This window comes from Camelus dromedarius, chromosome 18, assembly GCF_036321535.1.
Source record: "Camelus dromedarius isolate mCamDro1 chromosome 18, mCamDro1.pat, whole genome shotgun sequence".
NCBI lineage: Eukaryota > Metazoa > Chordata > Mammalia > Artiodactyla > Camelidae > Camelus > Camelus dromedarius.
Genome location: NC_087453.1, coordinates 2,978,373 through 3,262,836, shown reverse-complemented (window position 1 = coordinate 3,262,836; position 284,464 = coordinate 2,978,373). Strand labels below are relative to the sequence as shown.

General features: G+C 51.6%; 1 protein-coding gene across 4 annotated transcripts; it reads left to right on the top strand.

Moving 5' to 3' along the window:
* Positions 1–100,248: 100,248 nt before the first annotated feature.
* On the top strand, positions 100,249–280,640 carry PHACTR3 (phosphatase and actin regulator 3). Of its 4 annotated transcripts, none has more exons than XM_064496950.1 (13): positions 100,249–100,317; positions 210,469–210,630; positions 213,253–213,330; positions 220,109–220,291; positions 229,228–229,440; positions 231,565–231,739; positions 232,545–232,792; positions 247,190–247,343; positions 268,147–268,202; positions 271,974–272,035; positions 273,048–273,188; positions 275,089–275,165; positions 277,108–280,639. In XM_064496950.1, exons 2-13 carry the CDS (start codon positions 210,474–210,476, stop codon positions 277,121–277,123), a joined length of 1,560 nt encoding a protein of 519 aa, XP_064353020.1. In that variant the 5' UTR covers positions 100,249–100,317; positions 210,469–210,473; the 3' UTR covers positions 277,124–280,639. The 4 variants fall into 4 exon arrangements, with proteins under 4 accessions (XP_064353020.1, XP_010986143.2, XP_064353021.1 ...); XM_010987841.3 differs by lacking the exon at positions 100,249–100,317 and adding an exon at positions 117,680–118,194 and having other exon boundaries at positions 277,108–280,640; XM_064496951.1 differs by lacking the exon at positions 100,249–100,317 and adding an exon at positions 163,267–163,287.
* The last annotated feature ends 3,824 nt before the right edge of the window (positions 280,641–284,464 follow it).

The following is a 284,464-nucleotide window of genomic DNA, read 5'->3' as shown; positions in this document are numbered from 1 at the left end:
CGGAGGGGTCACAGGGGAGGCACAGAGAAGCTGCCCTGTGGGGCCAGAGCTGGGCTCCTCCTCCCGCCATCGGCCCCCACACCCCTGCCCACCCTCCCCAGCGGGGCATCCTCCTTCTGGGGGGCTGGCTCTCCACTTGTCTGCCCAGATCTCCCCAACCCTGACTCCTGGCCACGCTGGCCAGAGGGGAGGGGTCGGCTCCTCAGAAACAGCAGCTGCCAGGAGGGAGCATCCAGGCTCCAGAGGCAGAGACGTGCATGGCTGCGGGCATGTGCATTCAATCCAGGTTTAAGACATCCGCAAATGTGGACAAGAAATACAAATTGCAGTTATTGAAGAAATCATTTTGGCTCCCAAAGAGCCCCTTGGGCTAATTTCTGAGCAAGAAGCAGCCGCCTGGAGCTGTAGAAAGCCCAGCCCATCTGGTCGGACCCGTGGGTGAACTTGGGAGGGGGCAGCTGGCATCGCCACCCCCTCACTCCACCGGGAGCACTGGTTAGTTGGGGACCAGAGTCTTATTAAATCCCCAATCAGCTGTTCTGCTTCCCAGCAGGTGTCTTCTCCTCCAACCAAGAGAGGCACAAACAGTGCTCCACTCCACCCAAGGGGCCCAAGAAGCTGAAATGTATTACAGTCGTGGTTTCTCATTCATTTATTTTCGCTCTTCATTTGGGTGTCAGAAATTTGCATGTGGGGGATTTTCTGGAGCCTGAAAGTTCCTCCAGGAAACGGGGGTGGGGGAGTGGGGGGGTCCCGCGTTTACGCCAGCCTCCCCTCCCCGTCCTCCCATGCGTTTTAATGTCAGTGTGTTTCTAGGGTGGGCATTCTGAAAGGATCGTTAGCATAATTTTTAATTTATAATATTAGGAATCCAGTTTACTCATCCGGTCAGTTAATGATGTTGGCTGCTTTGAGAGCACGTTCCTGTTGTCCCCTGTGGTCCCGGCCACTCCAGCCCAGGGTGGTGGTGAGAGAGAAGTCCACTCAGATGGACCAGCTGAGGCTGGGCGGGGCTGGGTCACACTGGCCTGGTCAGGACTGGGCTGGGCTGCGGCTCGTCTGGGCTTTGGTTTAGACTGAAGTTGGGGCCAGAGCTAAGGAAGGAGCCAGGCCTGGTGTCAACATACCAGGTTTATCTCCCATCTGAAGGGCGGCCCCCTCAGGGTCCCCAAAGTTTATGGATTTTTTAAGGGACTAAGGAAAAAGTACAAGTAAAACCCCTGCAGGGCTGAGGAAGTGGGGAGAGGATGCTGAGCAGAGGCAAAGAAGTGAACAGAACAGAATCTGGGGGCCAGAGCACAGAGACGGGGCAAGAAATGCTCCTCAGTGCCCCGGGGCGGGGTGGGGGGGGTCCAGCATGACTTCCTCCCTGCCCGTGCAGACGGGCACACCTTCCTGGGACACACCTTATCCAGGTTCAGCAACGAGCCATGTGTCCCTCCGGCAGCCTTCCTCAGGCAAAGCTGTCAGCCCCAGAACTTCACATCCCTAAGCTCCTGCTGGAAACTTGCTCCCCAGGGGTCAGGGCAAGCAGAGCCTCCGCCCGCCCCCTGCACTTTTCTAGCTGACGTCAGGGAAGCCACACTCGAATGATAAAGATATTTTACTGCTGCATTTTTTACTCAGTTAACACATCTTACTGTTTAATTCCAGGAATGAAGACTGTCGATAGATTGATGAGGGCAAAATGACCTCGCAGTTGAGCAAAAACCTCCCATAGCTGCCTTCACCCAAATGCTAACAACTATCCTACGCAGCGGTTTACGGAGGTCCTCCCCAGTGTGTTTGCTTGCAGGGCCGTGTCTGACATTTCACAGCCTCACCTCTCCAGCCCGGGATCTAGGCTCAGCCAGCCTGCTTTCGGAGCAGACACTAAATGCTGTTTAGAGTCTGATCTGTGGCTGACACCGCGGGCTCACACGCAGTATCCTTCATTGACGGGGGAATGATCGAATCAGGAAGAGCGCACGCCCCAGGAGGCTCATAAAACAGATTGCCAGTGGGGTGCGGGCCAATCAGTCCATCAATCCATAGTACTGAACATCCTCCGTCCCCTTCCCCCACATCAGTTCAGCCCTGAACTCCGTGCGGTGAAGACCTCCGAGGAGGGCCAGATGTCCAAAGAGTGGAGACTCTCCTAAGTGTTAAGAGACACGATGTGCCTGCTTTAAATGGTAGACAGTCCGGGACGTTCAGCCGTGCAGAGTGCAGGAGGCAGTGAGTCTGGGCAGACACCTGAGCGGAAGCTCCTTCAGGACCAAGGACGGAGGATTTGCATAGTCAGAGGGAGGGGCCGGGGACAAGGCGTGCAGAGGTGACAGGCTGGGGGTCACCTGGCTCTGCCGTTCTCCAGCGAGTGAACTTGGCGGGTTCCCACAGAAGCGCTCCGGAGCCTTGCCCTCTCCCCTGCATAAGGGAGCTTCTTGGGACAGAGGAGATGCCACTGAGAGTTGGGGGTAAAAGTTGGGGGGCAGGATGAGTAACAGTTCAGAAAGAGGAATATGTGGTCAGGTCAGGACCAAACGTAACTACTCCCCAGGGATGTTGGTGTCTAGAAGCCCAGCCCAGAAGGGTGCAGCCAGCACCTCAACTTCGGGAGCAATTAAGCCATTAACTTCATCCATCACCTGACAGCTGATCCTACCATCAGCCCGCAGGCACGTCCAGGGTACCTTTCTCCCCATAAACAAAATTCCACCACTGACAACACAGACCCTCCTCAGTCTCGGTAGATTGCCCCAACAGGAATTCTAAGGCCGAGAAATGACATGCATAACTTTCTCCTTACTAAGCAATAAAATACCCAGAAGTGTTAATGTACACAGAACGCTTCCGTGCGTTGTCAACCACAGCATCGAAATCACTCTAAATCTTTCTTTGCTTCCTTTGTGCCCCAAACTACTTGAACGGATTCACTTTTCAAGTGCCCACCTTTGGAGCACAGGAGAACCTTGCCAGTAGGGTCTTGGCATGCAGAGTTAGTACAAGTTCAAGTTAAGAAACACCGACAGAGGGGCAGCGCTAGAAATCTGGCCTTGGGAAACGTGGATGTTTTCCTCCCACTTTTTTTTTTTTTGACAAATATTTACATTCAGTCAAATGCTCACATTTTAAGTTTGCATCTCTGTAAATTCTGCGAGGTGTAAACCCATGTGACCAATATCCTAATCAAGACAGAGGGCATTTCCTTCAACCCGGAAAGTCCCCTCCGCTCCTTCCAGGTGATCGCCCAGCACCCCTCGACCCTGGCTACCCAGAGGCACCCAGAAAACCTTCTGATTGCTGGTGCCACAGATTAACTGCCTGTTCTTGAACTTCATATAATTGAGCTGAAACAGACGCACGCGTTGGCATCTGGCTTCTTTCACTCGGCGTGAAGCTTTTGAGAACCCTCCCCTTGGCTGTGTGCATCAGAAACTCATTACTGTTCTTCTACGAGTGTATTTCGTTGTGTGGATTTACCCCAGTCTGTTTACCATTCTCCTCCTGAGAGGTATTTGGGTTGTTTCCTATTTGGGGCTGTGATCAAGAGAGCTGCTCTGGAGCCCCTTGTACACAGGCTCTCACTCCTTCAGGGTGAATTCCTAGGAGTGGAGTTGCCGCGTCCTGTGCTGCCTGCCTGTTAAACTTGGTCCCCAAGTCCCAAAGCAGTCCTGCCGATTTGCGACCACCATCAGTGGTTTCTGAGAATTCCAGTTGCTCCATAACCTTGCCAACCCTCGCTCCTTTACATTTTAAATTTCGTTGTCCTCACGTGTGTGGAGTGGTATCTCATTGTGCTTTAATGTGCAGGAAGAAGGTGAGTTTGTTATTAGGCCTGGTGGCTTCCACTTGTGGACAAAGTGAAAACAAGAAACAAAAAGCACTTGATGGTCCCCATGATTTGAAACAATGGAGAGTTGTGAGCGAGATTTTCTCAGCAGACACAGCGGAAGTTCCTCGAGGAAGTGCCTTCAGAGAGCAGGACGGCCAGGCCAGATGCCCCTGGAGCAGCCCCCGGGAGCAGGTGTTCTTCCAAAGCCTTCAGGGTCCTTTTAGGATCACGTGGAGGTGGGGGGTGGTCCTCTGTTCTCCAGTGACACTTCGTTCTCGTCAGTGGCCCATGTGTCAGGTTGCCCAAGTCCTGCCCCACAGTGTCCAGAACCAGATGGCCAGGCCAGCTCCTGAGTATCTGGAGGCTGGAGTTCTCACTTATGTGCTCGTTGGACAGACACATTACTGGCAGTGGAACCACGATGGCTGGCACCAGGCCCTGAAGGGCACCGGTGATGCAGGAAAAGGTTATGGTGATGGACGCCTTCCTGGCCACGACGATTCACGCCTGATGGACAGCCTCAGTCCCCTGCGGCCTTTGATGTCTCACTCTTTGAAAAGCCTGGAGCACAGAGAAGGGTCAGCTTTCGGGTCTTGCCTTGCTCAGGGCAGCCCCGTGGGCAGCTGCAGAGGGCTTGCTCTTGTGGCCTCCCACAGAGGACCTGTGAAGCCAGGTCAACACTTTTTTTTTCTTTTCGAGAAATTTACTTTTTTTTCTTAAGTGGAGGTACTGAGAATTTAACCCAGGACCTCACGTGGGCCAAGCACACACACTACTACTGAGCCATTGCCCCATCCCCAGATCAGTACATTTAAAAATGATGAGGAGGAGGCAGATGGTGACGATGACAGCCACTTCTTGATTGCCTCCTACGATGCTCGACTCTGGTTACGGCCACCAGGTGGAGAAGGTCTTTGTTCTGGGAGGGGGAGCTGAGCTGCAGTTAGGGAACTGGCCCGAGAGCCCAAGAGGTTCAGGATTTGAGCCTCCCAGGGCCTCTTCCCGTCCTGCCTTGCAGAGAAGCTAGAGGGTCCAGCTTTACCCAAGACCCGTGTGCTCGTGGGGTCCGAGAAACGCAGTTTCAATGGAGCGTCGCTGTGTGTGGCGCGGTGGGGGAGGGGACGTGTTCGCCTGGGAAGGCCACCGGGGGAGGGCGGCATCAGCCCCGAAGATGGGTTGGAGTTGGCTAGGGAACCAGAGAGGTGTTTGGGGTGTGAGTAACAGCAGTGGGAGGACCAGAGGTGGGACGTGCTGCTTGTGAGGGTGTGTATCTGGCTGACGGGGCTGCAGGCTCTAAAGTGGGGAAGGAAGCTTTGGGGGAGCCAAAGTGAGGGGGAGCCTGGCCTGGTTGAGAGGTGTTGAGTGCCAGGCACTGGGACCTGGGCCAGAGCCGACCGCTGTGGGACAGCTCTCAGAGGTTCTGGAGCACAGACCTGCAGAATTGTTTGAGGGGAGAATGAAGACGTTTTTCATGTGCTGTCATTACTAATTCATTCAGCAGATGCTCAGTGAGCTCGAATGGGCACAAGATGCTGGGGGCCCCATCACGAGGGGCAATCCCAGCTCCCTGGCCTCTTGGAGCTTATCTTCTGGGGAGACCCGGGCGGTGCATAGTTACACAGATGTGAGCGAGGAGACGGGGTATGAGTGGCTGGAATGGGGGCGAGAGGCTGCTTGGTTGCCTCGCAGGAGGGAGACCCATGGAGGAAGCGACATCGGATGTGGAGGGGTGTTGAGGAAGAGGCTCGAGGAGAACTGAGAGATGAATCCCCTGGCCCTGGGGACACAGCCGGCTCGCTGAGAGCTCCGGGGCACCCTTTGTCCTCACGCCACGGTTCTTAGGATTCTTCCCAGACATAAAATTCCCAAATCCTATATGTTTGAGTCTTGGGGATGCCGAAAGAAAGATCTAGAAGGTTCTGAAACGTTTAGTGGGTCCGGGGGAAGTCGTGAGTCATGGTTGATGAGATGAGGACTTGACTGGTCTGAGCTGGAGCAGCAGTGAGGACGTGTGGGGGGATACCTGTCTCGGGCCAGAAACGAGCGTGATGTGCGGTCAGGAGGTCTGAGGAGAGCTCAGGGGCCTGCGGGGGAGAAGGGGAGGCTTCTGTGGAGCAGCTGAGATCCTGCCCGCAGTGGCCCAGAGCTGCCTGTTCTGCTCTGACCTTTAAAAACAAACTCACATCCGACATCCAGATGCAGCTGAGAAAACCCACCCCTTGAAGGTTCTGCAGGGCAGGTGGCAGAAGCAACTATCTCCCTGTGTTCCTCGTCAGGAGCCACGCACCTGTCTCGGCGGACTCGGGGTCCCCAGTCTATAGATGTCCTGGACACCAGTAAGTGTATCGGTGCTGCTGGCCCTCAGACCAGGTCTGTCTGAATCTTAAGGCCACCGTCAACTTTGTTATGTAACGTCTCTACGTGCACAAACATGCTCCCTGAGAAACACTCACACCTGAACAACTCCAACCGGTAACAACAGGTACGAAGGAAAGTCAGTCTCCATCCCTGCACAGTTCGGGTCCCCCTCCTCGAAACAGCAATAGACAACAACTTCTTGGACGTCCTTCTAGGGGCATGTCATGCATATGCATATCCCATGCAGATTTATGCATAATGACCCTCTTTATACTTTCGATGCAAATAGTTGCATCTGATGTGCATTCTTCTGTGCCTCGCTCTTCTCAATCAACGAGCTATCTGGGGGACAGTTCCACGTCAGTGCGGTTGGACCTGACTCACCTGCGGGGTGGCGTGTACGTTTTGTGGGTGAGCTGTACTTTACAGAGCCATCAGGTATGTATGTATAGAGTCATAGGGCATCGGCATCGCTGTGCATCTGTAGTTTCGGCGTGTAAGAATGTCTACGGGGCAAATTCCTAGAAAGGGGGTCAGTGAATCTAAGGGTGTGTCCATCTTGAATCTGAATGGTTGTTGCCGATGGCTCCCAAGAAGTTGCAATGTTCAAGGGTGTCAGTTGTCCCCAGGCCAAGTGACCTCACTTTGTGATCACGCCAATCTGATAGATGTCTTGTTTGAGTTGTTCTTATTATGAGTGAGGCTGGGCAGTCTTTCATCCTCCTTCAAAGCCAGCAGTCTCTGTGACTTCTCTACTCAGGTCCTTTAAGACACACCCTTGGCATTACTGGTCCTGCCCCTCAGACCTTTGGCTGGGGTGAGGGGGGTGGTCTTGGGGGCAGGGGCAGGCGAGGGCTCCCTTGGACTCTAAAACCAGCCCTGCATCCAGCTCTCCGTGTGGTCTTGTGAAAGACATTTGCCCACCTGCGATGCTGTTCCCTTCAGAAAGGAGGGTTTGGATCAGATAATCCTAAAAATCTATGAATCTCTGGTTATCACACAGATGGTTGTGGTTGGCAGTTTGCTATTTTCTCAGAAGGAAATGGATCAGAGCTTCTGAAGAGAGAATATAATTTAGATACTGTGGAAAACTTTCTGATGTCGCAGGATATTAAACTCTGGGATGAAGGATGGTCTGGGGCCGAATATCTCTGATATACAAAGAACTTCGAAAACAAGATGACTCATTTGTGCTCGTGGGAACAGTTTGGTCCTGGGTCTGAGATGGGAGTTTGGACCATCGTGAGGGACTTGGCAGGTCTCGGTGCACGGTGGGCTGAACGTCCTTAGAGCCGGGTGCCATGTCAGTGGGCGATGCTCGGCCTGTTACCTGCCTGGGCCCCATGTTGTGCGTTATCCCATTTCATGACTTGGCTCATTACCCATGTTAGAAGCCGACACGCTGTCAGGCCTCACCTAATGAATGACTGAAATTAGCATTATTGAAAAAATGAACTGCAAGGGATGCGGCTGATTTTAATCAGTAGTTCAAGTGAGCATCGTTAAAGAATGTCAGAACTCAGCCAAACCACCCAGAAGCTGTGCAGGCAGCCCCGGGCCTGGTGTTTTTAGGGTGCACGGTGTTCCGGGTAAGTGAGCTTTCAGGTTAGGGGAAGCGGAAACCCTTCTGAGCCCCCGAATGTCCTTCCTTCCGGCTCTTCCTGACAGATATCACTGCCGATAACTATCACGTGCTCCTGCCTTAGTTAGCAGAACGCACTCAGCATCTTTTCCTCTCTTCTTTAGGACGCAGGGTCCTGTATTAATAGCACCCATCCTAATGCAGACAGCTGACCTCGCGTTCTGCAGAATTCTAAAATGTTAGTATTTGCAGTGGGGAGTGGGGCTTGAATTGTCTAATCTGACCTTCTCAGTACAGGGGTGCACCTTTCAGCATCCCCAAAAGAGCCTCCACAACCTCCACCAGGAGCCTCCAGGGTCTGGGAGACACGTGCGTCCGTCCCCTCGGCCTCCTTCGTCCTCCCCTTTTCCCTTTAACATTTACCTTTAACAACTCACCCCAGGCGCTGAGCTTCAGGCTCAAGAACCAATGGTGAAGCAGCCAGGTAGGGTCCCTGCCCTCAGGAAGCTTGACATCTTGTGGTGACAGATATTCAGCAGGTTCCAGTGCAGCTAAACATACAAGGACAAGATTGTCGCAGGTGCCACCGAGGAAAGGCACAGGGTCCCAGGCGGGTGCCGCAGGTCAGGTGATGGCATTTGTCCGTCCGCACAGTCTGCTCTCCAGCTGCCCTCCGGGTGGAGTTTGGCAGGTGCCTGAGACAGCTTGGAGAATCTGACCCAGCCACTGGGGCTGTCGTCCTGTCCCCCGTGCCCCTGACGCGTGCGGGCAGATCGGGAGGTACAGGTGGGTACTCTGAGGCTGGGAAGCGGGCCGTTTTAATGCAAGCCTTGTCTCCAATCTGAAGTCCACCGTGTTCATCTTCCCGTCCCTGCCTACCCCTCCCCTCGAGGCCACACCCACTCTTCCCAGTCTCCGCCTCTTCCTCAGGCTCCTTCCACTATTCAGGAGGAGGACGTGCTCCCAAGTGCCTGTGCTCAGCCCTCACTCCAGGCGCACCTTCTCCTGGGGAGAAGGGAGGGGAGAGGAGGTGGGGGAGGGGGGAGGGGAGGAGGTGGGCAGGGTGCAGCCCCGCCCCCAGGGCACCGTCCCTCTGCGCTGCAGGGACCGAGCAGCCGTGAGGCTGGTGAGGGCTGTGCCCCCCGAGTCTGAGTGCGGGTGGAACGGCGAGTCTCTGATGGGGCAGGAGGGCCACGTCCCAGCACGTCAGGTGTTTGGCCTCACTTAACGCCTCAAATATCAGCTCAGGCCGGTCCCCGCCTCGGACAGAGAAGATGGGCAGACTGCCCTGTCAGATGCCCGAGGTGCGCGGGGCTGCACCCAACCCTAGCATGACCCCAGCCTCGCGGGGACAGAGCTTGTGGCTGGTGTGGGCAGGAGGAAGCCCAGAGTTCATGCCTGCTCTGCTGTCACCGCGTCTCCGGGTGGCCCCACACCCGAGCCTCTGCACCCCCGACTGTGGAGTGGAGGTGGAGCATCGGGCTCCTCCTCCACTGCAGGGAGGGGTCGGCGAGGCCACCGGGCCGCCAGCCTCACCGCATCCTTCCTGCCTCCTCCTGCTGTGAAGGCTGCCTGCCCGGAGCTCCTGGGCTTTTCTGTGTGTCTGTGGCTATGGACTGCTCCGGAACGCAGGGCTGGTTCCTTCTCTAGAAGGGCCTATGTTGACAGAGGAAGGGGGCCAGGGGCCAGTTCTTAAGGCAGCTACAGACAAAACCCAAAGAGACCCAGAGTTTTCTTCCAAGGACAGCAACCACTGCCCTTGTCCTGGGACCATCACTGACCTCACCTGCCCTGAGCCTGGGTCCGAGGTCCCTCTTGTTTCAACCACCCTGGGTCTCTTCTTCCTGAAGTCCTATCAGTTGACCCCACCCCTATGTTTGGACACATGGAGCATCTTCTTTAAAAATCTTTCCTGGTTAAACCCATCATCAGCTTCACATGCTTGTCCCCAGCCTTGAACCATTTTCCGAGCCGCACGGACCCTAAACTTGGGAGGAAGGCAGGCGGCCCAGGCCCCACAGCTGGGGACGTGCTCTCCACACCAGCCTCGCCAGCTGCAGGTGCTCCCACTTTCCTAAACTCCCTTGGACTCCCCCAGACGTCATTTTCTGATATTTGTCTTTAAATCAGTTCACCTTAAAAAAAATGAATAGATTTCTTTACCAGAGGCCAGACTGGAAGATCATTCTTCTTGCCGTGATAAATAGATGGGAACCCTGAAAAGAAAGGCAGCTTAAGTGAAACGTCATGAAATCACAAAATCCTCCTGGAGACCTTGCCCAACGATGCCCAGGGCCTGCTTTGTTCAAAAGGGAGGGGGTTTGCCTTATTTTTGGGGGGGTTCAGGGATGGCAGACACATTATATGGAGATTCTTCCTGATGCAATCAGAAGACATCAAGAATTGGACAGGAAATAAAATATTCCCTTGCGTGGCTTGTCCTCGCAGCGTGGGCCGCCCTTTAGCAGACTCAGACTGGGTCCAGCCCTTGAAGGCTCAGGGGGGACAGGCATCAGGCAGAGAAGAGAGACCTGGGTCAGAGGGGCGTCCTCACTGTCCGGCCTGTTCGCCCCCTCCCGGGGCCTCAGCTACTTCCCCGTTTCCTCTGCCTGGCTTGGGGGGTCAGGCAGTGGGATCAGGCATCAGAGAAGGGCGGGAGCCCACCCCCAGCTCCGCACTGGCCCCGGGCCCCCTCTGGCGTCTTCTTTGGCCTAAGGTGGCTCTCTCCCCGCGTCCGCCAGAGAAACCAAGGCAGTCCTGTCCCTGATGTTGATGGGAAAGGAACGTGCAGATTCCACCAATTCCTCCTCAAAAACCAAAGGGAATGTTTCAACTGGAGCTGAATCGGGGGATGGAGGGAGTGGCTGACGTCAGGACCATAGTGTCCTCCAGCCTGGTGGACCACCGTGACGGTTCTCTGCCTCCCCCGATCGTCCTCACATTGGATGAGTGTTCGAGTGCTGGTGGGAGAGGGAAAGACAGACCACCCCTGGTGATCCATCACTGCAGGAGGGCTAGCAGAGAGGCTGCCGGAGCTGTGGCCCAGGGGCTCCACGGTCTATGGGGAAACATGCTTGAAAAACACGCCAACATCAGCACCACTCAACCCCCCTCCCAGCCCCGGGACACTGCAGGGAAGGTCTTGGGGGCCTTTGTGTTTCCCCAGAGAGAGCTTAGCATCTTGGGAGCTGGAGGGGAACCCTCCCTAGGGAAGTCACCAGGCAGGAGTTCCCTATGTTGGGACGAGAGGAGCCATAAACGGGCCAGGTCAACCCAGCCGGGAGGACGTTTCCTTCTGTCCTCAGGAAGAAGTAACCGAAATGCCCCACTCCCTCACATCTCTCCAGTGATGCTTCTCGGTCCCCTCCGGCCACTTGGTTTCCGTCAGGGGTCTTGGTTATAGGGATTGAAAGGTGAGGAAGGGAAGGTCGGAGAGAAGAGATGAGTTGCCCCAAGTTAGTCATGCTTGGAAACTAGGTCATAGGTCTCCCTCCTTTCTTTCTCTTGCTGGAAGCAGGGAGGTTTATTTTCTTTGTCTGTGGGTCCGCCTCTGTTTCATAAGTATGTTCATTAGTGTTTTTTTTTTTTTAAGATTCCACATATAAGTGATGTCATACAGTCTTTTTCTTTCTCTTTCTGGCTTACTTCGCTTAGTATGACCATCTCCAGGTGCATCCTCGTTGCAAATGGCATGACTTCATTCTTTTTTATAGCTGAGTAGTATTCCATTGTATACATATACCACAGCTTCTGTAATTATCAGTGATGGAATCCCACCACGAGCCCAACATTGTTCTACATGTTTTTATTAAGCACCTTTCAGTTGCTGGGTCAAGCCCAACCCGGACATCCCTGGCTCACATACCTGCGAGGCCAAGAGGTACCCCAGCTTCAGGCGTGGCTGGATCCCACAGCACCAGGGTCCTCACAGGATTCTGAGAACTCCCCTGGGTCTGCTTGTCTGTGTGCTATTACCAAGACTCTGCTCCTGTAGCTCCTGGTGGGAAAGGACATCTTCCTCCTGGTCACTTCAGCAGAAATCTCAGAATTAGCTCTGACTGTACAGTCGGGGTCACTGTGGTTGGGATTTTGCCAGCTGATTTAAGGCTGAGTTGTATGACCTTCTTCCCAAAGATCTGGGGTGTGCACCCCACTCAAACCCTGTGGACTGAGAAAGGGAATTTGGTTCCTCCAGGAACATCAGGATGTAGTTACTAGAGAAAGGGAAACGGGAGCTGAGTCTCTTAAAGGAAACTTGGTCCTCTGTGGTCCTTTTCATGCAAATCCTAACAACACCTTCAGGAGGCAGGTCCAGTTATGACAGTTGTGCAGATGAGGAAGAGAGGTGCAGAGAGGATGCTTGTAAGTAGACAAATTGTAAGAAGCCTCCAGACCAGCTGCAGGGTTCTTTGTAACGACCTGAAGGAGAGTTTTGCTGGTGTTGGTTCTCCACTCTTCCCTCTGGCTCCTCGACACCAGCAGAGCCAGGCACGTAGTAGGCCTGGAAATACTGCTCAGTTGTATGCAATGATGTCTGCGTCTGATGTTTGAGTGATTGCTTATTCTTCAGAATTTCCAAAGACTACAGAATGTGCCCAATGGCAAAACACATCAATTTTTACTGCAAATTATTTTGTTAATAAATGATATATACATTTATGCATCCTCATTAAGGAAAAATTATTGATTGCAGCAATTAAAATGAAGTCATGTAAATGGCTGCAATTTTAAGTTCTTGACAAAGCAATAAAAGTCCATTAATGGGTCTCTGCCTTGCTGAGGCTCCTTGAAACCCCACCAGCAACCAGCTGTCCGGCCCCCTACGGAGCTTACAAGGGGAAAATTCAGAGATCTATGGATCTGAGTCTCCTGGAGAACTGACTCCAGGCTGGAGGTTGCTCCAGACCCTCAGAGAGCCGACAATCAACACCTTCTGATCTGGTTATGCCAGGGAGGGGGTTCTAGGTCGCTAGAGCAGTCCATCCAGATGCAGGGTTAGGGACAGGAAGTTACGTGCTTCCTCACTTGAGGACCGCCCAAAAGAGCCAGGTTCTTTTTGCCTCTAACACTCACTGCACTTGCCTTATCCATGACTTGCTGGGACCAACTTGAAATGTCCCTTCTTCCTCCTAAACCAATATTTATCCATCCATCCATCCACCCACCCATAAATCCACCCACCCATCCATCCATCCATCCATCCACCCATCCGTATAATCATCTATTTACCCATCCATTTACCCATCCATCCACCCATCCACCCGTCCAATCATCTATCCATTCATCCATCCCCTATCCCCACATCCCAGTCATTTATCCATCTAATCATCCATCTATTCATCCATCATCAATCATCCATCCATCCATCCACCCACCCATCCATCCATACATCTACCCATCCATCCATCTATACAATCATCCATTTACTTCCTAAAATATTTACTGACAACAGAACACCAATAACTGTTTTATGGGTAAAGGTCCACGTGGTCTTTTGGATCAAACCAACCCCTATTTATTGAGCACCTATTGTGTTCAAGCCAGGTCTTCTTTTTCTCTGAGACAGACCCTGCCCACTGTTCTGGGTCTCCTCGTTTCTTCCACATGGCTGCCTTTTCCCGCTTCAGCATATATCAATATCTCACTCCTTCAAATACCAAACCCCACCTGGTCCTGCAGGTGGGACCCCACCACATAGCACCTGCTAGTTCTCTCATTTTAGAGATACTGGTCTTGCTTCCTCTTCTAGACTGTAGGTGTCCCCCAGGGAAGGAATCTCTTGAATGTGCCTTCTCTTGCCCCACGGCACCTAGCACACCTTTGTTGCCTGTCCATGATGCTTTAAAAGCCTGAGGGGTTTGGATACCCCCAGGAACTAAGTAGATTGGGTCATTCATTCATTCCAACATTCAAGTAGAAACACTCATAGGGCACTACCTTGTGCCAAGTGCCCAGGGTAAAGAAAGACTAAGATGTGAGACTCACTTTTCTCATCTGTAAAATGGGAGATGCAACCAGGGACCTGGGCTCTGTGGACGGCAGGGCACAGGCCTTAGCCAGAAGCACTCCAAATCCAAGTTAGAAAGAGCTCTGTGAGTCACAGAAAGCACATCTGTGAGCCTCATGTGGCCCAGAGGCTGTGGATTTGCAAACTCTCATCCCCCTGGGGTGGTTGCAGAGGGTCACCTGGGACAACATGATTACAGCTGGTAGATGTGCACAGAGCAATTAGGGCCGCCGTCGGAACCAAGAAATGGCAGTGAGGGGGACTCTCGGGGCAGAGGTCATCCCCCGTGCTCCTGGTCGGTCCTCCTGCCCCCCAAGCTCCCTGTTCCTCTCTCCTCTCCTTGCTTTCTCTCTTCATGACCTCACCCCTCCCTTCCTCATCTACTACAGAGACTTTGGTGTTGACACGTGGCCCCAACCACCCCTAAATTTCACCCCCACTGGCAGTGGAATAAAAAGAAATGCAATTTTAAAAAAAGGCAACTCATAAGAGGCCATGTTGTGGCTCGGGTTTTGAAATGAGACATGTGAACATGAACTGGAAGATTAACTCTTTGAGTTGTATTAGCAGGGTGCCAGTGGGTGGCTTTGCGTCCATCTTCTGTGAAATGGGTTTGAAGTTTGGACCTCATGGAGCTGTAGTCAATGCTCCCTAAATGCCAACTATTGTCCGAGAACCAGCAGCCATGAGCAAGGCTGTTTATACCACTAAAGGATCTAGCCTAGGACCCTCAGATACAAGGGCCCATGGAGTTGACTTTCTCCAACACAGGGTTCATTTGAGGAAAGTCAGATTGATTTGTAGCTTTTTCTCGCCCTTGTCTTATGAGGAAAGATAGGTCAGAACAAGGTTGTTTATTTCCTAGAAAGTGCATGAGAAATTTTACAAGGATGGGATCTCCAGTGCCAGTTTGTTGCTTGTTTCAAACCATTCATCCATCTACAATTTTTTCAGGATGGCAACTTTAACCTACTATAAAAATGGGTTGGTCAAAATCCTTATGGTTGCAGGTGATGAATTAACTAACTCCAAGTGACTCAGACAGCAGGGTTGACTAATTGTGTACAACTAGCAGCCAAGAGATGGGCAGTAACTCAGCAATATAACTGAAAGCTCATACTCTTCCCATCTTCCTGCTTTGACATCCTCATGGTCGCAAGAAGGCTGCCATAGCTCCAAGCATCACATCCTTATACAATGACATCCCAAACAAGAAAGAAGGGGCTACAAGCCAAAGAGCCTTGTCTCTATGACTCTCTCTTTATTCTAGGGGGATAATCTCTTCCAGAGGCCCATTAGTAGACTTCCTTTTGCATTTCATTGTCTTAGAGTAGGTTATATGCTCATCCCTATACCAGTCAAGACAAAGGAGAATAAGATTGCAAAAGCTTAGGCAAATCAGCAGTCTTTCTGTAGAGTTGGGCATATTGCCATACAGAATCAGGGTTCTAGTCATAAAAACAAAAGGAAAATGACTGTTGGGTGGATGGTCAGGAATTTCTGTAACTAGTAATAGTAATTCAGATGGAAATAGCTTCCGCTTGTTGGGCCCAGTCACCGAGTTAAGTCCTCCCAGCAGCCCCCCTTCAGCCTCACCACACCCCACAAGCCGCAGTTCTTGTCTCCAGCTGACGGGGGAAGGGGGCGGGCGCTGGGAGCCCCTGGTTAGCCCTGGGGTCACAGATCGCTTCCCATCAGTCAGCAAGGCTGTAATGAGAACCGCAAACCCCACCAGCAGCCCCACACTCCCACACCATCCCTGAATTCCACGCATGCTCGCTCAGGTCTGATGGGAGAAGCCAGGCATTGACCCGCCCCCTCCCCACTCTCCTCTTCCTTTTGAGCTGGAGGAGGGAGGAGGGATCGCAGTCACATCTTTCAAGGATGTTGCAAGATTCTAGGCCAGAACAATGATCTCCAATCATTAGGATCATGCCCTTTGTCCCTACCCTCCTGGAGCACTTAAAGTGACGGGTGACAGCTGTTCCTTTGGGTCCCCTTCAGGCTCCGTGCATCTGAGACCTCTTGACTGGGGAAAGGTTTCAGATTCTGGGCCTTGGGAACTTCTGGGCCCGTGGTCAGGGGGAGTGAGTGCTGAAAGGGGACGGGGCAGACCAGCGGACAGTTCACACGGGAGTCAGATGGAGACACTGGGATGTATTTCTGACCCATGAAAGGGAAGCTTGGGTGTCAGGAGGGGGACACGGCAGTGGGCTGCCCAGACCTGTCCCTCCCCTGCTGGCAGATTTCCTCTGGATCTGAAGTCTGTCTATTTCTCTGTCTCTGTCTCTCTGTCACACACACACGCACGTACACTCTGCATTTCTCCTTTTATAGAAAAGTCTGTGTGTGTGTGTGCGCGCGCGCACGCGCACACACAGGCCTGTCTCTCTGGACCAAGACTATCTCTTTCTCCTCCACATTCTGTCTCTGGGTGGAACACACCAATTTTTTTGTTACTGATTTGTATGCTTACACATTTTTTTGGTTTTCATTTTCATTTTCTTATTGAAGTATAGTCGATGTACAATAGTATATAAATTGCTGGTAAACAATATGGCGATATGCAGTTTTTACAGGTTCTACAGTTACTATAAAATATTGGCTATATTCCTGGTGCTGTTAGGTATCCTTCTAGTTTATTTTATACATAATAGTTAGAAGACACCGATTAAAACAATTTTTTAAATTTTTTTTAATTGAAGTACAGTTGATTTACAATGTTGTGTTAGTTTCAGTTGTACAGCAAGTGATTCAGTTAGACATACACATAGACAGATAGATATATTCTTTTTCAGATTCTTTTCCACAATAGGCTATTACAAGCTATTGAATACAGTTCCCTGTGCTACACAGTAGGTCCTTGTTGTTTATCTGTTTTATACACAGTAGTGTGCATATGTTAATCCCAGTCTCCTAATTTATCTCTACCCCTCTTTCCCTTTGGTAACCATAGTGTGTCTTTATGAGAAGACACCAATTTTTAAAGCAGCTCAGGAAACACCGTCCGCCGATACCCCTGCCCCCAGGGAGGGTGTGGGTGGTGTGCACACGTGTCTGCACAGGTGAGGATCTGTGTGCGCCTATGGCCTCACTCCGAGGCAGAAATCGGTGTATGTTTTTCCAGGAATAACAAGTCCCATGCCTATGGTCCCTGCGCTCACACGTGGGCAGGAAGACGCCCCGTGTCCGGACCCTCTCATTGCAGAACCATCTCTGTTTCTTTTGCTGAGTATCCACCACCCGAAATGCAAAGGCATCCTTGTCTGTTTCTCAGCACACAGAAAACCGTGCATGTCCCAACTGAAATGCTCCCTCTCTCAGAAGTCGTTCTCTGAAGATTCCTATCTCTAGTTGTCCCCCTACACCCCCATCCATGGTTTCAGTTACCCATGGTCAATCTCGGTTCAAAAACATGAAATGGAAAATTCCAGAAATACACAATTTGTAAGCGTTAAGTTGCGTGCTGTTCTGAGGAGCGGGCGGAAATCTCGAGCTGTCCTGCTCGGACGTGAATCTGCCCTTAGCTCTCCGAGCTCCCTGCCTGCTGGTGGTGGGGGCAGCCCGGGGTGTAGAGGGCTGGGTACCATCCGCGGTTCCGGCGTCCACTGGGGGCCGTGGACTGTGTCCCCTGCAGGTGCGGGGGGACCAGTGCACAACCTCCTCCTTAAGAAATTCCACACGAGAGAGAGACACACGCAGGGAATGCTTCTGCCTGTGCTCTTTTTTCCCATGGAAGCTGAAAAATACAGCTGCGATTTTTCTAGGAAGAAAAAAAAAAATCTGTCTCTGACTTTCTGTCCCTTTCTATGTGTCTCTCTCTCTCTCTCTCTCTCACACACACACACACACACACACACACACGGGCAGAATCTCTACTGGATTTAAAACTAGACAGAAATTACTTCCCTTATTTTGGACAGTGTCATTTGAGAAAAAAAACACTATTTCTTAGCTTACAAAAGTGTGTGTGTGTGTGTGTGTGTGTGTGTGTGTATTAGGTAAAAATTATCCTAGAGCCTCTCTCTAAAGCTTGTCCCCACTGGCAGCAGTGCTGGCGGACTTGAGAAACTACATACCAGGGAGAAAAACATAACAACGTAAGTTCTCTGTCCCAGAAGAAAATCGTGTGTGCGTGCGTGTGTGCACATGTGCACGCAAGTGTGTAGCAGTTACACGTCTCTGTGTTGATCTGTCTCTCCCTGCAACGAGGAAAAAAATAGTCTTTCTCCCTGAAGGAAAACGTACCCCTCTGTCACACACGAGGGAGGGTCTCTTCCCTTCCCTGCTGACTCAGTCCTGCTGCCAGAACCAGCTCTCCTCCCTGCGTGGGGGCAACGTGTGCGTGCCTGCAGTGGGGACAGAAAGGGTCCCTCCTTGTCTCCCTGTCCGTTTGTCTCTTTCTATTTCAGAAAAGGTACACACACACACACACACACACAGAAAGACAGACACACACAAGTGAAGTGCTGAGTCTCACTCTGACAGCAGGAGGAAAACTATGTGTGTGTGTGTGCGTGCACGCGTGCAGGAAATGTCTCTCCATCTTGGTCCCTCTCTTTCTCTGAAAGCAGAAAACCAGAGAAAGTATCCACACACGCACACACACGCAGAGAGCCCATCGCCTTCACGGGCCGTATCACTGAGAAAAAAATGTCTTGCTTCCCTCACGAAGGAGACCCCACCGAGAAACCAGCCCTCGTTTTGTGTTCTGACTCCCAGAAAACCGCCCCGGGGAGGGTCTCCAGGCAGAAATACTCCTGACTCTCCGGAAGCATCTCCCTGGCTGAGCTCAGCACCTGGGAGGGTGGAGGCCCCTGCGACAGAGCTCCCACCGGCAAAAGCCCGTGTGTGTATGCATGTGTGTGCACGTGCATGAGAGAGAGAGAGAGAGAGAGAGAGAGAGTGTGTGTGTGTGTGTGTGTGTGTGTACGTGCGCCAGCCAAGAGCCTCTGTCCGCGGACTGCAGGTCCTTTCCTGCAGGCACGAAAATCTATACGTGTTTTTCCTCCAGGCAGAAAAATCTGTCTTGAAATCACACAGACACACACACGCAAAACAGTCTCCCCTTCTCTGTAAGTTTGTAGAACCTGAAAACTCATCTTTCTCTGTAATTCTTGGCTTTCAAGAAATTGTGAACACTCTTGCTCACTGAGAAGGGCTGAGAGCTCCCTGTCACTAGGCAGGACCCCTACACACACACACGTAGGGCCGGCACACGGAGCCTCATGGCAGGAGGAACGCTGTGTTTCCATGCATCCCCGCCACCCTCTCCACACACCCCCGTGCACACACCCCCTCCCACGGGCAGAAACACACCCGCACCCCCGCGCGGCGCGCACCGCTTGAGTCAGGCCTCCTTCCCTTTCGGTCTCAGCTCCCAAACACCTGTCTGCAGACAGGAATGGATTTCGTCCTCCAAGAAGGCTGTCTCCAAGGCTTCTTATCACTGGGAGACAAATAACCCCCCAAACCAAGGGCACTGGGGAGAAAACTCACTCCCACCTCCCTTTGCCTTTATGAAAACTGTGTGTGTGTGTGTGTGCATGTGTGCTTGCTGCGTGCACGCACAAAATCACTGTTTTTGGTCTTTCTTACAAGCCAAAAAATATGTATCTTTTTTCCAAACATAAAACCTTACTGTCTCTGGCTCCATGTCTCTGTCTGTCTCTCTCTCTCTCTCTCTCACACACACACACACACACACACACAGAGGAGTGTCTCTCCTTTTCTCACGAACAGGATGCACCACCCGAAAAATCAACAAATTATAATCGTCGGTTCTTGGAAATGTGTGTGTGTTTCTCAGCAGAACGTGTTCTTTTTGTCTCTCAAACAATCTGTCTAAAGCTCTGCCACTGGGCAGAAATTTCACTCACACACACACACACACACACACACACACATACAGAGCAAGAAGACATCCGTGTGTGCGTGTGTGGTTGCCAGCAGAAAAAGTTTCTCTGTGCCGAGCCGACTCCCTGCCAAGCAGGGAAAAAAATGTTATTTTTCACAAAGAAAAAAACTACTCCCAGCACACACACACACGAGCGTACACATGCACACACACACACATGCACACACAGAAATGTGTGTCTTTTATGTCTGTACCACCTGGAAAATGAACAGACAAACGAACATCCTATTTCTCAGCTGGCAGAAAATTGCACATGTGCTTGTCTCCACGCACTGTCTCTTCCTGAGGGCAAAGGAAAAAATGCATGTTTTTCCACGCAGCAAAACGTGGTATCAGGCACACGCACGTGCACACACTCGCACACACACGCACACACGTGGGCAGAGTGTCTTCGTTTTCTCCCTTAACCCTCATCACCTGAAATTCCAACACTAATTCTCAGTTCACAGAAACGTGCGAGTCTCCAGGCACAAAATGTTCTTTTTCCCTCTCAGAAAAGTCTCCCCTAGAGCTTCTCATCGGTGGGCAGGACCACGCCCCCCTCCCCCAAGAAAGCACAGATGAGAGGGAGAGTCCACAGGGGGAAAGAAGAAAGCTGTGAATGTGTATGTTCACACGTGTGTGGTTGTGAACCCCCAAACAGGTCTCTCTGGGTTGAGCTGTCTCCCAGCAAGCAGAAAACTGTATGTGCTGGTTTTCCAAATACATAAAAAAACCAATCCTGTTTCTCACTCTCTGTCTCTGTCTTTGTCTCTCTCTTCATCTCTTGCGCGCGCGTGCGCACACACACACACTCTGAAGCACAAAGGTCCTTGTTGGCCCCACTCCTGGGCAGATACGTCTCCCAGCCTCTTACTCCGGGTGCCCCACCTGAGAAGCAAGCACTGTTTCTCAGTTTGTAGAAAATTCTGTGTGTGCATGTGGGCAGAAGGTGCCCCCCCTCTCTTCACTCCTTCCTCCCTGCCCCGCTCAGCCCCTCTTGGAAACATCTCCTTGGCCGCAGCCAAGAAACACACAGGGTGGTAGGAACACACGTCCCCCCGACTCTGCACACAGAACATTCCCTGGTGTGAGCGGTGGGGCCCTGTCTGTCGCTGTCTCTCCTGCTCACGGAAACGTGTGTGTGTGTGTGTGTGTGTGTGTGTGTGTTTCTCTGGGAAGAAGAAAATCAATCTCTGTCTCTCTCCCTCTGGTGGAAAAATCACAGTTTACTGCTCACTAGCACCGTGGAAATGTCCCTCTGCTTACCCCACCACCCCAATCTCCTGGGACCGGGGACCCCAGAGCCTGGCCTCTCTCACCCAGTGTCCCTGCAGTTGGAAGAATGGGCTTGTCTCTGACACACACACACACACACACCCCGCTGAAACCTGCTTGTCTTGTTGCTGCCCAGGCCCAAAGCCTCTGTGCATTCAGCCAGCACCCTGACCCACCGAAAAGAGCACCTTGGACCCCAGAAGGAGCGCCCAGAAGGAGCAGGAGAGGTGGACACCTTCTCCTAGTGGCCCCTCCCTCAGCCCCGAGGCCCCTCCTGGGTCCCCTTCCCACTGGCAGCGCCTGGGCCAGGCTGCTCTGTCCCCCTCCGCCAGTCCCAGCTGGGCGCCCGTGTGCCCCATGACGCCTCCCTGCCCCCTGTTCCTGCCCGGAGGGACCTGGGAACGCCCCCCCCCCAACGCCCACCTCCCCTGCACCTCACTGCACCCAGCCGGTGCCAGGCGGCCTGAGGACACAGGCAGGAAGTAGGGTGCCCCAGGCCCAGAGGAGGATGGGTTCTCGGCCCCAGGCAAGCCAGTCCCAGCTGAGCCCCCGGCGGGGTCCGTCCTCCAGCCCCTCTCCCCGGCGCCTGCCTCTGAGACCCCATCTCATCTGGGCTCTATCACGGGGAGGCCTGGCCCTCAGGGGGGCGATGCCACAACCTGGATCTTGCTCCGGGACCCGAGTAGGGGGAGCGTGGGCCTGAGGAAGGGGAAGGGGCCGCGGGTCGCCCCCCGCCCACCCGCGGGGCTCAGCGGAAACCGAGCGGTCCCGGCGCCGCCGCCGCCGCCCACCACGCGCTGCGCTCACTCGCTGCACAACAGCGCGCCCACGCGGCCGCGGGCGGAACTGCAGGCGGCGGCCGTGCGCCAATCTGCGCAATGTTTTCTTTGTGGCTCAGTCCCTTCTAGAAGCTTCCACCAGCTTTCCTTGGTCCTAGAGGCCCTAACCCGGAACCCCAGGAAGAAGGGCTATTTCCAGTGTCCTCTCCTCGAATTTGCAGGCTTCAGGTGTTGCTCTCTACTCATGATTTAATGCATTTGTCCCTGCAACAACCCCCCCCAGCCCCCAAAATAAATAAATCAAAGATTCCAAGGGGCTGACCCATGCTATTTCACTAGAGGGAAGGTAGACAGGGAGAGCTCATGGACAAGTTCAACTCTGCCCTTTCACTTGCTGAGAGGGGAACTTGGGCAAGTCCTGTTGCCTTTCTGAGCCTCAGTTTCCCCATGTGTAAAGACACCGCCGGGGTAGAGCTGCTGGAAGGATCACAGGAAGTGTGAAGCCTGGAGACAGCCTGGCAGCAGGTGGGCTCCCAGTGCACGGTGCGGCCTCCCGTGGGGGTGCCCTGGTGGTTATTTAGCAAACACAGCTCCCAGACAGAGCAGGGCTGGGGTCCCAGGGCCATCAGCACCCCCCTAAGGATGGCTGTAGAGGGGAGGCCTCTGGGCCATTCAAGCGGGAAGCTCCTGGGGGCATCTGTGCTCCTGCTGGGGGTGGGAAGGCAAAGATGAGCGCTCCTGTGTCCCCGCGGAGAAGTTTTAGGTCAAGGGTCATCTCTCCTAATGATCCCCTAGTCTCTGATCAGCAGGAATGAGCACAGCCGGGTGGACAGACTATAAAATATGTCGTCCTGGCGAGATCCGCACTGGGTCACGCACTAATGGGCCCAGCCTGGAGTGTGGAGCTTCTCAGTCGCATTAGAGGGGTCAGGCAGAGCCACCACTTCCCCACCCCTCATCCCCACAGCTGGTTAGACTCAAACTTCATCTTCATCTCCACCGTAGCCACACGTGTTTGTGCAGCTCCAAAGCCCTTCCGCAGGCCTTATCCCACTTCTCCTTCAAAGCCCTCCAGCTTAAGTAGATTTAAGAGAACACCATTCCTTTGGTGGCTGTTCATTGAGGTCCTGCTGTCTTGCAGAAACTGTGCCAGCTTCTGGGGATGTGGTGTGAACTAGGCAAGTCCCGGTTTTCTCAAGCAGCCTACTTTCTAGTGGGGGAAAGGGCAATGAACAAGGAAATGAATAAGCAAGCAGGATAATTACAGACGGTAAAGTTTGCGAATGAGCCAAATGAATAGAGCATAATCAGGTGGCTTCTTTAAACAACGGCGGGTCAGGGAAGGCTTCTCTGAACAATCAGGCACCAACCACGTGCAGGATAGCAATAACAATAGTCTGGGTAGAGAGAATGGCGAGTGCAAAGGCCCTGGGGTGAGGATGAGGAGGTGAGATCAGGGAAGCAGGCAGAACCCACTTGTGCTAGGTGAAGGATGGGGGTTTTTGTCTAAGTTTGGGAGAAGCCAGTGGATTTCAAGCAGGAACAGAATCTGGTTAGTGGCATTGAGGCCCCTCAGGGACTGTGTGGGGAGGTGAGGGCTGGGAAGCAAGTGTGGCCACAGGAGATGGGTCAGAATCCATTTGCTGACGTCCAGGTAGGAAACAATAGTTGGAGAATTTGGAGGTGGGTGGAGAAATGTACTCAGATTTGGGAGGTAGAGATGATGGAATTTGTTATAGAGTAATGTTATTCCGTTTTTCAGATATTTAGGCTGACGTACAAAGTAAGGCTGTGCGGTTGGGCTGGAATCCCCCTCCTGTTGTGGGGAGGGTCCTTACCTCTTCAGCCCTAATTGTCTGCCATCTTATCTACTGATGCCTTGAATAACGTTTCTGGTTAATGCTGTTGAGCTTCTCCGGGGTTTGTGTCTTGCCGTCCACCTAAATAAGGAGCTTCCTTGAGGAGGGGGCTAGTAATTTCCTTTTCTTGTCCTCTCATTCCTTGTAAGGTCTTACCCACAGCAGCTTTCCTGAGTAGCTACTGAGATGTCTGCCCTTTTCACAGCCATATCCCCACTGCCTAGAATAGCACATGCCATGTAGCTGTCACATTGAATATATGTACTTGTTGAATGAATGAATGAGTACATGATTTGATCTGTCTGTGGATGGTTGACCAGATGGCCAGTGGTTTGCCAAGTCAGCTCCCTTTTCTGCTGTCTCCCCCTTGGTGGCACTGATCCTCAAAGACCTCTTGCTTTGGCGCTTCCTTCGGAACCTCTCTTGCTGCTCCTCAGAGGGCTGGGCTGAGCCCCGAGGAACCACCTCCTTGTGGGGGTTTCCTCTGTACTCTTGCACGCCGACCTGCAGATCTTCAGCTTCCTTACAGCCTGTCTGAGGGAGAAGGGCTAGGTCCACGGTATGGGCTGCTGGCTCCAGCTATGAAATAAAATATTTAAACAGCCTGTCTCACGATATTTAAAACAATAGTCTCAAATGTGTTCTGTAATAGTCATTGATACAAATGCATAATTCCCAAATTACCGTTATTCAGAGTTCACGAGAAAGAACGACAGTTATGAAACAGCTGCCAACTCCAACATTTCCTGGATGGCCCAGAACAATCCTTCCTCCTCTGTTCCACTTGAGAATCACTTTCAAGGAGGAGACTTTTCCAATTTGCCATAAATCCTACAATGTTTATTTTTAGAAGTTCCAGTTCCATAATAATTTGCAAATGAGACGTGCTTTGAACCCAGGTCGGACTTTGCTGGAACAGCCTGAGGAGACCAGAAATAGAATTTTAGAGAACCCCAAACTCCTTGTAAAGAATCCTCCCACAATGTATGTGTCCTAGTTGTGGACCCTCACCTGCAAAGTTCACCTTGCTGGAAGTGGAGTTCTGTTAACCCTTCACACTTTAGTTAGAATATGAGCACATATTTCAGCTCTCCACCATGAATCCATGTGAACCCCAAGAAATGAGATCCCCTTTTCATCCCAATTTCACTATGACAAGTGGAGGAGAAGTGGGCTCAGGGTTGCTGAAGCCTGAGGATGGCTTTGGAGGGAAGACATGCCTCTGGACCATGAGGGTCTTCCGAGGTTTCAGAGGATCTTTGAGAAATCCACAAGTAGGGTCTGGAAAGTCATCCAGTGCAATGCCAGGGTGAGTCCCCACAAGAAATAACTCCCCAGAATGGAGAGAGGAGAGCTGCTTAGGAAGTAAAGTCCTTGAATTTGAGCCTTGGCTTCTCTCACTAACATGGGACCTCATTCAAGTTCTGGGCCCACAGAGGGAAGCTCTGAAGGTCTATGCAGAATCTTTCGCTTCTCAGGTGAGGAGACTGGAGCTCAGCAAAGGGGGTTCTGCCAGGCTGCTAGTGCAGGGTATCCTTTCTGAGCTTCCCCGTAAACCCAGAGGGACCGTCTTCCTCACAGCTGTGTGAGTGAAGCAAACCTTCCTTCTGATCCAAAGTCACCTGTCCACTGGGAGACCTGGAGACAGGGTTTCCCAGAGCAAACCTCCCCATCTTGTTTCATCCGAAGTGAGGAAATTCAGTGGAAACCATACAGCCAAACACCAGTCTTGTTTTGCCTCTCAGAACCTCACACCTGGATGTAAGTTTCCCTGGAGGTATGGCGCCCCCTGGTGGCCACAATCCGAGAACGACTGAAAAAAAAAATGTAACGTCTTCTCTCCAAGATGAAAATGAAAGAAATAAGGAAAACAAAGAAAGGGAAGGAAAAGAAAGGAGAGGAGAATTGGGTTGACTTGACTTGAATCAAACTGAGTCCATTTAAGCCACACAATGAGGGAGGATTTTCCATGGAAGTCAGATCCTTTCTGCCTCTTGCCCAATGTTCAAGCAATTACGGAGTGCTCACCGTGTACCCGGTGCTGTGCTACGCCCCGAGGTTACACCGAGTAGGGAGACTTGGCCTGTGTCCTCAGGGAGGCCCCGGGTCCCTATGGGACACCCCCATACTCAGGATACGGAAACAGTGGGAAACAATTTCTCCTTTGTTCACCTGTTCTCACTTTTCCTTCTCTTTTCCTCTTTAGCCTCTCCCTCCTCCTTTTCCCCGGTCCTCTCTGGGCATCTGACTTTCTCCTTCCTAACTCTGCTCTCTCTGTCTCTTTGCCCGTGGTGCACAAGTATGTGGTTATCCACCAGATGCATTGCACTGCGTTGATCTCAGACGTCCTCTAATGAAGAAGGAAAGGCTTGTGCAGTGCGTTGAATCTCCCTCTCCATTCTCAGTGCTCATTTGCTTCCCAGCATATGGAAATCTCGATGGAAGAATTCTTGTCTTCAAATTTAGGGGTGTGTCTACTGTGCCTCCCAGAATAAGACCAAAATTTCCATCGGCTACTTTCTTGGAGGACCAATTTTAACGTTAAATATGCAGGCTCAGAAAACCACCTAGAAAAGTAGGAATTTTTTTTTTCAGGGATCTTGGGATAAAGCTCAGGTGAGAACACAGTTTAGATTCAGGGGCATCATGGTGTCCAGACTATTTTCCTTATGAATGAACGAGCCGTGTGTAGTAATAAGAGCTGGCCAAAGGCTTTACTGGTGGGAAGATGCCCCTCTGGCTTCACAGTTCCCGAGTGGCACAGGATGTTCTTGGTAAGTCTTGTTTTCTGTTTCAGCAGATCCATCCCTCTGCTGTCAATAAGAACAGAACCCAAAAGGTCACGATTTTTCACTGTCAACAAGAAACGAGTGAGTGCATTAGGGCTGCAGCTGGAAACAAAGGAACAGGAGCAGGACTCACATCTTCTCATTTTTTCCCGACCACAGTGGGCGGGTTGATACCCACGTGTCCAGGGATGAAGCCGTCTCAGTCTCAATGTCTTTGTGATCTTCAGGCACCGGTTCACTGCACCTCCTTTGCAGGGAGGGAGCAAGGAAGGAAAATACAAGGCAGAAGATGGACGTGGTTGGCCCCAACACCCCGCCATCCGTCTGTCTTGATGGGGTTTCCGATAGTTCATTCCCACACCAGCAACTGTGTATTTTGTGGGTGAATTTTTCTTCTACCTTTCATCACACATTGTGAGGGAGCTCATTCAGATGGTAAACGGGACTGGCCCAAAGTGTGTCGACGTCCAAGAACACAGTCTACATTCTCGTCAGCAGCGGGCAGATCCTTAGAAGATCACACATACCTCTGAGAGGGCCCAACGGGCCGGAAGGAAACAATAAATGGGTGTGTTACCTTTTCGCGTCGTGAGAAGCAAATCGACTGTGGGGTGAAGTAGGAAACAAAACATCTGACCGGCAGTAATGACAGAATGAGGGCAGAGGCGAGAGCTCGGCGCCAGGGCGCACGCTTAGCATGCACAAGGTCCTGGGCTCCAGTAAATGAACAAACCTAATCACACACACACCCCCCCCACCAAAATAAACTAAAATAATTTTTAAACTACAAAGTTAATCCAGGAAGGAAGCACTTTGGGGTTTATAAACTCCAAATGGCATCTTTATGAAATGTTGAGTCTCTGGTATTTCTTTTTTTTCATAAAACAGTCTCTTACTATTAAAATACAGTCGCTATTTTTTAAAAAACAACAAAAGCTTGGTATCTATTTTCAAGTCCTTTTAATGAGGTTATTGCAGAAAAATGAGACAGAGACAGAGAGAGACACTCGGGAGAGCAGTTTTAGCAGGAAGTTGTTCAGGAGACTGAGAGCTTCCATCAAGAGTGATCTAGAAAAAATTGCCAAGAGAATTCATGTTGGCTCAGCAAATAAACTACCCCTGAAGAAGCTGACTAATGTTTATTTGCATCCAGCCCCGTGTCCGGGCTCCGGTGACCGCGGCGGGCCAGCTGAGATAAGCATGGAGAACTCACGCGTGAAGGGCCACTGTCTCCCCCGGCTGGCCCGCTGTCACCCCTGCTCCATTTATCCACTTTGAAATCATGAGGGGGAACTGACGCCTCAAAGTGTGTGCCTTGCCACGACTGATTTCTCCTTGTTTGTGAAGAAATCAGGTGCACATCCACTGTTGCCCGGAGCGAGGGCCCCTGTGTGGGTCCCGGCCCCCGGGGGCTAGAGCCACACCAGCTGCTGTCGGCTCCCCCCACCCCCACCTTCCACCACCTGGGGACACGGCCAGGGTGGCCGGATCTTCTGACTTGTCCAGAGAAGAGATGTAGCTCAAGTGCTGGCTCCACCGGGGCCTCCGAGTTTGGAGCCTGCGTTGCATCACCAAAGGGCTGTCACATAACCGCCACCGTCTCCCAGAATGGCCCACGGTTGGTCTTTACCAAACCTGAGTGCCCTCCCTCCCTCACCCCCTCGAGGCCCAGGGCCCGGTGGGCCTCCCGAGGCCTGTCTCCAGCTCCCGTTTTGGCTCCTTCCAGCCAGGGTACTCTCGGGGTCTGTCCCCACCAACTCTGCCTCTTCCAAGGGCCTGGAGAAAATGGTTTGATGTTTCCAGTCTTGGTTCCTGAGCACGATTGTTGGAAAGGGAGGTTGTGTTGCACTTGGGATGACACAGGACCCTGCAGGAAGCCACTGAGTGCCCTTGGGTGGAGGCTGCCTGGCTAAGGGGGCTTGGTGTTTCCGCGACTCCGCTGTCCAGACCTGGGAGACGCCATCCACCCCCCCCCCAACCCCGGGGAAGCTGGCGGAGGCCCAGGGAACAGCATTGCTTGCTCTGGAAGTAAATGAGCAAAGGGAAAGAAAACGGCCCGAACCCAGAGCCCCCACCAGATACCCCAAAGCCGGGTGTCTGCCAAAGAGGGGCAACTTTGCACTGGGGACCCAGGGGAATGAGAAAGTGGCCCACGTTGTGGCACCATTGCCGGGGCATTGCGGACGTGGCAGTAGACATGGCGCAGAGGGCAGCTAGAGTCAGGGGGCTCCCAGCCACCCGGGAAGGTAAGACTCCCCTCATGGAGCCAGAGGAACACGCAGTCAGGGTCCAAGTGTCGCCAGCTCCCAAGTCCCCCAGTTCCAAGGGCTTTGCTTTTTTAAGCTAGCACGTCCCCTCCAAGGCGCTATTCCGAGAGCTTTGTACATATTAACTTGCTGAATCCTCACAACGGCGTTTAAGTTAGGGGAGAGGTGTCTGGCAACGTCTAGGGGCATTTTTGGTTGTCACAACTGGGAGAAAGGGTGCCTGGCCTCCATGGGCAGAGGCCAGGGATGCCGTGCGCCCCCTGCCGGGCTCGGGGTGGCCCCCACCACGCAACGTGGACCAGGTGACTGTGGTCGTCAGCCCGGTTTCCCAGGTGAGAAAACACATAGTGGGGAGGTGACTTCTTCAGGGGCGCATGGCTCACAGACAGGCTGTGTCCGGGCTGGAGCCCCCAGACTGGACTGCTTCTCAGTTACCGCAAGGAAAGGCCGCCGTTCGTTGTGCCTCAAGTGTGTAACATCTCTGCCCCCGTGACCCCCGTTTCTCCTCTCGGGCCAGAGCCCACCCCGTGAGCGAGCCCTGTGGGAAGAGGCGGGAGGTGCTGAGACCTCTTGGTTCCTTGAATCTGGAGATTTGGAAAACCATCAAAAGCAGCGATCAGAGAAAACCCCACCCTGCAGAATTAACATCACGGGAGCTTGTGCCAAACTCAAGGAAGGCTTTTTGCCTAAACCTCACATCCTTGGATCATAAAAAGAGCAACATCTGCATTTTCAAATATCTTTGCATTAATCGTCTGAGAAGTCTGAATAATAAACACTGGGCGAGGGCAGTGCTCCCCTCACCCCAGACGGGGCCTGGCTGGGGACTGTGGCTGCCAGAGCTGCAGGGATCTTGCCGGGACCCCCTGCCTAAGGGGCAGGCGGCCGGCGGCCGGGAGCCCCGCGCGGCGCAGAGCTGGGCCGCAGCGTGAAACCCTGCCTGCGGCTGGCACGCGGGGACCCAGGGGTGCTGTGGGGTTTGTAGGTGCCCGTCTATAAGTGCGGGGGTCCGTTTCATTTTCCCTTGATTCTGCTAAGCTGGACAGAGACCCTAGCCGGTTACATACCTTGCAGAAAGCAAGCCCTCCCGGCAGCTGGGCTGTTCTGTGCATTTAATCCCAGTCCGGAAGGAGGAGAGGGAACAGCCCTGCTGGTAAGCAGCAGGGGGCCGCCAGCTGCTGCCGACGTGGCCTCAGGAGTCTGGGCCCGCGCCCCCCCTGGGGTCCCCGTCCCAAAGCCCGGGATTTAGCCCTCTCAGAGCGCCATAGACACTTGGTCTCATCATTGGAGCTCGGGATTAAAGTGTCTGGGAACCAGGATGAGGGGATTACTGTTTCTTTGCCCCATTTTACTGACTTTCTGATGTGTGTGAGGCCAGCCTCGACTCAAGTGAGGGGGAAATGGAATCCCCCAAGTTTGGGAAAGATCCGGGGCCATGTCGCCTCTTCTCAGCTCTCTGCTCCCCCCTGAAACCCTGAAAAACAGCCCTCTTGCCCTCAAAACCCAGGCAAGGGTGACATCTGCCCTCCAGCTCCATCACGGGCAGCCGGTGAGAGCCTTCTAGTGCTGCCTCGAGCTGCGCAGCTGGAAAGCAGCCGAACTGTCCAGAAACTGCCAGTCCTTTTCACAAGAGCTGTCGCCCCAAGCGGCAAGCTGTTCTCTGCCTCCGATTTCCAGCCTCTTGGAATTCCCAGGCGACCCGCCGACCCCACAGCAAAGCAAATGGTCCGGGGTCTTGGGAGCTGGTGTTTGAGCCAAGGCAGCCCCGTCTCTAGCCTCCCCTGGCCTCGCGGAGGCCCCGGGGCTGACCCTCTCCAGCACAGAGGACCTGGACTTGCCTCTCTCCGGGTGCCTGGGCTGAAACCCCCCCGCCCCCGGGGCTGGGCCCTGATGAAGGGGCAGGACCTGACCTCTCTGAGCTTTCAAATGTCACTCAACAGCAATTAGGTAATTGGGAAGGTAGATTTCCTGACAATTAGTCCAAGGTTTGGGCACAGGGAAGTCGCCAGGCAGAGACGCCTCTTGTTTAGGAAAGCCGTCCCTCCTCACCCCTGTTTTCCTTCCAACTAATCAGCCACCCGGCGTGCTCCCACCAAAGTGCCGACTGGGAACGGTCAGATTCCCACACGTCCCTCCCGCTGAGCAGACCCAGCCTCCCCAGGGGGCTCGGGTTTCCAGCCCCCAGGCTGGTTTCTGTCTAACTCAGGCAGGTCCATTTAACCAGGAGAGGATAGAAAGGACCAGGGCTGTGGGGGCCTCAGCACCCAGCCCCGTGGCAGAGGGCGCCTCACCCGGGCACCCTGGTCCCTTTAGAGGCCGGCACGTTCTCACCCTCAGCCCTCGCAAGCACGGGACAACCCGGGAGTGTCGGAGGCGCCGCTAAGATTGGGTGCCAGGTGAGCTTTTTAAAGCTTCCCTCCAAAGGACTGGCCTCGTCTGTACCTCCAGTAAAGCGTGTGGTTCTGCAGCCGCTCTGATTCCAGTAGGACGGAGGGTTGGTTTTGTTTCAACTTCGTTTTACGTGAGATTTGTTCAGTTGTTCTGCTGTTGAGATATGATACTCGTACGGCAGTGCTTCTCGACCGAGTACAGGCTTGCCCTCTAGGGAAGATGTGGCAAGATCTGGAGTCATTTGGGTGTCACATCTGGGGCTGGGGGATGCTCTTGGCATCTAGGGGTCTGGGCCCAGGGTGCTGCCCAACGCCCTCCAGTGCACAGGGAAGCCCCCACCGCCGTGGGTCATCTGGCCTCAGACATCAGCAGGGCCAAGGCCGAGCTCCGACCTGACACACAGTCAGTTGTGCAAATCTTAAGTGTATTCATCCAGGAATTTTCAGATGGAGACACACCATTTCTTCATGCTGCTGTAATGAACGACAGCAAACTTAGTGGCTTAAAACAACTCAGGTTTATTATTTTACAGTTCCAGGTGTCGCCAGGCCTGCGTTCCTTCTGGGGACTTTAGGGGAAAATCTCTTGTTGTCTTTTCCAGCTTCCGGAAGCTGCCTATATCCCTTGGCCCACCTCTCCTTCCTCCAAAGTCAGCAGCATCTTCCAGTCTCTTTTTCTGTCTCTGACCATCATGCATCCTTTTTTTATTAAGCAATTTTTTATTTTATTGAAGTATAGTTGATTTACAACGTTATCTTCAGGCGTACAGCAAAGTGGTTCTGTTATTCATATACATATACGTATGCATTCTTTCTTTTCAGATTCTTTTCTATGAAAGGCTATTATAAGAAATTGATTATCATTCCCTGTGCTCTACAGTAGGTCCTTGTTGTGTATCTATTTCATATATAGTAATGCGTATCTGTTAATCCCCATCCCCTAATTTATCCCTCCCCCCTTTCCCCTCTGGTGACCATAGTTTCTTTTCTACGTCTGCTGTATCCCTCTTCAGAGGACCCTTGTGACGACATTGGGCCCATGTGGATAATCGAGGTTAATGTCCCCTGCGAAGTCCCCTTTGCCATGACGGGTAGTATTCAAAGGTTCGGGGGATTAGGAGATGCCCCTCTTTGGGTGCCACCATTCAGCCTCCCACATATGCTCAGATCAAAGTGGAAACCACCTCCATGACCCAGGAGGTTCCCGTGTGTCTTTCCTCCCCCAATACCCACCCCCAGCACTATTCTGACTTCCATCCCCCTGGAAGATTTTGTTTATTCCTGGAGTTACTGATTTCTAGGGAAAACCCCTCCCTATCAAAGGCTACGTGAGTACGATTATGAGGAAACCCCAGCACTGGATTCCGAGAATACTGCAGGGAGGTTCTCAGGCTGTACATTCGAACCCAGCTGAGGATGGACCAGAACTTAGTCAGAGTGAGAAGCAGTTATTTCGTAGCCAGAGATTCACATGAATCACGGGAGGGGGGCAGAGGAGGGGGCCGCTGGGGAGTGGGCGGCGAGCGCTGGGAAGGAGATACGTTGGCGGAGGAGCACGCCGTGGTGGGATTGCCGAGATGCTTACCGTAGCTTTTTAAGTCCCTGGCACTAATGTACACGTAACCCTCCCGGATGAGGGTGGTGGGGGCTTGGCTGGCCCAGTAGGTCTAGGGCTGTGGGCTTAAGGATGGCAAGTTACCTGCATTCACACTTTTTCTCATTTATCCAACAATCCTGGAATCAGATTTGGAGCCAAGCACCCAGGCTCAGAGGCCGGGGATGGAGGTCAGGACCGGAATGCAAAAGGGACCAATCCCAATTATTGGAGTGCACCGTCCACGGGGAGACACATGGTAGATAAATAGTGTGTGACACATTATATTTAGTGCTAGAGTTCAGGTTCAGGTGGGCAAGGGTACCCCCCCCACAACATGAGGCAACCACTGATCTTTTTTTTTACTGTCTCCATAGTTTTGCATTTTCTAGAATGTGATGCTGTTGGAATCATACAATCGGTAGCCTTTTCCAACTGGCTTCTTTTACTTAGCAATGTGCTTTAAGGTTCCTTCCATGTCTTTTTGTAGCTTGCTGGGTCTTTGAGTTTCGAAAGGATCATGTTAGCAAGATGGGTGTTAAGTCTAAGATGAAAAGAGGTTGGTGGAAGCCGGGAGGTGTGAGACAAATCATCGAATGAGCAAAGTGTTGGCCAGCCAAAGGCCCAGACCCCGGACTTTGTCCGAGTCTTGCATCTGGAAACCCATGTCCGGTTCCTGAGGGGGTAATGCTACGAGAGGTCATTATCCTTGCCTAGTGCTGTCCCCAAAGGCGGGTCGAGCTTCCCCAGGGACCGTGGCTACTTGGCCTGCCTTTGTAAGCTCACCCTGAGACATGCCTCTACTGTGTGCAGACTCCCAAATGGTTTTTTTCCATATTAAAACAATGATAGCTGCACTACAATGCTATTAATCTGGCAGTAAACTCTTACAGGAAATTTATTGCTAAGGTTGTATTTCAGAGAGTGGCCGTATTATCCCAGAAGGAGGTACAATTAAACATTTAAGAATAAGAGTCACACAGGATTTAGATGGCATCTCTTGGACAAAGGTTTCAAAGACCGTCTATCCTTTTCCCATCAAATGCTCTTCAGAGATGGTTTCAGGGGCTGAGAAATGGCAGAGCTGAGTCCAAGGTCAGCCATGAAGTCATCTGCGGGACCCACTGGTCTCACTGTGTCCTCGGCTGTGACCTTGTGGCTCTTGCTGCTGTCGGTTTTGTGTTTTGGAAGGTGCTCATCCCAGCCTGTGGCCCGTGAACCGCCAGAGCTCCTAAAGGCGGCTTGACCTTGACCTGCAGCTTCCATCATGGTCAAGGCATTGCCAGATAAGCAGGGAACTGGGGAACAAGCGGAGGAAGAAGGGGGAATCTTGTGCTAGACGTAGGGAAGAAAGTGAGAAAAGGGAGGGGAGGCAGTATAAAGGATCCCACTTACAGAAAACCCCAGTAAAGACACCCACCGAGGGCAAGTAAGAAGTGGGTCCTGGAGAGGAAGTCCAAGGCTGCGCGCCTGGTCTGCCCCTCTCTGCCCGGCCGTCGTAAATACAAGGCAGTTCCCCACCCTCGGGGAGCTTTCCACGTGTCTGGGACCCGGGGAATAGGTCACACACAGAGCAGCTGGATGGCGCTGCTCATGGACGTCAGGGGAGAGAGAAGGTCTTGGCACCAACTGGTCCAGTGCAGGAGAGTGGGTGAGAGTCCTCGGGAGGGGAGGTGGTCCCAGTGAGGCAGCGGAGGGTCTTCGGGGGCTGCAGGTTTGCGCAGATGATGGGGGGTGGGGGGTTCTTGAAAGCCAACTGGAGCATGCCGTTTATTCAACCTGCTTGTATCTCCTGAGCCCCCACTGCGCGCTGGGCTCCGTGCAGGGAAGAGAGCAGGTCCTGCCCTGGGCAGTCCGACTCTGTCTCGCAGGCAGCTGGGAGCCAATGGGAGGGACAGCGTGGAGGACTCTGGGGTTTAAGAGGGAGGCTTGGGGAACACTTTTCTCCCTTCACCATCTGTGTCTGTGTTTCCGACCTTCACGTGGGGCGTCTGGGGGACAGAGCTCCCAGTCTTCCAGTCTCTGGGTTGTGACAGTGATGACGACAGTCATGACCCAGCAGTCATGACCCCGGAGCCGTGTTCAGGCTCACTCCTCCTTTTATTCTTTCATCACTGGGCCCGCTGGCTGCTCCCAACCCCCCTCCAAGGTGGACATGGTTTGGATTCTTGTGTTCGAGCTGGGGAAACGGAAGGTTCAAGTGACTTGCCCGAGGCCAGCCAGCCAGCATCACAGACGGGAGCCAAGCCGGGGTCTCCCCAGCAGGGGCCAGAGCCAGTTTGCCCCGGGCGTTCTCACGTGCCAAGGGAAATCTCTCTTCTGAGCTGTGGACCGTCCTCTTGCTTTGAAAGAACACAGGGCGGCAGCGCAGATGGAATGAAAGAATCCGGCCTCACACGCCGCCAACTCTCCTGTCAAGCCCTTTCCGTCCTAGAGATGAAACAGCAGAAGTGCAAGCAGCAGAACCCAGGAAAAAAGAGAGGCCAGCTTATCTGCTCCACCCCTCCCTGCCCGGCCTCATTCCTGTCTCTCCTCCTTGGGACAAACCCAAGCCCATATCTGGGTACATTACATCCCCTGGGTTAGAAAACTAGACTCTGGGATGAAAAGCACGTTTACATCTGCGAGGCACTGGCTTTTCATCTTGGTCTGCCTGGTCTGTCTGCGTGGACCCTGGGAAGAGCAGCTTGCAGAGGGGGCCAGAGGTGGGGACGCAGGCCTGGGGTTCCAGAAGGTTGCAGTGATGCAAAGGAAGCCCGTCCACTGAGGCTGCCACACATTCCAGCTTCCTGTTTCTCTAACGTCAGGTTGTAACTATCCTTGTGGTGATTCCACCTGAGTCTTTCTGAAGATGGGCTGACCCTATGGTTTGGACCAAGTGTCCAACACCCTTGAAAGAAGCTGTTTTGGTCTGCTCTGAGGAAGGGGAGAGATTCGAGGCTTTCTCTGCCCGTGGTGACCTGCAGACAGCCCCACTTCTTCAAAAATGCCTTCAGAGCAGCTAGAAAGCCCATGGGAGACGCCGCCTCTGGTCTGTCGGGAAGCCTGGCGTTCTGTAAGAGGATTTTTTTAAATTTTGGTTTTTGGGATCTTAGGGGCAGATATGTAAAATGATGCTCACAGAAGGCTGGGGAGATGTGTGGGCTGCACAGCTGGCCAGGACCCTAATGAAATTAAAAAGAAAGAAGGAGAAATGATGGGAAATGTTTACAAAAATATTCTCTCCAAATTGAGAAGGAGAGGGGGATGAAGAGAGGAGGAAAAATAATTTATTGGAGATTGGGGAAAGGGCAGGACTAGCTCTAATAAACATCTTGCAGGAAAGCTAAGTGAGGAGTGTCTTTCTTGGACCCATAACAGATCGTCCACTCAACAAGCTCCAGGGAAAGGGCCCGGCGGGATTCGCGAAGGAATCCGGATTCCACCCGCATATGGTGCGGTGGTTGCTAACAGACACATGCCCTGGAACGGAGCAGACGGGGCTTTGTTGGAGGAAAGAGCGGCTGCTTACATTACGTTTCAGAGGTTTTGTTGGGTAATGATCATACCATCTTTCTTGCTGCTTTTCCCAAAGTGCCGCATCTTCATACGTAGGTCACAGCCCGTGGAGCTTCAGCCCCCACTTTGTAGGCGGGAAACTCCAGGCTCAGCCCACGAGGTTGAAAGACTTGCCCGGGTGGACGGGGGTGGAGGCAGGGGCCGAGCCAGGGGCTCCCGAGTCCCCTGGAGGAGACGCCTGGAAGGCCTGTCTATGACTTCCATGCAGCGGTTCCTAGTCCTTGGCCCTGTTCTCCTCCCGAGTTTGGAAACCGGGCTAGATCTGCTCCACAGCGTGTCAGAGCCCCCCCCCCCCTCGCTTCTGTTAATGAGTTGCATTTGAAAACTGGGAGGATTCCTCTTGCAACCCAGATACACAGCATCTAGAAGGGTTGGACGGTCTGGCAGCAGTGGCCACGCCCCCACGTGGTGCTGGCCCCCGGACGGGGCTGGCACCAGCCCACCTCCCTCACTTAGAATCTGGCCTCTGAATACATCTCTGGCCTGCCCTTCTGAGGTGTCTGGCGGTGACCCCTGCACTCTGCCTGGACCCACCTCTTTGGTACAAGCGCTCTCTGAAGACTTTGAGGCCGACAAAGAAAGGAGACTGAGAGAATCCTCTGCATCATTAAAGGGGGACATTCTAGCTCTTGCACGAACTGGTGGGCACTCTGAACGATGGCCATGTGGGAACACAAGCCAATCATATTGCCACCACCTCCCCCAAAGCTTGAATTTACGCCGAACAATCCCAGAGGTCACGGAATGGCCCAGCTCCAGCCAGACCGTGTCAGATCCAGCTAATCTGTCTGATCGTGTGGATGGGCTTTAAAAAAAAAAAAAAAAGTTGATGGAAATCTAAATGCCTTTCGATAGAGGAGAGAGTGCACGTGACAGAGTTCTAATTAGCAGTTTAAATGAATGAACTCCAGGTCCGTTGACATGTATTCAATATACGCACAACATAATCCTGTATAACAAGACTTGGCAAAGTACCACCCACCGCCTGTTTTTGTAAATAAAGTTTTATTGGCACACGTCCATGCCTATTTGTTTACATACTGCCTGGGGCTGCTTTCACACTAAGTAGCTCCAAGCCAGACCATGTGGTCCACCGAGCCAACACGTTTACCAGCAGACCATTTACAGGGAAAGCCTGCTCTCCCCGCTCGACATGACTTGGGGATGTACATAAATATAAATGTACATGTCCCAAGTATTTCCTGTGTAGATATTTGGTTGCAAAGATTTTTAAGCTCATGGTAGAGGTTGTCTCTAAGTGGGAGTCTGAGGATAGAGAATAGATACGTAAGATTTTCTTGATCCTAAAATTCCTTTCTTTCATTAAAAAAAATAATTGGAGTATTATGCTCAGTTTTTAGTCTAAATTATTTGGGAAGAAAGGCTTTCAGTTTCAGGTTTTCTTACATTTGTATATTTTATGAATTCCCCTCTATATCTTTATAAATAGTTTCTGGTACAACCGACAAATTCACTTAATCCAGGCACCAATTTTCCCCTCACGGTCCTGTTTTATTTTCTCTCAACACAGAAGCAATGTATAGACTCATCCAAGAGTAACAGCTCAATTATGCAGCCAGCGCCTTCCAACATGTAAATAACCCCGTCTAGGAATCCAGGAAAAATAACCAGCCCCAGGGCCGTGTCCCACTTACTCAAATCACACGGACAATTTACGCCCCGGAATTGGAATTTCGATTTGATCTCGGAGTTGACGTGTAGAGGCCAAGGCACATGATGAGGGGGGGGAAAGGGAGGGAGGCTGCGGAAGTTGAGAACTGGAATTAAAGTACTGGGAAACAGACACTGAGACCCTGACAGCTGCCAGACTAAAGCCAGGTGCTGGCTTTGGGCAGGTGGCCTGGGGTGCGGGGTTCCCCTCCTGGGGCGGCCCTCAGACAACTTGAGGGACCGTGGCCGGGCAGCATGGCTTGGGGTCTGTAGTTGCTCCATCTCTGCCCTTTGCACCCAAGGCGCTGATCCTGGGGTCTGGAAGTTTCCGCAGAACACATCCCCTTCCATACCTGAATGAGGGACCATTCGCAGAATGAGGGAAGCCAAGCGGGCGTCTTCGGAAAGCAGACTTCTGGAATTTCCCAGACTTCTTGCAAATAATCCACAGTACTTTGTCAGGGTGGAAGAACCTGAAATTCTTCCTCCTCTGTCTGGAATATATACAGTAAAGTCTTTGTGACTTGGCAGGGAGTGCCTGGCCGGGAAGACCTCTGTTCTTGGCGGGGCTGTGCAGTAGTGAACTTGGCGACCTTGGGAAGATCAGGCACCTCCAGGGGCCTCTGCCTGCCGGGCGTGGGGTGGGCTGGGAGCCCCAGCCTTTGTCCTTAGATTTCCCCAAAATCAGATGACCTTGGCCAGGGCACGTGATAACTGTGGGCGTGGCAGGTGGACTGGGTGGGCTGCCAGCTGCTGTGAAGCCTGGAGAGAAAGCAAAGAAGGATCTGGAGAGGCTGAGTAACAGGCTCGGAGTTGGGGCGGGAAGGGTCCGCTCCTGCTGGAGAGTGCAGCCTGCCGTCAGTGGGCCCAGGAGGGAGCCTCTCCCTAGGCTGCAGCCCCCAAGTCCGGGGGCCTCACGGCAAAGGGGGTGTATTGCCCCTTGGACCCGCTCCCCTTCCAGCCCAAAGTGTCCATCCCTAGTCCAGCCAAACTGCCTGCGGGCTCCCAGTCCCCAGCTGCCCACACCACCTCCCTGCCATGTCCCAGCCACTCGTTCCACCCCCGGGGAGCCTTTAGGAAGACGGACTCAGATCAGACATAACCCAGGGCTCAGTTCACACCTCTGCCTCTTGCTAGCTCCTTGAAAAGCTGCTTAACCTCTCCAAGGCACCGGTCCCTCCTGCAGAAGGCAGGGATGTTCACCGTGTCCGCCTCGCAGGGACCTGGCAAAGATTTGGGGTGCGGGGACCAGAGCGCTGAAGGGGAGGTGGGGTGTTTTTTCCTCGCCTCGCCCTGCTGACTGCAGCCCCCGGGCCTGCCTTTCTCCTCCTAAAGCCCCTGCCGCCCGGGCTCTCTCTCAGGCTCTGGTCACTCTGCCTCCCCTCACCCCACCCCCAACCCTCAAGACACAAAGTCGGGCCCCCATTCCCTGCAGGGGCTCTGTTCACTTGTATCATCGGGGAAATGGGGACTTGGCCAAGAACCTTGTAGAGGCTGCGTGTCAGTTGGGGGAGATAATGGAAGAAATACGAAGAAAATACAGGCAGCGATTAGGGCTTCAGCTGAAATGACTTGGGGTGGGGGGAGGGAGTGATGGGGGGTACTCTTGGCAGGCCACCCTGAGGAGGACGTGGCTTTTGGCTGACCAGAGGGTGGCGGGCGGGTGGCTATGAGAAGAGATGTGTTCCTGGCTGGTGGTGGGAACAGCTGGTGCAAAGGCCCAGTGGTAGGAAGGGACAGGGTAGCCTCAGCAATGGCCAGGGTCTGGAGGCAGAGAGAGGAGTAAGGAGGATGGAGGGCAGGCCTGCTCAGGGGGCTGGGGGGCCAGGGGCCTCCACGGTGGGCAGTGGGGTTCAAACCATCTCGGAAAGAGCATCGTCGCTGCTGCTGGGCAGAGAAGGAGCTGTCAGGGCCGAGTGAGAAGGAATCAAGTTTCTCCAGCTCTGCTGCCCTTTCCTGGGGAGAATGGGGCACATTTTCTCTTAGACTAATTTAGCTTCATGGAACCGAAGAACGGACGGTCCAGCGACCCCAGTGCAGCTGAAACGTGAAGGAAGGAGACAGCCCTCACGTGGAGGGGAGAATAAAAAATGCTTATGAGTTCTGACCTGCTCAGCCTCCACTGGGTTTTAATAAAATTAACACATCGAGGGACTCGGTTTTATTTCTCTTTCTTAAACAAACCAAAACAAACAAAGAAACAAACAAAAAACCCTGCCATGTGCCGCCTTGGTTCCTATGGAAAAGAGCATGGTCTCCTGGAGCTGTTCCAAGCGCCTGTTACGGCATCATCCAGGCTTCTCACAAATCGCTCCCAAAGCCGCAGCTCTTTAGGGGAACGTTAACCTTAATTTAATTACTGAGAATTACTTCAAGATTCGTGTTTTTCCTCATATTACTGAAAAGTAACCATCGTGATCATGAAGACCGCATGTGTCCTGGCTCGAATTATTAAATCATTATATTGTTTTATAATTTCTATTAGCTGCTTTGGCTAAAGGGTCAGATGAAAAAAAGCAGAAGTTTGTTTGTTTTTTCCCTTTTTTCGCTCTGACATTTTGATTTCTATCCGTACACTTTGCTCCAGCCTGAGGAATGGCCGAGTGAGGATGGAGCTGGCACACCGGCGTTGGCCTTCCTGGTGGTTGGTGGCCCGGAAGGACAGAGCTGGGATCCCTCACGGCTGGCAATGGGGCAAGGCGTTTGACCTGGCCCTGACCGTGGGCCAGAGGCACTCCCTAGGCCAAGTGTGGGCACCTTCTCTGACTGGCCTGTCTTGTCAGGTTCCTGTCCTTGGATCTGCCCGTTGACCCCCAGGCCCTATGGGCACTCTGTCGAGGCCTCCCTGCCTTCCTCCAAGTCCGCTCACAGGTCAAAGCTGAGCAGTGAAGGCGGGATGAGTGAATCTTTGACTCAGTACCTGGAGGTTAGTTACAGCGCTTCAGCCAGTTGTCCGCAAGGAGCTTCACTAGTCAGACAGTTTAAGTCACCGAACAGGATGAGTGAGACCAGTGTGTCTTCAAACACAAAATAAAAATTTGTTTTAATTTTGAATTTATTTTTATTGATTTTTACTTTATTATTATTTTATATATTTATTTATTTATTATTTATTTTACTATTTTAAAGACAACTGTAAAGACAAACTAAGGGAATTTGTGACCTTTGTTGGCAGGAGAGGAGAGGAGTAAAATTGCAAATTATTGAAAAAGCCACATTATCAAATTCTTTCCAAGATGTTGTGCAGCAAAACATCTCTCCTGGGCCGCGGGGTGTGCTGCGCCGGCGTTTAGGGGCGGCATCCGCCCCTGGCGTGGGCTCTGGGCCGGCAGCAGTCACTTGGTAAACCCTCCCTGGGGATCGCCCACGGGGCCTGAGCTTTCCCCTGGAACGACATCCAGACAGAGGGAGGTCACTCGGTGGTGGCCCCGAGTGCGCCCTGAGGAAGGCCAGCATGGAGCCAGTGAGCAGAGCCCGGCCCCATCCGGGAAGGGCAGGAGTTGCTCTGCTGTCCAGTGTGGTCCCGAGGGACACCGCTGCCCCGCCCACCACATCTGCAAGGACAGTGGAGGGACAGGCGCTCTGCACTAAATCCTGTAGGCGGAGGGGCTGTCTGAACCTCGGGTGGCTCAACACCCAGGATCATGGTCAGTGTCAGTCTTTCCCCAGACCCATGCACTGCCCTTCTCTGAGCGTTCAAACAGTAGGTGCTTAACAAGTGCTTCTGGACCAAATAGATCTGCCTGGGGCCACAGCTCCTGCTCTTCCCACACATTTCAGTTCTCTTGAGTCAGACTACGTTTAGTTTTCCTCCAAGGACCTCAGCCGTCATCTTTGGAGTTAAGAACTTCAGTTCTCTGTTTTTTAATGACAAAGTGACCCCAAGGTCCCTTTTTCAGGAATCCTTTGGAACCGAGAGGCATCAAACCATGAAGGAGTGCTGGAGAACCTTGAAGTGATTTTCTCTCTACATCCCACACCTCTCACAAGCCCCTCGTCATTAAACTCTGTAATCCTGGCGTCTGCCAGAGCCCCTTCTCGGTGAGTGAGCCACAATGTCTGACCAGAGACGCTTCACTTGGGCGACTCGTTCATTCGCTCACTCAGATACTTAGCAAAGACACGCGTCCCTTAGATCTGTAGGCACTGAATGAGATGGGTCCCTGCTGTCGTGGACCCGCCTGCCCTCGGGGGGCTGGACGGGAAGCAGGCCAGCATCTGGCGCTGAGTGTGGTGGCTGCAGGGGCGAGGCTGCCCCGGCCAAGGGCTAGCCCCCCAGCGGCAGCGCCCCCTGCAGAAGGAGATAATCAGGCAGGAGGAGTGAGGCTGGAGGGGATGGAGGGAAGCGGTCCAGGCAGAGGGAACAGCACGGGAGCAGCCAGGAGGCTGGAGGTGCATCTGAGAAACCTAAGGAAGAAGTCAGCTGATAGCACCAGCAGGAGGCTGTGGGATTTCAGGGCTGTGGCAGCTGGAACCATGGCCAGCCCCTCCCCTGTGTTCTACAGTGCTCCAAGACCTGGAGGAGCTGAGAGCCTGTCACTAGTTCTCTCTGGGGACTTCAGCTCATAGAAATGGGGCTGTGGAGACCAGAGAAGACGAGGAGGCACCACGGAGAAAGGAGGCTTAAGGGGCCCTGCGTGGCTCCCCTGTTGTGTCCTGGGAGAGGGGTCTGCAGACCTGCCCCGCTGAGAAAGCATCTCTTTGGCGAAGGAGAATGTCAGCAGCAGGTTCCCAGGAAGATTCTGGAGACACTTAAGGGAAAGCTGCAGGCGGGGAATGTGTCTCTCAAAGCCAGGGGCTCTGTGTGTCGCGGTCAAAGCACCCAGAAGCCAAGCCGGGAGCGGGTATGAGCCAGGCCGCAGCAAAAGCTAGAAACTCAGCACTGGACCCAAGTCTCTCTGGTCCCACCCCTCCCGACGCTGTGCCTCAGCGTAGACAGACCCCTGCAGGCCCTGGAAGACCTAGGGGTGGCTCCACTTGTAGGTTGATTTGCATTTAGTAAGGGCACACATTGCAGCCAGGACTAAGCATGGCAATAAGCAGTACTATTAGGATGAAATTTTAAACGCAAGGGAAAAAAAGGAGCACCTAAGAAATCCCGCAGTCCCTTCTTGGCCATGGGGGCAGGTTACGGACAGGGCCACCTTGCTCCAACGAACTCGCACCTGCTTTAATGCTGGGCTGTCGCTGGCTTACAGTTCTTCACAGGGGTTGAAGGAGGGGCCGCAGTCTCCTTGCACCGGGCCCCCTGGTTGTGTAGCTGGGCCTGATCATGGGATTTGGCTGCCATACCTGGCCCGTCCCTCCACGCCTCCTTCTAAACATTCTTTCTCCCCCGTACACAATATATCCCATCCTATTTCTCAGGCAGATGGCTTTGTGGTGGCATTTCCTTTTTTCTCTTAATTACTATTTATCTGGGCTTTTAAATTACTGTATATCATGCAAACAGCCAGGCTCAAAATTCTCAGTGGTTTTTTTTTTTTTTTTTTGCATATGGATGAATCTTTCTAAGGTATGAAACATTTCCATCCTCTAGAGTTGTCTCTGGTGTGGCTTCCCAGTCAGTTGCCACCCAGGTATTGCCGTTCTGATTCCTAGCATCATAGCTGAGTTCCTGGCAGTGTTTTGTCTCAGAAAGACTTTCTTATTTAATTTCCCTAATCCTCTTGGAGATTATTCAGATCCTTGGGAATCCAGAAAAACTTAAGGGAAGAAGTAAAAGATAGCAGTAAAAGAACTCTAGCAACAGGAAAAAGCACCCCATGTTGAAAGACTGTCTAAACCCTTTGAAGAATGTAAGACGTTACTCTGTTTTGATGGCCCATTTCTGCAGTGAGGTCCTTGGGTCTCTTTACCAGACGCTTTCAGGGATCCGGGGTCATATATTTTTGAAATGATATATTATCTTCAGTCATCTTAATTGCTTCATTAATGTGAGCTTGATCTAAAGTAGCCTCTTGAAGTGCATTGTTGAGCAGAGAAAGTAGATTAATCAGCTCATCAGGCATTTGGAAACAAGTGCCACGCCTCGTGGAAAGGGTGCTCTACCAATTTCGTTCAAAAATGTACTTAGATTGATTAGAAAGATGTCGTCCTTTGTTTCAGAGAGTGGATCTTATAGTTTGAGAGCATTTAGCTGCATTGACAGGATTATATTTAAAATGCCGTCTTCTTAATTGTAGAAAATGTAATTTCCAGGCTTTTGCTGCTGAAAGGGCTGGGTCTCCAGAGCCTTCTGCTGTCTTCGTGCTGGTCTGGAGGCGACCACCGGCGTTACTGGGAGTGGGAAGCGGAGGAACGAGCGGTTGCTAATTTGAGACGTTTTCATGTGAGAACCCACTGTGCTCTAGGGAAGGCGGCCTTGCAGGTGGGGTGCAGGTGTGCAGAGGGGGACATGTGTGGGCAAGAAGGGTCCCAGTGGGGCTCCCTGAAAAATGTACCCCCAGATCTAGGCCCCAGAGAGCCTGGCGTGTCTCTCTAGATGCCACCCACCCCACCTCTCCTTTTGGGAACCAAGAGTCTTGCCATAATTTCTAAAATCTTCTTTGTAGTGTCATATTTGCATTCTTTGAGGGAGGGCTGGATTTCTTGAAACACATCACTGGAGCCGAGACAAGTGAGTGATAAGCTGTAAAGATAATGCTCTGAGATAAACTTTTGGACCACGAAGCAAGCACCTAAGGTCCTGAAGCTGATTTCCTTGTGTGCCTTCAAAGTCTCATGTCCTTTGATCCTGGGGGTTCTCTATCTGCTGGTTTTTATCAGAAGGATGGAATACCACAGCGGGGGAGTAACGCTGCACGCATGAAGCTGTTCAGGCACATGAGATTGCTAGCTGAACACAGAAACAAGGAGGAAAACTGAGAAACAACCTAAGTGCCTCTGGCCGGTCGTGCCAGAGCTCTTGCGAACGGGACCCCCGACTCAGACATCGTCAAGGTGGTCCAGCCCTACAGAAACATTTATGAAATCCTGTGGGCAAAAAACCCTGAGAACCAAAAATTGTAGGTGCCCTCTGCAGCGGGAAAAAGGCAAATAGCTGTTGGGTCAGAGCTGTGCGGTACTGAGGGAAGGGCTTCTCCCCTTGTTTGGGCTTAAAACTGCCTCTTTAGGACAAAGACAAAGGCAGAGAACAGCGGAGAGAGGAAGTCAAAGCTTCAGCAGCCTCCTCTCAGCACAGTTCTGTGGAAGACGGCACGGTGTGCTAGGCAATGGTCAAAACCATCTCTAGGTTGTGCAATAATCTCTTTTTAGGAAACTGTGGTGGCAGGGAGTGATGGATGTTTGGAAGCATATATTTTTTACATTACTTACTAATGATGATAACCGACATTTGGAAAGTTTACAGGAAAGAAGTTCATGTAAAATCACTCACTTTGCTCAATCCAAGCCAGCGAGGGGATCGCTATATGACAAGGGAGACACTGGGTCGAAGAAAGCCACTGGTGGTGACCTTGTGCAGGGTCCAAGGCACACAGTGAGGCTTCAAATAAGGAGCCCTGTCTCCCAGTCTGAGGCCTCGTCCGAGAGAAACGGGCTTGAGGACACGCCAGGCAGCTCCCTCCTCTGAGATAAGGTCTCGTAGCCACACGGCCCACAGACTTCCGAGTTTCACCCCAGACTGGTGTGCTCAGTCCCCATGACAGCCCTCAGAACGCCTGCTGCCTGTGCGGCCTGGTTGTCCCGGGGGGTGGAAGCTGAATCACAGTTCCCGGCCTCAAGATCACAATCTCAGACTCCCTCGGAGGCCAGAGCTGGGCTGAAAGTCTTTGCTGTCTTTTGTGAAGTGCACACGAATTCTCTCCATTCCTTCAGTGAAACATGTTTTCTTCAATTTGTTGCTCAAAACACGCAGCGATCTTGCTTTATGCGTGCCCATTTCTGAGGGAGACTGATGAAGGCCAGGATTTAACTGGAGAGAAATACCCTGCGACTAAATGATAATGGGTAAGGAAAACAGCCCTGGGGACGCAACAGGGCATGGTGGGGAACGTGGCAACACTGGACCGTTCCATCCCGGGGGGGCTCAGTGCAGCCGCTTGCTGCCATGTTTAAAAGCGGGTCCCCCACTGTTACTTTTTCTTATTTTCAAAGGGAAGCTGGAGACCAGAATATTGATGTAAAAATCTCCCCAAAAATGTATTTTAATATTTAAAGAGAAAGTGTGACTTTCCTTTTAAAGAATTTCAAGAAATCACATCAGTGAAATGACTTGGCTTGGGTTCCCCAAAAGCGGACCCTGAGACAGGGCTTCAAGGACAAGTAGTTTATTTGGGAGAGGGTCCCGGGAAACCCCCGGAGAAGAGTGGGACGGGAGGCAGGGAAGGGAAGAAGCCACCAGCGGGTCAGCTGGTGGACAGGTACCCGCCTCGAACAGCCGAGGCCCAGCCCTGCTGGTTTGCTCGGAGGCAGTGCAGGATGGCACTGTGCAACCTCTGCAACACAGAATTCGTTTGTCTTGCAGAACTACGGGGACTGATGTTTTTGTAAGATACAGTAAGATCGAGAACAGACACGCACAAAGTCTGGTCCCCATTTTTCTTACTATTTGCTTCAACCATTGTGAAATTAAAGTGTCAAATTGCTAAAAGTTTCTAAACGCTAACGCTCAGTTTCAGTACCTGGCCACTACGGATGGGTAACAGCTCAGGACACCAGCCAGCACTAGTGCTGGGACCACACTTGGAGACATAGGACCAGTGTGACCACAGCTCAGAATGACCCCATCCAAGGGGTGGGGAACCCAGTGTATTTACCCACCACCATCCTGCCTGCCGTTGATCCAGGGCTGCTTCCAAGGGCGTGAGCTCTCCAGCCATCCACGCGTCGTCTGCAGGCAGTGGAGAGTGGCCAGGGCTGCTGTGACAGCCTTCAGGTGTAGAGCTGAGTGCTGAGGGGGTGTGAATGGGGCACCAGCGTCAACTGCTACCTGAAAGTCTTTTTGCTTCATCTTTGCCGTGGTTCTCAGAGTGTGGGCCCCAGAGCAGCAGCATCAGCCTCAAATGGGAACTTGCTCAGAAATGCAGATTCTCTGGCCCCGCCCCAGGCCTCCTGAATTAGAAAGTCTGGAGGTGAGACCCAGCCGTGTGGATTTTGACAACCCTTCCAGAGGCTTCTGATGCATAATGGAGATTGAGACTCTCGCCGCTGTTGCATTTTAGAGCAGTAAAGGAGGGGAGTACGTAGCTTGGCGGTAGTGTGCGTAATTAGCACGCATGAGGTCCTGGGTTCAACCCCCAGCACCTCCAGGAAATATATATATATATATGCCTAATTACCCCCCCCAAAAAAGAATGAAAAGTTTTTAATTTTTAAATAGAGCTATAAGACCAATGAAGATTTGAGGAGAATTATCCTTGCTCTCACATGCAACTAATTCAGACTTAACTAGGTTCGGTTCCTTTCTCCGAAAGGGCTCAGTGTGAATTCATTTTTCTAAGAATTGCGTTCTTTAAGTAAATGCAAAGCTTAAGCCCGCTGTCTCCTTTCTCTAAGCCATGCTGGTGAGCCCAGTGCGTGAGAATCTCTTTCAAATCCAGCTATGAAGGTCTGCTGGGCAGTGTTGCTCCAGTCCCTCCTCTGTTCCATGTCAACAGTGGCAGATGATAAACTCTCTTCTGCAAGGCGACACCTTCCTTACTAATAGGCCATTAAGCTGTCTGAAACCGAGTTCCCACTGATTAAACAGGAAATGCCATCTGCAGAGTCTGGTATCCTTCTAGGGTCTGCGAAGATGGGACCCAGGCAGAGAAGAAGAAAAAACCTTTCATTCGCTCCAAGTGTTCGATGTCTCAAGGTGCTTTCCTGTAAACAATCCGTGGAGAGCCTGAGCATAGCCACCCGAAACGGACACCTCAGAATAGTGACGTTTCCATCTGGGGGGCAAGGAGATCGAAGGCTGGTCGGCGAGGGGATCTGCTGGGTGGGTGGTGTTTGCTGAGTGCGAGGTCCCAGTTCACCTTCCTCCCTTGAACCAGAACCAGAATTTGAACGGATTTGCTCAGATACGGGAGGTCTCCAGTGAGTCATCTTCTCCCACACCCAGTCATCAAACGGCTGCTCCTGAGTGGGGCTGGGGCTCAGCTCCCCAGCCTGGCTGAGTGTCCCAGGGCTCGTGTCTCCTTCCCAGGTAGTCGGGGTTTCGTCAGAACGCGGGTGTCAGAAAGCTTTAACTAAATGGATACTTGGTCTGATGAAGCCAGAAAGCTTTAACTAAATGGATACTTGGTCCTGAGACTAGAAACACCAAGAGAGGTGCAACGAACGGGCTTTCCTGTTTGCAGACACACGTCAGCTCTGAGTGAGCAGCCCACATTAATCTGAAGGCCTAATTCCTTGGCATCTTTGCTGGTTCTCAACTGGGGTGACTTTGCCCTCGCCCTCAGCCTGGGGACAGCTGCCCAGGTCTGGAGGCACTTTGGGTTGTCACAACTGGGGATGGAGGTGGCGCAGGGATGCTCTTGGGGTCTGACAGACACAGGCCAGAGCAGTGGTGCACAGGACCCCCTCCACGGAGGGAAATCTGGGCCAGGGTTGGAAAATGTGGCTCTGTGGCTTTACATGGGCACCATTTTGCCACTCAGCCGTAACAAACAAATCATAACAAACAAAATAACACATTAAGACACAGGAGGAGGGGAGGGCAGGTCCCAGGTACTGAGTACAGATGTGCTGCTAAGTGAAGCTGGTGCCTTAGTTTCATTCTCTTGCTGCCTGAGTGGGGAGTATTCCTACGGAGGGTTCGTTAGTTCGTGGGCTCTGTTTTCGGCAACCAAATAACCAATTTTTTTTAAATGGAAGTTTAAACCCTAACCTTAGGCAAACGGTATTGAAATACGGATCGGGGGTGAGCAGGCGCCGGACGCGGGCTGGCCCCCAGGCTGGAAGCAGCCAGCCTTTCTTGCTTCAGCAGTTCAGCTCTGTTTGATGGATTTTTATTGAGCGTCTACGTGGTTAGCCTCCACGGGGCCCCTGCGGGGTGGGAGAAGAGGTGCGGGCAAAGCACAAAGTAGGCTTTCAGAGCAGACCAGGGAGGAGCTAAGAGGGAGTGAGGCTCGAAGAGATGGAGCTGATGAGAGTGGGACAGGGAGAAGTGGGGGGTCGGAAAACCCCAAGAATGCTAGTCCCCCCCCTTCACGTACAACTACTCCAGAGCCTGGAGAAAACCCCCTGAAGTCACGTGGGGTAGACTCATGCGTCTCCCTTCAGTTCCTTTGTTCGACTCCTTCTTTCTACCACCTGCTTCCCGAAACATGGGCACCAAAAAGAAGACAAAAACCTACAGTGCACGCGCTCCCTGGACCTCCGCGTCAGGCTCTCCAGTTTCTTAACTGGAGAAATGAAAGTGATCATGCCTGCCTCCTGCCTTCTGTGTAAGTGAATACATTTCGGCAAACTACCTGAAGATGCAATTATTCCCGGCTGAGATGGACCATCACAGACTCACCTCATGAGACACATCTCATTTGCTCCCCCCGTAATCGGATTTCCACTCCCGAACTTCATTAGTGTGAGAATGGAACCCAAGTGCCCGGCGAGGGAAGCGTAGGCATGTTGATAATATGTACTACGTCCGGTGCTTTCCTTGGACCCGGGGTATCAGGAAGAACGTTGGGGCGGTTATAAAATCACCCTCACAGCGGAAGCAGGGGTCGCCCAGGGAGCAGACTCCCTGAGGCAGAGAGAACCCCCCTCCCAGAGCCGCTGAAGGGGTTGGTCTTCTTTCAAAAACTGAGCAGTACCAGTGTCTTCTGATTCTGATCCCCAGGGGCTGGGACCACCCCATTTTCTAGGGGGCTGGGGTGATGGTTTTTGATCCTTAGAGCAGTGACTTGGTTCCACTTGTTTTCATAATGTTTTTAGCAGAAATAATAAATGCATTTCCAGGGCAGTGCTTTCTTGTAACCCACAGAACAGGAGGTGAGGCTCAGGCCCACGGCGGGGGGGTCCGTCAGTTGAGTTGAGCACAAGATACGTGGCAGTTTGGTTAGCATCCTTGTAAGGACTTCACCCAAAGGCAGTGAAACAGGAACTTGGAATTTCTCCCCTCTCAAATTATTCATTATCTGCAGCAACATCTTAATACAGCAGACAAGGGGTGGGCGACTTGAGCCTGGTAATTAAACTGAAAAGGAACAGCTTACCCCGACAGCTGAGCACGGTAATCTCTTCTGACACATAACAACACACAGATGCGGGGAAGGGGCGCGCGGGGGGTGGCAGGCCAGTCCGGACACGGGACAGCCGGTCCCGAGCTTGTCTCGTCAGTGGCTGGAGGACGGGCCTGTGTTCAGGTAGGATGGCTTTTTGTTCGCTGAAGCCACTGCTGGGGCCTTTGACAGGCGGCCCATTTAACCAGATCGTGAGACAACGAAGTGGAAATGAAATGTCTGTGTATTTCCATTCCTTTTAATACCAGCAAATGCAATTTGAAATGCGGAAATGAAATTTCCTGAGAAGCTTGCCTGGAAAAAGAAAGTAGCCTTACCTTTTGGAGAACAGGGAGTGGGGAAGTTCCAGTAAAATTCCTGGTATAAGTTTGGTGCTGATAGAGAAGAAAGATGAAATTCCACAGGGAAATGGAAACAAAACAAAACAAAACAAAGTAACCCGAAAAAACACGACCTTGGTCTGTCACTTTCAATGTGCTTATCTCCAGGCTAATTATAAGATCTTGAGGACTTTGCCCCAGGCAGGAAAGGGTTTGGTTTAAGAACCAGAACGGTGAGGATGCTTGATTTATCTAAATAATAGGCTTTGTCATATACATGGGGAATGCGTGAGCTGTCATTCTGAGTGGGTTTGCCAGCAATTGTAACTGTCTGGTACCTTCCAGTAGCGTTGCTCTGCAATCAAGCAGCCAAGCCAGGGACGAGGAACTCCCATGCAGACACATCACAGGTGTCAGAGCCCAGTTTGAAGGGCCTTCTGGCTGTCAAGTTTTGCTCTCACATTTCCCTTTCCTCTTCAGAGATGATCACAGAAACAATTTCATTTCTCTTTCATGCAGGGAGAGAAATATCGGGTTTAACAGCCCCTGAACAGGCACATGCAGCATCCTGATGACATTCCTTTTAAGTTTTTTAAATATCCCTTTTATTTTTATCTTGTCTATTTATTTATATTTTTATTGAAGTGTAATTGATTTACAGTGTTGGTTTCAGGTGTACAGCAAAGTGATTCAATTATTACATATACATACATGTGTAGTTTCCTTTTCAGATTCTTTGCCGTGATAGGTGTGAGCTGGCCTTGAGATGAGTTAAGGCCGTGGGACCCAAGGCCATGATCAGAGCATGTTTGTAGTATGCAGTAAATAATGGCTGTGTGCATGTGTCAATTATATAAGATTTATTAACAAAGAAAATAGAAGTACACATGCGCTAGAGATATTCTGTAAGCCTAATGAACAAAAAAATTCACATTGCGCATGTGCTGGCAGAGAACAGATAGAAAGCAACACAGGTGCATCATAGGCATGCACCTCCCTGTGGCAACAGAATAAAGTGTAGTTAACCCCATGGTGTCTCCTGCTGAAGTCTGTCCGGCGGCATGGCAACTTTCCGTGCATTGTTTCGTTTGGGCTGCTCACCTCCTAAAACCCCACGTCAGCCCCCCTCAGCTGACAGTAGGTTATTACGAGAAATTGCATCTAGTTCCCTGTGCCCTACAGTAGATCCTTGTTGTTTATCTGCTTTATATACGGTAATGAGTGTCCATTAAATATCCCTTTTATTTTTAAACAAGGCATCTCCAAATATCGGTTTTTTGCAGTTGATCCAGAAAAAAGCACACACATGAGTGGGAATGGCTTGCCGTGTTCACAGACGTGTACGTGTGACTTGCACATGTCTGCGTGTATGTGCATGTGGGTGTGTGTGGGTGTGCCGACACCGTTTGGTCCTGGAGAACGCTGTATCTTACTGGGAAGCTGGAGGAGTGATTTCCTCTGCCTTTCAAGAGATCTTGCGCCTCTCGAATGCAAACACGGCCGATCTAGGTCTCCTCCAACTTTAATGACAGTTTTGTGAAAGCCCCAGGTCCTCCTTCCCTTGCCTAGGCTGCAAACCAGAGTTACAAGACAAGGAATGTTAGCGATGAATTAATTACCTCACTAAACAGGCAGGATACAAGTGCACGTAAAAGGAAGAGAGAGGTTATCTCCCGGAGAGAAAAGGTTACCAGAGAGATGCTCCTGATCTTTCCTTCCATCTCCTGGTCCACTCCCTTCAAAGCCATGTGCACCGACTCATTTACATACTTCCTAAGGAGACTCCTTCCCCTGCCTCTTTCCTCCTGCAGATGCACACGTAGCCCTGCAACGAGCAACGTTCCTCTTCATCATGTTCAAGGGTGTACAGGGAGAGCCCAGGCTTTCTCTTCTCTGATGGGCTTTTAGTTGCCTTCTTGATTGATGCAGATGTGATTTTTTGCTATTAGTTCCAGCGTCTGAGAAGGTAAATGTTTATGTGCCTCGTGGATGCAGCAGTGTAGTTTGTCTCCAGGATCGCCTCTCATTTGGCTCATCTGTGATTTCACCAGCTCCATCAGGACCATCTCTGGAAACTTCTCAGGGAAATTTAAAAAAAAAACAACAATGGCCAGCTTTTCAGGGTCCATCTCCCTGTGACCTGGCCTGGCTTTTCAGTGTCCATCTCCCTGTAACCTGGCCTGGCTTGAGAGGCCTTGATTTGGGGGGAGGACTGAGGGGCTGAAAAAAAATAGGAAACCCTCACCCTTCTCTTTTCAGGCATTCAACTTAAAGTTACATGATAGAAGAAAAAAAAAAACAGTTTAAAGACACACACAAAGAAATGGGTACCAAATCTTTTCCACGTCAAACTGTGTTTTTAAAGTTCTGCTGGCAAATAAATGCTAGAAAAGTAAGTGCAGGACTGAGGGCAGTGTCATGGCCATCCTGTGGACTTCGCCACTTGAGGACAAAAGCTCCAAGCTGTAACAAAAAAAAGGCCCTGGAGCCACAGTTTATCCCATATATTGAATCCAGATTTCATAAACCACAGAAATGCCATCCCAGAGACCATATGCAGAAACATGTTTTCTTCAGAACTTTTAAAGTCAAAATCAAATATATGATGAGGACAATTAGATAAAATTTGAGAAAAGCCAAATCCAGGAGACCCAGGGCAGCTTTCAGCTGGGAAGTTTGAGAAGGGGATTCCGGCTTTCCGAAGTTCGGGGAGGGGGCAAGGGTGGGTCTGAAGCGAAGGACCACAGCTCCCAAGGCCAAAGAATCTCGAATATTTTAATCAGCTGGGTGGGAGACAGCAGGATTTTTCTTTTTAATCTGCAATGTTGCAATGCTGCTTTGTAGGTTTTCATTTTATCTAATCTTGGAAAGTCCGTGTTGGGATGATAGTGGTCTCTGCTGTGGGCTTTGCCACCACGCCAGGCTCAGACCTGCTGAATGTCTACAGTCACAGAGGAGGGGGGCCGTTACAAAGTTTAGTCTGTACACAGCTTAGCAGGGAGGCCTGCTGTGGGCTCACCCTGGGAAATGCAGGCTGGCGGGGACCTGGCGGAGCAGCCTTTACTAAGTGCGGGAAGATGCCCGCTTTTCCGGCCTTGGGGAGGACTATGGAGAAAGTGTGTGAAGTATGCTGTTAAGAAGCTGGTTTTCTTAGCAATTACTGGGATGATCTAAACAATCTCTCATCTTGAAGCTTCTCTCCTGTGTCCGGACCAGGCTGGTCGCAGAAGCCCACGGTGTATTGGGACATCCTCTCCTGTGCTAAGCACCTCCCAGGGGTGACCTTGCATCCTCACAACAAGGTGGGGGCCATGGCATCTCCAAGCTGTGGGCGGGGACACTAAGGCACAGAGGAGTTGAAAGGCCGCAGCCCTGGGATGGGAATTAGAACCCACCCAGCTTGGCTTCTAAGTCTCTGGACCACTGTGCCCTCCTGTCTAGCACCACATGGTCCCCTGCAGAAGCCACCTGCCATATGTGACTGCTTAACATTTAAATTAGCTACAGCTGAATTTAAAATTCCTCAGTCACACCAGCCACATTTCACGTGCTCGCTGGCCACCTGTGGCCAGTGCTGCCACATGCCCAGTGCTGACGGAGAACCTCTCCATCACTGCGGAAAGTTCCGCTGGTCAGCCCGAGGCCTTCCATTTATATCTCAACCCCAGGGACCGACAGCTTATAAAATGGTAAATTTGGTGGTGATTATTCACATGTGAGAAAAGAACTGTGGACTCTCAAAAGAAGCTGCCCAAATGATTTCCATTAACCAGAGGATAGAAAGGTCAATTTACAGATCATTATCCTCTTGACAGATGAGGCTGGGTGGGGAACGAGGAGGGGGCTGGCTGCTCAGAGCCAGAGAATGGTCTCCAGGCTTGAGGGGTGCTCTCGACTGAGGAGATGATGATGGGGCCGAGTCCTAATTTGCAGTGGGTGACTCTAAGTCAGCAGGCTCCTGGTCACCAGCTCTGTCTCTTCCTCTGGTTGGACTTCCATCTTACAGATGGATGGCCAGCCTTGCAGGGTGTTGAAGGAGTGAGCGACTCACTGACGGGCCCCCTGCCCCTCCTGTCCATCCTAGGATGCAGTTCTGGAAACAGAGCCAGCGTTGGGCTCTCGCAGCGAGGGTGTGCTCTCAAGAGACACCTGCCGGGGAGTCAGGGTGGGATGGAACTGATCCTAGGAGTGAGTTCAGGAGAATCAGTCTCACCCTGTTCCCACAGTGACCTCTAGAGTGTGTTCATCCTCAAAGTTTGCTCTTTGGCCCCCAGAGGCAGGAGACCCAGGCTCAGACCCACACATCAGATGACAGTCATTGACTGTGTTCATGCATTCATTCCATAGCTCCACACTGGAAGCCCCTGGTGAGAGGCAGCATGGCCTCACAGGCGCCTCTGGGGAAGGGGTCCCGCTGGCCGGTGACGATCTTTCCCAGGAGGGCATGGTGTGAGCTGTTAGCGGCTGGGGGGGGGGGTGGGGAGGCTGTCAGCCGGGGACCGGTTCCACCACCCGCGCTTCCCCTCCGTGGTTCTGACATCGTGCGTCCATGATTCTTCTGTCGCTGAAAGAGAACAGGTGTTCCATTTATCTTTGTTAACGTTTTTCCAATCAAGGTGCATTTTCATCCCGTCTAGAATGTAACGTGGTCCCTTAAGCAACCTCTGTTGCGTCCGTCCTCCGGGGAAGAAGTGAAGCCGCCGGCCCCGCCCTGGGTTCGCCCCGCCGCGGTAGGTGGCCGCTGCAGGCTCCAGGCAGCACGGACAGGGCGGGAAGGGGCCTGTTACCAAAGTGCGTCCTCACGTGTCCTGAGAGCGTCCATCCCAAAGGAGGCTGCGTTCGATAGAACTATTCTCATGCAGCACGAGGCTCGGCGGAACACTTGGCCGTTCTGGAAGCGGGAAAAGGACACTCTGCTGCCTGGCTCACCGACGTGCTTCGCAACACCTGCTGTGTAAGTGCCCCTGAAGGACAGAAGCCCACATGGAGGATGTGTCTGGCCCGATGCCGCCCCTGCGCTGAGTTTCCAGTGGACAACCCTTGCCCTGCGCAGGCAACACTCTTCAGATCAGTCAAAGTGTTCCTTTCCACCAAGACATGGCGGTCTGGGAGTCGAGGGGATAGGAAAGAATTCTTTTCCTGCCAGACTCGAAAGAAAGGAGGGTTGTTTGTTTTTTTTTTTAACATTTTTTATTGATTTATAATCATTTTACAATGTGTCAAATTCCAGTGTTCAGCACAATTTTTCAGTCATACATGGACATATACACACTCATTGTCACATTTTTTTCTCTGTGAGCTACTGTAAGATTTTGTGTATATTTCCCTGTGCTACACAGTATAATCTTGTTTATCTATTCTACAATTTTGAAATCCCAGTCTGTCCCTTCCCACCCTCCACCCCCCTGGCAACCACAAGACTGTATTCTATGTCTATGAGTCTATTTCTGTCCTATATTTACGCTTTAGGTTTTTTTGTGTGTGTTTGTTTATTTTTGTTTTTGTTTTTTAGATTCCATATATGAGTGATCTCATATGGTATTTTTCTTTCTCTTGCTGGCTTACTTCACTTAGAGTGACATTCTCCAGGAGCATCCATGTTGCTGCAAATGGCATTATGTTGTCGGTTTTTATGGCTGAGTAGTATTCCATTGTATAAATATACCAACTCTTCTTTATCCAGTCACCTGTTGATGGACATTTAGGCTGTTTCCATGTCTTGGCTATTGTAAATAGTGCTGCTATGAACATTGGGGTGCACGTGTCATCCTGAAGTAGGGTTCCTTCTGGATATAAGCCCAGGAGTAGGATTTCTGGGTCATATGGTAAATCTATTCCTAGTCTTTTGAGGAATCTCCACACTGTTTTCCACAGTGGCTGCACCAAACTGCATTCCCACTAGCAGTGTAGGAGGGTTCCCCTTTCTCCACAGCCTCTCCAGCGTTTGTCATTTGTGGATTTTTGAATGACGGCCATTCTGACTGGTGTGAGGTGATACCTCATTGTAGTTTTGATTTGCATTTCTCCGATAATTAGTGATACTGAGCATTTTTTTCGTGTGCCTTTTGATCATTTGTATGTCCTCCTTGGAGAATTGCTTGTTTAGGTCTTCTGCCCATTTTTGGATTGGGTAGTTTATTTTTTTCTTAGTGAGTCGTATGAGCTGCTTATATACTCTGGAGATCAAGCCTTTGTCGGTTTCATTTGCAAAAATTTTCTCCCATTTCGTAGGTTGTCATTTTGTTTTACTTCTGGTTTCCTTTGCTGTGCAGAAGCTTGTAAGTTTCATTAGGTCCCATTTGTTTATTCTTGCTTTTATTTCTTCCAGGAGAAAATTTTTGAGATGTATGTCAGGTAATGTTTTGCCTATGTTTTCCTCTAGGAGGTTGATTGTATCTTGTCTTACGTTTAAGTCTTTTGAGAGAGTTACTCTGGTCTTTCATGGTCCGAGAGGACTTGCGTCTCACTAGCAGAGAGAAGCCTCTGGCTTCAGCGTTTCTGGCTTCAGGGCCTCGGATGTCTCCTTGTAGCAGCCAAGCTCAATATAACAGTGATAAGGAGTAAGAATGTGGCGGCGTGGCCTCTTCCTCGTAGAAGGAGGCTGGAAGTAGGGCTGCCCTAATCCCGGCTTCTCAGGTCGGGGGCACGGGTTCGTTGGAGGTCGTGCTGGAAACAGTCCGGGATGTAGAACATGAATTGGGAGTTCAGAGGAAGCTGGATTCAAAATCCCAGCTCTGCCAGTTTCCAGCTGTGGGATTTGGGATAACTCGCTTAACCTCTAAGCCTCAATTTCCTCATTTGTAAGATGGGAGTATTGATTTCAACCTTAAACATTGTTGGGAGAATTGCTTTTGCTGAACTACAGTTGATTTACAATGTTGTGTCAGTTTCCAGTGCACAGCAAAGTGATCCAGTTACACACACACACACACACACACATATTTCAGATTCTTTTCCATTCTAGATTGTTACAAGATACTGAATACAGTTCCGTGTGCTGTACGATAGGACCTTGTTGTGTATCTCTTTTACGTGTAGTGCTGTGTACATGTTAATCCCGAGCTCCTCATGTCGGGAGAATTACTCAGCGTGCGGCACGAGTGCCCAGTCGGTGCTGGCTGTGACTGTGACCGGCAGTGACCTGATGCTCCTGGCCCCGGGCTCCCATGGAGCTCAAAGGCAGAGGCCTGACAAGATGGTGTTTCTCCCTGGAGAGCAGTTTATTTCACATGTACCTTCTGGAACTTTTTCCCCCGAGGGTTGACATTTCAGCTTCTGGTCTTAACCTCAAAGCAGAGCCCACCTGGGAACAGGCCTGCCGTGGCTCCTACTTGGGAGAGTTTGATGAGGAGTAGGGGCCGACCCCCCTGCCTCCCTGGAAACGCAGCCCCCTCCCTGGAGCTGGGCAGATTGCAGCCCAGGCTCGGGAGGGCATTCCTGGCCTTCCCCGGCAGGCGGAAGGGCTAAGAATGGAAGAGTAAAGGTCAGCTGGTGACCCCAGAGCTCAGAATGCTCGGACTCTGATCCTCCTGTTGATAACGTGTGAATGGATGTAAAAATATTCCTAGAGATAAGGGTTAAGCCAGATTCCCACGCTGAGCACTTTCTCTGCTAGATGCTGGCGTCTGCAGGACTTAGAAGGTACAACAGCCTTGACTTTCCCCTCCCTGGGTTAAGTTTCTCCCAGCTTTGGACCCATTCCTCCCTCGCCTCTCAGCTCACACGTGTGTGCAAGGGCTTAATGAGGATGAAACCTCCACAAGTCACCACGCTCTTCGGCCAGTGAGGAAGAGGACACAGAAACCAGGGGAGGGAGGAGACCACACTTGCACGCAAGCCTCCGGCACCTGGGGATCATGGCAGATCTGCTTCCCTCAGGCTCCGAGGCTGCGTGGGACGGGGCCCGAAGGAGCAGCGCAGGGTGAGGGCCTTCAGGGAGTGGGCGCCTCAGTCGTCAAAGGCACGTCCCTGCCCCAGGAAGGGCTGCAGCCTGGTGACTGTGGATAGTAATAGTCTGTGGTACACTTGGGATTTGCTGAGAGAGTAGGTCCTAAGTGTTCTCAACACACACATACACACACACACACAGCAGGGGGTGGGGTCTAGCTCACGTGCTTGGGTTTAATCCCCAGTACCTCCATTAAGGAAACAAACAAACAAAAAAGGCAAATACGCGAGGTGATGGCTGGGTTAGTTAGCTTGATTGGGGAAATCGTTCCGCCATGTACATGCGAGTCAGAGCACCACTAGGACACCTTGAACACAAGCCCTGCTTACCTGTCAGCCAGACCTCAGTAACGGGGGAGACGCAAAGAGCTTCCACTCACCGCAGGAGCCCCCCCACGCTCCGCGCTTCCGCCCTGCTGACCCATCGAACCCTTTTGCCAGAAGAAAAAGGCCATTAAAAACACGTCCAGAAACCCATCACCTAATGGGCCAAACGATTGAATTCAACCACGTGTCTCTTTCGCTCAGATAGTTTGTCGAAAGATGGCATCATGAGCATTTGTCTCTGACTGTAAATGAACTATTTTCGAGGCTGCTCTAATTTGGAGGATGTGATCGATTCTGAGCTCTCCCCTCCGCCCGGCGCGGGGGTCTGTGTGGCCGTCGGGTGGCTAGCCACACAGAGCTCCCGGTGGGCCGCAGAGCCGTGGAGGGCCGACCCAGAGCCCGGGGTGAATGAGACGCCACCTGAATTCCTCAACAGGGGACGACAACGCCGGAAGTTAGCCTTTTGAATTGACCATTTTCTCCAACCAGATCCTTTGCTTCCTTGGGAATTAGAATGTTCTTTACATGATTCTGAAATTAATAAAGGCATAATATTGGAATGAAACAGTTTATGGGAAATGGTCACCCACTCTTTGAGTTTGGGGGAAAGCTCACCTTGGTGCTTCTTATTATTTATTCCTGATTCTTCAGACTGGACCTCACAGTTTTCCCATCTACTCCTGTGCATGAAGGACTCCATGCCTCTGGGTGAAGCCGTGGTGGTGGAATCCAGGCGTGGACCCCAGGGCTGTGTCCCCGGGGCACCTCCATCCCAGGGAAGGTGGCTCACAGCAAAGCCGTTCTCGGCTGCAGCGCCAAAACTGTTCAGGCGTGTGGTGTCTCCAGCATGAAGACGTTCCCAGAGAAACAGACACAATCTGGGCATCATGTTCCCCCCGACCACCCTGATCTAGGGCCTGTGGTGTCTGGGGCGGGCAGAGCTGCAGAGACTGGGACACCATTTTGAATGTGTGCAATCCAGATGAGGAGAAGGTCGATGGAAGTGAGGTCACGTCTGTCCTCCTGACTAGACAGACTGACTGCGAGATCCACAGGGCGGGGCTTGCTTCTTTTCCCTCCCTCCCTCCCTCCCCTCCTTCCTTCCATCTCTCCCTCTTTCCCTCCCCCCTCCTTTCTCCATCCATCCTTCCCTCCTCTTCCTTTCACCACTTCTTTCCTCCTTCCTTCATTTCTTGCCTAGAACATTCCAGTTCAGGAGTTTATACAGCTGGAACCAACTGGCTAATTGTCAGTTTTTCTCTCTGCTGTGTAATAGGCAACGTCCCACCTGAGCTGAATGCTTAGTCACGCAAGATAATAAGAAATACAGAAATGCAGAAAGCCACAGAAGCATTTAGAAGACAAACAGGTTATGAAATTGCCTATCAGGAACTCTAATTTAAAATCATTTCTGAAATGTTCCGCGTTCTTTCTCTTCCGCCCAGCTGCCACCCCCTCCTTAAAACCGCCAGTGCCACATACAAAACGGAGATGCGTTCAAAGGTCAGGTCCAGGAGGCCCACTTGGGGCCTCAATTACTTTTCTCAGGAGAGGAAAAGAGGGTGGGGAAAAAAAAAAAAAAAGGCACCAAGACCTTCTGTGGGAATTTTACTTAGGTACCAAAAGGCAAATGCAAATCTTAGATTTTTTTTCCCCAGCCACTATGAAACTGCTTAGCCAGGATGCGTGTTGCCAGTGAAACGTACTGAGGTGAATGGCTGGGACGTGCATATGAATGTGAGCCACCTCTTGGGCATAAGTCTGTGTGCGTAAAAGTGGCCTTATCTGCAAGCCCAGAATACATTCAAAAGATTTTTGTAACCAAATGGAAAGCAAAATGTGTTATTTTCATGTCATGTTAATGTGGGGTTTTTTTTCCCTGCCACTAATTATGCTATTTCAAGAAAATAATTGGAATTGGCTAGAAGAAATTAAGAATAGAAACTCGCAGATTATGTAACCCAGTGAGTCTAACTTTCGGTAATGAACCTAGCTGTCACTTAACACGCATGGCTGGTGCCTGCGCTAAACAGAGGGGCCCTCCTAATTCTTTTAATTCAACTGAACCATTCTTAATAATTCATAATTAAGTCTGGCTCAGAAATGATCGTCTCCATGGCAATATTGATTTATTTGCTTTTTGTGTCTCTGCCAAATGTGGAAAATGACAGAATTCTGAGTGGTAGAAAGCAAACACCATCCACAGAGATCACAGAAGCAGAGAAATTAGCAAAGGGCTTTACCTAAAGCCCTTTCTCTCTTGACTTCTGAGAAAGACGAGATATAAAACGGAAGAAAATGGGAAGCAGGGCTTATGGGCTCACCGGTGAGGTTTTAGCATAAACTGGCAACAGCGTGTGTACTGGTTCTGGAAAAATAGAAGCCTGTTCAGATCTGTGTCTCTGTGTCTCTGATGTGGGAGCAAAGGTATTCTGGAGGCTGGAGGAGACTGGACCCTCTCACCCAGCTTACTTTCTGCTCGAAAGACCATCACAGTCTGCCCTTTCAGAGAAAATGAGTTGAATGAGGACAAATGCCAAAAAAAAAGAAAAAAAAAAAAAAGCCCTATTTGATCTTCCTCGTCTTCTCCTAGGGTCTTTTAATCGAATAAATTGAATATACTATAGCCCTGAGAATGTGAGCTGTTAACATAGATTTGAAAAACCCCAAATTGCCCTCCAACTCTGATCACTTGTTTCTCCTGCTCTTCATAAAAATGTCATTCAGCTTGTGCAGAAACACTCCCCGAAGAGCCATCATCTGAACCCTGACCCCTGACCCCGAAGGAAATGAAGTCAGCTCCAGTGCGCAGATCAGAACGCAGCGCTGTTATTTTTAGAACGCGTCGTAATGAAAACAGTCATACTTATCATAAATGTAATAGACTCAATTAAAGTCTATCTTCAGAGATATAAACAGGAGTCAAACAGTGCATAGCATCGTATTTTAAAAGTCTCATTAAGATCCTGCCTTTAAGGGAGGTGGGAAAGGAAACCCAGGGTTGCATCCGTGCCTGCTCTTGGGATGCTGGGTCTAAAAGCCAGACCTTCGTTAACTCTTGAGGGTCTTCTGTTTGTGATTTACTGTGCTTTGTTCTTCAAATCCAGCTGGGCAGTGACATTTTATTGAATGGGAGTCTGATGTGTGTAGAATCGTATACTAGAGGCTTTTTTAAATGGCTCAAAATAGCCCAAGGCCAGCGACATTTTCTAGATGGAATTGCTGAAGCCTCACCCGGAGAGACAGAGGGCCCTCCTTAGGTGAGGCTGTCACCTCTGAAAGGGTGGTGCAGGTCACACACGCACGCCCTGTGCACACTGTACCCCGAGGCACGACTCTGGCACCGAGCGAGCTTGGCGACATGTTAAGATAATATCAAAGAAGTAGACGGACCAGGTTTGAGTCCAACTCTGCCACCAATGCTGTGTGATCTTGGCCAAAGTCATGTACCTCTCTGAATCTCCATTTCTTTAGCAATAAAATGAGGATGACCACCCTGCTCCACCCACTTTCCAGGTCGTTGAGGAATTCAACAGACATGGGAGATGTGAAAGCAGAGGGTAGAGTATGAAGCAGATTGCAAACAAAGAGTCCCAGCTCTTCCCTGTGTCAGCTGTGTGATCTTTAACAAGTTAATTAACCTCTCTGTGCCTCCGATGCCTTCTTTATGAAATGAAGATAACTGGAATATCAGCCTCACAGGACTGTAGTGCGTGTTAAGTGAATTAATGTGAGGTGCTTATAATAGTGCCTCTCACTGTTGCTATTAGTAATTGATGCTCTGCTGAAAAGGAACATGAAAAAGAGATTGTCGTTTTCTGAGAGAGACCAAACTTATGGCCCCAAAGACATGGGATCCTGACAGAGCTTCCTGAGAGGCTCCTGGAACAAATCACAAAGGACAAGAAGGCCATTAAAAATTGTGTCAATGATGTCATTTTAAAAACAGCGTGTCATTCCCACAAAAAATTGGAACGAATGAGATTTTACTCTGAAATAAATGGATGGTGTTGTCTACATCTGTCTCTGCAGGGTCCCACAATGAAGAAAAAAGCAGAAAACTCTTGTTCATTCAGTCAGAAGTCAACACCTGTTGAGGTCCATCTGGGTGTGACATCCTTGCTAAACACTCAGGGACAGTGACCGAGACGGCCTAGGTCTTCATGGGGCTCACGACTTGGCAGGGAGAGTGATGACAGAGCAACGTGTGTTTGTCAGGAGAGGAATAAACAAGGCCGGGGGCCCAAAGGAGGGGTGATGGCTTTCTTGGGTGCAGGGGAAGAGGAAGGGGACAACTTAGAGCTGGAGGAGGAGCTCTGATCAGATGGAGAAGGGGTCATTCCGTCCAGCAGAGCACAGAGCCCAGAGGCGTGGCAGCCCTGGGACAAGGGGCTGACTCCTATGAGGAGGGATAGAGGAGTGGGGGACACTGACAAGGAGCCTGGAAAACAAAGCGAAGGACTTGGGATCTCGCACTGGGTTGTGAGCATCCCCAGAGGCTCTAAATTGGGGCAGGAAGTGAGCGGGTCTCAGTCTGACTGCCAAGGTGGTGTGACAGTTGGACCGACAGGAGGCCGGAGCAGGCACTAGAGGTTTCAGCGAGAGCTCTTCAGATTGGCTGCCCAGATCGTTGGATGTTAGCACACTTCTTAAGCTCTGATGAGAACACACAAAGGCAAGTCGGAAGAGGGGCTTCTCCCCGCCATCAGCATCATCTGGGCTGGGCTGGGAAGTCCACGGCAGGGGCAGAAAGAGGGGACAAGGAGGACAAGAGAAGGGCGGACCGCCCCTGGGATGAGATGCAAGATGACGTGGCGTCCCTGGCCGGACCAGCCTTGATAGTCCCAGAAAACCACTTCCTTGCCCCGGACAGCATGGCTGCCCACAGTGAACGCGGCGTTACTCCATTCACACTGAGTAAATTAATCGACAGAGGAGCATATGGAGAGATGCGTAAATTCCTCATGGATGTGCATCATTGGAAAGAAGGAACGGATGTGGGCGGTGATTGTGGAGCACCTTCGGTGACCCCGTGGTGGTCACAGCCCTCGCGCAAAGCCGCAGGCGGCCTTGGGAGGCGGCCCTGACCCTGTTCCTCTTGCTGCTGCTGCTGCTGCTCCTTTAATTCAAAAAACTATCGATAGCCTGAGCCAGAGATCCCCGTCCTTCTATTCAAACAGCTTTCTGGAAGTTTGGAAAATAGAAGAGATTCCCCCGGGGAGTGAAGAACACACGTTTCAAAACCGAGCGACCTGGCGAAGTAAAGTGTAACAACCGGCCGTGGGTAACACGGGGTCAGGCTCGAGCGCTTGATTATCAAGGTTCTTAGAACTAAGCACGTTGGGAAGGTTTCTTCCACCAGGGCTCCGGGGGCCATCAGCTCGTGCTCAGATCCAGGCTTCCGCGCTCCTCGCACGGCGCCTCCAGCACCTGCTCAGCTTAGTGCCTGCTGCTGTTTTTCTCTGTCTCTGTCTCTGTCTCTGTCTGTCTCTGTCTCTTTCCCTCTCTCCTTCCCTCCTTTCGAACAAGCAAAGCCCAACTCATACTTGCCATTTGTCCTCTGAAACCGCTAAGGTTTCAAATGACAACAATATCTGAAATACAAAACAGATCAGTTACTCTCAAAGCAACAACCACAGCAAAGCTGCTAAGAGTCACCCAGGGCCCCAGTCAGTCACCAGTTGTGGGGCCGCAGTGTGTCCCACCGTGGACCAGCCCAGCGGGTAGCAAGGGCAATGGGATGAGCTCCACCGGGACAGAGCACGCCAGGGGATGGAGTGACACTTAGAAGCTGAGCATTTTTCAAATGTCTTAGGGGCTGATGATTACTCTTGGCAGGAGACGTTGGATCTCCTTTCTCTCCCAAGGACACAGTTATGCTCAGACGGAGTTGGAGTAAACACTCAGCTGGGGAGGAGCGGGTTGGACTGATGACTTTGCCTCATCCAAGATGGGATGCCTTTGCACACAGGCAGTTAGCATGGGGCTCCCCAGCGGGTGTCAGGGTTCTCCCCCTGGTGGTCCGAAAGCGTACAAAAGGCTGCTGAACCTGGAGCCAGGAGGCTCAGGCGGGAAAGGCTGCTTCCTGGTTTTATCACTCAGAGGTCCCCCTAAGCTGCCTTTAGGCCTCAGTGCCCTCACTTACAAAATGGCTTAAAACTGCTTGCGGATGATGTCAAGATTACACAGGAGGATGGAGCTGCAAAGGCCGGGTGTGACGTCCAGCCTGCTGTCTGTCCCCAGCTCTCCCTTCCTGATCCTGGGTTTCTCAACCCTGGCCCTACTGACACTTGGGACTGGGTGGTCCTCCATGGTGGGGGCTGTCCTCAGCTCTGTGGGGTGTTTGGCAGCGTCCCTGTCCTCTACCCTCTGGATGCCAGTAGCCCCCTCTCCCCAGTTGTGACAACCAAAACGTCTCTGGATGTTGTCAAATGTCCCCGGGAGAGAGGAACTGCCCCCACCTGCCAGAGTTGAGAACCCCCGGTTACAGTGCACGTACGCCTTGTCACCTTATACAGGCCCCCAGAGAAGGGAGACCTTTCCTGATTTGGATTCCAAGCAGGCCTGCGAGGAGCCCAGACCCTTGAAGTCAGCAGCTCCGCGGGCAGGAGCCCCGGGCAGGCCTGGTGGGGTCCAGCAGAGAGGGAGGGAACCAGGGAGGCCGCCTGCGTCCAGGGTCCCCCTGCTGGCGGGTTCTGCAGCTGCAGTAAAGAGAAAACATTGAGAAAGTGGATGAAATGAGGGAAAGCATCCAGAACATGTGTGTCTCCTGTATCCATTTCAAGTGGGCTGAGCGGAGCCTGCCGCGGCCCCTGAGAACCCAGGAGGCCACGGGGCTGGGGACGCCCAGCTTCCATGTTGCCCACCTCTCCGCAACCAGGATGGGGGCCAAGCCTCCCTGACCGCCAGCCCTGTTTGGGGTCACGCAAGCGCCCCTGGACAGCTGTCAAGTCATTTAGAAAAACCCCTGTCCTGAGAGCCGTGTGAAGCCTCCCAGGATTTCGGTATGCCCAATTAATTCCAGTTGGCATCCAGTTAGCAAGTTCTCCCTAACAACGTTAAGTGTTTGCGAGCGGTCCCCATCGGTTCTGTTTACAAAAACTCAGCATGGCCCCGAGAAATGGGCTAGATGAGCTGGCAGAGCCGTCCACGTGAGAGAAAAAAGCCCGCTCTTGTGGACATTGAACTGACTGACGTCTGCTTTTCCATAACCCAGGCGTGGGAGGAATCATGCTCATGGGCGCCTTGTCCATTTTCCATCCCGTGTTCCCTCTTTCAATGCGTAAATGCGCAAAGAAAACACATCTTTGGTCTCCGTCTCCCCCTGCCTGATGGACGGGCTGGAGCGCTGCGTGTGCTGGCTCAGCAGACGCTGGGGGCCCCGCTCGGCCTCCTCTCCGGCTCTGTGATGCAAACCAGGCGGCTGCAGCCGGATTTCCTCACTCAGGTTCCTCCCTTCCCAAAAAATGGGGAAAGGGTCCCTCTTAGGTCATAAAAATGTGGCTTAAAGGCCAAGAACATCTGGCCAGAGCTGACTGTTTAATGGAAACTTCTCCAGGGGTTCTGTGCATTGCCAGACTCCGTCTAGGGCAGCTGGGACGCAGAGACCCTGGTGGGCCAGCGGGGAGAGGCGGGATGAACACAGACCCAAACTTTCAGACCCGGCCGGTGCCACGTCCCCAGGTGGGGAAGTCAGACACACACTCCCCTTAGCAGAAAGAGACAAGCAGCTGGTGAGTAGAAATGCCACTGTGCTTGGGGCCCGACTGCCGCACGGCCCCCAAGTAATCTAACAGAGTGGGGAACAGTGTTGTCCTGGAGCCACGCAGACCAGGGTCCTAATGCCAGCTCTCTTGCCATCTGGACAGCGAGGACCCTGGCCAAGGGACAGACCGTCCTGAGGTTCTGCAGTGCGGAGACATCCTATCTGCCCTACAGGGGTGGTTGTGAGGATTCGAGGGTCAAATGTCAGGCTGCGCTAGAAGTCTGTGATGTGCTATGGGGTGTGCGGCCCATTGAGATCCGTGGTAGGGTTTCCTAGTTCTGATAACTCTGCTCCTCTTCCCAGCCTGTGGGGGGGGCCCAGGGGACCTTCCCTGACCAGCAGGAGAAAGGCTGAGGCTGTCAGAACTCAGCCCTGTTCCAGCTGCCGGCAGACAGAAACTTCTCGAGTCCTCGGACCGCAGAGATTTCTTCCAGCAGCCGCCTCAGGCAGCTCATTTGTGAGGCAATAGCACCCTCTCTGGTCAGAGAGTGGTATTTCCTCTAGAACCTTCTTCAGCTTCAGAGCACCTGCACCCAAAGAGTCAGAGGGTGTGCTGAGTTCGTGGGTGGTCCCGCCAAGGGCAGGGTTCGCGCAGGGAAGTAAAGGTGGCTTCAGGTCCCCTCGCTCCCTGTGGTTGTGGTCATAGCACCCATGCCTTTCTCCCCTGACTCGGGCTGTCGCCCCTTCTGGGCTCTGATGATGGGGCAGAAGGGTCTGCCTCTGAGGGAGCCCACGGGGAACAGGGTGGTTCCCTCCCCTTCTCCATCCCCGCAAAGCCCCGGAGCTGACTGGACCCCAGCTGGCACTGACGCCTCGCCAGCACATGCCCCAACCATGGAAATTTGTGTGCTGTTTGCTTTGGAAAATTCCAGAGAGCCAGGCTCTCCTGGGGTCTGTTTGTCCATCAGGGAGAGACTCCCAGGCAATGTTAGAAGAAAAGGGAAGGGTGAGGTCTCGCCCCGTGGCACTCCCCCCAACTGCCTGGGCCAGCAGAGTGTGTTCGGTGGTCTCCTGGGTGGTTCCTAACAAGGGCAGCAGGCTGGGCAGACGTGGCCTCCATTCAAGTCCAGCCCTGTGGACGGTGTGGCAAAGCCCCTCCAGCGGCTTCGCTCGGACCCTGGCACTCACAAGCTCCCTGTGACTCCAGGTGGAGTCTGTAGAAAGGAGTGACCTGAATTTTATAAATGAAGGTGGTGGCAGTCCAGCTTCAACTATACCACGGAGGACCCATTAACATGCATAACGGCAAAGCTGATCCTTGCCCAGCGGGCAGCTGACACCTCCATCCGCAGCACAGCCGGGCTCCGTCTGAAAACTCACTGACCACTCCCAACAGCCCAAGGCGGGTAGTGATATCATCTCTGCCTCGTGGTTTGGAAAGCAGAGGTTCAGAGAGGATGGGCAGTTTGTCACTGTCACACAGCAACTGGAATTTTCAAGCACTGGGCTCTGAGTCTCAGCTCATAACCTCTATGTTTTGTGATGATAAACACTCTGTTTTTATAAATACCTGGAATTTGGGGGATTTTTTTATTATTGAAGTATAGTCAGTTTACAGTGTTGTGTCAATCTCTGGTGTACAGCATAATGTTTCAGTCATACATACACACACATATATTCGTTTTCATATTCTTTTTCATGATAGTTACTACAAGGTATTGAATATAGTTCTCTGTGCTCTACAGTAGAAACTTGCTGTTTATCCACTCGGGATGTTTTTAATGATGGTGCGGGATGATTTGCAGGCATGATCTTTCCTGATGTCGCTACAAGGAGGAGGGGGTTTCATGACCATTTTATAGATACAGAAACTGAGGCACAGGGAGATGTGTGCCTCAGCTAGACATGGCAGAGATGGTTTTTAAACCAAGGCTGGACGGACCCTTTATCTTGTATTGGCGACCATGTGACATTCCTGTCGGTGGGCAGGTGCCTTCGGTCTGGAAACCAGAAGCGCGAGGCACAACCATTGTGAACGTGCCTCATCCCTTCCCTTGTGTCACACAGCTCTCACGTGGACCATTTGGGCTCGGCTCACTTCTTATCCCCATTTCACGGATGGGGAAACGGAGGGTCAGAGGAGTTGAGAGGCCTTGCCAAGGCCCCACAGCAGGAGGAAGCAGAGCCGGGACTCAGGCTGCCGACACCAGGGTCGAAGCCCTCCGCCATCCTTCTTAGCGAGTTACCAGGGTTGATGTGACCACATACATCCTGGCCTCTGTTTAGGAGCTGCTGTGGCCAGAAAACGCGCTCTTCCTCCAGGACAGGGGAGGGCTGCTAAGCAAGCCCCCCTTTCTCCCTGGTCTCTGCTCTGAGAGAGGGGATGGGGCTGCCTGGGGCTGCGGTCCGGGAGGTGACTGGCCCAGGGAGCTGGCCCTAGAAAATCCAGGTGTGTTTCTGCCGCCCTCCCTGGCTGCCGGGGGCCGGGCTCTTCTCTCTAGATACCCCTCCTGTGCCATTTGTATCTCAGCCCCCTGCCCACTCCTCTGGTACCCCAAAGGACAGAGGGGTCGCACTGTTGGAGAGACCCCAGTGTTTTCTTGCCTGCTCAGCATCCTGTCCCCTTTCTTCTGGGAGCGGCCACTTGCCTCTGTCGGGAAGCAGCCCCTCGCAGAGTCTCAGTCCCTGGGACGTGGACGGGGTTTGTCCTTCTCCCTCCTGACTCAAGAGGGCAGCACGTGTCCACGCCCAGCCAATCAGACTCAGAATAATCTGGCTGGTGAGGGGAGGGAGCTGAGGGGCCGAGAGGGAAGTGGCTGACCCAGGGTCACACGGCAGCAAGGTGGTAGAGCCGAAACCGGAGCCCAGGCGGTGTGTCCAGATTCACGTTCTTGGGCTTTATTCTGAAGGTGACACAGCAACATGGATTTGATCTGCCTTTCAGAACGAGGGTTCAGACAGACGCGTGGAGCCGGGCTGGGGCAGGGGCCCTGGGGACTGGAGTTGAGGCTGCTCAGGCGTCCAGGTCGAGATGACGGGGGGCGGAGGGGAAGCTGAGAGGCGGACACAGCACTGATGGGATGTGGGGGCACAGAGGGGAGGGCTCCGGGGCCAGGGCTGCGTCTCTCAAATGGGCGACTCTGGGGCTGGCACTGCCCTTCCCGGAGACAGGTACAGGTGGAGGGCAGGGTGGCTCGTGGCTCGGAGGGCTGAGTTCTGAGACTGTCAATCTCATGGAGTCGGCCCGGCCTCAGCTCCCCGGAGACAGTGCAGAGTCCTGGGCTGGTGGGCTTTCTTCCTCTCCCACCAGCATGAAACCCCCTTTCTGGCTTGGGCAGCATCTTATCTGGACCCAGCCCCAGCCTGCCCTCCCCACCATACGTGTCTGAACCCGGCTTTGCACGACGCCCAAACGCATCAGTGGGGGCTCCACACACGCCCTGCTGTAGCCTTAGGGGCTCCCGGCTAACAAACCAAGCCTCACGCGTGTTTAAATAGTCGGTGTTGTCACCGCAGGCCTGCAGACTGAGTTCTCAGTCACAGAGCCTGCTTTGCCTCCCAGCATAGGTAAGGTTATGCTGGATGCTCATTAAGAGAAATAACGGGGTATAAACGCATGTGCAGTGGCCGGAGCCCCGCAGAGGATGGATCTGCGCTGTGGGAGCCCACTGGACGTTCAGGGTCACCCCAGAGTCCTGGGGCTCTCCAGGCCTGGGTTTTAACCCCCGGGAAGAGCAGATGGGTCCCCACCCCAATGCACTGAGCCAGGCCCTGCCCCTGGCCCGTCCCCTTGGCCACCTCCCTGGCCTCCCACAGCATCCGGGGACTGGGGTGGGGGCTCCCCTACCCCTCCCCACAGCAGGATTCATGAAGGCTCAGGAGGTGGGGCTCCCCCAGCCGGACGACACTTAGAATTTTACCTGAGTACCTACCACATGCAGGAGCCATGCAACAGGGTTGTGCTACACCCGCTTCCCCGACAAGGCGTCCCTGCTCACAGAGCCCTGTATGCCTGTTTGGGGGGGACACAAGATGACATCGAGACAAGCAGAAAACATCTGCAGAGAGTTACAATACTCTGAAAAAAATAATAAACCAAGTTGATGCGATATTAAAAATCACTGAGGAGGAGGGCTGGATGGAGGTGTGTCACGAGGGCCTGAGACCCAAAGAATGAGAGTGAGCAGCTGTGTAGGAATCTGGGGGAGCGTCTCTCGCGAGGAGGGCAGAGCAAGTGCAAAGGCCCTGGGGCAGGAACAAACCCTGCAGGTTCTCCGCCCTAGTCTTCCAGGCCCGTCTTCCAGGACCACGTGGGAAGGGAGAGAAGCCACCTGCAGAGACCTAGGGAGGGCTGAGAGCCCAGCATAGTCATTTAAAAGCCAGCATCAGAGCTGCAGCCTCTGCTCCATCGCCTGGCCCTGGTCCATGCCAACGGGCTGTCACTCAGGGCCCCAGCTTGAGGGCTCACGCGTCCGGGGACACTGGGGCAGGAGAGGGTCTTGGAGCCTGCCCCACCTCTCAGGCCCCCGGGCCCATGGATCAGCTGGAGCGGGGAGAGCAAGGACGCATTTGTGACATCGCCAGATGAGATGGTGACTAATGGCCTGGCCAGGCCCTGGGGACACAGGCCCGGCTCGGCACAGCAGATGTTTCTTGATGACGAGGAAATCAAGGCAGGTGGTGGCTCTCGAGCCTGCGGCTCCGCTCCCACGCCGGCCAGGCCCAGCCGCGCTGTGCATGAGGCCCTTGTGCCCAGCGGGACGGCGGAGCAGGAAGATGGATGGCCTGGCTCTCGGGCCATCCACAGAGAGGCCACCCATCTGCTTTCAGTTAATGACACAGCCTTGCTGTGGCGTGGTTGTTGTTGTCTTAAACTCAACCAAAACATTGTCTTTTTTTTTTTTTTTTAATGAAGTTATAGTTTTTAAAGTCACCATATGTCGGCTTTGGTTAGATCTCTTTGCAGTGGTGTATGTAGTGCAAGTCTGCGGGCCAAGCCGCCAGCAGGCTTGGTCAGCCCAAGATGCATGTGTCTGAAAAGGGGGTCTGCAGAGGAGAGGGGAGGCACCGTTCCCTGAAGAAGGAGGTTGCAGGCGGCAATCGCTGCTGTCCCCCAGGCCCCAGGGTCCCCAGCTTGGCTGCACTTTGGAATCATGGGGGCGTTGGGAAGATGCAGGTGGGAGGCCACCCGGGGCTCCCTTGGTCCCGAAGTGGCCTGGGAATCTGGACGTTAAAATCTCCCCAGGTGATTCTGATGAATCTTCAGGTTGGCACCGCGGCCCTGCCCTGCCTTGGAGAGAGGCCGAGAGATTGACGCCCTTACAGACTCCCCTGTTGTCCTGACAATCGTCGTAGCCATTATTACTGTTTTTGAGCTGAGAAAATTGCGGCTCGGGGAAGTTAACCGGTCCAGCCAGTCTGGACTGAGCACCTGGGTTTCTTGGATTCCAAAGCCCCATGCCAAGATGGAAGCTATTTTACCTTAGCCACAGTAAGAAAATGTGTATTATTTCTGTTCTAGACCATAATCAGCAATCACTTAACATTTTTACTTTTCAAGCGGTAGGCAGTTAGCAGAGTTTAAAGAATTGGGAGGAGAATTTAAAGCTTTCTGCCTGAATTGTGCTTCAAATTCCAGATTCTGGAGCAATTGTGTGGAGCCTGGAGTCTTTGAAGCATAATTGGAACAGGAATTTCTCATCCTAGGGGCTGGGGGTCCTTAGGCACCAAGTGTTTCCATGGTCCAACCATACTGGAGACCTGGGGCTTCAGGGGGACCCAGGCATCCTCGGCCACCAAGCTGGCAGGATGGCAGGAGGGGCTGTGCAGCAACTGGCCACCGCCCAGCACAGGGCAGATCTGCGAGGTCAGCTGTGCCCCAGGGAGGGTGCTGGGGGAAGCCAGGGCCCCATGGCGACCAGGGTGATGGAGGAAAGGGTGACTCGCCCAGACAGTGACAGTGGACAGAGGTCCAGCTAAGGTTGTCAGGTAAAATACAGAATGCCGAGGTAGATTTGAATTTCAAATAAATGGCATTTTTAGCAGTATTTTTACAATAAAAAATACTGTAAGTATGCCCCAAGTATTACATGGAGCAATCTTCTATGAAAAAAAGTTACTTGTTATTTATCTGAAATTCAAATTGATCTGGGTGTTCTGTATTTTTATTTGCTAAATGGACAACTGTACACAGGACCCTGCTCAGAAGAGGGGTCCCAGCCCTAGTGGGTAAGAGTCCACAGCCCCTAGAATTGTGACTGGCACAGAGCAGGCACCTCTGACCCACCCGGGGCCAGAACTCCGGAGTGAGTGAATGAGTGAATGAATTAATGCATACTCATGGACTGGATCAAGCCCTCTGAGCTTTGGAATACAGGCGGGGAAGCTGATTCTCTGGGTGAAACGCCCAGGGCTCTGCTCAGCAGGGCGGGGACCCAGGTGAGGTGCTAAGCCCCAGGTGCAAACAGGAGGCACCACCCTCAGAGGTCTGCCCTCCTGGGTGCCGGGGCGCTGACCGCCCTCGCCTTAGTTCCAGCCCTGCTGGGAGGATGCGTTTCCTTCCGGCTTTCTTGGAGGGTGCAGCCTTGGGTTTATTTGGGGAAAGAGCCCTCTGGGGGAGGTGGAGGATTCTGGGCACTGGGGAGAATGAGGACCCCCCCATCCCAGAGCCTCCAGCAAGGAACTCCTGGCCAACACTTTGATTTTGGCCTTGTGAGACCCTCAAGCAGAGGAGCCTGTGCCTACCCAGACTTCTCATCTCTGGGAATGGCGAGGAAGGGAGGTCACGCTGTCTGAAGCTGCTAAGATTGTGGTCACTTGTTACAGCAGCAACAAAACATAACTCTGTGTGTTGAATCTCCAACATGTCCTCCTGTTGCACCTCGCACTTCAGCCAGAGAAGGTTCTTGGCTTACTTTTTGGGCTCATGGGATTCCACTGGGTTCACCCAGATAATCCCAGACAACGCAAGGTCTGTAACCTCAGTCACATCTGCAGAGTCCCTTTTGCCAGGTCATGTGACATATCCACAGGTTCCAGAGACTAGGGTGTGGCCATCAGCGGGCCGTTCTGCAGAACACGGGCCTACATGGCTCGGTGCAGCAACTCAGTGCACAGCTCAGTGAATGTGTCCACACCCACACACCCACCGCCGCCCAGCTGGGTACAGAGACCCGCCCGGGGCCCCAGAAGGCTCCCCATTCCCTCACCTGCCTCCTTGCATCCCCAAGGGCAGTGCCCACCACTCTAAACTGTATTTACTGCTTTTGTTTTCTTTTTTTTTTTAAAGAAAACAATCATCCAGTCTGCACATTTCTTTGTCTCTAGTTTCTTCGACTTCACATTCCGTCTGTGAGATTCATCCATGTTACTGTGTGTAGCAGTGATTCATTATTTTTCGGTGCCATGTCATATTCCATTAAATGAGCAAACCGAAACATGTTCATTCTATGTGGACGTGGGGGTCATTGTGGGTTTGAGGCCCTGGTGAAGCACGTGGACACAAACATTCTTTGTTACGAAGAGTTTGAAGGTGGCTTCTGTTGCTACGTGTTACGTGACCAGCACAAGGGCCCAAGGGTCGAGACCACCGCAGTTGGCTTGCATTCTAGTGCCTGTCTTACTGCTCGGTGACTGTGTGGCCTCGGGCTGTCACACGACTTCTCTGTGCCTGTTTCTCTCTTTACAAAGGATAATAATAGTCCCCACCTCAGAGGTGAGGGTAAATTAGTTGGGTACCTACTGGAAAGACTTAATAAATACCACAGGTAATTAGTAAGAGGCCCAGCAGTGAGACAGAATGAAAACAGGCGGGAAACTAAAAACAGGGAGGGTAAAACAAGGGTGGGACCAGGAACGTGTCTTCTGTCTGGAGTCCCCCCCACCCCGTGGTGGCCTGCACCCCTCCCAGGAGTGGGCAGTCTGCGGCCCGAGGCCCAGCTGTCAAATCACAGCCTCAGGCTCCAGGGACACTTGCTTGTGCCAAAGGGGTGCAGGATGTCCCAGGGGAAGCAGAGGGTGTCTCCCTGGAAAGGCGCCATCGTGCGAAGATTTGAGGGGAAATAGGATTTGTATTTTTAAACAAATGTTGGAGTAACCTGGAAAATCACTTGCATTTCTGAAATAAAACCAGGGGCTTCAGAATCATCTAGCGTCTGCTGTCCCCTCTTGGCGCTGGGCCTGGGGACCCCTGCCAATATGGGGGCGCTGGCTGCATGCTTCCTGGTGGCCACTAGAAGGCAGAATCATGAGTTCCAAGATTCTAAGGGTCCCAAAGAAAAAGCAAAACAATTGTCATTGCTCATTTTCTGGATTTTTCCTGATGCCGCTGTGGTCTGAGCTCCGTGTTGTGCCTGAGGCTCTGCGGCCTTTGCTGATTCTCCAGTCTTCGGACCCCCCCCCATCCCACCCACCATGCTCGGTGGCACTGTATCCCCAAGGGAGCCCCCCCAGAGAAGTCAGCTTGGGTTGTGTCTTTCCACGCTGCCCCCGCATCCGTCCTCAGGCAGGAGTGAGCAATGGAGTATGGGAGGTGGGGGGTTCTGTGGTGCCCACCCCACACCCAGGGGAGAAAAAGAGGGGAAAACCAAAAGGAGAGAAGAAAAGGGGGAAGAAGAGGGGGTTTGGGGTGTGTGTGTGTGCACGGTACCCACCATGTCTTGGCAGAACCCCATCTTACATTTGAAATGGCCAGACCCCCGCACCCCGGCCACAGAGAGGCCCCTTATCGTTAACTACAAGTGCCCCACGGGCTGCTCCGACATTGCCTCTTATTTCTCCTGTCAAGTCTGCACTGTCCTCTCGGCTGCACGTCTCATCCGTGAAGTCTGTTCTAACACACAAGCTCTTCCCGCCTCCACCTTTTAAATCAATTTATATACAGTGAAAACCGTCCACTGAGAGTATCCAGGTCAGCGTGCTTTAGCAGAATGTATACACCTGTGTAACCACGACAACAGGCCAGGGAATGAACCTCCCCTCTCCTCCGAAATGTTCCCTCTTACCCTTTTTTTGTCTCTGTAGATAATTTTGTTTTGTCTTGATTTTCACATGAACAGGATGTTACAGACCTTTTGGTGTCTGGTTTCTTCCACGCCGCCGTATGTTTTGAGATCCATTCATGCGTTGGGTGTCTCTGTAACTGGTTCTGTTGCCGCTCAGTAGTTCTGGTGTATGGGTTATGACTGTTCACCTGTTGGGGGACATCTGGGCTGCTTCCAGCTGGAGCTGTTATGATTACAGTTCCCATGAACATTTGCGTTCTTGTCTTTCTGTCGACTTACACTTTCATTTTTCTTAGGTGAACATTTAAATTAGACCCCATTTTTAAAATTAAAAATGTATCCATTTTTAATTGATGGCCGATGTTTTTTGTATCAGATCCAAGATCTGGGCTAAGATGGTGAAGGTTTTCTCCTGTTTCTTTTAGATGCATGATAATAGCAGCTTTTATAGTTAGGTCTCTGGTCAAGTTTGAGTTAATTTTTGTGTATACTGTATGGTGAAGATCAAAGATTTTTTTTTTTCCAGTGTGGCTGTTCAGTTTTTTCCAGCTCCAATATTTGAAAAGACTACCTTTTCCCGTGGTATTCCCCTTTGCACCGTGTGGAAAATCACTTGACCACGTATGTGATGATCTATTTTTGAACTCACTCTTCTGTTCCATTGATCTGTTGGACTACCTTAATGCAAAACCTCACTGTTTGATAATGGCTTTATAAAAAGGTGTGAAGTCAGGCAGCATAAGCCCACCAACTTTGTTTTTCTATTTCCAAGTTGTTTTGACTATTAGAGGTCTTTTGTATTTCTACATACATTTTAGAATCAGCGTGTTAAATTTACAGAGAAAGCCTGCCATGGTTTTGATCGTGGTTGCTTTGAATCTACAGATAATCTATGAACATGGTATATCTCTTTATGTGTGGAGGTCTTTGTTAATTTCTCTCAGCAAGGTTTTGTAGTTTTCAATATACTGATCCCAAATCCCTGTTGTTAAATTTATCACTAAGTATTTCATGGTTTTTGAGGCTATTGAAGATATTTTAAAATTTCTTTTTCCAATTGCTTACTAGTACATAGAAATACAATTAGTTTTGTATATAGATTCAGAACAATCCCAATCAAAAATTTCAGCAGATGTTTTAGTAAAAATTAGCAACTGTGATAAAGTCATTCACTGATTACTACAACTAATATAGAGCCTTGTAAAATGAGAGCTTTTAAATTTTGATTCTTTGGACTTCTCTAACCCATTTCATCCATCATGTTGTCTTTGTGGAATGGTTTTCAGTTATGAATTCAGTTTCTTAATTGACACAGAGCTATTCTGTTTTTCTATGTGTAAGTCCATTTTGATACTCTTTGTCTTTCAAGGAATTCTTTCAATTCATCTAATTGGTCAAATTTATCAACATACAGTGGCTTGCCAGAGTCCCTTTTGTCCCTTCACTGAAGTCTGTAACATCTGTGGTGCTATCACTTGCTTTTTTAACAGCTTTATTGAGGTGTAATTGATACACAGCAAATCACACATATTTCCTGTGGATAATTTGATGAGTTTAGACGTATGCAAACACCTGTGATACTAGCCCCACAATCAAGGTGTAGACATATCAACACCTCCCCGGTGTCCTTGTGTCCTTTGGTGTGTGTGTGTGTGTGTGTGTGTGTGTGTGTGTGTGTGTGTTAAAAGAACACTTAACATGAAGTCTACCCTCTTAACAAGTTTTGAAGTGTGTGGTGCTGCATTTTGTCTCTTCTTTCATTCTTGATATTGGTCATTTCTGTCTTGTCTCTTTTCCTTGATCAGTCTAGCTAAAAGTTTACCAACTTTATCGATCTTTTCAAAGACTCATTTTTGGTTTAATTGACTTTTCCCTATTGATTTTAGGTTTTCTTCTTTTTTCTTAGTTTCTACTCTTATTATTTCCTACTGTCTACTTACTTTGAGTTTAACTTAACTCTTTAATTGTAGTAAAATACACACAACATAAAATTTACCCTGTTAACCACTTTAAATGCATGGTTCTATGACATTAGAACCATATGCCATTAGAATTACACATTTCATGTGTGTGGTTTTATTGCCTTAAGTACATTAACAGTGCTGTGCAATCAGTCCTATCATCCAGAAGTTTTTCATCTTCACAAACTGAAACTCTGTCCCCATTCAATAACAACTCACCACGCCCCCTCCCTCCAGCCCCAGGCACCCAGCGGTCCACTTTCTGTCTCTAGGAATCTGACCACTCTGGGAACCTCATGGAAGTAGAATCATACAGTTCTTTTGTGACTGGCTTATTTAACTTAGCATACTGTTCTCCAGGTTCATCCATACTGTAGCATATGTCAGGATTTCCTTCCTTTTAAAGGCTGAATAATATTCCAACGTATAGACTACCTTTGGCTAATCCATTCATCCATCCATGGACACCTGGGTTGCTCCCACCTTTTGGCTGTGGTGAATAATGCCGCCATGAATGTGGATACACGAACACCTCCTTGAGACCTTGCTTTCACTCCTTGTGGTGTACACCCAGAAGTAAAATTTCTGCTTCGTATGATAATTGTGTTTATTTTGAGGAGTTGCCATGTTCTTTCCCACATCACTGCACCATTTTACATTCCCGTCAGCAGTGCACAGAGATTCCGGTTTCTTCACCTCCTCACCAACACGTGTTTTCTGTTCGCTCGTTTTTGATAAGAGCCCCCCAGTGGGTGAGAAGTGGCACCTCACTGTCGTGGGGTTCGTGTTAGTCTTCGTTTTACAGCTTCTTAAGGAGGAAGCTTAGAATAGCGTTCTTCGCCATGATGCTCTGCCGCTCAATTGTATTAAGATGTCATGTCACCATAGATCCGGAAAAACAGTGTTTATGTCAAAACAAATGATTGCATCGTCTAATAGTTATAACCCTTAAATGTGTTTTAAGGAAATACAAGGCACTTCATAGAGAAACGGCGAAAGTAGTTGCCAGGAGCTGAGGTGGGTGGGAGGAAAAGGGAGCGGTGGGTAAGAGGGTGCGAACTTTCAGCTGTAAGATGGGTGACTTCTGACGGCCGAGCGTAAACTGTGGTGACAGTAGTCCATGACACTGTGTTATGCAGCCACAGCGTGCCACGGAAGTAGAGCTTGAACGCTATCAGACACAACAGGAAGGCAAATACACGCTGTGGTGGACGTTAATTAACTAGGTGGGAGGGATCCTTTCACAGCGTATACATAGATCAAAGCCTCACGCTGCACATTTCAAATATCTTATGGTTTTATTTGTCAGTTATACCTCAATAAAGCTGAAAGGAAAAAGAAAGAAATGATGATAAAGTCGAACTTTAGGCTGCTTCCTCTAGCTTTGTGTAAGAGCCACTTAGTAAAGGCTCATCAGAAATTTTCAGGAATTTATAAGGTGCTTGTTCACATTATGAAAATTTTCATACTTAAATAAACTGTATAAGAAGAAAGCGAATAATTGCTTTAAAGCCGTCAATTACTATTTGACTACATTTTACTGTTATCTCGGTGGGTTATTTGTGTCTATTGCATACATACGGTAGAAACATTGTACGATGGTAAACGTCTCTGCCCAACTCCACTTCAGCAATGTCACTGTTTACAGCTTGAACTCATCCGTGGTGGGAGTATTTACACTCTGGAAATCAGCCCTTGTTATATTGTTTTGTTGATTGTCTCCACTTAAGAAAGCAGTGGGAAAATGCTAAATAATGCAAATTAACCTTCAATATGTGTCATGTCTGTAGCTGTTGTATTGTGAACAGCACAAAAACGTTGAGGAGAAATTCTTTCAGTATTTGAAAACTATTATCTCATTCTGCGAGGAAGTTACTCACATTATTGTTGAGTGAATGAAGTTTTGACACGTCTTTGTTATCTCGCTTTTGTATCACCAGTTGACATAAATGAAAATATCAACCAACATTCAGGTCGGAACTATAATTGTTTGTCAATGATGTGAGCCAAATGCTTTGCTGAATCAGATATCAATCAAGCCTTCCTTCACAGACTGCTAATGTGACTCTATTGTTGGCAGGAGAATTTTAAAAGTGGATGATGGATTTTGTGAGAAATAGAAATTATCCTGAAGTTAAAGTTGTATGGAATTTACAGCAGAGCCGTGTAACTTGTTATTTGTGGGTTGTTTGCTACACACCCTTTATGTCAGTAAAATTTATAACAAACATAAACGTACGTGCGAATGCACGTGCACAGGTTTTTATTTGCTGGAAAGCCAGAAGGTAAGCACTCGGCAGCGTGTTACTGACCCTGCTCCACTCCAGAGCTCACAGCCAGCCGTCGCCTCCTGGTGGCTCTAGGAGGCTGATGGAGACACCTGGATGAGCACAACTCTGGGACCCTGCGAAACCTGAGTATCTCCATCTGTACTTCTCAAACCTGAGCACATGGTACCCTAAGGAAACTCAGTTCTCAAGAATGGTCAGCTCATGTCTGGGGAACCCTGATTTGCATATCTGAAGTTCAGGTTGACCCACGTGTTCCCATTGGGGATTAACACCATAACAGAGTTTTGTAAAGAAAAATCCAAAAGATTCCCACAGCAGGGCAACCCGTGGTGACATTTCTGGTGGCACGCTCCCTCCAGAAAAGTCTGCTCCTCTGCGTGGGCCCGAGCGCCCGTGCGGAGCGACCGAGTGACCGGGTTCATGGTCGGTGTCCGGGAGTGAGCGCTCAGGAAGCAGAGGGCAGCCCTTCAGAGCAGCGCTGTCCCTAGCGCCGTTGTCAGCCCCCATCTCGTGCTGTGGGCTCCTGCCCCAGTGCCACGTGCACGGCGTCCCCCGGGCCCCCTGGAGGACCATGGCTGCCTTTCCCAATCAGCCTCAACTGCCAGAAGGTCCCAGGGGCCTCGGGTGGCCAGCCTGTCCGTGTGCGCCCCATGCTTTCCTGCTTTCGGCACGGAATGTCCACGTCCTGTGCATTTGTTTCCTCTGTTGCAAACTTTGTGGCTTAAAACAACACGAACAGATTCTCTTAGAGCTCTGGAGGTCGCGGGTCCCCAGATAAGTCCCACTGGGCTAAAGTCATAGTATTAGCAGGGCTGAGTTCCTTCTGGAAGCTTTAGGGGAGAATTCATTCTTCGCCTTTTGACCTTCTGGAACTGTGTTTCTTCCGTAGCGCTTGGCCCTTCTGTCTTCAGAGCATCTTCCTCTCTTTCTGACTCTGGCTCTCCTGCCCCCAGCTCCCAGGAACTCCCGGGGTTCCTTCGGGCCACGTGGAGCGTCCAGGATGACCTCCTGTCCCAAGGTCATTAACTTAATCACATTTGCAAAGTCCCTTTTGCCACAGAAGGTAACACATTCACAAGTTCCAGGAAGTGGAGGGTGGACATTTGGGGGAGATCTTATTCAGCCAGCTTCACTCGGAAAACCCCCCACTTCTGGACAAGCCAGTGTGGTTGGTCCTCTGTCGGCATCACTGTTCCCTTACAGCCGTCTTCCCGCGGGCCCAGGTGCAGGACGCAGCCCTCCTCCCTGCCCCCCCAGACAGCCAGGAGCTGTGGGTCCCAGCTGACAAACGGGGGCAAAGGATTTACCACCCAAACCTCGGTGGCGCCTGTGTCTTGCCACCCCCAATATGATCGGAATGATTCACCTCAACCTGGCCGTGTGACCTTGCGAAAATTAATTAACCTTTCTGAGCAGTAACAGCCTCTGTCAGATGACAGTAATAAACGTCCACCTTCCCGCTAGTGTGGGCTGGGGTTTGGGAGAGCTGCGTGTCCCTCACGGGGACCTGAAGGCCTTCAGAACACGGGGCTTGTGTTTCAGCCAAAGCCCCCTTCTTAGGGGTTGATTCACACCCTCCTTTCATTTCACAAAGGGCTTCGTGGGCTGGTATGGTCCATAAATTAGAGCAGCAGGACCAGGACTGTGGTTTGGAGCAGGAGGGAAAGGAGCCGCCCAGGGAGCAAGCCCGCTGGTACAGGAAGCAGCGCGAGGTGAGGCTGGCACCCAGGGTGTCCCGTCGGTCCCCACTCGTGCCCAGGGGTCTGGGCCACATGCAGGGCCCCCAGCCTGGCCTCCCGGGCCCCCAACTCTGCGTCGCTGTACTGCTGGTGGTGCAAAGCCGCCGGACACCCCCGGGCACCTTTTCATTAGGAACCTGAATGTCAACAATATATTTATGTTAAAAGATGCCACCTTGTGGACGTCAGGCTAAGTGACATGATCCAGTCACAAAAGGACAAATCCTGTATGATTCCACTGATGGGAGGCCCCTGGAGGAGTCCAGTCCACAAAGACAGAAAGGACGGGGGCGTCTGTCAGGGGCTGGAGGGAGGGGAGGGGAGGGAGCACTGTCTGCAGGAGTTTCAGTCTGGGAGGTGGAGAAGCTCTGCGGACGGACGGGGGCAATGGTCGCCCTGCGGCCGCCCAGCTGTGCCCTTAGAAATAGTTGAGGTGGCCCATTTCATGTTAGGTGTGCTTGACTGCAGTTTGCTAAAGGATGCATCGCCTGTAAGCGTGACATAGTTGTGAATTCTGAAATGGAAACACGGCATCTGAAGTATAGGCAGGCTGCTGGCCTCTGCAGGTTCCGGGGTGGAGGTGCCTCTGCCCAGCACAGGGGAGCTTTGGTGCTGAGAGCTGCAGGCCCCCTGCTGTGGCCTAGCCAGGAGCCAGGAGAGCCAGGCGTGTCCCCCAGCTGCCCGGCTGCCCTGAGGTCACCCGGGAGCTTCTGAAAGTCCTGCTGTTCCAGTGGCTCCCAGACCCATTAGAGCGGCTGCGGGTTGAATGAAGTCCCCTCAAAAGACATGGTCCCGTGAATGTGACCTTGTTTGGAAGCAGTAATCAAGTTAATATACAGTTGTAATCAGGTTAATACAAGGTCACACTGGAGCAGGATGGGCCCTAAATTCAACAGGACTAGTGTCCTTGTAAGGAGAGGAAGAGACACAGACACACGGGGGAGAAGCCACATGACAACAAGCCGGGGAATTCTGAGGACTGCTGCCTTCGCACCCCACGCACCCCCAATGCTGGGAGAGAGCCAGAAACAGAGTCCACCCAGGGGCTCAGGTGGGGCACAGCCCAGAGGATGTCCTGATTTCACATTTCTTGCCTCCAGATTGAGAGAATCAATTGCTATTGTTTTAAGCCACTCAGGTGGTGATCCTTTGGACACGCAGGAAATGGACCTAGAGCTGCACCTCCGGGGCCAGGACCCAGAGTTTGGAAGTCCTGCCTCCCTCCCCACGATTCCAACTCAAAGTCAGGCTCAGGTCTGTGCAGGGGAAGACGGGGTCCCTTCCAGGTTCTCGGCGGATGAGCAGAAGTGATCCATCTTGGGACCCTTTCCTGTTCTTGCCATTGTTACTTTTATTCTCTTCCTCCTTTCCCACCTCGACTAACGTGGGTACCTCCTGGAGTGGCCAGTCGTCCCCACTTGCCTAGGACCAGAGAGTTTCGTGGTACGTGGACTTCTGCTGCTAAAATCAAGAAAGTCCTGGGCGAACAGGGATGAGCTGGTCACCCCAGGGTCCCCCTGTGCTCTGACCCCAGAAATCTCTTTGCTGAGCTGTAAATGGGGTGACCAGCTGTCCCAGCCTGCCCAGGACCACCCCCCAAGTACAAGCCTGAAAGTACCTTGGACACCTGGAGTGTGGGTCCCCCTGGTTACAAGGCCCGTGATGCCCATGGGCTCTTACAGAGAGAAGGGCTGCCCTCCAGACCCAGGGGCCCAGGCCTGACTGCCCACGGTGCTCTCCCAGGAGGAGTGTGGGAGAACTGGTGCTCTGGTCCCTCCCAGAGAGTCTGATGGAATAGCTCTTTGGAGGGGACTGGCTGAAAAAATTCAGATTTTTTTATTCCTCTTGCATCAGTTTTAATAATGTGTGGCTATTTTTTTTAATGTGTCTATTATCAAAATTTTCACGCTTCTTGGCATAAAGTTTTTCATAACATCCCCTTGTCTTCTTAATGTCTACGCCAGAAAAGTTCTATTTTTCCTCCCCGATGTTGGGTGTCTGTCCCCTCGCTCTGCCTCTCCCTCCCTCTTACCTGGGTCATGTTTTGTTTTTATGTGAATGAGTGAATTAATGGATGTTCTCCTTTGCTCTTATTTTCCCGTCTACTATTTATTTTTGAAGGTAGATTATATAAACTCTTTGGGCGCATGGATCACTGCTGTAAAATATGGGTCGTAATTTCTACCTGAGACTGCTGTCTTGAGGCTGTGATGGAGTGGATGGACCAGCCCAGCACAGTGCCAGGGAGACCGTCAGTCAGCAACTCTGAGCCATTATCGTTCCCAAGCTGGCTGAAGAGGCCGTGTAGAAATGCGAAATAGAGCAAGAAAACAAAAATTAGAAGCAGATAATAAAGAAGATTTAAAATGAGGCAAACCCGGAATAGGAAGTACATATTGCTAGAAGGGACCCCTGATTTGTTTTGTTTCCAAACTCGTTCTTGCCAAACTGGGGTTTGTCCTGCAGGGAACACGGGGCCACGCGCCAAGGGTGGGAGAAGCCGTGCGTGATGTGGTGCGTCTTCTGAAAACGCCGGGATCACTACTGGTCACGCACAGCGCTTACCGTCCAGCATGATCCCATGTATGTTATGTGGTTTATGTCTTTTAATCCTAACAACGGTCCTGGGAAACAGACTCAGCTATCATCCTGATGTTACCACGGTGGGTAGACTGACGCTCAATGACGTGAGGGTCCTTCCTTATGGCTTTAAAGACACAACTGATGGAAGCAGAGCTGGGACATGGGCCCCCGACGTGCATGCCCTGACCAGTGCCCCGAACCTGTATGTGTTCCGCTGCCTTGATTTCATTGAGAACTTGTTTTATATGAAGTCCTATAAAAAACACATCTTTCATTTCAAGGAACACAGTTGTGTTGTTTAGTGGAATACAAACTTTGAATGCATTTTGAAGAAATAATGAAAATGTCGTGATTTTGCAGCATAACCTGTCAGGTGTCAGGCTCCCCCGCCCCATCCCGGACCTTCTGGGGGAACTTGGTTTTTCCCCTCGTGCCTCTGAGACACATTGGTAGAGGATATGGAAATGCAATGCTGTTCATTTTCTTTCAGTCATTATGGTGAAGTTTTATCAGTTCTGTCAGTATTTCTAAAACTCGAGCCAATTTTCTTTTAGAGGCAAAGAAGTCACACAGTGCTGAGGACCCCAGGCTGAAATCTACTGATTTAAGAATCTCAGTTTTGGAGGATAGAAAATGCTTTTCAATTGTAAATGAACAATTGAGCAGAGCAGATTTCTTTCAACATTTTTTTTTAACTTGTTAAAGGATGACTACTGAAAAGACACCAGAAAATTACAAAGCATATTGTGGAACTGCCCCCTAGAATCCAGGCACACATCTCCCAGGCCTGCAGGGCCAGTATGAGAAACACTGAGACACAGGATGGACTGTGTCCTTCAAGACAAAGCAAGTCTGTTGCTCAAAAAAAAAAAAAAAAATAGCATGGTGGCCCTCATCAAGGTGATGGCATTAACTCAACCTCTCCTCCAGTGACTCCCTTGGCTGAGTTGATTGGACACCACGAGTCTATTTAGATCAGTGTCGCCTCCTTTCCTCACCTGCTCCTGTCAGACATCACTAATCAATCACCCCACCTGCTCCCATCAGACGTCACTAATCAACCCTTGTCTTAGGCTCCCTGTAGAAGGAACATGTTGTCCTCTCCACCTATAGGACATTCACAGATTCCTATGCTGGGCCCCAAGCGACCTGCTGGCAAGATTGTCTGGATCAAGTGCAACTCCACCAGCTGCACCTCCTCATGTAAACAAATTAGCCTTTCTGATGCCGGGTCCTCTCTCAAATGGGGGTGGACACCCCCAGTGAGAGCTGGGGGCTCAGTGCGGGAGGCAGTGAGAAGCCGTCATGCTCTCCCCACCCGGGACAGGACCTCTGTGGATAGGATGGGAGCTCCTGTTTTGATCAATCCACTGTTGTGTGTTTGCCTGTATCCACTCTGCATTCAGAGGGGGATCTGGAAGCTCACCATGGACGTAAACTCGAAAGGTGGCTGAGAAAGTGAGGCAATGGGAATGAACTCAGGAACGAGGACCCCAGGTGGCCCCGGGGAGGCAAGAGCACAGGTCACATGCCCCTGGCCTCCCCACCCCTACTGCATGTCCCTGCCACGGGGGCGGGGGGTCACACGCTGGGCTGTGAGCCTGTGCCTTCAGACAGAGGCTCTTACCCTTGGGTCCCGGGCTGGGGTGGAATAAAGCCCCAGGATAAGCCTGGTAGATCTTCTAACCCGAAACTTGGAAGATTAAAAAAATGCCATTATTTTATGCCCAAAGAAACTTGCTCATATTAGGGCATAAAACATGAAATTTCCATTAATTTTAAAGCTCAAGGGGAAAAAAATGAAGGAAATTGAATGCTTTTATGCTGTCACTCCTTGAACTCAGCAGGGGAGATGCTGAATTCTATTCGTTCCACTTGAGGGGCCTTCGATGGGAAAATGGGTGAAGTTTTGCTGTGGTACCGCTCACAGCCCTTAGAAGCACAGTCACCTCGGCGATTCACAGCACCTTCGGATGCAAAGCACAGCAGTTTCGCGGAAGCGTGACTCTTCTGGATGGTTTTGATATCAGCATCGCTGCTGCTTTCCTCTTCCCCCTCGTCCTCACAGCAGCTTGGTGCCAGCGCCCTGCTTCCCCTCTCCCGTTCCCATGCTTCTGGGAGGCGGGGGCTCCTGGTTTCTTGTGCCAGAGGGGGCTGCCTTCCCAGTGGTGACCTGCACGCTGGCTGCTTGGCAGGGGCTGGTCAGGGGGACTTGAGAACCGGCTCGTGCCGAGTTTCCCCCCGGAGAGCCTGGCTTGGGTGGACGAGGGTGCTTCCGCCACGGGACATCACGTTCACAGGTGCCCAGGAGTAAGATATAGGAATATTTGAACGGGTGTTACTCAGCCCATCACACGTATATTAAGAAATTCAACCCTCACAAGCATGCGATGAGATAGACTACTGTACATAGCCCCATTTTACAGACGCGACAACTGAGGCATAGAAAGATTAAGGAACCCACTCAGTGATGGAGCCAGGCCACCACCCCAGAACCCATCTTCTTGGCCTCCAGCTGAGACCCCAGCCCCACCTTGGTTGCAACCTTGTGAGGTCCCAAGCGGAGAACCCAGATGAGCCGAGCTGAGTCTCCTGACCCATGGATCTGGGAGATGCTGAGTGGGTGTGGTCTTAATAGCAAACTGACTGAGTCACGGACATCTTCACCCGGGTCGGATGAGGCCTTGCGATCTTCAGGACGGTAACGCCAGGAAGCCGTGAGCACCGGGCCAGATGTGGCTCTAGATGGAATTGCTGACATCTGTGTTATTCCCTCTTCCTGCTGTAACCAGGCGCCACACCCAGAGTGGTTTAGACAACGCAAACATATCCTCTTACAATTCTGGAGGTCAGAGGCCTGACGGGGGTCTCACTGGGCTGAAACCAAAGAGTCAGCAAGGCGTGTTCCTTCCGGAGGCTCCAGGGGAGAACCCCTCCCTGCCTTTTCCAGCATCTGGAGGAACCTGCAGTCCTTGGCTTCTGGCCCATCTTCCAGCTTCAGAGCTGGCGACGGCCACCTCCTACATCCGTCACTCTGGTGCTGACCCCTCTTCTGTCCCCTCTTCCACTGTATTTTATTTATTTTTTGCTTTTTTTTTGAGGTGGGAGGTAATTCGTTTGATTGATTGATTGATTGATCTATGTATGTATGTATGTATTTAATAGAGGGACTGGGGATTGAACCCAGGACCTTGTGCATGCTAGACATGTACTGCACCACGGAGCTATACCCTCCTTTCTCCTCTTCCACTTCTAAGAACCTTTGTGATTGACATCAGGGCCCCCAATTATCCAGGCTCATGTCCCTGTTTTAAGGTTTATTCCTCCTTTGCTGTTAGACCTGGCACACTCGACGTCCCAGGGTGCAGAATGTGGACATCTTGCTGGTGTGCAGTGTGGGGCGTTACTCTGCTTGTCAAAGGCTGCGTTCCTCTGGTGGCCTCGGTTATTTTTGTGAGTAGTTGTTCATTCAAATCGGGGCCCAAAGAAGAGGCTTTCTTCTCCATTGGTTGATATGTCTTTTCAGTCTCATAATCTGTCCCCCATGACCTCTTGCAACCTAGCTGTTAGTGTAATCAGATCATGTGTCTGGAGAGTTTCCCACAACGCAGATTTTTCTGATTGCATCTCTGTGTGTAGTCTTTTAACACCTTCATCTGTATTTCTGTATTTCCCATAAACTGACAGCTAGACCTAGAGGCTTGATTAGTTTCAAGTTCAATTCATTTTGGCGGGAAGTGGGGGACAAGAATATTTCATAGGAGTTGTCCACATGCATCAGGAGCACGTAATGTCTGTCCTCACCTGCAGGTGTTGGAGCCCTTTGTGACTGTTGCCTAAACCCGCTGTCTCACTGGGGGTTGCAACACAGCAGTATTCTGATACCATCCCTTCTTCTTCATGCATTACTAGATGTCGCTCACCCACTCCGGTCATCCTGTGGTGTATGGTTTGTACAGGAGAGGCAGGAAAGCCTTGGTCTCTTCCTCTCTTCTTTTAAACTAATTTTCAAAATGTTGAGTTGGTTTGCTAGGCTCCTTAAAACGTGACCAGTTAGGTTCTGTTTGGTATTGTTATGATTTTGCTGATTTAGGCGCTGTTTGTGTACTTCAGTTCATTACAGTTCTTATTCTTATCGATGCTTAAATTAGCCCACCCTGGGGGTGGAGCTTATTCAAGTTGGCACCTAAACTGTTTTTTGTACGACCTCTGTAGGTTTGAAAATACACTTGTTCCAGGATCATCTGGGATATTTCTTGCCCCAGACCTGGAAACAGTTATTTCCCCAAGGAGTTCTGGTTCGTTTGGGAGGAAAGTGAAAAAGAGACCATAATCTCTGGGCTGGGGGTGCTCACCTCTTGTGTTCATTGTCCAGGCCGTGCTTTTTGGCCTTTTCGATGGACAGACCTAGGGAATGCACATGTTTTAAGGATAAGCTACATTCTGAATCGCCCCTAAGACTTTGCAATCAAATTTAGATCTACAGATAGGAGTTTTACTGACCTCACCGATCTTAGTCTGTATCCTCTTTCTTCTGTTCTGAAAATTCCAGCTCCTGATGTCAAAGCAATCACTGTATTACTTTCTCCTACAATATACACCAAATACTCTCAGAGTAAAAATACAGCACTGCCAGCAAAGTTAGGATTGCAGGTTTAAGATTTTTTCCCCAAGTTTTTTTCCCTTTTGGTATGATTTACTGGGGCTATAAAGTCAGACAACTGTCGGTAAATTGAAGTCAGCAAAGAGAGTTCCTTTGTGTAACTGTTCTGCCACCTTGATCTATAATTAGGTTTAGTTTGTCTTATTTTCATTGCAATTAATAGGGATTGATTTTTTAAAATAATTATCTATATATAACTATATAATTTGGTTATTACTTATGTTCATTTTGCATAGTTAGAACTAATTTTGTATAATTATATAAAAATATTTGCATGGTTCCACAGTCATCTCTACAGACAGGATATATCATGAGAAGTCTAGCTCCTAACCCTGTCCCCTCCACCCTGGTCCCCTTCTCTTTCTATAAGGAGACATATTTTTAACATTTTGGGCTTTTTTTTTTTTTTTTTCATTTAAAAGATATAGGCAAGTACAACTTATCTATGAAACTGAAACAGACCCACAGACATAGAGAACTTACGGTTAGCAGCGGGTAAGAGTGGTGGGGAGGGATAAGGTGGGAATTCAAAAATTGCACCTCTTGGGGAGCGATGGAAATGTTAGCTAAGTGATCATGGTGGTGGTTTCATGGGTGTATACATTTATCAAAATCCATCAACGTGTGAATCTGAAATATGTGTAGTTTACTGGACTCATTCCTCAATAAAGGTGTTAAAAATATAGGCAAGTACACACACACACACACACAGTCCCCCTTCCTAAATAAATAATAGTACATGATACACACTTTTCTTCACTTGCATTTTTTGATTTCTAATACACCCTGGACTCGCTCTCCAGCGGTATGTAGATACTTCTCGTTCCTTTTCTAACTGAGTGTTACTCCGCTGTGTGGCGGTGCCGTAGTACATGTAATCAGCCTCCTCCTGGTGCACATTTGAATTGCTTCCAGATGTTTGATAGTGCGAAAAAAAGCTGCAAGATGTAGCCTTCGGCAGGTGTCTTCTTGTATTTTTGCCCATGAATCTTTAGAATAAATCCTTAGAGGCTGAATTGCTGGGTTAAAGGATACATGCACAGACCATTTTTTGAAACAAACGTCTAATTTATCTTCCCAGGAGTTGTTCTATTTTTCTTTCCAACTGGCAGCTCATGAAAATACCCATTTCATGGTCTTGCCTACAGAGAATGGAGTCACACTTTTGGATTTGAGGCAAATGGACCCAAGAGAAATGGTGTATCAATTCGTTTTAATTGGCATGTCTTTCATAATAAGCAAAGTTAAGCCTCTTTTATTCATTTAGGGCCATTTGCATTTCCGTTTGGTGCACTTTCCCGATTCCCTCCTATTGCGTAACCATCCCCCTTCTCCGCGGCACAGCCCCCACCCAGCTCCCTTGCAGACCTGCCATCCGGTTGTTGGGATGATTCACATTCTGGGCTTGTGCACTAGATTGACGTTTTGCTCTATATGTTATAGTTTGTACAAACAGGTATCTAATCCAGAAGCATCACTAGATTCAGCTTTAGTGTCCCAGGCAAGCATCTTGCATGGTGGGCCCTGCACCATGGGGCACAGGATTCATTTGCTCACTTCTGTGATGGTGAACACACAACACACGTCAAATTGGTTCCCACGTTGTCACCTGGCTGAGCCAGTGGAATGGCCCCCACCAATATTGCACTTCCTAGTTTCAGTGTCCCTTGATCACTATTGCCTAGGCCCACCACTCTTAAGGGACCAAAAGGGTGATTTTTAAAACTGTCATTCCCCCTGAATATATATTAGCTGGCATTTTCCTCCAAAGAAGACTTCCCCTCCTCTGTTTGGTGACCTGAAATGTCATCCCGTCCATACAAGGTGCTCAAGGTAATTGTTTTATTCTTTCCAGTTATGTGCCGATGTTTCAGAACAACAAGACAGAGAGAGTAACTTAGGGAATAGAATCTGCATGCTGGGAGGGCTCATTTTAAAATACTACTGGGCTGTGGTCTTCTAAGTCTTTTTGGGAGACAGAAAAAATATTTGATAAAGAAAACACATGTTTATACTGATATTTTCAATTTAACATTAAGATTATAGAGAGTTACTTAACCTCTTTGATTTGAAATTTTTCTCTTAGGCTGAAAATCATGGCTCCCAACAACAGTTACCTTAGCATAATTGTTTGCTTTATCCTACAGTCTCCCTGTAATTGTTTCAAAATAACCATGCCAATAATGAATTCCGATTTACATTTCTTTGAGGAATTTTTGTCCTTAGAATACATCCTATTAGGACTATAAATCTAACGGCGTGTTTTAAAGTCAATTGGACCAATGATTTTCTCCATGTGGTGATCCTACCAGTCTGATAGAATTTTAGGCTTGTTTCCTTTTCAAATTTTAAAGATTGTTTTTTTTTTAAATTGTTTTAAAAATAGCTCGAACACTCCTTGACTAATATCCATTCCAATTTTATTTTTATTTTTATTTATTTTTTATGTTTAACTGAATTTATTTATTTATTTTAATGGAGGTCTTGGGGCTTGAACCCAGGACCTCGTATGTGCTTAGCTACCACTGAGCTATACCCTCCACCTGGCTTTTATTTTTGAATGTAATCCTTCTCCAATTATGCAAAAACATTTACATGGTTCCAAAATCAAAACTATTCAAAAACTGCATCTAGAGAAGTCGTGTGTCACCTTTGCCTCCTCCTTCATCGTCCTTCTCTCCACCAGAGGGCACCTAGTTTATTAGATTTTGGCTGTATTTACATTGTTTCATTGTAATAATGTAAGTGTTTATGTGGATGTATTTATAGGTCCCTTTGGCATGGCTCTTTTGACATTTTTTCATCTGTTTCTTTGAGGAGGGTCCTAGAAAGAAGATTAATAAGTCAGGGGGTAAATGCGCGTGGAACCGTCCTGCAGTGTCGTCACACGCCCCTCTCCTGGGGACTGGCTTCCCACTGGCAGTGTTAGAGAGTGTCAGCTTCCACGCGGCATCACCCACAGAGCAGGCTCCAGACCACTCCTCAGTTTGTTAAGTGATGGGGTCTCCATGCAGCTTCAATTTGCATTTCTCATACTGTACACGAGGCTGAGTATCTTTGCAGGTGACTAAGGACAATTTGCGTTTCTTCTCTGAATTTTCTGTCTATATCCTTAGCTTCTTTCTTCAACTTTAGATTTTCTTGAATTCTTCACAGATTTTAAGGCTTCTCTATACATTAGAAATATGAGTGTTTTGAGATTCACTCATGTTCGTGTACGAATTAACATTTTGTTCATTTTTATTGCTGAATTGGCTTGGATGTGCCCCAACTTGTTTATCTGTTCGCCCGTTGCTGGAGATTTCGATTTCTCCCCATTTGGGGCTATTCTGAATAATGCTGAATTGGAATCATACAGCTACACTTCTGTGTGTGTACGTATGTCTTCGTTTCTCTTGGATAAACACCTAGCATTGGAAAGGCGGGGTCTGTGATCGGTGTGTGTCTAACCATATAAGGTGCTGCCAGACTGTTTTCCAAAGTGGCTGTGCAATTCTCATTCTCACCAGCAATGGATTGGGTCTACTAGTATCTTTCTTATTAATACATAAAACATTTTTAAATCATAAGTTTTATATGAAATACGGTAAATCCCTATCTGCTTCTCGATCTGCTCTGAAGAAACCAAAGCTCTCAGGGATCTTCAGTGTTTTTAAAGTGTGCCAAGGGGTCACAAGGCCAAAATGTCTGAGAACCGCAGTTATAAAGAAAAATTGAGAAACGGAATGTACCCTGCTTTCTGGCAGCCGCGAGGGGGGACCCCACCGTGTGCCTCAAACTTGAGCCAAGTTCATTTCAATGGAAATAAATTCTCAGAGTCCCCCCAGACCATCTTGGAGGACGTGAGGTTGAAAAACATCCATTTAATAATATAAAATTCTGGACTATGAAAATCTCTTTCCGTGGTGCATTATGAAGGCAACACTGGGGTTTTGTCATTAGGCGCCCTCCTCCCACCTCCAGGGGCCTCCGTTCAGGGACATCGGTGGCATTGTCCCTTCAACATCCCTGCTGTGTTCTGGCACCTGCAAAATGCATCTGCCTGGACCCTAGTGCCCAAACACTACCCCAGACCCTGCCACAAGTGGTGTGCGTGCGGGGCTGCCCCCCGGCTGCACTCCTGGGAGCTCCGTCTTCTGCGTAGTCTGCACTCCGCACAGCGCTGTGCACACGGGGCTGGCCCCAGGCCTCCCGTGACCTCCCCCTTGTCAGACCTCAAACCTCTTCCCCCTGAGTGTCAGGAAGCCTCATGACCGTCAGCGTTTCCTGCAATTGATGACAGGTGGCATCTTAGAAGACACTTTGTGGTCTTGCACCCGGACCCTTAGGTGTATGTTTACTGCAGATCTGCTCTCCCGGGAGATGCAGGTGGGATGGGGGCTGGTCCCACCCAGGGCAGGCAGCTCCCAGGAACCCAGTGTGTCTGCGACTCATTTCTGCTGTGTGTCCCTCTAGTGGCTGACAGAAGAATTGCACAGGACTTCAACTGGTACCCTAAACCTCTTAAAGGGAGAATTAACTCCCTGAAACAGGCTCCCTGAGGAGTATTACGGAGGAGGGGGCATGGCATCAGATGTGAATGATGCAAGACCCTTGCTTAGTGACGATGCCCCCTGTAAACTCTTAAAAAACAGAAATTGTTTGAATTCTGCCCTCTACTCAATGCTCAGCTTTTGTTTCAATAGCTAAGTGATCAATTCCTCCCTAAAAAAATACGAGTGCAATGGCTATCCTAGAAAAACGAATGATTTTTATCCAAGAGCCTTACTAATGCCTGAGCTCAGGGCCCCAGGCACACAGACAGACCTAAGTTTGAAAGGCTAAATTGAGCAGGTGAGCTGATGTGCGCCCACCTGAGCCCCGGTCCCAGTTTTCAGTCCCTTCCTCCCTCTTAGCCTCATCTGTCTTATCTCTCAACTCTGAATGCCTGTTCTGTCACTGTGACTTCTATGTCTAGAGGATCCATATTCAGCCATCTCTGGAGTGAGATGGGCTGTAAAGTGATGTGAAAACCAAAAGAGGAGAAGGAAGAGAGCTGTGTGTTCCCAGGGCTTGCCCACCGTGTGCTGGACACGGAGCCAGGAGATTCCACCTTTACACCAGCAGGATGATGTAACAGATGGCTTTGCTGCATTGTCTTCCAGAGGTGGGTGCTGGGGCTCAGCGCCTTGGCCCCCAAGCTGGTAGAGTGTCAGGAGCCCAGGCAGAATTGACTGCTGGCTTCCCGGTGGTGCTGCAGGCTCTTCCGCCCCTCCCACCTTCCTGCCTCGTTCCTGCCAGGACTCCTGGTAAGTATCAGGGGGCAAGAGCATTTCCTTGGATCGCAGATGATGGCGTCTTTGCCAAGGAGGATGGAGATAATAATTATCATGCCCTTTGACTCCCACCCCAGGGACGGACTTTTGGAACTCTCTTCCATTCTGATTTACCGTAGTTTTGTGGGTAAATTAGCTCATCCGAGTCTCTGACTGCATTGTCTGTTATTTGTATTGAGGGGGTGGCATTTCAGGAGGTTAAGAATAAAGGGCCCTGGAGACTTCTGTTCGTGGCTCTGAAGGAGTAGATGTGTAAGACTAACCCTCTGCCTGAAAGTCTCAGGAAAAGGTGAAAAGAATCTGTGTGATGTGTGGGAGAGCAGTGAGGTGGCCAGGACCTCGGGGGAGCATCTCAAAGAAAACGAACAGATGAGGAGCCCAGATTCTGCTGCCACTTGTCCCCTTGGCCGTTTACTGATTCTTTTTTCTCCCTCTGGAGTTGATGTGGGTTTTCTGTTTTGGTTTTGGTTTTGCTTTTGGGGGGTTATTTTTGACATTCTTTTTTTATTGAAGCATAGCCAGCTTACAATGTTATGTCCATGTCTGGTGTACAGCGCAATGTCCCAGCCATGCACATATATCTGCACATATTCATTTTCATATTCTTCTTCATTAAAGGTTATTATAAGATATTGAATATAGTTCCCTGTACGATACAGAAGAAGCTTTTTTAAAATCTATTTTTATATATAGTGGTTTTTCCAACTGCCAGGGGTGCTGGGGGCGCAGATTAACTGATGACTTCTAAACATCTGACATGTGGAAGGCCCTCAGCGAGGTGGCTGTAGGATGACTGTGTTTTCAGTTGAGGTGTAATTTACAGACTCTGAATTCACCACTTTAAACTGCTGGCTGCGGCGGTCTCAGTAGACACCCACGGTATGCAGCCGGCACCACTGTCCTCTTCCAGGGCAGCACTGTCACCTCGTACCTGCTAGCGGTCACCGCCTAGTCCCCTTGCCCCAGCCCCTGGCCACCCCGCTCTACTTTCTGCTTCTGCTCTGCACACTTTGTGTAAATGGAATTGCGCGCTGGGGGTCTTCGAGGGTGGCTCCTTTCACTTTCCACAGCGTTTCCCCGGCTCATTCGTGTGGCAGCCTGCATTGATGCCTCATTTCTTTTCATTGTCCAATAGTCTTCACTCCATGCATCCATCAGTTGATGGGAATTTGGGGTGTTTCCACTTTTTGGCTCTTATGATTAATGCGACCATGAACAGGCACTGCAAGTTCTCCTGGGGACATGTGTCTCCAGCTCCCTTGGGTAGGTGCCTAGCAGTGACATACACCCTGAACCTGCAGGGGGGTTGAGGACGTGTGCACCCATACCTAAAACACAGCGGAAAACGGAAGAGAGAAGGACACTTTGATTGTGTATGGAAAGAAATACGGACACATGTTGTCTAGAATGACAAAGTGGGTGAACTTTAGAGAACTCAGAGGGATCGACTGCCTGCGTGCTCTCTCCAGCACCCCCTCAACATCACACACCTGTGAACCCCGTTCCCTCAGGAATCGGGACTCTGGACAAGCTCGGCTGCACTCTTCCTAGTGGCCACTAGAGGGCGCGTGGACCACCCTCTGTGTCCGGGTCCTTAGAAACGCACATGGTCTCAGTTTCTTCCCAATTCTGCCAGCGGGGCTGATCCCACAGTGCTCGCCCTAAAACTTCCCAAGGGTAGGATGACTGGCTCAGGCCCTTAACCTGAATCAGCACGTGCACGAAAGAGAAGCAGGTGACATTCTGACAGCTGGAGGCAAACTCACCCTGGAGCAGTCTGACCTGGAAACCCCGTCTCCGCGGGTGCCTCAGTGACCTCGAGCCTGTGTTGCCCCAGACCCAGTCGGTGGGGGCTCCCGCTGCCCCCTCTCTGTTCCAGGGCCCGGACAAGTCCACGGATGCTCAGGACACTCGTAGACGGTGGGAGGTCCGAGGGCATCTGTTTAATTTACCAGCCAGTGCCCGCTCCAGGGGTCTGCTGCAGCCTGCCTGGGGCTCCGGTCTAAATCAACACCGTTGATGGGCCCTGTGGGCCGGAGATGTCACACACAGGACTGGCCTTGAGGGGTCTTCAGGGGCCCTGGGAACAGCCGGTGGGGTCTTCAGCCCTTGGGATTCCTCGCAGGGGCTGGCCCGGCCAGCCTGTACTCGGCCGCAGAACCGCCTGCAAGGAATGTGGTCCATGGCGCAGAGCGTGGGTCCTGGAGTCCAGCTCCCAGGGCTTGAACTTGGTCATCCAGGCACCAGCCGGGGGGCCTTGGGTTCTCTCTGTGAGCTCCCGTTCCCTTGTTTGTAAGAGGGGGTAAGTGGTCATCCCTGTCTTCTTGGGGTTGTTGTGGAGATTATCTGGGACCAAGTGTTCGGCACTGGGCCTGGCAGTAGGAAGTGCTCCATAAATGCGGATTATTATCACAGTCCCTCCCCGCTCCCCTTCTCCTCTGACAGAACTTGCTCAGCACCCCAAAGAGACTGGGGGCCCCAGCCCCAGCCCACGGTGAGTGGGATGGTCGGTCTGCCGGCCTCAGGCCGGGCTGCTCAGCCTCTCTCCGCGTCGTGCGGACTCGGGAAGGTGGTGCCGTCCTGTTGCATGAGGACCCCGTTTTGTGGGCTGCCACGGTGTCACTAGCACATAGATGAGTGGCATTGAAGGTGCTGGTCTGTGGTCCGAGGAGCCCAGGAGTGACAGGGAGAGGGAGGGAGGGGGAGGGGATAGAGGGAGAGATGGAAGGAAGAGGAGGCAGGGAGGGAGGGAGGGAGAAAGACACAAGATATTGAGAAAGAGAGAGATTTCTCATAGGATACTGTTCTTTTTCTTTTAACTTCAGCTTTATTATTTCGAAGTCCCTGGGGTCAGGACTTTGGATGCCTCAATTCAAGGTCCTCCCTTCCTTCCAGCTGGTCCTGGGGTACAGTCTCATCCAGAGGCCCCCCTGGGGGCCATATGCCTGGAGCTCGGCCACACACTGTCCTCAGGGCTCAGTGGCTCACAGGCTGTTGGCAGCAAGTCACCCTCAGGTCCCTGTCACCTGGGCCTCTGCAGAGGGCAGCTCACCGTGTCAGCCGCTTGCCATCAGGGAGAGCAAGGGAGAAGGCGCCCAGGACAGATGCCACGGTCTTTTTGTACCTTGAGCTCAGCTATGACATCCATTCCTTTTATTCCCCCAGCTTTTAAAAAACTGTGGTAAAATAGGGCACATAAAATTGACCATTTGAGCCATTTCTAAGCGTGCAGCTCCATGATATTAAGTGCATTCGCATTGTTGTGCAGCCGCCAGCACCGTCGTCTCCAGAAAGCTTTTCATCTTCCCGAACTGAAACTCCATCCTCATTAAACAACAACCCCCATACCCCTCCCTCAGGCCCTGGCACCTGCCCTTCCACTTTCTGTCCCTGTGAACCTGACTCCTCTAGGGACTGCAGACAAGTGGAACCCTACAGTATTTTTGGCATGCTTGCTTCGCTTAGCATCATGTCCTCAAGGCTCATCCATATTGTAGCCTGTGTCAGAGTTTCCTCCCTTTTTAAGACTGCATAATACTCTGTGGTCTGGATGGACCATATCTGCTCATCCAATCATCTGTCGATAGACACTTGGGTTGCTTCTGTGTTTTCGCGATTGTGAATGAAGCTGCCGTGAATGTGAAAATATCTCTTCAAGACCCTGCTTTCAATTTTTGGAAATATAAGCAGAAATGGAATTGCTGGATCAGATGGTAATTCTATTTGTAATTTTTTAAGGACCCTCCATACTGTTTTCCACAGAAGCTGGACCATTTTATACTTTACATGCTCATCAACAGTATATAAAAGTTTCAGTTTCTCCACATCCTCACCAGCCCTTGTCATTTACTATCATTATTGTTATTATTATTTGATGGTAGCCATCCTAATCAATGTATCTCATGACAGTTTTGGTTTCCATTTCCCTAATGATTGGTGACGTTGGGCAGCTTGCCATGTGCTTCCTGGCCATTCGTATACCTTCTTTGGAGAAATGTCTGTTCAAGTCCTTTGCCCATTTCTGAATCGGGTTGTTTTTGGTGTTGAATTTTAGGAGTTCTCTATGCATTCTTGATTAATCCCTTATCAGATATGTGATTTGGAAATATTTTCTCCCATTCTGTGGATCGCCCAAAGTACACCTTTGATTCTCCTTACTCACTCTTTTTAATGACCTCTTTCCCATGAAGGCTGGCAGGGAAAGGAGATAGCAAAGAGAGTGTGGTTGAACATTCCAGCCCTCCATCAGTCTGCCTTCAGGTACAGCTGGAACCAGGTGCTCAGCCCCGGCATACCTCTGTCTCTGGGATCTTCTCCCTTCTGTGTTGTTTCAATTCTGAAGTGTGTGGTGGCTCCCAGGGCTTCTCTCCCCATCCAGTAAAAGTCCCACGTGTGTGCCTCTGCAAATGGACTTCCCTGAACTGATCATTGAGGCCAGATGGGTGGACTATGCTGATTGGTCAGACTGGGCCACGAGCCCACCCCTGGCATTAGGGAGGGGAGCTGGCTGCACCAGCGTTGGGGAGGGAGCTGCCCAGAGGAAAATGGAAGTTTTTTGTTTGTTTTTGTTTTTTCTTTTACCAGCAGAGGGAGACAGAGCTGCAGAGCAGATGTTCTTCACTGACCATGAGCGGGTCTGGGAATGCAGTGACTAGGACCAGTGCCCGTCCCCTAAAGGTATGTGGGTACATGACCTACAAAGGTGCACACAATCCTTGGGGCATGGACATGAGAGAACCAAATGTGTCGGGAGGGGAAGCAGGGAGGCTGAAGGAAAGACTTCGGAGCAGAGACAATGCTTAGTTAAGCTGGGTCTTGAAGAATGAGTAGGAGTTCGTCAGGTTATGCCCACAGGGCTGGGCAGAGAACAAAGGCACTGAGACTTTGACTGGGGTTTGAATCCTAATGCTTCATTTTCCTAACTTCCAACGGCACATTACATCATTTCTCTGAGCTTCAGTTTCCTCCCCTAAATAGGGGCTGATCCTAGTGTCCCCCTGTGAGCTGATAGAGGGGGAAATGGGATGAAGCCGGAGAGGGAGCAGTAGACATGACAGTCCCTGATCGCCCAGAACTTGTATTTTCTCACTTGTAAAGTGGGAATAGCAATTGTCCCCTCCTCAAGAAGTCATTATAAAGACTAAATGACTATATGGATGTATGACACAGTGCCACCTACTGTTAGCTGGTAATTGCTGTTATTGTTACAAAGTTCTGAAGCTGAGGAGGGAGAGGTATGCGGGGTGGAAGTGGGGGATGATGCTGGAAGCGGCCAGATGTGCGCCCCAGGGAGGACACAGGTGGGTGGGATGCCCGGCTACATCTGAGTGCCAGTGCTGCATTCAGCTTCTATGTGGCGTGGACCAGTCCTTCCTTTTTGCTGCCTGCACTTCTGCATCTGTAAAATGGAACAGATGATTGCACCTGTTCACAGGAGCACTGGGCCTGAACAGGAGAACGGCTGAGGTCCTGAGCAGAGCTGCCCTTGGGAAGCTCTCAGTGATAGGGGGGTGTTGGGTGCGGTCCCTCTGGGGCTCTCAGGACCTGTGCCCGTTACGCTGAGCGAGTCAGTCCACCTGGAACTCTCTAGATGACTTGGGTGCTGATGAGGGCCCAGAGAGCAAGCAGAGGCCTCCCCAGCCCCCTCCAGACTGAGGGCCCCCAGGTGCTTGTGGGTGGAGCGGGGGTTGTGATTGGACTGACAGGTCAGAGGGCTTGGGAGGGGGTCCTGGCTCGGTCACAGCCCTTGAGCTAGTTGGTAGTACAAGGGCTCCACATACAGTTCTCACCAAGTTAAATGTTTCTGTTTTATTTTATTAAAGATACAAGTATTTATATGTCTATCAAGCGGATTTAAGAGAAGCAACAGTGGCCCCTGCAGTCTCGCAGCAGCCGCAGTGGGGGGCCAGGCCCTGGTGCAGTTCCAGGCTCACCCATCTCCTTCAACCCTCCCCAACCCCATTTGCCACACCCGAAGACTGGGGCTCAGAGAGGTCAAGCGACTTGCCCAGGGTCCCACAGCGGCTCCACTGGGCAGCTTCTTTACAGCCTAGTTATGCGGACGGCTACACCTCCTGCCCTGCTGGCATTTTAACATTTCCAGGGCGTCCCGGCACTGAGGTCTCGCCTCCCGGGCTGCGGCGCCCGCGGGGTCCAGGAGATCAAGGTCACGGCGGCGCCCCTCGGCGCCCCCGCCCAGCGGAGGGGCCGGCCTCGCGTGGCGGCCCCGCCCCCGCCCCGCCCCCTCCGCCGGCGCCTCCCGCAGCCCCGGGCTCTGCGCCGCGCTGGGCGGCCCCGTGGACGCAGCCCCGAGCGGTTTTCCGGCGGGATGCGCGGCCGGGGCGGGGGGCGCGCCCGCTGGCCGGCGCCGGTGCGCTCGCTGCTGAGCGCCTTCGGGGCTCGGGGCGCCGCCGCCGCCGCCGCCGCCGCCGCGCGAGGCCCGGCGCAAGGTAAGCGCGCGGTGCGGGGAGCGGGCGCGGGGCCGGGGGGCGGCCGGCCGGCCGGGAGCCCACGCTCTGCCCTTGGCCGCTGCAGGGCGGCTAGGATGTCCTCTGCGCCCCCAGCACAGAGGTGGGCTCCACCTGGTTCAGGCTGTCCCTGAAGCCAAGGCGGGGGACTCTGTCCGCAAACAAGGGCAGTGCGCGCAGTGGTCCCTCACGCTGGCCTTGGGGTCGGCCGTCCCAGCATCGGAACCCTCCTCTGCTAGCTGTGTGACCCTGTGCGCATGACACTTGACTTCTCTGTGCCTCAGTTTCCGCATCTGTAAGATGGGGTGCGATCCAGTACTTAAGTCTTGGGGCAGTTGTTGGTATCGTGGGGGCAGTGTTTGCCACCCAGTGAGAGCGCCGCACGTGTTCCGTTGTCTCCCAGAGAGGAGGCAGGCCTCCCTCCACCTGTGCAGGGCAGCAGCAGCCAGGGCCCCTGCAGACAGACACCTGGCCCTGGAGTCGGTCCAGCTGCTCTTAAAGGGACAGGATCTCAGGAGATCCTGAGGAAGCTGGAAAATGGTGAGGGCCCCACCTGGTCCAGGGGAGAGGACCTGGGAGTGGGCGGGGGCTTAGGCCTCCCCATGACGAGGCCAGAGAGCTTTGCCTGGATTCAGTGGCCGTTGGTACAGTTGGCGACCAAGAGGCTGAATGATGGTGGGGCCTGGGGAGAGTTAGGCCAGTGTTTACCCCACTGGTCCCCTGGTATGGATTTTCTGGGGGGCACTAGAAACAGCATCCAGCCCCTCCCCTTAGAATCTCCTGGAATCTGTATTTCCAACCAGAGCCCCAGGTGACTCTGGGATCAGGCAGGTCTGGAAACTGGTTTTGATACATCAGTGGTTCTCAACAGGGGTGTCCCCCCCTCTTTTTTGGTTGTTACAACTCCCCTCACTCTCAGTTCTACTGGCATCCAGTGGGGAGAAGCCAGGGGTGCTGCTGACATTCTGTGATGCTCAGGAAGCCTCCCCCATCCCTAACCCCCACCTCTAACCTCCCCCCCCCAAAAAAGAAAAAACGCTCAGGACCACATTGGCAGTGCAGAGGTTGGGAAACAGATGCATGGTGTCACAGGGTCAAGAAGGATGGGACGGACGCTGGGGTTGTTGGGAGAGCCTGTTATGTGCCGCGCTCTGCGGTGCCCTGAGGATGAGGAGCCCACGGTGAAGCTTTGGGGCATTTATGTCTGCTGAGTGGAGCCCCACCCTGGAGGATGGGTGGCCCTTCTGTGGCTGTTCACCCATCGTGAATATCAAGCACCTGCGAAGTCTGAGACCTTGTACAGAGCTCAGGGGTGGGGTGGGGTGCAGTGGTGAATGAGAGGGAAGCTTGCCTCCCAACCCTGGCACTCATCCTGTAATGGGAGCAGATGCTCCCTCATCCTGTGCCTGCACACAGTAGGTACGCAGGAGTGCCCTCACACAGAGTCCCCACCCGGTGCCCGCACACAGTAGGTACACGCAAGTGCCAGCTTCCTCCCCTGAAAGCCCCCACCTCCCACCTTTGCAATACTCGGGTACTGAGTTTACAGCGAGGCATATTTGGGGTTGGATTTTGAGAAAGGACGTTTCAAATCCTGACCTTCAGCCGTTTGGCAGTGTGCTCAGAGCCGTCACAAGTCTATGATCTGCCTGTGGACATGATGCAACTCCTGCCCCACAGGCTCATTTCAATTGTTGGGCATTTTTAAAATAGTTCTGTGGCTTCTGTCTAGGCCTTGAAGGATGCAGGGTTTAGCCCTGCTTGCCCGCATCTCCGAGGAGAAGGCCAGCTCTGCAGGCAGCGGGGCAGCAGGAGTTTATTAATCTCTGCAAATGATTCCGGCGCTGACCTACGTGCGGGGAGCCGCAGGGCTTGGAGGTCAGCTTCCTGCCCTCAGGGAGCTTTTATTTTGGTGAGGGGGAGAAAGACAATGGACCTGGACTTGGAGGCAAAGAAAGAGAAACATAAAGATCATCTCTGTGCAGAGATAGGCTGGTGGAGAGGCGGTGACTGAGGATGGGAGCTGCTCTAGCTGGGGCGGCCAGGAAAGGCTCTCTGAAGAGGGATGTTCTACAGACTTCATGTGGGGAAGCAGGGAGCCATGTGAGGGTAGGGAGTGAGAGCATTCCCGGCAGGAGGGAAGCAGCGGCAGAGGCCCTGAATGGGAGTTAGCTTGTGGAATTCGAGGAGAGAAGAGGGTCATGAGGCTGAAGATCCTGGGCGAGGGGAGATGTGGGTGTTGTGCCCAGTGAGGTGGACAGATGGACAGGTGGACTCTGGACTCCACCAGGAGCTGTGGGGTTTCACGTGTGCAGCCCGAGGCCTTTGGCGGCTTTACCTGAGAGAAGGCTTCTAGTGGGGAAGGGGAGCTGCCTGCTGTGGGAGGACGGAGGTGGGGAGCCCAGAGGACCTGTCGAAGCCTTGGGGGCCTGAAATCCAGGATGCTGCATTTTTTGTCTAAGCCCAGGGGTTGGGGTTCTGTTCATGGAGCTGTGGAAGAATGGGTGGAGGATGGGGGAGGCTGGTGGGAAGGAGGTTGGGGAGAGGAGGCTGTGTTCATTTGGAGAGGCCTGTTGACTTCTTCCAAGACGTGCCAAAGAGGCCATTTCATTGCCTGTCTGAGTCCGGAGCCTGGGGCGGGCAGATGGCCTGGAGCCTCCACTCTGAGATGCGTCTGCCGGTGTGCGGCTGGCTCCCAAAGGAGGTCACCTGCCAGGGGCTGAGTCTCTGGGTTTCAGCGTTCCAATACAGCGTTGGGTCAGATGGGACCCCAGTCCAAATGCCAAATCTTCGTGTGGAGCAAGGGTGCAGGGACCCAGGGTAGAGCCAGGCTGTGTGCCCACAACTCTGGGCATCCTGGTGGCTAAGCCTCGGGACGGTCCCCTGACCTCTCCGCCTGGAAGCAGGACTGTTTGTCGGGTTGCCACCTGCAGCTCTTGCTCCCTTGATTTGTGCGGCTCCTTCCTCGGAGCTTGCTTTGGGTGGATCCTAACTCCCAACCTTAAAGGGATAACATGCTATTTCAGTGGCTTTAATTTATGAAGAAATGAACTACTCACTCGTCCAGACTTCGAAGTCGGATTCAGAAGCGCTGACTAGTACTGGGATATTTCTGCCCCAAGGGAGTTTCTTCCTTCCTTCCTTCCTTCCTTCCTTCCTTCCTTCCTTCCTTCCTTTCTTTCTTTTTCTTTCTTCCTTCCTTCCTTTCTTCCTTCCTTTCTTTCTTCTTCTTTCCTTCCTTTCTTTCCTTTCTTCCTTTCTTTCTTCTTTCCTTTCTCTTTCTTTCTTTCTTTCTTTCTTTCTTTTCTTTCTTTCTTTTTCTTTCTTTCTTTCTTTCTTTCTTTCTTTCTTTCTTTCTTTCTTTGCTCTCTTTCTCTCTTTCTCCCTCTCTCCCTCCCTTTCTCTCCCTCTCTCCCTCCCTTTCTCTCCCTCTCTCCCTCCCTTTCTCTCCCTCTCTCTTTCTTTCTTGCTTTCCTTCTTTCTTTCTAAAAAAAACCAAACCAAACCTTTATTTGAAGGGGGAGGGGTGATTGATGAGAGCCTGATGCGCCCCAGCTGGTGCTCATTAAAAGCTGCGGCTTCCAGGGCTGCACAAGGCAGTTGGGAATGCAATGCCCTGGCTCAGCCCTGGGCTCAGAGTTAGGACTGGGTCAGCCTTTCCGAAGGCAGCAGCCCCGAAGCCCCAGGTCAGGTCTGCACCGCCCAGCTCTTTTGAAATCATAATGATGACCAGCTGTACTCAGCAGGCTTTTCCACTAGCAAGTGACTAGCAGTTCAGGAAAATGCATGTCCAAAGCCAGGCTCGTTCAGGAGCTCCAGCTAACGTCCCCTTGGTGGTCCAGGGCTCTGGCAAGGTCACACTACCTGCCCTGGGGAATAGGGGAGCTGGACGGCTGAGGCTCAGCTCAGGGGCCAGCTCACAGGCCACCCGGGGCCATGGATGGAGCCGGGCTTGAGACCCCGGAAGACAATCAGTGAGATGGTAGCAGAAGAGGGAGCGAGGGTGCTGGGCATTGCAACTCCTCCACCCCTAGGAGTGCGGAAACCCCATACCTGTGCTCACCTGACCTGCAGAACCTACCTTGGATCTGGAATCATCCTCTGGCCTCAGCCTTCATCCTCATGAGTGTGTGCCTGGAGCAAAAGGCAGGGTTCGTGGCCTCCGGGCAGTAGAAGGCCCTGCCAGGGTTTGCTGTCCAGCCAAGGTCTTCCCTTCCCTCGAGTCACCTGCCCAGGTGCCCAGAGCATTTTCCCACCCCTTGGCCCTCATCCACCTGAATCTGCACCCCGTCACCTTAAAGACCGCTGGTGAACTTGGCGGGGTGACTTAGCTGCTCGCTCCATTCTTGTTTGAAGAGAAGGAGTGACCCCTGGCTTTAGAGCGGGTCTGGCCTGGAGCTGGCACGCCGTCGCTGTTTGTCCGATGAATGCATGATGTGTTCTCCTACACAGGCAACGGGGTTCTTTGGGGAAAAAAAATAATTACACCAGTATTTCATGAATAGCTTCTCGAAGTGAGAAGGGAAAACGTTACAGACCCTCCTTGGAGCACCACTCCTTCCTCTTCCTCTCCCTGGAGAGAACCCCTGTGACCGCTGAGTGTTTCCCCACCAGACAAGCTTGCCATGTGCCTGTGGGTCTCAGGAGGAAATGCGCAGGGTGGTTTCCTCTAAGAATTGCAGAGACGGCATCTGAAGACAGCAGACTTGTTCTGAAACTGTCTTCATTCGGCAGTGTGTCTTGGAGATTTAGCTGGCTCCTAGATTCTTCCTAATTGCTTGAGAGCATTCCATCATTTGAGACTTTCTGCTGCTGCCGGCCATGGCGGGTGTCCTCGGACCCTCTGCTACCTGCAGTGCCCTCTTGTACACTCATACAAGTGCTTCTCCACAGGGCACGTTCTGAGATGCAGAATTCCTGGGGCAGACGATGAGCCCGCTGTAAATTTCACTTGATTCTGTGAAATTGTTGCCCACGTGGCCGCCACCCCCCACAGCAGTGTCGGAGGTGCCCGTTTCTCTAGGTACCGTGAAAGGTTCCGTTTCTTAAAGGCTGTCAGTGCTACGGAAGGAGAAGGGAACTCCTGTGGTCTAATTTGCATTCCCTTGGTTGCTTGAGCGGGGTTTTCTTATGTTAATTGGCCGTTTGGGTTTCTCTTTCTGTGAGTTGCTTCTTTTCTGGGCAGCTGTGGGTCTCTCTTTGTGACTGGTTTGTGAGAGCTACTTATGTGTTCTGGGTTCTAATCCTCTGTTTACTGCAGGGGTTTTTGTTCTCGCTGGGGCTTGGCTTTACATGTTTATCGTGTCTTTGGTTGAGTAGAAGTTTTCAGGTTTTTTTTTTTTTTAAGATATAATTGACATGACATACTATATGAGTTTTAGGTCTATGATGTAGTGATTCACTGTATACATTGCAAGATGATCACCGCAGTAAGTCTGCTTACATTCGTCACCACAGAGTTACAGTTATTTTTGTGTGTCTGATGAGAACTTCTAAGATCTACAGTCTTAGCGACGTTCAGACATACTGCGCCCTTCTGTGAATGGTTGTCACCGCACTGTGTAATTCCTCCCTAGGTTTTCAGTTTCGACGCAGTGAAGTTTTTCAAGCTCTTTCTTTATGTCTTTGCCTTTTGTGTTGTCTTTAAGGAGTCTCTTTCTGCCTCAAATTTGCAGCAAACACCTTGCCCCAGTCTGCCTGGGACAGTCCTGGTTTTAGCTCGAAACGTCTGGCGTCCTGAGACCCCTCGAGTCCCTGGTGAACCAGGACGGTTGGTCAGAAGCGTATCCACCCACGTTCCCTTGTAATAAGTGTACAGCTTTCCTTCTTTATATTTATATTCCTGGTCCACTGTAATTCACTTCTGTGAATAGCATGGGGCAGAATACAGATTTTTTAAAACTGAAGTATAGTTGATTTACAATGTTGTGTTAGTCTCAGGCGTACAGCAAAGTGACTCGTATTTTTTCCAGATTCTTTCCATTTATATTATTACAAGATCCTGAATATAGTTCCCTGTGCTGTACAGCAGGTCCTTGTTGTTTATCTATTTTATATACAGTAGTGTGTATCTGCAAATCCTAAATTCCTAATTTATCCCTCCTGAATACAGATTTTCAGTAGGGCTTCTAGGAGTTGAATGTTTAACTCAGGGAACAATTGTTTCCTGGTGGCAACATCCAGCCACGCCTTAGCCAAGGAGGGAAGGTGATCTGGGAGGCAGACATTTGACCACGAAGTGGCCCGTGTCTCCTGAACCTTAAATCGAAAGAGATTTGGGGCAAGGGTTTTCTTTCCAATTTGATAAGGTAGATGATTTTTTGATACGATCAACATTTCGTTTGCATCTGATGAACCCCTTTTACCGAGAAGCACTGGCTCGCAGGGGTCATATGTTGGGAGAATTTCCGGTGCTCCTCCTCACTGCCCTGGCTGTTTGGAAGGCCCTGCCCCTGGAAGGACCCCTCCCCTGTGTGTCACCTAGACGTGCATCCTTGTGGCTCACTCTAAGAGGTCTCCAGACCTCTCCTCTCTTGGGGCCTCATTGCTAACAAAATTCAGATGCAGTTTATTTTAAGGAAAAACACCAGGAGCGTACATCCTTTGCATCGGCCTTCTCCTGGCCGGACTGGGGTGCCGGTGGAGCCCGTGGTGACCAGAGGGGCCTGGGTCTCCCAGTGGCTCAGGGTCTGAACCGTGTGCTCCATGGCTGGAGCGGAGGGAGAACAGGGTGGGATGCCTGCTGCCCTTTGCTGCCCGGTGACCTAGGTGACCTCAGAGGAGGTCGAGTTTGCGAAGTTGCTCTAGTTTCAGGAAAGGTGACTAGTTCTCCCCGTTACGGGTTGTGAGTGTGTGAATCTTCATGAGACCTTTTCCAGGATGGACTGCAGCAGTGCTGGGTGCTCAGGGCTGAGCTGTCCCTCGTCGTTCTCCTGCGCTTGGACCCGGCATCCTGACTCTCAGGCCTGCAGGTGTGGGCCGGACCAGTACCAGGACTTGCCTGGCCTGCAGGTCGAACATGCTAGGTCCTGGGACTTCTCCGCCCTTGTAACGGAGCAGGTCGGCCCCGCGTGCTACGTCTCGTCCTGTACGCATGTGTAGCTCTCTGGTTGGTTCTCTTTCCCTGGGGAGCCCTCACTGGCACGGCTGGCAGCTGGTGTGCAGAGGGCACCATAACGAGGTGCGGCAGAAGTGAAACTGCCCCAGCCCTGGAGGCTCGGAGTCCAGAGCCAGGCTGTCGGCAGGGCTGGTTCCCCCTGAGGCCTCCCTCCAGGGCTTGCAGACCACCTCCTCCCATGGCCTGCGTCCCCTGGGTGTGTATGCCTCGCGGTCTCGCCCTGTGTCCAGATTTCTTCTAAGGACACTAGTCAAAGTGGATTAGCACCCACCCTGGCAGCCTCATTTGAATTTAGATGCATCTTTAAAGGAGCTGACTCCAAACACAGTGGCGTTTGGAGGCCCTGGGAGTCAGGGGCTGGGCTGTGTGAACTTCGAGGGGACACAGTTCCGTCCAGAACCACGGCCGGGTTGGCGCCGCTGTCCCCAGGGAGCTCGGCCGGGCTGTGGGCTGGGCCTCAGGCCCGCTCCACGCGGCCTTCGCCCGGAAACTTGGGTTCCAAGAGGGAGCTTCCGAGAGAAACAGCCTTCAGTTCTGTCATGTTTCTGTCATCTTTTATGATCTGGCCTTGGAAGTGTCGACAAAAATAATCAATAAGCAATCAGTAATAAGAACAGAAAGGAGTTTTATCTAAGCCGGCTGCCAAAACGGGCCCACCGGCTCAGCCTCAGCAACACGTGAGCTCCGCACGCCGCCTGCTCCCCAGCTCCCGCCGTCTGGGGTCCAGGTGTCGGAGGTCTGAGCTCCTCCCCGAAGCTCTGAGAGGGAAGCGGAGTCCTGCTCACGGGTCCCTGCCGGCTGTCGGGGCTCATCCCCACCTTCCAGAGGCCGCTGCCTTCCTGGCTTGCGGCCCCTCAAGGCCAGCGGGGGGGGGGGGGGCCGAGTCCTCCTGGCCTGTCGCCCCCTCCCGGCTGCCCTCTCCTCCTCCCCCGCCTCCCCTCGGCTTTGAAGGGCTCTGGCGATTACACGCCCGTCCCGGTCATCAGGGTGATCGCCCCGTCTTCGGGTCAGCTGGTTACACCCCGATTCCGGCTGCAGAAGCCTTGACAGCAGTGCCTCGGGTCGTGTTCGGTTGAGTAACCTGGGGCCTGGGGCCGGGAATCCGGGGGCTTAGGATTCTGCTGTCCACATTGTGAGGAAGTGCATTAGCCTGGGGTCCGGCCCGCGGTGGGCCACTGCGTGCAGACGGGGTGGCACCACGTTGATGAGAACGAGTTACGTCAGCAGCAGGAGTTTGGGTGGGGGGGACAGCCACGTCCTGCTTTGAGGAATCCTAGTATTAAAACATCCCCCCCCCAATTTGTAGAGGACAGAAACCAGTTGGTAACAATCTGAACTTCAGCAGTAATCGAGGATAGGAATTGTTTTCTGTATTGCAGTTTAGCTGAGGGCACCTTTGCATCAGGAGCTGGCCAGACACGCAGTTACACACCGTATGTGGGCTCCGCCCGCCGCGTTTCCAGGCTCCTCTGTGCCTCTCACTATGAACTGCAGCAGCGCCTGCCCACCCTCCTCGTCTCCCGGCCCCTTCTTGCCTCCCGCTGCTTTGTTCCCCACCCAGTGGCCCTATACCTTCCGAGAGAAGGGGAATTGTTCTCTTTCTTTCCTGGGTGGAGACCCTCCTGGGTTTTTCATTCCTCCCAGAGGCCCCTTCTCAGCCCCTTGAACTGCCCAGTGCGCTTACCCCAGGGCCTTGGCGTGCGCTGTTGTCAGGAGTGCGCCTCTCCCCGTCCCCACCCCCTGCACAGAGCCTGCCACATATAAGTGAGTGGACAGATGAGTCCATGAGGAGTGAATCGGTCAGTCAAACCCCAAACAGGGGACTTGTGTTCTCTAGGACACATCTCTTGGCTCAAGCCTGGTGAGTCTGTGTGCCTTTCTGAATAAAGGGTCAGCCCCTTGTCTTTGCTGTGCATTGCAGATTCTGGTGGGAGCTCTAGTCCCTCCTGCTAACAGACCCCCAGGGCCCATTCTCCTAAAACTCTGGGGCTCCTTTTTATACCGAAGTATCAGCGGGTCCCCCAGGTAGCCCTTGAATGAACTAGGAGGGTCAGAGACCCTCCAAACCCGGCAGCATAAAATGCCAGGGGTCACCTCTGTTGCAGCCCATGCCGCAGGACTGATGTCAGCCTCTGCTATACACAGAAACGAGCGCTGCTCCCCCGGCCGGCTGTGGGAATCGCTGGCACTGTTGTTAATGTTTCAGTATGAGGCCGGGAGAAGGCGCCAGGATCTAATTTCCTAAATAACTGCTCCCCCTGCCAACATAAATCCAGGGGACCCACCAGCTCTAAACTTCACGGCAGTTTAGTGAACAGTGGGCTCGGAAAGATATCACAGCTTCTATGAAAACGTGGATGCAGCCGTCACTATTGTTAGATTTGTGCAAGTGAGTCTTGGAGTGACCACCCCAGCCGTGGAACTCGGGATGTGTTTTTCAAGTACTACCTATAAACCTCACGCTATGGATTTTCTGTAATTTACGGGCCGGGCTCGATGCCGTGTTTGAGCTGTCCCGCGGTGGAACACTTCATCTCCTGTTCCCGCGACGAGGTATTGGAGACCGAAATCCATGTGCGGTCAGGCAGTGAGCCCGGCTCTGCGGGCTGCCGTGGGGAAGGAAGCGGGCCCCCGTGGAAGGTGAATCCAGGAAACACTTCACACTGTACACGCTGAACTGGAGGAAAGAGAATGTCTGGGTGACCATGATATCGTTTTTATGTGAATTACCTTCTTTTATTTATTTATTTTTTAAACAAGTCTTTTAAAAAATTGATTTATTTTTTGTGAATGGAGGGACTGAGGATTGAACCCAGGACCTCTGCATGCTAAGCACACACTCTCCTACTGAGCTGTACCCTCCCCACCCTGAATTGTCTTCTTGTAAAAGTAAGAGTCAGATGGCTGGATGGTTGGGGCAGTGAGTGTAACTGCAGAAGAGTTACTGGTTTGCCCTTTTATTTATTGTTAACATTCTAATCTTGGAAGCCTCTCACCACCCTCTTCTGGCAAAAATGAAAGCATTGCTCGGTGGGAGCTTGGATGGCCACCCCCTCTTGGAGGCGACCTTTTGTCCCTCTCAGGACTCCACCTGAACTTTCAGGGTCAGGTGAGCCGTGGGAGATGGGCAGTGGTCAGGGGTATGTGTGAGGGACGATGGACCATTGCTTTGTTCTGTGATGTACCTGCTGACCCAGGAAGCCAGAGAGCCCGCTGATGGGAGATTACATGGATTTATTTCACTGAGAAAGCCGCTGTGTAATACTGCCTGGTTTGGATAGACCACAGGCTTTGAGGGACATCAGGTTGTTGCCAGACTGTTCGCCTTATTCATGCCTTCCTGTGTTGGGGGGGTTTCTGTAGAGTGGGTGGCAAGTGAGGCTGTGCTGGGGCTGACGCTCGAGATTTTGGTGGGATGCAAGGCACCAGGGATGGGCTGGGACAGTGGAAAGAATGTAGAAGGCCTGCCCTGTTGCTGTCACCTGTCAGCTGTGGGACCTTCGGGAAGTCACGCCCTCTCTTGGAGCCTCAGCTCCACTCTCGGGACAAAGAGGACGATTATCCCAGCTGCGTGGGGTCATTAATGAGCACTTGTGGGGTCACAGTCTGCTGTCCTCTCCCCACCGCGCCACCTCCTGTATCCTCGTCAAGTCCGTGACTTCTGTGGGGATCAGAAGAGTGTGAGGTCTCTGCCGGTGCCACTTGGGATATGTTTGTAAGAACAACCTGAGCTCTGGAGCACAGGACCCGTGTTCGAATCCTGGCTCCATTCCCTGGACAACGATGCAAGCACTTTGCATCTCACTTGCAAAATGAAACATCAGAGTACCTACCTTATTTGGTCATTTTTAGCATTAGCCACATTCATAATTATGAAGTTCTTGGAATGGTGGCTGGCCCATAGTAAAAGCTATATGTTAAGTAAATGAATACTCAACCAATGGGGCTTGAGCTGTGGGACATTTTCTCCTTTACAAGGGGTCTGGAGGGAGGCAGACTGGAGGTCTCCATCCATGGGGTTGGCACTCCAGCCCCCCGTGTGTCACTCCTGGGTCACAGGGTGGCAGCTGCCACCCTGGACGCCTCAGGACACTCAGACAGGAAGCAGGCACGCTGCAGTCAGCACCTGCCAGGGTGTCTTTTCTCGACGGGGCTCCCCGTTCACCAGCAGTGTTTCCCAGAGGCCCCGGAAGACAGCCTTCTCCCTTCATTAGCTGGAAACAGGGCACATGGCCTCCTGCAACAAGGGAGGCATGTAGGAGGTGCCCAGGACGGGAGGTCACCTGAGACACACCTGACATGGAGAAGCAGGAGCTCCTGGGGCTGTGATCTGTCCTTCTTGTAGAGGGCGCTCCGGTCCCTCCCCTGCCGGAGCTTCCTTGCGTTTTTCTGCCTCCCATTGCTGCCCACCCTGTACAGCCCTCCGGGTCACCTGGATGTGCATGGGGCATGGAGGACATCAGAAGACCAGTGCTTGCACCGGTGGACTTTTTGTGTTGATAACAGCTAGCACATGGGGAGGCGTCCCTGGGGCTGGGCTGCCCGCTCCGTGGCAGGGAGCCCTCCCCCAACTCGCACATCCGAGAGGAGACACAGGAAGTGATCCAACCGCCTCTGGTGCCTGGGGCTGCGGAAGGGCTTCTCTAGACAGCCTGAGCGCTGGCAGAAGACGCTCGGAGGAGGGCCAAGCCCCACGGGACCCCTGGCCTGTTTCTCAACCAGCCTTGGTGACCCACGCCTTTCAGGGTGGGGACGGCGGGTGGTGAAATGTAGGATTTTGTTTTACAAGAATTGAGACTTGTTGAGAAAAGAGCCGCAGCTGGCATTGCATTGCGCACTAACCTGGGTAGCCTCTTGGGCGTGGTCGGTGGTAGAGACCCCAGGGAGGAAGTGGTCGAAGGGCGAAAGAAGCCAAGTTCAAGGCTGGGTCAGCGCGCAGGTCAAGGGAAGTTCCCACAGGCCACGGCTGCGCGCAGTTCCTCCTGTGACCAGCAGAGGGCGCGGCTCCCCTCCGCACCGCGGGCGCCATGGGACCTGCTTTGTCTTCCGCTGTCCTCCCTTGGCTTCCCCATCCCGGGGGTTACCCTCTTGATCCTCTTCCGTTGGTTCCTTGAGCTCTTGGCAGAGACGAGGGCTGGAGCAGTTCTTTTTAAACGATTGCGTTTGCTGGTTTAATTCTGTTCCTGTGATGGGCAAGGAAGTGTTCCCGGAGCCTCAGGAGAAACCTCAGGACTTTGAGGCAGGAGGCAGCCACTTATGTCCCCGAAAGCCTGGAGCTGACTTGGGTCCTGGGGCGGCTGAGCGCCCCCCTCCACGTCCTGGGTTAGCGACGTCATCCACTAATCACCCGTGTGTGCGCATGCTCACTGATTCAGTCAACAAATGTCTGTTTCCTGGGTGCCTGCGACGTCCCCAGCCCGTGCCTGACAAAGGTCCCCGAACTCATGCAGTGACTGGGCGAGGGCCCAGGTCTTTGGGCCATCAGCTCTCCGGGGTTGTCAACCTGCGAGGGTTCTCTGGGAGCACCGCAGGCCTGGTTCAGCTCCCACCATGTGCCCTCTGGAATGATTGTCACCAAGTGACCAGGCAGGAGTGACCATGCTCACTCCAAGGTGAGGAACTGCAGTTCCAGAGAGGGGTCTCCAGCCTGCAGCCAGTCTCAGAGGGTCTGTGGGACCCCGGAACTTGAGCTCTCTCACCCCGCCTCCCCCCACCTCCGATAGAGCGGACTGTGTCTGGGAGTCTCGGGGGTGCTGAGCTAAGGCAGTGGGCTCTCCTACATCGTGTCTAACGTGCAAGTGGGGCCCCTCCTCTTTCTGCCCCATCCTGCCCCTTCTCTGATCCTCCCCACCCAGGAGAGGGCATCTTGCCCACCCCGTGGTCAATGTCAGACTTGATGGTTACCTTGAACCCCACCCCCATATCCAGTTCATCATCAAAAGCAGAAATCTGGGGGCCTTCTCTGGCTCCTTTCTTTCTCCCGTCCCTCCACAGCTGACCCACCACCAATTCTCTGGGACCATCTTGGGGGACCCTGAATCAGGCCTGCTCAGCACCTCGTCTCCCTCGTGGGTGGTTGCCAGCCTCCTGCTGCATCTCTCTGCTTCCTCCCTCACCTGTGGTCCCTTCCCCATCAGCAGCTGGAGGGATCCTCTGGCGACTCAACTCCTGCCTCCAGAGGATCTCGTAGTCATTGTATCAAGGACCACAAGACACTGCGTGGCCTGGGCCCTGCCCTCTGTCCAGCCTGGCTCTCGCCCTGGCCCCGCAGTCTCTGCCTCTCTTCAGCGCCCTGTGCTCCTCCCACCTCATGGCCTTTGCCTGGACTGCCCGCGCTGCCTGTGAGCCCTCGCTCCGTGACTTGTCTGGTTCATCCCCACTGAGCCTTCGGTTTCAGAAAGAGCGTCACTTCCTTGGAGCAAGGTCCGCCCACGCAGGTGGGGCATCCCTCACTCTGTTCACTGAAATCAGTGGCTGACTGGTTGCTTGGCTGTGAGCTCCGTCTCATCTGCAAGGCCAGGAGTTCTGAGATTTCAGGGTCCCATAATGCGCTGCTCCTTGTGATATTCCCCAGACACTGTAAGTTTGTTACAAAAATGCTCGGGAAATATTTGATGGGTACTATTAACGTGCATCTCTTTTTAAAACTGAGGTGTAGTTGATGTGCAATATTATATCAGTTTCAGTGTACAGCATAGTGATTCACAATTTTTGTATATTTAATCTGCACTTTATGTAAGAATGAAAGCAACTCTGAAAACACATGTGAGTGGGGTTGGGTCTCCACATGGTCCTTTTTCCACACCACCTGCTGCTAAGGTGCACATCTCCACGTGTGGGTATCTGCCAGCCTCAGGGTGTCACCTCTGCCGTGGTGTCCTCCTGCTGACTGTTGTGGGCAGAGGAAGACCCTCCCTTTCCTTCATCACTTTGTGTTTTTGGAAGGGACACATTTTATAGACTTCGCAGTCTTTTTAGTTCTTTGAGGCAACTGTGTGGGGTTTATCAAGGCTGCCCGGAGTCAGGAAATGGCTTTGGGTTTTCTGATCAAGGACCAGAAGGGTGACCCCTGGGAGAGCTTCTGTCTGATTCGAAGCCCAGGGCAGGGACAGGACAGTTTTAAGTGTCCTGTGCTCAGCAGAGAGGCTGACCGAACACAATTATTCTTCAGATCAAAAGCTCAGCCCAGGTGCCTCTGTGTCCCTGGTTTGGTTTTGTTTTTAAAACAGCTTTATCAAAATAAGTTACATACTGTAAAGCTCACCTGTTTAAAGTGGAAAATTCCATGGTTTCTGGTATATTTACAGAGTGGTGAAGCCATCACCATGTCATTTTAGAGCATTTAGAACATTTCTGTTACTCTAAAAAGAAGCCCCTCACTCACTAGCAGGAATCCCCCAGACCCCTCCCCGCCCGAGGTAGTCACCAGCCTGCCTTCTGACTCTGGGGACAGCTCACATAATGGAGTCATATCATACGTGGGGTTTCTTGTGACTGGCTTCTTCGGCTTGGCGTAGTGTTTTCAAGGTCCATCCATCTTGTGCAGGTATCAGTATTTTATTTCTTTCTATGGCTGAATAATGTTACATTGGGTGAATACACCACATTTTCTTCATTTATCGATTAGTGGACATCTGGATTATTTCTGTGTTGGGGCCACCGTGAAGTGTGTTGGTTCTGTAAGGGTTCCACAGTGTGCTTCCCGACCAACCCCGCCCTTGCAGGGGTCTTGTTGAGGGGGTGCAGTTGGGGACTTTCACAGAGACCCCCTGAGGATCCTTGAGGCGGAGACTTTGTGTGGACAGCGGCCTCCCGCAGTCTGTGGCGGCCAGCTCCCCGGCCTGGGGTGGGTGCCTGGGAAGGCCTGGCTCTGCCCTGCAGGCAGCTTCCTCGACTTTCATGGCTGCTGACCACTCATTTTTTAAAATTTAAAACTGTTTTTTATTTTGGAGCATTTCAAAGCCAGAAGAAACACAACGACCAGCTCCACCCCTCCCTGATTCAAACAAGTCAGCATCCTGCTGACGCGGACGTGTAAGAACGTAAGAACCGAAGTTTGGTGGTCGCTTTTGTCTTCCGCCCCCAGCTCCACGTGCGCTCCCGGAGCAGGTGCTGAGCCTTGTCCTTCTCGGTGCCTGTAAGCACCGCCTTACAGTCAGCGAGAGCAGGGACTAGAGAAGCTCTGAGGTGGCGCACGGACGAGGCACTGAGGGGTACTGGCGTCTAGGGACAGTTCTCGTGGTCTTCGTCCTTCCCATGCACGACGGGGAGGCTGCCTTTCTGTCACTGTAGTGATGGCTTCCTTTAAAATGGATTTCAGTGCAGATTGTCGGTAGCAGGACAGGTTCTGAGTCTGGGAGACCCAGAAGCGTGAAGGTGAGGAATGGGGGGCAGACAGCCGGCAGCCACTGGCGTCCTCTTTCTTCCCCTTTCCTGCCCCACATATCCCTGGGCTGCCGTCCACACCCCCAAACCCCGCTGGCCCTTCTCTGTGTCTGCTGCTGGCTGGCTTCCTCCACCACCACAGGCTTTCGCATTCAGATGTGGGAGGCTGATGGCGTGGTTGAGGGGCTCCTGAGACCTGCCTGCTTCAGGGCCAGGACTCAGCATGGCTCTCAGGGGCTGCCTGAGGACACACTTGGAGAGACCCCGGGCTGGGAGCATCAGCCCTGCCTGCCCTGACTTGTGACCAGGTGTGCTCACCTCTCTGAGTTGCCCTCACCTGTAAGGTGGGGGCTGCAGTAGCTCACACGTTCTAGGTGTGTGAGGAAGAAATGCTGCTCCCTCTTCCCCCAGAGAAGGGCTCAGCCCAGAGGTAGGTGTGTCACCCGCCAGCACGTTTTTACTTGGATAAAAAGTATTTAGAAAAACATCCTATCAGTCTCCTCTTTGCTTCACGGTATGTGCTGACAACCATAAGGAGATGCTTTGGGGGTGACATCTATTGATCTATTGGTGGCCTTTCTCAGCTCCCTCCTCCCGGCCACCTGGAAGACCCTTTGTTCCCTGTCGGACCCCCGCTCCTGGCGTGGCACGCAGCACACACTAGGCGCTGCAGAGTCCTTGAGGGCAGGCGGGCAGGCAGGCGGGCTCTCAGAGGGGACTGCCGCTAAGCGCCCAAAGCTCCGTGTGGAGTCAACACGCACGTTGTTTCTCCACATCTCAGTTCTGTCCTTGGCTCTTCACTGGGGCTCACCCAACCCTGCCAGGTGCTGCTGGGGTGCAGGGGCAGCCCTGCAGCTGCCGGACCCCTGACAGGCTCCGTCTCTGAGCCCCAGTTGGGTTCATGACCTGCAGTGGGGCTAAGAGCACCGCCCCCTGGGCTTGTTTGAGGGGCGGAGATGGGATCGCGCCCAGCTGGTCCCGCGCCCGGGGGGGGGGGGGGGGCGGGCAGGCAGGGTGGTGTCTCTGCAGCCCTTTGTCACCCAGGCTGTGTGACACAGCTCCACGCCACGCCCTCTCTCTGTCCTTCCCTGGGCTTTCCTCCCCGTCGTTCCTGTCCCATGCCTGAGCTGGAGACGCGGGAGCTGCCTGTGTTTCCCCCACACTACCATCTAGAGCGGTGAGAATTGCTCATTAGCACCTTGGGGAACAGCTCTGTAAGTGGCAGCCCTAGGGGGTGTCACCTCCCTTGCCTGGCCTCAGCTCCATCAAGGAATCCAGGGGAAGCCTCCTTGGAAGGCACCAGGTGCCCCTCCTTCCTCTCTCTTCCCAGGATTAGGGCTGAGGGTCTGGAGGGAGGAGGATGTGGGCGGGGACAAAGCTCCGGAGGGCCCCGCCCCCCATCCCATGATGGAGCCAGGGCAGCAGGACCCACTGGCCTCCAAATCCCCTGAAGAGCAAGGGTCTGGGAAACCGGCGTCTGAAGCTGCTGGAGAGGTTAGGCCCTGCCTCCAAGGGAGGCACCTCAGGGTCTCCTCCCCTCCAGCTGGGGAGGGGGAAGAAGCGGGATGTGGAATCCTTGTTTCTAGAGCCCGCGCGGCTGGGGTGGGGGTGGGCGGTTCATAACTCAGGATCCAGCCCCCACCTCCCTCCGGGCAGGCGGCGTGCCGTTCAGGTATTTGAGACCCCTCCCCATCACCACGCTGGCTCTCACTCCCCGCTCTTGTGACGTCAGGCTCCCCGCGCGTGGCATGATGGGAGAATCCTAATGTTTTCCAACAGATGCTCCAAGAACAGCTTTCAGATTAAAGCAATTGCAAGAGCAAAGATTCTTTTTTCCTTTTTTTCCCGGGGGGGTGGGGGGTGGGGTGGGGGGAGGGAGCACCCCCAGAAATTCCTGGACATCACCCCCTGCCCCAAGCATGCAATAAACAGTGACAAGAAAAAGTTTTTATTTCCTGGTTCAACTTTTTTTTTTCCTGGAATATAGACTGAAGAATGGAAATAAACGCGAATAAATAACAGGCAGGCCGCGCACGCCGGGATGCGCCTGGCTGCAGCCGCGAGGCTATTGTCTCATCGCCCTGAAGCCAGCCCCGGCCTCGAGCTCTGGCTCCTTCCCTTTCCCTGTCCTTTTTGATTTTTCCTTTTTAAAAAGACGCCCCCTCCAGCCCCCTCGCCGGTGACCTTGGCCGCCTCGGATGCTCTGATTCCACGCGGCTCCCTCCAACTTGCCGGGCCCATGGCCGCGTCCGAGGACGGGAGCGGCTGCCTCGTGTCGCGGGGCCGCTCGCAGAGTGACCCCAGCGTCCTCACCGACTCCTCGGCCACCTCCTCCGCGGACGCCGGGGAGAACCCAGGTAACAGGGCGGGCGGGGGCGGCTGGACGAGCGGGTAAGGCCAGGGAAGGGGGCGCTGGGCGTGCGTCCCCGGCGCCGCTCTGCGCCCTGGTCTGCATTTGGGATGCCGCGGCAGGACCCGGGCGCTCAGGCTCCCACTAAGGCGACAGAGCCCTTTGTCCGGAAAGGAACCGGTTCGCCGGTTAGAGCCCTGGGCTCCGCATCGGCCCTCCTTGCGGGTTGGTGGGCTCTGCTGTTCCCTCCGAGGGGCTTCCCTCCTTTGGGCGCTGACCAGCTAGGGGGTGAGAGTCAGACCTGTAGCCGCTTCCGCCAGTGCTGGCTCCGAGCTCTGACCCCTCCCCGAGGCCCCAGCTCAGGTGGCCCGGGCGGCCCGGCATGGGCGTCCCCGCCCGGGCAGGGCGGCGTTCGTGCGGCCACCGCTCAGAGGGGCTTCCGCGGGGCGCCCGACTCGGAGGGGCCTGGCGCACCTGGGCGCGCCCACCGGCCTCCGGGACAGGTGCGCTTGTGCTCGCAAGAGCTGCCACAGGGAGATGGAGGGCGTGCGCCAGGACCAGGGCTGATTTCATTAAATTATATGGACTTCGTCCACTCCCCCACCCCCACGGTGGCGTCGATTGTTCAGGTGATAAATCTGGTCACAAAGGCGTCTATATGGCTGGATTGATTACTTTCCAGAGAGGAAGAAAGGCCCTAATAAAGCAAGAGGGGGGTGGGCTGTGCGCCCTGTCACCATGGAGACGCAGGAAGCAAAGTGATCATTAAAACCTTTCTCCACCAGAAGGCAATTTTCACTTCACAGGGAGAAGTCTGAGCTTCTGAAATGTAGGGTTCAAAAAAAGAATCAAAGCTGGTGTTTTGGTATCAAGCCACAGGACTCCGTATCTCAGAGAAGCAGGATCCATTCACGGGTTCTGTTTTGACAATAAGTTGCTCTTACCTTCCTTTGAAGACTCATTCTCTCTAAATGCGCTGACCCCAAATGGGGACTTGATCACATTAAATGGTGGGCATGGAACTCCAGATACTCCCTGGGGCTGGGGTGAACCGGCTTTGTGGGGAGGGATTCCTTTACTTGGCTGGAACACAGAGGAGCTTCACTATTTAACTGCAAAAAAAAAAAAAAAAAAAAAAAAAAAGACCCATTAAAGGCAGCTCTGTGGGCGCCAGGGTCCAATCTGAAATTTTAAACAATAAAGCCATGCAAGCTTTGTAAGGTTTCTTTGTTAGGACTATTGACACTGTGTCATTTGGTCAAACTAAGGTACCAGCCGGAGGAAATCCCTGGCTTGTTATATCTGGGAGGGCAAGTTAATTTCCTTGGAGTTTCAAGCAGAGGCTGCCATCGGCAGACCCTTAAGGCTTTAATTAATCCTTTTATTAGAAATCGGGGATTAAGGCGTCAACACTCCATGACGGGCTGGCTTTCTCTGGGTTGGAGATGCGCATTCACGATTATTCCAATTATGGAAGTTGAGTGGCTCCTCACAGGAGAATCCTTCTCAGCTCCTTTTGTCTCCCTGGCAGTAAAAGGAAGCAAACTTGAAGCAAGAATTATGGAGGATTTAGCTTTTCGGCTGTCTGTGAGTTGATGCCTCCGTGGGTGGGAACAGAGGGCTTGGCAGGTAGCTCGGGCCGGCCTACCTGGGAGAGAGGTGGAAGGACTTGGATGCCCGTGATTAACTGATGCCTTGGGAGGATGAAAGCCTGAGTTAGTCTCTGGTTCAGATGTTCAAAATGGGACCCAGAGAGCAGATGCCTGAGGTGAAACATCTCTTAGTGTGTATAATTCTGGGAGTGGAGAGAACCTTACTAAAAAGCATCAATCAATGGAGCAATTAAGGGTTGTGTTAAGCAGAGGTGTTCTGGTGGAAAGAGAATCAGAATCGTCAAGTTGGAAGCACCTGGGAGCTTGAAGCAGGAAGGGTGGGTGAGGGGATCATTTTCTACAGATGCTTTGGTTGGCTTGGCGTCCACTTGTATACCTCTCTTGACGGGGGACTCATTTCTTTCTGATGCATTGCGTCCTTCTCTTTGGGCAGATTCATTTAAAAATTCTTTGCAGATGGCTTGAAAAGGTCTTCTATCAGTCAGTCCTGGTGGGGATCCTCTCATGATGCATGTTACCTGGGCTTCCAGAGAGTCTGGTGTTTTTAGTTAGTTATCGCACTGACCTGAGTCATTTCTTCACCAGGCCGAGGGGTCCCAGTCCTTCAGCCCGCTCCCCCTGTTGTAGACCTCTCTCATAAGTCCGCTTGCTGCTCTGAAGTGCGACTCCTGCAACGTGAGGCTGGTGCATGAGCCGCGGGATAACCCAGCACAGAGTCAGGCAGAAGAGTCACCACCTGCCGTCTAGACTATGTTTTTATGAAACAGCCCAAGTTGCATTTACCCTTACCCTCTCTCCAAAATGCATTTTTAATGCATCAATATTCTCTCAATAAAAGCTCAGAACAGTATGGGAAAGGTAGGCAGTGCCATCCTTTCTCTCACTCTGCAGAGGTGGTCTCTGTGATGAGTTTGGTAGAGCATCCTCTTCCTGCATGTTTATATTTCCTTGTTCTTGGGAAAAGGTATTCAGGACAACACAAGTGGTCGTGCGCCGTATGGAAGCATCTTCGGTTTGGATTGCTGCTCAGCACTGGGTCTTGGAGGTCTCACCGCATGGTGGGTATCTGTCTCCCTTTCTAACTCCCCCCGCAGCATCCCAAGGAATATATTTTTCATGGCTGAGCTATTACATATTTGTGTTTCCAATTTTTACCCATTTACAAGCAACACAGAGATGGCCCTCCAGGCAAAGCCTCCTTGTGCTCACGTGTGAATTTCCTCGAGAGCATGTCCCAGCTAGTAGGACACGTGTCTGGGTTGTAGGAGACCCATGTGTAAATTTTTTTATAATATTGCACCCTCCTGGAAAATGTACCCTTGACACTCCTTCCAGAATCTGCACGCGCCCTTTCTCCAAAGCCTTGCCGACCACCTGAGGTCATCATTCTGGTTTTCTCTCACACGAAGGGGGACAAGGGGTGTCTCGTCGTGTTAATTTGTGGCTCTTTGATTGCTAGTTAGTGTGGGCATCTTTTTGTGGCCTTATTTGTGCATTAAATCTCTCAGCAGCCGCATCTGCAGCCACGGACTGCGTGGCAGGAATGAAGGATTTTCCCAGAGGGGCGACCCTAATGGTCTCACCACATCCTTGCTCCATTCATGATTCTGTCGGCAGCTTGGCGGGGTTCCTCTCTGCAAATCCTTACTCTATGCCCACAAGTATGGTTAGGATTTTCCCCTGAACTTAACATTTTAAAAAAGTAACTCGGCATCCCCATCACCTTGCCTCCTTCCGAGGAGCTCATACTCACCAGGAGGAGTTTTGCTTCCTTTTGTCCCCTTAGCTCTCAGGATGTGGGATGGGCTCTGCCCTGGCATTGGTCCCGTATGGACCTCCTTCTGGTCCAGTCCCACGCCCCCTTCTCACCTTGTCCCTTCACAGCTCTTCCCTGCCGATCCCCCTCTTCCTGACACTCTCCCCTCCCTGGGTGTTTGCTGCACTGCCCTCCCCAGCTCCCTGCTCATTGTTTGCTCCATCTCCTCTTCCTCGTCCATCACATGGGGGTTCCCGAGGGGCCGTCCTTCGCTGCCTTCCTCCTCCGCTCTCAGCCTGGTTCCCAGATGCCAGGACCAGAGACTGGGCCCAGAGTGACCTGGGACAGCTGTGTAGAGCGTGTCCGTGGGGACTCGTAATTTGCCTTTTTAAAGATTCTGCTGTGCAACCAGGTGGGGGACCCTTTAGAGTGGTTTCTCAGCCTCGCACTGTGGGCATATGTGATGGAGTCCTTCTCTGCTGTGGGGCCAGTCTGTGCGCTGGAGGATCTTTAGCAGCATCCCTGGCATCTGTCCACTAGACGACAGCAGCCCCCCCAGCCCCTGACCGTGACCGTGGAAAACGACTTCAGATGTTGCCAAGTGTCTCCTGGGGGCAAAATCTCCCTGCAGAACTGCTCATGTAGATCATTGGTTCTCAAACCCAAGTGTGCATCATAATCACCCGAAGGCTCGTTGCCCCCACCCGCAGTGTTTCTGATTCAGCCTGCGGTGGGCGGGGTGACGTGTGGGCGTGGTAATGTGTGGGCGTGGAGATGTGCAGTTCTAACAAGTGACCAGGTGATGCTGATGGCGTGGGTCAGGGGACCACATCTGGGGAACCGTTCAGTCTAGGGCTCAGCCCCTCTGTGTCCTGCTGACCCCTGCTTGCCCAGGTCTTAGTTGGCTGTTACCTCCTCAGAGGGCCCTCCTTGTTCACCTGATTAGGTTAAGTAGCTGCCCTGCCCCGACCACCTGGACCTTGTTTCTCCATCCTGATTTACTCACGGGGCTCATCCCCACCTGGGATCCTAGTCTTGTTCTCTGTGGACCATCCCCCCTAGGCTGGGGACCCAGCACAGACCTCGCCTGCAGGAGGCCTCAGTAAGCCTCTGTGGAACCAGTCACCAGGTGGTGTCTTAGCAGACCAGGCTTGGGGGTGGCCAGGCGGTTGGACGGGACCTTCGTGATTACATAGCTCAGTGACGGCTGAGAGTGGCCAGGAGGTCAGTGTGGAGGAGGGTGTGGCCACACCTTTCTGCAGGGACAAAGCCATTTCTGCTCATCACCTGGAGAGGGAGAGTGCTTTCAGAGAATCTGCTCCCCCCCTGAGCTGCAGAAAGACACCCTCCAGGCTGGGGTGTCCCTTGGCCTGAACCCTTAAATGGCACCCCTGCCCATGAGGGGGTCGTGAGCCCATGTTTTCTGTGTTGTGCTTCTTCCCGGTTTTCCTTGAACGATCTCTTGCTCCAGAGTCCTGAGCTTTGCGAATCTCCCTCTGGCCCCTTCTAGAATGTCTCCATGGCTTAATTAGCCATAGAACTAGGTAGTAATTACTTTGTCAGCTTCTTTGGGGTTATTAAAAATAAAAGCTGGATGCTGAAAAGAATACAGAGTTTAAAAACTTAGAATTTTTGCTGGTGATGAAAGTACCGCACATTCCTGGTAGAAATGATTGGAGGCTTTTGAAACTTCTGTTTCTCCTGCCCTTCTCACCCCGCTGCGACACAGGCGGCAACAGCCAGGGGGCGAGGCACAGCTTCGTTCCCGGGACTGTTCTGGGTGCCAGGTGTGGCTGTTTGGCAGAAGGCCAGTCAGAGCCCGGGGTGGACCTCCCTCCTCCAGCCCGTCCCTCTTTGATCACCTGAGCCACTTTTTCCCTTCTCCTTACTGGTCGCTCTTTGAAATGACCTCAATTATTGGACAAACTAGCTTATTCTCTTTCTCTCCCTCCAGACGGCACTGTCTACGGGAGTCACTCGCTACTTAGGACAATTTTAGCCTAAAATCAACTAACATTAAAGTTTCCTCTCAGTTGCGCTGGCCACATTTCAAGGGCACAGTTGCCACACGTGGCTGGCAGCTGCCATGTTGAAGAGTGTGGATCTAGAACATTCCGTCCTTGCAGACAGCACTGCCCTGTAGTGGATGACCTTGAGGGCAGAGCCTTGTCCCTTGTCCTCTTGGCTGGGCTGCACTTGGCTGTTTCCCAGTGGATGTCTGTTGATTGAACGGCTCTGTCAGAGGGCAACCGACAAGGTCTGAGAGCTCCTCTGCTGGATGCCCTCAGCTGATCACCTCACGCCCTTAAAGGGCACACTCAAGCAGAGATCATTCCTTACCCACGCACGACAACTTCATTTCAATTCAGTGAGCTCCTGCAGAGAACCGAGAATGTGCCACAGTTGGTCCTGGCTGGATGGGTCTCTTTGACAAAGAGAACAATGACGTCCAGAGAGATTCTTTGCCTGGAGTTGGAGGGATGGGTCCAAGGCCTGGCTCTGCCACGTACATGCTGTGTGACCATGGGCAAGTCACTTCACCTCTCTGAACCTCCATTTCCTGGATGTAACATAGGGGCAGGGATTGTTGCTAACTCCATGTGGGTGAGGATTACTGAGCTATTGTCTAGAAAAGAGTCAGTTTGGAGACACCAGTCATTGGTTTCACAGCTGGGAGGCAAGTATGTCCTTGACATCCTCTAATCATCTTGAGATAATTCTGTCTTCTGTGAATAAAGTTGGGGAGGCAGGGGACCCTGTGATGAGAGGTGGGGAGGCACAGGAAGGACAGCTGTGGGTTAATTTACAGCCCCTCCTCTAGCTGGCTCTGTCAGAGCCAAGCTGGTCAGCTTCTTTGGATTTTGTTTCCTTCACTGATGAGATGTGAGTTAGTTTGATGCCTGGCCCACACTGTATGTCCCACCCTGTATGCCCCACCCACCCTATAAGCCCCACCCACCCACTCTGAGCCTCCCATCCTACCAGCCCCTCCCACTCCACCCCCCTCACTCTCTGCCCCGCCCACCCTTGACTGGCCTCATCATCTTGCAGGAAGGCTGCCTGTACTTTAGATGAAACAGACACATGTGATCACCCCACTCCTCCATTCCTGGCTCGAGCAGTCTATCCCACAGATGTATACGTATCTGTGGTGGCGCAGACACACAGACACAGACATACCCTTCAGTTCCTTTAACTGGAATGGCCACTAGGACAAGATCTATTTATTCAAAGTCAGGCAAGGTGATGGTCGAGAATCAGGGGGCAGCGCTGTTGGAGGTCCCGTCTTTAATGGGCTGGGGTGGGTGTCCCTGGTTGTTGAAGCGCGTCATCTGGATGGGTAACGTGGCTGCGCACTTTTACCTCGTGACCACGGCAGGAGGAGATAGCGATTAGTCAGCAGCTGGAAGATGAACCTGCCAGGACCCCAGTGGCGGTGGGAGCTGGGGCTGCAGGTTCAGGGAGCGCCCCACACGTGGTTCTGCAGTTGTGTTGAGTGTAGTTCTTTGCTGAAGTTGCTGTTGCTCTTACAATTACTAATGAGCTTGTTGCTATTCCTTGATTTTTTTGGTCCCGTTGCTTCTTGAAAGTTTGTATCCGTGTGCAGGCAAAATTTCTGCCTCGTTGTAATTGCGAACTCAGGGGATTGGAGTCAAGTCCGGAAGGTGAGCCAAAAATGATCTCTGCGCTTCCCTTTGGCAGGAGAACCTTGTCTCGGGCCACATTAACTGTGGGGTGACGTTGTTTCTGCAGTCACATGAGTCAAGTCATCGCTGACCTTGGCCCATTTGTCAGTGGGGTCTTTTGCGCAGAGCTCCCCAGAGCTTGCCAGCACCAGGGCTGTCTCAGCCTGACCGCCATCCTCAGGGGTCCACTTGGCCCCATCCCACCATCTCTCTTTTCCTGTTGTATCCAGGTGACCAGCATACAGGTTCTGCCCAGAGACTGGTGGTAGTTATTGGTCTTCCTTTAAATCAAATTGATTTGCAGACAAAAGAAGATGGGCTTAAAATAGTAACAAAGCAGGAGTGGTGCGACATCACGGGACGCATGTGTGGCAGACATCACCAAGGTGGTGCGGGTTTCAGGGAAACGGGGAAATGCTGTTGTCTTATCATCTTGGCCTTGTGACTCTTCCATTCTTATTTACCTGCTGATGCATTAAGCACTGCTGTGTGTAGGGAGCGAGGTGCGGAGGAAGATGGAGGGGCATTGCCTGTCCTGGGAGCTCACCCTCTGGCTAGAAGCATAGCATTTGGACCAGTAAAATGATAGGTGATTAAGCACCAGACCTCCCACATTGCACCCTCTGTGTGGCGTCCGCTTCATCCTCTGCAGCCTCCAGTCCTCTGCGGTAGCCCCGAGGGCTCTCTCCTGCACCGTCCGCAGGTTGGCAGGTCTGCGATCCAGGATGGGCTCAGCCGGGAGGCTCTTCTCCACGTCCTCCTCCTCCTCGGACCCAGCGGTGTCGTCTTGTGGCAGTGGTGGACCTGCGCGAGCCTCTTAGGGTCTGGGGCCCTCAGTTCTGCCTGATTCTGTTAGACTGGGCACTTGACCAGTTGAGGGTCGAGGGGAAGGAGTAGAGTTCACCCCTTGGTGGGAGGAGCAGGCAGGTGCCACACAGACACAGGAGGGGTGGAGAACTGGGGCCGTGATGCAGGCTTTTTTCCCCTCCTAGACCAAGCTTCTTGGGGCGAGGGGCTTGGCCACATTCACGTTGCCGGTGTTCATGGCAGGGCCTTGACTTTGGGAGGCCAACAGACAGGGTGTTGAGGGGAGCCAGCAGATCTGTGGACTCTTTGGTGTCACCGGTGTCCGTGTGACTTTGCAGATCCACCTAACGTCTCTGAGCCTCGGTTTCCCCACCTGTAAAATGTACCTGCACAGGAGGTGGCGGTGCCAATTTGATGGGGTGGCTTCAATAAGCATTCAGCTCAGGGCCTGGAACGTGGGAAGACCCCAGTCACCAGGGGCTGGAGTCGGCCCCGCCATCATAACGGAGACGCTTCCACCACAGGCCTCTTGGAGGCCCCTGCACATTTCGGCTGATGACAGATGTCAGGGAAGCCCTGGTCCAGGGCAGCTTTTAGGCTCCCACATGCTCTCCCACGGGGGCCTTGCGATGTTGAAAGAAGGGTCGCTCCTGGCCCGGGGCCACAGAGGGGGGCAATCCGACAGCCCTGCGGGACTCTCCACTCTTCCTGCCGTGTGGCCCTCGAGCTGGTTCTTGGGGCTCCTCTCGGGGCACTGTGCCCGTCTTCCTAGCCCGGGAGCTGGACTGGGGGAGCGAGAATGCGGAGGTTTTGTAACTGGCCCAAGTCAAAGGTCAAGGTCAAAGGCTGAGTCACAGCCCAGCTGGAGCATGAGGCTGTGGCTGTGCTGAGCTGACCAGAGTCCCCGGGCTCCTTGAGGTTGGCCTTGGGCTCCAGAAGGAGGGTGTGAGGCTGGTGGAGCTGACGGCTTCAACTTCTGTTTTTCCTTTTCCCCTAATCCTTGCAAGGAGCTGCTTTTGCCTTAATATGAAATAACGGAAAATGTAAGAATAATTTATTATTTTATCTCATTTTTTTAGCGGGAAAGGTGAGTAGCGGGGGCACATTCATCACATCCAACATGGAACAAACCAAGCAGTGCTCCGTGCCTGCACTCTCCCGGGCAGGTGCGCGGGGTGGGGAGCACCGGGGCAAGATTCCGCGTGTCTCCCCTGGAATCTAATGGAACTCATCTTTTCCTTAAAATCCTTATTACAAACCGCACTGACATTTTAATGGGAGATTAATTTCCTTGAATATTTTCCCAACTCTTTCTGCTTTCTAGGAAACATACTTGTACCTTTTTACTTTAAAGATACATGTCATCCACCATTCTGTCCTCAGCTCCAGAATAAACTTTTGCTCATAGTAGGTGCACAGTAAAATTGGTTTTCTCTTCAGTGCACGGCAGTGACACCCAGCAGCCACTTCGTAGTCCTTTCCCCGTGTTCCCGTAAGGAGCAGTGAAACTGAGGGGGAGAAATCCCCCGAGGAAGCCGTGACAGCAAAGCGTGATGATCGGGTCAAGTGGTCTCGCCCTGCTGGAGATTCCTGGAGCGAGTGACCAGGCAGAGAGGGCTGTTCAGAGGGCAACTTGTCAGTAACACGTGTGGCTAAAATAAGCCTGCAAACTCGTTAATAATTGCTCTCTAGGTAGTTTATTTAAATTAACTAATAACAGTTTATTCCAGGAGGATGTTAGCAGTGAGCAGCTGTGTGCTCACAGGCAAAAATCCATTCCAATCCCTTGTCTCTTTTCTGTTTCCTTTTTCTGACCCGGGCGGGGTTCGTGGTGGTATCTTGCTTGGTGAGCTCTGGGGCCAGGAGGCTGTGGGGGCCTGAAGCACAGGGGCGACATCCCAGGAGCCAGTTCTGGTTGAAGAGGGGCCATGAGAGCCTGGGAGGACCAAAGGAGAGTTGCACAAAAGTTGGAGGACGGTGCCTGTAGCTCACGGCAGGTGAGGCTCCTCCCTTCCCCTACCCTGCCTGCTTGCCATCTAGCAAATCGCCTGCCTTCTCTTAGGCCAGGTGCGATGCCAGGTGTGGGGCCACCACAGAGAGCAGAGAGGGGCCCACCCCATGGAGTTGTCTAGTGGGGGTGGACTCGGATGCCAGTCTCTGGGGAGGGGGTGAGGGCTGTTCTGCGGCTGTGAGGGGCTGACAGGCTGGAGATGTGGAGGGAAGGTATCCAGGGGCGGTGAGTTGAGACCCAAAAGGTGCTCGGAGTGAACCAGGCCATTCGGGAGGGAAAGGTGCTCTGGGCAGAGAGAACGGCTGTGCAAAGGCCAGGAGGCAGGAGGCAGCTTGGGGAGCTCACAGAGCTGAAGTTAGCCAGTCCTGGAGGAGGGGCATGGGGAGAAGGGTGGGGGCGGGTGAAGGAGTCATGCGTGCATGTGTGCACATATGTGTGTACATGTGCCCTGCTGTGACCTACCCGCCTTGCTTGTAAAAGACACATGCTGTGTGGCCAGGCGCCATGCCCCGCCCCCTCCTGCAGGCAGCTGGAGCCTTTGTGTCTGGGCACCTGGGAGCTGGCCCTGCAGTCAGGCTAGAACCCCGGCCTTGCCGACTGCACCTGGCTGACCTCAGCAAGTCCCCCTGTCAGGCGGTGCCTCAGTTTCCTCATCTGTCAAGTGGGAGCACTGAGTCCCTGCACCATGTGGTTACAGGCAGGATTAAATGACACAGGCTGTCAGGTGCCTGTCACCCGGTGCACGTCCAGGCAGCGCTGTCTTGATTGTTCGTGCAAACCGGCTCTCGGCCTGTATCCCCAGACTCCTCCCTGAGGCAGCTGCTGACCAGCTTCTAGTGTGTGCTTTCAGACAGTGTCTGTGCGCTGCATTCTTCCTGTTGTTTTTGTCACAAAGGAAGCCTACTCCTTCACCCTGATTACCATCTTGCTTTTTTCTCTTAAAACTGTATCTTGGAGATACAGATATGAAATTTGAAAAAGTAGGGATGAACCAGATGTGGTGGGGGAGGGGTGAAGGTAATGACCTTCCAGGCAGAGGGAACAGCATGTGCGGTGGCCCTGAGGTGGGAGGGGATGTTGTGTTTGAGCACAGTCCAGACAGCTGGGCTGGGGGTGGGGAGATGGCCAGGGGCCAGCCCGTGCAGAGTGCCTAAGATCTCTTTGAGGATTTTGGTCTTTATCTAACTGTGAGCAATGTGGAGCCATTGAAGGTTGTATGAGAGAGGGTGACCAGTCGATTTGGGACTGGGAAAGATCATTTTGCTGCTGCTTTGGGGGCAAAAGGGTAGGATGTGTGTGTCTGTGTGTTGCAGTTGCCCAAGAGAGAGGAGATGGACCAGAGGCTGGAAGAAGTCATGGAGGAGTAGACAGAGGTGGGGTTTCCAGGGCACTCACTGGGGCTGGGGGCAGGCGCGGGAGAGGGAGGCACCAGGCGTGTGGCTTGTGTTACTCGATGGGGAAGGTTTGTGGAGAACCTGGTTTGGGGGAAGGAGAAGAGTTCGGTCTGAAGGCAGATGCTTTGTAGGAACTGAGTGGCAAAGGCGGGTACTTGGCCTGGAGAGAAGTTAATCACATTGACATGTGAGTAACCAGTGCACACATGGGATTCCCGGAGTGACTATAAGTGTCCCCAGACTCCCCTGTCTAGTATTACACTGGGAGACCCAGGCCAGCCATCCAGCCCTCTGTCTACCTGCCTGCAGTGCAGGCCCAGTGAGTTCCTCGTCCCCATGGAGCGAGGCTGAGTGACCTGTGCCGGTCACACCAGTGGCTCATGTCAGAGTCAGAGCTTGAACTTTGGGGGCGGGGGGTGGTTCAGAGGGGGGCCTTGGGGTTAGACTGTGTGGCTTCCAGTCCTGAATCTGTGTGACCTCAGGTGAGTCACTTGCCCACTCTGTGCCTTATGCCACCTGTAAAAACAGGACAACACTATTCAAGTTGTTTCCACAGGTGGCCACATTCATTACCACGTGACTTGTCACTTCGCCCACCAGGAGGGGAGGCTGTCTCCTGCCCCCTCACATCTGTGCACTTGCTCTGACCAGTAGGACGAAGCAGAGGTGACACAGGGTGACTCCTGGGCCTGGCCCTTGGAAGCCCTGCAGCCCCTGTTCAGCCCTCTCCCCTGCCGTGCAGCTTGGGCCCTCGTGCGGGGGGAGCGGGGTGCCCCAGCCGACAGTTCCCGAGGGCAGAGCTGTCCGGGGTGTTTCCAGCCCGGGCCATGCTCCGGGCTGTCGTCATGTCCAGCAGGTGAGCCCTGCCCAAGCCCCTGGCCCACAGCAAGTGGACGATGAAATCCTTATTGTTTTAGGCCGCTGAATTGCGGGTGCTTTGTTGTATCTCATCGGTAACTGACATAGACCCCAGCCAGCACACTTGAGAAGCCCGGGCTCCTCCTTGCCCCGAGTTACACTGTGGTCCTTTGTTCTGAGCTGCTGGCCAGGTGCTGACTTTTAAATGAGGTTTCCCTGTTTCTGGCCGACTCTGGATCTGCGTTGAATTGGAGGGGGCGCCCGTTACATCTGTGTCCACGTGCGCCTGGTTTGTGGCGGCACCAGGGCTGAACCAGATTTTGAAGGGCATTCGGCCCAGGAGTTCTGAGCCAGGAGTGTTCTTCGCAGCCCCCTGAGGAGAGCTTAAAAATGTAACGTCTGAACTTTCTCCCTGGAGTTCGTGACTGCCAGGCGTTAACAAGCACTCCTCGGGCACCTGCTCTGCGTCCGCCGCTGTTGCGGGAGCAGGGACGTAGCACTGAATATTGTGATGTCCCTGCCTTTAGAGATCGAACAACTGTATTCAGTTTCCTGTGAAGAGCTGTCATGGAAAAGAATCTGAAAAAAAAGTAGGTATGTATGTATATGTATAACTGACTCGCTTTGCCATATATCTGAAACTAACATTGCAAATCGACTACACTTCAATAAAAAATAATTTACATTTTTTATAATAAAATTTTAAAAAAATGAATAATAGGTTCATGGGATGAGGGGAAGCAGGTATGAAAGAAAGAGATATCTGATGTGATGCCAAGGAGCTTTAAATGCCCTGCACGCAGGCTGGAGGAGGGAACTGGTAGGGAGTAGTCAGAGGGCATCTGCAGAGAGAGAGAGAGAGGGGCAGAAAGGAGGGCATTGGTCACATAAATACCTTGAAAAGCCTTCCGGGCTGAGCGAACAGCAAGTGCAAAGGTCCTGAGGTAGCTGTGCTCCTGGACATTGGTGAACCAGGAGACTGGTGCGTGACAGATGAGGGGGTGGGGATGCTGAAGCCAGTGAGGCCAGAGGCACCGGGGGTTAGGATGTGGGCATGTGCAGAGGCTCAGATGGACACTTGGCTTTGTTTTCAGAGCTAACACTTGGAAAGGGGGTGGTGTGCTGCAGGGTAGAGACGAGACCAGGCTGGGCAAGGCAGGAGCAGGTCGTTTGGTTAGAGATGTGGTAGCTGGGAGCACGCTGCTCGTAGCAGGTGTCTCTGGTGCCTGCGCCACATGCTCATGGACCACCTCTGCCTCTGTCCTCAGTTGTGCTTCCAACTCAGCCCATGTGACAGGCGACAAGCTCTGTGCTGGAGCCGTCTCGAGTTGGCACCCAAGAGCCAGTGGTTACATTTTCAGGAAGGTTGCGAGGTTGGGGAGATCGTGTTGGTACTTGAAATCAGCCGCAGTGGGAGTATTGACACCATGGAAGTTGGCAGTCCTACCTGCCTGCTCCCCCCCGTCACCCAGGTGGTCGTCACACCGGCACACGCCTTGCCAGGGCCTCACCTCGGGCATGAGCTGCATGACCCACAACCTTCTCCCTTGCAGCAGAAGCGAGGCCGCAGCATCAGGGGGGTTAATGCCCAGGGGATGATTCTCAACTGACAGGATGGGAGGGAGTAAATGTCCCAGCTTCTCATCCTTCACGTGGGCAGTTCTTGGGGCTCTTACAGAATCCAGCCCCAGTTGCCTGCAGCCGGGACCTTGATGAGGTACCTGAGCTGGTTTTTCCTCTCTCCCTCCTGCTCCCTTGAGCCTCTTTCTGGGACCATCTTCCAGATAAACTGCACCAAGTCCGCCTCCAGCTCTGCTTACGGAGGAAATCAGACCAAGACAGTGGTAGAGTGGGAAGTGGGGAGAGTGGCCACAGTCTGGCTGGGATTTGCTGAGTGATCAGACATGTGGGGTGAAAGAGAGACCGAGGTCAAGGATGACCCTGAAGGTTTTGGTCTGAGCACCAAAAAGGAAGATGTCCCGTGATGGGCAGATGCAGAACTGAGCCGGTAGGGAGTCTGAGCAGATGGCTGCTCCCTTGCTTTTGGACAAGCTCTGGTCCTGTTGGACACCGAGTGGAAGTGGTACCAGGAGTTGGGGAGAGGTGGATGTGGAGGCCCGGAGAAGACCGCGTGGAGTCGACGGGGACTCCACCTGGCACCTGTGACGCAGCTGTGCCTTTCTGTTTAGGAAGTACTGTTCTTCCTCCCTCCCCCTTCCCCTCCCCCATCTATCACCTGTCTGTCTAATCTATCAGCCATTTGTCTATATGCATCATCTGTCTGTCTGTTTGTCTGTCTGTCTATCTTCTGTTTGTCATCTGTCAATCTGTCAGGCACCCATGTGTCCATCCATCACGTGCCTCTCTCCATCCCTTCTTTGGCATTCCTGCCCAGTTAGAGTCTTGCCCCTGCTTGAATGCCCCAAGTGACAGGGATGTCCCTACATCTTAAGGATTCTGCTCAGACCACTTGTGGTCTGTGACCACAACTTGTGACCGCTTCAGAACACTGTCCTCTAGGGACGGTGCTGCCCTCCCCTCTCCTCCGCCCTGAGATTTATTTACACTCTCCACTTGCCAGGAGAGAGGCACTTAGGAGTTGGGAGGGGTGCGTGTTCCCTGGCGGGGGCAGCCCCCGACGTGGGGGGAGAATGGGGCCAGTCACGGCGGCGGAGGCGCCCCCGTCTCAGCTGCAGCTTCCCTGCTCTTGGCTCCCGGGCAAGGGCGTCTTTGTGCTCCCTGGGGACAAGGCTCGCCATTGAGACGGGCCGGGGACACTGCAAGAGCAGAGGACAAGGACGGCTGGAAAGTAGAATCAGGCATTTCACAGAAAGCCAGCCCCACGCCCGTGCCCGCAGCCGGCGGGCTTCCGAGCCGCGCGTGGGGGCCCTTGGTTGTGGGGCCGCGGCTGGAGCAGGCGTCTGTCCCTGCAGCGAGAAAGCCCTCTCTGTCCTCCCCCAGCTCTGGCTCTGTCGGACACAATGAGCCCAAACACAGAGAACGGAAAGTGCCAGCGGGTGGCCCCCCGCGGCCTGCAGACCTGCCTGGGGGCGAGTGCGTGTTCTGGAAGGTTCCCCACGACTCCTGTTCGGAGGGGTCAATGGCGGCCGGCTTGGAGGGAGGCTGGCGGGCGTGTTTATAGGACGAAGGGGAGGGGGAGCCGCCGGCTGAGGTGGACTTTGCTGTTCACATTTTTGTCCGTTTTCTAAGCTTTTTTTAAATTTGAAATAATTTTAAACTCACATAGACGTTGCAGTAGTCCTGAGAAGCCCCCCAGGTGGCGGCCCCCCGGGACCCTGGCGGACCAGGGGCAACTGTCCTGGGTGTGGTCCTGTAACTGAGCCAGGGGCCGGGACGAGTATCACCAGGCTGTACGCGTGCTTTATTTTTAGTGTAAGTTGTCTGATATTTTATTGCATTTATAGACCCACCACGATCGGGTGAGACTCTACTTTTAGATAAAAGCCTTTTTGGCCCCTGAGATGACGCCAGCGCCGTGTAGGGATGTTGGCGCCCGGGCAGCAAGAGCCCAGCTTTTGCCGCTTACCAGCTGGTTGACCTTATACAAGTTCATCAGCCTCTCTGTGCCTCAGTTTCCTCACCTGTGAAGTGAGAGTAGCAGTCACACCAAGCCGTAGGAGTCACTCAGTCGCAAAGCACTTGGGACCACGCCCGGCTTAGCTGAGCCCACGAAGTACCAGGTGGCGGTGTCGTCGGCGGCACAGCTCACAGGTCACTTCCCACTGCTTAGGAGCAAGTTTGCAGCATCTTGTAAGAAAAGAGCAAAGTGCTTGGGATCTGGGCTGCGTTTCCAGGTCACGTTACCCTGCCTTAGTATTAATCCCTGAGCAATCCACTGTCACCCTCTCTCGTCATGCGCTTCCCCAGTTCATGTTACCGTGAGTCGTCACTCACCCCGACAGACGCAGTGGGTTCCCCGTGTTTACTTCCTGAGCGCTTGTCCCGCCTCTGTGGTCTTGCCAGGAGAGGCCCCGTGGGCACGTGAGCGGCGTGCCCGCCCCGAAGGGATCCTGAGGCTTTCAGCTGCCGCCGGACGCCGCACGGGGACGCGGTCCAAGGGCAGCTTCTGTTTCATGTCAGAAAATGGAGCAGAATAAATACAGTTGCCTCTCGGGAATTGGAGATTAGTTCCTATGATTCTGGGTGAGTTCTTCAAAACATAAAAAGAAAAAAAGAAAACCAAAAACCTCCCAATTCCATAATTATCTTCAAAACAATCCCAGTGAGTGACACTGAATGAGCCACGGTGGACTTGAGTTCTCACGCCCGTGACTGATGGCAAGGCGCTGGGCGGGGGAAGCACCCCAGTTCCTGATGACGGCAGGTGATAAATGGTACCCACGGGGGTGGCTTTAGACCAAGGCTTTCCTGCGGCTGAAGGAGGAAGAAACACGCAGGCAGAATTTAAGAACACTGGGCAGCGGTGTAAATCCCAGCCCACCAGCAGGACATTTCGACGGCCACCCACCCACTTCCCAGCCAACCCGTTAGAATGCTGACCTCCTGGCTGTCTCTGAGGTGATTTTAGGAGGTAAATGAACTATTATATAAGGACTGTTTAAGTTAGGTGTACATTTGTTTAATTTTTTAATGAAGAAAATATTGTGTTTCCATTCAAGAGGATGCCAAATTTTTCCTTTTACATTTATTTGGGAAAACATTTAGAAAAATCAGTTAATTACAGGGAAGGTGGTTCTATGATAGCAAAATCCTCGGGAGTGGTGGCCAAGTGAGTGGAATTTGGAAGACACTGCGTTGTGCAGAGTTACAAAGTGCCTGCTTGGCAGAAATGCCCTGGGAGGGGCAGGGGGTGGGGGGTCTAGGAGAGGGACGAACAGCTCACGAGACGCTGTCACAGGGACGGCGCGTTGTCAGACCCATCGAGGAAGCCCCTTAATGCTCTGGTAAATTCAGAGAGGAAGGTTACGTGTGCTCATGTGCAGATGGGGGTGGGGGAGGCATGGCAGAAGGTTCATGAAAGACAAGAGGCCCGGTGGGGATTCTGGAGGTGAGGTGACCGCGGGCACAGAAGCTGGCATGTGGTGCAGGCTTGGTGACTGTGGACTGTCATCATTTAATGGGTTTAGAAGAGTTGGAAGGGTACTGCAGACCTTCCGTGCTGGCAGAGGAAGCGGTTCCAGGGGATTTATGGAGCTAAAAGTCCGGGGTGGCAATGCTCAGGCTCGGGGACCCCCTAGTGGCATCATTCGTGAGAAGCAGTCCTTGGATGAGGTCTGGTCCAGTGTTTCTCAGACGTCTCGGTGCACAGGAATCTTTGGGGGATCTTGTGAAAGTATTCTGACTCATGAGGTCTGGGGTGGGGCCTGAGACCCTGCATTTCCAACAAGCTCCCAGGCGTTGCTGCTGCTCTGGTGCCCGCCTCTTATCTTCTGACCCCGTGGATGCTTGGGGCCGTCCCGCCTACAGCGACAGGAGCAGGTTGCTTGGCAGAGGCCGGAGGCCTGGGAGAGCTGTGGAGGCCGGAAGCGGGTGGGACATTGTCTTGGTCTCGGTGAAGTTTGCTCAGCTGAGACGGCAAGGGGCGGGGAAGGTTGCCGACTTTTCAATTTTAGCCAAATAGGGAAGTTTTATAACAAAAGGATGACCACAACAAAAAACTCAAAACATCCAACTCTGATCACCATTATTTCTTAGAAGAGGTAGAATTTTAAGTCCAGAGGATCAAGAAGGCTACGTGCTCCGATAAGGGACCATCAGTCTTTGGGGTGCCTACCTGGCTGGCTGTTCCTGAGGGCTTTCAGAGCGGGGTGTCCGTGGAGGACTGGGGGAGTTGCTGGGAGCATGAGGGGAGACATCTGTCTGTGGCCTCTGCTGCGGGGATGGAGTGGTTCAGGCTGGGGTTCAGGCTTTTTTCACGCAGGTGGAGCTTTGCCGGGCGGTTTTGTGTTGCCTGGGCTTGCGTGTCACGGAGGGCTCTGTACGTCGTGGAAAGTGTGTTCTCAGGAGTTGCTAGTATCATATTTAATTTTGATAACGAGATACCCATGCTCAGTACTTCTTCCCTGCTGTGGCTTGGGCCCTGCTTCCTTGAGCGGCGTCAGAGTTCAAGGTTAGTGTGTCACACGAGCGATTATGTAGAACGTGGAGAGGAGGTTCTTACAAAACCAGGACTTTGTGACAGATTAAGTAATAGGTTCCTCACTTAATTATCATTTTGAATTTTCCAAAGAACACTTTCTCTCAAGCCACTCAGCAGTGGAAAGTGGTTGGGCAACGCCCGGCTTTTACGCTGCTGCTTTGCTGGGTTGAAGCACCGATGTGCTTATTTTTCAATGGCCATGCAGCTGAAGGCTTTTGGTCTTCATTTCATTGCCTGTGAAATATGTGAATTTCAGTGGATTCAGCCCCTAGGAAACCTGTGGAGGGGTTTGCAACACAAGGTGATATTTTAATGCTCTGGAGACCAAAGATTTGATGGTGAGGTTTCATTTTATCCTCCTGAGGGACTATGTGTGGTGGTTACAACTGCAGCCTTTAGGGTCCGGGCGACCTGGGGTGGATCCTAGCTCCTCCAGGGCTGGAAGCTTCGCCTCTCTGACTCAGTTTCCTCCTTCATACAGTGGGGATACTGAGCCTTAACCTGGTGGGTAGTAGTGAAGACTGAACTTAAAAAGGCAGGCACCACACTTAACGGTGGTGCCCAGCTCGGGGCAGCAGGTGAGTGTCGGCCGTTAGTGATGGTGATACTGGTGTTCACTAGAGCGAGGCTCAGCAAACCGCGACCTGTGAGCCCACCTCCTGTTTTTGTAAATAAAGTTTTATTTAAACACCAACACGCTCATTCATCCGTGCACATGCCGTCTGTGGCTAACTGGTTGAGTAGTTGCCCAGAGACGTCTGGCTCACAAAGTCTGAAACACTGACTCTCCGGCCCTTTGCAGAGAGCGTCGGCTGCCCCTGCACTAGAGGCATCCTTCCTTGCTTTCACCGTCTCTGGGGACCTTGAGAGGTTTCCCTGCAGGTCCTGTGGGGGTGGGCGTGCTCTGCATCTGTGCTGTGCTGCTGGGTGTGGCGGCCACCGGCCACAAGTGGCCACCAAATGCCCGAGGCCAGGCCAGTGCCCACGGCACTGAATTTTACATTTTCTTTAGCTTAAATTAATTTAGATTTAAATAGCTCTGTGGCTAGCGGCCAGCACGGGGGGCAGGGCAGTGACATGCTCCTTGTCCTGTCCGGGAGTGTTGGGCAGGTGGCACCCCGGGTGGTCCTCGTGCCAGAGCCCTTTTCGGAGAGCGCAGAGGTGGAGGTGCCGGCTTTGGCTGAAGTGACGAGGTTGTTGGGGGAGGGGGTGGCGGAAGGCTGCCTGCTTTGTTTTCTCTTACGCTTTTGCTTATTAAAACATTTCTAGTTACAAAAATACATCTCTTTTTGAGGGGGGTTGGTGAAATATTTGCTAAACATAGTAAAGCATAAAGGGAGAAATTAAGGTATTTCATCCTATGATTTAGAGACACAGCCCCGTCCACACATTGGTCTGTGTGTTGGTGTCCCTTTGATACGTTTGTGTATCGCAGAAGCGGGGGCTTGAGAATGTCCACATGGGGCCCACCACTCATGGCCAGCACACACAGGGACCTCCACGGGGTCATGGTCAAGGCTGTGTAATCAGTGGTGCGGCCGCCTCTCCGGATGGCTCTTTGAGCTCCTTTCATTTAAGGACTTTACACGCAGTGCAGTGACCCGCACCCTTGCTGTAAAGTGTCTTTGTGTTTTCCCTGTTTATACAGAGTTGCCACACATTTTCTTAAGAGACTTTTTATCAATTTATGTTCCTGCCAAAGGCGTGGGAGGCTGTGCTCCCTCACGTGATAGTTGTGGGTGGTGGGTGGTGGTCACTGCTCACTGCTGTCCATCTGCTGGTGAAAAATTGCTGGTTTGTATTTGTATCACTTCGATTTTGTATAAGATGTGTACCCCAAAAATCACTGCTTGGACATACCACTTTTCTTGCTCTTTTTAATTTCTGGAATGGGCCAGCGGTGATACTCGGTTTCCTGGCTCTCTGGGCTGTTTGGAGAGGCGTGGGGTGGGCAGCAGAGAGCAGGTGTTATCAGCTGCGTACCTTTAATGAGGCTGACACCATGTCTGGCAGGTTTTAGCTCATCCATTCCACCTGAGGATTCAGGGGGTCTCATCCCCATTTTACGGATGAGGAAACTGAGAACAGTCTCAAGTCCAGGTGAGTGGTTGACACACACACAGTGGGAGAAGGATGTGGGAGTCGGGGCAGGAGACCCGCCAGAATAAAACCCCCCAGGCTCCGTGGCTGTGGACAAAGTTGTGTGGCCTCTCAGAGCCCTGGTTTCCCCAGCTTCCAAGCAGATAGCAGGGTATTTACCCTGTGGGGTCGTTTTATGGATACACAGGGAAGTATGGAAGGGTGCTGGCACCCCGTCTGTGATAAGTGATGGCTGTTATCTGTATTATCAGCTGTGATTCTTAAGACAACGATGGAAAACCTAGAGAGAAGGTGATAAATAGAAAGAGTCTAAAACATGGTAGCCACCAGGGTGTTAGCTGTTGTTTCTTTCGTTAACATGTTAGAGTGTCTGTTTCCAGATTCTGTAACAGAACCTGGCCCTTCCCGGGACACTGATGAAAGCCCCTGGGGGCCCCAGACTATCTCCTCACAAATGCAGGCCTCTGATCCAAGGTGGCTGGTGACGTTTAGACTGATCTAGGCAAGAGCACAGCCGTGCTTCTAAAGCAGCCTGCTCCCTTAGGCTTTCCATGGGCCATCACATCCTTCCTGGCTTGTGACACCTCCACGGACTGGTGGTTATGTTTTGTCCATGGGGTCGAATTGTGGTTAATCTGTTCTGTGTCAGCGGGAGGACTTACCACTGGAACTGGAGCCTCTGGGTTCCCAATATTCTCCAGCACCTAAACAGCTGTGTCCAGCGACGGCTCTGGCCCTTCTGTTGCAGGCTAGAGACGTCACAGCCAGAAAGGATGTCCTGATGTCTGGGTGCGTTCCTGAGAGGCCTTCATTTCCAACCCAACTGTGCCTTCCACCTACTCCTGGGGTTATGGGTTTGGCCAGCCCGTGACATCTTAGCTCCCAATGGTCCAAGTTTACTGCTGGTCAAAATTCCATGGATCAGATTCTCCATGGAAATTGTCATGCATGATGGATGAATGGATGGAGAGATGATGGATGGAGAGATGATGGATGGAGAGATGAATAGATGGATGGTGGATGGATGGATGACGGGTGGATAGATGGGTGGGTGGATAGATGATGGATAAGCGGGTGGATGAATGATTAGTGGATGGATAGATGGATGGCTGAGTGGGTGATGGATGGATAGATGGGTGGGTGTATGTGTGGGTGGAAGGATGGGGTGTGGACGGACAGATGCTTAAAGAAGAAACACAGACATTCTCTGGAGTAGGGGGATTTCTCTCATGGTCCCCCAGTTTTGTTGCCATTAGCTCCTAGAGAAAGACGCACCTGGAGGAAGAGCTCAGCAGGTCTGTCTGTTCCTTCCTTTTGGCCAAGATGCCCTCACAGCAGTGCCCTAGTTCCCTTCAGGAGAAGGTTCTCCCAGACACGTGAAAACCCAAGAGGGGAACAGGCACATCCTTGGCCTCCAGCTAACGTGAATCTTACAACTTGGACCTCATTCTCCCCCGACCGTCCTGTGCTGGCCTCTTCTAGGATTGCTGATTGAACTGAGAGTATTCATAAACCTGACTTTGAAGGGTCTTTGGAGGCAGCCACAGAGAGGATTAGAAAGACTTAGGTTTGAGTTCCAACTCTGCCACTTGCTGTGTAGTTTTGGACAAGTCACTTTACCTCTCTGACCTCGGTGTCCACCTCATAATGCCAACCTGTGGTTCTGCTGAGCATGGAGGGAGATACTTACGCATGGAGTGAAGCCAGTACCAGATTGGTGTCTAGCAGGCATTAAGTTGCCTTTCCATTTCACTCTATTTCCTTTTCCTTAGACTCTTGGAAGTGATGCACTGTGCTGGATTAAATTTCTATACATTATTTTCTCTTCTTCCATATTTTCCATGAAAATGCAAAAAAAAAATCAAAACAAATAAACAACAACAAAAAACAAGGGTTGACATCCAGCTGTGTTGCCCACTGGGCTGGCAGACACTTTTCCTGGTTCCAGTCCTGGCTCTGTGAGAGGAACTTCTGTGGAAGCAGGAGTCCTTGGTCCCATGTGAGCCCATGGGGGATGCGCTGGGGATGGAGAGGGTGGTGCAGGGGCAGATCAGAGCAGATGGTTGATAGTGTAGGTCTGGGTTCAGACCTACTTGGGTCAGCCTCTCACCTGCTGAGCAGTTGTGGGAAAGGTCTTAACCTCTTGTAACACCAGCCTTGGAGGGTAGGTGGGACCAAGTATGGAAATGGTTTAGCGTATTATGTGGACTCTGCCCAGAAGACTTCCCCAGAGAGCCTGGTTGGATGTGGGCAGGGCTCAGAGCAAGGGGGGAAACGCAGATGGCCCTGGGGCCAGACAGGCATCATCTATCGGCCAGGGTGAGACAGAGCAGCGGGCCCCAGCGTCAGGGTGGGAAGACACTGGGAGCCCCTGTCCTGCCCAGAGAGGACGCTGCTATGCTGCCCAGCTGGTTGTGATTGTGGAGGAATATGGGTGCAAGTTTGACAGCGCCTTGGTTTTTAAGAGAACTTGAGAGTCTAGATTTTCATGTGAAATCTCTTGACTCTAAAAATGTTTGCTTTTGATTCATATTTTTTAAAAAATGTGGTGTACACCCGACAGCACATTTCTTGCCCTAGCATTGCAAAGGGCAGGGATGAGAACAGAAATGACAAGTTAGGTGACAGAAGGAAACAGAAAGCACGAATGGCCAAACCGACGAGTGCATCAAACCAGTGGGCCAGAAGGCCGCAGGAGAGGGTGTAAGTTTGGTTCCTAGAGAGAGCGCACGGATGGCCGTTTCACAGTTGTAAACTTTTACCTTGCATCTTGGAGAAATGCAGTGCAGCTTTAGATTAGGGACGCTGCAAATGGAACAAACTGTAAGGAGAAGACTGACCAATACACCTGTTGTGCAAAAACTCAGAAATGTGTCTTTGGAGACCACTCAGCTTCTAAGTTATACAGATGGACCCGAAATGGACCAGAGGGTAGGGACACACGGCTGAGGGTCTGGCATTCTTGTTACATGTCTCTCTCTCCCCCGCCACCTCCAGCCCCTTTCTCTCCCCTCTGTCTGTCTCTCCCAGTAAGGGGATAGAGGGACAGGCGGACCTCTAGACGCGTACGCACACATGTAAACAGCATGTAACTACCTTGGCAGGGATGCCTCGCAGCCTGCAGGGAGCGATCGAGTCTGGCCTGGTGCTTTTCAGTGTCTCTTTATGCACAAGTGAATTATGCAGCCATGATACCCTGTCCCGTTTTATTAATTACTCGTCAGTTAGTCTGTTTAAAGTCAATTATTCTTCACGGAGTCCCAGTTCTTCTCTTGAAAACAGGCCCCTGTCACTGAGGAACCCTGAGCCAACGACCAATGGCTATTCTAACTCTCCGGGAGCATGTGGACAATCTCCCTGGGTCTCTGGCCGACCGTGTCCTGCGATTGGCACGGGCGGGCCTGCTCATCTCCGGGTGCAGAGCCGACTGCCTCTCTGCGGAGAGCTGGGTTCTGGGAGCAGGAGGCCTAGGTTAAATAGGAAGAGGGGCTTAGATGCGCGCCTGCATGCCACCCCAGACACGGGCTGCCTTGATGTTCGGGGGGGGTTGTTGGGTTATTTCGCCATTTAGTTATTTGCTTGTTTGTCTAATGCCCTCTTTATTTTGTTTTTCTTTTGAGACTTTTTTTCTGGTTGGAAAAAACACTCATTACTGAAAAATTCAGAAAACAGGAAAATATTGAGAAGGAATTAAAACCCTTTCACAAGCTCCCCACCCCCATCCAGAGGGAACTCTTGTGCCTTTTTTCTGTTTTCTTCCAGAAATTTTTCTGTGTAAATGTTTTGTTTGTTTGTTTACTGTTTTGGAATCTTTAAGTCTCTCCTTTATTAAACTAATGTTTCATAAGCATTACGCTCTGTGTCCTTGAAACCGTGGTTATGGTGGTTTCATAAACTCCCAGACTATGAGTTTGTCAAAATTTATTTATTGGGCGCGCGTTGCTCTTTTGCTGCAACTTAGCCTGGCTTGGGTTCTCTGTTTGCTTCTTGTTTCTTGTTGTAGTAAAGCCTGGGATGGACTTCAGGCTACGTGTCTTTTTCTGTGCCTCTTCATCTCTTTAGGCTAAATTCTTCGAAGCAGGATTCTTGAGTGAAGGGGAATGAAGAAAGCATTCAGGTACGTCGTGCCGGCCTGTTTTCTGGTGGAAGGTGGGGTATTCGTGGAGCGAAACAGCAGTCTAGTTGAACCAAATAGCCTTAAGTGATTTAATTCTGCCTCTGAGAGCTGGGGTGCAGAGCAATGTGGGAACCCCCCAGCCCAGCACCCCAGCACACAGTGGGCGTTCAGTGGGGGCTGGGCCCACCTTCATTTGTAGTAATTTTCCTATCTGTGACAATCAAGTTTCTACCTGCTTTCTTCATCTCTTTAAATTGGCCTTAACTGGGAAGCACTGGGGGAATTCAACACACACACAGAGTGATCTGTTTTTCTTTTTATTTTAAGCATCTCGATTTAATGTGATCCAACCAATTTTGTCAAGTTTTGCCTAGCTTTTGAGTGATTCTGCTGAAAACTCCGTCCTCGCTCCATGAGCAGAACAGACATTTTGCCTTGATCTTCACGGGGTAATTAGGCTCTAAAATTAGAAGGCAAACAGTGCAGTTCAAATGCATCTAAGTAAAATCCCAGTGGGGGAATTCATCCTTCCTGCCAGCGCAGGCACACTTCGGCGCACGCCTGGTGGAGCAGTGAGAAGCTGAGAGGGGGCTGATCCGCGTGGAGCATTCAGGGCAAAGGCAGATGCTTCCATGCTGCTGACGCAATCCCGTTGCTTTGGCTAAAAATACTTGGTTCCAAACGAAAAGGAGGAGGGGTGCGGAGACCCTGTGGGATGTCTTGCGGATCTTGTGAGGGCAGCCCTGAGGACGTGTCAGCCCCACTTAGCGTTGCTCTGTGAGCTCCTCAGAGAGCATCCCTGGTTGTACTCGAGGAAGGAGGAAGGTCAGGCAGCTCGGGGCTTAAGCGGTGTCTCCTTCCTTGGCATAGTTGACCCCGAACGTTCCAGAGCAAGCCCTCCATCCACCCGTCCACCCTGCAAATACTTATTTCACCGCTACTAAAGGTCATGGATGCCAAGGGAGTTTATAGTCTAGTGCGGTGGAAAGGCTCCTTTAATAAGTTAAGGTCCATCAGATGCCTGCTGCACGGAGACACAGAGCTAGGGGCCATGGCTCCCCCACAAGCAAAAGGGACATGACCTCCTCCTCCACCGAGCCAGCCCTCAGACGGAGAAGGCAGCTCCTAATCCATGGGTCACCGGCAAGTTTCCAGTGAAAAAGGGGCTATGTATGCCATGTTCCTGGAGAAACGTGTGTGCTGCACTTCGCGGTGAAAAGGGCTTTGGGTGAATGACTGTCTCATCAGCTGTTCAGCTTCAAGCTATTTTCTCTCTTCCTTGGCTCTGCCCACCCCCATTGTAAACTCCAAAAAGATGGGACCCCAGGGTCAAGCCCAGGGCTGGTCCTTAGTGCAGAGTGTGTGTGGGATGGGTGGACGGACGGACGGACATGCTGACTCTCCAGGACGTGCCCCTCCCGTGATGCTGTGCACCTGAGTGCCAGAGGTGGCGCTGTCTGGCCAAGGTGCACTTGCCCCCGTGTCCGCAGAGCTGGTGTCTGCCCAGGCCACCCCCACCCCCTCTCAGGAGGCTCTCTGGAGCGTCCCCAGCCAGGTCGTCCCTTTTACTGCCGCCACACCCACACCTTCTCTCCATCATCCCCTCCTGGTACTGTCACTTAGCCGCTACTGCATTGTCGGCAGGTCTTTTGATCAGGGCTGGGCTCACCTCCCTGCACCCAGATAACAGGTGCTCAGTCTTTTTAGAACAAAGTCCTGTTTAGACTCAGGAGGGAAGGGGAGGGGAGAAGAGAGGGAAGCCCTTTGCCTGAAACAACTGTCCCTAGGATCATAGCACCCCCGGCTCCTCATTGGTCCTGTCTCAGCTCCCTCTGACCCACCCCCCAGCCACCATAGCCCGAATGCCGCCCCTCCGCGTCCACCTGGATTCTCTTCCGGGCGCACGTAGCACCATCTGGAAATATATCACTTATGCACACTTGAGTATTGCTTGTATTAATTATGCATGAAGTGCAAATGTATATGATGCGCGTCTGTGGGTGTGGGTGCCTGTTTGCACCGCCTGAATGTAACTGAGACGCAAGCAGCCTCTCCCAGCACCCAGAACACGGTGGATGCTTAGCCATGACTTGAATGAATGAACGAATGAGTTTCCCTTTTCCCTCCACTCTGCTGTATTTTTCATGAGACTATTGAGCCCAGACCTCGTCTGGGGCACGGGGCCCACCCAGGAGGACACAGTCTGGAGCTCATTCAGGGTCATGTGGGCCATTCTAGGATCTTAACACCCCTGATTTCCTGCGAAGACCCCACGGCATGTCTCCAGCAGAAACCCTGGCGAAGACGGTGCCAGGCCCAGGGCCCTTTTGATTTTTCACCCCTTTCGTTCTCCTCTCCTGCTGATTTCCTGAGTCCCTTTGACAGACAAGCTCCCCGTTTCAGAAGGAACCTGTTACCACATACATCCCGGTGGCCACACACGCCCCGTGGAAAGCCACCTCCCACAGCATCCCAGTTCCTCACCTGGTTTCCCGGATGTAGTAAGAGTTAGGGTCCCCGCCTCCAGGTCCCAGTCCCACTCCTGATGGGCTTGTGACCCTCGCGGCCGTTCTCGGCTCTGACTCTCATCTCTGAAATCTCAGGCTTGGATTGGGTCCTGTCTGCATTTCCTTCCAGCTTTGAAATTTTCCATGTGATTCTGTGTCATGTAGCCTGTTGATAGTGGAGCACAGCCTTGTGATTAACTGTGGATGATGTAGGCTTGGTGCCTTCCCTTCAGAAGACTTGTCATCTCATTCATCAAGATTCTTTTGGTTGCATGTGGCTTTAGCTGCCAGTGAGAGACTCAACGACACTGGCTTCACATAAAGGGTCTTTATTGACTGATAAATCCTGTTGGTCCAGGGGGAGACAGACTTAGACCCACTGGATCCAGAGAGAGGATCTCTTTGTATCATCAGCGTTGGTTCCCTCTTGGTCTCCTGACCTGGGGCTGTGTGGCGGCTCGCTCCTAAGCCAGCTTTTCCTTCTTCTGCGGTCCCTTGTAGGCTCCAGGCTCCAGCCAACTCAGAGAAAGAGGACGCTTTCCCTTTCCTACTATCTCAAAAAGGAAAAACTCTGGGAAACTGTGTCTTACTGGCCTGGAGGGGGTCAGCCTCTTTGAAATCCTATGGGAAGAACGGGCAAGGGGTGTGTCCCCCAAAGGAGATCCAGGGATGCAGCCAGTAAGGGGGCAATGGCTGTTGCGTAGGAGGAAGCCCATCCCATGGTCTTCAGAAAAGCTCTCCTTTAAAACTTCCTCATGATTCTTTAACCAGCAAGAGAACGGCTTGAATCTGGGGGCAAGGAGTTGGAAGACTTGAGCTTCTGGGGTTGATGATACCGTTTGCTTTCCTTTCCTGTAACAGATTTGCACTGACCTTGGTCCTTCACCGGGCGCCTGTCCTTTCCTTAGCTCACCAACATCCATCACTGTCAGTCCTTCTGGTACTAATTAAAGGGGACACGTTTGGATTGGTAGGATGATGGATCAGGTTGGTGAGATTCAGGGTGGGGGTGAGCGAGAGTATGAGATGCTCACTCTTAGAGAAATGACCTAGTAGCGACCGAAAGCCTGCTTTGCCCACAGAAGGGCTGGGAACGGCTTGGAAACTACCTTCTCCAAAAGGCTTCCTTGTATCGGGGGGACCGCGTTTTCCTCTTTGGAAGCACCTGTGTTGAAATGATGAGCCAGGAAGTGTGCCTGTTGACTCTTCAGTTTCATCGCTCCATCTGCTCAGCGTTGCTGACTTAGAAGTATGATCGGGAATCAAATGATTTTTCCCCTCAGAGTTTATATGCTGGGTAATAGTTTACTTGGTTACTTTCTGAGTTTTCTTTCTCTGACTTGACCTCACATTAAAAAAAAAAAGGCTGATAGTGAAATTTTATGGGAAGCGTATTGAAAAGCAAATAGCAAATAACCTGTCCATGAAATTGTTATAAGAAAAGTTATTATGGTGATGGTTAGAGTAAAACAACTCTATCTAATGTTTGGTGATTATGGAGATTCCAGCTAAGATGTGGAATTGTGCTTTTCTTAATGGACTTTTTTAAAGCACGCATTTTTAATATTATGTCTCTCACACATAGTCACATGCGTCAAATGAAGTAAATTCATCAAAGGGTGAACTGCATGCAGCAGCTGTGTGCTTTCTTTCTATAAATACAGCGTATATTTCATCTTGTCAATTAGGGGTGAAATTATACAAGGTAGATTTTGAAGTAATGTAAGGGATATATTGGGTTTTATTGGGTTTATATTTATTTTTATTTGGGTTTGAAGAGCTTCTCTATGCTTTAGCCAGTTAAAAAGCATCATGCTTTTAGAATCAGAGTTAGACATGCTTATTCCTATTAAGAACTCAGGTGCCCGTAGAAATTGATATTTGAAGACTTTTTATCAGCTCATGACTCAGTAACATTCAGCGGCGTCTTTCCTGTGGTGTAAAAGTATCAGTGGTGAATTGGAGCGTGCCTTTCATGTGAGTTACACGTTGTCCGGTGTGCACCTGATCAGTGCTTACCTTCACCTGCTAAACATAAGAAACAAAGACCTCATAATGTTTCTGCATTATCTTTGTTGGCAGTGAGAAAACGCTTTTGCGAATTAGTTTCTATTTGACGTAGTTGTGTTAGAGATATTGCTCACTTGCTAATATTCCAAATTCTTCAGTGTTGAAAGTCAAGTGGTATTTTCCTGTGTACTTTTTTTTGTCCCCTTAAGGTCAAAAGGTGAATGTGGCACATCTGTCAGAATTTAGGTGAATAATTTATAGATGTGCACATGTTTTATTTTTATGGGTGTAGAAATAGGGGTAAAGGGACTCGGGAAGCATTTCCTTTTGGCAAATGAGCATAGAAAGCAAAACTATAAAGAATGAGGTACTCAGCTCTGGGTACAGGATGGTGATATTCATAATACAAAATGAGGAGAGTGTCTTGGTTATGTTTTCAAAGACAGGGTTCTCAGAGGTCTGTATTTCTGCTGTGAAACACAGAAAACAAAGAAGTAGTTAAACATCAGCAGAACCACCAATTCAAAAACAAATCAGGAAATTCCAAATAGATCCACATGGCTGTGCTTCCGTTTTCTCTAAAATTAATAAACTATATACTTTATGTACCTGCCCGTATCCAAGATTTATATAAAGAGTTGCAGATATAAACAGGCTAAGTTCTTAGGGATGAGAATAAATACATAAAACTGTTCTGTCTTTTGCATTACGTTGATTGTTCCTGGGAAGGGGGAAATTGATTTTAAAAAGCCAGTTTAAAGTACATTTTCCCATTAAAGAAAGATACTTTTGTTTTAAAACGTTATCCTATTCAATGCAAATTAAAACAATGAGGTACTGTTTCCACCCATCAGACTGGCAAAAGTTAAGATACGTAACAATGGTAAGTGTTCGTGAACTTCGGAGAAACAGGAACTTACGTGCACTGCTGCTGTTAGCATGGGTGGGCGGGACCACTTTGGAAAGCAGTACGGCCTACCTCCTTGAGTTTGAAGCACTGTGAGCCCGCAGTGCCCATCCAGGCGTTTGCTCCGAAGAAAATCACATCCAAGGGTAGGAGAGCCATCCAGCTGTGTCTATCACAGCAGTGACTGAATAGCAAAAAGTGGGAGGGGCCGTAACAGGGGAACCAGAAGTCAGTTGCAGGAAGACCCACACTTCAGTCACTAGCGTCAGTGCCTCTGCGGCGCTGGGAGGGCTGCGGGCTGTGGTTGGGCTCCTGAGGTTACCACAGGGGCTTAACCTTCGTCTGTAATGTTTGTTTCTTCTAAGAAAAAGAAAACCCATCTTAAGCAATATGTCAAAGGTTCATCTTTGCTAGTTCTGGCTTTTGGATACACGCACGTTTATTTTCTGTGTGTGTGTACTATTCAGAAGAAATCAGTCCATTCAGACTGCATTCTCTAAAGCAGTGGAGTTTTTCACATTAGAAACTGGAATAAATCCAACCAGTGAAGTATGTACTAAATCGTGAACTATTGCCTCTATAATTAGTTGCCAAAATGTCCTGCCGGTGTGTATTAAGTAAGAAAAAATGTACAAATAGTTTTTTTTTTTATTAAAACATGGTTATATTGTCATTAAAAACTGAATGTATAAACCTAATGGAAAGAAATGGGCTATATTTTGCAAAATCACATATACAGTTACTCTTTGAACCAGTAATCCCATTTCTAAGAATCTATCCCAAAATATCTTGGCAAAATATAAAATAGCACAAATGCAAGGCTCTTCATTTCATCATTACTCATTATAGCAGAATGTCAGAACAGCCCCATGTTCGTGGCTAGTGGCTTGGTTGGATAAGCGATAGTGTATCCACACAGTGGAATATCAGATGGCTGTACCACCACGGAGCCATCCCCAGGGTGTCCTGTTGAGGGGGAAAATAATCTAGACAGACAGTGTTAATACTATACTACAATTTGTGTAATAAGTGGGGAAAAGATGCATGTGTGCATGTGTGCTACAACTTGTGTAATAAGCAGGGAAGAGATGCCTGTGTGCGTCCACATGTGCATGTGTGTGTGCAGATTGTCCAAAAGAAATCCTGCAGACATCAAGCAAAAACTAAGAAAAATGGTTGCCTATCAGGGAGAGAGCCACAGAGTGGAGAGGACAGATATGGAAGTGAGACCACCATGAGTGCACTTTGTTACATAATTTTGAGCTTTGAAATGTATATGTTCTGCATATTCAAAAAATCCAGTTAAAAAGGGGAAAAGTGAAACAGATGTAATAATTGAACCTAGCCATATACCCAGTTGGTGGCTTAACCTCAGAGAAAGTAATTTCTTCAGGTGACTTTATAACCCAGTATTTCAACTGTCCGTCCCTGGTAGGTGTAGTTTAAGGACACACATGCTTATAAAAATACAAAAAAAATCATAAACCGCATTCGTCTGTTAGCTGTAATATTGCTATTGTTACTTTGACAATACAGGAATAACTTTGGGAAACATTATGAAAAAAACATTTCTTATGAGATAGGTATGCTGGCAATGAATCCTGTGTTTTGTTTACCTGGGAATGTCTTTAATTCACCTTCGTTTTTGAAAGATAGTTTTCCTGGATGTAAGAGTCTTGGTTGACAGCCTTTTCCTCTTCCCACAGTTTGGATATGTCAGTTCTGCCGCGTCCTGGCTTCCATGTGGTTTCTGATGAGAAGGTAGCTGTATGTCACTGGCCGGTTTTAACTTGCTGCTTTCAAGATTTTCTCTTCGTTTTTATCTTTCAACATCTGTATTGGGATGTAGGTCTCTCTGAATTTATCCTCTTTAGAGTTTATTTGGCTTCTTGGATGCATAGATTACTTATACAAAATCACATTTGGAAAGTCAGCCATTATTTACTCCGGCATTTTCCCCTGCTCCTTCCTCATGCTTTTCTCATGCCGGTTCTCCTGCTGTGCACTTGTTGATGGACTTAATGGTGACCCCACATTTTCTGAGCCTCTGTTTATTTTCCTTTGCTGTTTTCTTCATTTTTCATCTTTGTTTTCAGATTGAATAATCTTTGTTTTCAAGTTTGTTATTTCTTTCTTCTGCAAGTTCAAAGCTACTGTTACCTCCTGTAGTAAATCTTTTATTTTAGTTACTGTAGTTTTCTTTTCCAGAATTTCCATTTGATTCTTTTCAATAACGTCCATCTCTTTATTGACAATCTCTTTCTGATAAGACATTGCCACGAGACCTCCCATTTCCTCCCTGAGAATGGTTTTCTTTAGTGTTTGAACGTATTTGTAACAGTTGCTTTGATGTCTTTGTCTACTAAGTCTGACGTTTGGGTCCTTTCATAGGCTGTTTCAGTTGTTTGCTTTTTTCTTTCTGTGCTGGTTGGACTTTGCTGTTTATTTACACATTTTGTAATTTTCTTTTTCCCAAACTGGGCGTCCTAGAGGATATATTTTAGCAACACTGGATGCTGAGTTTTCCTTCCCTCAGGCTTGTTGTTTGTTTTTATGTTTTGCGACTTAGGCTGTTTTAGTGTTTATTCCCCCCACAGTGTGGAGCCCTGGCGTTGGTTCTCAGAGGATGCAGCCTCAGAAGTGTGCACGGTCACTCGGAGATGATGGCGCTTTCAGCAAGTCTCTCTTCGATGGTCTCTTTCACTGATTTTCCTGTTGATTGTTGGCCTCTGTTGGTATCACACCAAGCTGTTAGGCTCCACTGCTTACCAGCGGGTTGTTCTGTTATTTCCAACAACACCCAAGAGCTTAAATTCCTCCCTAGTCTGATCCAATTATATTTGGACCCCTTTGCAAAAGAGCGGGCCTTTGGCCAAGAAGGCTATTCTCAGCTGTCTGTTTCTCTGATAAAACAGCTGGTCTACAATTTAGCTTTTTGCTGTCGTGGAGCTATCAGCCTCCCACACCTGTCGCAGGTTCACTGTCATTTCCGTTGCTCTGCCTAGCCTGTCTAAAGACCATGTTCTTCATTTCTTCCGTTGTGGTTTTCCTCTCAGCATTTCCATTCCTGTGGTTTCTGTGTGCTTCGTTTCTCCATCCCTTCAGACCTGCTGTCCATCTTTTTTACACACTATTCTTTAGAATTTTTATCGTAGTTACTTTCAAGTCCCTATCTAACAATTTCAATAAATGAAGAGGAATTTATATTTGGAGCCTAGATGGGTCTTGTCTTATTGTCTGTTTCCTTTCTTGATCACGGGCCAAATTTTCTTACCTTTTCACGCGTTGCACTCTTTACCACACGCCGGACGTGCTGTATCAAATGACAGCGTGTTCCTCTTTCAGGCTGCAGGAGTCGGAGCCCTGAGTCAGTCCTGCCCATGGCTGAGCTGCGTCTGGGCTTTTTTGTAGGTTCGGTTTGCTTCAGTTTTCTGCAGGCTTCACGTGCTTTGAAAGGAGGGTCGGGACGTTCCCCTGCGTAGCTTGGGCTCTGCGCTCTGTGCTCTGAGGGGTCTCCTTGTGCTTTGCACCTGAGGCCCCGACCCTCTGAACCTGGAGAGTCCTTTTCCCACGCTGCAGCCTGGCTAGCAGTGGTGGGTGCCACAGAGTGACTTTTGCCCTCCGGTCCCGCTGGAGAGCTCTGCTGCCTGCTCAGACTTCGGAGGAGCGCTGTCTTACACTCCGTGAAGGCCTGCCAGGCCTTGAAGCGGCTCCTCCTGCTCTGCGCTGTGCCCTAGACCTCAGTGGCTGAAGGCCTAGAGCTTCCAGGATGGATTTCTCTCAAGTTTCCTCCTCGGCCCCCACTTTCCAGGGGCTGCTGCTGTTCACTTGGGGGAGGCACGCCGTATCTCAGGGTCCTGTGTTTCCTCGCTTTACCTGTGGGAAGGTAGCCAGGGGGCGCAGACTCACTCTGTGCCTGGAGCTTCTTCATTAGACCTGTCACCTGGCCATCAGAGCTTCCTTAACCACCCCCCCACCCCCTCCACTCTCCCAGGGCGGGGAGCAGTCAGCTGGCAGTCTCCTTAAATAATACTTGCTGTCACCCCACTTCCATGCTCCGGATCACGTACGAACGTTAGTCATGTGTAAACGCTGCACACTCACCGTAAGGACAGCATCTTCTTGCAGAGCCAGGAGGTGAGTTGTTTTATGAAACATCTCTAATTGAGTCAGTTTGGTTTTGAACAGGAAAATTCTCCAGTAGTCGTTGCCTTTGCCAGTGAAAATTACAGAAAAGGGAAATCAGGAGACCATTACGTCACTTCTGGAAAACACTTTGTCTGCCCTTCCTTGTGTCCTTGGCTTTTTCACAACTCTGATGGACAAGGAGAGAATGGGGCTGCCTGGTGTCGGCCTGGATCTCTTCACCCTGTGGTTTCTCATTTTCCTAATGTCAAGATTCAGAATTTTAAAGTGGACAATGGACTGTCCACGTTTACAAAGCTTCTTATTATCTGATAGTGAGAGGAAAATGGGGCTTGGGTCTAAAGGCATCAGCAGCAGAAGAGCTCACCTGGGGACCGTGGCTTTGCCCTGATTTAAGGAAATTTGAGCCGAAGAAAGTGGCCATTTCCAACTGGGCTATTCTTTGATTGCTGTGTTGTGAGATATGCGATTCCAAAGTTACTCTGTGTCGTAGGGACAAGTCCAAATGGTCACTTCCATCATAATGCTTCGTGGACAAATGCCAGGATCCCTATCTTAGGATTTGGTTCTTGGGCCCCCGAGGCTGCGACACGTGTCCATGACTGTGTTTGGCCAAATCTTCTTAACCGTGTTGCAGACCCGTCCAGCGTGGCCCCCCGCAGGGCATGCTTCCTGTGGCCAAGATGCCAATGCGTGTGATTTTCTACGTGCTTGTTCCCTCGCCACTTGGATGTCAGGCTGGCTGTGGAGTGACAGACCTGCCTCTCAGCAGGAGTTTTCAGGATGTGTAATCAGATGGAAATCTGACCTGTATGCACGACTGGCCTTGACAGTTAGATGGTGCAAAATAACCAAATCTGCCCTGGCTTCTCTGTCCACAAGGTGACCGTTGGCAGCAGCCCTGCTTGCCCTGGGCCCATTGCCTTCTGGGGGGATGGCTTTGGGTTGGATCAGTCTCTGGTGACCCCCACAAAAGGGAATGAGTGCTGCGTAGGAGAGCACATGGAGTCGTGAACCCGGTGCTCCAGGGGCTTTCTGGGTGCATCTGTGGGCCATTCATGCATTCCTGTACTTACCCCATCTCTCGTGCACTTGCTGCGTGCCAGGCTTCGTGCAAGGCCCTGGAGTTACTGGGGGAAATGGGAGATGGCTCTGCCCACAGGGACTTGCAGTCTAGAGGGAGAGATGGACACTGAACAGGAAGTGACAGATGGGGGTGTGTGAAGAAGCCAGGATCTGGTGGGACACCCAGCAGGGAGCCTTGGCCTAGCCTGAGGCGGGGGAGGGGGGGCGGGGGCAGAGGTGGTCTCCCGGAGGAAGCAGCCTTTACCCTGAGACCCCCAGGAGGAGTCGCATTCCCAGATGAGGAGGGAGAGACAGAGCCCGAGGAGATGGTTCAGGCTGAGAGGACCGTGTGTGCCAGGGGTCCCGGAGGGAGCTGGTGGGGTGTTTCTGTGAACCCGGCCAGTGCTTCTGGTGGGCAGGGAGGTGGGATGACATGGAGAAGGAGGTAGGGCCACATCACAGGGCCACAACCATGGGGTTTTGTAGCCAGTGAAGGAATCTGGATTTTACCCTGAAAACCAGAGGGAAGAAGTTGAAGGGTGTTAAGTAGAGGAGTGACGTGATTAGATTTGCTTTTTTTTTTTTTTTTTTGGTGGGGGGAGGTAATTAGGTTTATTTATTAATTAATTTATTATTTTTAGAGGAAGTACTGGGGACTGAACCCGGGACCTCAGGCATGCCAAGCATGCGCTCTACCACTTGGGCTATATCTCCCCCCTAGGTTTGCATTTTTAAGAGACCCTCTGCATGCAGAAGGGGCTGGAGGGGCAGGTGGGTGGAGGGAAGACACTCAGGTGGGAGGCTCTGGGGCTGTGGTCTTGGGCTGGAGGGGGGGAGTGGGGCGGAGGGGTCTGGGGTAACTCAGAGCTGTGTAACAGGTACGCTTCACGTGATGTGATGATGAACTTAATAGGGAGGTGAGGGAAGCCTACCAGTTTTCCGGGACTGCCTTGACAAATGAGCACAAAGTGAGGAATTTAAAACAACAGAAATGTATTGTCCGCCCGCCCAGGAGCCCACAGGTCTGAGCTCGGGGTGTCGGCAGGGCTGTGCTCCCTCTGGAGGCTCCGGGGGAGGGGCTTCCTCGCCTCCTCCAGCTTCTGGGGGTTCCTGGCTTGCAGCTCCAGCACTCTGATCTCCGCCTCCATCTCCACACAGCTTCTCCCTGTGTGTCCCTGTGTCCTCTCCTCTGTTGATAAAGACACCAGTCACTGGATTTAGGACCCACCAGGGTGATACCGTTTAAACTTAACTAATTACATCTGCAAAGACCCTGTGTCTACATCAGGTCTCATTCTGAGGCTCTGGGTAGACATGAATTTGGGGGGACGCCACTGCCCCCAGCACAGGGAGGGAGGAGGAGTTAGGGACCCCGGAGTTCCTGCCTGAGCACCGGGGTGGACACGTAGCCCAGACAGGCAGCAGCGTGAAGACGCCAGGGCCACTGACGCGGGAACACGTGCTCACGGGCGCGTGGGCGACAGGACCAGGCCTGGGGATGGTCTCCGATCCCCTCACGTGACCCTCTTTCTTTTTCACGTGAGTGAGACTGAAAGCCTGTCAGTCCGCCCTCACTTAGTGCGAGCTGTTCTGCAAAGCTGCCGGGTAGACTGCTGCTCAGCCTCGCACAGCTTGCGTGCTCTTACGCTGCTTTCGTGCAACAAGAGTTGAAACACTTTTGAACAGGGCCACGGAAGGAATCGTAGAGTGCTCGGAAGGGCTCAGCCCAGATCCAGTCTGGGTTTTGGTTTGTTTTTACTTTTAATGGAGGGATTCCATATAAGGATTCTGTTGCAATTTCCAGCAACTGCAGTGGGAGAGTGCCCACAGTGACAGGACGTTTGCTGAAACGCCCAGGTTTCTCTCAGCGTGAATCGCTGATGAGTGCTTGTTTGCTTGGGATTCCCCCTTCCCTAAACACGCGGGAGAGAAACACCCCACTTCACTGCAGATGCTTTTCTATTAAGGATTTACTTTATTTAGGAGCCCGGAAAAATGGTGGTTGTTGGAGAAATAAGAAGTGGATGAATAAGAAAAACAGTAAATTTCCTCTGTAGAGAGAGGGCAAGGAAGTGAAAAATACACGAAGGTGTGGTGATAAAGAACTTCGGACTTTTTTATTGGCATAGAGTCGATTTACAATGTTGTATTGGTTTCTGGTGTACAGCACAGTGATTTGGTTATATGTGTAGATATATATTTTCATGTTTTCATCATAAGTTCTTATAAGCTATTGAATCTAATTCCCTGTGCTGTACCAGCAGACCTCGTTTTTTTATCTATTTTGTGAGAACTCTGGGTTTTGGAAGAGGCCTTCACGTGTGCTTCCTGGTGTGGGACTGGGCAGCCGCTGGTCCCCACAGCACAGCCCGATACATGAGGAGCAGTGATAGGTGCTCTGGAAGGTGACAGGAAGTGTGGCGGGACAGAGCTGGCCCTCTCCAGGGGGCCACAGAGGGCTGGCAGGAGAGATCTCTCTGGCCTTCCCCTCTACCCAGAGGAATCCCAGTTTGATATCAGCTCAGCGGGTTAGCCTGTCTCTGGGGTTTAGTCTCAGAGACCAGAGAGGGTGGAAGTACGGAGTTGGCCACCTCGCCAAGCGGCTGTGCAAAGCTGCCCCTCTCAGCTGCGGTTTCCCTGTAAGCCTAACCAGGAGCGTATCCTGGGAAAGTGAGCTTTGTGTGAATCATTCGGACCTGGCTCTTGCTTCAGAGTCGGGATCGTCTGCTTAATTACTGGCTGGAAATAACCAGTGGCTTCTGCTGAGCTGGCCACAAGCGTGTGCTGGGCAAGCGGGCTCTTTCATAGTCACAGTGGGGCTTGTGTGTTCTGTGGAGGTGGCACCCGGACAGAGATGGGGGTGGGCTTCTGTGCCCAGCAGCAGCGTGGCGCCTTGTCAGGGTCTTGGGTCTTTCTCTCGGGATGTGGGGGCTGCCTGGGACGACCCCTTGCTCAGTGGCCATTTTGATTTCCCTGGGGACACGAAGCTGTCCCCATCAGAGACAGATCCTCCCTCCCCATGGAGGATCCTCCTTCCCTATGAGACCAGGTTCTCCCAAAGTAAGAGCCTTCTTGAGGGGTAACTCAGGAAACAACGTCATATGTGCCAAGAGAGATGGAGCTGAGCAATAAAAGCTTAAGCTTTGGTATAAGACTTACATGTCTTCAAATTCTGTCTCTACCATCGGCTCGCTGTGTGACCTCAGCCTGGTGGCTCCAACTCTCTGAGTCTCACTCCCCACGTCTAGAAAATGGGAAAGAGACTGCCTCTCCCCACTCGGGCTGCAGGGGCAGCACTCAGTGTGCACAGAGCAGGGGTTCAGGAAAGGCTGATGACAGCAGCGCGGGTGGCCACGAGATGTCCATCATTCCAGGTCACAGCACATTTTGTGTTTTAACAACTGCAGCTGTTACTGGTCACCCGGGGCTGTGAAGCCGTCGGCACTGCTTTCCTTACTAATTCACACTCAAGGCGTAGCTTCCAAACTGGGAGAATCTGACCCAGGGATGAGTGGTCTTGAAATTTTTTCTTTCTTTTCTTTTTTGCCAACAGCTTTATTGGAATATAATTCACATACGATAGAACTCACCCACTGAAGATGTGCAGTTCAGTGGGTTTTAGAATTCAGAGTTGTATAACCATCACCATAATCAACTTTGGAACATTTTTATTCCCTACCCCTGAAGGAACCCTGGGTCCATTAGGAGTCAGTTACCCCCCCTCCCCCTCCCTCAGCCCCTGACAACCGCTAATCTGCTTTCTGTTGCTGTAGATTTGCCTGTCTTGGACATTTTATATACATGGAATCCTACCATGTATGGTGCAATGATTTCTTTCACTGGGTGTAATGATTTTGAAGTTCCTTCATGTTGTGGCGTGTATCAGTGCTCCATTCCTTTTCATGGCTGAATAATATCCGCTTGTATATTTGGTTTATTCATTCATCAACTGATGGACATTTGGACTGTTCTTACTAACTTTTTCAGCTTGAATTGCCTTTCATTACATTCTTGCTGTGATCTCTCTGTCTGCCTCAGTCGTAAGGTTCATGAGTTCACCTCTTTGTCTGGCCCACCCATATTTCTCGAGCACCTAATGCCTCCTGAGTGCTTTGAGAGGCACTTCTGCTGTGAACGAGACAGAGGAGCCCCTCGCTGTTGTGGGAGGGCACGTTCCAGTGACCAGGATACGAGGAGGTGTGTCTCACCACCGCGGCAGGTGGCGATGAACACGAGGAGGGAAATCAAACCAGCTTGAAGGCACGAGCGGTGAGGTCTGTGTCCGGTGAAGTTGTCAGGGAGGCGTCTCTCTGAGGCAGGGTCGTGAGCAGAGCTGTGGGTTTCACTGGTCTGGGTCAAGGTCAGAGACGGGTGGATGATGATAAGCCTTCGGAGGGCTGGAGATGGGGCAGAATTTGGAAGCAAAAGTTGCTTTTTACTCCCCATTAAACAGCCTCCCAAGTGGCCCGGCCCCACGTGTCCTCAGCACTGTCCAGGATAAAGGGTAACAGTTTAGAGGCGACACCCACACCTGGCCTTCTTGGGGATGCAGATACCCCCACGTTTCCTCTGCGTTTGGCCGTCTCAGGACAGGGAGTGAGGACAGGTGCCTGCTGGTGCAGGCATGTTGCACGGCTGTGTCCTGGAGGCTGGCGTGGAGCACATCCTGGCACTCAGGAACACCCGTCTCTAAACCGCGTTGAGGCCGATGTTGGAACTCCAACGGCAGCAGTGCGTGTGTCCCAGTCTGCCCCGCCATCTCCTGTTGCCTGAGTTGTCTACTGGTCTGGGTGGTCCTGTCTGTCTCCACAATCCTCCTCAAGTCTGTCCAGTTCCTCCCACCTTGCCCCGGCTCCCGGCCTCACTCAGCAGCAACTTGTGCTGGAGAAGAACCACGGCCCCGGCAATCCTCCCCGTGTCTCCTCTGTGGTCTCACGGTTTTTCTCCCAAGCCGAAGGCGGGGGTGAACTCTGAGCATCCAGTGCTCTTGCTTTTGCTTTTTTTTTAATGGAGGGACTGGGTTGGAACCCAGGACCTCGTGCCTGCTAAGCGCGCGCTCTGCCCCTGAGCTGTCCCCACCCCCACCGGGTGCTCGCACTTTCTGAGTGGCCTGGAGGGGCTGACCCACCACCTGTTGGCCCCCGCACCCCCTTCAGTCCAGTGGGAAAGAAATTTGGTTCTAGGAAAGCCATGTGGTTCTCCTGCTCATTCTGAGCTTTTTCCTTCACGGAGCTTCAGTTCCCAGCGTGAAAAATCAGGAACCAACTGGGCAGGGGTCGGGGAGCGGCATTTCCAGAATAGTGGGCCTCCCTCGGGCCTTCCTGAAGTGGCTTCCTTGGCCCCAGCCAAGCGGGAGACTCGACCATCCGCTGTTTCAGGATGAGGCCTGGGTGCAGCCCCAGGCTGGGCGCGCATCCCCCTCCTCTCTGGGAAATTCAGAAGCAAGTCACAGTTTCCCCGAAGCTGCTATGCCTTCTCCTTTCTTAAGCCTGGGTTGGAAGCCACGGAGTCTGGAGGCCGCCCAGGGAGGTGGAAGGATAGGAAAACTCGAGGTCCGAACAGGCAGCCCAGGGGCCAGATTCAGCCTCTAGGTGTGGCTGGTTTGGGCTTGAACAGGGTATGTGTGTGTGTGTAACTGAATGAGCATTTGACCCCTGGGGTTTCTGGCGTGGCTTGGAAACCTCGGAGCTGCAGGCGGTGCTGAGCTGCCATGCTGGCCTCTCGTGAGGACGAGGTTGTCAGTCCGTTTAGTTCACTGCTCTGTTTCCGTGACCTAAAACCACGCTTGGAGGGGGCCGGTCAATTTGCATGAATGGAAGGACAGACGGCCAGGTGGTGGCTGCCCACCTGCTTTGGGCAGGACCCACCCTATCCGGTTTGTCAGTGCCCCCACCCCCTGCGTGGTCAGCTCCCACCTGGTCCCCGTTTCCTCACCTGTGTCCCCGCCTGGCCTCTTGGGGACAGCCATGGACATAAGGTGTGTGTCCCTCATTCTAAAACGCAGTCCACCAGCTAGAAATGCTTCCAAAATTCCGCGGCGAGGACGCCTAGATGCCTGCGGCTGTGACCACGACTTTCACGAGTGACCGCATTCTGGAGCAGGGTCAGGCGGACGGCATTGGCTGCCTGTTGCCAGGGTAGTGCCCACAGTGTAGAGTGTCTGTGCTGCGTGCACGAAGAGACTGGATATGGTTCGATGGGCCAGCAATGCTGCTTTTATTATGCATTTTCCAGTGGAAGGAAGTCTCAGACCCCTGTTGGAGGCAAAGGCGACACAAGCCATGTCCAGCCATCCCTGGTGTTCTTCCATCTAGAGCAGCAGTTCTCGACGGGGGGCGGATTTGGCAGTGTCTGCAGGCGTTTTTGGTTGGCGAGACCGGGAAGGGAAGTCCTATTGGCCTCTGGTGGGTAAAGACCAGGGATGCCACTGAATGTCCTGCAGTGCACGGGTCAGCCCCCTGCAGAGGCTCACTGGCCTCAGTGTCCGCAGTGCCAAGGCGGGGTGCCCTCCCAGCTCCGTGCTCCCTCCCTGCGTGTCTCCACCTCGTGCCTCTCTGAGCCTCAGTTTCCCCTCCCTGGAACGAGGATGACTGTAATGCCTACCTCCCACGGGCACGTGGGTCTGTGGAGGAGGGGACCTGCAGGCAGACGCACCCTCAGTTGTCAGGGCCTGCAGCTCTGACTTTCTGGGAGGTGGTAGCCATCTCATGCTGCCGTGTGTTAACCATGATCTCGGGCTCATCATGTGTCCCCCCGAGCCTGCTCCCCGACCTGGACATCAGGGAGGGTGATCGCAGACCCCTCTGGGACGTGAGATTAAACGGGACTCGGCCCATGCTCAGCGCATGGGACGTGATGATCCGGATAAGCGCTGCCGTCCGGCTCTCCCCGGGCTCAGCCGTGCACTTTGTGCAGCTCCCGGCCCCTCCCCCTCCCCCTCCCATCCCTGTTTCTCATGCCGGAGGCGGTAAATCCACCCCCTAGCCACACTCTCCAGGAGGACTGAGGAAGTCCGCTGGGTCTGACCTTTGGTGGATGGGCCCCAGGGCGGCTCACGTGGAAGTGGGGAGACAGTGGAGGGGCTTCCAGGGGAGAGGTGAACGTGGCGTAGCCTAGGCTGATGTCAGCGGGGGTGGCGAGGAGGGGGTGGAACTGAGAGAGATCCTGGGGGCAGAGGCCAGAGGAGGCATGACGGAGTGAATGGTCTGTTCCTGAGGAGTCTGAGGGCAGGAAGGCATCTCCTTTCAGTGAGTCTCCCCAGAGTCTGAATCAATATGGTTTGTGGCTTTAGATAAGATAGGAGCTTTCAGGGCATCCTTTTGGGGCAATCCTAATTCATCTGTCATCTTCTCATGATTTATGTGTCAGCGTGGGTAGGAACATCCCGAGACTGGGTTCAGGTTTCCCTCCCACGTGAGCCTCCTTGGGTCTCAGTCTCCTGATCTGTCCAGTGGGGATGGAATCCCTGCCTCCACGGCTCTTGTGGGGATTCAGGAAGACCTGGTGTTGGAGGTCCCGGCAAAGCGATGGGCTCCCGGGGTACAGACGGGAGGAACACGATAATGGATCGTACTCATGAGAGCTGGTCCCGGGGCACCGAATGCCCCCTGGGAGCCTGGCACTGTGCTCAGCGGAGTTTCTGTGATTAACCCCATCCGGCTCAGTGACCTGGCCCGGGGAAGGCCTTGCGTTCTCTTATCCTGCTCACAGCTGGGTCCTGGGGCCCAGCATGTGGCGAGTGTCCAGCTGGTTTGGGGGCCCCGGGGAAGACGGGCAGCTGGGATGCTGTCCCTGGGACCCTGCTTCCGGGTGGAGGCCCCGGGAGCAGGACTGGCGCTTGACCTGGCTTGGTGCAACCTTGGGGCTGACCCAGACCCAGGGTCAGACAGAGGCGGTTTCTGTGCCCCTCCCAGCCACGTCCTAATGTGTGGCCTCATACAGCTCATTCCACCTCTCAGAGCCTGAGTTTTCCCTCCAGACAGAGGAATCACAGAAGTGCCTGCCCTTGGGGCCATCACGAGTGAAAGTGCGACCAGGCCTGGCAGAGGGAGCCCTGTGGTTCCCCAGCCTGGTGGCCCGGTGCCGCCTCCAGGACGGCCTTGAACGTGAATCAAGGGAAAGTAAACCGTCTGAGCTTCATCCTCTGCCTTCCACCAAGATCCCAGTCCTCTGTCCTCCTGGTGCTGAAAGGGGCGGAAACCGGCTGCCAGCCTCAGCCGTAAGCGCAGCGGGCTGGCTCCCGGGCGCGGGCTCTCCCCCGCCCCTCCTGGCTGGGTACAGGCAGGGGTCGTTAGCAGGGCAAGGCTTCTCTTCTGAAGGGCAGGAGCAGCCGATCGGTGGCTGCTGGAATTGGGGGTTTCCAGAGAGACTCCAAATGTGGACTGACTCCCCCAACAAGCCAGCATCCGTGTGCTTACCCCAGGCTGTGTGGGGGGACCTGGGTCTCCTCTGAACCCTACCTTTGGGATTTCGCTCCCCGACCCGTGCCCCCCTCCCCTGCGCCGCCTGGTTGCTGACCCTTCACTGTGTGAAAAGCACTTTGCTTGCCTTGCTGAGACAGGCTCATCCCACGCCAGCCCTGGGGAGGGGTGTCCGCTCTGTACATCTGGGTAAACGGAGGGGCACAGAGAGGAGTGAAGCCCCAGCTGCAGTGTGGTGCATGCCGACCCCCGACCTGGGTAGCCTTGCTCCAGAGTCCAGCTCCATCACCTGGGTTTATCTCCAGCAGCAGGAAGGATCTGGGGCCTTCTGAGTGCACAGTGAAAACAACTCTTGAGAGCAAGGGCTTCACTCCTCCATCCTTGGCCCTGAGCTGAGCACTTTTAGCCTTATGACCCGCCATTGCAGATGAGAACACTGAGGCTCAGAGAAGTCAGGTCGCTTTGCCAGGTGTCCATTGTCATGAAGGTGGTGGGAGCATGATTCAGGGCCACAGCTGCCTTTCTCTAGAGCAGAAGTCTCAAGCAGGGGCAGTTCTGCCCCCCAGGGGACATTGAAATGTGTAGAGACACTTGGGTTGTCAGAACTGGGGATGGGGCTCCCGGCGTCTAGTGGTGAGATCAGGAATGCTGCCAAACATCCTACGATGCACAGAGTGGCCCCACGACAGAGAGGTGTGTGGTCCCAGATGTCACCCGTGCTGATGTGGAGAAACTCTGCTCTGGTCCCCTCCGCGTTGGGAGTTCACTGGAACATCACATGTTCCCACCCCTACACAGAGGTGTGGACGGAATAGGTGTGGGGGCTTCGGGTAAGTCTGTGGGACAGGCCTCCCCATCTGTCTGCTGCCCATCCTGGGCCTGGAATAAACGTGCAATGAGGGTCCCTGCCTTCATCCTTTGGCTGAGGCTAGGGATCAGAATCCCATTCTCCCGCTGTGGTCCCTCCCGGCCCGGCCCCGGGCAGCCTCCCCGACCTGAGACTGCAGCAGCAGCCTCACGACTGAGCACGGCCAAGGTGCCCTCTCCCCAAGGTCAGCGTGGCAGCAGTGGGGGCAGGGGAGAGCAACCCCTCTGACCGATGGGCCTTGCCTAAGGCCAGGAGAGGTTTGATGCAGTGGGTTTTGAATGTGGCATTTGGTTCTGGTGACTTCCGTCAAGCTCCGGCCAGCTGCCGTTGCGGCCAGTGTCCTGACAGTGCTCGGGGGCAAGTCGTGGACACTGAGCAGCCCTGGGTGGGGCTTGGTCCATGAGCTGATTGCTCATGCCCTGGCGGCCCTCCTCACCCCACCCCACCCCCACTCCTGCAACATCTATATTTAAAAATGTTTACAGATAATAATGGTGTTCAGCCCCAAAAGGCAGACAGGAGCGTCCTGACAATTGCAGTGCTGCTTGGGGCTGGAGGTTTTTCGGGGAGCTGAGCTAGTCCTGAGCGGTCAGATTCTCTGCCGGTCACTACCTCTGAGGGAGGTTTAGGGAGACAGGATCCAGGAACCTGCAGGGACACAGAGTTTCCTGGGAGGATGAGGACCTGAATTCAGAACCATTCTTTGACCATAAGGTGAGTGGAATTCCTCCAGGCACCTCTGCGGGAGGGAGGGGAGTGGGCATCTTTTGTGGGAGTAGGGGGAGGCCTCTGGAAGGCAGAGACCTTGCAAGTGTGCACAGCAGCAGGGCCGCCAAAGGGGGCCGGCGTTTTACCCCCAGGAATCAGATGGCCAGGCTGGGAGTCTGGGGTGAGGGGGAGGTGTGCCCCTTTCCCCGCTGACAGGCCAGGCCAGGGTTAGCCAGCCGCTCTGCTTCAGCCAGAGCCCAGAAAGAGTCTTTTGTTTCCACAGGAATGCTATTTTAACCTATTACTTCTGGGCTAAAAATAAAAATTCCACCTGGATGGCTTTTCCTCTCCAGCTTGTGAGATAATTTCCAGGAAATAATAGATTGTCATTGATGTGCATTTTGACTGCACGGGGTCCTGTTCTAAAGCTAGGTTTTGTAAAAATTCCAAGTAGGGGAGGTTTCCAACAGTGGCGGCTGAAACCTTCATTTAGTGTCTGGAATGAATGTTGCGTGCGCAGTCATGATCCCTTGGGAATCTCAACCACAGACTCCCTGCTCGGGGGCTGGGGGAGGGGAGGAGCGTACCTTCTGCTTTTCTGTGTGATTTTGCATGTAGTACCACTGGTGGATTTGGGCTTCTGAAAATTGGTTTGCAGGTGGGATTGGATATCTGGAGTTGGGGCCAAAGAGGGAGATGGGGAAGCTAATTCTGAGTGTTAATATGGGTCACATGAGGTTCTTGGACGTAAAATTGGTTCCTGATGGTGCTCTGCTGTGTTTCTAAGCTGCAAGTTTTTGGACTCAGAGAAAAGTGGTTTAACTCTTGAGTCCTGAGTTCTTCAGGAGATAGCCATTGTCTGAATGCCAAATCCCCTCTCCTGAAGTGCTTGCTTTTTTCCTTAGAGGGGAAGGAAAGATGGTAATTTAGCCATCCTTTGGTGGGATGTCCTTGGCGTGTTACACTGCCAGGGTGAATTCTGGAATTGTGTAAATTCATAATGATGGTAACCACTGACAAAAATCGTAGCATTAAAAAAAACCCATGCTTGACGTTCATTCAGAAGTAATCAGGGGTATATACTGTTTGATTAAGGAGAGGAAGGGAACAGCTGTCCTGGGGCCATCATTTCAAGCTGTCACCGAGGTGCGACTCTCAGCGAAGTGAACATTCCCAGTAAAGACACACTGCACATTTGCTGCTGTTTAATTTCACAACCTTTAGCAGGCAAGCTAAAATAAGAAGCCCTTATGAAATGCACTGTTTCTTTACCATAAATTATTTTGCCTCCCAGAGCCATACTCATGGATGGCTTGGCTGTTTTGTTGATCTCTGTCTGCATGGACTAGATTTTTTTTCCCCTGTATTTTTTTTTTATATTAACTCTTTGGTTGCCAAGCAGTTGAGCCCTGAGTCAGTATGATCTGTTCACAGCCTGTGACTTAAGGGATTTTTAATTACATTGTTGTTACATAATGCAGTAGCTTTGCTTGTGGGGTGACTGTTCATCTTGTGTATGCTCAGAACATTCTATTTTTAAACTATGGAGTATCATCCTCGGAGCAACCTGCTCGCTCTTGCCTCCCCTGGAGTCCTCCACTCTGCACCCGCAGAGCTGTGGGCAGGAGGGCACGTGACATATGGACAGAGCAGCGAGCTCCTCCTGGCCGGGGCCTTGTGGGGACCTGAGGAGTGGCCGGAGGCTGTTTTTGGTCCCGGAGTTGATAAACCAGAGCCCTGGTGCCAGCCGCATGGTGCTATTTTTAGCTCCCTTTCTTCGCTGCCTCTTGACATAATTTGACATGTCACAGCTGAATCCCATCCATTGGCAGAGCTTGCTGTGTTTTGCAATCTGTTTTATGGGGCAGAAATCATCTTTGCCTGAGCAATATTGCATTGTTATTACTTAGGTGGGAGGTTAAGATATTACCAATTAACTTCAAAAGAGACATGCAAAATGAAGTCTAACCTTGTATTTTGTATCTGTGTTAATTTCCCCCGTGTGAGCTCCTGGAGGGGAGAGACTGCTCTTCTAGCTGTTGGCTTAGAGGGCAGAGAACAGTGGTTCCCAGGGTTTAAGAACCTGCACCAGAACCCCCCGGGGGCTTGTCACACCAGCCATCGCTGGCCCCGCCCGCAGAGTTCCTGGTTCTGCAGGGTTACGTGGGTGTGAGAATTTGCATTTTCTAGTGTGTTCCCATGTGATACTGCTAGTCATGGTCACTCTTAGGATCACTGTCCTAGAATCCTGGGGGAGGTCAGTAAATAATTAGAAGGTGGGGGAAGGGGAAGGGAATAAGGAGGAGATGCTCAGCTCTGGAGAGCCAATTTAGGAAATATTCAGACTGCAGAGCAGGAGATTTCTATTGGTTTGTATCCTGTCCTTGTGGTTGAAGATGAACTTGATTGGAAAAGAAATTAAAGTTTAGAGAAAAACTTTATTTAATAAAGGGGCTAAATATTAGATGATCCAGGGAATTATTCTTAATGGGTTAGATGTGATCATGTTACTTTAGGAGGGGATGAAGGCTGAAATGTTTAGATGTGAGGTGCACAACTTCAGGCATCTTTCTTTGAGATGACTCAACAGGGCTCACATTCTGTAAGAGGAGGGAGCGTGTGTGAATGTAGGAGGTACACGGAGCAAAAGAGTAACAGTTGCTGAACCCGGAGAGCTGTTTGTTACACAATTTCTACTTTTCTGCAAGTTCAGAAGTCACATTAGCGTGTTCGGCTGAGGGCACCGCTTGGCTTTTTTGTGGGTGCATCACCATGCGTGTTTAGAGCTAAGCTGCTCTGGGTGTGCTGGGTGCACGCGTGTGTGTGTGCACATGCATCTCTGAAACGCTGTCCATCCTTGTTACAGTTAGTCCCCGTGATGGGACACGATCATGTACCCGATTCACATCTCTTTTGGAGGTCTTACTAACGCTGGAGTAAAGTTCCCTCCCGGAGCCAGCTTCAAAGATGTGTTGACTCTCATCTGACACATAAGCTTGCTACTTCAGTCGTGCCCCTGTGATTTAACCCCCCAGTTGTTAACAGGAGAATTCCATTAGTGTGGGGTCTATGACATTAGAGAGAGAAGTTGCCAGAAGCTGATGGGACAAAGAGGTGGGCAGAATTAGTAACAGCTGGAGAACTCTGCTCCTGGCATGAGCGCAGCTGGAGTCGAGGCTGCAGGGCTCACGGCGAGGGAAAGAGCAGCGCACGTGTGCGTGGAACGGAGCGCCCCTGTGGGCGCTGGGAGTCACCGCCACCGGACCCGTAGGAATTCTCGTCTCCTTTCCTTCCTTCTCGCTCCCTTCACTCCTTTTTCTTTCCTTCTTCTACCCACATGGCTTCTGATCCAGGCAGCACGGCAGGAATTTGGGATTGTTAAATTTCACTCTGGGAAATGAAACGCCTCACCTGTGACTTCTGGGCAGCAGCTCCCACGGGCACATGCTGGTACTTTGCGCATCTCCCTCATTCTCACGGGGGCCTGGGAGGCGGGTCCTATCCCAGCTGCCATTTTACAGATGGACAAACGGAGGTTTAGAAGTTTAAGTAGCTTGCCCTCTTCCCCATCTTGAACGCTTTGACCCCCAATCCCACACTCCTCCCTACTAGTGTGATGGGAGAGCAGTGGAGGGTGGGGAGTCCTCTGGTCCATTGTGGGCTTTGCCTCCCGCCCTGGGACCGGGCCACTCACCCTCTCCAGGCAGTGCGGCCGAGGCCAGGTGCTCAGCCTCCGAGCTTGGAGACAGGCTGGCCGGGTCTGCATCTCCTGGCGAGTAACTCGTGTGAGCTTCCCAGCAGGAGCAGTTGAGGCAGAGACCCTCGGCCCACACAGCTTAAAGTATCTGCTATCCAGCCTATTGCAGAAAAGGTTTGCCGACTCCTGACTTTTCCTGTGAGGTAGCTCTCTGGGCGGCGATCACACGCACACACAAGAAGGGAACTCAGCAAGGTGCAGACAGTCGTGGCCTCGGGCTGACGTCTGTATGGCAGTTCACCATGCTGTTTTTTTTCCTACTTTTCTCTGTGATCAAAAAAAATGGTAAAACATTTCGCTAACTGTGAGTAGCGATGACCCCCAGGTTGCAGGAATAGTGCCTCGGGGCTCCGTCCTAGGTCTTGAACCATCAGTGCTGGGTTAGCAGCTTGGCGGGTTAGCAGTTGGGTAGGTTATAGAGCTGATAACGGCATTAACAGCATGCCCGACGTGCTCAAGAGAAAGAGTCAAATGTGTATCTCCACAGACTGTTTGGGAGGCAGAGCCAACAAGGAGAAGTTTAATGTTGATGAACTCAAGTCCTCAGCTCCGATTTCCAAAGCGCACTGTCCTGCGAGGAGCAGGCTTGGGTAGGGATCCGGCCTCTTCACTGAGCTGACCCGGTGTCTGTTGGCCCGAGCGTGTGGGCGGTGTTCTGGCTGTTGGGACATCGCGAGCAGAGCAGGCACGTGTACTGGTCCCCGGGACCTGCATGCCGATGGGGAAGGACAGACAATAACCAGTGCCCGTCCCCAGTGGAGAATCCCTTCCTGGCCCGGGAGGGGACGGCCCTGGGTGCAGCAGGTTCTGGGGCAGAGAAGTTCGTTTGGGCCTCTTGAAGCTTGAGGCATTGGTGGGACATCCACGTGGACATGGCAGATGGCACCTGGTGGCCTGAGCCTGGAGTCCGGCAAGGGCCGTGCGGAGGCGCAGACACGGCCGTCGGACGAACATCGCTTGCCCTAACGCACCCGCTCCCTGACTCACTTGTCTGCCACCTTTAGGAGACTTTGCTGACTATTTTCTTTTAATCCAAGTCTATTTCTTCTTAGCTAATTTCATTGTAAAAGAGATTCTTTTGCTGTGACTTCAAGTAGAACACCGGTATCACTTGCCTTTGATAAAAGGTAACCATAAAAGTAAAACACTGAATGTGAAATAACATTAATTCAGACTAGACACGGTCTCCTGCCAAGGTCGCTGACCCAGAAGACCCTCTGTGTTAAAACACAGCGATCTAAAAAGGTTGTGGGTCAGAATCATCTCGGCACCGACCTGATGCTCCCTTGATGTTCTCTGGAAGGCTTGAGGGGGATGAGAAGGGGCTAACTTCTGTTACTTTGCACTGGGTCCATGAGCCCCCTAAAATCACCTTATCACCCTCGTATCTGTGCCTGGATCTTGGGGAGATGCTGAGTAGAGCAGCTGATAGATGGAGAGTGTATAGTATAATGGAGCTTGGGGTCTAGCCTGACCCTCTGCTAAAGATTGCATTCACTTTGGGGTGCTGTGTTTTCTGAAGGACTCTGGCAAACGGGAATTTGCAAGAGCACTGAGAGGGACTGCAGCTGTTTATTTTAGAGCAGACTTAGGGGCTAAGAAAGGGTGGGATTTGTCCTGCGTGGTTCCAGAGGGGGGCACTGGGACCTGCAGGGAGGGACAGCAGACAGCTTTCAGTTCTCCCCAGCCCACGCTTCGTCTCTGAGCATTCTCACTGGAGTCTGTATTTTTAAATTAAATCATCTGCTTCCTGACTCATCTCTTTCTTCTGGGGTGTTTCTTTTTCCTATCTGTTTATTGTGGTCTCTTTTTCACGTTTCAAGCTTTCCTCAAATGCCATGGTTGACCTTTTCTGCTTCAGAATGAAGCAGCAAAGAGCCATGCATGCCCAGGGCTGCATGCTTACATCAGCAGATCGTGCTTCAGGGCGTCCTGATCTCGAGCTGGCCTTTGTGCTGCGGGCACTGGCAGAAGCCTCTTGTCGTGGGTGGTCTCGGGACAGGCACAGGTGGCCCAGTGTCCTGTGCCTGGAGATGGGGGCTACCTGTGCTTCCCGCCGTCCACCCTGCGGCTGATGGTGAGAGAGGGGATCGCCGTCAGGGGAAGCATGTAAACGCAATCAGGCTTCGGAAGGGCTTTTGGATCTCTGAGGTCCTCCCTATTGTACGGTTGTGTCATTTTACCTCTGTGACCGCTCCTGCCGGACTCCCTCCCTGGACGGGGAGCGCCCGGAGGGTGGGACCTGCCGCCCTGCTGTCACATCACAGCCAGCCCTGGTTGGGCTTTGCAGTGTTGAATGGATAGATGGGCGTGCGGGTGGAAGTACCTACCACCGAAGCAAGCTGCCCGACTCGAGGCCACCCTCCAAGCCCACTTTGGCCCCAAGGTCTAGCCCCGACGTCTGGGCTGGAACGTCCTCTCCGCTCCCCACAGCTCTCTGAGTCCTGCTCGTGCATCCGGGCCCCCCTGTTGTATGACATCTGGACCCACCGCCTCCATCTCTGTCCCTTTTGTTGCAGGTTATTGTCTTTAATGTGGAGAGAAACATTGTGAGGCTCTACCCTGAAGGGAAGTGGATGGTACTGAGGACAGACTCTTAACCTGGTTGCCTCCAGCTACACACCCTTGCCAGGTGGGCGGTGGTCCCGGACGCCCTGTGAGCACCGCTGTTTTTGATGTAACTCACATGGGGCTTTGAGTGTCACGGGATCCCATGATCAGATGGCCGTTCCCTTTGAATTCTCTTTCAGTCTTCTGGTTGTAGATCAAGGAGAAAATTTTAGTTTGTGGCTGATGTGTCTTTGACGCTGAATGCTGGCTGCTTTCCCTTTTGTAACAAGCGGAGAACAGCCTCAGGCACGGAGCCCTGGAAGGGTGCAGTGTCTGCCAGAAATATAATTACATTGATTTGTTTCCATTGTATTTATTTTGTGGCCATTTTGCAACATTTAACATTTCTGGAAAGTGATTCTGACTTTCTTATTAAAGCAGAGATGTAAAGTTTCCTTAATAGATTAAATTTACGTAGGTAAAAAGAAAAGTGTGTTGACTTAAAATATAAAGTATCATGCAGCTGATTGTGCGTATACGCAACGATAATGCCAACAGCTCGAGAAGGATTCTTGGCAGATTTGCAGACGACTCTTGGAAGGTGGGGTCAGGGAAGTGGGAATAGATGGATGGAGGTTTGGAATTTCTATTTTTTGGTGGTGTTCATACTCGGTGGGAACAGACGGGGTCAGTTGGGGCTGGGTGAGCCCTTCCCCTGCTCCCTGGTGGGACAGCATGAAGAACGTGCCCTCTCCCTCCAAACGTCCAGTGTGTGGAAGCCACGGGATGACGTTGTTCTCAGTACCAGAGACGCCTGGTTTCTTCATCTCTCGGATTCTGAGAATGTCATACCTGACTGTGTTTCTGTCTTCACTGGGGCTGCTAGGAAGCCCGGCATCCAGCTTCATTTCAAATCTCCAGTCTCTGCACCGAATCCCATAGCATACGTTTTGTGTATTTAAGCCACATCATGTATGTTCTTTCCTCGTCTTGTTTTATCTTTACTTAAATTACCACAGGCATTTTTGTAAGACACCTTACACCTCCCTTTTGGAACATGGTGGGGGGAGGGGTAATGAATTAATGCCGGATGAATAAATAGTGATGAACTTCTCTCCTCAGACTGCGAGACGAGGCTGGCGGCCTCTTCACCACTGGAGCTGTCGGGAAAGGGTCAGGACCTGGGGGCAAGCGGAGCGTCTCAGGATGCCGGCCTTTGTCCTGGGAGGCTTGGGCTGGGCGGCGCCATGGCTGTGCTGAACACTAACTTCTCTTATTGGTGGTGTTCATGTCCCAGGCCTCTATTTAAGACACAACATAGACTGCAAGGCACGTATTTGCATTCTGCGTGGGCTGAGGTGCCTGGCTTCATTCCCTCTCTATTCCCACACCATCCCCTGGGTATTTTTAAATATGCGTCTTAAAAGCCAACTTCTCTGCAGGGTGTGGGCTTATCGTTGTGTCGGGGAGTTGCCACGTGGGTTTGCAGGGGCCAAGGACAGAGACGCCAAGTCCCTGGGGGGAGAGTCCTCCTTGCGGCCGCTGGCAGAGATGCCTCTGGGGGTCACTCCCAGGCAGGGCAGAACTCAGTCCCTGGGGCCTGTCCTTAGGGTTGCTGGAGTGGCCACGAGGCCCAATGGCCTGGAGGTCATGTCTTGAGGCCAGGTAGGGACGATGGCTCAGGAGAAAGATGGTTTGTCAGATGGCGCAGCAGGACAGAGACAGAGGGGCTGGCGAAATTGTCAAGTCCTGTGTTTTTTTCACACTTGTCTGAGGATCTGTCAGAGTTTCGTGGGGGTGCCCCAGGGGCCTGCTCGGAATTGAGGGACCTGCCATTCCTGTCCCCTCTAGTGTGATTTGTTTGGATACTTGGATGCTGTGTGGATTGGTTTGGAGTCCAGCCTCGGCTGGCGGGACAAGGTGGAAAACCCCGCCGTGGTCCAGCCCCTTGACTTGGCACTAGGGGAGGCTGAGGCTCAGAAATGGACCCCTGGGCACAATCCCTCATGCTCCCAGGGGATGACCCCCTTCCCATCTGCCTACTGAAGCTGGAAACCTGGGTATCAACCGGCCTCGGCCTTTTCCCTCCTCACCCTGCATCCTGCAGGCTCACCCCGAGTACCTCTCAGATCCGTCTGCTTCCCATAACGACCACTTCCCTCCAGCCATGACCACTGAGGCCCAGGCCTCCCAGTCTCTCTTCTGGGAGAATGCGGCTGCATCCGGCCCCACCCCTGCTTCCTCTGGGAGGCCCACCTAACTGGGTTTCTGCTGGGTAATTGGAGTGGTCTTTTTAAACCTCCAGTCTCATTATGGCGGTATCTCAGCACCCCCCAACCCCCCCGCCACGTCCTCATCTTACTTGAAATTTCTCAGGGCCCCCCCCCATGACTTGCAAGATTTAAGACACCCAAACTCCTCCCTACATCTGTCCCTCCTGCCTCCTTTGGCCCCTCCTGCCTCCTCTGGCCCCTCCCCTCCGGCCTCACGATGGCACGGTCCAACCTCAGGACCTTGACACATGCTGTAACCTGTACTGGGACTCTAACGTGAACTCCACCCTTGCAACATGTACAAACACAGGCCTTTCCTGGTGGACTCCTGCTCTGCCTTCCCATCCCAGCCCAAGCATCCTTTCCTCACCGGCCCCTGTCACCACGTCTGGGTCCTCTGGGACAGCGGGAACCAACTGCCGGTGCCTGAGCAGGGGCCTCTCCGACCGTCTCACCTGCTGGGCTGCCAGCCCCATGAAAGCCAAGGGTGCCTGCTTCCTGCCCCAAGTCCCGGGGCCTCCCAGGCGGACGGGGGCCTTAGGCGTTGCGCGGAGACTGTGAGACGTACGTAGTGGTCCCAAGTCCAAGTAGGAAGTGTCTTCCGTGTCCTCATCCTGCTCGTAAACCCTTCTTCACTGGGTTGCTGAAGCATTGTGTCATGGAGGTTCCGGTTCAGGGGCCCCAGGCAAGGGGACCGTCTTCAGTTCACCGTCCCGAGCCCCTTGCCTGTGTGTCCTGGGACGGTCCCCAGTGCTGCGACGACAGTGACCACCACTGCCGAGCAATGTTTACCTGGCTGTTTGCTCTCTGTCGTCTTGCCAAAGCCCAGCCGTCGAAGGTCACCAGCCACAGTCCTGCAGTCAAAGCAGGGCTGGCTGCAGGAGGGTGGATGCGGGGAGGCGTCCACCCAGGGTCTTTGGCAGCATCCTGGTTCAGGAGGGCTGGGAGGGGCTTCTTACAGGGCTCAAGGCATAAGGTGATAATCAAAGGAATGCAGGAAGTGAGGGCCAGCCCAGGACGGGACATTGTCGGGAAAGGCGGCCCTCCGCTGGGGGCGTCTCCGTGGTCTTTGTTCAGGAGGTTTGTTTGGAAAGTCTTGCTTGGAAAGCAGGCTTCATTCCTACGAGGGTCTTCTGCAGCTTCCATGTGGCCTCCTGTGGGTCCTGGTGGAAACCCTGTCTCTGTCCTGTTGGAATGGTCAATGGGAACGATTTGCACTTTGCTCACCATTTTTTCTCTTCTGTTTCTGTGTACTCCTGTATTGGGGAGTTCAGCTCTTTGAGATAAGAGTTGCAAATGTTTCTTCTTGGCTTGAAGCTAGTCTTTTGACTTGGCTTCTGGTGATTCTTGTTATACAGAAATTTTCATGTTGATGTTGGTGAGTTTCTCACGATTGTCTTTCTTTCACAGTTTCTGGGTGTCATGTCCTTGTTAGATAGGTCTTCTCTCGTCCAAGCCTGGTTTTTAAATATTTTCTTTGGGAACAAAGATAACATCAGACACATTATAATGTCATAATGTTACTTCAGTGACAAATACATTGAAAAAAATAAATGTTTTCTTTTACTTCTTCTATGCTTTCATTTTCTTTTTATATTTAAAGCATTCATAAATCTGGCGTTTATCTTGACGTAAATGTCACGGCCAGACCCAACCTACTTTTATTCCAGTTTGCCACCAATTGTCCTAACTCCATTCACTGAGTCATCCCACTTTCTGATTTCACTGCCTTCTCTATAAATATATTGAATCCCATGTGACTTGACGTCTATATTTGGATTTTTCATTTTGTCTCATTGAAATCTGTCTATTCCTGCAACAAACCCACACAGTTGTCATTGTTAACAGTATTATTATGTTTTGATAAAAGAGAAGACTGTTCTCATTCTTATTCCTCTTTCTGTCTTTTCCTGGTTCTTGTTGTTTATTTTTTTCATTTTAGCTGACCTACTGTGTGTCCTTTATCTCTGACAACTCTAGCGGGATTTTAATTGCAGGAATGACTGGATTTAACCCTGGAAGGATGCTTGGAGAGCCTTCGTCTCACTCTCCCATTTTCTAGACAGGATAGTGATTCTCTCAAAGTGATGCTGTGAGTTAGTGGTGGGGGTAAACCAGGAAATCCCCATCGTGCTCCTCCCCCTGACTCGACCCCCCACCCCCCAGGGAGAGAGCCTCCAGCTTGAAGGCTGGTTTTTCCCACTGCCGAGGAGATGCTTCATCTAGGAGGCCTGGTACACTCTTCTCTCATTTAAATTTCATCTTCTGAATCAAAGCACCTCCTTCCGCAGTGCTGATTTTAGAAGAAAGGAGCTGAGGGGTTCAACCTGGATTTTTCTTTTCCTTCTCTGGCTATTCGCGTTCTGAGCAAAGCTACAGCGGAGTCAACAGCACTTCTTTGTTTCGACATCGGAAGGAAGTTCTGTTGGAGGGCTTGGCTCCATTGAACTTGTGGGCAAAATCTTAAAAGTGCCCAGGGCACGGCGTTCAGCAAGGAAGGGAGCAGTGTGAGCCTGAGTTTGAGAACAAAGGCCTCGCAAGCACTGACCCAGCAGGGCCGCTGGGCTGGAATCGTAATAAATAGAAGCGGGTGAGAATGCGGAAGGTCACACGCGGTCCGGCTCCGGAGGTGTCCTTGTTCGCGCTCACTCGGGGTGAGCAGCAGTTTATAAATAGCATCAGGCCAGCTGCCCAGTGCGGATCCTGACTGGCCCCGGCTGGAGGCCTGTGCTGGTCGCCGGGTTGTGAGTCTGCCTTGGGTGTCTGTTACCTCACGCAGAGGAGGGTGGACAGTGACGGAAGCTGCTGGCATTAGCAACGGACGCTTCTGGACAACATGCCCGAAGCCCGTTCTCTGTGAATTAACCCTTCAGTCTTCAAACCACCCTTTGAGGTGGGGCTCGTTTTTATCCCCATATGACAGATGAGGAAACTGGGCCCCAGAGGGGTGAGGACAGAGTGACCTGTGGCCCGCAGCTCCCCGCGAAGATGCAGGTGTATAAAAATAAAAACAGCATCAGACATAACCCCCAACCCCGAGATGAGCAGTGCAGACATCCTGGTCGGGCCCGTTACAGTGCTTCCCCCTCTTTGTGTGCAAGTATAGATTCGACAAACAGAATTAGAATCATGCTGTTTGCACTGTGTTTATCCTGTGTCGTTAACCTCACGTCACTTTGTGAACGTTTCACATATGTCTTCCTCACTGAGTCTTTCGGGCTCGGGCATTTTAATCTTACCTCTTGAGCTCAACTTCTGTCTAGAAAATGGGGCTGATAATAGACCTCCCTCCTGAAGGGTATTTGTTCTGTTTCGATTTGCGGAGGGTTGAATGAACTGATGCACTTAGCCCCGTCCTGGAACCATCAGCTCTAACCTTTTATATACGTACACTTATTTGGGATGAGAACAAACCATGTGCTAGGTTATTTGGAAGGTCATGTGTCAAGAGAAGTGCTTTGAATGCTTTGGAATAAAATTAAATTAGTAAAATTAGATGGAGGTCAGAGCTGAGAGCACTTACAGATTCCCAAAGTGTCCAGAACGACAGAGGTGGGCTATAAATTACAAAAATGGCCCAGTGATGCTGCCCCTAAGATTCTAAACACAGCATCCATTAGCGCCAAACAATGGACAGCAGCCTCTTTCAAGGCTTCTAGAGAGTGGCAGCCATGGAGAGCAAGGTCAGAGCGATGACCCAGGCGCCTCCTTTAAGTGTGTGCTGACCCGTGTGGAGAGAGGGACTTGCCCACCTCTCCTCTGTGGCCGGGCGGTGGGAGTCCGCCTCGGGCTCCACGTTTTGCTCCCTTGCCACGTGGGGGTGTTCTTCACTCCTCCGTGGAGTTCGTGCATTCAAACTGGGGCATTTGTATTCCAGCCGTTTTGCTGAGAAGGTCCAGGGCCAGCTTGGTGAATACTAAGGAACAGCCCCTGCCCTGGCCCAGCCTGTGCCCAGCTCCCTGGGCAGCCGCCTGGGGAGAGCGCACGCCAATGGCCTTGAAGAGGCTGGTCAGCATGTGACCTCTTGGGGTTGACAGGTCCCAAGGTGGCCCCTTAGAATACCCAGATCTGCTTTTGGGAGACCTCAAAGGCTGATGAATTTCCTCCCTGCCTCATTCTTTTTTTTTTTTTTTTTTTTAACATTTTTTATTGAGTTATAGTCATTCCACAATGTTGTGTCAAATTCCAGTGTAGAGCACAATTTTTCAGTTATACATGAACATACATATATCATTGTCACATTTTTTTTCGCTGTGAGCTACCACAAGACCTTATATATATTTCCCTGTGCTATATAGTATAATCTTGTTTATCTGTTCTACATATGCCTGTCAGTATCTACACATTTTGAACTCCCAGTCTGTCCCTTCCCACCCCCCCCCCCCCTTGGCAACCACAAATTTGCATTCTATGTCTATGAGTCTGTTTCTGTTTTGTATTTATGTTCTTCTTCTTTTTTTGTTTTTTTTTTTTTAGATTCCACATATGAGCGATCTCATATGGTATTTTTCTTTCTCTTTCCGGCTTACTTCACTTACAATGACATTCTCCAGGAACACCCATGTTGCTGCAAGTGATTCCTGCCTCATTCTTACTTTACTTGAATTAATAGTGGGACATGGAATCGTGTCCAGCTTTCCCTCTGTGGGGTCTCTGGCTCACCAGGTGGATGGACACTGAAATTTTCAGTAAGAATAATTTAAAAACCTGAGAGTTGAACAGAAGATGCTGGGGTTTATCCCCGATGCTTGGGCAGAGAGGAGGAGGGGGGCTGGTGATGGGTTAGACGATGAGACAGTCATCACTCACAGGCGTTGTCCCCTTTGCTTCCCACTGGGCACGTAGGAGATCAGAGCTGCTCCACATGCCAGCTTATGAAACCGAGGCTCAGAGGGCACAGGCAGGTCACCCCAGGCATGGCCGGACCCAGGAGCCCTTCTCTAGAGCCTTCCACAAAGGATGTGAGCACATGCGTGTCCCAGTGGGCGTCTTCCTTGTTGCCCTTCTTCTCAGGGTGCGAGCTCATCCTATTCTGTGGATTGCTGCTGGAAGGCGGAATTCAGGTGCTTCGTAGATCCATGTCATGATTGTAGGAAAATAGGAAAATCATACTTATTTTCATGGTGGCTCAGACCTACTCCTTTAACCCTGTCCTGCGCACAGAGGCCCCTAAGAAATGTCAAGTGGTGGAAAGAGACTTTGGAAGCCAGGAGTCTTGGCTATAGACCCCTCTATCCTTTCTTAGTCGTGGGGTCATTGGCAATTCACCCCCCACTCCCACTTTCTCAGGTAGTGGCTGTTGCTATTAGTCACCCACGAGGACTGAGGAAGTGGTCATTGTGCCTGATGTTCCGAGCAGCACACAGGCCAAGGAAGGAGTGGAGAAGCTTAGAAGGAAGAGGGGAGAAAAAAAAGAGAGGGCCACACATCTTTCACCCAAGACACTGGCAAAAAATTTTTTTTTTTTTTAATTTTATGATGTCAAGTGTTGGCAAAAATGTGGGGGAAACAGCTTTGGTACATTTCAGATACATATTGGGATGACCATTTTGGAGCGGCAGTTTGGCGATGTCAAGTACAACTAGAAATGTGCATATACCCGATGTCTATTTCTAGGCACAGAAGTGGGCGGGGGTGCATGGCCCAGGCTGGTCCCTAGGGTTAGAGTGCTGTGTGTGATAATGAAAAACTGAAAAGAACCGAAACAGCTATTAGTAAGGGGCCAGATGTATCAAATGTGGTGTGTCCTACCCTGGGACCCTGGGGAGTCATTAAAAACAATGAACTAAATTTCTCTGATGAGAGGAGGTTGCAAGATGAAACTTACCATGTGATATTATGTTTGTAAATCTGAACCCAACAATAAAGCAATATGTTGCATGTCAGGGAAGTGTCGTGTCAGGAAGGAGCGGGGAGGGAGAGAGGAGGGGAAAGAGGGACGGATAAGTGAGGGTGTGTGAGTGAGCGTTTTAAATACTGGACTAGAAGGACATACACCAAATCCGTGATAATTGCCCCTTCCGAGGGCACTGAAAGGAGCGAAAGAGGATTTCGCTGTAACAATAATGCCTCATCATACGTATTATACAAATACCATCATGCACTGTATTTATTAGATTTATTATGATACACTGTATATACTGTATGTCATTATCAACCACATAGCATACACACAATGTATATCATACGTCATACACGCTGCCTATAGATGTTACATATGTGTTGTTTTACCATTGCCCACTGCATACATCACACACACACCAAGCAACAGCTTTAAGAACCGCCAGTTTTGTATGTTTGATACATTGTTCCATGTGCTTTAAATTAAAGAGAAAATAATTCAGGGGAACTAGAGAAACAGTTTTAAGAGGAAGAGGTTTATTTGGGAAGGGGAAAAGGCTGGATAACTCAAGATTCATATTTTAAGTTCAAGGTCTCACTGGGCTTGCTGTTGTGAGGTCATCTGTTCTCCCAGAGTGTGTTTGCAGCAGATACTTCACTGCCTGTTGTGTGCACAGTCTGCAGAACTGTCCATGGTGCTAGTTCTGTAACTACTCGGCAGGCAAACTCATCGTCTAGTTAAGTGAATTCAGCTCTGATGGTCTTCTGTCTGATAAGAATTCACATTGTCACACTTTGGCCCATCCAAGCTGCAGAATATGAAGGAGGATGAACAACACCTGGGAAGTACATTCAGAAACATGACTTTCCCCGCTGTTCCAGTGTTTCTGCTGATCCCAAATTCCCAAGGCCAAATAGTACGAAGGTCATGCCTGAGCTACAAGAACATCAGAAAATTGTTGGAGGATGAAGTGGATAAGGCTGCCACTTCTTATTTTTTATAGGCCCGGAGGACCAAGCCAGAATAGGCGTGCCAGGCCCTGTGGCTGCCTTCTTCATCTCCTTCCAAGGCCTGGGGTTCGGGGTGTGGTTTGCAAGGAGACAGCAGCGCTTCCTTATGTTGTTTTAAGTCTTGGGCTGGAACCAATATGGTGACCTCTAGACTCAGAGCCAAGAGCTACAGGAAACATGGCTCAAACCAACCATTTCAAATCCAGAAGTCACTGATCCTTGAGGGAGCCACCGATCCCCCATTTACCCCTGATGACCCGGAAAGACCTGACATTCCTTTTCATGCTGTTAAAAAGAAGCCTAATGGTTCTGTCGACTCCGGTCTCCCATATCTTATGATTCCTTTCAGATCTCCTATGGGCTTGGCTGTTTGGTCTGGCAAATGTTTCTTCTTTCTATCCCCTTCCTCCTTACATTTACTTAAAAAAAAATTTGAGTAGGTAACACATGCCTATGGTAAAAAAAAAAAAAATTAAGTAGCATGAAAAGGTGCTCATTGCTATTGTGAGTGCTATGACGACCACCACCATCGCTTTCGTTAGACAGTGGAAAGGCGCCCTCCTCCTCTGATTTGCCGGCTGTCCAGTCCTCCTCCCCTGGGGCAACCACTGTATTGAGTTCCTTCTTTGTGACTCCTGGCAGATCTACTTAAGTCATGCATCATGTATATACACGTGTGTGGCGTGTTTTTCACACCAAGGATGGTACTCTTCCATGCTCCCTAGGAGCATGGGAAGATCTGGGAGATCATTGCATATCAGTCCATGTCAGTCTTCCTCATTCTTTTCACCTGCTCCTGGTGGTCTAAGGAGAGCAGGTAGCAAACTGCTCTTCTCAGGGCCCCACGGCTGGATACTGAGGCTATTTCTAAACATTTGTCAATAAAATCCGCTCTACCATGAATAATCTTATACCTGTGCATGCATCTTGGTTCTCAGCTTCGGGTTTGTTGGTAACATCTGTTCCAATGATTGTAACTGCTGAGTCGAATGATATGTGCATTGGAAGTTTGGATAGACAGGAAAAATCGGCCTGCAAACATATTGCACCAATTTGGAATCACATCAAAATGAGGAGGGACTCTGCTTTTCAACACTCCTCCTCTTACTGAGCCAAGTCACTGAAAATTCTAAGAGATGGGTCAAGAAGAGTAATGCTTAAAAACAGAAGTCGTTTTTGACGTAAATTCAAGTCATACTTACCATCATGATATATGTCATATATATGAGATATATGTCAATGATATAATGTCTTGCAGTTTCTTCAAAATAATGCGATGAAGGGTGAGTGGGAGTTCGTGGGGGTGTATCTTAGGGGCGCTCACCCACATAAAGGAGTCGTCGAAGCTGAGGGTGAGTACCCGGCAGTTCGGGTTTTTTGTGTGTGTTGTATACTTTTTAGACACTTAGTCTTCTTTATATTTTTTGTAACAGAAATTTTCAAGACCCCCATGAAAGAGTTTTACCGTCTGACCCACACAGCAAAATTTGGACAATGAACTTGCATAGATTATTTTTCTGCCTGCATTTAACAACAACAACAACAACAACAACAAAAAGCTCACCGTGTGCCAGGCAGCAGGCTAAGTAGCTGGCGTGATCATCCCATTCCTCCCCTCCCCTCAAGGTCACCCCTATAAGGTTAGGGGGTGATGATCGGATTTCTATTTTACAGATGAGAAAACAGACTCTGAGAGATTAAGTAGGTTCAGAACCAGGAAGCCCAGACATCTGACAGAGTGTCACACCACGTATGGCTGGCTGTCGTGCCAGCTGCCTGCCAGGTTCTGAGCTTACTGGTCACTCTGAGGTCTAGTTCGTAGACTGGACCTGGCAGGACCGGAGAGACTGGATGGAGTATTCAAACATCACAGCAGCAATTCTTCTTTGTTAATAGATCTATTTTTTTGAGAGCAGTTTCAGGTTTGCAGAATTGTACAGAAAGCACAGCGTTTCCATAGACTCTCCCCACTCCCCCAGTTTCTCCTGTCATTCATTTCTTAGTGGGGTACGTGGTGCAGCTGATAAATCAATGCCAGTACATTGTTACAACTCAGCCCGTGGTTTATATTGGGGCTTGCTCTCGGTGATGCACATTCTGTGGGTTTTGACAAATGTGTCATGTTGTGTATCCACCATCACAGGATCACAGAGAACAGTTTCACTGGCCTGAAAGTCCCTGTGCTCCACCTACCTGAACCCCTGGCCAGAGCGGATCATTTTACTGTCACTGTAGTTGTGCCTTTCCCAGGATGTCACATGTTGGAATTATACCGGATGCAGCCCTTTCTGACTGGATTCTTAGCAACACACCTTTAAATTTCCTCCATGTCCTTCCATATCTTGATGGCTCAGTTTATTTTTATCGCTGAGTAATATTCCATTGTATGGGTGCACCAGAGTTTGTTCCTTTACCTATTGAGGGACACCTCGATTGCTTCTGATGTTTGGCACAGTCTTTTATACTTTCAAAATGGCTAGATTTCACTGGTGGATCTTGCTGCATTTAGAACACCATCCAGGTGCCCGCCATGACCTGAGGCCCAAGTGGCTTGGGCTCCGTCACCCTCGCTTCCCTGTCCGTTTTCATCTCCCGCCGTGTCCCCTCCCTCCCGATCTGCAGCCACTCCAGCCTTCTTCCTGCTCTTCTCCATGCCTTGCTGGATCCCACATCAGCACCTTCATGCAGACTCCTCCCTCTGTCCTCCCTCTGTCCGGAAAGCTCTTCCCCAGGTCTTCTCACCGTCTGGGTCTCAGCTCAAATGACACTTCCTCTGAGAAGCCCTCCCATCCGAAAGGAATCCGCACTGCCCAGTAACCCTGCTTCACGAGCCCGTTTTGATTTCCTGTAGTACATTTTCCACTCCCTGAAATGATCCAATCAGTTTGCTTGTTTGTTACCTATCTCCCCCCAGAGGGTGGGACCACATCTGTCTCACCCCGGCCACACCTCCCAGCCCTAGAACAGTGCGTGGGATGCAGTGAAGAGGCTCAAAGAATATCTGTGGGATGGACAGAAGATTCATTGATCAGTATGACTGCTCTGATGCTCCCCAAGGTGATAGCCTCACCTCTGCACTGATCACATTTGCCCATTAAAAATAAGATGGGGAAAGCACACCTTCAGTGACATGTGTGCTGTGTCTTGGGCAGTTTGTGGGGGACCATGACACGTTTTCATGTAGCTTCTGCTGGAGACGAGTCTGCACGCCTCCTCCCTCTGCAACAGAAGGGGAGGAGCCATCGGTGTTTTATCATTCTAAACCAACATGTTGCAAGAGTTCATTTCAAAGTGATCCTCACACCCATCAGAAAGGCCACCATTAAAGAGTCTACAAATGGTAAGTGCTGGAGAGGGTATGGAGAAAAAGGAGCCCTCGTACTCTTGTTGGTGGGAGTGTAAATTGGTGCAGACACTCTGGAAGATGGTATGGAGTTTCCTTAAAAAGCTAAAAATAGACTTACCATATGATCCAGCAGTCCCACTCCTGGGCGTATATTCAGAGAAAGCTCTTATTTGAAGATACATGTATCCCAATGTTCATAACAGCACTATTTGCAATAGCCAAGGCAAGGAAGCAACTTAAATGTCCATCAACAGATGGCTAGATAAAGAAGTGGTGGTATATACACAATGGAACATTACTCAGCCATGAAAAAGAATGAAATAATGCCATTTGTAGCAACATGGATGGACCTAGAGATGATTATATTAAATGAAGTAAGTCAGACAAAGACAAATATCATGTGATATCACTTATATATGTGGAATCTAAAAAAAACGATACAAATTCTATTTAGAAACCCAAAACAGACTCACAGACATAGAAAACAAACTATGGTTACTAAAAGGGAAAGATAGGGAGGGATAAGTCAGGGGCTGGGGATTAACAGACACACATTCCTGTATAAGACAGATAAACAACAGGACCTAGTGTACAGGGCAGGGAACTATGTTCAATATCTTGTGATAACATAATAGAAAGGAATCTGAAAAGAAAAAAATACGTATGTACATGTATACCTGATTATTTTGCTGTACACCTGAAACTAACATTGTAAATCAACTACGTTTCAGTAAAAAAAAATTTTAAATGCCTCTTTCCTTTTCCTCCACATCTGTTTAGGCTCTGAAAGGTGTTTATGTTGATTCTCTCTGTCTCCATCCCTGAGGTGCAGATCAGCACCGTAAATATGTTAGTATTGAACAGGTCTTAAAATTTACTGACATAATTTCCACTGTTTTGTCAGAACTCATGAGCCCAAATGGCTTTTTTTTTTTTTTTTTTTTTTTTTTTTTTGGTGTAGTGAATGATCCACTGTTGGGGATGGTTTGAAGGCATTTTTATAAGGACATTTAGTCATCAGGGATCACTTGTTCCTGAGTCATGTGTTTATTTTAAGTCTAAGTCTTTTGAAAGGTCGTTTAGATTTTTCAGATGTAGCAGGCGGACCCTTGTCTCCTCTCCTTTCTCCTCGCCCATTGTTGATTTTAACAAGTGAAGTTATTTCCAGGGAAAGAGGATTCAGATGATACATGACCAGCCAGGAGGAATGTAGCTTCAGACACACGCTGGTCAAGTGTTTGCATCTTTCCATGGGGAAAGGATTGTGTCCAGAGTAAGAAGTGGTGAGAATTTTAACCAAAGTGTCTTTACTAATTGTGAAATTAGGACATGTATATGATAGAAACATTTTCAGTTAAGTTTAAGAAAGAAAATAATTATTGCACAAGTTCCTCTAAATATCATTCACACTTTGGTGTATTTCCTCTGTGTGTGTGTGTGTGTGTGTGTGTGTGTGATCTCATTAGACTGTGAACAGCAGCCAGGCAGCCCCATGTCCTTTTTGTTCATTCTCTACTGTCTGCCCCCGAGAAGATGCTCAATGCCAATTTACTGAATGAATGAAAGTATATATACATACATATATATGTGTACGTATGTCACATCTTTTAAAGCAAAGTTTGGATAGTTTCCTGTACTTGGTTATGTATTCTGCTTTTTTTTCCCCATTCTCTATGAGCAATTCCTCATTTTCAAAATATGTTTTTGAAAATGGAATTTTTAATAGCGGAATGTTATTTCATTGAATGAAAAGCTATGTTGGAAAACCCCTTCGTGCTGGAAAGTTTGAGGCCATCTTCATTCACTTCCTTACAGTCAGTCTCCAGAAGTGGAATTCTTGGATTAAAGGGCCTGAAGATGTTAAAGGCTTTTGTACATTTTTGATGAATAAGTCTCCAGAGAGAAGGTGCCAAGCTTCACTTTCATCCACCAGGAAGAAAGTGGCTCCTCTGTTCATGTCCCTGTGAAACAAGGTGGTGGGGGGTGACACTCTCACGGTGTCAACATAGCCCCGTTGTGTATGTTAAAAGCATTTTCTACAGCGAGTAACATTCTGGGTTTTTTTTTAATGGTATGTTTCCACGAGCAGACGTTTTAAAATTTATTAGGTCACCTGTACTAGTGTCTTTCCTTTAAGGCTTCGTTAATTGCTTTTACTTAAGAAGATCATCCCCACCACCAAGTCAGACAAATAGGGTCGTTATCTTCTGGTTCTTGTCTGGTTCCCCGTCTTTATATTTGACCTTCCGCTCACGGGAAATGCGTCTTTCACGTGAGGTGTGGTGGCCTGACCTCTGAGTTTGGTCGGAGACTCAGCCCCCTCCTTCAGATAGTCTATATTCGCCACTGATTTGAAGTGCGTGCTTTATAATACACCTACTTCCTTTATTTGTATTAGGTTCTCCTTCTGGATTTTTAACTTTGTTTATTTACCTGGGTCTGACCTTTTAATAATTGCAGTTTTAGTACATATTTTAATATCCAGCCTCCCTCACAACAGATTTATATATTAAAAATTAATTATAATTATATACTAATCAAAATATACTTAGTATCTGTTAATAAAATAATTATTAATTAAAGTATAATTATATATTAATTAAAATATACTTAAACATATTTTATTTTTATTTTTACAACTAAGTAGATTTTTTTTTCTTATCTAGACTAAGTCCCAAAAGTTAGGGAGTATTTGTATGTTGTTCACTGTTGTGTCTCTAGCACACATTAGTCACCTGCTGTTTTTTTTTTTTTTTAGAGGAATGTTAAGAATGGCAGAAAATCAAGACTCATGTATTAATAAATTACATCCTTAGGAAGGATCCAGAACAAACAAGCAAAAATAATAATCATCAAACACTTAACAGAAGAAAACATACTTAAATCGGAAAAAAAAATAAAGAACCACTCTTTCACAATCCAGAATTTGTACTTACTATATATTTTAATATGGGGCCTCCCCCATTATATTTTTCTCAACTCTTTTGGCCGTTCTATCATACGTATTCTGTAAGAATTATTATGACTTGTAGCGTGTTAGATCATAGTGCACAGTTACATTTGCGTGAGAGGTACAGAACCCTTTGGAGAACTGGATCTGTACCACATCACGTCATCCCATTCAGGAACCTGATGCACATCTTTGTTGTTTGAGGCGTCTTCCAAAACCGTTGTAAATCCTGGCTTACATGTTATCCTTTCCTCCTGAGTTCCACAGTTTTTTTTTATGAGTTTTATTTCTCTGTGTTTAATATTTTCCATTTGTTACTGTGAATGACATTTTTATTCTCTTTGAATTATCTGAGTGACTGTTGCTACTTAATCAGGAAAAAATACTGATTTGGGTCCATTCATTTTTAACAAATTATCTTAAAAACTCTCTTAGTATTTAGAAGTTTTCTGGTTGGTTCTTTTCGGTTCTCTGAGTGAGAGTGATCAGTTGCCCACGTGGCCAGTAATGAGTGACTGCTTTATGCAAAGTGCTCAGACATGGCTCACAGTGTCCACACTAACTGAGATGGCTCTGGTTCCAGGGCAGTTCTGCTCCTCGGCTCCTGCTGCATCCTCTGTGGAGAAGGATGCTCTGACTAGCCCTAAGCTGCCCTTTCTCTCCTGTAGGCAGTAAGCCCCAGGAGAAGTAAATAAAGGTGAAGCAGCTCACCTCTGGTCTGCAGTCAGTTGGCAAGTGGCCACTAGGGCTGGGACCCAACCTTCTGAGGGCCGGGCCCGTCCTCTTGTCCCCATCTTGCCTTTTTGGGGTGCTGACTCACTTGTCCCCAGCCTGGCTCCTCTTCTAATCCAGAGAAACCTCCTTCCTTCACACCTCTTCTCTTGCTTCTCCCTCTGCCAGGATAGGCATCCTTCTCGCCTTCCCCATCTTGCTTTCCACTGTGCGTTCAGAACCACCTCCTCCAGGAAGCCCTCCTGGACCTTCCCTCTAAGCCGGTCTCCCTGGTCCCTGCTCCCAGGAGGAGTGCTGTCATTTCTCCCCCACAGGATTGTAGGCTCCCAAGGAAGAGGCCTCTGGGTCTTGTCCACTGATGGGGCCCAGTGTATAGTGAACATTCTGGGTGCAGCATCTACCTGGCAGGTGTCGGGGAATGATGGGGGACCACTGAGAGAGTTCAGGGTGCCAGCCAGGTCTGTTTGTTATCTGAGTCTGTCCCCATTCCCATCCCCACCCCTCCCAACAGATGGGCAGCCGAGGGTGCCAGCCTGTAGTGTCTGGGTGTCCGCAAAGACAGTACAGTCGATTTGGGAGTTTCAGACTGTGGGCTTATGTCCCAGGGAATGGGGAGAATCTGTCTGCTGCTGACAAGGCCCCTCGGAGGGCAGGTGAAGTCTGGGATGCTCCGTTAACAGGAGATGACACAGAGGTTCCAGGACTGTGGCGCGTTTCAGATGATCCCGCCTCCACGCCTCTCCAACAGCCTTTTCCAAGGCTTTGTGAATGTGGGAATAGTGACACATTGCACCCCGACCCTCCCCGACCACCGCGGCGGGGCCTGCAGGACGCTCATCCCCGCCCCTCCCAGACCAGAGACCAGGCACATCCGGCTCCCAGAAGCTCCTCGGGCTCCTGCCTGGATCCCATTAGTGTTAATGGACGTTGCATTTGGGCCTGGAAATATAATTGCACCATTTCCCCTAGAGCTGTTAATGGGGGAAAGAAGTGTTCGTTCTGCTTTGTTTGTTCCAGTCTTGCGTTTGTGCTGAGAATGTGAGCGCACGTGGCCACACGCACACGAACAGCCAGAACAGCCAACCCCTTCTGTGCGAGAAGCCAAGCTCACCAGACGGCAGGGGGAGCACCCCCCGCCTGACCCTGGGGCCTGACCCTCCGCTGGCTTTCTGCGCGCTGACCTGGGCGGGGGCGGGTCAGCGTCCTCTCCTGGGTGTAACGCACCTGCGCTGGCTGCGCAGGCCCTCAGATGCCCGTGGGCCTTTTCCCCGGAGCTGCTCTCCAGGCACCTTGCTGTATTCTTCCCAAAGAAATGCAAACTCTGTGTTTTCTAACAAGCGCAGGGGAAGCGGGGTCTGACAGGGTGTAAGTGCAGGGTATAAGTGAAAAAGGTCACTGATGGAGTCACAGGGCCGAAACATCTACGGTCAATCAGGTGACCGTGTCCAGTGGTGCAGACCACGTCTTCTAGCCCGTGTCTGCCCTGTGTCCATCTGGTTTGGCCTCGCCCTGCAGCAGGGTCTCCCTGTGAAGTAGCAAATGGCTGTTAGAGCCCCAGGCTCATATTCTCAAAGCTTAGCAGTCCTTGCTTGGAGAAACAAATGTTAATCCAGCACTTCCATAAAAAGTCCTGGAGTTGACTCTCCTGGGCCCAGCCCAGTCCCACATCCATCCCTGAGCCAGTCACCGTGGCTGGTGACAAGTGACACTCTGATTTGCTTGCTCAGGCCTGGGTTGTGTCTGGACACCAGAGCCTGGCCACTGGGATGGGGGTGGGTGGGAGAGTTAGCCGGGGCAGGAGGGGGCGTTTGTCAGGACTGGCTGGGCTCACGCTGCTGAAACAGCCTGAACACTTGAGGGGCTCACGGAGGCGTCTGTTCCTCTCTGATTCTATGCGTTGATTACGGGACAGCAAAGGGACTTCACTGATCATAGTCCTCTGGGACCAACTAGAAAGAGGTTCCGTCTTAACACACACCTCTGTGACCACAGAGACCGGAAACACGGTTCTCCCAGAGTGCACGTCACTTCCCACCGATTCATTTGGTCAAAGCAAGTCACGTGTGCAAGCCTGAGTTCAGCAGGGTGGAAGTGTGATGCTCTCCCAAGCAGAGGCGCTGAGAGTCTGTGAGCAATAAAAATCTACTGTAGACGGGCCTGCTGGTCCCCAGATACTCAGTTCCTACTTCCTTCCCAAGGGAGATGACCCCAGAGTCCCAGCTGTTCACTCCTCACAGGCCATTACCCCAGATCCTTATGAGACCAATCATCATCGTTTACATCATGTTTGGATGTGGTCCTTCTCCATGGAGAGACTAATGACCAGTTACCTGCCCTCCACCCCCAACACGTAAGGTTTAACCAGGGATACAATCTTGCAGACTCTTGAGTTTCTGGATTCTCTTTCATTGCTAGTGGACCAGGTTACCTGCGGGGGGATTTCCCACATGTACTGGGTATATTATTGAGTAAAGAGAATGCTTTGTTGCTTTCACGTTGGGCAAACTTGATGGCTCCTAATCTGAGGGTTAACGTCTTCTTGGTCAATAGAATTATCCTTCAACTGGTTTAATGAGCGATTAGATGTTTCATGCCTTGAGCCCCCCCCCCCCCAATTCCCCAGTTTGTCCAGGATGCATTAGGATGCAGTTGGAATTCTAGGGTGGGGGTCGGTGCAGGGGACACTGGTTTACCGAAGTTGACTTAGCACTTCCAGTTCCCCTGAGTCAGGGTCCCTGTCCCTGCTTAATTATGTAAAGCCACCCTCGTCATCTCTGAAAGTGAAACCCATGGGGGACCTGTGGTCACTGGGACGTGGTCTTTTATGAGGTCCTATCATGTATTGTCTGGTCCTCTGGAGGACCTTTTGGGTTCTGGTTTTCTCCATCTGGGAGGAGAATCAACCCAGTTTCAGGGAAGGTATTGGTTAAGTCGCAAAGTCTGGATTGGTGACCAAGTCTTCCTGGCTTGGAGTTTTCCTTCTATCTACCTTTTCAGATTGGTTTCTGGAAAGATTTCTTTAAATCATTCCCTAGTTCACCCCCTTGATTCAGTAGACTTATCTTAACAAGCACGGAGTCCTGTTTATTTGGGTACTGTGGACATGAATAGAAAAAGTAGCTTCCTTTATCCATTCCATTCTCCTACTTTTGGTCACAAGCCAGATGCTCCCGGGGTCTAAGTGGACCTCAGGAGAGATGAGTCTGTGAGATACCAGATGATGATAATGGTCCTCCTTGGATCATGGCTGGGTGGAATTTTTTGGAGCTTGGTTTGTTCTTTGGGAGACAGGGATAGGGTCTTGTTAGGGCTCAAAGCATCAACTGACCTGGCAAAATGGACACCTGAGCCACCTCCTACAGGAAGACACACGCTCTCAAATTCCCCATAATCTCCAACTGGCCTTTTTATTTTTTATTTATTTACTTTTTATTGAAGTACAGTTCATTCACAGTATTGTGTTAGTTTCAGATGTACACAAAGTGATTGTTATACACACACACATATACATACATACTTTTTTTGATTTTCTTCCATTATAGGTTAATACAAGATACTGAATACACTTCCCTGTGCTACACAGTAGGTCCTTGTTGCTTATCTATTTTATACATAGTAATGTGTATCCATTAATCCCATAATCCTAATTTATCCCCGCCCCCTCCCCTTTGGTAACCACAAATTTGTTTTCTATGTATGAGAGTGTTTCTGTTTTGTAAATAAGTTCATTGGTATCATATTTTAGATTCCACATATAAGTGATATCATATATTTGTCTTTGACTTACTTAGCTTAATATGACAATCTCCAGGTCCATCCATGTTGCTGCAAATGGCATTATTTCATTCTTTTTTATGCTGAGTAGTATTCCATTGTGTATATATACCGCATCTTCTTTATCCAGTCATCTGTGGATGGACACTTAGGTTGCTTCCATGTCTTGGCTATTGTAAATAGTGCCCTCCAACTAGCCTTTTAAATTCTTTTTCAATTCTTGTGTGTTTCCTGGGATTAGTCGACCCCTTTCAACAGAGCCTTCAGCTCTGCCAGGTTAACAAGTGGCTCCGCCAGTGACTTCTTAATTCCCAGGCACATCTTTTTCATCCTCATTGATCTTCAGTTTGGCGGGTTAGGTCCCTTTAGGTCTGCAGCAGCCTTTCCTTTCTCACCTCTCTCTCTGTTGCTTTTCCTCATCCCCTAACCCAACATCTTGCTGTTCCTGCATCACAGCTTTCTTCTTATTGGAAAGCTCTTCCCCACCTGTCAGGATCCTATGCACCCTTCAAAGCCCAGGTCAAATGTTCCACCTTCAGGAAAACTTTGGGGGAAAGTGGAATTTTTTTCCTGCATCTGAGAGTATTACATGTTTATTATAGAATATTTATAAACAAAACAAAAATTGCTTTCCATCCTATCACCTGGAGTTAATCACTGCAAGTATCTGTATATATCCCACTCATCTTTTTTAATGCAAACATACACACACTCTTTTATAATACTGATACCATATTGTAGATATAATTACATATCCTGATTTTAAATATAGCATTGTGTCTTGAAAATCTTACAGCATCATTAAATAATTTTCAAATACATGATTTTTATTGTCTGCTTGAAATTCTGTCCTGTCTCTCTTCTGCAGTGTATCTAAACATTCCTCTTACTGCTGGGCTATTGAGATTGTTTTGGTGTTGTAACTTATTCTAATTTTAGAAATTCTTTTGGATTTTCTAAAAACAGTTCCCTAGGGGAAAAAAATAGCTTCATTTCTTCCTAGCCAGTCCTTAAACTTTTTGTTTCTTATTGTACTAGTTAAAATCTCTGGTACAATTTTACACAAGGACATTTTTGTCCCATTCTCAATCTCAGAAGGAAGTCTTTCAGTATTTCATCAAGTATGGGTTTGCTACAGATATTTTGTATGTATTGTTTTTGAGATTAAGGGGGTTCCCTCCTGATCCCAATTTGCCAACAGTTTTTAATCATGATTGCGTGTAGGGTTCCGTCACATGTTGTATCTACTGAAATGATCATATGACTTTTCCTGTTTGTTCAGTTAATGTGGTATATGCACCGACTGATTTTTGAGTGTTGAACCAGCCTTAGGTTTCTGGAATGAGCCCGGATGGCTTGGGACGCGTGTGCACGTCTCTTCCTGACGCCCTAACTTCCGTGCAGGCTTTCTGTATCTGCTCTTGAGGCGGGAAGCCCCATAAAAAGACCGGCAGGACCCCTAGGCAGGGCCGCTGCTCTCCTCTTAGCTCCGTCGGGTTCCCTGGCCCAGAGCCTCTATCTCACTTTCTGCCTCTAAAGCGGCTAACTTACACCTAGAATTCTATTGGTTCCCTGAGCTCACTTCTGATTAGTTATTTCCTTCACTCCTGATTGGTTATTACTCTCATTCCTGATTGGTTATTACTCTCACTTCTGATTGGTCCACTCTCCTGACTTCTGATTGGTCCATTTGTAGTACTTCATTTGCATGGAGCTCACTCCTGATTGGTCTATTTCTACAAAGCTTGTTCCTGGTTGGTCAACTTCTGTTGTACTTTATTTGCATATGATGTTGCAAAGTGTAAAAGTGGCAGCCTATAAAAGGCCTGTGTAAACCTGCAGACGGAGTCCACACCTTGAAGTGTTAACTTTTTTGGGCCTGCAGAGTTTTCCAACTCTGTGAGTGTTCGGTCTCTCGTCCGGATCCTGGTTGTTGTCACAACTGAGCTGTAACACCGAGCTGTATGTAACACATTTTTCTGCAACACCCTCATTAGTGATCTGCTTTTCTGGCTCCTACGTTAAGGTGATTCTGGTCTCATTGACTCTGTTCCCTCTTTCTTGATTCTCCCCGGGACTGATGTTATTCCTGCCTTAAGAGGCAGGAGGGATTCACTGTCGAGCCGACGCATCCTTCAACAGATACTTGAGTGTTTACAAGAGGCGCCATCATCTCAGATGGTACAGACTGAAGAATGGAAAAGACTGAGGCAGAGGTGCACGTCCGTGTTCCTCTTGGTGGGGAGGATTCATTGATCAGCGAAAATGGAAGGTTTGGGCCCACCGGGCACTTCAGGGGGTCGGGATGTGCAGGGAGGGAGCCGCGCGCACAGGCCTTTCCCCGGACGGGAGTGCTCCCGACTCAGGGCTGAGCGTGTCTCCCTGCACCGAGGCCCTTCGCTCCGCCGGCACCCGCCGCGTTCCGCCTGCCCTCCTCTCCAGCCTCCCCGGCCCGCCGTCCTCCGTGACCCGTCATACGGTTTCTCCTCTTGATGTGAGGCTCCCCCTCCCTCCTGTGCTTTCTCCCCTTTACTCTTTATCTGTGCACTCTGCCCCTTCTTTCTTTTTAAACTTTTTGTTTTTATGTTGAAGTACAGTCTATTTACGATGTGTTAATTTCTGACGTACAGTATATGTACTCATTTATACGTACATACTCCTTTTCATGTTTTTTTATCGTAGGCTACTGCAAGGTATAGAAGATAGTCCTCGTGCTGTGCAGTAGGACCTGTTGTTTATCTGTTTTCTACATAGTAGTTGGCATCTGCTAATCCCGAACCCCCGGTTATCCCTCCCCACCCCTCCCCCCGTTGGTAACCACAAATTTGTTTTCTGTGTCTGTGAGTCTGTTTCTGTTTTGTAAAGTTCATTTTTTTTTTCAGATTCCACATATAAATTGTATCATATGGTACTTTTTTCTTTCTCTTTCTGGCCTATTTCCCTTAGTATGATCTTAAGTGTCGTTTTTTCAGTAAGGACTTCGTAGGCCTCTGTTTAAAAATATAGTATGTTAATTAGATTATTGGAGGTATAGGAAGGTCACGACGTTTGGAGATGCCAGCCATTGAAAAAACAGCTCGTGGTTCATGCCCGGCACGGGGGCCCCACGTAGCAGTGGGCACTGCGAGTGCGGGGGTGCACCAGCAGGCAGGGGGAGCGAGGGGAGAACAGTGGGACAGGAGCCTTTACTGTGGTTTCCTCGGGAGGGACAGGTGCGGCCGGGTACGTAGGCTTGGACTGGCTAGTTAGAACAATTGCAGTGGGTTCCAGGTGTGGGGGGTCCCTCTTTGTCTGGTCCCGGGCCCTGGAGTGATTAGGGCAGGGGACAGTGGCTCAGAGTGTGAGACCCTGACACGGGGCGGGTAGGGGTGTGCCTCTGGGTTGGTTGGTCTGTGTCTGAAACCGTGCTCACAGGCAAGCTGTTTCCTGTCTCTAGGAATTGGCTGGACGAGGGAGCACGGTCTCCCCAGGCTCAGCCAGGCTCTAGACGTCAGAGCATCGGAACACAGAGGACAGGAGGCACGGTCATACAGACACCAGGCTAAATGCGGTTCTCCAGGGCCGCAGGCTCAGAGCCCCGTGCTCCTCCCTCTTCACACTTACCCTGTTTGCACTTTACAAATGAGCAGTTTCATTGTGTAATGATTTTTGTTTTAATGTCGCTTTCCTCACTAAAGTGTGGGGCTCCTTAAGGACAAAAGCTGTACTCACTGCGCTTGCCAATGAAGCCCTTGTGCCCAGCGTAAGGCCAGGCACACAGTAGGTGCTCAATAAATGTGCACCCCTTTCCCTTCCTTTCTAAAGGGTTCCCAAAGGCTGTTAGTAGGCAAAAGCCCCAGTGCAGGTTATGACCAAATCCAGCGTGCTCCAGACGCGCCCCCACTCCCAGCTCTTTCGGTGCTGGTGGAGTGAATGAATGAGTGAGTGACGTGTAATTGCAGTTTATTATACTCATAAAGGCAGACAAAGATTGCGTAGAGTCACTGCAGTAAGACTATTTTGAGAAGTTACTTTAGGCCTACACTCATTTTGTTTCCATTGTAAACAGTACACAGAGACAATTATTTTTTGTTTTCGTGAAAGATCAATTAAAAGGACCCTTGAGTGTTTATTCTGTGTATTCATTTTGGTAGGGTGAACAATCTTAATGAAACTAGCTGGCTAACTTTTTTAATTGGACTTTTTATTGAGATAATTGCAGAGGTCCATGCAGAGTAAAACTACTGCAGCGAGGGCCTGGGGCCTTTGGCCAGTTCACCCCAGTGCTAAGCTGGAGAGTGATAACCCCACCAGGGTGTGACATCGACCCAGCCCACTAGACTTAACATGTTGGCAGCTTCTTTTTTTCAATTAAAAAAAATTTAATTGAAAAAATGTAAAATTGTTATACAATTTTCAAAGGTAGTTTTCCATTCACAGTTACTACAAAATATTGGCTCTGTTGTTTTTGTTGTACGATACATCCTTGAGCCTGTCTCACACCCAGTGCCTTGTGCCTCCCTTCCCACCCTCCTCCCCAGCTGGTAACCTCTGGTTTGTTTTCTATATCTCTGAGTCTGCATCTGTTTTTTGGTATATTCACTAGTTTGGTGTATGTTTTAGATTCCACATATAAGTGATATCATACAGTATTTGGTCTTTCTTTGACTTATGTCACTTAATGCTCTCCAGATCCATCCATGTTGCTGCAAATGGCAACATTTCTTTCTTTTTTATGGCTGAGCATATGTATGTATGTATGTATGTATGTATGTATGTATCTGTCTGTCTATCTCACATCCTTATCCAGTCATCTGCCGATGGACACTCAGGTTCCTTCCGTGTCTTGGCAGTTGTAAATAATGTTGCTGTGAATAGGGGGGTGCCTGTATCTTTTCAAATTAGTGTGTGTGTTTTTTTGGGTATATACCCAACAGTGGACTTGCTGGGTCGTATGGTGGTTCTGTTTTTGGTTCTTTGGGAAACCTCCATGCTGTTCTCCATAGTGGCTGCACCAATTCTATTCCATCAACAGTGTACGAGGGTTCCCTTTTCTCCACATCCTCACCAATATTTGTTACTTGTGTTCTTTTTGATGACAGCCATTCTGACAGGTGTGAGGTGACATCTCATTGTGTAACTTTTAATTTACGTTCGCGGCGTTGTGCTGAGTGCTTCATCTCATTTAATTGGTAAAGCAACCCTATAAGGGAAATGTAGCTTATGTTCCAGAGCCTGGGGCTCACGTTGTCAGAGCTGTGAAGTGAGTTGCCTACAACCTTGCAGACACTAAGTGGTGAAGCTGAATTTACACCAGGACTGACATCCTAGTCCAGGTTCTTTACCACATTGACGTGAACCATAATACATGGCTCTGCCTCTCATTAGAGGTCTTTAAAGAAGAAAATGACTTGCGTGACAGAAAACAATTTTGTTGTAAGATATGCTTTTTGAGTATTCCTTCAGAGTCGTATTTCCTAGAAGTCTGATGTCTAAAGAGAATGCGTATAAAACAGATAAACCACAAGGTCCTACTGTAGAGCACAGGGAAGTATATTCAATATCTTGTAATAACCTATATTGAAAAAGAATATGAAGAGGAATATATATGTATAACTGAATCAGCAAAAACTAACACAACATTGTAAATCGGCTATATTTCAGTTAGGAAAAAAAGAAGACTGCAAAAATTCAAGGCAGCCAAGTCTCAGAAGAAGCTCTTTGAGTTGATTTCATATCCTTTCAGCTTCGTGGGAGACAGAGCTCTCCTCCTCAGCAATGACTTCACATCCTGGAGTCATTCCCCCAGGTTTGCAGAAGTTCCTGCGGGGCTTGGGGAAGGGGCCCAGGTGGTAAAAAAAAAAAACAAACAAAAAAACAACAAACAATAAAACCTGGGTCAGTGGTGTCCTCATGTGTTCTTAGAAGCTAGGTGGCTGGGGCCCCTAGAAGTTAAGTGGCCAAGAAGAAAAAGATTCTCCCTTTTCTGTCTTTCTTCCTAAGACCTTGTCACTTACAAGGTTTGAAACTGCTTCCTCAAGGCCTGGGGGCCAGGCAGCTCTGTCAACCTGACTGCGTACTGTTTCCTGGTCAGTGAATGGTGTCTGAGGCCACCTGGTTCCTCTCCGGGTCGCTGTGTGGCTGTGAAGGACCCTGGACTGAGATGCTTCTTGCTGCCTAGAATTTCCGTCTGGTCCCACTTAGGAGGGAAGCGGGGATGCTGTGTCTGTGGCTGAGCTTCACGGGGACCCCAGCCTCAGGATCAGTGGTTCCACCTGCCTGGACCACCGACAGGGGTCTCTCCTGTGTGCAGATGCACCTAAGAGTGGATGAGCCGGGCAGTCAGATACAGCGTACAGAAAGGCACGGTCCTCAAGTTCCAGTGTAGCCCCCATGATGTAGGGAAGGGCTCCCCCAGACAAGTCCAATCACATTCCATCTTTGTTCATTTCATTATGGAATGAGATGTAATGTTAACTTCTGTTGGGTCGATCTGTGTGAAGTTGCCATTTCTGTAGGTCAGTGACGGCCGCATTTTGGCAGTCGTGCAGCTCCCTCTAATACAGCAAATGAAATGGAACCTAGGGGGCATGCAGATCAGTACTCTGCCCAGCTCTGTGTTTTAAAAAGGACGTCAGTGTATTTCAGCTGCATTTCTGGCATGTGTTGTGAGCAGCCCTTAATGGTGAAGTCACTGTGGTTGCCCCACGCTTGGCCTCCGGTTGTCACCGAAGCCTCCCACCTGTCCAGGTGGCCAGGACCTCCTCACGAGGGACATCCTGATCCAGACAAGAACCCATCAGATCTCATGAAAATTTAATGTGTCAGAGCGTATGGTTGGATGAGGGTTTAAAAAAAAATTAGTTCATAGCCCTTGGTAACACCAAATGAATAAATTAATAATGGGCCTTCCCCAGGGCTGTGGGGCTGACAGGAGGCCCGCTGGGGCAGAATTCGCACTCTTATTTGTGGCTTATCCTTGAAGGGAATTCTTGCCTTTTGTTGTTCTTCCTGAGGTAAGTTTCAAGTTCGGTAGATTTGGGGGGTTTTAACTGGATTTTGTGCTTTTAGTCTGAAGGGTGGAGCGACAGCCCTTTACTGCGCCTTCCCCCGGGGACATGGTGGAATCTCACGTACAGTCCCCAGCTGAGCCTTTACACTGGCTCTGGGGAAGCCCGCCGGGCTCGCCCAAGCTTGTGTCTTAGAGGCTGTTGCCTCTCGCACTTTGATCATGATTGTGACTGATGCTAACAGTAGCCTTGTCACATGTCACAGTCAGGACCCCTGGGAGACCCAGAAAGATCTGTGACCTGCCTGCCGTCATGGGGCCAGTAGGACGTGGAGCCACTGCCTCTCCTGGCCCCGGAGTCCAGGCTCCTTCCTGGTTGTCAGATGAGATTGTAAACTCCTTGAAAGCAGGGCCCTGTGCTGTCCTCTCGGGCGTCCCCGCAGCCCCCAGCTCTCACAGGAGGCGTGCGGCGAGTGCAGGGGGGTGGCGCCTGGTGCTGGTGTGTGGGGGGTCTTCCAGTGTGAGAAGGGGCTGAACCGCCGAACTGCCCCGGGAGGGCGCCATGTGGAGGACCTGTAGCTGCTCTCAGGAGGCCAGCACATCTGGCCACAAAGCTCATGGTTTCTTTGGGTGAGACTCGCACGAAGTGGCCCACACCACGCAGAGTGGGGTGGCCGTGTTGGAAATCTGCAGGGACACGTCAGTAAATGCGAAGCCACCCGTGAGGAGCCCACGGGCTCACGTGGACAGGCACGGAGGAGGCCGTGGCCTCTAATGTCCCCCAGTTCCTGTCCCCTTTGCTTTTGAGGGACACTCAGAGTGCAGTCCAATAACGCTGGCTCCAGCAGGCCCCGCCGGCGACACAGCTGACGGCATCCGCTCAGCCCGCGGCTGCATGTGGTGTTCCCCGCGGTTATGCATCCGGGCTGATCGTCCTCGTTCAGCCTGAGTCCTCAAGGAGCGTGAGCTGCTCACCTTGTTACGGAAATGACAGGCCAGCCAAGAAACAAGCACCACTCGGAGGGTTGGAGTACTCAGATTTATTACGCCGGCGGGCTCAGAGGGGCTTCTGCTCCGAAGCTCTGAGCACCTCCAAGACGTGCACATGAGGTTTTATAGGGTTAATTACAAGTATGGGGCTATTAGCCAATAAGGCTCAAACAACAAAAAGCAAGGAGTCAGTACACTGGAGCTTATCAATTTGGAACAGATCACATTACTGACACTTGTTGAGCTTGGATTTACGAGTTAGCTTGTTAGCCCAGTAAACTGACACTAAACTTCAGATTTATGAGTTAGCCCAGCAGAATTTAGATCAGTAAACCGACACTTACTACACTTAGATTTGTGACTTAGCTCGTTAGCCCAGCTGGGCTTTTCCTTCACAACCTCTCTCCATCTCTTTGATCTGAGGACACCGGTTCTTCTGAATTTTGTCCGCGGTTCATTTTTTCCCTAGATCTTTCAAAAGGATTGTGCTTCTTCCAAGTATCTTAAGACTCTTGTCATAATGGCCACTTCTGGAAGCATCGAGCCTGGTCCTTGCAGATTCCAGGAGGAACCACTGATCTTTTTGCATTCATCTTTGGTGTTTTGATTTTGGAAGGGGATATCCATTCTGCTGAACATTGAAGACTTGGTAAAGGTGCTTTTTATGATTCCCTTGAAAATTGTGAGACTTAGCCCAGGATCTCTCTATCTTCACTCATCCAACAGATATTTATTGAGTGCCTACTGTGTGCCAGAGACTGATTCAGGCAGGCCACCCAAGGAGCCTGGAGAAACTGCTGCTGGGGAAGGTGGTGATGGAGATGCATTTATTAAACATCACCATGTGCCGGGCAGCATGTTAAGCCTTCCCTGTTCGTAAGCTCGTTTAACCCTCACGACTATCTTTTGCGGTAGGTGCTGATGCCATCCTTGTTTCACAGACGTCAGGAACCTGCGGCTCAGAGAGGCGAAGCTCCTCGTCCAAGTTTCAGCAGATAATGAGAGCTTGCGTCCACACCCAGTCCATTCCCGCCCATGGACCCTGAGCTTGGCACCGCTGCGCCGAGCTGTTGGGATAAACCCGCAGTGGCCTTCAGGGGTCCTTCCTGAGGACCGGCCTTGTGCCAGATGCTGCCCTGGTTGATGGTGGTGGGCAAGACACACCTGCCCCTCTGCCTTGGTGGAGTCATGAGTCATTCCCACAAGAAATGCAGTGAAATCAGCAATTCTGATGTGGTGTGTGTGACAGGACCGTTGAGCAGAGGGAAGCTGTAGCCAGATCACCCTGAGTCTGTCCCACCAGAGGCAGGGGTGCTGGGTTTTGCTTGTGTGAAGCCAGTCACTGGCTCAGGCTGGCCAGGCTGCGGGGACCTCCAGCACTGCCTCCTCTCTTTTTACGAGGGCAAAGGACAAGGCAGCTGCAGGAGCCTCAGGGATGAGGGCGCAGGTTTGGGCTGTTAGAGGCAAAAGTGCGTGAAAGCCGGACAGGGCCACGGCCAGGGTGCAAGGACTCCAGGACCCGGAGAGCCCTGCCAGCACCTGCCGTGGGGCCAGTACCCCGCCAGCATCCTGGACATGCCTCAAGGAGCATAGTCGGCCCCCAGCTAGCTCACAGTGTGGCCAGTTTCCGACGTGCTCTGCCACAAGGAGCATGTTTCTGCTGTCAGCTGAGGTGGTGCCTCCACGTGGCAGTTGCGTGAACCCCGTTTACTGTCCCCACAGTCAGGACGCTTTGACGTGTGGGCTCTTTAACGAGTTTTTAATTTAGGATGATTGCAAAGTTTGCACGTTGCCTGAGGCTTTCTATGTTAATGGCTTTTTCAGATCTGTGTGAATCACAGCCTTGATGTGTGTGGGTTATTGTTTGGCATCCTGATCAGTTCTCTTCTGGACCCTGGAGTCCTAATTCTGCAAAGGGCTGCATTGACACGTGTGAACAGAGGCCAGGCCTGGAGGCTGGCCCGGAAGCGAGTCGGCATTAAGTCCACAGGGAGGCCGCCCTGCCCGGTGCAGCCCTGCTGCGGCTGGAATAATCGTGCCGTTTATTCCCTGGGACACCGGCTTTCCTCGGCGCCGGGCCAGGCCGCACTCAGATGCAGGCAGGCGAGGGGGAAGCGGAGAGCCCTTCACTCCTCATTCCTCCTAGTAACCGCCGCTTTTCCTGGTGGGCTTCGCGGGACTGTCTCTGGCTTCAGGGCAGAACAGGGAGATCCACTGGGTCAGGATGTGCTGTTTTGGTTTGTAATTGAGGTAAAATGAACACAACGTAAAATTTAACATTTTAACCATTTTAAAGGATACAGTTCAGCAGCAGCAAGTACGTTCACGGTATTGTGCAACTGTCACCACTCTGTAACGCCAGAACTTTTGAGCTCCTAAATGGGAACGCTAAACCCATTTAGCAGCCACTTCCCACTCTCCTCTCCCTCCCGCCCTGCCAACCAGGAATTTATGTTCCGTCTGTGTGGGGCCGAGTCTCAGGCACGGCGCAGGCACTCAGGAAGGTGGACTGATGTGTGAGTCGATCAGTCCAGTGTGGGTGCAGTGGGGAGTGGACAGAGCTGGCTGCGCTCCCCCTACCACCGGTGGCCCAGAATGATGGAGAACGGTGGCTGGGCCTGGGGGCACTTAGCTATGCCCCTGCCACTGGGGCTGGCCCTCCCCTCCGAGGGCACCAGAGGCTGCTGTTTTCCAAACGCAGCAGGAGGTCCTTAGGGAGCAGACAGGTGTCACCTGTAGGAGCAGGTTCCCAGGACTGGCCCATCACTGGCTGCCACTTGTTCCCCAAAAGCACGTGGTATATGGACTTGCTGGCTTGTCTGACTGTCTCCATCTCTGTCACTTCCATGACAGTTGCCGGAGGTATCAGGGCCAGGACAGGGGCCTGTGGAGAAGCAAGAGCAAGGATGACAGCAGCCAGGCAGACACTTGTAGGTGTTCGAGCACCACATCCTTGGTCCTTGGGTGTAAGTTCTCAGCGAGGCGCCAGGAGGAGGATGAGCTGGGAAAAAGCAGCGTGGCAGGGAACCTCACAGACCCACAAGGGAGCCCAGCTTGGTGAACATGCCTTGTTCTGGTCGGATTATAAACTTCACACGTGCCTGGACTAGCCCCGCCGGGCAGGGCCTGTGAACTTGAGCACAGGAGAATCTTCAGCTCCTTTCCTTCTGGTTGTCAAATACCTGCTGGGCCCTTGCTGGACCCACCTGGGCTGTGTTTTAGGGCCTCGGGAGGCAGTTATCCAGACCACACTTGGTCTCTGCTCTCATGATCAAAAAGCCAAGATGGACATTAAACTAATATACACAAAACCAGTAGCTAATTACACACTGCCTTGAAGACTATGTGGAAAAAAATAACAGGAAATCTAACTGGTGGGTGTGGAGGATCAGACCGTGTGGATTGAGTAGGAGTTCACCAGGGAAAAGTGTTGCCTCCAGAGGGATTGACAGGAAAGGCAGCCCTGTTGGTGGGAGAGAGCTTGATGAATGAGAAGCAGAAAGAGACAGACCGACAGAAGTAGAACAGAGTGAGGCGGGGCATGGCGTGAGATCAGCAGAGACCTGGACTCTGGGCTCATGGTTGGAGTTTGTGTTTCATCCTAGAAGCCACTATGACATGAAGCAGGAAAGTGATGCAAGGCCCTGTTTGCCTGGGGAGGTGGGCAGGGGCAGGATTCGTGGGAAGCTGGGAGGAGGCTGCAGAGTTGGGCGAGGACAGTGATCCTGGCCTGGAGCTGGGGGTCAGCGGTAGGAGTGGAAGTAAAGGCTCAGATCAGGAACTGTTCCTTTTCCCCCTTTTTATTCCTGGCGTGTCCAGTCATGCTTTTCCCCTGAAGACATTTCCAGAGGGGTAACACGTAAGGCCAGAGTGGGCAAGTGGCAGCCCCTGGACCCAATCCTCTTGCCACTGGTGTTTATAAATAAAGTTTTATTTAAATACAGCCACACCCACTGAGTTACATGTCATCCGCTGCTGCCTTCATGCTGTGGCAGCAGAGCTGGGTTGTCGGGCAGTGGTTGTGCGGCCCTCGAAGCCTAAGATACTTACCGCAGAAGCCCAAGGAACTGACTGTGTGGCCCTTTACGGAAAACGCTGGCCCGTCCCTGACCTAAGCAAAGTGAACATGGGACACATTTTCTAGATACACATCTGTTGGCTCAGAATCTTCCCAGCCTTTGAAACGTGTTTAATTCCTGTGAAAAATGCAAAAGTGTGCATATTTTTAAAAAATTAACGTTTGGAGATCCTTAAGCGTTGGCTGACATTATTTAAGATTCTCCTCTTACAGTTGAAGTTTAAAAAGTCAGAGATGGAACCTGAGCTTTGAAGCTGTTGCACAATATTGTTCGTCTAAATTTATCCTGCGATGCTGAAGTCTCCCAGGGCATCATTTCAGTGTTTATCTTCCCTCAGAAACGCTCATCTTTCTCCACTCTGTAAAAATAGGATCTCTGAGAGGGTGTCTCTAAAACCAGCTTTTTGTCTTTGCCCAAGTCTCTGGGCTTCTTGCAGAGTCATTTTTGTGAGAGCTGGCTTGTGTGCAGACATAGAGCACCCTCCTGAGCCCAGGACAACACTCTCGGTTTTCTAGAAACCACTTTCTTCCTCCCCTGACCCCCGCCATCTTCATGTTTCCACTCTTGGGTCTAAACTCCATGCAGCATTTTTTAGATCTACTTGATTTACAGATCTGAGCTGATTTCACGTGGAGAATTGGCCATATGTCTGGCAGACACCAGCCACCATTGGCAGAATTATGGGGTTGATGCTGAACAGATGGGCTTTATAGTTAGATGTGCTGTTTTTTCCACAGTACATAGGAGGGGAAAAGAAGCCTCTTCATAATGTCTTGATTTTTCCACTGGTGTCAGAGGCATAAATGATGCCCATTTATCTGGTCTTAATTTCAGCATCGTTGCTGGTTAGGGGGCCTTAGACAGCTGGAAAGGGAGAGGGGAATTGGGAAAATTTCAGGCCCAACCTCTGCTAAGATCTTAGAGAATCCTGTTGCCTTGGGAATACAGATATTGGGGGAAAGACTTTTCTGTTCCGGAAATAAGTTGTCACTCACACTCCTTAGCAGGAGTAATTCAAACTGGTTAATCTCAGGCTTCTTGCTCAAACTCCACTGGACAGCTTCTGTGTGGTTATTGTTGTCTGGGCAGCAAGGTGTAAACAGGCATTTGCTGATCCATCTGTTTAGGAAGAGCCGGCCAGGCAGCCGAACCTGATTGCTCACTGCAGGACTTCTCAGAGCCTTTACTCTGATGGTCTGTGGCAGGGCTCTTCAGGGAAGGCTTTCTGTGTAGAGTGTTTTCCCAGGTGTCTTTATTCACAAAGCATCGCCCACGCTGGGGTTCCATGGGACACACTTTGGGAAACACTGGTTTCATGCCGACGGTGAATTTCAGGTCTGAGACCCCGGGCTCTGACGCCTGACCTGCCCCTTACCAGCTGTGTGATTTTCCATGTGGGGCCCCCCCATAGCCTCCCCCTCCTAAATGTCAGATGGAGTTGACAATATGACCCCCACCTCCTGGGATGGTCTTCTTGGGCAAAGGACCCAGAAGATTTCGGTGGCCTCCCCACGAGCATTCAGAGGTACATTCCCTTAAGATTAAGTGTTCGTTTGAGTCCTGGTGTCCCAGGGGCCCGTTACTCACGCTGACGCTCAGCCAGCCTCTTGTATTTCCTTCTGTGTGTTCCTTGGCACCTCAGCTAATGAGGAGGGAGGGGAAGGTGGCAGCTGGGAGAAGCGACGGGCCAGCGTGAGGCTGGGGAGTTGCTTAAGGGTTACAGTTACCTCCTGCAGTCAAGGGGCACAGAGGCGGCTTGGGTCATGGTCAGTAACCACGGGCCTGCATTTTGATTGCACTGTAGTGTTTGTATCATGGAATCAGTCTCTTTTATTCATTCATGCATTCCTTCCTCCCTTCATTCATTCACTCCTGTGCCTGGCGCTGGGCGAAGTGCCCAAGGAGGAGGGAGAGCCCGCTGCCGGTTCTCTGTTTCCTCCACACTGTAAAGGCAGCGGTCTTCCCATCACAGGGGCCGTCACTGTTCACAGGTCCTGATGAATACGCTCGCAGGGCTGTAGGAAAAGTCTGCAGGGCTGCTGGGAAGAGAGCTGCAGGCCTTTAGAATTCTTCCCCGCTCCCTTCTAAATAAATTCAGCCTTCCTCCTCCTTTCCTGCCTCCCCTGCCCCACTGAGCAGCCACCTCCTTCCTCTGTTCTGAGCAGTGTGACGCTGGGGCGTGGTCTCACTTCTTCCTGGAAGCTGTTCACGTGTGACCCTAGTTCTGCTTGTGTCCATCAGTCCTCCCCAAATATCCAGCTCTTCAGTCATTCCTCTAGAATTTTCCAGGAGGCATGGAGAAGGTCAAACCCAGCATTCTTTCACATCTGCAAGACTTTAAGTCCATTTTGTAAACTTGGTTTTAGAGGTGCAGACCCATCCAGGTGGTGGGTTGATTAAGACACCCAGCGGTTTCTTAGTCGAAGGCCGTCCAGCCACACCTCTTGCAGCCTGGACACAAGCTGCTGGCCTTTGACCCTGCATGCCATGATTCTAGTATCTTGCTTTAAGGAGCCTCTCTGTCCCAGCTCCGTTCCCCCAGGTCGTCCCTTTTCCGGATAACAATCCTATGACCTGGGATAACCGTTTCACGTGTCTGCTTCCATTTTCCTCCTTACACTGTGGGTGACGGAGGTAAGGATCCACCTTCCAGGGTCCTGGTGGGAATGAGCTGATTCGTGTCAGGTGCTCAGGACCCGGCTTGTCACCCAGCAAGTGCCCAGCGGGTGCTGTGGCTGCTGGCGACGGTGATGGCAACCAACCTTGGTTTTCTTGGTTTCCCCTCTGTGTTCCTGGGCCACGCTGGTTGCTCCCTTAGTTCTGCTGAGGACTCGGCCTCAGTGGCATCTCTGGATTCCTCTCTCCCCTCTCTGCCGGCCCCACGCCCCGGCCCTGCCTGTCCACTCTCAGTGGGTCTCCTGGCCTTCAGACTCGTTCCCCAGCCGTCTGCCACCCACGCTGATGTTCTCTGCAGCTTTTCCACAGTGCCAGTCTCGTACCAGGTCCCCCAGTGAGTCCCGTGCCCTCAAGGCTCCTGTCACAGCCACACACAGCTCCTCTTGGCTGGACTCCAGCCTGTCCTCCATCCCCTCCATCCAGAAATCAAGAGCTCCAGCCTAAGGGTCTTAAGTTCAAGTACACAGACCCATGCCAGCAAATCAGGAACACTAAGGACAGCACAGCACTGCTCTTTTCTCATTTATCAATATATTTATTGATACATCAATAATAAAGATTTTTTTCTGACTTTGAGATCATCTTTCCTATTTATAGTCAGTGGTGATGATAATGATCACTTTGTGTCTGTGTATCTGTGCATGTATGTTGGTCATTAGTTGGCACCACAGAAAGTTGGAGTCTCTATGTGGATCTCAGTTTTATATGTGGAATATGTGGACGTTACATTTTACAGGGCTTCTGAACCTTAGAGACAGGGGACATCAGATCTTGTTTCCCTGCTTGCTTTTTATCCACCAAACATCACATACGATCATGCTTTTAAGGGTTTTCACCTTATATTCAACTCCTATTCAACCTCCAAAACCTGAATCCAAATTGCCCCCACCCTTCGTAGCCTTTCCAGAGATTTCCCACTCCAGGCGGGAAGAACTGCGCCCTCTGCAGTTGTAATTCTCTGTCTTGGTGATTCCACAAACCTTGGTTTTCTCTGTGGTCAGTGACCCCACCGGGGCAGAGGAGGGCCCAGCACCTCTTTGTTCTGCTTCACACACCCGGCATGGTGCTTTGCTTATAGAAGATGGTGACCACATATTGCCCGATGGATTCTTTGGGGGCAGGGAAGGGCTCACTGAGGAAACGGAGGCCATGCTCTGGTGCTCCGTATCCCCGCTCGTTGCCTGCCTCCTCCTTAGCTGACCTCACATTCTGAAGTCATCTTCTGTTTTCTTGCTTGTTTAATTCCTCCTTCATGAGCCGGTGAGCTTCGTGCAGAGTAAGACAGTGTGTCAGTTGCCTTTACTGCTCTGTCTCAAACTCAGAGCAGGGCTCAGCTGATACTTGAGGAGTGAATTTGTGAATGAGTGAATGAATGAATGAAAGAAACAAACAAAAAGTTGTGCTCCGATATTGCCAGATACAGATAGCGCTTGTCTTCCCCGTGAGGCCAGCCACTCAGCACAAGGCCCCTGCTAATCACTGAGTGGGGCTTTTCTTCCGTTGTGTTTTGGGGAAGATGACGGGGAAGGGAACGGAGGCAGGTCAGTAGGCAGAAGACGAGGAAGCAGAAATGCGCGATGCCACTAAGTGGAGGACTTTGGAGTCGGATGGACAGGGGCCGGATCCTGGCTCCTGGGATACAGCACCCCAGACTCACAGGTCAAGCAGGGGTCTATGTGAGCACCTCCTGGGTCCCAGGCGCCAGTAAAGATGCCAGGGACCCTTGATGAACAGGACGGCCACGGTTCCTGTTCTCATAATGCTTACTTTGTTCCAGTGGGAGAGAGAGACAGAAGATAACAGTAAATAACTCATCTCAGGATGGTATCTGAGAGCGCTCAGAGCTGGGGTGGGAGGGAGTATGGCGAGTCAAGGGGTTGGCCCTGAGCCAGGCATGGGAATGAGCCTGTGATCTCAGTGACCTCATTCAAGACACTGGTGTCCCTCCTGGCCCTGTTCTAGAACTGCCTGACCTGTTGATTTGTGAGAGCCATTGATGGCGGAGGGGGCTGGCGTTGGGCCCGGAGGACAAGTGCACCCAGTCTGCGGTGAGCTTCAGAGGGGACCAGGAGAGGGTTGCAGTTGCCTGTGGGACCAGAGATGGCAGGGGCAGGCGCCTGCCCCGTCCACCATCCGGGGACCCAGGAGGCGTCCCGCCTGCCCCGTAGCTGCCTGCCGTGCTTCCTCGGCAGATGTGGGGAAGCGCTCTTCGTTAATGAACCGCCAGCGCCTCACAGGTGGCAGAGGTGGCCCTGGAACTCAGCACCACGGTGTTACTCAGAGGCTGGAGGGATCTGCTAATGTGTCTGCACCTCTGGGAGTCTTCCCGGAGGTGAGGAGGTCCCCCAGCATCTCCAGACATGCTGCGTGAACTCATGGGCTGGGGATAGAGGGAAGCAGGGGTCCACCCAGCCTCTTCTCTCTGTACGACTCTCACTTGCGCGTGCGCGTGCGCCCACCCACGTGCACGCCCACCCGCGTAGGTGCCCGTAAATCCACATACGCGCCCACCCTCCTGCCCACATTCACTCCGCCCTTCGGGGGGGGGGGGTCACACGGTCCTCAGGGGGCCCAGCCCACCTCTTGCTCACTTGGACCCCCGGGCACGCAGTCAGTGACACAGTTATGCCCTTGGGTGGTTTGTAAGCAGTTCCTTCCCTGGACAGTGCATCTCTTCTGAAGCTTCTGTCCTTGGGTTACAAGGTGTCGTCACCCCACCCGGCCCTGGGCCTGAGCCACCTGGGGGCCGGCAGGGAGTAGGGGGCTTCATTCTGTGGGGGCATTGGGGGCACAGCCTTCAGACCTCTGGAGCCTGTCCCCACCTGGGCTTGGGGGGTTCTTTGCTTCTCCCATGACAGCAGGCCCCTGGGGAGTTGCTCAGATGGAGGTGCCTTCCTGCTGGCCACTTCGGATATTTGATAAATGAATAAATCAGGTCATTTGAGCTTAAGAGCTCCCAGTGGCTCCCTGATGAATTCTAAATCAAGTTCCAGCCCCTGCCTGCCTCCCCGGCCTCATCCATGGCCCTCATCTGCTGTGTTCTTCCTCCAAGCCCTTGACCTTGTCTGGGGCCTCCTCCCTGCCCCAGCTCCCATCTACACTGCCAGCTCCCTTTCATCCAGGGGTGCATTTGGAGCATCCTTTCTGCTCCAGTAGGCCCGCTCAGAGCAGCCTTTCTTAACCCTCTGTTTACAGTCAGCCCCTGCGTCCCCCAGCTCCCTGAGCAGGTGCGGGGTTCTGTCCATCCGTCCTCATGTCTGGAAAGATTTCCTTCAGCATATGGGTTCCTGTCTCACGTGTTCTGGACGCCAGGGATTCAGCTGTTAACCAACCCTCAAAGACAGACCTCACCCTCGAATTAGAGACACAGCAGGGAACAGCAAATAATTGTGCAGGTGTATCTGTGTGTGTGTGTACGTGCCAGGATATATACACACACACACCGGGTGAGAATGTGATGAGGAAGAATCAGGAGAGGGAGGTGGCGGGAGCGATGGGAGAGCAGGCTTGGGATCATAGTATCTTCGCCGGCTGTCCGCCTCCCACAGGTAAACAGAAGCCCCACGAGGGCAGGGTTTTTTTCTGTTCACCTCTGCGTGTTCTCCTGGAGCAATTGCTAGTGTGTGGCTGGTGTCAGTACTTTCCTGTTGAGTGAGTGGATGGATGGATGGATGGATTGATGGGTGGAAGTGGTCCTGTCCGGACTCCCCTTCCTCTGGATTTCCTTGGACACTCACCGGACCTTGCTGGGCTGTGCTTCTGGGGGCGGCCGCCCTTCCTTTGGTGTAAACAAAGGGATGACAGTGCTTCCTTGTTTCCATGCGCATCTCTGGAGAGCAACCTCTTTCTCTTCAAACCGGCCCAGAGGCTTGGGGAGACCTGGCCAGTTCCTTCCCTGTTGTGCCAAAAAGGCCTCCAGGACAGTCAGCTTTCCTGGGCCACGTGACACTGCCAGTTCGACTCCCATCTGGCGTCCGTGGGCGGAGGGAGGAAGGGAGAGGATGGTGACGTGACGTAAACTGCCTCTGGGGGAGAAGGACCGTCTGCATCCCGTGTGCCTGGAGCCTGGAGCTGGGGACCTGGTGACCAGAGGGATCCCTGACCGGTCCTCGGGCTCCCCTCACTCCCTCCCACCCTCACGCTTCCTGGCTCCGACTGGGGGCCGGGCGCCGGGGTTATACACACGAGGTGGGGAATGCCGTTGGCTTCAGTGCCTCACTGGCTTGCTGAGTCTGCAGGGAGAAGCTCTCACACAGGGCGTCCCTGGGCTGTCCGTCCACGCGGGATTGCCTCGTGGTCCCCCTGGCACCCAGCCCCCAGTGTTCAGTTAACGCTCAGTTAGTAACAGCTAGAGAGGGAGTGGCCACACACGCTGGTGGCCTGGGACGCTCTTGGTTCCTGCCCCATCCACTTGTGTCCTGCTCTGGGTGATGAATCTACCCAGTCACCCTAGAAGCAGCGTAGAGCTACAAGAAGGGTCTCTGGAGGCAGGCTGCCTGAGGTCGGCATTCCCTCGCTCTGACAGAACGGCTCCCTGCCCTGAGCCTCAGTGTGCTCGTCTGTAAGATGGGTATAACAGCATCTCCTGTCGGGGCAGAAAACCGCAGCACCTGGCCCAGCTCAGGCAGTGACCCATGTTCACTCTGTGGTAGCTATGTATGGCTGCTGTAATATAAATTATTACCATGAAAACTTCTCCCAGAAGGCACCAGTGCTGGCGTGGCACGTTTATCAGAGCAGCCCTGCAGTTTTAAAACACAGATAATACTCCTTCACGCGGATTAGCATACTGTCGGTAAACTCTGTGCTGTGTGCATCTACCTGTGTTCCCACAGTCTTCTCATCCCTGGATCACCAAGGACGATGATTATCTTTATTTTACAGATGGGGAAACTGAGGCTGAGGGCCTTTGTGTGCGTGCGTGTCTGTTTGCAGGGCATCTTGGCCAGAGTCTGGGCTCAGGTGCCAGCCTCACTCTGGGGGACACTTGCAGGTCTGTGAACTTCCACCCAAGTGACAGAGCGGTTCAGTCTGAGAGCCTGTAGAGGGTGGGTCTTCGCCACCGCTGGAAGAAACGTCCCTCCCCTGTCCCAGGTGATGACGTGAACTCGTGTCTAAGCTGTGCCGTTGAACGGGGGCCTGGGGTCAGCTGATGGAGGCGACACTTGTCCCCTGGGTCTCCAGCATCACTGTTGTGTTAGTTGCATTTTGTTTTCCATTCTAACTAATCTTTCTTAAAAAAAATAGTACACGTTGTATACTATAAAATGGCCTAGGGTGAAGGGCCTCCCTCCCAGGGCCCCAAAAAGCAAGTGATCCCCGGTTCTTGAGGGCCCCACAGACACATGGGGACGGCCCCCTTTCGCACATGGGCGGCATATGCTGTGTGATTTTTGCATGCTGATTTTTTTACCTTGAGGTTTATCTTGGCTAGTTTTCCCATCTGCACAGACAGATCTGCGTGTTTCTTTTCTGTGTCTCTGCGAGGGTCTCTGAGAGGAAGGACAGTGACTTGACCGGTGCCCTGGGCACGGGCCTGTAGGTTGCTACGAGTCTCTTGCATGACGAGCAGCAGTGCCATGAGCTTCCTTGGACGTCTGTCCTTGCACATCCGAAGAGTGTGCCAGCGTGGCCTAGTTTCCTGGGCAAGGAAAGGGCCCCAGGAGAGCCTCCCTCTGTCCATTCATGGACACGCTCAGTCTGCAGCTGTTCGAGGAGGAGCACGGCCAGGTCTGTGCTGGGGTCCAGGACAGCCGAGCGTCGGGGAGGGACCCAGGAGCCTGGGGTAAGGGACTGAGCCTCGTCTGGGCAGGACAAGGTGGAGACTTGCTGGAGGAGGTCAGAGTCAGCTGAGGTTCCCAGGGCTGGGAGGAGGCTGAGCTGAGCGGGAGGGCAGACTTGAGCAGAGGTCCTGAGGCAGAGAAGGTTCCTTTGTGGACTTGGGTGAGTCTTCAGGTCACTGTGGCCAACACAAAGTGCTGTAAGGGCTTCCGGAGGCTGTAAGAAGGCTGCGGGCGGGAGGGAGACGGTGCGCGCTACCTGTGGGCGCATCCCCACCGGAACCAGCCCCGGAGGGCCTCTGTTGCCTGGAAAACCCTCTTTAGCCCCAGGCATTGGAGGCTCACTGGTGGCCCCGGTGGGGAGGGGAGTCATCTCGGGTCCCCAGGGTATCATCTGGGCTTGGTCATCACTGACCCCTCCCTGGGTTTTCGTCTTCCAGATGAGATGGACCAAACCCCCACAGTGCGCTCCGAATATCTGGTCTCAGGGATTCGAACTCCCCCCGTGAGGAGGAACAGCAAACTGGCCACCCTGGGCAGGATCTTCAAACCCTGGAAATGGAGGAAAAAGAAAAATGAAAAACTGAAGCAGACGACATCCGGTGAGCACTGGGGAGAGGGGACCTGGTGTCACTGTCACTGCACTTTCTGTTGCTGATGTGGGGAGGGGTGGGCTGTGCTCTGTGGCCTCTGATGGCCGGGAGCTGTTCAGCCTCCTCCAGGTCACCTCTCTCCCCTGGCCCTTCCAGGTCCCTGCCTGGAACCCACTTACCACCCAGAGCCTAAGGGGCACCCAGGTCACCGTCGACCTAGTTAAAAAAGCAGACTCTGGAGTCAGTGCGGGGCCAGGCTGGGACCGAGACCCCGCCAGCCACACTCTCCCTGCTGACCACACTCGGGGAGGAAGCACCAGCCCCCCTGCACCCAGACCCTCACTTTGACAACCCTGGGGTCTGGGTTCCACCGTCCCCGAGAGCCCCCTTGGGTGATTCAGAGGGTCAAGACCCTCAGCTCGGCCTCTCGATACCTTGAGGTCTTCATTTGGAAGACGGCTCTGAAACTTTTCTTGAAGAGGCTTCCCCCCGAGGGACCCCCGCCCCGGCGCCCTCCCGCTGAAGGACCCGGAAGCTCCCCCAACTCACCCGCAGCCGCATCCTTACACCCTGCCCGTCCCAGCTCTGTGGGAAGTGGGGTTATGGCCGGTTGTACCGCTGCCCCTGCCCCTCGAAATCTACACCAGGAACTCTGGCCACGAGACAGATCCACGGGGTGTGGTAACAACAGCACAACTGACTGTAAGAGTCACAACAACACAGCCCATTTCTAACCAACTAAATACTCCGAACCACCCCCACCGCCAGCACCCTGACCTGATGACCACTGTCCTGCCCATCTCAGAGACAGGAAACGGGCTCTGAGGCAGCCGCTCCTGGGCTCAGGCAGCAGCGGGCTGTGGGCTGGAGTTTGAGCCCTAGCAGCTGTGCTCAGATCTGGCTCCCAGAGGACAGGACGCCCTGGATGTCCTTGGTAAAGGAGGGGGTCAGTGCCCTGAGAAGCAAACCCACGGGGAGACAGCATCTCAGCTCCCACAAGCCTCGCCACTGAGTTGCACGCCTGTTAGGTGCGGCTGGAGACAATTAGCAAGGATGCTGCTCATGTGGAATGAGTTCTGGGCCTCGGGGACCCGCCTGGTAAGTGCCCGTCTCGGGCTGCGGCCTCAGGTGGTCCCCGGGGTCCCCGTTTCCGTCCCAGCCTTGAAGCAGGGCAGGCTCAGGGCTTAGAGGATGACAGAGGCAAAACCGGCGGGGGCGGGGGAGGGGCTGCTGGCAGCAGCGGGGGGTCCTCCACTCACCGTTTTTACACATTTTACAACATGACTGAACTATCTGAGAAGCTGACAAATTCTCCTGTCGTGGGTGAAAGCAGAACAAACACTGGTTTTCAGTGAATCTTGTGAGCCTCCCGGGTGCTGTGCCAAGGACAAAGCAGACCAGGGACCTGGGCCCTGCCCGCTTACAGCTTTCCGCCAAGCAGGGAGTCCGGCAACGGGCAAGTGAGTGAGGGAACAAGCAGGGAGACAGGACTCTGGCAGGCCAGCCGCGGGGGAGCTGAGCGGGTGCTGGGGAGGAGGTGGGCGGGGTGAGTGTTGCTTTGGGTCAGTTGTTCGGGGTTGGGGGCAGAAAAGACCCAGGTGTGGAGGTGATGCTGAGCTGAGACAAAACTGACCCCCTTGAGAAAAGCAGGGGAAAGCGTCTAAGCAGTGGAAACAGCCGTGCAAACACGCTGAGCTGGGGAAGGCCCTCCTGTGCATCAGCGAAAGGCTCGGGGGGCCAGAGCAAGGTGCCCTCTGTGCCCTCAGGGAGGGCCCCTGACGCCCTCTGGGCCACAGGGTTGGAGGGTGAGCTGCGTGCTCTCGGGAGCCCATGCCGCTGGCCCACTTGGCGCTGCACGGTGGGGAGCGACCTGTGAGTCCATTAGGGTGCTGTGGGGACCCTTCAGGTTAACAGCTGTGACACCCCCACCCCTGGACGTTTTATCAGGCACCTGGAAATCTGGACGCAGCACCGCATTTGGTTTATTTACTCTAAACCATTCTTTCCCCGCTTAAGGGTGGGATGTTATTTATCTCAGCATATCAAATCCCCAATTTCACAGGCATCGTTGGTTGGGATGAGATGAAGTAAGAATAAAGATGATATAGAGGAAAAAGAACAGGTACAAACAGTGGTTTGGGCAGAGCTCATCAGAGGAGCCTCCGGTGGGACAGCGGTGCAGGGGACTGGTCTGAGAGCAGACGTAAAGGGCGGTCAGGGTGTATTCAGAGAAGGGTAGCAGGAACCACAGAGAAGCACCTCAGGGTGGCGGGGGCAGAGAGAGGATCTGATCTGGTCAGTGAAGAGTACTCGGCGGCAGGCAGGAACCAGTGGTGGGAGGCAACTTAGAGAAGGGGGTGATGCCGGGCATCACTTCTCAGGGGAGCCAGGGGAGGCACCGCCTTAGCACTCATGCTTCCCTTCGGCCGTGCTTCCCGCCTGCTCAGCAGATTGCAGAGTGGGGGAGCGCAGGATTCCTGAACCACACCCCCGACCTGGTGGCCCCCTCACCCACGGTCACCTGCGGCCTTGCTGCTCTCTTCCCAAACTGGAGGTGGCATTGCCCGGGCTCCGAGAGGGCCCCTCGACGCCTCTGCCTGTGACTCACCTGAATGTTTGTGTGTCGTGCAGCCTTGGAGAAGAAGATGGCCGGCCGGCAAGGTCGGGAGGACCTCATCAAGAAGGGGCTGCTGGAGATGATGGAGCAGGGTAAGTGGGCTGCCCCAGCTCTGGCCAGGCTGGGGTGGAAATCGGAGGAGCCCAGTGTCCAGGTGTGGCAGCCGGACCCGAGTGAGGCCTTCCCGGTTAGAGAAATTCTCGAGTGGCTCAGCCTCCAAGCCTGTGAGGAGCCACCAGGGAGTCTGAGAGTCAGTAACTCCCGGGGCGAGGAGCCAAGAGCAGCCACCTGCCCTGGGGACCGTGGGGTCGCTTCCCGCCTGCACTGGGTGTGCATTAAGCGAGTGGGTGGTCCTGATCCCTCTGAAGTGGGCGCAGTGCATTGGTGATTTTCCCTGCTTATATCTTAACCCTTGACTTGGGCCAGCTGTCCACGCCCCGCTGCCACCTGTCGCGCTGCAGTTACCAGCCGGCTGCTGTCCCGGGCCTTCTCCTCGCCTGGGCCCTTGTCCTCCCAGGATCCTCAGGACTGGGTGTGGGGCTGGCCCGTGCTCCCAGGTGAGGAGTGTGCGGGCCGGGAGGTGGCCTCCCAGGTCATGCAGCTGGAGGGCCCGGACGCCGGGTGCTGTTCAGACTCAGGACCAGAGATCTTGGCGCCGCCGTGTCTGAGTGGCCGCCTTTGTTTGCGTCTTTGAGAAGCAGCATTTGTATCGTTAGCGCACTGATTTACAGGATCCTCGAGTCCCCCCATTTTCCTCTCATGATGGCATGAGGGACAGGCCTTGGGTCCGGACGCTGACCCTTCACGCTTTCTGATTCTCTGAGACCCTAAAGCTTGGGGTGGGGCGGGGTCGGGGTGGGGTTCAGAAAATCTCACTGCCGCTTACCCATGTCTCTGGAGCTGAACCGGGTCTTGCCTCCTGGTCACAGGAACCTGGCTTCGCAGATGCAGGTCCCCGAGGATACGTGAATAAGTGGAATTCCTACCTCCCTTTTAGCCTTAAAACACCACTAGCGGCTTTGTAATTTGGCCCAGGCTTCAGGAATTAGCCAAGGAGCCCACGGAGTCAGTGAGCCCAGCCTTCTAACCTGCTGAGTCTGCCACGGCCTTTGTAGTCATTCCTCGGTAGATTCAAAGAGAAAAGTCATTCAGTGATGCTATTTTCGGGGCCAACCTGCATGGGAAGTGGCTTAGCGCTAATTATCAAACTTTGCTTGTAATAAAAAGCTTGGTATCAGGTCCTGTGCCTTTCAGACGTTGAACATTCTAGTCTGACTCAGATTTGGAGGAATGTCGTGGTTGAGATGGAAATTGAGACTGTTTTCATTTGGATGAGACCAGAAAAGCTCCTAACTCCGGCCTTTTGACTATGTTTCCAACAAACCTTACTTTAAATCCTGGGGAAGGAGGAGGGAAATAGAAACGCTGTGAAGCTCTCTTTATCATATTTTAAAAAATGCTGTCGTTGTTGAGGGAAGAGTAAATAAAAGAAATGAATTTGACTCCCACGTCAAAATGAAGCGACAGGCGAACCACTAAAGGGGCAAACTTCCGGCAGAACGCGGTTTGCCTCTCCTGAACTGAATCTCTAAGATAATTTTGTCCGATGGCCTGAGTGCAGGGAGCCAGCAGCCAAGCTGACAGGGTGGCCGAGCTGCTGGGCGGCCGGCTCCCCTGGCCCCCACGGGCCCGACGGAGAGGTCCCACACCAGCCAGCCTGCAGTATTGCTTTATATCAGGTCAGTCAACCTTTTCTGGAGTCAGACAGTAAGTGCTTTCAGCTTTGAGGGCCACACTCAACTTTGTTCTTGTCAGGTGAAGCAGCCACAGACGCTGCATAAAGGAATGGGAGTGGCTGGGTCCCAGCAACACTGTATTCAGGGACATAGAAATTTGAATTTCTTGCAACTGTTGTGTGTCATGCATTGTTATTTTTCTTTGGATTTTTTTCAACCATTTAAAGAGGTAAAATCCCCTCGGAGCTCGGGGCTCTGTGGAGCAGGTGGTGGGCTGGGCATGGTCCCCAGGGTGGAGACTGCCACCCCGACTTCTGATCTCTCTTTCTCTCTTGCTAAGTGCTTGTGGCCCCGGATCTGGAGGGGCCTGAAACACAGCCTGTCTCCTCAAGAACTGACAAGGCGCTCATTAACTGATTTTTATTGAGCACCTCCTGTGTGCCAGGGGCTGTATTGGCTGTTGAGGGTACAGGTGAGCAGAATACCTTCCTCCAGGAACCCATAGTCCAGTGGGGTCCTGCAAACAGCTATAAAATGGCAGCTGAGAGGAGTATGGTGCAGGAAAGGCACATGACTGGGGGCCCTGACCTGGTCAGGCGTGCAGGGAGGTGATGTTGGCTTGGGTCCCACCCAAGGCAGCCGGAGTCAGCAGGCTGCTTCTCAGCAATTGCTCTGCATTAGGGTCACCTGGGGAACTCTCCCTTCAAAGGCGCTGGGGGTGGGACCCAGGCATCCGGACTTTATAAACCTCCCCAGCTGCTTCCGCCTTTGGCGCCGCCGAGGTTGAGAAGCAGAGCGACGGGGAAGTGGGCAGCATCTTCCAGCCCCGTGGAGCGGCCCGCACAGGGACCCTGGTGAAGGAGCCAAGAGCAGGTGGGTCGGGTGCAGGGAGTTTAGAAAGCGGGAGAGGGAGAGGGTCTGGGGTCTGACAGGGCCTTGCGTCTTCCCTGCCTCTCCCTCCAACACAGACAGGGCCAGGAAAATCAGGCTCCCCAGGAAGCGGCTGGGTGACAAGGAACCTCCGTGGCCGTGGGGCCCCGGGGCAGCCACAGGACGAGGGGGCTGAGTCTGCAGTGAGCCTGCCCAGGGCGTCGCTGCGGGGGGCGGTGGGGGGCTTGTTAGAAGGAGGGCAGCAGGGGTTCCCCTGGAAAGGGATGGGTCAGGGAGAGGGGGCAGGGATGTGGGTTCACCACCTACTCGTAAACCTTAGACCCTTCACTGTGTGCCTAGTGGACAGAGAGAAGAGATGAAAACATTTGGCCACAGGTCGTCACCCTGGGGTAAAACCTTCCTCGCGCTATTTCTCCCTTGTGCCCTGGCTCAAAAAACGCCTTTTCTCACTGGGCGGGGGTGGGGTGGGGAAACATCTGGTTCTAGGGTGGGTGCTGTCTGTCCCTAATTTGTGCTGGAGTTGGGACCTCAGGTTTCCTGCTGGGTCAGTAGGAATCCGCGGCCTCGGAAGTGGAACCGCCACTGCCGCCCCACCTCCCCCACCCCCGCCCCCGTGAATCAGCCTCCATTGCCACCACCTGCGTCCAGCCAGGCTGGCTGTCTCTGTGGCCAGGAACACTCCCCTGTGGCTGGCTGCCCCTTGCCCCCTCTGAGCCTGGACTTCACACCAGTGGGCGCCTGGGAGGCTGCCTGACAGCGACCGGGGGGGCCCAGAGAGGCCCCCACGGGCTCGGGCCGCAGACCCCCCCAGAGCTGCCCGGAGTCCTTAGCAGCCCAGGAACTCTCACTGGAATTTCCTTGCCCAGGCCAAACCCAGGCTGGTTCTCTGCCCTGCACAGGTGTGCACAGGACACCTCTTTGTGTGGAGTTTGCCCACAAAGCAGTGAGGAACGTGGCAGCGTGAACAGGTGGTACACGGGGCCTGCAGGAGAGGCCCACGCGTCCCAGAGACAGGCCTGTGTCCAGGGCACAAATTCGCCTTCATCCTCTCCAGGGGGTGTGTTAGTCTGTGGTAACTGTGAACGTGGGCGTTTCATGTACCACTCCGACCTCTCCTCTGGTTCCCGAAAGTCTGGTCATCTGCCGGACCCAGGAAGGACCCGATCTGTGTGGTTGGGAGATGCGTGAGATGGGACTGACTCTGTGTGGGGGCGCTGACCTTCCCCCTCACTGCGTCTTCACTGCTTTGGCCGGTGATATGTCTGTGACAGGCAAGGGCCGGCTGGCGTCCCAGCCCCTCCACTGGGGCCTCAGTCCAAATGCGATGAGTGAGGACAGAGGCCTGCCTGCTTCTCTGTCCAGACACCACGTGTGCTCCTGAATGACTCCTCCATCCTCCTGGATGTGTCCCCTTGGCCTTGTCTTAAGTTCCTTATGGAATTTCATTCTCCATCACTGGATAGAAGAGAGAGGCAGTTGTTACCCTTGTGCTGTGTTTGGTGACCTGAGAGACGCGAGGTGCCTCTCCTCAGGGCATTTGGCAGTGACAGATCAAGTCTGTCTGGTTTCTGTGGGGCAGGAACGCTGGGGGCAGCTTGTATGTGTGTGTGTGTGTGTCTGCATGTACGCATGTGCACGCACGTGTGTGTGTGGCGTGTCCCCTCTCACAGTAGCTACTCTGTCTATAGCGGGGGCATCCAGCTTCTGCTCCCTTCTGCTGCCCTCAGAAGGGCCAGGAGGAAGGGCCCAGGGTACAGAGAGAGGACCAGGGGACCAGCTGCCCATGCCCCCCCGCGCGCCCCCCCCACCGTTGCTTAGCAACGGCCCTGCCACCGCGGCTATTTTGGGAACTCTAACTTTTCATTGAAGGTGATTATGAGCGGAAGCTCTGAGCAGAGCCCAGAAAAGTCCTGCAAGTCCACTAAGCTGGGAAGGCAGGTGGAGGAACCCCAGGACTGTGTGGCGGGGTGCAGCCTTTGCGGAGCCCAGGGGGGTAGGCTGGAGACCTCTGGGCCTTTCAGGCTCAGCATTCTGACCATTTTATGGATGATGGTGATGATGATGGAGATGCTACTGTCATTAACAAAAGTGATGGTCACCAGCAGCAAATGACTCACCCCTCCTAAGATTCGGTGTCCCCATCTGTGAAGGCAGGTGGCAGTCCCACCTGATAGGGTGGGGCGCTGCGAAGTTCCAGTGAGATGGGGCCGCGGAGCGCCAGGCTGTGTCTCCAGCGGGGCAAACCCTCGGTCAGTGCTGGCGTGCCCCCTCTGTTACTAAGAGCCAGGCAAGCCAGCGGTGGAGACCATCACAGCTGTGTGTCAAGTCTGAGGAAGCCAGTTGTGAGGGAGTGTCTGAGAAGCTGTAGTTCTGAGCTGCGTGACATCCAGTTGTGTCCACTGGTGGGTTCTCTTGGTTTGTGTCTTGGTCTTTTCTTGGTTTGGGGTTGGTTGGAAAATCACAGATCTGCTGGACCTGTTTAGTAAAGCCCCTCGAGCTAAGAATGGTTTTTTAAACTTAAAGGATTTTGGCCAAAATAAAAAATCAAAGAATATGGAGCCTGGACTTTGTGGCAAGTGGCCCAGAAAGTCTAAGATACTGGCTATCAGCTCCTTTCTAGAGAAAGTTGGCCGGGCCCTGGCCTAGACCCCCCAGTCAGGTGACATGGCTACACAGATGGCATCGTCCTGGCCCCAGATCTACAGACTTCTCGCCCACCAACCTTTCTGCCCTCCTCTCGAGGGGATGTGCAGGGGAGGGAAGGTGATGAACGGTGATCATGAGCGCACACCCCTCCCAGGGTCGCCCGTCATGGGTCTGGCCCGAGTCCTGGGCGTGGGGAGGGCCCTGCAAAGGGAGCCTGGAGTTCCCACGTGGGCACAGGAGCCCAGGCCACGTGGCCACACCATCACCCTTGTCATCCTCTTCCTCCTCCTCTTCAACAGCAGTGAGGGTGCTTGCAGGCACACATGGTGTTTGCTTTGTGCCACACACATAATAGACATTAACTCATTGAATCCTCGCACTGACTCCGAGAAGCAAGGAGTTTTAGCCCCATTTTAGAGATGGTAAAATTGAGTCTTGGAGATGTTTCCTGCCTGGGCACAAGAAACTGTACGGGTCACGGTGACACGCTGCTCTGGGGTGGCCTTGATGAACCAGCTGTGGGGACAAGGGATGTGGGCGGGGCGTGTGGGTGCTGCAGGCCTTGGGCTGTGAGCTGTGTCTCAGGAGGGCCATTGTGTCAGCTGGCTGAGTCTCCAGCCAGAGCCTGCCACGCTGTGCTCTTGTGATCTGGACCAGTTATGCTCCTGAGTCCCTTATCAGTACTCTAGGACCCCGGGGGGGTGACCAGTCCATCAAGGGCCAGACCCTTAAAGGCTGAAGCCACCGAGCCCGGGCACGGGGAGGCACCAGCTCCCTCTTTCAGCCCTTCTCTGTCTGCTGTCCTCTACTCTGGGACGGCCAACTGTCTAGACCTAGGACTCCGAGTCCTGCCTCCGTCTGGCTGTGCCCCTGTTCCTGGGCTGGCAATATCACGTGTGGTCAGCTGTGTGCCCACCCCAGGGTTTGAGCCCCTGGGGATAAGGATTGTCTTGTTAATCTCTGCCTTTCCAGGGACGGTGACTGAGAAGCATTTGTGTATTGTGGGACTGATGGTGGGATGGTGGGTGCAGAGGTGAAAGGTTATTTGTAGCCATGATGGTGTCACATAATGACCACCTCAGCAGCGAGCCTTCACCGTCGCCTGTCTGGGTGACCTTGGCTGGCGGGATGGGGGCCGCTCTGCTCTGCTCCCCGCCCCCCACAGCTCACCCCCTACCAGGCTGGCTGGGCGTGTCCTCAGGGTGAGGACCCGGTACTGAAGGAAGAAGCAGGAATATGCAAGCACTTTTTAAGTCTCTGCAGCATCAAACCTGCTCACTTCCCACTGGCCAAAGTGAGCCACGAGGCAGAGGGTCGGGGTCAGGGGCCCCACCAAGGCAGGGATGTGGGGGTGTGCATTGTCCAGTCTCCCACAGGTGTCAAAGTAAGAGCACACAGGCCAGGAGGGGTGTGGCCAGTGGGTGTGGTGATGCTCGGTGCTGCCTGAGGAGGACAGTGGAGGTGCTTCCCCGGGTGTGTGGGAGCGGTGCAGGGTGCCACCCTGGGGCCCAGGGTGGCATCCTTCCCAGGAAGTCACTTCGCGAGAATGAAAGCAGGTAGGAAGATGGCCACAGCTGACCGCTGAATTTCCTTGCAGACGCTGAGAACAAAGCATGCGGCCCTGATGGAGGCCCCCGAGCTGCACAGAGCGAACCTTCCACACCCAAGCAGGAGCCGCTGACTTCAGAGGAAGCCCAGCCGGGAAGCCCGTCGGCCACTGGGACAGACCAAGCGTCCCCAGATGAGCCGCTGTCCTCGGACACCCATCCGGACGATGCAGGTATTGACTGGACCCTGGCGCTGAGCTGCTCCCATGATGGCCACTGGCCTGGGCGGCAGCTGGGGTTCCTGGCCGGGGCTGGGCTGCCGCTCCGGTAGAAGACTGTCCTCAGAGGCACAGCCATGTCCTGGGCTCTGAGCCCTGTCACGCGGCTCCACCGCATGGTTCAGTTTAAATGTTTCCGATAGCATGTTTCTCCAGTAGCTTCCCAAATCTGGCAGAGCAGTAAATGAAGGTACTTCCAGATGCTCGCAGGTGGTTTCCCGTCTACCTTCCTCCCACAATGTCTTTACTCGTCCCCTTGGAGCTTCTGAACAGGAAAATTCTCTCCAAAGGGGCCAGTTTCCAGACAGAGCATCTTAGCTGCCCCAAGGCAATAGGGCAGGATGGAGGCAGAGGGCCTTCCCAGTGGCCTAAATCCACAGCAGTTTCCTGCTCCTCCAGAGAGTGGCCTCCCTCCCTGGGATGGTGCTTTAGTGTCATGTAGTGCCCTGGAGCTGGCGGCACTGGTGACGGTGCTGCCAGCCTGCCCCTCGTGTGGGACAGCCCTGCTCGCCACTTCTCTGCCAGGCGTGCCCAGCACGTATCTGAGCCTCTCTCCCCCTCTGTTACGTGGGGAAAGAATGGCCTGTATCGGGGTCATTTGCAGGGTGCGAGGAGCTCAGGGCAGTGTCTGCCACGTTGAGTAATTCGTGGTGGGGATGGTGGGGGCCGTGGTGGTGGTGGTTCTCGTGATTTTAATTGACTGGACCAGGATGGTTGCCAGCTGTGGGAGGGCGGAGGAGAGAGGGAGGAATGGAAGGGAGGGATGGAGAGGAAGAAAAGCATGAACCCATGACGAAGCCCGTGTGCTTTAAAATATCCACCCGCTGCTCGCTCTGACCTGTTAGCTGTGTTTTCATAGAAAGCTTCCAGGAGACCTTGCCGTCAAGGTGGAAGCCCGCTTCCTCGCAAACCTGCAGCTATAAATAGGCCAGGCCAGGCATGGGGGCTGGGACGTGCACTGGGTCCCCACAGCGTGGGGCTGGGGATCTGGGCGTGTGCCCGGGCCTGCCAGGACCTCAGTGGCCGGCCTGCCCTCCGGCCTCCCCAGACACCTGCTGAGAGGTCTGCCCTGCTCTGCCCAGAGCTGGCTGTGCCTCTCCAGTTTCACCCCAGTTTGGAGACAGGACAAGAGTTTGGGATCTGAAGATTTGTGGCCCGTGGGACAGTCCTGACCTCTGCTGCAGTGGCCCTCTCGGCCCACCTGTGTCCCCATGTCCCCCAGTGTCTGACTGCAGTCAGGGCAGCGGCTGGTGGGACCCTGGTGGCTGGCTGAGAGCACTTGGCCAGGTCCCCCCTCTGCCGGGCCGCTGGGCCCCACCTCTCGCTGGCACCCCTCCTAGTCCGCCTGCTCCCGTCAGCAGCCCCTCACCTCAGGTGTTCTCTGACCACACACTTGGCTTGGGGATGGGTTCTTAAGACCGGAGTTGGTTTGTTGAGGTCACAGATCTGTTTTGAGGACTTTCTCCTGGGTGGTACATGCTGGGGGGTCCGGGGTTGTGATGGTGATGTGTCCAGGTCCCTCCTCCGGGAGGGAGGTGAGCAAACCTGGTGACACCTTGAGCTGAGTCCATGGCAGCGGGTGCCCGGAGGCTGGAGCAGCCCAGCTGGGGCAGAGGGATGAGCAGGAGCTGTCTGGGTGGAGAGTGAGGGAGACAGCCTCCTGGGCAGGGAGAGGAGGGGCCCTTGTGAAACTGTAAGGGGCCAGGTGTAAATATCGTTGGCTTTGGGGTTAGAAGATCTCACCTCCGCCAGGTCACGCAGAGGATGCACATGGGAGAGGGACTGGCCGGGTGTCAGCAAACTTTGTTTACCAACAGCCAGACGCTGGGTTTTGGTTGGCTGTGGGTGGCCTGGGAGCAGGAAAGACTGCGAGATTTTGGCAGGGTGGTAGGTTTATAGATGAGGTCAGAGCTGGGGTAGGATGGGGATATGGAAGGGCTGGGCCAGGCCCGGCAGCCCTTCCCTGAGGGCAGCGGGAGCCCCCAGAGGAGGTTGGGGTGACCTGGGGGCTTGTACTGTTGGAGGAGCGCTGGGCCGATGGGCGGGGCAAGGCTGGGCTGTAAGCTATGAGGTTTTGTGAGTGGTGCATGCAAATAGCTTGCAAACATTTTGATAGTGATATTTATTTATTTTCATTCATTAGAGTAAGGGGTCCAAGTTTCTCCTTCAGGGCAGCAATAGTTTCTTAGTAAGTAAATTGAACTAAGAAGCAGGACTTGACTTGAAGTAAAATGAGGCAGGCAGACAGACAGACATATAGACAGCACAGGGCCATGGCCAGTCTCCAAAGCAGTGCCATTAGTGTGTCAGCAGTTAGTGACCTTTGTCATAACGCTGACAGTGACAGAAACTACCATTCGGCCACTGTTCAGGTGCTTCACATATACTCGCTCATTTAACCTCGGAGGCACCCCCAGAGGTCGATGCTGTTGCCCCCTTTTACTCATGATGAAATGGAAGCACACAGGCTAAGTAACCTGTCCAAGGATATAGAGTTAGGGAACTGAGAGCAACGTCTTGGACATCAGGCTGACCTGGGTTTGAGACATGACCGAACTCCCCACCAAGCTGTGTGACCGTGGACAAGTCACTCAATCTCTCTGAACCTGTGTCATCAACTATACATGGGAATCGTGTCGCACCCACCTCTCAGGGTTGCTGAAATTCAAACACTTAGCGCAGTCGTAACACACACTGAGTGCTCAGAAAGTTGCTGCTGCTGCCGGGGACTGTCATCCTTATCATCACTTTGGTCACTGTCACTATGGAAAAGCAGCCCTCCATGGGGATACACTAAATCACAGTCCTGGCTGCCTGCAGGTGTCCTCGGAGGCTCTGCCTCTCACAGCACGTGCATTTGGGGATGTGGGCGCCTCTGTGTCTGGCTGTTGAGCTGGGACCCACCCCCCCCCCCGGGTCTGTTGCGACTCCACAGGCCTGGAATCCTGCGCCAGGAGCTCTGACCACAGCCCCAGGTCCCTGTGAGAGTCCTGGCCTCGAGCAGAGTCCCTGCAGCGAGGGAGCTGGTTGTCATCTAATGCCGACCTTGAGCTCCGTGCTTGACACGCTGCCTAGGCTGAAACATCAGGAGCGTTCACAAAAGCCACAGATGCAGCTGCCTTCTGTTCAGCCATCAAAGTGCAGGCCCACGGGGCCGGTGTTCCCACACGGCCACGGTCACTGGAGCTGAGAAGAGGTCAACGCCTTCCATGGTCTCACCTCTCAGCGTGGCCTGGCCCCTTGGGAGGGCGAGTTTGTGACCCCTGCCATGAAGGTGAAGAGCCCAGTCTTGGGACCCCGCCCCTGTGCCACGCTGGGGGTGACACCCCTCCTTGGCCAGGTGCTAACACCTGGATCGGGGCTGCTGCTCCCATGTGCCTCAGACTGGGGGGCAGGGGCAGAAGGGGTCCTGTCCAACGATCGCAAGTATCTCGAGAAGGAAGCGCTGTCAGAAACTCCGACCATTGTTTTCTTGGGTCCTCGGCTGGGTTTAGTGACTTGGGTTGACTTTGGGCTGTGCGTTCAGGGTGATTCCTGGTTTTGTGTGGGAGGTGCTGCGTCGGCCACAAGCACTGCCTGTAAAAGCCCAGGAGGAGTCGTCATAACGTTAAGCGGGGCACGTTCGGTGTGGCTGCTGGGCGGGGCCAAGCTCTGGCATTTCCATGGGTGTTCTCATCGAAAGGAAAAGTGGCATTCAGTGAGCACGTTCTGTGTGTGCTGTATTATCTTAGCCCCGTTTTTTTGTTTGTTTGGCTTTAAGATGAGCGAGCAGTGGCCCAGAGAGGTTAGGTCACTTGCCCAAGGCCACAGAGCCCATAAATGGTAAAGCAGGGATTTGTTCCTTAGACTTGCTCTTAACTCTAACACTCTACAGCCTAAACTAGAGCCAAGCTTTGCTCTGCTCTGGAATGTTTTGGAACGTGGGATGTTTCTGCAGTCTAGAAGAGGGTTGGCAAATTGCAGGCTACTGGTCAGCCCCAGCAGCCGCCTCCCAGCTGGTGGCCACACTTCCCCAGTGTCCGGGGGTTGTGCGGGTCCCACCTACATCGGGGACTCGGCTGTTGTTAACTGCTGGGTCCTGAGCTGTGGAGCTTCCTTTCCAGAGTTGGCCAGTCTCCTTGCCGAGGGCCAGATGTCCAAGCTGAGACCAAGGACATGCCACTGTCCCTGGGATAGAGTGAAACTGCCCACGGCAGCTGTCCCCCCGCCCAGCAGGTCCTCCTCTCAGCAGGTCTCTCTGAGTCTCAGAATGTCTCTGGCGGGTGATAACTGGGTGCAAAGCGTGCCCACCCCCAGCAGCACGCCCCAGGCCACAGGGCCTTGGCAGAGATCTCGGCTGGTGAGAAGCGACCTCTGCTGGTCAGGGCAGGATCCCAAGTGCAGGGAACTTTCGCAAAGCCCTCGTCGGCTTCTGCATTTTAAAAAGTTCAATGTGTCACTTTGAACTTTAACAGATGTTAACATTTCAGTTTGTGCAAGATTCCAAAATACAGTGGTAGCTTCACACTCACGCGAGATGCAGAGGAAGATGGAGACTGGAGAGGAGATGTTGAAACATCAGTTTCCAGACTGTGGACCCTCAGACAGGTCGGGGGCGAGACGGGTCAGTGAATGATCAGTTTTAAGGAGAGACATTGGAGGAAGGTTTTTGGTGTGAGTTCCTGGTGTGTTGAATCCCCGGGCCCTCAGAGCAGAGGGTGGGGGGCCCACACTCTGCCTTGGGCTAGTTGGGTGGGGGGCCCTCCAAGGGGGCTATTAGAAGCTTACCCTGCAGTCTCTCTGGTTGAAGGAGTGTGGGCTGTGACAACGAGTCGCTCCCAGAAATCCAGCCCTGTGCTGTCCACTAGCTGCTTGGCTATTTAAATTAATTTAAACCAAATAAAATAAAAAATCCAGCTCCCCAGTTGCACCAGCCACTTGTCAGGTGCTCATTGGCCACGTATGGCAAGCGGCTGCTGTGACGGACAGGAGGAGACGTTTCTGTCATCTCAGAAAGGTCTGCTGGGCGGCTCGGAGGGTGAGGGGTGGTCACATGTTCACTGTGGTGCACGGCCAGGGGACAGTGCCGTTTGTGTTGGCCAGCCTTTCCAGAATTTTCTGCACCAGCAAGGACCTTATAACACTCAAAGCCAAAGCCCCTTACAGGTAAAGTTTGCCGCCCCTCAGTTAGAGGAAGGATTTGGGGCATTTTGGGTCGAAGAGGACAAGCTTGGAGGCCATTGCTGAGATCCAGGCCGAGGCCATGGCAGCTGACACTGGAGGACAATTCGGGGACAGTATTTCTGAGGCTATTTTGGAGGTTGATTGCCCAGGATTTATTCACGAATTAGATATAAGGGGCGGGTACAAGGTGGAGCGGACAGGAGAGGGACGAGTGTTGTGTCTAGTATGACTGGATAGCGGGGGATGGGGGGCCGTACAGTTAGTCTAGTGAAGATGGGGCCCCGTCTTGGTCAATGCCGTGTCCACAGCTTCTGGAGGGGTGGGTGCCTGGGCCGGCTAACTGTTCAAGGACTCCTGTGAGATGGATGAATGGGTAAGTGAGAGAGAAGAGGAACTGGGGAGGGAATCCCCTGGGAAATCAAGAGATGGGTTTGCATGTGTTCCACTTTGACTGTTTGACCTCCAGACGGAGGTGTCACAGTGGCTGATAATGTGAGTCCGGTGCTCTGAGACTGGGTCAAGGGTAAACAGAGATGGGGTTGATTCTGAAGCCAGAGGACTGGACGAGAGTGAGTTAATGGGGAAGAGGACCAAGGGCTGGGTCCAGGGGCAGCCTGGGTGGAGCCCGAGGGAGCCTGAGCAGGTGCAGCCAGTGAGGCAGGAGGGAACCGGAGTCGTGGTGTCCAGATGCCACAGGAGAAGGTACAGAGATGCGGAGATGGAAGGACTGTGCTGGGACAGAACCCAGTGGGCCTGCTCTGGCTGATGCGCATGTCGGGACCTGACCCTGGGCTGCTCTGTCACCCTGTTCACCTTGCTCTCAGTGATGCTCCCAAGGGACCCCTGGAGCCCACCTTGTTCCAACTCCCAGGTCTCGGGGAGGAGAACATGGCTCGTAGGGAGAAACTGGCCTGTCCGTGTGTCCCTGGAGGTGGGACACAGGCTTGTTCCAGGAGCATTCGCAGCCGTGGGTCTCACCACGGGGCTGCCTCACCAAGCAGACACCACCAGCTGTCCCCTCAGAGATCTGAGTAGTGTCCGCCTCAGGCAGGGCTCTCCACTGTGGGCGTCTGCCCCCAGGGACGTTAGGCTGTGTTACCACAACTAGCACCTGGTGAATAGAGCCCAGAGCTGCTGATGAACATCTTACAGGCAAAGAATTTTCTAGCCCCAAATGTCAGTGCTGCCAGGGTCCAGAACCTCTGACCTAGAATGAGAAGAAACTCATCCATGTTCCACAATAATGCTTTTATCCATGACAGTGTGGCCGTAACTGTCCAAAGCCGGACAAGTGCTGAATAGCTCCAGACTTTTCCTCTGTGTCCTCATGTAAGTTTCCCTCCCTTGAAGTGGGCAGGATCGGTATTTTATACAGATATTTGTACAGGCAAGGAAACTGAGGCTCAGAGAGGTAGAAACCGAAGTCACTCATCTGGGAATGAGCCAGTCACAACGGAGGTGAAGGAGGGACCTGGGGGACAGGTGTGCTTGAGGCCAGGTGAGCCATGCCTGCGCCACTGTCTTCCCTGAAACCATGACACTGGGAGCGTGCTGGGTGCCCAGAGGACAGGAAGCGAGCCTGTACCGAGTACTGCCGCGCACGCCCGCCCCACGCCTGTGCTTCCGGCTGCAAGCTTGGCTGCCGAGGGCCTGGGCTCGGGAGCGTGGCCTCCGAAGGATCAGAGTCCACTGCCCTGCGCTGATTTACATGAGCCAGGAGGCCCGACAGAATCATAGGACCGGTGCCCACATGAAGAAAAAGGACATTTCCACACTCAGTTATGGCTTGAGGAAATCACACAACTGTTTTCACCTAGAAGCACAAAATGTTTATTTTAATGTTATTTTTGCAAAATTTATGAACTAAAACAATCTTCTAAGACTCTTAGGGACAGGTTACAGTTCAGAGGACCTCACGGTAGTCTTGAAGCCTAGGAGTCTTTATAAAATTCCTATGGACAGATAACACTTTTGAGGACAGTTGTAGTAGCAGTAATCGTATGATAAAACCAGTGTTTGCACGTGAGTTTCCGTGTAGGACAGGAGAGTAACGGCTGGTCTCAGCTCGGGCTGATCTCATGGTACAGACCTGAGTCTGCCTTCTGCAGCGGATGGGAAGGATTTCTCAGATCTTGAGAGGGCCAGCCCTTCGAAGGCAAAGACTACACTTCCATGAGCTTCACAAGGGAGAAGTCCTGGCCTGAGGGGTCTTGAACGTCCAACACAGACAATAGAAGAACAGGAATGGTGACAACCAGCGGGATACAAGGGACGTACAGGCTCCCCTGTAGACTTTCACGGGAAGCTCTGTAAGGGGAGGGGTCGGGCCTGCCTCAGTCAGCACCGTGCTCTCAGCACCACGGTCAGCGCCACCTCCCTGGTGGGCCCTGGTGCTGACTCCTACACGAGGACTCGGACCAGCTCTGTTAGGCTGTTCCCTTAGGTGATGGCAAAGATAAAATGAGGTGATGTGGGACAAGGGCTGAGCACCTGGGGTGTTCTCTGAGAGGGCAGGGAGCCTGAGATCCTGAGGTGGGGATGGGAAGCTGCCTCTCTTCTTGTATCAGGGAGGAAGGAAGGGTATGTCAGGGACAGTAGGTTTGTGTTCGAGCCCTCAAGCGCCCCTCTCCTGCTCTGATCCCAGGTCTGGTGGTCAGTTTCTCCTGTGAAGCTGGAGGTGAGGCTGCACGGGAGGAGGGAGTGAGAAGCTGGAGGTAGGAAAGAGACAGAAGAGGTTTGAAGCAGAGTGACTGCAGGATGGAGGCAGTGCCAAGGGCCCTGAGGCTGGTGGTCCTGAGATGGGGACTCAGGACTGGGGCTTCAGTGTTGCTGTCTTTCTTCTACATCACTCAGCAGGGACAGGAACCTGCAGATAGAGGCTTTATCCAAAGGTGGGATTTTCCCAGAGAGCTGAATGAGAAGGACATGAGGCAAAGGGTATTGGTGAGACGGTGGTTGCAGTGATGAACAGTGGAACTGGAGCTGAATAAAGAAAGAAGGGAGAAAGAAGAGGGTTGATGGGTTGGGAGAAAGCACCGGGGTGGGCAGGCTGGGGCAGTAGATGGAGGGGCTGTTCTGGAGGAGCCTGAGCCAACAGCTGGAAAGAGAGGGGCTGGGGCTCTGGGCAGGCCGACCTTTCCCCAAAACTGATCCTCCCTGCTCCTCCCCTGCCACTCATCTCACAGGCTCTCCTGGGAGCAAGGCTGTTGAAAACCAGGCATGTAAAGTCAGTAGCTGCCGAGTTTGAGGGTCTGCAGTTCACCAGGCACACGTCTCGTCATTGCTTCTTGATTAAAACTCACAGCAACCCTGTGAGGTTGCTTGCTATTCACTCAACATCATTCACGGGTAAATGGAGACACCAGAGTGTAATAACTTAACCAAGGTCACAGAGGAGGTGCAGGGGTCAGCCAGAGTCGGGTTCCACAACCTGCACTTGTGACCAGCACCCCCGGGTGAGGCAGGAGCTTCAGCACCACCTACTGAGTGGAAAAGGGGTGGAGTTCATCCACACTCTTGAAGTTACTGCCTCCCGCCCTCCTTCCCTCCTCCTCCTCTCTCTGCTTCTGATGTTTCTGTCGATGATTGAAGTCAAGTCTCCGTGAGAGGTGACCCCTTTGTACTCTGCTCCGTGTTAACAATCCCATGCAGCCCCCTTGCTGTCTTTACATCCCCCCCCAATCAGAGGAACTGTGGTTTGTAAACTGTCTGTTTTTCCTTTGAACCAGCCAAGATGTCATCAGCATCCGGAGGTGAAGAAGCAGATGCTGGCGGCAGCCGTCCACCTACCACGGACGAGCCCTCTCAAGCCTTAGCTGGGTCCGACTCCCAGGACAGTCCTCCCAGACCCTTGGAGAGGTCCATGGGCCAGCTCCCCAGCCCCCCACTGCTGCCCACCCCACCACCCAAGACAGGCTCCAAAACCACAAAAAATGTCACAGGTGGGTCTTCATGCATCCACCCATCTGCCCTCCTTCCTTCCTTCCTTCCTTCCTTCCTTCCATTCATCCATCCATGCCTCCAACCAGTCCTGATTGGGCTCCCACTGTGGGCTGGTTCTTACTTTTTGCTTCTGTGACTGGGGCTCTGAGCAGGTCCAAGAGAGCAGAACTGAGGCAGAGGAGGGTGGTTCTTAGCGAGGAGCTCTGGCTGTCAGGAGCAGACGGCTTCCTCAAGCAAATGTAGGGTGGTCTCCAAAGGTGTCTTCCAGAACCTGAATGCAGGAGATGCAGCCAGCCCCAGGGCGGGGGTGTTCTCTCCTTCTGTATTAGGTACTCAGGTGTCTAACTGTCCTTCTATTTTTGCCTTTAAGTCAGTGTCTGTCCCCCATTCCCCCTCCTTTCATTCTCCCCACTTTCTTCCCTCCACTCACTTCCTCTTCCTCCCTCTCTGTCTCTCTCACTGTCTGCTCATCTCTGTGAGTGCTCTGTCCAGCAAGGCAGAGCCGAGAGTCCACACCAGACTGTGGGTGGTGGTCAGAGAGGGGAGCACTAAGGACACACAGCCCGCTCCTAATCTGTGGGCTAGCCCCCCTGGGGAGGGAGCATGTGCCCACTTTACATTGGAGGGAACTCTGCATTCACCACCAGATCCCAGGGCCTGCATCCAGCAGGTGCTCAGCGAGTGCAGGTGACTGTGATCGAAGGAAGAGTCAGATGTCCTGACCCCCTCTGTCTGCTTTCTGCCTCTTTTCTCCATCTCTGGGAATGAGCCAGAGTATTCAGTCCTTGGGTGACATGGCCACACAGATTAGAGTCAAAGTTTTGAGGCAAAATAATACTATCCTGTATTTTGTTACTATCTTTGTGATAATCCCCCTTTCCATCCATTGAAACCTGAAACAATTGGAAATCCACTGGATAAGGCACCATCCACCTGCTTTATTTTGGGTCCTGTGTAATTTTTCCAGACCCTCAATGAGTCAGTAGTGCAGAGGTTTTCTGTCTCTGTTGTCCTTGGGCAAGACTGGAGCTCAGGCTGCATGGATCTCTGCATGAACCCCACTTCCTAATCTTGGGTCCTGGGGCCGTGGTCAGCACCTCGGACAGCACCTCGGCTTTTCACCCGCTCCCCGGGGGAGGAGCTCCAGAACATCATCAAGCGGGGTTTTCTGACAAGTCACTGACAGGTCTGGGGACTGAATTAGGCGCGGGAGGGGACAGGAGGACAGTTACGAGCTTTGGACTTAAGCCTGGATCTTTTACGCTGAGATGCGTTTCAGTGACTTTGTCTTAATTATCTTTAGGGCGAAATGTTTATTTCAGCATGTGAACACTAGGTGGCAGCAGAGGAGGAGAAAGACCCCTTGCTGGGGCTTAACTGGGGCACACTGTCCCCACTGGGCATTCACTCGTGTGAGGTGGCCGCAGCAGCCCCAGCCCACGAGCTTCCTTACCCTCCCCTCCCCCAGGTGTCAGGGAATCACCTGTATCCAAATCCTGCTACACACTTGCTTTGCTGGTCTACATTGTTTAAAAAAATGTGTCGCCAACATTTGAAACATATCAAAATATGTTGAAGTATTAAAACATATCAAAATACGTTTAAGGGGCAGCCTGCGGGGCCCTGGGACTAGTCATCATCAGCCCAGATCTTGTCCTAAGGAGAATGTGAGAGCTGTGATCAGGTTTCCCTTCCAGAAAGCTCCCGCTGGGTGAGGTATAGGGTTGGAGGCAGACGTGGATGGATGATGCGAGGAAGGAAAGAGGAGCCATGGTGGTGGTCCAGCCTGAGCAATGGCTGTAGAGCTCAGGGAGTTCTTCCAGGTTCCACAAAAGGAGGTGTGGTTCAGGAAGCCGAGTTTGTAGGAGAGTAACAGGGAGGAGGGCTTCAGCTGCCAGGGATCCTGTAGGCACTGAGTCTGCTCGGCTCGGGTTCCGAGGATGGAGCAGAACTAGTCAGGGGCAAACCCTGTCTCTGGCTTTGGCGGCCGGGGGCTGCTGCAGCATTTGGATGGTGCATGAGTGAGCCCAGCATCCTCTCTGCTCACGGGCTTGTCTTTCAGCAAAGCCCCACTTCCCTGCTCCCAGAGACTTATATCCTTGTTGGTCCCTCTCATGCCCCAGGCCAAGCTGCGCTCTTCCAGGGCTGTGGCGGGAAGAGTGCTGACCCTCCCCTCCGAGGACAGCTTTCTACGCCCACGGGGTCTCCACATCTCACCACCGTCCACCGGCCGCTGCCCCCCAGCCGCGTCATTGAGGAGCTGCACAGGGCGCTGGCCACCAAGCACCGCCAGGACAGGTGAGGTCCCTCCCCTGGCCGGGGGACCCATGCGCCCGAGTCCCTGCACAGGCCAGCCTCACAGGGGGAACCTGTGCAGTTACTGGGGTGGGGCCAGTGCTGGACACAAAGCTCTGCTGTCACTGTCTGGAAATTCTCAATTTTTGGCCAAGATGCTCACGTGTTCATTTTGCACCGGGCCCTGCAGCTGGTCTCGGTTGTTGCCAGATTCTGGGACAGGTCAGGTGGGAGGTGTGCACCATGGGAACCAGCCCCAAAGCCTCTGCATTTCCCCCGGAGGATCCAGGGCCCAGTGGGAGCATCACAAGAGAAAACCATGAGGGAGAAAGAAGTAGCTGTTACGTTGCCCCAGGACCCTAATGGTCTCGAGTTTTCATCAGGCAAGAGCCCAGTAAGCTTGTTCTTTAACTGACTCTTATTTTGATCTCATGTGCTTCATAGACTGTGAGGACAAGTGAGTTGTTGGAGGGCAAAAGGGATAATGGAACGCATATGTGGCTCGGCAGAAATAGCAGACAAATAAGATGCCCTTCTCAGTTCTTAGAGATCCTTGATCTGGGCATTTGCCGCACGACGTCTTGTGGGTTTTACTACATGCACGTCTGTGTCTTTCAGAACAGCACATTCTAAACAGCCGATTGCCTTGGACTCAAAGCCGCGTGAGCCTTGGTGCTTCTTGTTCTGTGTGTTGTCCACACGTACTTGAGGGCCGTCTCCGCACGTCCATTATTAGTCCCCAAGTCGACTTTGCAGCATTTCCAGGTGACGGGGACAACGAATAACCCGAACTACCTTTCTGGTTCAGTTTCCAAGGAAGGGACAGTAAAGGGTCCCCAAAGAAGCGCGTGGACGTCCGGCTGTCCAGGACGTCCAGCGTGGAGCGGGGCAAGGAGCGGGAGGAGGCTTGGAGCTTTGACGGAGGCTCGGACGGCAAGCGGGCTACGGCTGCAGAGTCCGAGGAGAACAAGGAGAACTTGATCATGAACTCTGAACTCAAGGACGACCTGCTCTTGTATCAGGACGAAGAGGCACTGAACGACTCCATCATCTCTGGTGAGTGGAGGGTGGATCCCGCAGGGTGGGACTCTCCTGCCAGAGGTGGTGACTCGGAGTGTGGGCACCAAGGCTGAGTTTGAGGTGGCGCTTTTGCCGCTAGCCTGGAGGGGGCAGCATGGAGGGGCCTGCGCTGGGGGGCGATGGAGGGAGACTCCCCTCCTCTGTAGTGAGCAGGGGTGCTTGCGGACGGGCTCAGGGCACAATTAGGAGGGGCCAAGGGACCTTGTTTTATTTTGATAATTGCATATTAATTTTCACATGTATTCGAAAAAACAAAAGCAGCCCAGCAGGTGACCGAGAGCATCACTGCTTAGGACGGCATAGCTGGGCTGGCGTGCGGGGCACGCAGGTGTCCAATGCGGGGAGTGCAGCAGGGCGTGCCAACAGGAGAGCCAGATGTGAGGAGAGGGGTGAGAGGGGACGTGAGGGGGAGAGAGTTGTTCCAGCGCCGCTCAGAGACCCCGTAAACCTGAAAGTGTCTGCTGCTCATGAGGCCCTTGGAGGTCCAGCCCAGTATCTGCGCTCACAACGTGTTCTCCAGGTCAGAGTGATTGCTCTGTCCCACCCTTGAGGACATGGGAGCTCAGGGAGACAGAGCATCAGGGACCCCTTGTGATGAAGGTCAAAGGGGCCTCAGGCCCGGGAGGCTGTGCTGAGCCCCGCCTCTTGCAGAAAGGTCAAGGGTGGACGTGGCTGTAAGGCCTGTGGGGGAGGGTTGTTGTTCTTCCTGGGAGCGTTTGTGGTGACCATCACGGGCAGAGCTCTGGGTGGAGGCACTGGGGCCCGGGTCCAGTGTTGGTGGGAAGTGGGGAAGGGGCTGGTACTAAGGAGGTGCGGGCAGTGGGTCCTGTGACCAGGTGGACAGACTAGGAGCCCGGGCTTAGACGCTGGCCTCAGCCGTCACCCTTCCAGCGACCTTGTAGACCTCCGGGCTTTCTGCGCCCCGGTCTGGTGAAGCACTTGTGGGGGAGCGTGCTGCAGTGCGTGGGGCGCGGCATCCCTCGTGGTTGGAAGATGCTGACAGTGCTAGTTGAACCAGGGTCTTCATGGAAGAAACTCAGAACCGGTCATTGGCCAAAGGGCCCTGGACATCTAAGAAGAGGCTGAAGTCTGTGGTGTTTCCCAAACGTATCTGGCCCTGGGACTCCTTTCCTTAAACACCCATTAGTATCCTGCAGGACGAGGTGACAGGGGACACTTCTGAGAATGGCTGGTGTAGGCAGCGATCACGGGCTGGAGCAGGGTCCCTCGACCTCGGCCCCGGTGACAGTGGGGGCTGGATGGTTCCCTGTGGTCGGGCTGCCCTGAGCCTCGTAGGGCGTTTAGCAGCGTGCTGGCCGCTGCCCACTGGACTGTGCTCCCTCTGGCCCAGGGGAGGGTCCTTCCTGCCTCTTTCAGCTTCTGGTGGCCCCCGGCATCCTCGCCTTGTGGCTGCATCGTTTCAGTCTTTACCACCGTCTTCACATCACCGTCTCACCTGTGCCTTCTTTTTGTAGACGGACACTAGCCGTTGGATTTGGGGCCCGTCTGATAATCCTGGATGAGCCTCGTTTTGAGATCGTTACCTTAATTCCATCTGCAAAAGCAAGTTGCGTCTTTTTTCCCAGATCAGTCTCATTTCCAGGTCCCGGGCGCACAGATCTTTGGGGGTCACCACTCTCTCCACCGCAGCCTCTCCTGGTGGTGTAACATGTTCCTCTTCTTGAGTCAGAGTCACCCCTAGGGCCTTCACCCAGTCCCCAAGCCCATCCCCAGGCCCTCAGCAGCAGGGCCAGGGCGCCTGCCCCCGGCGGGACCTGCTGTAGGAGGAACTGGTGAGCCCCTGACAGGTGCCCACCTGCCTCCGCCTCCTTCCTCGCTGATCAGGGCAAACGTCCGTGCCCACGGCACAGGAGGCGTGCGCAGCTCCTCTGTTTATTTAGAACGCAGCCTCCTCCAGGAAGCTGGCAGGCATCAACAAGTGATCCTTCCCCACCATGGCCTTCTGTCCCCGAGGCGCTGGCCCCACTTGACCCTGAGGCCACCAGCTGAGACGCCCTGCAGTCAGGGGCTCTGCCACACAGTTCTGCTGTGCCTGCAGTCTGCGGGGTGCGGAGTACGCAGTCGACGTCAGTGAGTGGCTGGGTGTCGGGGGATTAAAGGAGATGGTGTCCGTAGCCTCCCGTGGGGGGGCCAGCCATGTCTCCTCCTCTGTGGTCTCTCCCAGGGCATGGGTCAAACCTGAGTCCCTTGTACCTTGCCTCCTGAAACCCTGGGCCCACGGTCTGACAGGAGCAGGGAGGGCGGAACTCATTACAGAAGCTGCTGTCTGTGATGTGCCTGCGCTGCATTTGCAAGTTCAAGCCTGAGAGCCTCCTGCGCAGCGCTGGGTCCTTGGCCTGCAGTCAGGCTGGTATGGAAATGCATTCTCGACATTCGAAAACTGAGCCCTGACAGCTGCAGGTGAGGCCAAGTGACAGTCTGGGGTCCCTGAGCCCCAGTGAGGAAGCGGGTTCTTCACCTTGTCAGATTCTCGTGTGTGTCCGTAACTCCCACAGAGTTACGGGTCTCTGGGTTAAAATGCTTGGAGGAAAAATTTCAATATTGGTTTTGGGAAAAGTCTTACTCACAGTGGGAGAGGCCCACAAAAGTATTCGGCTTTCCCTGGTAGGACAGCAGCAGAGATTAGTTTTTATTTGCATCTGTTGAGTTCAAACCCCGCTCCCACGGTCATGATGGGGACGTTATTTGTAGATCTCTGGGTGCAGGAGCAGAGAAGCACCAGGCGGCAGCCTCCTCAGTGATTAATCTTAAACCCTCCACTGGTGTTTTATTTATTTATCCACATAACTCACTGTCGACGGAGCCTTTGCAGGTGGTGTCTTGTCCAAGGCAAACACCGCAGGAAATTTGTTATCAAACATCCTGTCAACCTGAATTCTGTAGTAGCATCTCCATGAGGGCTTGATTTCTGGAGGTGGTGGAGGTCCCATCCAAGGCAGACCTGCCTGTGCATCAGCTAGAAGACCGTTCTGCTCGATTCAGTTGTAGTGAAAAATGTATTTGTTTCTGTTTGGATCTGAGAGTTGAATTTCCATGCAGGGCAAATATGATGTCTTGATCAAGGTGCAAAGATGTGTTACAGGTTGTGTGTTCACGCCTGGTGCTGGACACCACCGCCTGCCCTGTGTCCATGCGATCCCCCGATGTGCTTGAACACGTACATCCCCCCACACACGGGCACCTTGATGGGCATGTGTGGTCAGCGCCAGGGAAGAGCAGGACGTTGGGGACGTTCTCAAGTCCACCAAAGGCAGGTTTATAAAAGATTTTGTTTTTTAGAGCAAAATTTTAGCTTCACAGCAAACTCAGACGAAATAGAGTTTTCCATACTCCCCTGCCCCATGCCTCCCGCTCAGCACCCCCACAAGGGTGGGATGGTTGTTACAACTGATGAACCAAGACTGACACGTCATTACCACCCAGAGTCTGTCATTTACACTACCGTTTATTCTTGGTGTTGTGCGTTCTGTGGGTTTGGGCAAGTGTGTAATGACATGCAGGGAATTTTCATTGCCCTAACCCTCCTCTGTGCCTGCCTAGTCATCCCTTCTTCCCCTTCAGTCCCTGGAAATCACTGATTTTTTTTTATCATCTCCGTTGTTTTACCTTCTCCAGAACGCCACAGTTGGATTCACACAGTAGGTAGCCTTCAGACTGGCTGCTTTCACTTGGTGACATGCATTTATGTTTCTTCCACATCATTTCATGGCTGGATAGCTCATTTCTTTTTTTTTTTCCCTACTTACTTTTATTTTTTCTTCCACTTTTGCTGAGAGATAATTGACACAACACTGTGTAAACTTAGTGCACAGCATAATCACTTCACTTACATACATCATGAAATCGGTGCCACGGAGAGTGTAGTGAGCACCACTGTTTCCTGTAGATAAAATCTGCTGAGAGCTTCATGGGGCTTCCTTTGTAGGTTCATTCTTTCTCTCTCGGCTGCTTTTAAAGTTCTTGCTCTGTCATTGACTTTTGACAGTTCTTGGAGCAGGTCTTTTTGTGTCGAGGTAACTGAGTGTTCCCTTAGCTTCATGGACTCAGAGATCTGGTTCCTTCCCCAGGTTTGGAGGTGTTCTCAGCTATTACTTCTTTAAGGGACTCTCTCCTCTCCTCTCCCTCTTTTCTCCTTCTGGGATACTCGCTGTCCTAATGTTGCCCTTCCTAAAAGAGCTGGAGAATTCTCGTAGAACTTCCTCATTCTTCAAAGATACTGATTCTGTCTCCTCTTCCACCTGAATCATCCCTGGAGTCCCATCTTCGGGTGCACTTGTCCTCTCTTCCGTGTGGTCGGTTCTGTTTCCAGTGCTTTCTATTGCATTGTTCATCTTGTTTATCGAGTTCTTCGGCTCCGTAATTTCAGTTTGGTCAAGTGTCCCTTCTCTTCTTTAATGTTACTCCTGAGCTCATTGAACTGCCTTTCCGAGCTTCCGTGTAGGTCGCATTTCTTCGTGACAGCTGTTTAAAACTCCCTGTCAGTGAGATCACAATTTTCCGTGACTCTGAGTTCGGTTTCTGGAGAACTGTCATTTTCTTTCTGTGGCGCAGTGTTATCATGGTTCTTCATGGGGTGTGATGAGTTGTTCCTCTGCAGGTGCTCTTGAAATAGTGAGTGCCTTTCTTCTTTAGGTAAAGCTTTCTTTTTTATTTTCATTTTTTAGCATTTTTATCGACGTATAGTCAGTTTACAATCTTGTGTCAATTTCTGGTGTACAGCACAACACTTCGGTCTTACAGGAACAGACATATACTCATTTTCATGTTCTTTTTAACCATACATAAGTTACTACAGGATGTTGAGTATAGTTCCCTGTGCTCTACAGTAGAAACTTGTTGTTTATCGGAATTTGTGAGACTCCTGTATTTCAAAATGAGAGCCACTCTGCCAGCGTTCAGTCAATGTCCTGTGCGATTCAGTGGGTCTGTAGATGCAATTCGTGGTGTACTTGTGGGAGAGGGCGAGCTGTGAGTCTCTCTACTCTGCCATCTTGGCTCAATCCCGGCTTTCTTTTTTAGAAAATTAACTTTTAACACCTTTATTGTGGCATGGTTCCTGTACAGTGAGCTACACATATTTCAGATGTACAATTTGTTGAGTTTTGACAGATGTATACACCCATGGAACCACCGTCACAATCAAGATAGCCAACATTTCCATCCCTCCCCAAGAGGTGCACTTTTCGAATTCCTAGTTTCCCCCTTCTCAACCCTTTACCCCCTGGTAACCATAAGTTTGTTCTGTGTCTGTGAGTCTGTTTCTGTTTTATAGATAAGTTCACTTGTGTCCTTTTTTTTTTTTTTTCAAGATTCCACGTGTGAGTGATGTCATATGGCATTTTTCTTTCTCCTTCTGGCTGACTTCATTTAGAATGATGCACTCCAGGTCCATCCGTGTTGAGGCAAATCGCATTATTTTGTTCTTTCTGTGTCTGAGTAGCATTCCGCTGTGTATGTGCACCTCAGCTGCTTTATCCAGTCATAGGTAAGGCATTCTTACTTTCTTTTACTTGATTCTAACAGTTCAACAGGTTAGAAATGAGAGGCCTTTCTCCCCTTTTCCAGTAGGTGGTGCCACAGCACACGTTTTGGCTTCTCTTGCCCGCGCAGCCTCTGAGCTCAGCACTGAGAGTCTCAGAGCTTCCCGGCCTCCCTGCTGGTGGCTCTGGGGTCGTTGGTGTCTTGTTGTCGCTGGTCTTGGGGCATCACTGCCTGGGACCTTGGGGTGATGGTGGTGGGCAACTCCACTGTGTCAAGGGTCTCCTGAGTGAGCCACAGGCTCTGCTGAGGCAAGGGGTGCCGGGGTCATGGGTGTCTCTGCCGTGTCTGGAGTTTTGCATTTACGGGCACTGCTGCTGCAGGTGGAGGGCAGGATGCCAGACTTGTGGGCGCCTCTGTGACTGGAGGGGTGCGGTCGTGACCCTGCCTCCACTGCCGCCTCTCTCCCTGTGGCCGAGGGTCCTGCCGGAGGCTAGAGCCATGCGGTCAGCCTCCTCTGATGCTGCTGGGTGTTCGAGCTGCAGGCTCAGGTGCCGGGGCTGGGGTCCCAGGGTCACGGCACCACTGCTGCTACTCCCCAGGTTCTGCCGCCTCTGTGTGTCCCAGTCCACCCACCTTAGGGGTGCAGATGTGTGGAATCCTCCGGTGTCCCGCTGCGGCGGGCAGAGGCAGCTGTGTTTAGTTATGGTTGTAAACTGATGGAGACAAAGGGAGCGTCTCCTCCACCACGATGCTGACATTCTCGATGAAGTTTCCTTCATCACTAGTGGGTATTGGATTTGTCACACGCTTTTTCTGCATGAGTTAATATGATCATGTGATTGTTCCTTTTTAGCCTGTTGATGTGATTCATTACATTAATTGACTTTCCAGTGCTGCCCCAGCCTTGCGCGCCTGGTATAAATCCCACGTGGTTGTGGTGTGTAATTCTTTATACATTTTTGGATTCGACTTACTAATATTTTAAGGATTTTTGCATCTGTGTTCGTGAGAGACACTGATCTTTGACTTTCCTTTCTTGTGATGTCTTTGGTTCTGGTGTGAGGGTGATGCTGGCCTTAGGGAACGTTGCAAGTACTCCCTCTGCTTATATTCTCTGAAAGAGATTGTGGAGAATTGATACACTTTCTTCCTTAAAAATTTGGTAGAATTCTCCAGTCAGCCTGTCTGGGCCTGGTGCTTCCCGTTTTGGAAGATTATTAATGATTGATTCAGCTTCTTTAATAGGTCCCTGTTCCGATCGTCTGTGTTTTGTGTGAGTTTGGGCAGATGGTGTTTTGTCAAGGAACTGGCCCGTGTCATCCAGGTCGCCCAGCTGTGGGCACAGCGCTGTTCGCAGTATTTCCTTTACTATCCCCTTTGGCCCCCATAGTGTCTGTGGTAATGTCCCCTCTTCTGTTTCTGGCATCAGTAGTTCGTGTCCTTTATCTTTTTCTCTCAGTCTGGCTCGATGCTTCCTGATTTTATTGATCTTTTCAAAGAATGAGCTTTTGGTTTTGTTGATTTTTCTCTATTGATTTCCTGTTTTTAATTTCCCTGATTATTTCTGCTCTAATTCTTACCATTTCTTCTGCTTACTTTGGGTTTAATGAAGCATGTCTTACTTTTATCATTAGAACTTGGTAAGCATAGGAATTTTTGGAAAAGACCCCCTTCCTTCTTTGGGGGAGCTCTCAGTCTTACAAACGTACAAGCAGGCGAGAGTAACGCAGCTTGGCACAGCCTGCAGCAAAAGGGCAGACGCCTGGGCCAGGAGCAGGTTAAGTGGTGGGCGAACATTAGGAGGACAGAGGAAGTTTTAATAGGGTTTTGAAGAATAAATAAGAGTTTGCCAGGTGGGTGGGGAGAGAGATGGGCAGGAGAGAGCTCTTGCCCCCAGGACTCAGTCCGTGGCGACGTTGATAACAGCATCACTGTTGTTTTCAGACGGGATCAGCCACTGCTGCTTCTGGCCTCGATAGACCAGTGGTAGCTGCCACTGGGCAGTGAAACTGGGCAGTGTAGGGGACCACTGTTTGGGGGTGATGAACAGCAAGCAATGTGGACCATCGTCCTTGGAAGACGGGGGACACGCAGAGTGAGCCCCACAACTGATTGTCTGGCTCTCTGCTTGGAGCATCTTTCCGAGGGTGGGGAGGTGTGCAGGGTGTGCTGGGAGGGACCGCCAAGCAGAGTGGGGGGGCACATCGAGACTGGGAGGCTGAGGTCGCAGTGCTGTGGTGGCTGGTGTTTGTCGGACAGGGTCCTGGAAACGGGGGCTGTTTGAAGGAGGCCCAGAAGTTCAGGGGGAGCTTCAGTTGGCTGAGGGCCAGATGTGCCCAAGCAGGCAGAGTTCCTCCAGGCTTGGCAGAGATCACCCGTAGGCATGAGAGATGACGTGCCGCTGCGATGCTGGAGGCCAGGCGTGCTGGGATCCAGCCCAGACCACGGGCAGACCTCAGCGCGTACCGCGGATGGTCTGTGGAAACGCCAGAAAGGCCAGACCTTAGGAGTGAGGAGCATGTCGCGGAGGAAAGGACCACGTTCAGAACTAAAATAGGCCTGCCGTCATTGTGAATAGTTTCAGGGTCTAAAAGAACAGGATGAATGAACAGATGGAGAATCTTAGCAGAGAAACAGAAACTATAAAAGAGAACCAAATGCAGATTCTAGAATTGAAAAGTATAACATGTGAAATGAAAAATCCACAGCCAGTCGAAGACGGCCCCACAGCATCCCTGCCGTGCCAAGGCAAGCGCGGGGACTTCTCAGACAGGGCTCCTGCAGCCAGGCAGGGACGCCCAGGCCTTCTTCCTCCCCCTTCCACTCAAAGCCAGAGCCTCGTGCGGCCCGAGCCCCCCAGGGTCCCGAGATCGCTAGTGTGGACGTGCAGTTTGGTGGGGAAGTGGCTGCATTAGCGAGCGGCACAGGGATATGCGTCCTCGCAGCTAAGACTGTGTGCATCTCCGTAATTATGTCCTTAGGATAAATTCCAAAGTGTGACTAATTGAGAAAAAAGATCTCGTGCTGAGTTTATTTTTAACTCTGAGCCTCTCAGCCTTCTGTTCTTATTTATACACGACCCCATTTACGGTTCCTCTGTCTTCCCGAAGGGTAGCCGAGACTGTGGTTCTGGAAGCCAGAGCGAGGCGGTGATCCAGGGTGGGAAAGGAGCATCGGTCTGAACCGAGAATACACGGCAGCTTCGGCTCAGGGGTGCTCCCCTTTCCAGGGATCCGGCTGATGGGAATGTTCATTCATGTGCAGGGAAACACAGGAACAAGGGCGGTCCCTGAAGCTTTGGTTTTAAAAGAGTAAGAATGAGCACTAACCCAGATGTCCGTTCACGGGGAACTGAGTCCACAGGTGGTGAGATTATGTGACATCCTCGCTTGGGGATTATTTGCTGCCAATAAAGGGAAAAGCTGTGCAGTTCATCCTGCTCTAGAAGCAGGTATGTGAGTGAGCCAGCCTATTGCCGTGCTGGGTGTGGAGTGACCCCACTTTTCTGAAAGAGAAGAGTTAAGTGGGAGTGTCAGTTGTTAATGGCAGAAAAGTAGGTCTGGAAGTAAATTCTGCAAAGCAGAACATCCTCCGCGGTTTCCTCTTGAGGTAGACGTGGGTGGGGGAAGGCATCCTTTCCTCTTACCGCTGCCCTGGGGCTTTCGTTGGTGGTGGTGGGTGTGCCTCAGTCTTGCAACTGAGTGAGAGATCATGCTTCTCTGAGTTGGGAGCCAGCAGGCTGAGCCCTGCTCTCAGCTGGTACCAGAGGCAGCTTCCACCTCCCTGAGCTTCTCCTTCCTTCTCATTAACTTACCGACAGGCAACAGGCAGAGCCTGGTGGTCCCCGTCTGCTGTCCGTAAACTGGACGGTAGTCTCACGAGATGCTTTTTCTCTTTTTAAGTTTGTTGATTTGGCGAATCACGTTGACGGCTTCTCAGACGGTGAACCGCCTTGGCTCCTGGTGGGTCATGATGTATCATCTCCGTTTTCATGAACGGCGGGACCTGACTTGCTGCCATTTTGTTCAGGGTTTTACAGCAGCCTGCCTGAGGGTTACTAGTCTTCAGTGTTTTTTAAGTCGGTGTCTTTTCTGGTTTTGACATCACAGGAAATTTTAGCCTCATTGTATGAGTTTTAAAGTCTTCCCTTCTTCAATTTTCTGAAATAATTTGCATAGAGTTGGAATTATTTACTTCTTCCATGTTTCATAGAATTCATCAATGCATCCGTCAGCGCCTGCATGGGTTTTTTGGTTCGTTTTTTTTTTTTTAACAGGGGAAGGTTTTTAATTAGAAATTTTATTTCTTTAGTAGATATAGGTCTACTCTGGTTCTATCTTCTTAAATGAGTCCTGTTCGTTGGTGTAGAATCAGACGGCGGTACCTCCCGATCCCTGACGCTGGTGACTTGTGTTTCCCTCCCTCCCCCGCCCCCAGCCCCCGTCTCCCCACTTCCCCGCAAAGCCTGCCTAGAGTCCTATCAGTGTGGTTGCTCCTGCTCGAAGAATCAGCTTTCCTGTTTTTCTATTTCCTGTTTCATCGGTTTCCACTCTGATCTATATTATTTCCTTCCTTACACTTCCTTGGTTTTAATTTGCTCTTTTTCTAGTTTTTTAATCTGAGGTCACTGATTTGAGCCTTTCTCTCTCTGCCATAATATAGGCGTGTATGGCCGAAAACTTCCCCCCAAACACCATTTTGATATGTTATGGTTTTATTTTTTCACTTCCAAATATTTTCTAATTTCCTGTTTGATTTCTTTGGACTGTGGGTTAGTCAGAATTTTAAAATTTAGTTTTCAAAGATTTGGGTATTTTTCTAGAGATCTTCTGGTTATTGATTTCCAATTTAATTCCACTCTGGTTCAGAGAGCCTCCTGTGTATGACTTGAGTACTTTCTAATTTGTCGAGACTTGTTTGTAGCCCAGAGTGCAGTCTTCCTTGGTAAAGGTTTCATGTGCACTTGGGAAGAGAGTGTATTCTTCTGTTGTGGGGTAGAGTGTTTGTAAATGTTCATCAGATCAAATTGCTTGATAGCGTTAGTCAGATCCCCCGTGTCCTTACACATTTTCTGTCTGCTTTGTTCTGTCTGTTACTTAGAGCTCAGAAATTTCCGTGTGTAGGTGTGGATTTATCTGTCTCTTCTCTCAGTTCCATTAGTTTTTGCTCCCTGTGTTTGAACTTCTTATAGGTTCATAAATGCTTAGACTTTGTCCGTCTTCCTGATGAAGTCGTCCTTTTATTGCCAGGGCTGAGCCTCCTTTTCCCGGAGACACCTTTCTGCCCTGGATCCTTGCTTAGAAGTAGAAGTTGGAGTCATCACTTTTACTGTGGAGCCTAAGACGAGTTTTCACAGCACAGCCCTTCAGCGGAGCAAGCTGGGCTCTGATCTGACGTGTCCCCGGGAGGGACTCCTGCTTTTAGGTTCCAGCTCAGATGCTGCTTCCTTCAGAAATCCTTCTCTGACCTTGACCTCAAGCCCCTTCCTCGTGTGGCTTATCTCCTCTTCCCTGCCCCATGTAATTCAACAGGTGTTTTCTGAGTTTGTGTCAGGAAAGAAATGAATGAGGCAGAGCCCCCTCCATGGATGAGCGCACCAGGTGGTTGTTCTCCGCTGAGGAAAGGTGTCTCAAGCTCGGGTGATGGCTGTGGTTGGGGGAAGAGCCACACAGTCAGGTCAGTAGGCTGCGCTGCGAGGATGCACAAACAGCAACACACGGTGTGCCTCAGACTGTTGCAGGCGCTTGGTTTCAGGTCTCCCTCACCTGAGCAAGCTCAGCGGAGCGTGCCCCATGTGGTCCTCCTTTCTGCTCTTGGGGGCCAGGTGTGCAACAGGTGCCCTACAGAGGGTGCCTTACTGAACTGAGCGGATCCCTGAATGTCACGGCTAAGAGTGTGGATGTTGGGGTCAGGTCCGGGGGAAAAAATAACCTGTTGGTGCTTCAGTGGGAAAACAGCTCAGCGGAGGATGTGCTGAGTTTGAGATGTCTGATTGGGATCTGGGTGGAGACAAACTGAAGGACGCTGGAAATGCAGTGTGGATTCGGGAGAGAGGGCGCGGCAGGAGACAGAGACCCTGAGCCATTAGCATTGGCCCTTAGTGCCGTGGCCAGAGGAGGCTGTGTGGGAAGCAGATGTGGGCAGAGGGGTTTGAGGATTGAGTCCTGGGCACACCCACGTCTAGAAGGGAAGTGAGGAAGCAGCAGAGGAGACCGAGACGTGGCCGTGGAGGTGGGAGGATGGCGCTGTGGTGCGCAGGGAGAGAGGGGAGCCTTCCACAAGGAAGAGAGGGGTCCGAGGCCTGAGACCCCGCACGAGCAGCCCTTCTCCACTGGGTGGAGAACAGGAGCGGGTAAGAGGGGTTTTAGCGGGAAGGCGTTCAGCTTTTCACTGCTGAGCACTGTGCTGGCTGCAGGCTTGTCATAAATAGCTTTTATTATGTTGAGATATGTTCCCTCTGTACCCACTTTGGTGAGGATTTTTATCATAAATGGGTGTTGAATTGTATCAGATGCTTTCTCTGCATCTGTTGAGATGATCATGTGCTTTTTGTCCTTTCTCTTGTTGCTGCGATGTACCGCGTTGATTGATTTGTGTATATTGAACCGTCCTCGGGTCCCTGAGATGAACCCAGCTTGATCGTGGTGTGACCTTTGTTACGTGTTGTTGGGTTCACAGTCAGTTTTAGAATGGCTTCATCACGTCAAAAAGAAGCCCCATGTCATTCATTCATTCATTCATTCATTCATTTATTTATTTATTTACTTCAGTTCTTATTCTTTATTGGAGTTTAGTCAGTGCACAGTGTTAGTTTCAGGTGTGCAGCAAAGCACTCAGTTATACATGCACCTACGTGTAGATATAGATTCAGATTCTTTTCCGTTTCAGCCTATTACAAGAAACTGAACATAGTTCCTGTGCTGTACAGTCCTTTTTTGCCTTTTAACTAGCAAAACCTGGACACCTCCTGAGACCTGGGGGAAGACCATCCTCCCAGAAGCTTTCGCTGTGGCCCTACTGTGCAAGCGTGCTGTGCCCATAGAGGCTGGATGAGTAAGCAGAGGAGTGTAACTTGCTTGTGGCGCAGAGATTTCGTGCGGAGTGAATTCTCATGACATCGCGAAATCTCTGAGGAGAGAGATCCTTTTCTCAGCTAAGAACAAATACAATTGAAGTTTGTAATGACAAGCCTGAGATGTTCGCCATAGGCTTAAAGATGTCCTTGATCAAGAGCTAAAAAGATTAAACCACACCAGTGCTGTTTTATGGTCAAGCATATTATGGTTGTCTGAAAATGACAATCCCTTCTTGCCACGAATCAGACCCCTGACATTCACGAAGGGTTTGTCCCAAGACCTTTGAGGCTCCCTCAATTCATACAAGCCAGGCTGGCTTTCAATTTCCCCCAAGACATGCAGTCAGGACCAACGCAAAAATGCATGTAACTGCTTCAGTCTCCTGATGATTCTGTAAATGTAGGACTCTAGTCATCTGTAAAGCTGTTAAAAAAAAAACCAGGCTGAAGCCATTGCCGAAATGGTTTGGGGGGTCATTATTTTTCTTTTTCTATAAAACATATAGCAAACAGGTTCATATTAGAAATTCAAGCCTCAGTGGAGTCCAACGTTTTTGTGTCTTTATCCCAAACTTCTGTTGAGCTGTCACTTACTGGGCTTCCTGCATGCTTGCTATTCCCACAGGTCCCCCTAGGAGCTGACTTTCTTTGAGGAGCCATTTGTCTTAGGGAATAAAGCTGCCTCCGCCTGTAGTGGTGCCTTTGTTGGATGACAGTGCGAGTCCCCAGGATTTAAACCCACCCCCAGTACAACCACAAAACCGCACACGGCAAAACTGCAGTCTGAGTTATGCTTCGGAGTTTCTTCCCAGTGGCCGGCACCTGCACTTGGAGGGGCCCAGAGGGGCCTCTGTCACGCAGAAAAGCTCAGTGCCACTTCCTGGCATGCTGAGGAGTGACCCATCCCTGCCTGTGAATGCCGCCAACCCCCATTTCTGCTCTTGAGTAAATTTAAGCCTTGTTCCTTAAGATCTTACTCGTGCCCTGCTGTCACTCAGCTGCTTCTGGACTTGTGTAGAAATAAAGGTTAATATCCACCTCCTAGACCCTGAATCAGCACCCCCAGCCCCTCACTCAGCAGTATTTGTTGATAACCTGCAATGTCAACACAGTGCCAGGACCCAGGAGAACAGACTGTCGTTGAACTTAAAGGCTGGTGCGGGAGACAGGTGATAAACTAACGGGCAAGAAAGAGCTCAGATGAGGGAGGAACTCATAGGGTGGTGCTGGTGGTGGGAGGACCCACAGGCTTCAAGGCCAGGGGCACAGTTTGGGAGGCGGCCAGCCCCAGACGGTCCACGCAGAGCAGGGTGGTGGGCACTGGAAACACATAGCGCAAAGACCCTGAGTTGGGATGTTCCGGGAATGACAGTGGACCCACATGGCCAGGGGGCAGCGGGAACCTGAGAGGGGGGCTGCACGGGGCTGGGCGGGGCAAGGGCCACCCTGATAAAGGACCTGTAGTTTATGATCCGAACTCAGACACTTTTGAAAGAAAAAGTGGTGCTGTTTATAATCACCCTGGGGCAACAGGTGTTGACCAGGACTGTCCCTGGAGACCCCACATGCATGATCGATCCCCGCCCGTGAAGCACGCGGCTATAGGTGGGAGGCCTTAGTGAAGGGAGATGCGTCGCCCACTGTTGGCAGGAGGGCACCGCAGCCGCCAAACGGCCCGTTAACTCCAGTCAGATTCTTCCCTGCAGCAGGGGGCGGCTACGCTGACGGCCAGCACCTCCCTGACACCTGTTTTCTTGTCGCCCCTTCTCTCGGCCTCCCTGCAACTGCTCTCTTAGGAACCCTGCCGAGGAAGTGCAAGAAGGAGCTCTTGGCAGTGAAGCTAAGGAACCGGCCCAGCAAGCAGGAGCTGGAAGACCGGAACATCTTCCCCCGGAGGACTGATGAAGAGAGGCAGGAGATCCGGCAGCAGATTGAAATGAAGCTATCCAAGTAAGTGGCAGCGCCGGGGCACGGGTGGAGGCCACCCCGGCCCTGCAGCCTGAACCCCTCTGCCGCCCCGCCTTCCCGGGGCGGGGCATCCCAGCCTGGCCTCTGTCAGCTCTCAGGGCCCGAGTGGGGGCCTCGAAGGGCCTTGGCAGCCTCCCTGGCCTCGCGCGTTCCTTCCCCATGACAATCGGTGCTGTCCCCAGACGTCGCCAGGTCTCCCCAGGGGCCTGTCCCCCCCGTGGGGAAGCACTGATTACAGCCGCCAGGCAGGGTCTGTGGTTTGGTCAGGCCCCCAAGGGCTGCCAGTGCCGTTGGTCTGCACCTGGAGGCGCGGGGACCTGAAGCAGGATCTCCTGAGCTTGGCGCCCCTGATGTTTGGGGCTGGAATGACTCGGGGTGGGTGGGCATTTCCTAAAGAGATGGCAGGCTCTCCATGGTCAAGGAAGTTTGGGAAGCCGTTACACAAAGGGTTTCTTTGTGGCTGGACTTGTCAGAGACTCGAGCATGGCCTGCGTGGCTCTGCAGGAGGGAAGGAGTGTCTGCCCCGCAGTACGTGACCGTGAGACCCTTCCTCCCGGCACCTCCAAGCCCCTTTTGGGGAAGCTGCAGTCACCAAGGTGTGCTGGAGGCACCCGAGGGCTCTGCGACAGCCGAGTTCACAGCTGTGTGGGGTGGGTCACACCCAGCATCGGCCCCCGGCCCGCTGCGGCTGGGGTCTTCTTGGTGGGCTGCAGGCTGTCCGCCCAGAGCCACGTGCCCAGACTTCGCCTGCACTGGGCAGGGCGGCATTTGGATCCCTCAGGGAGATGGTGGTGCGGTGGGAGGAATGGCCTGCCATGGGCCAGGGGAGGGCGTGGGGAGGGTCTCAACATCCTAGGGTGAGGTGGGGGACTCGGTGCTACCACCACGCGATGACTTTGATGGCTGTTGCTTCTATGTGGCCCTGACAGCTTCCGCCTGTGGGCCCCCAGCTCTGCCCTGGACCACAGGCTGCTGCCACTGGCTCCTGGCCAGACAGGCAGGGCCCCTGCAGTGCAGACCCAGCACTGACTGAGCACAGGCAGGACCCTGCCTCTCTCTGGGCCTCCCATTCCAGCCTTTAAAGTGAAGAGCGGGAGAATCAGTGCTGCCCAAACCACAGTCACTGTGGAGGGTACCTGGACGAAACTTCTAGGGCTGCAGACCCCTGGGGGCCTGATGAGGTTCATTTTCCTTTTAAGTCGCTTCATGCTACCCACAGGAGCTGTTGAATCGTGGGTCTGATGCTCTAGTTAGGAAGAACAGCTCTTCTCCTTTATTGAAAAATAAAAAGACCTATCTGTCCACTGGTGGTCTGTCTAAGGAAAAGCCATAGGGAGAGGGGGCATCATTAATAAAGCCTCCTGCCTGCCTGCTGGAGTCGTGATGGGATGGTCTGTCTGGATCCTCTTTGTTGCATACATCTCTTTGCAGACTTCTCTGTTCTTTTCATTGGTGGACAGGCCATCTGCTGAATACTGATGATACACCAGGCACTATGGAGGGTAGTGGGGTAACAGTGAACAAGACCATGGGGCTCACAGCATCTGAGTGTGCTGCAGGCATGGCTTGATCCAGGCGCTCACTTGGCATTGACATGAATTGCCGTATTTCTGTTCCTGGACTCTGCTTCGCTCTGTGTGGATTCATTCTCTGGCCATCTGGCTCCACATTCTGGCCACGGGGAGCTCTAGGATTGTATCTGCACAGGTGCAGCAGAAAGACAAGATCTCCTTCCTCTAACTCAGGAAAAATCTTCAGAATTGAGTCTGGCTCATTTGCCTGGGGTCAGGCACCCATTCCTGAACCAGTCCTCTTGACCAGGGGGCTGGGGGTGGGGGTGGGAGGGGCTGTCGGTCAAGTTTGGATCGTGTGCGTGTCCCTGAGCCGGTCCTCGTGGCCCCGGGGATATGTGGGCTGGTCAGGCTTGGTGACCCCGGCTTCGTCTCGTCGGTGGGCTGCATTGCTGCAGGAGAATTGGTTTTCTACAAGCCTCTTGCTTCTAGTGACATTGAACTTTTTTTTCAGGGTTAATTTGCTTTTTGGTTTCTTCACTTCCTTTCATGTACTTTACCTGCAGGTTTCTTTATCTTAATGATTTTCAGAGTTTCCTCTGGAAATGACAGCTTCCCGTTCTTCCCAGGTCTGAGTTACACCTCTTCTCCATCTTTGGGGCTGGCGTGGGCATTTTGTTCATGCTTTTCCTTTGATGTGTGAAAGTTTTTCATTTTAAGGTCATCAGATCACCAATCATATACTTCAGGAGAGAGCAGACCTGTTCTGTGAGGGGCCAGATACGGGGCATTTCTGGCTCATGGACCCCATGTCTGCTGTGACCACACACCCCGCTGTAGCACCAGCCCAGCCGTGGCCTGCACGTGCGAGTGAGCACGGCTGTGCACCAGTGAAAGCTTATGCGCAGACATAAGCAACGGCCCCCGGGACCGTTTCCTGGCCTCTGATGTACTTTATGGTTCATACTATTTGTGCCTTATTTTAAAAAACCCTTCCCCACCTGGAAGTCAAAAAAATCATTTTCACATGTATTATTTTTGCAATTGTCTTCTGACTGCCAATCGACAGAGGTTTTCTGTTTGATAAACTAGGTTTTCTTTCAAAATAGAATAGTAAGTGAATTAATTTGAGTAAAATGTAGTAAACATTGTAGTTTATGTGATTCAAAAATAACAGAATTATCACAATGATGCTTGGCGTAAGAGAAGTCTGGGGACCCCATCCGTGCCTCCCTGTGCAGACGGGGGGCGGGAAAAGGTGGGGTGTCACGAAACCATGCCTAAGGACCACAAAGTCCCTTAATTAAGAGATACCCAAAGCACGAGCCCATGTTTTGGGTTTCCTCCATTACTCCCTGAATCTGTAACTAATTTTAACCCTTGGACTAGAATGTAGTAGCTCCTTGGACAATTGTCACCATGTTTAAAAATGGAAAAGCAACCCCAGAATTAGATAGACACAGAGAGGGCCCTGGCTGAGAAGCCACATCCTACGAGGGCAGACAGAGCCTTCCCGGCCCGCTTGTTTCCGCTGCAGAAGTGGTTTAATTGGATCCTTTGTCTTTGTTTGGCTTTCTTTCGGAGATTCTTCTGCCATCACTTGCTGAATAATTCAGCCGCGTTGCCATGGCAACGTGCCATTCGCCGTATCCTGAGGTGCGGTTGGTGTTTTATTTATTTTTTTAATTCCCAGACCTTCACTGTTTTATCCTTTGGGTGTGCCTAGGGCTTTTCTGGATGAAGTGGTCCCAGTCTCCCCAACTGCGCTGGCGCTGGGGCTTCTCGTGAAGTTGGAGTCAGCTTTGGGGGAGCAGCGTCCTGTGATGAGCTCGCCGCCTTTATGTTCAGGAGCCCAGTTCATCTTTAGTGCGTGTGTAGGTGCATCTGCGGAGTGTTCAGACCCACAGCTCCCGCCCCTCACACAGTAGGCGCTTTCTAGAAATTACTGTCTTCCTTCTGTCCAGTTGTGCTCACACCATTTGGGGGGAGTCCGTGGTGAAGACACCCGACAGCTCGCTCTCTCTTTTTTTTTTTTTTTATTGTATAAGCTTTAGGTGTCCAGCGTTTTAATTAGACATCTCTATGCACTACAGCGTGATCAGGTGACAGCTTTTGCTTCTAAGTGCGGACCCCAGGCTTCATTAGTGCTGCTCAGTTTCCGTCATTTAATGGAGTCTTTTCAGGAATGGGTAGAGGGGTGTGGTCATCACCTCCGTTTTACAGATGAGAAAACCACAGCTTGATGAGAAGTTAGGGAGCTTGCCCAGCGTCACACCGCGTGGAGGAGGCATGTGGAAGTCAGGCGGTGGATGGTCCCCCAGAACCCCCGGCCTGGGTGGCGGGGAGGCAGATGCTGGGAGATGCCTTGGTCTCTGCTGGGCGTTTTCTGATACTGGTGTGGCTTCCATCCGGGACATCAGGCCTCCAGCCAACGCCCTATGCCTCTGGTGCAAAATACTTATTTTGAATCGGGGTGGTGGGAGAGGATGCAGAGGTCCCCCGACCTGAAACAGTGCAGTTAGTGAAAATATCCAGAGACTCTCGGCCAACCAAGGGCTTTGGGGAAACCTAGACTGGCAGCTTCGAATCCCAGCCCTTCCATCACGGCTGTGTGGGTTTGGGCAAACACCACCATCTCTGAAGCTCCACCCCAGGTTTGTTTAATGGACACCGGGGTGGCAGCCCCTTCCTCCTGGGGCCCTTTGGAAGGTTCCGGGTTAGTCTGGTGCATTCCTAGGGGAGGGGGAGGAGCGTGGGGACCGGAGGAGCTGCTGCTGTTACGGTCCTGGCTGGACACACCGGGGCAGAGTTGGGGAGCCTCCCAGCAGGCCACGTGAGCAGAGTGAGCTGCTGTAGAAGTAGCGCCCGGAGAAGCCGAGGAAGCCGGGGCGTGATGGCGTGGTTGTTAATGACGATCTGATTGTTCTCCGTGACTGTGGTATAATTTGCCTGGAAATAGAGGGGCTGGGCGGGCACCTCCGGAGCGATGCACGAGCCTTCTGCTGCGTCTCCCCTGGGGGGTCCTCTGCTCTGGGACCGCATTGTGAGAAGCTGATTAATGCTCAGTGTCGTCCTCCGGGAGCTGGTCGTTAGCACGTTAGCACAGGCGTTAAATGGTGCTCGAGCTGGTCCCTTTGTACGGTTTGTTCCACCACCTCCAGAACAGGCTGCCTCTTGGGCCTCCAGGAAGATACAAGTTCCTAGGAAAAAAAATGTGTGCTGCTGTCCCCGTGCTCCGTGCTCACCTTGAAATGTGTAGAATAGTAAGGCAGTGGTTTAATGCTTTTAAGGATGGGGATAGAATCTAACACAGTTTAGTCACAGGGGTGGCTGGACCAAGCATTAGCTTTGGTACTTTCTTTCTTCTGAAGGTGCTGGGAATCTGAGAAATGGAGCAGGATCTCGGTTCTGTGGACACAGAATTTTGAAAATAGAGAAACCTTACAGGGTTGGTGCTGGGTGGGTATAGCTCAGGGGTAGAGTGCATGCTTAGCATTCACGAGGTCCTGGGTTCAATCCCCAGTACCTCTGTTAAAAAAAGAAAGAAAGAAAGAAAGAAAATACAGAAACCTTACTTTCTCTGGGCATAGAAGAAGAAAATGACTTTTAATTGCTGGAAAGGAAAGCACTCCTTTTGGAAGCATCGAGGGGGTAGGGGATTGCATGGTAACAGACAGTCACTTGTAAATGTTTGCAGATTTGCCTCTTCCCAACCTGCAGTGCTGGCTAAGAGACTAGCTCATTCTGGGCAACTTGAATCCAGCTCCATAGGCACCATCTGAGGGGGACAGAAAAGCGTGCTTATTAATCATGGTCTTTGCTAACATTCATCCAGTGTCTTCTGTGGCCCTTCCTGCTAAGTGCTTCATGTGTATTGCCTCCTTGAAGCCCTGTGAGAGCTCTCTGGGGTCGGTACTGTTAATGGTCTGACTTTCCAGATGGGGACAGCTGGCTCAGAACAGAGCAGTCACTTGCCCAACTCACACAACAGGAAACACAGGATGGGTGGTTGGTCTTCTGATCCACACTGGTTCCCACATCTGACTGTGCATCTGAATCACCAGCGTGTTTTGTGGAAACAGACTCTCAAGCCCCACTCCAACTCCCTTGAATAGGAAGCTATATTTTAACAGAACTCTTCTAAGAGCCACTAATACCTCCTGCTACACTGTGTCCCCTTCTTCATGACCCTTGGAATACTGCTCTCTGAGGCCTCAGGATCAAAATAAGCTGGACTTCTGTGTAACAGCTGCCTGTTAGAATCTTAAGGAGAAAACCTATTTTGCCATTGTGTTTCCCTTTTTACCTTGGCTACCAGGAAGCTCAGAGCCGAGTGTGCAGCTGCCTGTGGCAACTGTGTTGTATCATTTGGGTTGTGTGTGTATGTTTTACCTGATGTTGTATTAATTTCCTCAGTTCTTTTTTTTCAGGAAGAAAGGCATCTCACATTTATTGATCATACCATGTTCTAATTCTTTCACCTGTGTTAAATTTTTTTCATGGTTATAAGAAATCTAAGAAGTAGATATTACAGCAGATTCTTGTTATTTGATGATTTAACACTGGAGGTTTTGGCTGTTGACGAGTAACTGCAAAAGTACAGGACTTGAAGGTTTTCTAAAGCCACGTTTGGACACAGTTGGCCATGTCTCTGCACTGTTCACAGTGGTTCGTTCCAGCAGCAGCAGGAGTGTGTAGACTTCGGGGAGGAGCCTCCCCTGGAGGTTTGGAACTAATCGGGTTGCAGTTGTGAACAGCGTCAGCTCAAGATCAAGGGCCCTGAAGAACCGGCACAGGGTTCTCCAGGGCTGTGTGCTTCCTGTCTCAGTGGGCTTCTTTCCTAACAGTGTTCTCCCTCCGTCCTCCCATCATGTCTGCAGGGGGAGGGCGAGTGACAGGCTGTGTTGGCTGTGTTCCATTGACTGCTGGGGACAGAACAGGCTTCTGTGTGTCCGATTTGATAAGCCCCATCCATCTGTAGAAACAGAGCAGCATTAAAAGCAACCCAAGGGAAACAGGGGGGCTTGGAACCCACTTTTCTTCTGCAAACCTGCGGGGCTCGAGCTATGGGATGTTGCTGAGCAATTTGGGACTTCAGTTCGGGCACATCAGGGGCCAGGTGTTTCTGTTTGGATGAAACAGGACAAGGGGAGGCTGAGACCTTCCTCACGTGGCTGAGGCGGGGCTGGGGCCTGAGCTCCCGACCTGGGAGGTGGACTCTAACAGCGGAGCTGGGCCCACAGTCCTGGGGCCCCACCGGGCAGAGCCAGGAGAGGTCTCCAGTTGAAGAGGGCTTGTCGTTAATGAACAGCGTCCATGAGGAAAGCACAAGATGTTCCCCAGCTGCAGCACGACCGCAGGACAGGAGACCTCAGAGGGCTGAGCTTGGCGTCCTGGTACACGAAGGTACATTCCTCTGCTCGGTCTTTGAAACAGCCAGTGAGACAATTTCCGAAGGGATTTTCAGACAATAGAAGGAGAAGGTAGATGAGTAATGAGCAGACGAATAGCTCGTTACCCCCAAGGTCCTTCTTGAACAGAGAACCACCGGCCGGGCACCTTCAGGGGGAGAGGTCTAGCTGTGGTGGGAAGGCTGAGACACAGGTGTAATGGGCCTCCCATTTTACAGTGAGCCCCAAATCTGCAAAGCGGGTGATCAGGCCTGTGATTATTCCCCTTTGAGGATCATTAATTTAAGAAATTGATGGGAGGCTTAATCATCCTGGGTATGAGCACCTGTTGTGATTTCTGGAATTTCGTCATTTGTCTAGCATGATCTGCACGTGCTAAGAGTTGGTGGCTCTCAGTTCCTATGTAGGGGTCTCGCAACCTCTGATTTGCGTGTGAGGAAACTGAGGTTCAGAGTTGCTCGTAGCCAGTGAGTAGCTGAGTGAGGGCATGAACTTGAGCCTGTCTGGCTGAAAGTCATTTTCTCAGCTCCCACTGCCTGCAGTGTCGTGCTTCTAACTCCCTGAAGGTGGTCTGTGGATCGTTCCCTGGTTCAGAGCCACTGGACTGTTCATATGACTCTCCATCTAGGAAGCAAACTCTCCTGGAAGGAAGGATCTCACTTCTTCAGTGCCTGCCACAGTGCTCGGTACGGTGCTGGCTCTTAGCTAGTGACTGCTGGATGGATGGTGTTTGGGTGAGTAGATGGAGCATTGGAGAGATGAGTGGCTGGGTGACTATACAGTTAGATGGATGGGTAGGTAGACGGAGAGATGGGTAGCTGGACAGCTAAGTGGTTACATGCTTGGATGAACCAGTGGGTGGGTGAGTGGGTGGGTGGGTGGGTGGATGATGGATGGATAGGCAGGGAGGTGGTTAAATGATTGCGTAGTTAAATGGATGGGTAGATGGATAGAGAGAGAGTTGGATGAATGGATGGTTGGACAGATGGGCATCGAGGTGCACCAGGCGCAGTGGGTAGGACACAGCTCAGGAAGAATTTAGTTGAACAAGGTAAACGTGTGTTGAACAAACGTCTTCCTGAACGTAGCGGATTCTTCAGATACCTTTAGGCGATGATTCATTACCAACTTGCAGTGTAACCAGCAAACTCAGAGTCATACTTGTGGGAAATGTGAACCTTCAGCTGTATGGTGGTCACTGCTAATTTGGGAGTTTGTTTCTGTGCTGGGGGTGTGTCCGGGCCAGGGACGGAATCTTCCTCCTGTGGCACATGGTTCTTGGGCCAGCTGACCGGCCAGGGCTACTTCCAGGCTGCAGGTCCTCAGGCCCTTGGGAGGGGTGCCCCCAAGCTCCCCCTTCACCATCCCTGGAAGGCCAGTGGATGCTGCCAAAGGTTCCTGAGCACTTTTGGGGGAGAGGAGAGATGTCACCTCTCCTGGGATGGGGGTGACTCCAGAGCGAGAGGTCAGACTGTCTTCATGGCTCATTTCGCAGAGTGGGGCTCCCAAGCCCAAATGTTCCGTTTGTGACTTGGGCCAGGTTGGAACCGGCAGATAAGGGAATGTGTGTCCGTGCTGCGGGGTGGGGGTGGGGGCTGCCACTCAGCAGTGGTGGGTGTCAGCCCTGGGGACGCCAGCCCGATGTGGGCAGGATTTTCCAGGAGAAACTGGAAATGTTTATTTTGGTGCAAAATTTCCTCCCTCTAGTGTTGAGAGAACCAACTCAGATTTAAAAATAAAGGAATGTTTGGATCCCATAAAACACATTTGTGGGCCATGTTTGGTCTGGGGGCCACCCATGTGCCACTTCTAGTCTGAAACCCCTTGTTCTCTGAGAAGCTCATTCTTGTTTGCGCTGATAAGAGGGGTTTGACTGTTGAGTTCACGCAGGGAAGCAGTGGGTCAGAGTCTGGGCTGACGGGCAGCAGCAGAAGCGTCAGGCCCCGCGTCTGGGACCCGGCGCCCTGTGCGGCCCGGCGGGTCCTGGCTCTTCCTCTGGCGGGTGAGGGGGCTTCCTGGGAAGAGCTTGTGTTGCACCCCGTGGCTCTCATCTTGATGGGAGGAAGCACCCCTGTGGTGGCGGCGTGAACTCTGGGCAGGACGCCCTGGTTCCTGTCCCGGCTCTGCTGTTTCCCGGCTGTGGGACTACAGGCTGGTGGCCTTCCCGGCATGGCTTCCCTGTCCTCCTGAAACGGTCTGTGGACCATTCCATGTAAAATGGGGGTGATTACAACAGAGCCGGACTCCTAGGGCTGCAGAAAGGATGTGGTGGGACAGGACACATAAAATGCCTAGAACTGGGCCTGGCAGGGCGGGAGCGCCAGGGAGTAAAACAAATATGAGATCCATGGGGACAGGGAATTCGTTTCAATGGTGTGCGATTTAATTTCCAAACCATACAATCCACCCTTTCAAAGTGTGTGACCCAGCGCTTCTAGTATATCCGCGGAGTTGTGTCCGCCGCCCCGGACCCTTCACCTCTTAGCCATGTCTCCAGTCCCTAGAACAGTACCTGGGCCATGTGACACTTGATAATTTTTCAGTTATTGTCACAAGGGGTGCGGTGTGTGAAGGCCTGTCCTGAATGGTCCCAAGACGAGCGTCTCCGTCCTGTTCTTCTTCATCTTTGTCTTTACCACCCGGAGCCTCTTCCTCGTCGCTGTCGTCATCACTGTCACTGTCTTTTCCTCCGTCACCGCGTTCATCTTGGTCGTCACCACCATGGTTTTCAACAGTGTCTCGTTCACCTTCTGCTTCTTCATCTACGTCAGTATCTTCGTCGTTTTCATCTTCCTCATCCTCACCATCATCTTTAGCAACATCTTCACCCAAGTCTTTACCATCCTGCTCAGTGTCTGCCTTTGATACGCAGAAAGCACTAAGGAAGCGTTGGCTCCTGACCTCCCTGAGGGCCAGGGGCCCCACTTACAGGGAAATGAAGCCGACATCTGAACCCGGGCAGGAGCTTCATGTTGACTCCTGCCTGGAGAGAAAGAAGTCTTGGAGGGTGGAGGTTGAGGGTGGGGCGTGGCCAGGACACAGCCTGTGCTGTGACCTGGTTGGGATGGTGACCTCGAGGTACTGGCCAACCCTTGGCTGGGATGGGCAGGGCCCGGCTGTCTCAAAATCTTGAGAATTTTGAGACCCAGGGAGCAAAAACTCTGTGTTTAGCGATGTCTCTGCTTGTCTTCCTGTTTTGGTGAAGCCGAGTTATGTGACTCACTTCCCCAGCCCTCTAGGGACTCTTGGGCGTGTTCCTGAGGCTTCCAGCCTCCCTCTGTTTAGAAACCTCAGGATACACTGATGTCAGGTCTGTTCTATCAAGGTGAACCCTCCCGGGCCCTTAGCTTGGCACCACCTCCTGGCTCCCCTGCAGCAGTGAGGGGCCTGCCATGGATGTTACAGAGCTCCAAAGTCAAGAGGAACGCCGGGGTTCATGAGGGCACTTTCAGGAATTTGTTGCAAAAATACATAAGGGACTCGTGGGGCAGGGCTGGGAGCAGACTGTGTGGGATGCTGTGGGGAGGGCAACCCGAGACCCCCGCCCCGGGGGGGAGGGCGTGGTGGTCCTGCGAGGCCTGGGAAGCAGGCGAGGCCAGCACAGTCCAGGCAAAGTGGTGGCCGTAAAGGATGGATCTTGCGTGTTCTGCTTTTAGAGGGAGGTAACTTAGCAACAGTCAACGGCACTTCCAAATTGGGGAAAGTTTGACAAAATCTAAGCCTCGGAGGACATAAATATAAACTTTGTTGTTTAGGTAGAGCTCATGCTGTGTAGCGGGGGGGGGGGGGCGCGAGTGGGGCTCCGTGCCTGGGCAGGTGGGCCTCAGGCCCCCTCATCCCTATCAGTGCAGAGTGAGCTCGTGACTTTCGAGTCTCCCCCGTGAGGTCAGCTGCTCTTTGTTTTCTGTGGTTGCTTAGGAAGCTGTCAAGGAAGGTACAGCATGTTTTGTAAGAAAATGCAAAATAGTATCAACCCCTTTTGGTATCAGTAAAACGCAAATCCCATCCCAGGGGAGCAGGTGGTCTGGCCGTTTGGAGCTCACCTGGCTGGCAGGTGCGGACTCAGCAAGCCCAGGCAGGTCACTCCATCCATCCAAGCCTGAGAAACAGATCTGTAACGCCTGCCTGCTTTACCCAGAGTCGGGGCTTATCCTGTGCAAGTAGTTGTCGTGGTAATAACAATGCCGTGGTAGCTCACTATTTATTAAGTTTGTGTTGTGTGCCAGGGACTGTAGTTTGCGTGCATTCACTGAAGCCTTGGATATAAATGCTATTATTAGCTGTATTTCACAGCTAAAGGAAATGGTGGCTCAGAGAGGTTAGGTAAGACATTCGAAGTCACACAGCTAACATGCCATGCAGCTGAGGTTTGATACAGGCAGGCTGATTCTGGACACTTGGCCCGGAGGCACCCTGCTTTGTGGCATGGTTGCAGACAATCAGGCCTGGCATTGTGCCATGGTCACTGAGGACCCAGGCTCCTTTCCTCTTCCTGTTCAATTACCCTCACACTGGACCTCTGTGGTCCAAGGTGGCTGCAAGAGCACCAGACATCACATTCAAATCCCCAAGGTGCATAGATTCCAGCTGGATTAGCTTTTCAAAAAGACTCTCCCCTGAGGCTTTCAGCACACATCTACCAATGCTCCTTGGTCAGAACCTCTTTATGTGGCCATGCTTTGCTGGAAACCAGGCTTCCCCGAACAGAATCTGCTTTCTGATGCTATGTTAGAAGGGAGAATGGAGATTGGGTAGGAAACTAGCGGTCTCTGCTACTGTCGGTGTTGAGGTTAACTTTGCTGTGTGGATAGACTGAAGGGAGAACGGAAAGAAGGTGCGAACACATGGATGAGTGAGTGGAAATCCTTGCGTCTGCGAGGTAACGGCAGTTCCCAAAGCAAGCCGGTCTGAGGGGTCTGCGTGGAGCCCGGGAGACTCCAGGCAGTTTATGCGTGTCTCGTGTCCCTGACTATCCAGTGTGGGCCCAGGGATTTCAGTTGGCGGGGGGGACACAGAGGGGCCCCTGGGGTGACGTGGACAGATACGCTGTTTCTTTCTGAGGCTGAATAAGGGACTGATCTACATGGTGAAGTGAAGCAGTGGGTCTCACTCCCACCCCCTCTCTCTGCCCAGAGGCCGCGCTGTCCCGGGGTTGTTTGTAACCACCCAGAGGCGGCTTTTACAAGAATCGTAATAACCACAATGGTACCTGGCGAGCACTACTCCTTACTGAGTGGACACCCTCCCTGCCCGGGGCTGAGCGTCACTGTCACCGGGAGGTGATCACGGGCCCGTGATGGGGTGGGGCAGAGCCCCCTCCTCCGTTAGAGGCAGAAATTATAAACGTGATGTGTTCATGCTCACAACACTTCATTTTAACCTAAGTCATCCAGATGTGCATTTATTGGGCCATCTTTTGAGCTGGCATCAAAGACTTTTCATTGCGGAAGGATCTCCAGTTAAGGTTCTTTCTTGTGTGAGACAAACGCTGGGTGCATCTTCTACAATTTCCAGTGCCGATTTCTATGACGGCGAGTGAGAATTGAAGACACTTGGAAGCAGTTGAGTGCAGAGTCCTTCAGAGACGTGAGCCCCACCATTTACACTTCCCTCCCCCGCACTCCAGATGGCAGTGTTTTAACACCCTGCCTTTCCCGATGCCAAAGCCGTTAACTCGGTTCTCCTAGAAACTGTTTTCTTTTCCTGTCCGCATTGAGTCATTTAGTCAACGTGCCTACGGTTTGATTAAATCCCCTAATTACAGGAACAAGTGCACCTGGTGCACACAGGTTGGGGAACAAGGAGACCGGCTCCTGGCAGGGGCACAGCTCACTGGGAACAGACTGCCCGGGGCGGGGCTGCCTGCGGCGCGCGCACTCTGGGGGGTCTGGTTTTCCAGAAGGATGGGGGTGTCCTTTGATCCGGGGGTCAGGTAAGTGGAACTCGAGGGAGCTCCTTCCACAATGTTGTCATCCTCATTTACAGAGAAGGAGGCTGTGTCTGTGAGACACCAGAGACCTAGAACCAGTGGCAGGTGTATATTGAGGAATTTATTGCAAGGCATTGGTGATGGTGACCATGCAGCTGGCTTGACAGTTCTGGAATCCATGGAGCAGGCCTGGAACTCCCCAGCATGGAATGGAGGCTGCTGTCCACAGGCAGAATTTCCTCTCCACCGAGGAGCCTCAGCCCCGCTCTTAAAGCCCGTCCACTGATTGGACCAGGCCCACCAGGCCATCTAGGACAGTCTCCATTTCTTAGTCACCTGATTATGGATGTTAATCACATCTACAAAACGCCCCCTCCACAGCATGTAGATGAGTGATTGTTTGATGACCTGGGGACGGGTGGACCCCTCCAGCTGATGATCACAGAGCCAAAGGCAGTGAGAAGTTCAGGAGCAGATCGGAGACCCCACAGCTGATTGGTGGGGGAGTCAGAATCCAAGCCAAGGCTGGGTTTGGAGCCCCAGTTCTTAGCGGTGACAGGATTTGGCATCTTCTGCATTTGCTTTCATGCTCCAGAGTCCAGCCAGGCCTGCCTGTCTGGCATGAGGACTCACTGCTGAACATCAGGGAGACACCGCCCTGCTGGGGGAATCCCGGCCTAGGAGGGGACCCCGGCATTCCTGGGTGACTCAAGGCTGGTGGTGGAGCAGGATCGGTGTTCCCGGCAAGGAGCTCCTAAAATAGCCGGCGTGCCCGTGGGCGGGAGCTGTCTGCTCTGCAGCTGCGGCTTCTCTCTCCGGGAAGGTGTCCCGCCTCCTTGGACAGGACGGCTTCTCAGCTCCCGCCTGTTGCTGAGCTGACTTTCGGTGTTACTCGAGCCCCACGTGGATGAAGTGGAGATTGGGGCACATGCACTGAGTGGGGCTATGCCGCCCAACTGGGGCCAGACAGGCCGTTCCTGCTTCTTCTCGGAATTTCCCGCAGCCTGAAAGCCGTGCCGGGTGCGGAGGTCCTGCCGCGGGGGTGTGTGTGCGCGCGCACACAAGGGACAGTTCAGCAATGGCCACTGACCACAGGCCGGCCTGCCGTGTGCTAGGCATCTGGCTTAGTGCTTCTTGGGCCCATTTTATTTCTCCCAAGAGGATATTGTCACTAGCCGATTTAGGGGGAGAAGACAAGATCAGGGGGAGAACTTGGCCACCCACGTAGGGTGGCAGGGTCAGGGCTGAAGGTCTTGAGAGGCTCAGGCCGAGATGTGTGCCCTCCCCCCTTTAGCCGTGGCCTCGGCCGAGTCCCCTGGAGCCCATATGCAGGAGACTGAGGGTCTAGGAAGGGTGGCGGGAACAGTGGAACACGCCCTGGCGAGGGTGGGAGGGGTCACCCGGCCGGAGGTACAGCCCTTAAGGAGATGCTGAGGGTGAGGGCTCACTCCCAGGGGAGCGGGCTGCCAGGTGAGGTGGCAGATGGGAAACATCACAGGTTAAGGCCGGGAAGGGAGGAGTGAGTCCGAGTGTGCTGGTGGTGTCCTCCCGACACCCGAGGGCAGATGAGGAGAGAGAGCCCACAGGGGTCAAGCCCCCCTCCGCCACCGCCCAGGGTCACACAACAGGATGGGCGGGGCCAGAGTCCAAGTCCCAGCCGCCTCTCCCCCCGGCGTTTCTCGTAGTGATGGGGTTAGCACGCGGTGTGAAGGCTCAGCGCCACAGGAACATCCTTTCAGAAGTTCCCCTGGTTTTTCATGAGCTGTTATGCAAGGACCTCGGTTCTGGGATTTCGTTGTTTTTCTGGCTCGGTGTGGTCAACCGTGGACAGGGACAGAGGCCGGAAGAGGAGGCTTGGAGGCTCACGGAGGGTTGGGGAGGGTGTGTTAACGGTAGGTACTAGCTTAGAGAGCTTTGCCACGGAACGACAGAAAACCTCTTGCAAAGTGTAGTGAATTTGGTGCCTTTTATGGCAATCCAGGTGACAGTGAAGTTTGGGAATCCTGTGACTCAGCTTCCCACCTGGCAGACGGGAGGTGGCAGGACCGTTGGCAAGGACGGGAGAGTCACAGAACCTGGCTTCCCCAGCGGTCCTTGAAGCCACCCTCCCCCATGCCAGGTGCTCCTGGGACCACAGGCCATCTGCCCCAGGTGTGTCTGGGAGGCAGAAGGGAGTCGTCAGGACAAGGAGGGGGACCCCAGGGCCCCCTCAGGACCTGGTCCCACAGGGGAGTGAGGCCACTGGGAGGTGAGCCATGGGGACGATGAGGAACCAGGTGCCCCTCACAGCCCAGCTGCTGTTCCGCTCCAGCTGTGCTCGGGTTGGGCTTGGGGACCTGGAGTAACCAGCTCTTCCATATCTTCAAGGGAAGCTGGAAAACTGAGGGTTTTTTTGAAGTGAAAACTCTCTATTGATATCTGCTTCATATTCCCATTTTAAAGAGTACTCTGTGAGCCAACAGTGCAGCTGCTTGCTGGCTTTGGACTACAGTGCACTGATGGGGTCTGGGGCCAGGCTGTCCTCCACGCCAGCTGGGGTCAGAGTGGGACACTTGGACACCCTCAGCCTGCATGGAATTCCGAGGCTCCCTGGCCCTGATTGTGCGCTTGAGAAGGCTCTAGGCTGGTCCTGGCTGGCGGCAGAGCTGGGAGGCAGCCCCTCGTCTTAGGGGTGTGGTGGTCTGGCGGCAGGGCCAGTGTCACGGCCAGCCGTGGCCTGAGCTGTGCATCTGCGTGTTAGGTTAGATTAGGCTGTGTGGCAGTAACACCCCCCAGATCTCAGTGGCTTGACCCAGGAAAGGTTTATTTCTTGCATGCAGAGTCCACCATGTGTCTGGGTGACTCCGGGGCAGCTGTCCTCACCCTGAGGCCGGCCTGGGCTGCTCAGTCTCGTGGCTCTGCAAGGCCCCCAGCAGGGAAGGGAGTGCATGGAAGACTCCCGCCTGCTTTTCTCAGGCCCAACCCAGAGGTGACTTCTCTTCGGCTCCCAGCCATAGGCCACACCCAGCCACACAGCCCTGCCCCACTGCCAGGCAGCTTGAAGTGTGGAGCATCCCAGGACTGTCGAGTGAGCCATTGCTATTTCTGCACCATTGGCCCAGGTCAACCCCAGAGCCACTGTCACTGGGCAGTGGCAGGCAGGGTGGGAGCTGGTGGCATGGTGTGGTGGGGTCAGCTCCCTGAGAGCAGCGGGCATCAGGCCTCAGTCACGACTGTATTCCTCTGCCTGGTGCAAACCTGACGCTGAAACAGTCTGATGGAGGAGGTGGGGTAGGCGAGAGAGGGGAGAGGTGAGTGAGTGTCCCACGGAGGAGGGAGGGAATGTCTGACAGAGGGAGGCGTGGCTGAGTGTCTGATGGAGGAGTTTCCTGGGGATCTGGCTGGCAGGGAGGCTCCCACCAGGGTGAGGATCACAGCACTTACTGGCTGGAAGAGACCTGGGCTCAGCACACCAGGTGACCCCTTGATTGTGCTGGCCTCCTCCTGGTCTTCAGTGTCCTCCAACTGCTCAGCACCCTTAGGTTCGCTGGGGCAGGTGAGGGTAAGGGGACGGGAGGCTCAGGTGGGGAGGGCGTTAGCCCCATCACCCCGCTGGCAGGTAGTGGGCCTGGGACTTGAATACAGACTTGGTGCCTGTGTCCTGGCCTTGGTACTGGCCCTGGGGGCGACGTTTGCAGCCTGAGGAATATGGATGGTACAACCGCATCATTTTTTCTCCTAAAATCCGCTCCAGGTGTCCTGTCACCCCGCTGTCAGTGGCCTGTCGGCTCCACCTCCCTCTACCTGTTCCTCTTCATGCATCACCTGCTGGCTCTCCTCTGTCCTCAGTCGTGTCCCGTGTTCATGGCACAGGGTCAGGTGTGGAGTTCAGTCTTCATCGCATTGTTCAGGGGAGAGGCAAGAGGGCTGGGAAGCCCCTGGTTCCTAAGTGCTGACAGCCAGGGTCCCTGGTGATGACTCACGCCGAGGTGCGCCCCGCCCCCGCCCTGTCCCGCCCCAGGTGTCGCATGCCTTTACCTCCCACTCAGGTCCCCAGGGCCTGTCCAGGGTGCTCCTGGTCCCCCCCGCGTCCCCGCCTCCTGTGTGCACAGGCGGGAAGGCGGGTGCCCTCTCTATCCTGGTTTCTTTTCCTGGTGCTGCTCCCACGCCCACGCGGCGCTGTAATTGGCTGCCGCACTCTGCTTTCTCGGCGGGGAGAGTCAGAAATAGACTGTGGTTTCCCCAGTTCCAAGCGGCACCTGCTCATCAGCCACAGCAGCAGTTTGTGAATCAGGGGAGGGAGCAGCCGTGGGCAGAGCTGGGGAATCCCTCGGGATTGCGGGACCTGGTCCCCCTGCCTGAGGCTCCACCCCCTCCTGAGCCCCGCCTCCCTGGAGGCCCCGCCCCCACCCTCTTGAGCCCCGCCCCTCACGCCCAAAGCCAAGCCGCCCTGGGGCTGTGTCTGCTGGGGCTCCAAAGCCTGGATGCCCTGGCAGCATCCCTCCAGGGCCGCAGCGAGCTCGCGCCGCGGTGAGGGAGAGGGGCCGGCGGGCCTCCGTTCCTTTGCTCTTTTGTTCCCGCCGCTCACGTTTGCCTGTGCCGGGCTCTGGGGTCAACACGGGGAATGAGACCTGGTCACATTCACCTCTCTGTGCCTCGATGGTCTCACCTGTAAAGTAGGAGTAGTCATCCTGTCCACCCTTGCCATTAGGTTGTGGTCACTCCTGCCTCGGGGAGCACCACACCCCACACCAAGAGTGCAGCTGAGTCTCAGGCAGCAAGGGGATGGAATATTATGTCTGACATGTAATTAGTCCAGCCTGTTCTAATTTGGAGTTTGCAGTGTTCTTACTCTAGAGTCAACATCTCCCCCTTGTCTTGAACATTTCTTAGACTCGGCGTGGCTCAGGGCCTGTGACACCTGTGCTTCGGGTCTGATAGGGTCCCCCTGAGCAGCTCTGTGTCCCCTGGTAGCAGTTTCTGTTCTGTCTCTCCTTGGACAGCAATCCAGAGGAGTCCAGAAGTGCTTCCAAGGCAAATCCAATTGGGGCACATCCATGCTCCATCCCCTTCTGCCTGCTTCAAACCTGGCAGTGCCTTCCTGGCTCAGAATAAATCCAGATCTGAGCAGGGGTGGAGGGTTGGGTGGGCCCTGCCCCGCCTTGGTCTCCTGCACACACCTCCACGCAGCTTAAATGGCACTGCAGGGTCCTTCTGATCTCAGGGCCTTTGCACGTGCTCTTCTCACCCCTCCTGGTTTAGAGATCCCAACTTAGCCTTTGAATCTCACTCCTCAACTTCATCATCACCTCAGGGAGCGTCTCGGTCCAGGTCGGCCCCCTACCCTAGGCTTTCATAGTGCTGTTGGTTCTTCCTCCTGGCGCTGTTGTTTGTGTGACAATGGGTGGCCTGTCTGTCTCCCACTGGAGCCTGTTCTCCCTGAGGGCAGGGCTGGGTCTAACTTCCCACCACCACATCCCGGGCGGGCCTGTCATCAGTGCTCACTAAACATCTGACAGGCGAGGTCAGAGGTCAGGTTAACCCATGTTAGAAGGTCTCAGTCTCACGAAGTCGGGTGTGGGTGCATGTAGGGCAAGTCCCGCTGGGGCTCCGGACCTGCAGCACTGCCCTTCCCGCCTGCTCCTCTTCCTTCCCCGTGATCGGGGTCCCCCAGGGAGGCGCTCAGGCTGGTGGTGCTGCCCAGGGCTCTGGGCCCTCTTGTCCAGCCCTGGGCTCCTGGGCTCACTCTGGGTAGAAGGGCAGGTTGGCGATGACCCAGCGGGCTGCCCTGTGCTCTGTTCACAGCTGTGCACCTGCAGGGCTGTGTCCACCCAGAGGACAGCCCCTTCTGGCCCATCTGGGAGGTGCCCGGCAGCCAGCTGGAGCCCCACAGTGAGTGGTGGTGGTGGAGCTCGATCTGCCGTCACCTCTCAGGCCGACGGCGTAGATTTTGGTGGTGAAATTCCACCCTTTTTAAGACATGTGAGTTGGATGGAATGCCTTTCTGGGAACTCAGTCCATGAGCTGCTGACAACCCACAGGTTTCCTTGCGTCATTTTTTGAGAAACTGCTGTCCCAGGCTAGCATTTTGACAGACTCATTTATGCATTGTTCCATTCACTTCTCGTGCCTCAGTGAAAAGCTACTATTATTCCTCATTTTGGAAGGGAACACAGAGCTCCAGCAACAGAAAACCTCCACAGGGGCAAAGAAGCCGGAGGTTTGGGGTACTTTCCAGGTTTGAGGAGATGCCTGGCCTTAGGTGTCCCTATGGGCACCCCGGCTGGTCACTGGCAGCCACTAGGCACCAGGCGCTGCCCCCATGTGGATGCTCCACAACTCAGCCTGAAGTTTCCTCTTCCAGGAAGCCGACCTGGATCACTCCTTCCCCGCTGTCCCCAAGCCTAGCACATGCGCAGTTAGGAGACACCGTGTCTACAGAGGTCTGATCTCCCCGTGGCTGGCTCCTTCTCCTCTTGTGGGCTTGGCAGAAAGGGGTCTTCCCCCCAGTCCCCCGCCCCATCACTCATCTATCACTTCCCCCTGTTTTGTTTTCTCCACAGCATTGGCCGCTCCCTGCATGGTCTTGTCTGTTTACTGTTTGTCTGTCTTCCCCTTTGGACTGTGAGCTTTCCAAGGGCAGGGAAGGCTTATCTTGATCACCACTGTGTTCTGGGACTTGAAACAGTGCCCGGCACAGACCCAGGGTTCCACAGTCACTGGGTGAGTGAGTGAGTGACTGGCATGGGGTGGGGGGATTGGAGCAGGCAGGGGGAACCCCACCCAATGAGCTGGGTTGTGTGCCTGTTGCTTGGGGGGGGGGGGGGTCCGGAGGCCCTGGTCCCTGGGTCCCAGCCAGGAGTTGCCGGGGGCAGGTTCAAGTCTCAGCAGACATCACGACAAGATGTTAAGCAACCACCCACCAGCCAGCAGACACACAAAGCCCCCGACGGAACCCAACGGCAAACTGTCGTGTTGAGTGTGGAGGGAGGAGCGGCTGAGCCCTGGGGGTGCGCCCCCAGCTTTGTGCTGGGACAGGGGTTATAAATAGGAGACAGTATATCTGGAGGTGACATCCTCTGGGGGCAAAGTATGAGGGCCCCACATTGTGGGATTCAGATGCTCAGCTTGCTGTCTCAGCTGAAGGGTCCGGAAGTGGGGAGGTTTCTGGCTCTGCCCCAGGGGCGACATTATTGGAGTTACAGAAATAATTGGAGCTTGGCATTCATTTTGGCTAATTATGCCTCCCTCTCCTGACAAGCCTTTTATTTATTTATGTATTTTTTTTCTTTTTGGCTGTGTCCTCCAACTCCCTCAATGAGAAGCCATTTGAAAGGAAATGGTAATTTGCCTTCATCTCTGGAAAAGGCGGGTAGGGCGGGTGGGGAGCTGTGGGCGTGGCTGGGCTCCTGCGCCTGGAGACTCCCGGCCCGGATTGGCTCGGCTCCCTCGTCCCCGCCTCCGGGTAGCGGCGGGACTCCCTCCGTCACCCGCCAGCCCGTGGGGCGAGGCTGGACCAGGACGCGAGCAGGACGAGGGCAGGTGTCCCCGGGAGCTGGAGACAGAAGCTGCGGAAGCGCGCGCCCGCCCCTCCCTCCGCCGGTGGCCAGGGGACCATCCCGGGTGGACCTCCGTTCTGCTGACACACGGTGCCCGGGGAGCCGGCCGGCCGCGCCGGGCTGGCAGCAGAGCCGGACATGAACTGTCCGTGCAGAGCGGGAGCGCGGACTGCCCCTGCCGCCCGGTGACAGAGGGCCACCTCCCTCCCGCGCGGAGGTCTGACTCGATTTACCAGCAAGAGGCAGCCGCCGGAGGAGGTCCCCTTCCTCTCCTCCCGTTTTTGGGGAGGCGATCTTCAGTGGGGTGCACCAGCCACCTCTGACCCTCGCAGAGCCTGGGTGGAATTCGCCGGCAGCCACCATGGTGCAGAATGTAATTCTAGTGTTTTTCCGCAGACGGCTGAGCCAGAGACCTGCCGTGGAGGAGCTGGAGAGGAGAAACATCTTGAAACGTGAGTAGCGGGTGATCCCTCTAGGGCTAAGACTGCCGCAGGAACCTGCCGGGCTGAGTGTCTGGCTCAGCGCTCTCCCGCCCGGCCCCGCCCAGCCGGCTGAGCCCTCGTGGGTTCACCTGAGGTCTGAGTCGCTGAGGAACTCGGAAAGCAAGCCCTAGGGAAAGCTGAAACGCCCAGGAGCATCCAGTTTAAAATTTAGGGGAAAAAAGCTCTCCTAGCGTGGTTAAAGATGTCCCTACCTCAGGGTTATCCAAGCCATCAGCCTGTAGATCTAAGGGAAGGGAATCTATATCCCTCTGCAGACTGGATTCCAAGCAGGTAGGTTTCCCTGGCAGTTTTGGACCGCGGCTCCGTGATGGCCACAGACATCAGGCAGGTGTGGACAGTGTGTAAATCCTACCAGGGAAGGACCTGCCCCTTGGTGGTTACTCCGGGGAATGAAGGGAACAGGTCAAAGGAACAGAGAAGCCCCCGAACTCCGAGGTTCCAGGACCTTCCCTTCTGGCTCCACAGCCCTGGAGTCTCCCCAGTTAGATCTGAACTCTGGGGTCCACCAGAGGCCTCTGTGGTGCAGAGAACACTCTTCCATCTCATGCAAGTCAGTGATGATTTGGGTGGTAAAACTCTTTCAAAAGTGTTTTTCAGTTAGTTCTTATGTCAATAGACTTGAGTTTGCAAGACATTTTCTACAAAAAGTGTCTTCTCAGGGGCCTGGAATTTGAAAACGTTTTCATCTTTTTCCACTCTTTATGGATGAACACTTTAGACATTCGTGGAATTTCCTTTTTCATTCCGTGAACATCTTTTTACAAAGTCAGGGTGGTGGTGAGGTTGATCTTCTGTCAGAGAGTCGATGGAAGACTGTCTGGGCCGGTGCTGAATTCTAATTCCTCTCCCCTTTCTTTGACTCAGTACCTCCATTAACTGCCTAGGAATCTCCCTCCTTTATGGACTGCTGGAAATATTTAAACCCTAAGATCAAGAATTCTTTGTTTTGTTTTTGAAACTTAAGACATGGTGACTACTCTCCCATCTCATGTGAATGAGACTGCCTCTGAGGACTCGAGGAAAAGCTTTTCATTGACAACATGCTCTGTAAGTGGGTGGATAGGAAAGTCAAGCTGATACCAAATAGCTGAATTAAAAAAAAATTGTCACTTACTTACAAAGTGTAGAAGTCACTACCTGAGGAGAGTCTTCCAAGACTTGAGTCGAGCCAGTTCAAGGTCCCGGCCAGTGCTGCTTTCAGACTGGTCTGCGCCCAGAGTGGTCTGCAGTAGGTGGCTTTTCTCCTGGGTACTGTTTCCCCCATCAGTGGTGACCTCCTCCCAGCTCTTGTGGACGGCCAGGTCCTCCCACCAGCCAGTGGTTAGAATTGTATTCACCTTTGCACACAGAGGTGTAGACACCTTAATAACAGAGCTGGTGCTTGGTGAGTAGAGAAGGCAGATGGGTCCCTGGGACTGACTCCACTCCCCTTTAGTGGCACAGGAGGGGCAGGGAGACAGTGTTCCTTCCCTGCGGCCCTGACTGTCCCTCCTTCTCTCTCCCGAAGGTCCGGTGCATCCTTAGTCGGAAGCTTCTCAAATGCCCTGGGCAGGAGTGCTTGAGAGTTTCACTGCTGGTTTCTGGTGGGCATTTGTTTGGTTTTGTTCTGGGGCGATGAGAATAGGGCTCCTTATATGTGGTCCAGGGTAAACCGCCATCCTCCCTGGCCCTTGACACAGGCTCCCACTCTGTTGCGTTTTCTGCTTTTTATCAATTCTTAGAACAGCATCACATTGTATTTGCTTCCCTTCAAGTGGGGAGCTCATGGGTAATTGCGATCATGTCAGGGGAACATTCAGAACTGGGCCTGTGTATTCTTGAAGACAAGAGCAGGAGACATGGTGGCCCCTCTATACATGATGACATCAAAGATGAGTTTCTGCATTGGGCCCACTCTGTGCCGGGCATTGTACTCAGTCTTTGCTTGTGTTCCTTCACTTAATCATTGCAACACAGTCGTGAGGGTTGCAAAGTGGTCCCCATTTCCCTTGGGAGAGGCTCAGACCCTGGGAGGGGATGGGACCTTTTACCATAAGTCTCAGCAAAGGGGTGGAGCTGCAGGTTACGTCCAGGTGGCCTGGCTCCACCATCCGCATTCCCACCGCTGCCTTTGTGGCAGTAGTGCGTCTCTGATCGTTTCCAGGAAGATCGGGATTTGGGGGCTTTGATCATGGCTCCCTCATTTTGTGGAAGGCACAGGGTTTTCAGGGTCTGTGAGTATGAGATCACACCCCACCGCTAAGTGGGACTCGGAGGGCGTCTGTGCTAGGCTTTTAGGAAGGGCTGCTTGGAGCTGGTGTCCCACCAGGCACCTGCCCCAGAGAAGGACCCCGCCAGGCTTTTTTTTTTTAAATCTGATTTTGTTTCATTGTTTTTGCATGGAGGCTACATTTGGGATTTGTTCGTGGCCTATTTTAAGAAATCTGAAGAATTAGTTTCATATCATCATTTCAGCCCCTCAGGGTGGGCTTTCCACGTGGCACTTGCACAATTTTTTCTATTGTATCGTCATCTTTCACAGTGGAACTTGTAACTGCGGTTTCTTTTGGTTTTTCATTTGGATTAAGAACCAAGAACATAAGAGGGTTTCATATCCTTTTCTGCAACACCCAAGTGCAAGATGCATCCTGCCTTTTTAGGAAAATCACTGAAAAGTGCAATGGCTAGTCTGTTAAACACCTGTATACCAAATCCCCCAAATGCGGAAATGTTTGAAATGCTTTAAATAAAGGCAGATAATATGAACTTACGGTAACTGCAGGTGTCAGGGCTTCCCTTTCTCAAACCTGGCGCTGTGTCTAGGATTGCTGACAGGTCCCTTTCCTCGGAGTGGAATTCTGGGTCCCCTCCAGGAACCTGAGGCTTTTTTTAGCAACAGAGAGTGCCAGAAATAGGACACCCATTAGCCCGTATCCGCGGGGTGAGCGTGTGCTGTACACTACGTTGCAGCATTCTGCTCCGTTTTTAGCTCCTAACTGGAGGTGGGAGCACGGCTTGGATGTTAATAGTCACACTCACCAGGCAAAGCCAATTTTGGTGAAAGGCTCGGGGTTCTTTAAAAGGCATGGCGGGTGCCTCGCTTCTGCAACAGTCAGCTGGCTTCCTGAGTACATCTGGATTTGAAATAGATCCTGAAAATACGAATTCCAGGCAAGCATGTGAAGAGGGTTTTCCTTACCTTACGTTGCTTGGCTGCAAGTGTGTGTGCCGGTTACACGAAGGCGGGGGGAGCAGCAACGGTTGTATTAATATTCATTCACTCACATATATTTATGAACATATCATATATATGAGTTTATCCTGCTAAACTTTTTTGGTTGCCATCAGTGTTCCTAGGTGTAAAGGTGTGATGTTTGATTAGAGAGGGGAGAGAAGAGAGAGCTGTCTCCTGTTCCTCCTGCAAAGAAAGACAGAGCACGCATCTCTGGGGTTATTTCTGACACAGAGCAGGGCCAAGCAGACCCAGGCTGGGACGATGGCAAAACTTCCCTTATCCCAGTGTTTCTGGGTAACAGTGAGACCATCGTCTCCTGAGCGGTGATGGGCAAAGTGGAGGAAAACAAACCATGGTACAGAGCGACGTGTCAAGTACGAGGTGTCCCTCGTGGTCCGTCCTCAGCTTCCAGAAACGTGCAGTTCTTGAGGACACTTCCCTGCTAAGGAGAAGAAAGTCTCAACTTGCTTTCTTTTCTTTTCTTTTTTTTTTTTACTCTTTCACAGAAAGAAATGATCAGACAGAACAGGAAGAAAGAAGAGAAATCAAGCAAAGACTGACGAGAAAGGTACTGCCATGGAGGCGCCTGTTTCCCGAGTAGCGAGGGGACAGGGACTAGAGGGAAGCTTGCTTCTGCAGCACTTGGGACGGGGGTGCAGGGACTTCTTGGGTGACAGTGAATGCCCTCACCAGGCACTCAGTGGTCCCTTTTACCACATCCCAGGGTGTGAGTGACACGCTTGTGGACGGTGTCCTCACCCAGCACCACCGGGGCGCCTGGCGTGGCCAAGTGGCCCAGATGACATTTCCACTTGTTCCCAGGAAGTCAGATGGTGGCCGGGCATGTTCTTTATTTGTTTGAGCGCTTTACGCAGTGCCTAAGCAAAGCACGTTTGGGTATCGGCGTTTCCGTCGCCCGTCAGACTCTTCGGTTACCTTCAATTTGTCTGGAAGTTCCGGACTGCAGAAAACTTGATTAGCCTCAAGAGTTTGTATCTGGGGCTCAGAGTTAAGTCTAAACATTCTGTGGCCAATGTAGGTAGCCTCTGTGTGCTTTCTTCGCCTTCTAGAGCCCTGACCATCTCTAAATTCAGATCTTCTGGTGTTGTCCTTTCTCGACTGTGTTTAGTAACACTCACACTCACACTGTCTTGTCCTGCTCAGAGTTAATAGAATATCCTTCCTGGACGTGCCTTGTGAGCGCTAGCAGTGTTTAGCGTTTTAACTGTCTCAGTACCTTTTTTGTAAGGCACTGAGAAAGTGTTTGTGCACTTACAGCGTTTAGTGGAAAGGAAGCAGCTGCTGCTGTAAAATTTTTTTCTAGATTAATTCTTCAACCTTTCCTTGAGCTGGGCTGCGAACCGGGCAGTGCGAGGCTCCTGCAGCTGTGGGTCCTCCTGGTGACGTGTAAAGGGGAGGGGTTGCAATCTGAATGTAAAATTTAAGCTTTTCCCCTTACCTTAGGGTTGTGTCTCACAGTTTCAGAGTATTCTATTTATAGAAGTGTGCTGTCTGTTCAGAGCACTTTAAGAAAGCTAGCTTGGCACAGGGTGCCTAACTATGGTGATCTTTTATTTTAGCTTAATCAGAGACCCACAGTTGATGAACTGAGAGACAGAAAAATTCTGATACGATTCAGTGATTATGTGGAGGTGGCCAAAGCCCAGGACTATGACAGACGAGCAGACAAACCCTGGACGAGACTGTCGGCAGCGGATAAGGTACAGAGCGGCCCTGTCTGAGCGGGGCGGGGATGTGTGTGTTACATGTATACAGTAAGGGCAGACCCCGTCATGCCAGGGAGTGGCTGCCTAGACACTGGGTGCCGCCAGCTGTTGAAATTAAGGCTGTTGACCAGATTGTTGACCAGATGTTGGTTTCACAAATATAATCCGGGTTTAGGGTTGTGTTTTCAATCAGGGGACACATTTTCCCTTGGGGACATTTGGCCATGTCTGGGGACATTTTTGATTGTCACCAAGTCGGGGTGAGTGGAGCCCAAGGATGCTGCTGATCGCCCTATCGTGCACAGGACAGCCTCCAACAGAGGGTTATCCAGCCCCAAATGTCAAGAATGTGAAATTGAGGGGGCAAGGGTATAACTCAGTGGTAGAGCGCGTGCTTGGCATGCATGAGGTCCTGGGTTCAATCCTCAGAACCTCCATTAAGATAAATATGTACATAATACATCTCCCACCCTCCCCAAAAAGAATGTGAAATTGAGAAACTCTAGCCTGGGGTGTGAGTCAAAGTAGGCAGAGCTGTCAAAAAAGAGACTCGGTGACACAGGTTTAAACAAAAAGGAGCCACAGTGGGGACGAGGGAGGGAGGAGATGCCAGGGGCCTTCAGGAAATCTGCCACAGTGTAGACAGGTGGCTCTAGACTCTGTCCTGGGCTGGTTTAAGTTGGAGGGGTCTCTGAACATCTGCACTGGATGGTCTGAGAGGCAGGAGAAAGCAAGGAGGCAGTGGGTCAGAGGCAGGGGGCAAAGCAAAGGGAGTCGACCTTCACCATCCCTGATGCTGCCCTGAACCGAACCCAGCCTGCCAGGTGTCATTTCATCTAGGCGTCAAAAAAGTCCCTGTGGGAGAGGTGCCGTTGAACTGATGAGGGAGGACTAGGGGAGGGAAGTCTGGTCTGGGGTCAGAGGCTACTGAGGGGCAGCACTTCAGCCCAGGAGCGTCTGTGTGAAGAGGCTCTGCTGCCTTCCTGCCTTCCTGCCGCCAGGGATTTTCAGAACTCTTAAAGCCTTTAGGAAGAGGGAAATCATACACGCAGCCAGTGAGTGTGCGGAATTTGCTCATTGTTCCTCATTCTTCGTGTGCTGAGTGTGTGTGAGGTTGTACATAAACGCACACACGCGTTGCATCAACTTGGAGAAACGCAGCCGGGCTGTAGGTGGACTGAGGCTCTTGGGTCCCCGTGGCCCGAGTGCGCCGAGCAGCACGGTCATGGAGGGGAAGCCGGGCGTCTTTGGCAGCGGAGCCCTTTGAGTTTGGGAGCTTTGACTCGGCCTTCCCTTGCCCCGGAGGCTGTGTCTGTTGTTTTTGTCTCCCCCTGGTACTCGAGTGCACGGGCACTGGGGAGCTGGAGGAGGGCCGGGGGGAGGGTGGTGCAAAAAACTGAGGTGTGCACCTCACCCACGTGGAATGACAGTGTTGTTTTCCACATGACACAAAACATAAACTTAGGAAGTTAGAATGACTTCCTTCTAGATTTTCTAATTGCAGAATTCCAAGTAAGTTCACCCAAAACTGACCTTGACTCATTATTTGACGTTTGCACTCTGCCTGCACCCTAAGCCCGTGTGGCCCATCTCTCACCTATTCTGGTGGGACGGGAGGGCCGCGGTCTTCCTGCTGCAGAGCAGCGAGTACGCCCGCTGAGCGCCTCCGGAAGACCGGCTGTGGACTAGTTTGTAGGACTGTAAAGATGAGTAAGTAAAAATCTAAATGCTGAACAAGAAGTAGGGTTTTCTTTTGTTTTGTTTTTTAAATCTATCACAAAGTAGCAGAACTCAGCAAGCATCAGGAAAGGTTGTCACTCCATAAGCATGAGACTGATTTCCTCTGGTAACTTTTTAAGTTCTTGAAAAATAACACACTGTTTTTAAATTCCAGGCAGCAATTCGTAAAGAACTGAATGAATACAAAAGTAACGAAATGGAGGTGCATGCATCAAGCAAGCATTTGACAAGGTCAGGCTTCTGTTTGTACGAATCTCATGATACTTACAGCATGGTATTTATTTTAAAAGAAAATAAAAATGCCACAAAGAGCTAGATGTTCAGGTAAAACAAAAATTCAGTGCTTCTGCAGAGAACCGTGTTGAACAAACAGAATGCACCTCCATTAAAAGTGCCGGTCACACCCATGAGAGCTGGGTGAAAGGTGTGTGGAGAGCAGGATTACACGGGTCATTGGCTTATTTAAGTAGCTAATGTATATTTAAGAAAATTAGTCTCAAAGGACTGACAGTAATTGCCTATATATTTAATCCCCCTTCTCTACTGTTCAGAACTCCCTAGTTTCTAGAACTCCCTGATTCAGTTGTACTTAGGGGATGCTGTGAAGTTCTCTGTCCACCATCCCCTTTGCTTTTCTGTCCTATTTGAATTTGTATTCACATCTTTAACACAAACTAATGCTCTCCAAAAGCTCTTCCACAGAGTGGTGGTGTTTTTTTCTTTCCCTCAGCAAATAAAAGTTGTTTTACTCTGTGCCGCTGATGGTGCTGAGATGCAGCTGTGACGAAGGTGAAGGAGGCTCCCACTTGCACGGAGCCTGTGCTCCAGCGGGGATAGACTGGCTGGGTCTTCCGTAATCAAGGCTTTTCACACAAGAGGGATACATCCTCTGTGCACGTGGTCTTAAAGAGGACACGAGCGATGTCTTGCTCGTGATGACGTGAGCAGAGACTTCCTCTCTGGGCTCTCTGGCTGCACACTCCTCCAGCATTTCCCCGTTTTTCCTGTGGTCCTGACAAGTCGTAAGGCCTTGAAGTTCTCACGTACCTTTAGTGCTAGAGGGGCTGACCACGTGCCACCAGCTGCCACCGCAGCAGCTGCTTTGTCATTTCACCCGTGGTCCAAAGATGCTCAGGACCCAACTACTAGGAGGAAGGAAATCCTGAATGGAGATACTGCTTTAAACTAAAAAATGGATTCCTTTCCTTTTCTGTTTGTCACAAAGTGGTCACTGCAATTGTTATTGAAAAGATTTACCCTGTAAGGTCAAGGCGGATGTAGAACAGAAACCAGATACAAAGCATTCCATTGTACAAGGCGGTTTTATTTTGAATATATCAACAGGAAGAGGAGGTCAGAAGGGCAGGAAAAAATGATGCAAATATAAGTTGTTTTAAAATGTTTAAAGTTTCCCCCCATGACTGGCATACTTTTGGGAATAGATCATCGTATTTTAGAGCGTTTAGGAAACGAACATTCCCCCTAAAACATTCAGAGTTATTTTTAATGTTTACTCTGTGTTAAAGAAAAAGGATATAATTACTGCATATTCTGTATATGGTAATGCCAAAATATTTAATACCTCTTTTCATTATACATTATTGAAAGAGATGTTTGTTAAAAATATGTATTTTCTCTCATAAGACCTTGATAGCTTTCTTAGATGACAAAATTTTAAGAGTCTGAAACTCAGACATCAGGAAATAATTTTAAGATTTTTTATGCCACTGTATCTTAGCACTTAATGTCAACTTTTAGAAGAACAGTATTTTTAGTCATTTGAGATTTTCTTAAGTGTATTACACACTACCACACATTACCAACTCTGTAAGAAAGAAACTTAACTCTGATTTCCAGTATTAATCAACTTACCACTGCCGCTGATTTAGCAAAGCCTGGCCTTCCCGTGTACTTCAAGGGCTTACCTAGCCGCTTTCAAACTAAGTTTTAGGCAGTCTTAAGAATCAGCATCTAATTCCTCTTGGGGTATGACAGAGGCCCAAGAGGTGGGAGCCCTTTAAAACTCTATGTGACTTTAACCACAGCAAGCCCATCCTCACATCCTGGACTTCTGATAAGCTTGTGAAAAGCAACAGAATTATGTTGTGGAAGGTTTTGGCAATTTTTGCTTAGAAGTATAACCTTAAACTATTTGTCCTTTTATAATTTCTAGATTCCACAGGCCATAGAGATTTTCTTCTGAGAAGAATTGTGTTTAATTTTTGATACCAACACTGAACATTCATCAGGGAACTTTCCTGAAGTTCAGCTCACAACTACCTGCTATGTTTGTGAGAGAAGCAGGGTCATGTAGGCAGGTGAAATCCTGGCCACACTCACCTGTAAGAGGAGGACCCAGAGGACACACTTCACTCTTTGGTGTCTGAGGAGTGTGACTTTGGGGTCAGTAAGACCCCAAGGAATCTACCAGAAGAAAACTGCTGTCTGCCTCCCCCCTTGTTTTCCAGCTCTGCGTTGTGACGGAGAACGGTGATGTGCGTCGCAGGGTCACCAGCCTGGGCTCTGGCCGAGGGACGTGTGACACAGTGTATCAGTACCATGTGGAGAAGGCATTTTTATTCTGAACACGATTAATCTGAGAACTCTTTAAGTTCATGTTCTACAAAATGATTTACTGTACTATACTTTTTCTTTTTTACATATAATGTCTAACAAAAAATACAGCTGCAGCATTTTGATTCCTGTTAATTTTGTTCTTTTAATTAAATGACTACTTATTGCAGGAAATTCACCTGGGCGTTACATTTCTTGGGTTTGAGGGTGAGAGTTGTTTTTTTTTGTTTGTTTTTTTTTTTTTAGAATAGGGATCTCTGAAACAAGTTAAATTTTATTACTTTTGAGCCATCAGAAGCCAAACACATCAAAGAGAATTCAAACTTTTTGTGTGTTTTGTAAATTCTGTTAGTATATATGTGGTTACTTGGAAAATCAAATTATCCTTTTCAAGTTAATTTATGTATCATTGAGTAATGAACCTGGAAATAAGTAACAACTTGTTGAAAAATTCTACTAAGATGAAAATTATGCCCTCCTTAAGAGTATTTCTCAGTTAACATTTGCAAACATTATTAAAAACTCTGTTACAAGATGGAGTGGAGATTATAAAGAGGAAATTTACCCCGGCATAAAGGTAAAAAGTAATCTTGACAAAAGAGAGAAAGTAAATTAAGTAAAAATAAATGTTCCCTGAAGTATATTTTTCCTTGGCCTTTGAGTAAGTGTGCTGGCTAAAATGAGCCCTTCTTCCCGCCTTCCCTCCGGGTGCATCGAGGCAAGGAGCACAGTGGTCGGAGCACGACCTTGGGATCTCGCAGAACCTGTGCCCAAATCCCAGCTCTGCACCATTCAGCAAGGTATTTATTTCCTCTGCAGGAAGGTCTCTCTGTCTCACTGCTGCTATAATCTGTAAATGAGATACAGGAGGTAATGTGGCTCAGGTGCCTGGCACACTCTCAGCACCCAGTGACTGTCCTCTGCCAGTACGGTTGCCAGGTGGCCCTGGAGCAGCTGGAAGTCCCCTGTGACTTCTCACTGCACGTGCTGCCTCCTTGCTCTCCGTGACCTTCCTGTTCCGCCGCTTTAAGGCTGGAGTGGGTCAGGGGCCCCCGGGAAACTGCTCAACCCTTGTTGAGCACTTTGTCCTTAGGGACTTGTGATTGGTCCTAGATGCTAGCAAATACACTATTAGTTGAACTAGAGTGTTTTATAAGAAATCACTGTGTGGTAGAAAAACTCCAGCTCTACCTCTTACTTGCTGTGTAACTGTCTATGAATCGCTTGACTTCTCTGAGCCTCAATTTCTGTGTCTGTGAAATAAGATGATATCTAAATCCTTTCTGTCTCGAAGCCACTCCCTTAATTTTATAAGCATTTATGTCTCTGTGTTATATTGTATATTTAATACGTATTTATATATGTGTACTCTATTTTATACATAAACTGTTATTGGTGGCCAGTCAACCCCCCCAAAACTTATTTTCTATTTTAAGCCACACATTAGCATCTCCCTCTTTCATATTTTATCAATTTAAAATATTGGAGCCCAAACTATGTGAAAACAAGATTTCAATCTCCCTCATATAGAAATATCCATATAACTACCTACTATGAAGCAAAGAAAGGAAAAAAGTGCCTCTATTCTAGAAACCATCCTGGCCCCCAAAGCAAAAAGGATCAGCACTTAAAAAATAACTAAACTGTGCCTATAGTAAGAGATAGCCTGGTAGATGGGACTAACGTTCTGGGTTTTTTGCCCAAGTAAAGTCCCGTAACTGACAGATAGATAAAATTAAAAATTAAGATAAAGTACAAGATACTTAAAGGATGGTTTGGTTTGGTCCAGACTCAAGGGTTCGACCATAAAACCAGAAGCTATTTTCATTGTAATCAAATTTTTTGCAGTAGTATCTAACTTCTACCAGTGTATTTTTATTGATCATAAACTATTACCCTAAATTATATTTCCATATTTCATGTTCTTAGGAGGCATTCTAGAGGTTGAGATTAACTAAAACTGTCACTCAATTACTTCTGTTTACACTGCACCTACTAAGTATATGTAATCCTGCACTAAATAAGCATATGACGTGGCATCTCAAATACCTCTCATCCTAGTTAGTTGGAGGAACAAAATTAAAACGCAATTGATAAATCACATGGTACTGGTGACATACATGATATGTACATAAACTTACATGTTTTGTGTAAGTTTGAAGATAAAGTTTATATACTTAAGAGCCTGAAGACTTAGAAAAAAATTCTGCGTTCTTATTCAGTAAGTCACATATATTACCTGAATTATCAGAATTCTCCATGACTAGTAGTAGTCATTAATGAGGTTTTTATGCACGACTTTACAAGTAATTTGTTTTTATTTTAACAAAATAAAATGATTAACTATTAAAGTAATATTAAGTGATTCAAGAAATTATTTTTAAGGGGTTTAAAAGATTTTAAAAACTTAATTGGTAATTTTGTGAGAAGAAATTAAATCGCATCTAGAAGCATCAAGTTTTAAGCCAGTCTGATAGGGGGACTAGTGCATTGTATGATTTTTGTGAAAAAAATACATTTTAAAAAATGTTAAAAGGGCTTTGAAATTATGTAATTTTGGGACAATTGAGATGTATTAAAAAATCACCTAACATTAAGACGTCCACCTTGTGGAAATACATGGTAACTACAAGTCTACATTTATTCTATTATATATTGGAGATTCGAAAGTCAGGTTTTTAGCTACACATCCAAAGTCCTTCAATAGCAAACTGAATTCCAGAAAAGCAAAATTCTAATTATACTGTTAAAAGTACTAGTCACACATGATTCCAATACCCATTTACCCAGTTCTTTTCCAGAATTTTTTTGTTTTTCATATGAAAGAAGTATCTCAGAAAATGCTGATAAACAACTCAATGTATTGAAAGTTAAACTAAATATAGGAAAATATCTTTAAACAATGAATGACTAAAGTTACATTTGTGCGTTTTTTCTGTGAGCTTACTGATGATGGCATTGGGAACATGTCTTAGCAATGCTAGGATGAACAATGGAAAAGCGACCAGTTCCATAGCTCTATGAACACAGAATGGTGTTTTATATTCACTGTAATAAAAAAGACTTTTAAATCTTTAATCTCAACTGTAAATCTCCTTAAAGACTGTGAACGGGAATTCTAAAGACCATGTTTTCTTGACAACAAGCAGTGGCAGAGAAACCTGGATGTGGTATACATGCTGGTGATGTTTAAAAGAGGAAAGAAGGCTGTTTTATGTATGCATCACTACTTTCTAAATGCAGTTTGTTTTCCCTTTTCAAAGATACACATGCTGAAACTGTTAGGACAATACAGGTGTATGCCCTGAAAGACCAGCGTACACCACCCAGTCCACGCCCTGCCTTCTACCCGGAGAATTCCTTGGTTATAGTGGTGACTGCAGGTGTGGCCAGAGTACAGGCTCAGGAAGGACCCTAAGCCCTCACTCCAATTCTTGCATTACAAGTTGAATGTGTTTGTTGCTCAGAATTCTGCTTTGGGTATTTATTCATAGCATGTGTGACTCTTCCATGCTGTGCACTGTCGTTTCAATATGTTAATGAGCCTAGACATCACGGTGGATGCACATAGGACACCTGTGACTGGGCTAGCTTCGCAGGTGGTGATGGAACAGCTGGAGAACTACCTCTAGCAGCTGGAGAGCTTCCCGGTGGGCCCTGAGGTCAGAGATGGCAAAATGTGGCACCAGAGACCACCAATTTAGCAAGGAATTAAATGCCAGATGGAAGCCACACAGTCTACTTCCCACTCAAGGATCTACTGGGCATCTGTGGTACCAGGATTTGGTGGCATTTAAGCCTCTGCGGTAATGTCCATAGAGTGTAGTATTTAAGTTTCTGCCTGGCTGCTACACTAATGCTGCAAAATGTTTTCTCTCTCCCACGTCCTTTCCCATGTGTTCTTCTGGAACAAGGGTTACCACCGTCCAGCTCCGTTTGGTTGAAGAATTGGAGTAAACCTGCACCAACATGCTGTTAAATTGTGATCCAGGTAAGAAATAGAAGTCATTAGCTACAATGATTATTATTTTACTCTGTTTGAAATAGGAAAATCAAGAAGTATTAGCTATATTAGTTGGCATAATCATTAACTTCTAATGCAAAATTGATTTAAATCAGTTTCTGTTAAATAGTAAGATAAAGTGAGCAATAAGTTTTGTAATAGCAGAGAGATCTGATCTTCAAAATGTTTCTTCTAAACTAAGGGTCTTGCAAACTATAGCCCACAAACCAAATCTGGCCTTTTTCTTTTTTTATGGTCTGCAGGCTAAGAACAGTTCTTACATTTTTAAATGGTTACATTTGACGTGTTTATACAAGTACCTACGTGATGTCCTCAAATTTACCATTTGGCCCACAAAGCCTAAAGCATTTACTGTATTACCCTTTCCAAGACAGTTTCCCTACTCTTGCTCTAAAAGCTTTTTTAAAGTTTAAATAAGTATGTAACAGAAAATGTTGAATTACACAGAACAAGCAACTAAGTTTTGTTTCTAAATAAGCTTAAATTTTAAAGTTTTAACATCAAATCTGTTCCAAATTTCAAACTCATAAGCTCAACTGACAGTAGTTATTTGACATGCATAGAATGCATGTCGAGTTAGAGAACTTATAAAGTCCCTATTGATATTAAAGGCACATGTTTCATTAATGTGAGACCTACTCTTTCAACTGCCTTTTATTTAAAATTATTGCTATCACAGCATAAACAAAAATTATATTACCTATAGTTCAGGCTAGTACGACATACAGGTTTTATGCAACACATCTGTATTCCTGAAAAAAAATCAAATTATTTCCCTCTAGATGTTGTTTTAGAATATTTCCATGGGCTTTTTTTTTTTGACCCAATTATGTTTTTTAAAAACATGAACCATTACAAACATAACATCTTCTTTGGTAATGCAGCCTGTGTACATCTGATTTGCCTACACAGTTCTTCAGAGGTGCCAATAAAATGGAAATCCATAGAATTCTGCATGACTGCTTTACAAACACATAGATCTCACTTGTAAGTACAAGGAAAGGGTTCGTTTCTTACCTCTGAATATAGAGCTAAGCACAGTGTGTGTCATATAATGGATGCTCCAATGGCTGTTTGACTTACACTTTGTTATCAAGTTAATAAAAATGCCAACACAATACAGGATTTGAGGAGCTGAGAATTTTAGGAGGCACATGGCCCTCTCTGAACTTTGCAAATTCCTACCTAGAAATATTCCACCTGTTCACTCATGTATTCACATTGTACAAGCCTACTTTTCTAGACACTCTCTTTAGATTCTGGAAATAGTGATGAACAAGACAGACAAAGTTCCTGTTCCCATAGAATTTACAGGAGTGCAGGTTTATGGAGGGGAGGTAGACATAAATTTCTGACACCAAAAAATGCTACATGATGGAGAATGATCTTAACATGAATAGGTTTGTGAGGGAAGTGCTTTCTGTTTAAATGGAGACCTGAAGCCCAGCAAGTTCCCAGGATGAGAGGATCACATCAACAAAGACTCTAACGTGGGAATGAGATTGGTCAATGAACGATGCTTGAAGGAGACTGGAAGAGGAGAGGAGTAGGAAATAAGGGTGAAGAGGCAAAGACAAGGCCAGCTCGCATGGTATACAGGTAAACCATGGTGTAAAGGTTGGGTTTTTAAGGGCACGGGAAACTTTTGGAGAGGTTTTGTGTTGTTGTTTTTAATTCAGATGAAATGGAGATAACATGAAATTAACAATGTTAGTACAGTTCAGTGGCATTTAACACATTCACAAAGTCATACAACAACCACTTCTATCTAGTTCCAGAACATTTCCATCCCATCCGAAGAAGACCCCTTACCCTGCAGGTAGCTACTCCATTCTCCCCTTCTCAAACAGTAATCTGCTTTCTGTCTCCATGGATTTCTACAGTCTGGATATTACATGTAAATGTAAGTTGAATCATCCAATATTTGACCTTTTCTGTGTCCATTTTCTATCATTTAGCATGTTTTTGAGATTCATCTACACTGTAACATTAATCAATACGAATTTCTTTTTATGGCTGAAAAATATTCCATTGCATAGATATACTACACATTTGTTTATTTGATAGCCATTTGGGCTGTTTCCACCTTTTGGCTATTGTGAATAGTGCTATTGTGAACATTTTTTTACAAAAGTATTTGTTGAGCATCAGTTTTCAGTTCTTTTCAGTATACAATTAAAATTAGAATTGCTGGATCACATGGTAATTTCCTTTTTTAACTTTTTGAGGAACCGCCAAACTGTTTTCCACAGCGGCTGCCTTATTTTACATTCCCCCAGAAATGCACAAGGGTTCCAATTCCTTTACATCCCTGCCAACACTTACTTTCTGTTTTTTGATTCTAGCTATCCTAGTGGGTATAAGTGGGATCTCATTATGGCTTTGATTTCCATTTTCCTAATAACTAATGGTACTTGATGTATGTTAATAAGTTTGTTAGCCATTTGTGTATCTTCTCTGGAGAAATGTTTACCACCCATGTCCTTCGCCCATTTTCTAAATCAGGTTGTTTGTTGTTTTGTTGTTGAGCTGTAAGAAATACCTGCATATTCTGGATACTAGACGCTAATCAGATAAATGATTTGCAAATATTTTCTCCCATGCTGTAATATGTTCTTTTTTACTTTTATTTAAGTATTCTTTGATGCACAGAAGTTTTTTTAAATTCTGATGAAGTTCAATTTACCTTTTTTTTTTTTTTTCCTGTTGCTGATGTTTTTGGTGTCGTATCTAAGAATCCACTGCCAAAACCAAGGTCATGAAGACTTAGTCCTATGTTTTTTCCTAAGTGTTTTACAGTTTTAACTCTTACTTTTAGATTTTGGTCCATTTAAAGGTAATTTTTATATATGGTGTAAGATACGGGAGTCCAATTTTATTGTTTTGCTTGTGGCTATCCAGTTGTCCCAAAATCACTTGTTGAAAGACTATT

Excerpts from the sequence above, each read along its gene's own strand:
- PHACTR3 (XM_010987841.3), top strand. The coding sequence starts at position 118,077 with ATGGCCGCGTCCGAGGACGGGAGCGGCTGCCTCGTGTCGCGGGGCCGC. Across the intron at positions 213,331-220,108 it reads GCTGGAGATGATGGAGCAGG|ACGCTGAGAACAAAGCATGC; the intron begins GTAAGTGGGCTG and ends ATTTCCTTGCAG. Across the intron at positions 247,344-268,146 it reads ATTGAAATGAAGCTATCCAA|ACGGCTGAGCCAGAGACCTG; the intron begins GTAAGTGGCAGC and ends GTTTTTCCGCAG.